Source organism: Mustela erminea, chromosome X, assembly GCF_009829155.1.
Source record: "Mustela erminea isolate mMusErm1 chromosome X, mMusErm1.Pri, whole genome shotgun sequence".
Lineage (NCBI taxonomy): Eukaryota > Metazoa > Chordata > Mammalia > Carnivora > Mustelidae > Mustela > Mustela erminea.
In genome coordinates, this window is record NC_045635.1 from 94,033,545 (window position 1) to 94,321,902 (window position 288,358).

General features: G+C 37.6%; 2 pseudogenes; one reads left to right on the plus strand and one right to left on the minus strand.

Annotated features, from left to right (window-relative positions):
• The first annotated feature begins 236 nt into the window (after positions 1-236).
• Positions 237-121,131, plus strand: LOC116582328 (annotated as a pseudogene).
• A 49,220-nt stretch (positions 121,132-170,351) lies between these two features.
• On the minus strand, positions 170,352-171,544 carry LOC116582329 (annotated as a pseudogene).
• Positions 171,545-288,358: the final 116,814 nt, after the last annotated feature.

Below are 288,358 nucleotides of genomic sequence, written 5' to 3' on the forward strand. Positions count from 1 at the left end.
GCCAGTCATTTCCCACCTTGATGTTTTCTCGCTAAGAACACAGGCAGTTGTGTAAACATGAGCATTGCATTTGGAATCTTGAGAGATTTGAGCGTGGCGCTATTGCTTGAAGCTGTGCGAAATTGGACAGGGAGCTCAACTCTTCTGAGCCTCTGTTTCATTACCTTGTAAAACTTGGGAAAATAATCTCTGTCCCATTTTAGGATCACACTGGCCTGTGAGCTTCAGATCAAACAATGGTTGTGAAAACACCTTGGAAACTGAAATACACGGTTATTTTTAGGACACCTGTGGTAAGTACTGTTCCCACCCACACTAACCCTTCCTCCTCCCAATTAGGCACTGAGCATTTATTCAGTCTGGAACACTCTAGCCCGGGGCAATAGTTGGGTGGGGGAAAGCATTGTTCTTCCTATCTTCCTGACAAGTTGATCTCAGCTTAAGACTTGTTGCCCTCAGGTCTTTTCAGTCAGCATTTGGTGGGGGGGGGGGGGCTCCCTTGGTTTCTCAAAAGCATATTTGTCAGGTGTGCTTTAGATACTCTGAAGTTTCTACCTTCTGGCCTGCTTTGTGCTCCCTAGTGGAAAGTGGTTCCTGTGGGGGATGGGGAAAGGGAACATTTCTAACCTCTTCCTCTCTTGCACCAGAACTCCCAGTGTCCCCAGACTCCAATTTTTCAGGCATAATTTCTTTATATCCATCAGGGTGTACCCCGTAAGGTATTTTAGACTGATCCCAGGCAGGTAAGTTACATTTTGCAGAAATTTCACTTATTCCCAAAGTGCAATCTCAGCTGCTTGGTAATTAACAAAGCCCAGGACTTCCCCCTGCCTTTGTGGTCAAAAAACAGCCTCAGCATTTGCCTCTCCTTGACCCCAGCTTCCAGACTGCCTTTGGGTCTGTTCTGAAAGCTCCTGGGGGAGTTCCCCAGCTTTAATTTGGCCAGATGCTCAGTGTCCTGCTCAAATCACACTCACCAGTTTTTTTTTTTCCATTTTGAATAGCTTTTGCACAGACCCTTAGATTCACCCAAACCTGCTCCCCTCCTCCAGCTAGCACTCCGTGCGCAGAGTACTTGCTCTATTTGCTGGCAAAGGATCCCTGATTAGAGTGTCTTGGTTTTAGTCTGTCCCTCATTCAAAAATCCTCTTCACATTTACCGGAGAGGGTTTCCATGGCCGATATTTCCACTGCTGATTCTGCAGTTAATCTTACCATAAGAAAATAATTTTCCGAGTTGAAAGCTAATTGAAATTTACACGTATGCCATCTTTTAGAGCAAAGGTGCACAAGCTGCTGCTACAATTTTTTAAAAAACATACTTAAAGGGTCGTTAAAAGAAACTAAGGAGAATGTACCACCGAGGCTCTGGGATTGCAGCTTGTAAAGCCTAAAACATTTACAATCAGGCCCTTTATAGAAAACGTTTGCTGACTCCCAGAGTTTCTCTTGATATCCAAAAACAATGCCGAGGAGTTTGACCCTATCACCTTCTCTCCCAAGGTTACAGGAAATTTCTGACTTATTTATTGCCACATTTTATCATTTCATCTATCTCTTCCATTCAATTTCTAGTCTTGCCATGAAGAGTTTAAAGGGTTTCTGTTCTACCTTCTGAACTCACATTTCTTTTCTTTCCCAAGGAATGAACTAACTTCCTTCGGTGAGATTGGCTTCTTGCTTGCCCCTCCTGCCTCTCCTTAATCTTCCTTCGGCTTTGGTGGACACTTTGCAAAGTGAGAGCTTCTTGCTCATTTTCACAGTCTTAAGAAAAATGCTGAGGTAATTTGAAGACGGAGCAGATGTTAAATATGCGGACATTTTTCTGGAGGCCTAAAACCATGGAGACACTTAAAATCCCCCTGCAAATGAAGACTAACTCTGTTTCACCCACAAGGTGATTTATTTCCGTAGCTCTTTGGAAGAAGGCAGGATCAGTTTACTAGGGCTCAGCTTACTCAGCAGAAGGGCTAATCTCCTCTGTTAAAATGTATTTTCTGCTGAATTTAATCTACAGTCATTGGTTTTCCTTGTGAACTACCTTCATAGTTAAGAGGGTGGGCCACACCTAAAGAATGTTGCCAAACTCAAACAAAGAACATCAGCAGCTAGTCCTAACACAAATACTTACTGAAAAACTATTACATACCTACCATGTGACTGGTGCCATGTGGGGTACAAAGAAGTCTAAAGTTGGTATTCAGCCTCCAAAACCTCCAGTGTAGCCGGAGAGACAAAATCCTAAAATAAGAATGTGAGGGGTTCTCTGACATGATTCAGAGGAGTGAATAGCCTCAATCTTAAATGGCCTCTCCTTAATTGTCCCAGACCACACATGTATTTGCCAAATTGTCATTTGATTCTGAATATAGGGTTGCTGTGACCATGCTCATTATAATAGAGATGAGAGAGAGGAGAGCAGAATGAACTTTGATTGGCAAAGTAGGTGCACAGTTATGTGTTAAATGAAGAGTCAGTGTAGGTAGAGAAGTTAGTGGACGGTATTCCGAGTCAGGGAATAATAGCATTAGCAAGGGTTTACAGTCTGAAAATCTCTGGTTTTGTTTTCAGTACAAGCGAGTAAACAGTCTGTGTAGAGGCTAGGAAAGATTTAGTTCAGCTATGTGCAGTAGGACCAGAGTTTTGAGGAACTTGAATGCGAACTAGAACAATTGGAAATTGTTCTTTGGGAGGTTTGGGGGACTGATAAAAGTGGTGTTTTATGAACAGTAATCTTGTGGTGTACAGAATGGTTTGGAGGGTGTACCAGCTGGAGGCCAGGAAGACTTTACAAAGCATTAAGAACAAAGAAAGCCAGGAATGTACAACCTCATATTTATTCTCTCCAGTTCTCCTTGATGCATAAATGCTATGTAGTGAGGGAAACAAGACTGACAGGCCCCACATTGGACTTTCTAGGGTCTCTTATCACTCTCCAAAGAATACCTTAACCGCTGCATATGTCACACTTCACAACCAAAGTCCACACACCTATCCTAGGTCAAGAGCAGATAGATAGTTGGGAGAGCTAAGGCCAGCTTGTGGTCAAGACCGTGAAAGCATTTCAAGGATACCTGGAAGTTTCTACCCCTTTAAAAATGTCGCACGCACCTGCTGTTGAAGATTCAGAAACCAAAGACTTGGTTATAACCTCACAGAACAATGAGGAAACATGTTGACTGATATCTTCAAAATCAGTACCATCTGCCACATCTCTTATACGATCAATGTATCAAACTGCCTCCTGAAATCCCCTGAATGCTACATAGGCATCTTAAAATGAACATGAAAAAATGAACATGAAACCAAACATATCTTCTGCCTCCATCTCTACCCATCATTTTTATCTGTCTCTTCCTATATCCCTCATCATACCACTATCTACCTCATTGCCTAGTTATCCAGGCCAGAATCACAGGAGATGTACAAAATTCAAAAAAAAAAAAATGAAAGGGTACAGGACTCCTGTCCCAAAGGATTGATCCACTGCATACCAGTCATCACTAGAGCTATATTTCTTTTGGTTTTGAGAGCTTTTCGATCTGTAAGGTAGGCCCCTTTAAGAATAATACACTTCTGTGAGGGGTCACACCTCAAGCTGACCCCTTGCTAACAGTTATTACCTTGGTAGGCAAAATTACCACAGCGAAAGCAAGAAGGTGGCAAGGACACAAGTCAGGGCACCTTACTGGGAGTAGGCAGGGGGGAGAAGCTGGAACATTACGGCAAATGGGGTCTCTATGCATGAATAACAGAGTAAAATAAAGACAAATACTGTCTACTTCATCAAATTGCCAAGGGCTTACCATGGGGGCACCAGGGTTCAAGAGGCAAGGCCTGGACTCTGTTACTGAGGTTGACATTTAATTGGCCTTAGATATGCACTCTCCCCTCCCCACAACATAAACTCTGAGGTGAAGTCCTCATATTGTCACATAAAATGAACTGTGTATTTTATTAAATTTTAGGAATGAAACAGTGCCACATTGTGGTCCCTGCATAGTGTTTCTTAAAATGTGTGAAGAGCTCCTCATTTTAGAGCATGAGAAATGTCATTGGGAAGATGGATACAGCAGGAAAGATATAGGCGGGAAACAAAAGGAAAGGTGTCCTAGAACGTTCCCTACTCTTCTCTCATGGCCACCCCAAGGAGAGGGAGTTGTGTGAGTAACTGTGTCCCTTGATAAATGGAATACTCTGAAATGAGAGAAACCCGGTCTTTAGAGTACATAAGTACTCCACATACATGAGCAAATAAAACAAAAAACACATGTTTGCCAGGTTACAGGTTAGGGAAAGGCATCTTTGGGGCCCCGAAAATAGCCTAATCCATCACAGAAACCTGAAGTCTGCTTTTATTTATTTTCTTTAAGGTTTTTCATTTATTTATTTGACAGGCAGAGATCCCAAGTAGGCGGAGAGGCAGGCAGAGAGAGGGGGAGAAGCAGGCTCCCTGCTGAGCAGAGAGCCCGATGCGGGGCTCGATCCCAGGACCTGGGATCATGACCTGAGCCGAAGGCAGAGGCTTTAACCCACTGAGCCACCCAGGTGTCCCTGAAGTCTGCTTTCAAAGAAAGAGTAGAACCCGTCTTATTTTTGTATTTCCCTGGCGCCTAGCAGAGTGACTGGCACATGGTTCTTCTTCAGTAAATGTCTCATTGATGGCCAAATAACAATGTGTATTAATTTCCTAGGGTTGTCATAACAAAGTGCACAAACTGAATGGCTTAAAAGAACAGAAATTTATTCTTTCACAGTTCTGGGGGCCAGAAGTCCAAAATCAAGTTGTTGACAGGGCCCTGCTCCCTCTGAAGGTGTGAGGGGAACCCCAGTCGTCACTTGACTTCTGGCAACGTAATGACTCCAATCTCTGCCTCCGTCTTCTCATGACCATCTTTCTTTCATGTGTCTCTATATCTCCACACAGTGTTTTCCTCTCTATGTGTCTGTCCCTTTTCGTCCTATAAGAACACCATTCTGGGGCACCTGGATGGCTCAGTCAGTAAAGCATCCAACTCTTGATTTCAGGTGAGGTCATGATCTCGGGGTTGTGAGACGGAGCCCCATGTGGGGCTCTGAGCTCAGCGTGGAGTCTGCTTATCCCTCTCCTTCTACTCCTACCCCCACTGGCTCCTTCTCTCAAATAAATAAATAAAATAAAATCTTCAAGAACATAGGTCATATTGGATTAGGGTACACCCTAATAACCTTATCTTAACTTGATTACATCTGCAAAGACCCTATTTCTTTCTTTCTTCTTTTTCTTGTTTTGCTTTTAAAGATTTTTTAATTTATTTAAGTAATCTCTACACCCAATATGGAACTGGAACTCACAACCCCGAGATCAAGAATCATATATAAGCCAGCCAGGTATCCCTGCAAAGACCCTATTTCTGATGGTGACATTCACAAGTACTGTAGGCTGGGATTTCAACAGGTCTTTTTGGGGTCAGGGTTCAACTCACAACAGGGCCCAATGAGCTCAGGTTCCTAATAGCATTTCCTGGTTATTAAGTTTGAAGAACATAATCTTTCTCCAAATCTAGCTCTAGGTTTGATCTCCATCATGGTCAAGCTCTCACTCTCTCTCCCAAACATTCTTTTTCAGGGGGAAATATATGTATAATTTTTCTTGAATGGCCATGCTTTTAATATCTTAATTTACTTGGAGAAATGGTATGCCCATCCCCATGGTGTTAGGTTTGCTTACTTTCTTTTTTAAAGCGCTCTTTGTTCAAATTCTTTCAGTGTTACAATATGTTTATTTTCTTAGTTTGCAAACATTGGAGGTGGAGAAAGGAGGGTTTTTGAGGAAGCAGGAAGGACTGAGATACTAATGAGGCAAATGGAAAATGTTTCAGTCCTACCCTTAGCTGTAGAGGACTTCATTGGCCCAACTGAAAAAGCTTGGATAAAAAATATCACTGTTGCTGAATGGACTGAGGTATGTCAGACAATATCATTGTACCTGGGAAATGTACACCAAAGCATTAGGGGCAAAAGGTCATAATGATGCATGCAACTTACCTTCAAATGATTCAGGAATATAGTGTGGACAGATAGATAAAAGAATATAGGGTAAAAAACTAATAAATGTGAATCTGTGTAAATGGTATAGAGATGTTCTTTTATTCTTGCAACTTTTCTAAGTTAGAAAAAATTTTTAAAAGATTTTATTTATTTATTTGAGAGAGAGTATGTGTGAGAGCGAGAGCACAGGAGCAGGGGGGAGAGGCAAGGGGAGAGGGAGAAGCAGACTCCCTGCTGAGCAGGGAACCCAAAGTGGGAGGTGAGGCTTAATCCCAGCCAACATGCTACAACATGGTACAATCCCAGATACAACATGGTACATCCCAGTACCCCAGGATCATGACCTGAGCCAAAGGCAGGTGCTTTACTGACTGAGCCACCCGGGCACCCCGATTAGAAATTATTACCAAATAAAAAGCAATTCAAAAACATATGGAACATTAATTGGGGAACTGGATGTCTTCCCTTTGTTAATAAATTAGCATTTTATGCTAAATAAAGAAATAACATATTTTAGCATTATTATTCAAATATGCTAACATTTATTGAGTGCCTACTGTGTGCTAGGGATAGTTACCCATGTTTTCTTATTTCTTAATCCCCCCAAACACTTTGCTATTTATTACTAATCCTCTTTCATGGATGAAGAAGCCAAGGTCCACAGAGGCTCAGTGTTTAACTTAAAATCATGGGACAATTATGCAACAGAGCTAGGATATGAACTCAGCTCCTTTGGCCCCAGGTCTAGTGCTTTTTACACTACACCATAACTACCTCCAACTACAAATGGCCCATTTCAACTTTTCTGAACATAGAAATCTTTATTTTCAGCCTGACTTTCTATTCCAGTGGTCAGGAGGTCAGTTGGAGGGTTTTCTCCCTTCTCTGGCTCCATGGGGATTATAGCCTTGGACCCTGAGGAGCCAAAAAGGGAGGACCAGCCTAAAGAAACAATGTTTCTGTCCTTGTTTGATAAATGGAATTAGCATTCCCACACGAACAGGAAATGTTGAATTGTTAATAGCCTCCCTTGGGTTTATTATATACAGTATATCTACATGCCTTAGTTATACCCAAGAGGTATTCAAGATAAGCAGTCCCATCTGAAAGTGATGTTGTCCTGTTTTTTGTCAGTCTGTCTACTGACAAGAGTAGAGATTAAGCATACTCCTCAATTTTATAATATTACAACATGGCACAAACATATAAATTTAGTTACATGCTGATTGAAACATATTTTATGATAGATTGGACATAAACCATCCAGCTTATTTATTGCATGTTTATAATATACATAGCAGTGGGCTATGTACAGTGGGGGGGGGGGTGTAAGGTAGATGAAGATTATGTCCCAGGGTCCTAAAAACTAATTAGGAAAATGAGACATAAGAGCAGAGAATTTTAACCAATACAGGGAGATAAGGGCCAAACTTGGTAGAGGTGCCCAAGGGGTAGATAATCACTGTGGTCTGGGTGCCTTAGGGAATGTTCCTTCTTGGATGGACTGGACTTTGAAGGATGAGTGAGATTTGGATAGGCAGAGAAGAGGTGTTCAGCAGATGGTCACGGAGGTGGGAAGGCATAGGTTTCATGAGATTGAATTGAGTCAGATTATAAGGAGCCTTGATGTTGGTCAGTGGAGGCTGATTAAAGATTTTGAGCCAGTAAATTACATAATGAAAGCAGCGTTGGTAGAAGTCCTGGCCGTAGTGAATGGAATGGAATAAACATTGATTCATACACAACCTTGGACGCACATTAAAATCAACTGGAGGCGGGACGCCTGGGTGGCTCAGTTGGTTAAGTGGCTGCCTTCGGCTCAGGTCATGATCCCAGCGTCCTGGGATCGAGTCCCACATCGGGCTCCTTGCTTGGCAGGGAGCCTGCTTCTCCCTCTGCCTCTGCCTGCCACTCTGTCTGCCTGTGCTTGCTCTCGCTTCTCTCTCTATGACAAATAAATAAATAAAATCTTTACCAAAAAAAATCAACTGGAGGCTTTATAAAAATACTGATACCACGGCCCTAACCCAGAGATTCTGACTTAATGGTGTGAGATGCAGCCTGGGCCTCAGGATTTTAAAAAGATCCCCAAGTATTACTAATATGCAGAAAAGCTTGAGAACCTCTGTGATAGAGGAAGGAGAGGTGCTAGTATGAGATACCTAGCATGAGAGATACCTAGCATGCCAAGGAGGCAATTATAATGTGAGCTTTAAACCGTGAGTCCTGGGACTGCTGGAGTGGGTGGCAAAGGGAATAGAGAGGAAGGTTTGGGTATGGGTGACATGTCACAAGAACTGACTGAGCCTCCGGATAGGCTTAAGACAGGGAAAGAGAGGGAAGATTTATAGATGCCTGCATGATTTCAGGGTTCAATGTCTTATTCATGGTAGGCACCCAATTAATATTTGTTGAAATAAGCTGAATTTATTGAACTTATTGGAGGCTCATGCTCCATTAGCAGGAATCTGTATGTCAGGGAGGAAAAGTCAGTTTGCAAGGAAGAGGGGGATTCAGTTCTCAGGGCCAAGTTATGAGATGACAGCGAGTTATCCAGGTCATCAGTCTCTTTTGAGAGGTAGCATTGGAAATAGGAGGCAAAACCAGAGCTGGAGATCATCAGTAGAAATCATCTTCATGGCTGATAGTTGAAATCCTGAGACTGCGTGGTATCACCTAGGGAAAAGAATATAATAAGAAGAGAAGAAGATTGAAGAGAAGGCGGAACTTACTATGTTTGTTTTGTTTTGTTTTGTTTTTGTTTTTACCAATCAGGAAGTCCTGTGCATGTTGATTAGCAAAGAAGATCAAGGTAAAATATCTACCAGGAGGGGCGCCTGGGTGCCTCAGTCTGTTAAGCGTCTGCCTTGGGCTCAGGTCATGACCCTGGAGTCTTGGGATCCAGCCCACTTCTTCCTCCAACCCTCTTCCATCTCATGCTCCCTCTTTCTCTCTCAAGTAAATAAATAAAATCTTTAAAAAAAATATCCACCAGAAGCAGGAAGAGAAGAGATCCCCAGCATTGCATAGATAGCCTAAGAAGCAGAAGTCAAGGTCCCTCTCTTTCGATAGATTATAATCCAGTTATGTAGACAAGTTGTGGCGCTGGCTGTACTAGTCAGTAGAGCTGTCCACGCTAAAAGTGACACTCAGTACTCAAAGTGTTCATAGGAAAGTCAGGAAAGGTGAGTTTGGACAATGACTGGGCATAAGACTTCTGTTGAAGCTAGAGGGAAGGATGAGAAGATGAATTCAGTGATAGAGAAAAGCGGAGGTAGAGAGGGTAAGTTTACCCCTCTGAAAAAGCAGGGCCCAGACCCTTATCTTCTCTGTCACATTCCCTGAACCCTTCAGCCCAATGCCTACTCTTCTCCTCCATAGGACCCACCCTTAAGATAAGGCTTCTATTGAGCCCAGCCTTGCCCTAAGTCAGCAGACAAGCAGATCAGTACCCTTAATTTGCCTTAGCCTAAGATGTCCCTGGTGGAACATTTTTTTTTTTTCCTGGTGGAACGTTTTAAAAAATATTGCATGTCTGTGTAGATGGTTCCTTTAAGTGAGTATGAATCAGGTGGTTAAAACGGGACAAAATCAGGTGATTTTAATATATCTCAGAAAGATCTGAGAGTCTTTCCTCGGGGTTCATTCACTGAAGTGTTTAATGAATGAATGTGTTCTACATGTTCCGAACCATGTATCTAGATGAGATGTGGGAGGGTCACCCTTGACTGTGCCTCTTGGAAGAATTTCAAGTTGCCAACCTCTGGTATAGGCACAACCTGAGACACTCCACAGGTTACTGAATCAGCTCATTATTTGTTTAGTGCCCTACCATTTGTTTGACATTATGTAGACACAGGCTCTATTGAATGAGGAGAGTGTGTTCCCTGGTAGGGTCATAACTGGGCCTTGGGATTGCAATCCAAACAACCTGTCACACATTTCAGTCACACATCGCAGCAATATAATTCTGTTGCTTTGGAAATAGTTAAAAGCTAGTTTTACAATAAGAAGACAAGCTCTTGAAATCGGGAAGGGGTGGGGTTGGGGCGTGATTGACAGACTGTCATTAGTATTTGACAGATATCCATGATTGTTTTTTCTAACAGGAAAATGGTGATTCTTAAAAGCAGTTTTAGATCCCTGCTTCTATTTTTTTTTTAAGAAGAAAGCCTCTTTCTTCAACTTTTCTGTGTAGTGTCAGTAAATGAACTGTTTCCTCTCAAATCATGCATATTGCCTTGCAGCCTTCAACTGCATAGTAATATATCACAAACATTTGGATGTGGGAAGGAGAATGGCCAGAAATAACCATTTAGGTCATGTGGGCTTGCAAATGCATCTGTTTACGCACAGAGGGTCCCTACAGAAGACTGTTTTATTTCAGGGAATATTTTACCCTGATGACAAACTGTAAGTCAATGAGTCATTTTCATGGCCTGACATTTTGCTGTCAAAGTGCTTGAAAGAGAGTGCGTCACTTTTGCAGGCCGCTTGTGTCCTGAAGCAACATTGCAGTCATTTTGTATGATACTCATAGTGTCATACAAGATATATTGGATGGTAGACCTTTGTAAGATGGGCTTAAAATGGAAACTTGCATTTTTCGACTTTATTTCCATTACCTTGTTATGGAATATGATACTGGTTGCAATAATGTGTAATTCAAGAACTACAGAACAGAACTGGTATATAATCTAGTCATAATACCTGTAATGTGACCGTGAAATATAGCCATCATTGCTTTCTCCTAGTTAAAGCCCTCCATTTTCATGTATCTCTAGATTTCCACTGACACGCTCGTGGTACTTTCTAAAAGAATTCCGGAAGTCACCAAGTTAAGTTCCAAGGGTCTGTTTTTTTGAACTCAGAAACAATTTTCCCATATAAACAATGTTATAAATTATGGGCATACTCCCAAATGAGTTCACCCAAGGCTACTTAACCCATCATAAGCTTGAAGTAAAGTAGTGTGTACATCATATACCATAGCATTTCTCTGAAACACGGAGTTCAGCTCCAACGTGGAAAACCCAGAACAAATTTCCCTTTCCTTCAGGGAGTCCCCTCCAGTGCTGCTCCCTACCCCAACTCTGAATCCTTTATTAGACAGTGGTTCCGAGCCTGGTGTGGTATCTTTAGAGGCAGAAAAGAAGGAAGTCAGGAACTTTTAGGCATTTGAGGTTGGCGCTGCTCTTTCTTTTCCACCACCAGGTATCGGTCTACCTGCTGCCCTGATGACACAGAGTCTCTTTAAGTACTGTGTTTTGGGATTTTTATTGATGGTAGTGCTGGAAACCAGGATAGAAATGAGCAGATCTGTGCTGCCACTTCTATTTATTCACTCACTCAACAATGCATTAATCAATTCCTATGTAGCAAGCACTGAGCCCTAAACCCTGGGGATACAAACATGAATGAACCCTTGAGGTCCTCCCAATCTAGTGACACGCACAAATAAACAAACCATAGCAATGCAGCCTGCTACTGCAGTGACAGAGTGCCATATTAGGTAGAGTGCTGGCACAAAAGAGGTAGTGTTCTGCTTGCCCTGAGGGGGTGGAGGTGCCATGGAGCCCACACCAAACCTTGCCTTGAAGGGTGAGATGTTCGTCAGGCAAATAAGGGAGTCTGAAAACGCATTTTATTTTATTTTATTTTATTTTAAAGATTTTACTTATTTATTTGAGAGAGAGAGGGAGATAGTGAGAGACAGCATGAATGGGCGCCGAGGAGAGGGAGAAGCAGGCTCCCCACTGAGCAAGGAGCCTGAAGCAGGGCTCCATCCCAGGACCCTGGGATCAGGACCTGAGCCGAAGGCAAATACTCAACCGACTGAGCCACCCAGGCGCCCCTGAAAAGACATTTTAGGCAAAGACAAGAAGTCATGAAATACCACATGTGGAAAAATAAAAGCAGTTTGGTATGGTTTGACCAGAGATATGAAATAGGGCAGTGTTAGGAGATGAGGGCAGGTAGGGACTGTAGGCTAAGAGCTTTGCATGTCAGTCTGAAGTCTGCATTTTTTCTCATAGTGGTTAATAGGGAGGATTGTGGTTAGACTGACTGTTCTGGTGGCAGTATGGAAAACTGGTTGAAGGGGAGACTAAAGGGAGGCCGAGACCTTTTAAGAAAGAGGAGAAGGAGAGGGAGAAACATTTTTGTTTAGTTACATTTTTAATTTTAAATTAAATAATTAAATTGTGGTGAAATGCACCTAATACAAAATTTGCTATCTTAACCATTTTTAAAGTATACAGTGCAGTAACATTAAGTACACTTACATTGTTATACAACTGTCAACACCATCCATCTCCAGAAATTTTTCATCTGCCCAAACTGAAACTCACTACCATTAGTAACTTCCTATTCTCCCCTCCCCCACACACCCTAGCCACCATCATTCTACTTTCTTTCTCTATGAATCTGATTACTCTAGGTACCTCATATAAATGCAATCATACAGTACTTGCCTGTTGGTGACTAGCTTCTGTATTTATTTTATTTTTTAAAAGATTTTATTTATTTGTATGATAGCCAGAGAGAGATCACAAGTAGGCAGAGAGGCAGGCGGAGAGAGATGAAGAAGCAGGCTCCCTGCTGAGCAGAAAGCCCCATGCGGGGCTCCATCCCAGGACCCTGGGATCATGACCTGAGCAGAAGGCAGAGGCTTTAACCCACTGAGCCACCCAGGTATGTAGTTATTTTAATTTTTAAAATAAAAGTGACTCGTGTTTGTGCTTTAAAAAAATCCCAAATGATGGGGCACCTGGGTGGCTCAGTGGGTTAAAGCCTCTGCCTTCAGCTCAGGTCATGATCCCAGGGTCCTGGGATCGAGCCCTGCATCGGGCTCTCTGCTCGGCAGGGAGCCTGCTTCCCCCCTCTCTCTCTGCCTGACTCTCTGCCTACTTGTAATCTCTGTCTGTTAAATAAATAAATCTTTATTTTAAAAATTCCAAATGATATCAAAATGTGCACAAGTGAAAAAAAAAGCATTGAATGGAGGGTACAGATTTTGTTAAAGAGATTTTTTAAGGCCGATTTGGGAACTAACATTTGCTGAGTGAATGCCATATGACACTGTGTTGAGTGCTTTACATATGTAATTTACTTTAGCTCTTAAGACATATGTGATTTTATTTACTCATCGTAGTCAATTATTTAATCATCTGTAGTCGCCAGCGAGAAGGGTATGACAAGAACTAGGAATATAACAAGGTTAATGCCATGACTGAGATGTGGAAAAGAGCTTCCATGCCGGTAAGAAAACTGCAATATACTCCCGGAAGCAAGAAAGCCCAAACTTTTTTTTTTTTTTTTTAAAGATTTTATTTATTTGTTTGACGGAGAGAGATCACAAGTAGACAGAGAGGCAGGCAGAGAGAGAGAGGGAAGCAGGCTCCCTGCCGAGCAGAGAGTTTGATGCGGGACTCGATCCCAGGACCCTGAGATCATGACCTGAGCCGAAGGCAGCGGCTTAACCCACTGAGCCACCCAGGCACCCAAGAAAGCCCAACCTTCAACACTGAACAGAGCAGAGCAAGTCAAGGGGGAAGGTGTATAGCCCACGTGGGCCTGGAGCACATAGGACCCTCCTCAGACACATTGACTTGTGAGTATGAAAGATTTGTCAGACATACTGCGTGGTCGGGATGGCTTTCTTGTTGAGCTTTCTCTGGGTTGGCTTGAGAACTTTCAGATAGGCTGCCAGAAGCTTCTTCTTCTTTTTTTTTTTTAAGATTTTATTTATTTATTTGACAGAGATAACAAGTAGTTGGAGAGGCAGGCAGAGGAGAGAGGAAGGAAGCAGGCTCTCCGCTGAGCAGAGTGCCCGATGTAGGGCTCGATCCCAGGACCCTGGGGTCATGACCTGAGCCCAAGGCAGAGGCTTTAACTCACTGAGCCACATAGGGACCCCGGCCAGAAACTTCCGACACTGCCTTGATACTCTAGTGTAGATACAGTGGATATACGTCATACGTATTATCGCAACACTAGTCTAGACTAGTATTCCTTAAACTGTATTTCATGGAAACATACTAGTTTTCTATAAGATGGTAGTATGTAGTCCTCAAAAAGAAAGAAACAAGCAAAACCCTGGTCAAATACATTTGGAACACTGTTCATACTAGATACTTCTAAAGATTCATAGCGTGTATGAGCTTATTAAAGCCTCTAAGATGTCCCATAATGAACAATAAACCTGTTGAAAATTTAATCACTAGTTCCCATTTTGACTGCATACATTTATTTTATTTTATTTTAATTTTTTAAAAAGACTTTATTTATTTGATAGACAGAGATCACAAGTAGGCAGAGAGGCAGGCATGGTGGGGGGAGGCAGGCTTCCTGCTGAGCAGAAAGCCCAATGCAGGGCTCGATCCCAGGACTCTGGGATCATGACCTGAGCCGAAGGCAGAGGCTTTAACCCACTGAGCCACCCAGGCGCCCCTTATTTTTATTTTTATTTTTATTGTATCTTAATTTTTACTTTTCTCCCTAGAAACATCAATATATACGTGGTAGGACCCTAGTGTTCTATGGAGCCCAGAAGCACAGTGAGTAGGTAGCAACCATCCATGAATTGACAAAGGCGGCCCTGAGGAAGCATCCCAGATACGTAAGAATTAGAACTGGGCTTAGTAAGAAGACGCCAAGGCAGTATCTTTAACTTCAAGTGTGATTAGACTATCGCCAAAATGCCTGGGGTGATGATTTCTGCCAAGAGGTTTAAGTTATAAATCCATTAGCTCAAAGGTTTTTAAAACTGCTTACAAAGAGCAGGCCTAACCACATCCCATCCACCCCCTCCAGTTTTATAACTATTATTGAGGCTTCAGTGCCTTCACCGTCCAGGATTGAGGACTGAAACCTCTTATCCGTGACTTCTTAGGCTATATTTTCTTTTGCCGAGGTTTCTGGAAGACATACAAATCGATATGAATTTGGAAGGAAGAAGAAATCCATTTCCCAACTGAATATAGACAATGTGAATGCAAGATCGCTCTCCTCTAACAATCCTGAAGTCTCCCAGACACTTATGAATATGATATTTCATTATGCCCTTGAACAGCGTGGGCTTTCAGTCTGCTTTAGCAATAGTGCAATGTACAGCAGTAATATGATGTACTCTAATATCCTTGCTTGAGTGACTAGAACACCTCCTTCTGTAAGGATCTAGTAGCATCATTAATTCTATGAAAACCTGCAGAAACGTCAAGCCAACCTTCTAAACATCAGATTTCTCATCCTATAAGCGATGAAGATGCTAACTACCAACGTCTACACCGTGCTTTAAACATCAAAAATAGACCATAAATTGCCTGGTCACTCCAGATTTCATGGGATATCACCGGCATTCTGTGAAATGTAGCATAATGGTAAGAACACACACCTTGGAGTCAGATCTGCTAGCTTTAAATTCCAGCTCTGCAAATTTCTGTTATCTTTGCAAATTGTTTAAATTAGAGTAGCAATACCTATTAAATAGGGTTATCATCACATATTGTATATATTGTATAGTCATAATGCCATGCCTGTAGTAATAGTAATATAATAGAACCATGGACTGAATACCTGATATGTGCTCATTGTGCTAAATACTTTGTATGCGTTATATAATTTAGTATATCTAACACTATTTTGTGCATGGACCTTCTTAATTTGATCATGGGTGTGTCACAACTTTGGAGTTATGATGCCATCCATTGTTCTGAAACTGGATTCTCTCAAAAATATGTGCAAATACATGCATCTTTGGGCAAACATCCTGCTCCCTATTCTTTCTGTGACATTATATCTCCAATTATGGCCCAGATTCATCTCCTGATCTGTAGGGTTCATGTTTGACACCTTACTCATTACATTACACTTCTCTTCTTACATCATTTCCAGATTTGGGGGTAATGACTCCATTTTTATACCTATTAGAGCAAAATATGCAGGATGCCTTCCAGTCCTCACTGGACCTCTTATAAGACTACATATCTTACAGATTACGTATCTATTGAGAATCCTCCATTCTACACCAAATGTGGCTTCACCTTTGTATCTTTCAATTCCAGCCATGCCCACTGCTATCTTAATTAGACATGACTACCTGATAAAGATCCCAACAGCACAAATATTCTTCAGCTAGCAACATCCTAGAACAAATTTAGTTCCAATCTGTGTCAAACCCCTGGATAATATCTGAATAGAGGTCCAAGTCTGGACTTTTCTTGGAAAAATAGATTATAGGTTCTTGGACCCTATGCTGGTTATATCTTGGTTTTTCAGTCCGGCATCCCCACTTCCTTTGGGGAAATGCTCTGTCTGTCCAATCTGGTAAGGCAGCTGCTAATCCTAATGCCCTATCTCACTGGTCATAGGGATGGGTTTCTGAACCAGGCCTCTCCAAACATAAAACTTTATTCCTCTAGCCACACTGATTGTTCTGTGTTGAGCACGTAACCAAGCTTAGCCAATTTGAGTCATTTCTTGAAGTTTTCAGTTTTGAGCTAGAGAAGAAGTCATCATCTTTGCCCTAAGGAAAAACCCAACATATTATAAGAGAATAAGGCCAACAGACAAAGAAAAGCAAAGGCAAAAGATGGACAGAGATATTCCTCATGATACTTGAGTGTCTTGTCCAGATGTTTCAGATGTACCTTAGATGTCCCAGTTATAGGAGCCAATAATTTTCTTTTTTTTCTTTTCAAGTGACTTCAATTTGGGATTATGTCATTTGCAAATGTACTTTGCAATAACTGCTATTGTCTATCTGGTTGCCTGGCTCTCTCCGTATTTCAGATATATTCCATGTTCCAGAAACTCCTTCCCCTTTTGTGTAAAGAGGACCTCGCTCCATACCTGGCTCTTTGTGGCCCACTACCGAGCACAATGCAGCAGTATTGGAACTCTAACCTGTAATGGAGCTGACATTTTGGGAAGTAGCCATCCAGTCATGAAATTGCATCTTCAGCATCAGGGTAGTGTGAAGTAAGAGCAGATAGGGTTTACAATGAAACAGTGAAGCATCCTAATAGGGAACATACTACAATAAAGTGGGAATCCAGAGTTAGACATACTCAGAGCATGAAATAAGTTAAAGTTCAGAAGAATGTGATTTTTGGTTTTTGGTGTCCTCTAGTTATTCTAGTTCTGTCTAGTCAACTATTTACCTAGTTACTGCCAGCAATATCCGTTGTTACTCAAATAAGAAATGGGACATTAGTATTAAGTAGAATGTATGTTTCTGATTCTCTTGGCTTACTCCAGTTATTCTAGTTGTCTGTAGTATGTAGCTGTTAGTTATCTTGTTACTAGTTAACTAATTATACATTTTTTCTTTTTTCTCTAGTTTTCTGTAGTCCTATTTTACTGTTCTAACAAAAAATAAGAAGTTAGTTTTGGAAAGAATGAGTTTTTTAGCTTCTTGGTTTACTTTCACTTGAGTGGTTGTGTAGTCAGCACTAGTTAAATCAACTTATCAATAGTTATTCAAGCAAGAAATGAGAATTTAGAGTTGCAAGTATCATTCTAAGCCTCTTGGCTTACTCAAGTTATTCATTATCTAGTTCTGAGTTAGCTAGTTACTAGTTAACTTTCTCCACCATTTCCCCTTTTTTTATAGTTCAAAGAAATACAAGTTTAGATTTGAGAGGATTTTTTTTAAACTTTCTTGGCTTCCTCTAGTTGCCACTAGTTACATCTACTTATCAATAATTGTTTACCAAGCCTGTTTCCTTCTCTTAGGGACACAGCTGAACTGCCTTTCCCAGTTCTCCTTTGTCTAAGTGGAGCAATCTAGTTCTCTTCTCTTCTCTCTCTCAGAAGTGTTGTGTCTCTTCTGCACAGAGACAGGTAAGAGTGGATGTGTTTTCTCCTGCACTCTTTCTTTCCTCTCCATAACGATCTTGAAACCATGTGTTGAAGGTGGTGGTATAATTATAAGATTGAAGTCTAGGTCCCTAAATGACTGGCCAGCGTAGAGGCCCCTCCACCTCCTTCTGATCACATTGGACTTTGACTTGCATGAACAAAACAAAACAAAGCAAAACCAAAAAACCCACCAAAAAAACAAACAACAACAACAACAAAAACCTTTACAGAGTTAAACCACTGATATCTTGAGATTTGTTATAGCATGTAGCCTATCCTGACAGATATATCCCATCCTATCGTAGTAGTTATCATACTCTATTGTAAATTGCCTGTCTTATTTCTCCATCTCCTCCATTAGACTGTGAGTTCCTCAAGGGCAGGGCCAGTGTCTATTTATGCATCATTATATCCCTAGTAGTGCAGTGTTCAGCGCACAGTAAGTACAGTAATGGATATTATTGTTAAGAATAGAGTAAGCAAAACCGTGTATGCGCTGACAGGATTTCCCTTGTCTCATTGATAAGGACCACTCTTCATTAAAGAGGAGATGCTAATGCTTTACTAGTGGAGACTCAGTGCCTGTTCCTTACGTTTCCATTGAAGGTAGGTAATGAGTTTGATATAAGTGTTCAAAGGTTGAAAGATTAGTCAGTGGCTTACTCACAGTAGATTTAGAGATTCTTGGCTACACAATTGAGTTACATTTTAAGTTGCTCATAAGCAGCCAACAGAATTTTTCTAAAAGGCTGAATTTCTCTTATGGAGTCCATAGATGTCAGTATAACATAAAACAAATGTACTGAAAACTGGCTTCATGGAATAGACATAGCAAAGATATTTTGAAATTCATATATATGAGGGTCTATGAAATGGCAGTTTGGTTAGTCATTCTAGATAAAAATCCAACCAACCAACCAAACAAACACAATCAGCTAAACTAGTATTTGGCAATACACAATGAAAAAGAAATCTGGTTTTTTGAGTTTTTACTTTCCCAGGTTGAGCAATCATATATAGAAATGAGCCTAGTGTTTTTTAAGTGAGTGTTTATAATCATCAAGTAAATTTAACTAAAATCTCATCAATCTCTGGCACATGTTTTGAAATGCGACAGGAATTTTCTAAGCTGAGAGGAAAAAGAAACTTGCAGTGTTAGGGGGAAACATTTTTCGAGTCTTAGAAAAGGTCACTGAAAAGATTTCTGAGAAAATTGTAGAACAGTCAGGCCATGCTACTTCCTGAATCGGTTTGTCCAGTTGAAAAGGAAACTGAATCCAATTAAAAAAACAAACAAACAAACAAAAACAAAACAAAAAAACCCAAAACAACAACAATAAAAAAAAACCCAACCAACAAACCAAACAAACAAACAAATGAAATTGGGGGTTATTTCAAGGTCTACTTCATGCCAAATCACCATTTTGCTTTTATTTATCAACTCTCCTTTTGGCTTTGTTCGATGCAACCTGAGTATGTGCAGTATTCCGGAGGGCTACTGGGCACTCTGATATAATTCAATGCACTGGGTGTACTTGTTTTTACTATCTGCACATATCCTTAGAACAGATCCTCTAAGGAAGGTGCAGGGTGATGGGGAGCTATTGTGCTGCTACTAAAAGACAATGAAGAGAAGGTTGCAATTTTCCAAATGAAAGTTTTTAGTTATAATTGCATCCATGGCACATTTCTTAATCCACTTACACAGAAGACACTGCCAATTACTTCTGAGAGGCAAAAAGGGACAATTAAGTCCATATTCGTAAAGCATTGCATTATTTAAACCTGTTTTTCTTTTTCAACTATGAAAATGAGAATTGAGCAGTGGCAATGGAAACATATAAAAGCAGTAATTAGCTTCTTCAAAGTGCAGCTTTCCACATAAACACATTTCCGCCAGCAGCCTTAGTAGCTATTTTTCAACAATAAAATTCAGTGAATAAACTTCATTTTCTCCCAAGAAGTGGCCTTTAGAAGGCAGAATATTGAGTTACCTAAAAACATCTCTAAGGAAAAGAAAGTTTGCTACAAATGTTGCAAAGTTCCCATTTCTTATTTTTGAAAGCCTGCCTTCATAAAATATACTAGAACCTCCATTTATTTTTTTCCCCCTTTTGGAAAAAAAAAATCAGCATGGAGGGGAGCTGAAGGTTTTGTCATGTTCTCGTTAATTGGTATTTGTTGTTAAACTCCAGAGAGGTTGGGGAACACGGCTATTTTAGGTCTTGGAAATTAATCCCAATAGATCTCGTGGAATATCTGTCTTGAGATGTGTCTGTCACTGCAAACATTCAACAACAGGCTAATGTATGACATTTGTCAGGTGGGCTGGCTGATGGTTAGTAAAACTCAAGCCATAAGGAAATTAATCCCTTACTTCCTAGAACGGTAGATTTTCATTTACTAAGTTTATCAGGAATGTAGCATGAAATCCAAGCGAATCCACGCCTTCATCAGGGTGTTTTGTGGGGCTTAGGTTATAGTGCACATTGATTATTTGGCACATAATGTTGAGCATTTGCTCATTATTGAACATTAGCGATCACATTTGCATCATGTCAGTTTCACCGAGCAGCCTGCATGTCTGCTGCTCCTGCATGTTTAACACACTGAAAACACTAGTGGAAATAAAGATGAGCATGCCACACACTGCCGTGAAATTTTCCTCTGAATCAGGACTCCTAGGGACAGGATTGTGAGTTCTTCAGATACCTCCGTTCCTCTTTTATCTAGCACAAAAGGCAACTGATTCTTATGCATACCAACTCACAGGGCAACCTTGGGTAAGTCACTTAACCTTTTTGTGCCTGAATTTCTCATCTGTCAAGCGCCTGTCCTGCTGAGCACCTGTCCCACAGGGCTGGTGTTTCAGTATCAAAGGAGGTAATGGTTGTAAAAGGGCTTTGTAAATTCTGAAGTGCTGTCCAAGTGCAGTTTTTTAGTAATAATAATAATGATGATGATGATAATAATAATAATGATAGTAGTGTGGTAAGAAATGGCTTTGGTTTCTGCAGCTGCCTTTTTGCCTTAGAGAAGCTAGTCATTTATCCTCTTGCCCTTTAAAAAAAAATCAGAAATTCTGAATCAATCTATCTGTCTACTCTGTGTTTATGAGATTGTTCTAGGGCGAATTGCCGGTTAGCAAATTGTACAAGCTGCAACTCTGTTTTCAAACCAGAAATGAGCTGGAAGGTATGCTCTGCGGCATTTGAAGTCTGGTAAAAGTTATTTCTATACCGGACAGGATAAAATGATCAGAGCAGAACAACGCAAAGATGATCTTGTTGATAGTGCCTTAGAAGCAGGACAACCAAACAAAGAAACAATCACGTTTTGAACCTAATAAGTAGTGTGAGTGAATGAAAAAGGGTTATTTGCCATTTTTGCTTTTCCCCATGAAATAATCCTAGATCCTTATCAATTCCATAGTGAAATCCAGACTTTGAGTAGAAATTCTTTTAATCAATGGGAGAAAGAAAAATACATAATATGGCATATGAAAAGGCTTTGTAAGCCAGGAAATCTCAACGTTATTGTTAGGTCTGCCTGAAAATATTCCTTTGGAAAGCCCATCTCGCTGTTAATAAAAATGCTATGATTTCCCAGGTGCCAGGTGAGCCTGCTGCCTTCAGAAATGTGTCTGTCCACTAATTTTACTTCTCAGTGTATTGCAAGTGCTTGTGTATCCTTAGAAAACGGGATGTGTTGTTTACAATCGAAAGTCAAACAAAATTAGACAACCTCGTGACAGACGAAGAGAAGTAACCCTTTAGGTTAGTCTTCAGGGACAAAGAGAAGGGTTCTCAAATCCTTTTGTGAGAGCAGGGGTGGATCATGAAAAAGCATTCCAGAACAGAGAGCCTGAGGTTATTTGGAGCCTCCATGGAAGGGGGAAAAGTTGGAGGCTAAAGGGGCCTCACCTACTTCAGCATTTTTCCCTTGTAGACATAGTCGAAAGAGACATTTTATGACTGCAGTGACCTTGAAAAGAGAGGATTGCCCAATCTCACACACCTGTTACAGTGGCAATCTTTAGAAGTTGGCTTCTATCTGGCATCTGGACAGCTTAAAAAGAATTTTAATCAAGAAGAGGTTTATGAGGTAACATTGCTTGGTCTCACTCTTCTCTGAAGCCCTTTTGATACCAAGCTAAAGGTTGTTCAGTCAATCAGTTGCTTATCAGGCCTATCTTAATTATACCTTGGAAATCAGTATGCGAGTTAAATTGTCGTTAAGCTGTTACTCTACCGTCTTAGAAAATGTGCGCCCTGTCTGTTCATTTCTGAAAGGAGATTTTCTTCATCTTGAGAGTCACAGCTGGAGCATGACTAAAACCTAAAACCGGCCAGGAAACCTCCTGCTGTGTGCAGTTTCCCTAGCTTGCAGCATAATTATGCAAATCCATCTTTGACATTAGAGAAAGGCCAATGACAATGTCAGGCAAATGTTATCCAATTTTCACTTAGCCCCATTTTAGGTATTCATAGAGCTGATGCTCAAGTGCTAAAATATGAATATCCTCTAAATGTCTAAGTGGGTTGCAGTTTGGTTCCTGCTAGTGGAGTGGTTCAATTAAAGGAAGAAACTTTGGCCTCTCCCCTTCTGTCTTCTCTACCAGTGCTGGTGCTTTCGGTTCACTGGTGATTCTTCTAACACTGCTAGGTGATGGTGTCCAGGACACTGACCACTGTGAACTGTGCTACTCTGGAATTTGGTTATGTTTTTTTGTTCTTGTGTAGCCCCTCCCAGCACGGTCATGTGGTCTCAGAATCATAAACATAGGTCTTTCCAAACAGAATAAAATGGCACAGAAATCTCTCTTGTTGGTTATAGAGGCTACACAAATAGACCTGTGGACATCACAAGCTGGCGACAGAGTATGATTTAGGATGGTGTCGCCATTCTGCATGTGAGTTACCAGAAGCCCACCCCAAAGGACTTGTCCATAGTCTTGAAGTAAATCAGTGACATAGCAAGGAGGAAAACCCAGACTTTCTGATACCCAATCTAGCATTCATTCTACTGCGTTACATTGTTACCAGAGAGTGTTTGAGGATTAGAGTCCAGCCTTCCACTGAGGCAATATGGGCATCTTCTTAGGTCATGGAATTTGGGAAGTTTTCAAAACCTCTGGAGAGGACCAGAATCCAAAGCCTTACTTCTACCACATCAGGGAGTGTGGAAGTTTGCCCAGCAACGATGATGACCATGAAGTGCAAATGACCCAGAGGATGTTTTGAAGAAGACTGACTACTGAAGAACTTCCCACATTCCGGAAAAAATCAGTTGGCTGTGAGAGACTCTGAGGACTTCACTGAGGTAGGTTTCTTTGACTGGGCAAGCTGGATTCCATGTCAGCTATGTCAGCCTTGATATCCAAGAAGTCTGGAAAATATGCACAGTCCGTTAAGAAATGTGTGACGGGTTTTCAGTCTTTATCAAAGAGCGATTTGGGAGATTACCAGTGTAGATTACCAGAGTTTTAAAGGGTACAGGCAAAAGGATAAAAAAAGGTGAAATAAGAGGGTTGGAAGGGGAAAATAAGACCAAGATAGAAGAGAGGATAATTGAACAAAAAAGAGATGTAAAAGCAAGGATTCAAAGAAAGGAGATGGGGATCTTAGTATCTATCATGGGCTTAAAAACCAGTTGAGCTCTTACCATTAAAATAGAAATAGCAAAGCCAGATTGGCTTGGCAGATTCTGTGAATATTACAGATGGGATATAGGGTACCAAACACTGGCTATAGTCTACAAGTAGAGCTGCTGCTGAACCAAGCCCTGATACTTGAGTTTAGAAACTATATCTCTAAGTGTGAGTAAGAGCTAACAAAAACCAGAGTTGGAAGGGACAAATCTGGTATAAGAACCAATAAAGTGGAGCCAGGACACTTCTCTCTGGTGCAAAAAAATTACAGTGCATACTTTGACGTTTTGGGTGTCAATGTAAATATGAATTGTCATCATTGTGCACCTTAACTGAGTCAAGATATGTTTGTTTTCCTTGGTCTGTTTCTTTGGGGCCTTTGTGAGTACAGAATGGGCTTGGGATATACATAGATTGGATAAATATGTATTTCTCCTCCTCGCCATTTAAGAAGGACTAATGTGAAGACATTTCTTGTTAGGCTCATATATCACTACTTGTATTGACATTAAAAGGAAGTCTTTAATGCCCTTAAGATCAAAGGGTACAAGCAGAGTCACTGAGTTACCATGCCCAAGTGTTATTGGTCATGAAAATTCAGAAGCACCATGTTCCTAAGAGTCTTTCACCCCCTCAGTTGTTTGTTGTTCTGTGTTTTCATGACATATTGCAGATTGGCCTCAAATTCCAATTCAGTGTAGGCTCATAGGAGCTACTTAACAAACATATAGTAAACAAATGGATTAATCAGTGAACTCAGAGGCATTATTTATATTGTGCAGTAAGGGAGATATTCAAATGTCTCACTGGTACTCATTAAAAAAAAAGAAAATAGTATGGGAACCTTCTTTTCTCTAGTCAACTTATAACCTCAGCTTCTGGGTCATGATGTCCTTGACATTCAGAAAAATGGACTGTGTGAAAATGAATCATTACAGAGCATTAATTTAAAAAAATCCAGATTCCCACTGCTTGGATTTTTGCTTATGGGTCCTTAGTAGTTTAGTGTAATGTGTTTGGGGTTGAAGTTTGCCTTCCTCCCTTCCTTCTTCATTATTAATTTGGTCAAGTTATTTAATTTTTGGTGTCTCAGTTTCCTTTTCCATGAAATTGTGATAATGACAGTCTGTTCTGTAAGGTTATGATGAGGTTTGTGTGATACTAAATGTATGTCATTATATATACATAGAAAGTTCTCAGTAAGTGTTTTCTGTTATTATTTTTTCATTATACTTATTAAAAGTTTTTATTACCAGATAGTGAGTACAGAAAGAGAAAAGGACCTCTGGCTTGAACCTGGGAGCAAACCCACCAACTGGAGTTAGAGGAGCTAACAAAGCCAATAGAGGAGAGTTCAAGAAGTCGAACTAGAATATCTACATGTAACACAAGGGAGGAGAGATCTTTTACGAGGGATAGTCAACAGTTTCAAATACGTCTGCAGAGGAAACAAGGGAGATTAGATTGAGAAGTCTCTTCACTTTTGTTCGATTGCTTCTTGATGGTGATTGAGTTTTTTCAATATTTACATTCATTTTCCCAGCATGGTGCCTGGCTTATGGTAGATGGTCAATGTATATGTGTTAAATGAGTGGATGAAAAGGGCAAAGGGGGAACTTCCCTGGAGTTTTTTATTTTTTTTTAAGATCTTATTTATTTATTTGACAGACAGAGATCACAAGTAGGCAGAGAAGCAGGTAGAGAGAGAGAGAGAGAGAGGAGGAAGCAGGCTCCCTGCTGAGCAGAGAGCCCGATGTGGGGCTTGATCCCAGGACCCTGAGATCATAACCTGAGCCGAAGACAGAGGCTTAACCCACTGAGCCACCCAGGTGCCCCTTCCCTGGAGTTTCTGTGAGAGAAATCAGATTGCAAAAGGTAAAGAGTAATCGGATGATGAGAAGATGGGAGGTGCCAAGTTGAGGAAATGGTTATGTCACAGGTGGGAGAATTAGGATGGTAACTGAAAGAAGTCACAGGGTAAATAAAAGGCCTTTTTAAAAACAATGTGGAGGGGCTGGGGGACCTGGGTGTGTTTTTAATGTACAGAGAAGAGAGCAGTAGAGAGGAAGAGATTGAAGAGGCCCCAGAAGAAGGGGTGAATGATGGAATAAGAACTAGGCTGGGAGGAAGAGCGTACACGTGGAAGTCCTCATCCTCTGATTTAGGAAAGGAAGGTGTGACCAAGGTGAGGTTTGGGGCTAGAAGGGAGGGACCATGAGAGATCTTGTGTCAGGCGGGCTTGGGGTTAGAGAGGATAGGTGGGGCAAGGGATTTGAACCAGAAAGATTGCAAATACCTCTACAGGATGCTTTGTCTCTCATCTCTGGGGTGGAGGACTAGGCCCATGAGCATTAGCGTTTGACTAAGGGTTTCACGTATTCCTCGGATTCTGAAATTGTTTCCGAAGAATATTTTGTATATTTGTAGTTAATTTAAGTAATTAATACTAAAGCTGGGGGAAATACAGATAAATCTTTTAAGAACCAAGAAATGCTTTTATAAAATGGTGTAAAATCATGTAGGGGTGTAAGAATGTTCGTTATTATCAACAGTCACTTTGGCAGAGCATAATTAATTTTATTTCATTTATTCTCTCAACGCTAAGGCAGTAACATTTCTAAATCTAGGAGAAGAGATGCTTTAGTGTTTTCATGACATTAATTCACATGTATAAATTACTGGTTTATAGGCACACACCTTGAAAATGTCACTATCACATTTGTAGCCCTGTGGATTCCAGGGTTTGAATTTAATCCGCCTCTGTTCAACAGTTCTTTAGTAAGTTTTGTTTTCTTTTTTTTTTTTTTTAAGATTTTATTTATTTGACAGAGAGAGATCACAAGTAGGCAGACAGGCAGGCAGAGAGAGAGAGAGGAGGAAGCAGGCTCCCTGCTGAGCAGAGAGCCCGATGCGGGACTCTATCCCAGGACCCTGAGATCAGGACCTGAGCCGAAGGCAGCGGCATAACCCACTGAGCCACCCAGGCGCCCCAGTAAGTTTTGTTTTCTTTTTGTGCTTTAATTTTTTGGCCTCATCATTTTTTTTTTTCAGAAGAGAAGGATTCACTATATGTCTGCATGGGAGCAATTGGACTGAATCTGATCCACAAGTTTCAAGTTGATTTGGTCTATTTTCCTTAGGGTTTTGGGATTCTTGTAACAGGAAGAAGCTGAGCAGTAGAAATTGGCTACCACTAAAAACTGCACAACCACATAGTCCCCATCTCCCCTAGCATACAAATAAATGGCACTAGGCTTCTAAAATACACAACATTCACTCTGCCCCAGAAGCACCACTTTATAATAAGCAAGAGTGTGTGTGTGAGAGAGCGCGTCTCTCAGTATGGGGATATTTCTGTTACAAGAGGTTGCTTAGTATTTCTAGGTGTTTTTTTTACTTCCACAGCTAGATTTCATCCTCAAGATGAAATTTGCTTCAGTGAAGCAATTTTTGTGAGTTCTGTCATTTTAAATCTGGATCAAATTTAATACTTGGTGCTTCCTTCAATTCTGGGATAGCCTGTAGCTTTTATGTCGGCCAGTTTATAACAAAAGCTGATTTTTTTCCCCCTTGCAGTTCTTCATGATTTTTCCCTTTCAGTCTGCTCTTTGGCAGCAAAAGTACTCTCTAGAAACTTCACTGGGTGGTTTAAAATCTGAATTTTGGTTGTTCAGAGTTTCAAGTTTTTTCACTTTTTGTTTTTATAAAGCAAGATGTTTTGATTTTTGAGAACTTATTCAACAACTATTGGGCTTATTTTTCATGGATTTTAAATTTAGGGGCACCTGGGTGGCTCAGTTGGTTAAGCATCTGCCATTGGCTCAGGCCATGATCCCAGGGCCCAGGATGGAGCCCTGCAGGGCTCTCTGCTCAGCGGGGAGCCTGCTTCTCCTTTTCCCTTTGCCTGAAGCTCTGCCTGCTTGTGCGCTCACTCTCTCTCTCTCTGTCAAATAAATAAATAAATAAATAAATAATCTTAAAAAACAATTCATTGCCATTTACTATCTCTGTCCTTTGTGTTTAGTACATTTGGGATGGATACTATTATTATAACACTTTGGGTATGGGTTCCTGAGGTTCAGATGCTACCATAGTTTATTAAATTTAAAAAAAAATACAATTTTAACTTTCAAGCATATAGATGCAAAGGCTGCATTCAGAGAGCTATTTTTCTGCCCACAGTAAGTTTGAACACTGATCGAGTTTCCTTCTTCACTTGGGCCAATAGATAGCTTAAAACCAAATCTGAAGTCTACTTTCAGTTAACTTCATAGGCCCATACGTGTACATTTCTGGTGGCTGATTTCCCCCCAGTTTTCACTCTTTTCGGTTTGCCCTGTTTCTTTAAACTATTTGTGTTTGCTTCTTTTTATATATGCTTATGACTTCAAGTCCTTGGCAGAAGGAGGTGGGTGATAAGTAGATACATATAAATAGTGTCTGTAGCATGGGCTTCCAATAACCTCTCAGTTTTCTGGAAGACACTTTGGGAAATTTGTTATCACCTCCTAAACCAGCACTTCTAAGGATATAAATGTTTATCTGGTCACTTCCTAAGAGGTTCCTGTTCTATTCTCTTACCGTAACAAGTGCTAGCAAGTCTGTGGAGAAGCCAAATACACAAGCCACTACATGTATTTGGGGAAGCCTCCAGCTCCATCAATTGCTATTATTTTATTCCTAAAGGGTCAGTAACTGTGGAGAATTGGGCCTTTGGAACAGAGTTGTGGCAAGTGCCTTAACAAGTTACAGCCATGCCTTCTATGCTGCTATTCCATCTATGCCGCTGCTTAGTACTGCTGTAAAGTATTGTAATTTAAGAAATATCTTGCTGTCAACTCTGAATATGCTCCAACTTCTGTCTTTTGTTACCTTGAAGCATAAATGCTTACCTGAAGTAGGGTAATGTGAGATTATGTGATACTGCTAGGACATTTAAAAAATGGATTTTGAAAGGCAAAGTCCAAGAATGGCCCTTCCTTTTTGAGACTGCTTTCTATAAACTCAAGTCAGCAAGCACAATTTTAATTGAATCTTCCAGAGCCAGCACAGAGCTTGGTATATTTGAAATGACCTATAGATCTTGGGGCCAGGTGCTATCTGTGCTCTGTTGACTCAGTTGATCAGAACCCTGCATATTTTGAACAGGATTAATATTGGTAAACGCCCTTTTGATTTAGGAGACTTAGCATACTGTTTCACTATCTAAAAGCTTTTTCTGGGGGCACCTGGGTGGCTCAGTGGTTTGGGCTGCTGCCTTCGGCTTGGGTCATGATCTCGGGGTCCTGGGATCGAGCCCCGCATCGGGCTCTCTGCTCCGCAGGAAGCCTGCTTCCCTCTCTCTCTCTCTCTCTCTCTCTCTCTCTGCCTGCCTCTCTGCCTACTTGTGATCTCTGTCTGTCAAATAAATAAATAAAATCTTAAAAAAAAAAAAAGCTTTTTCTGGGCCATTAAAGTGTCAAATTGAATCCAGTCAAGAGTTACCATGTTCTCCATATACAAGGTGATTCTTCAGAATATTATTGAAGAACTCATCAAGCAATATTGAGTCTGATGGTGCTACTCAGGGTTGTAAGCACTGAGAGCTGTTCATGAGGATTTTGGTATTTACATTTCTGAACTAAGGGTGAAGTACTTTGACAATTTGATAAAGTAGGTTGATGTACGGTGAAGTTAGTAAGATGAGAAATATTAAAATGGCACATGTTTGTGACCTACAAATGGCCAAGAATACCCAATGAGCCTACCTAGCATTTAAAAAGTCTCTTTCAAGGTAAAATGGAATATCTTGGTACATTCTTCTTCACAACAATGATCTAGCACCAGGATACCATTCCTTTCCCATAACACACACACATTATACAAAAACATTGCCTTGCTTCCTAGAAGAGGAAAATTTAGTAGCTTCCGAAGGGAACAACCTGAGTTTCTATTTAGCTGGAAGTTGAGATTCGAGATGTTATTTAGGCCCAAGTCAGGGAGTAGGCTGATGGGGCAACAAGTGGGTAACCTGACCACAGCTGATAAAGAGTGGGTGCTGGGTGTTAACATAGCTCAACTTTCTGCTGGAGACAGGGTGAGACTCTTGTGATCCATCTTGTTTTTGCTTGTCCTTCTAAACTCCCTTGTCCTTTCTTAAAACTGAAGAAATTTGGCATATAACATTGTGTAAATTGAAGGTGTACAACCTGTTACTTTTTTTTTAATTATAAACATATAACGTATTATTTGCTATAGGGGTAGAAGTCTTTGAATCCTCAGGCTTACACATTTCACAGCATTCACCATAGCACATAACCTCCTTAATGTCCATAACCCAGCTACCCTGTCCCTACCCACCACCCCCCAGCAAACCTCAGTTTGTTTCGTGAGATTAAGAGTCTCTTATGGTTTGTCACCTTCCCTGGTCCCATCTTGTTTCATTTTTTCCCTCCCTTCCCCCCACAACCCCCTGCCCTGTCTCTTAAATTCCTCGTATCAGAGAGATCATATGATAGTTGTGATTCTCTGACTGACTTACTTTGCTTAGCATGATGTCCTCTAGTTCCATCCACGTCATTGCAAATGGCAAGATTTTGTGTTTTTTGATGACACTATAGTATTCCATATGTATAAATGTATATACATATATACATACATGTATATACGTATACATGTATATGTATACACACACCACATCTTCTTTGTCCATCCTTCTGTTGGACATCTGGGTTCTTTCCATAGTTTGGCTATTGTGGACATTGCTGCTATAAACATTCAGGTTCATGTGCCCCTTCAGATCACTACATTTGTATCTTTAAGGTAAATACTCGGTAGTGCGATTGCTGGGTCATAGGGTAACTCTATTGTCTATGTTTTGAGGAACCTCCATGCTGTTTTCCAGAATGGCTGCACTAGCTTGCATTCCCACCAACAGTGTAGGATGGTTCCCCTTTCTCTGCATCCTTGCCAACATCTGCCATTTCCTGACTTGTTAATTTAAGCCATTCTGACTGGTGTGAGGTGGTATCTCACTGTGGTTTTGATTTGTATTTCCCTGATCCAGAGTGATATTGAGCACTTTTCCATGTTTCTGTTGGCCATTTGGATGTCTTCTTTGCAGAAATTTCTGTTCATGTCCTCTGCCCATTTCTTGATTGGATTATTCTTTGGGTGTGAGTTTAATAAGTTCTTTATAGATTTTGGACACTAGCCCTTTATCTGATGTGTCATTTGCGAATGTCTTCTCCCATTCTGCCGGTTTTCTTTTGGTTTTGTTGACTGTTTCCTTTGCTGTGCAAGAGCTTTTGATGTTGATGAAGTCCCAATAGTTCATTTTTGCCCTTGCTTCCCTTGCCTTTGACAATGTTTCTAGGAAGAAGTTGCTGTGGCTGAGGTCGAAGAGGTTGCTGCCTGTGTTCTCCTCAAGGATTTTGATGGATTCCTGTATCACATTGAGGTCCTTCATCCATTTTGAGTCTATTTTCATGTGTTGTGTAAGGAAATGGTCCAATTTCATTTTTCTGCATTTGGCTGTCCAGTTTTCCCAACACCATTTGTTGAAGGCACTTTTTTCCATTGGACATTCTTTCCTGCTTTGTCAAAGATTAGTTGACCATAGAGTTGAGGGTCCATTTCTGGGCTCTCTGTTCTGTTGCATTGATCTATGTGTCTGTTTTTGTGCCAGTACCATACTCTCTTGATGATGACAGCTTTGTAATAGAGTTTGAAGTCTGGAATTGTGATGCCACCAACTTTGGTTTTCTTTTTCAACATTACTCTGGCTATTCGGGGTCTTTTCTGGTTCCATAATAATTTTAGGATTATTTGTTCCATTTCTTTGAAAAAATTGATGGTATTTTGATAGGGATTGTATTAAATGTGTAGAATGCTTTAGATAACATAGACATTTTCACAATATTTGTTCTTCCAATCCATGAGCATGGAGCATTTTTCCATTTCTTTGTGTCTTCCCAATTTCTTTCATGAGTACTTTACAGTTTTCTGAGTACAGATTCTTCGCCTCTTTGGTTAGGTTTATCTTATGGTTTGGGTGCAATTGTAAATGGGATCAACTTCTTAATTTATCTTTATTCTGTCTTGCTGTTGGTATGTAGAAATGCATATGATTTTATATCCTGACACTTTACTGAATTCCTGTATGAGTTCTGGCAGTTTTGGACTGGAGTTTTCCACGTAAAGTATCATATTATCTGCAAAGAATGAGAGTTTGACTTCTTCTTACTGATGTGGATGCCTTTTATTTCTTTTTGTTGTCTGATTGCTGAGGCTAGGACTTCTAGAACTATATCGAATAGCAGTGGTGATAGTGTACACCCCTGCAGTGTTCCTAACCTTAGGGAAAAAGCTCTCAGTTTCTGGGGTCTTTGTCCGGTTTGGGGATTAAGGTAATGCTGACCTCATAAAATGAGTTTGGAAGTTTCCCTTCCTTTTCTATTTTTTGGGACAGTTTCAGGAGAATAGTTATTTATTCTTCTTTAAATGTTTGGTAGAATTCCCCTGGGAAACCATCTGGCCCTGGGCTCTTGTTTGCTGGGAGATTTTTGATGATTACTTCAATCTCCTAACTGGTTATGGGTCTGTTTAGTTTTTCTGTTTTTTCCTGGTTGAATTTTGGTAGTTTATATGTCTCTATGAATGCATCCTCTTCTTCCAGATTGTCAAACTTGCAGGTGTATAGTATATAGTTATACCATATACTATACTATACTGCATATACTGTATATATATAGTATATAGTATATACTTTCTGCCCCTCTCTCTCTTTCTGCTTCTACTGAGATCCCAATTATTCCAATATTGTTTTGCCTTTAGTATCACTTGTGTCTTGAATTCTCCCCTCATGGTCCAGTAGTTGTTTGCCTCTCTTTTGCTCAGTTTCTTTATTCTCTATCATTTGGTCTTCTATATCACAAATTCTCTCCTCTGCCTCATTTATCCTAGCAGTAAGAGCCTCCATTTTTTATTGCACATCATTAATAGCTTTGTTTAATTTGAACTTGGTTAGATTTTAGTTTTTTATTGCTCCAGAAAGGGATTCTTTAATATCTTCCATGCTTTTTTTGAGCCCATCTAGCACCTTGATAATTGTCATTCTGAATTCTAGTTCTCACGTATTAGTAATGTCCATATTGATTAGGCCCCTAGCTGTTGGTCCTGCCTTTTGTTCTTTTTTTTTTTTTTTTTTTTGTGGTGAGCTTTCCTGCCTTGTCATTTTATCCAGATAAGAATAGATGAATGAGAGAACAAAATACTAAAAGGGTAGCAATGACCCTAGAAAAATATACACTAACCAAATCAGAAGAAACCTGAAACCGGGGAGAGAAGGAAGGGGAAAAAAGGGAAAAATATATATATATATGAATGACTAGTGAATAAAACAAAGCTACACACTTGATTTTGAGTGCATTTCAGTCTTTTAGAAGAAACTACCTCCAGAAATTTTAAAGAAAGAAAAACATATATATACAAAAATAAGGGTTAACACAATGAAGGGATGGAATATGACTGTAAAGATGAAAATTTTAAAAAGATTCTAAAAAAAGAATTGATAAGAGAAGAAATCATTTGGAAAAAGAAAAGAAAAAAACAAGAGGAAAGAATATGATCAGGCTGGAGACTAACAAAGCCATGAGCTAGATTTAGAGTATATTTTGATCTATTAGAAGAAATTGTATCCCAAAAGTTTGAAGAAAAAACAAACCATATGTATACAAAAAATGAGGTTAAATACAGTGAAGGGATAAAATAGGACTATAACCATGAAAATTAAAAAAGATTTTTAAAAAGGTATTGATAAGATAAAATAGTTTAAAAAAGTTAAAATTAAAAAGAGGAAAAACTAAAAAAATAGAATAAGAAAAAAAATAAAATTAAAAAAAATTTAACTTTGAAAGACTAAAGGATCATGGGAAAAAAGCCATGAATTCTATGTGTTGCTTTCCCCTAGCTCTGGAGTTCTGCAGTTCTCATTGATTGGTGAAGTTGGTCTTGCCTGGATGTTCTAGCTGATCTTCTGGGGGAGGGGCCTGTTGCAGTGATTCTGAAATGTCTTTGTTTGAGGCGGAATTGCACCACCTTTGCCAGGGGCCAGAGTATGTAATCTACTTGGTTTTGGTCTTGGGAGCTTTTGTTCCCTGAACACTTTCCGTAAGTTCTTTAGGATGGGAATGAAAATGGCAGCCTCCCAATCTCCGGCTGGCAGGAGCTGAGAGCTCAGAAGCCCCCTCCTCAGTGTGCCCTCAGAGAAAAGCAGTCAATCTCTCCCATCTCCGTGGTCTCTGGCTGCACTCTGTGCCTACCTGGCCTATTACTGAGTGTTTCTTTCTCTGGCATATGGCCCCGTTTGGAGTCTCCAAACCCAGTAGATTCCTGCAGTGCAGTGCTGTGCTGCTCCTCCTGGATGTGGAAGGTGAGTCTCCCTGGATCTGGTGCTTGTTGGGTCCCTGCCTGAAGAGCAGTGTGCCACAGAGCACAGTTTAAGATAATCCCGAGCTGAGCCAACTCCTCAGCTCCATCTCTGTAGCCGGTTTCCCCACTCTGATACCTGGCAGCTCTGCCACACTCAGACACCCTTGGTCTTTTTGTGACCCTGTGGGTCCCGAGACCATACTCTTCCTGTGAGGCCTCATCCCCCTCCCCCTGGAGTGACATGCGTCAGTGGAGCAGACTTCTAAGATTTCTGATTTTGTGCTCCGGTGCTCTGTCACTTGCCAGGAGCAAGCCCTTCCCCCCAGAGTTTATCTTCCTGAATGTCAGATTCACTTCTCCACATGTTCTATTTTCCAGAAAGTGGTCAATTTTCTATTCCTTGAATTGCTGCTCTTCTTGTCTTTGCTTTTGGGTTTGTAGTTGTTCAGAATGGTTTGATAACTATCTAGCTGAACTCCTGGGACCTGATATTTAGGTCTCCTACTCCTCTGCCATCTTGCTCCTCCCCCCACAACCTGTTACTTTGATAAATTTATATATCCTAATATGTTTCCATCATAGTGATATTTATCACATCACATAATTATAATGAAATTTTGTTGTCTATAACCATTACACTTTGCATTAGTGCTCTATGGTTTATTTAGGACTCATTGCTGGTTCATATCCTTAAACAGCATCAGTATTATCCCCCTGTGCTTCCTCTGCCCTGGCAACCACCATTTTACTCTGTTTTCTTTTTTTTTACAGGTTTGACTTTTTTTTTTTTTTAGATTTCACATGTAAGTGATATTATACAATACTTGTCTCTCTCTGTCTTACTTATATCACACAGAGTAACGTGACTAATGTCCGTCCATGTTGTGACAAATGGCACAGTATCCTCCTTTCTGATGGCTGAATAATATTCCATTATGTATATTACATCATTTTTCTGATATATCCATGAATGGGCATGCAACTATCTGATAAAAAATGGTCCAAAGTGCTAAAGAGACATTTTTCCAAAAGGGACATCAAATTGTCTAACAGATACATGAAAAGACGATCAAAATCGCTAATCATCATGGAAATACAAATCAAAATCTCAGTGAGATATCACCTCACACCTATTACAGTCATCAAGAAGACAAGAAACAACAGGTGCTGGAGAGGATGCGGTGAAAAGGAAACCTTTAGACACTGTTGTTAGTGGGAATGTAAATTGGCCAACCACTATGCAAAATAATATAATGATTCATCAAAAAATTTAAAATAGAAATGCTATACAATCCAGAAATTCCACTTCTGGATATATACCCAAAGGAAATGAAAACAGGATTTTGAAGAGATATCTGACCTCCTTTGCTCTTAACTTATAAATAGGAATCTAACTCTGATTTCCTGTGTCCCTGACACTGTCACCTCTGGAAAACCATAACTTGACATCCTAGTCTCCATGTTTAAAACCAGCCATGATACAATCTTTTCACCCCAACCCTAATGCCTGACCTGTTTCCTGATAGTTTCACTTCTCTTCTCGATCCTTGACCACTTCTAAACTCAGATAAGATTCAGAGGGAAGGGCCTGTGTCCTAAACACTTTATGAAAACATGTTTAAAGTAAAAAAAAAAGTCTGTCTATCTATCTATCTAGATTTTGTGCATGGCATGATGCTGCTAAGAGAGACACTAAAAATATTTAACAATAAGAACACAATGAATACCAACAGTGAAGGTGAGTCTGCAAGTCCTGAAAACTTTTTTTTTTAAAGATTTTTTAAAATTAATTAATTAATTATTTTTTAAAAAAGATTTTATTTATTTATTTGACAGAGAGATCACAAGGAGGCAGAGAGGCAGGCAGAGAGAGAGAGAGAGAGGGAAGCAGGCTCCCCGCTGAGCAGAGAGCCCAACATGGGACTCGATCTCAGGACCCTGAGATCATGACCTGAGCCGAAGGCAGCAGCTTAACCCACTGAGCCACCCAGGTGCCCCTGCAAGTCCTGAAAACTTTTAAGGCTGTAATTGTGCATATAAGTTGAATATCAGCATTGGCCATAACATTTCCACCAGATGAATACACATAAAGCCAGACTTTAATTAATTAACCATGCAATTAATTGTTTACTGTAAACCTACTATGTGCCACAACCTGTGTAGAATACTGATTGTAATAAGACCTAGGAGCTAAAGGAATTTTATAAGCTATTCCTATAATTATATGAGGGTTGGAAACTATGTTAAACTCCCTCTGAAATCTAGAAAATGAAGTACTCTGGGCTGATGGGAAACTCTGATCTTAATGACTTGGATTATCTAACAGTGATAAGCATTGGGTTTTCCTTTTTATAAGATCAGTAGGGGAAGGATTTATGATGTTTTTTTCTCCATTCTGGGACCCAAAAACCTGTACAGGAAGAGTTAACTAAACCCTTCTGAGTATTGCCTAGGAAGGAGAGAGAATATAATCTACATCACCACAAGGAAAAGAAACTTTCAGATCACTTCTGGATTTTCACGTTTTTCTTAAATTAATGGTAGTTTATTTCAAATAGCCTTATTTTTAATTTCTTCAGCTGTTTTGATAGCTGGTAAGCAGCTGAAACTACAAACTATAGACAAAACAGAAGGGAGGAAAGACATTCAAGGTGAGCACTGAGGAGAGTTTATATGCTTAATGATCAAGAATTATCCAGAAACCCTGTGTAGTGGGGGAGGGGGAATCTCCCACCAGGCTGGGGCCAATTATCCAGATGTTGTGGCTGGGCTGAATGATGTGGAAGGGTTTGCTCTGCAGGAAATGAGCTTGATGAATGTTCCTTTACTTCAACACGTGGCACACTGAGCCCATATATTCCTCTCAGGATTATATTTTTATAGCAAAGCCAAAAAGAGGTAGGAGTCTAATGTTTCTTTTTTTCAAATTAACATTTACTTCGGATGTCTTCTGAATAAGTGAAACAAGAGCTTAAATATCAGATATTAGGAAACTCCTGTGAAAGAAATACCTCTAAGAACTTTCTGGGTGCCATGAGTTTTGAATGTCTTAGAGAGCCTGAAGTTTTCTGGATGCTGATTTATCTTTAAACCATCTCAAAATCGAAGTTTAAAATGGCAAAGAAATAGTAAGATGCTCAATAAATGAAGCTGGCTGCATGAGTGGTTATGCAGATGGATCAAAAGGAATGCAGAAATACGTGGGAGTGGGTAGGGATGGTGCAATATTTTTTTCGCTTGAAGAATCGCTTTGCTTTGTCTTGCTTATTGTTTCTTGAGGAATGAAAAAATTTGAGAACTGCTCCTTTTAACAAAACTTTCTGGCATAGCCAACAACATCCCTGAAGGTTCCATACATTTTGTGAAAGGAATCATCAATTGTTGATTGAAGCAGAAGCAATTTCGATCCTTACTTTGTTTTCTCATAAAATTCTCTTCTCTCATGATTTCTCTTCCCCAGTGAAGAGGAAAAATAAATGAATTATTTTGTCTGATTTCCCTTCTGGGCAGGCACTGTATTTACTAAGAGTAACCCCTCTGAAGGCTTCATCAGAGCAGTGGAGAAGGTATTAAAAATTCTGCTGAATGTAAAAGGAAGATAATTTAGTAACTGTCAAAGCCTCTTTAGTTGCCTTGTTTATGCCTTCAAAAACTTATCCATGGAGGGAATTACACTTCTAGGAATAGCAGTGATTTTGGGAGTCATCTTCATAGTGTCCTTTATCATGAATAAAATGCCTCCTCAAAGGGGGACTTTTTAAAAAAGATTTTAATAATTTACTTGAGAGACAGAATGGGAAGGGGAGAGGGAGGTAGAGACAATCTCAAGCAGACTCTCTGCTGAGTGTGGAGCCCAGATTCAGATTTGAATTCAGATTCGGGCTCAGTTTCATGACCCTAAGACTATGACCTGAGCCAAGACCAATTGTTGGATGGAAACTTAACTGACTAAGCTACCCAGGTACCCCCAAAGAGGGAAAATTTTAAGTAAATATGGTAATCATGAATCTCTGTGCCGAGTGTGCCAATAAAAATATCCTTTCCGACATTTCGCCAAGAATAGTAAAATAAATTTAAACATATTTCATTTTTTTTTGCTGGTCCTTTTTAATATTGAAGTATAGTTAATATACAGTGTTCTATCAGTTTCAGGTATACCACATAAGAATTCCACAATTCTACACATTTCTCAGTGCTCATCAAATAAACATATTTCATTTTTAAATAAAAACACATTAATACATTTGTTGTACTTTATGAATGAAGCTACCTAGTTTACTTTAGTGATAGTACATCTAAATACCACATATTTGTTTAAAAAAAGGACTCTTCTGAAAAGAAATAAAAGTTATGACCCTTTGCTTCTTTCTAATTCAGATCATGTCTACATAATGTTAATCTTAATTAACAAATTACATGCTTTGGTCCTTGATAAAACTATCTGAGGAAACAGAGTATCCTCATTTACATACTCAAATTGTCATACTGCTGAGGAGTCACTGATTCCATCCAAATAGGTTGTAGCATTCATAAAGTTCTTTTTAAAATTTTTATATATATTTTTAAAGTTCTTTTTTAAAAAAGATTTTATTTATTTATTTGAGAGAGACAGAGAGAGCACAAACAGGGGGAGCAGCAGAGGGAAAGGGAGAAGCAGACTCCCTGCTGAGCAGGGAGCCTGATGTGGGACTGGATCCCAGGACCCTGGGATCATGACCTGAGCCAAAGGCAGTTGCTTAACCAGTTGAGCCACCCAGGCACCCTACATCCACAGAGTTCTTATAATGACTGTACCTTGAGAGAGAACCTAGCTGTTCTTTGTTGAACAAGTATATAGTTGTGAAGTATTTTGGGACTTGTTTTTCAAGCTTCGGAAATCAAAGTGGATAAACTTTCTTGATTGTGAATCTTCAGGGAAGGTGTTCAACTTAATTTAATCATTTTTAAAGCACTGACTAAATTTCCAGTATTCTGCCAGGTACTGCATCTGGAAAGGGAGATAAATGAAGTAGGATACTACCCTGTTTATTTAGAGCTGAGATATTTGGCACCTGCAAATGTCTAGAATATTTGCAAACTGAAGTAAATAAAGAAGCCTCCAAGCACAGCCATTCTTGTGCAACATAGCTGAGAAGACGCAATGTGTTTGGCTAATCTTCCAGGCAGTATAAAGGCCTGTTCTGTTTGACTAGTGATGACGTCTATAGAAGTCAAAACTTGATAGTGACAAAAGTATTCCAATTTTCATAAAATGGAAACAAAAAATGAAAATAAAGTTTATTCTTACCAAAATGTACCCAAGCTGGGGCAAAACTTGCAGTTCTCCACAATTTTGGGATCAAAATGCTTAAAAGGCTGAAATAGTCAAAGACTTTAATTTTCCCAGGACTTCTCTTAAACTTTTGATATTCAAACCATTTTCTTCAATGTGTTTTTCTTGGTATCATCCTTGTTAGTTTCCCTTTTTCATTCTTCTTTTATTAACTGAACTTACTGTACCAGATCTTCATTTGTCAATGGTGTTGCATATGATCAGAGTACTTCTTCAGCATCACTTTTATCAACTGCATGAAATCCTAAATATTTTAAAGGGTTTGCAATTTCACTTTGAAATTGATTTGCTTTGTATTGTCTGACAATTTTAGAAAATCTGCCAGACAATGATCAATATAGATTCATGTTAGGCGGGAAGAGATGCTTGAGTAGACTAATTTTATAGGTGGTCAGTTCATTCATAAATAATTTTTATTATGATGACTCTTGCTTCTCCTCATATCCTCTCTTTTTTAAAGATTTTATTTATTTACTAGAGAGAGAGAGAGTGCACAAGGGAGGGCACAAAGGGAGAGTGAGAGGGAAAGCAGGCTCAACGTTGAGCAGGGACTGAGCAGGGATGTGGGACTGGATCCCAGGACCCTGAGATCATAACCTGAGCTGAAGGCAGATGCCTAACCCACTGAGCCACCCAGGTGCCCCAAATTCAGAGCTTTTAAAGGAGATTATTTAATGCAAAACTTTTCTGTTCTATTTCATTATCAAAAAGAAAGTTCTTAGCTTTCAAACTGAAGCCTTGAGCATATACTTCTATTATACTAAATGTTAAACGTGAATGGCTTCTGTTTCCTATAAATGATTGTGAACTTCACAAGGGCAGGACATCTGGTAGCAAAACATAGAATATACCTAACATGATAGAAGAATACTCTTTGAGGTACACTCAGCCTAGAAGTTGCTCTTCTTCTTGTTAAAATCCAGGGTGCCTTATAATAGTGTCTCTCAAACTATGTCTTTTAGTATTCTTATTTTCTATGAGAAGTTAACAAAGCTTCCAAGAGAAAACATTTCCATGTTCAAAAGTAATTTGGGAAATGAATGTAAAAAGGTGTAGCTGCTATGGAAAATAGTATGAAGGTTCCTCAGAAAATTAAAAAATGCAACTACCATATGATCCATCCCCTATTGGATGTTTATCCAAAATCAGAATCTCAAAGAGGTACCTGCACTCCTTTGTTCATAGCAAGACTATTTCCAGTAGTCAAGACCCAGAAACTATCTAAATGTCCATCAGTGGACAAGTGGATAAAAATGTGGTATATACATAAAATAAAATATTACTCAGTCTTTTAAAAAAAAGGAAATCTTATAATATGCTACAACATGGATGAAACATGAGGGCATTCTGCTAAGTGAAATGAGCTAATCATGAAAAGACGAAGACTGCATGATTCTACTTACATGAGGTATCTAGTCAATTTCCTTTGTAAAAAAGATTTTATTTTAAGTAATATCTACACCCAGGATGAGGCTCAAACTTATAGCCCTGAGATCAAGAGCTGCGTGCTCTACTGACTGAACAAGACAGGAGCTCTAAAGTAGTCATTTTCTTACAAACAGAAAATAGAAGGGTAGTTGCCAGGGACTAAGGAGAAGAGGGGAAAGGAAATTGTAGCTCAGTGGGTGTAGAGTGTTAGTTTTGCAAGATGAAGAAGAGATCCATTGCACAATAATGTACATATAGTTAACACTACTGTGCTCTACACTTAAAAACAGTTAGATGGTAAATTTTATGATGTATTTTTTTCACAATAAAAAAATTAATGTAGGAAATATCAGACATTGAGTCTTCCTCTTGGTATTTGCCTTGAATATTAGTGTATTGTTAGTGTTGAGCATCACTCCCGTCGGGAAACTTGTTAGCCTTTCTTTCACCCACTATTTCCCAAGCTCATTTGATAACAGATCTTTCTTTCATTGGTAGTGAGGAATTCTTATTAACATTCTAGAGGATATTAGTAATGTGCAGACTAGCAGTTTGGAAAAAATGCTGCCCTACAGAGGTCCTACCCCACCACAGCATAAAGTGAAGAAAGTATTTCCAGGCAGCTATAACAGATTCAGTTTTGGAGATAAAAATGTTTAACAGAGCACATGCTGGAAAACCCTCACCACTTTTATTTCTTTGAACATTTATAAAAGTCATTGCAGTAGTAAATAAAAAGCAAGAGCTATAGAAATATATTTGAGGAAAACTGTACTTAGTTCAGTGATTCCTAAACCTGGCTGCATCTTCTAGGTCACTTTAAAAAACACAGTTTAGACTTCTCTACCCAGAAATTCTGATTTAATAGATTTGAAGATCAGCCACGTTTGGGAATCATGGCATTAGAAGTTTGAATTTTGAGTAATTGCATAAAGAGAGATTGAGAATCTTTTGAGATTTGCATATTTGCCCTGGTATAAGGAAATGAGGGCACAGATCACGGATGAAGAGAGGATAACAAAAGATAAAGATGACTTGGACTAGAACCAGAGCACACAGCCTTTTGGCTAAGGTTTTCGTGAATTCCTAAGAAAGGGCTGGAAGTAAGTCAACACCTAAATCCCTTTTAGTGATGCTTGAAATTATTTGTATATTGGTTTATACATATTCACGCTAAAGTTAACTGCTTAATAAATTACACACATAGTTTATTACATAGGGTAGGTTTATCAACCTGTAGCTCATGATTCAAGCATTTTTTCTGTTATTATTGGTGTATTAAAACTGATGTTCTCCTTTGATAACTGTAATGAGGATTTCCTGTCCACAGAGTGGGCAGACAAACTAAAAGTTCTTCTTGTCCACTTGCACTATACCAAGACCTATTTCTGTCTGGGTTATACTCTCTACCTGTTAAACAAATACTGGAAAAGAAAGTCAAGGAATCAAGTTGTTAGGAAAAAGAACTTTAAGAAGAATAGAAATAAACATGAAAATATGAGGATGTAGCATACAAATAACCTTAGGCTGGAAACTTGTTAAATCAGCATAGGCTCAAACCCTATCACCACATCAGCGGTTTGATAGGCTGTAGAAGAATATGGATCACAGCAACACAAATCAAATTAATAGAGTTGATTTCAGGAGCCACATAATCTTTTTTAAAAAATAACTCAAAACTCAAATGGTGGGGCACCTGGCTGGCTTGGTCAGTAGAGCGTGCGACTCTTAATCTCAAGGTCGTGAGTTCAAGCTTCACATTGGGTGTGGAACCTACTTAAACATTTTTTTAAAAGAATTTAAAACTGAAATGGTGGCCCCAATCTGGGGATTTTGCATACTCAACATGGACTGACAGGTGCTAGAGCACCAAACCAATGATACCTCCCCCATAGCCGAGGGACCTTAAAGTCCTAAGGGATTTTATTCCTCTATTCTAATGTTTTATGTCTGACCTTTAAAAAAAGTAAAATAAATGTGGGAACCGGGCAGCCAATAAGTGCACTATCTGGAATATCTGGGTTCAAATAAAAGCCCTGCCACGTACTGAATGACATCAAATAAATTGCCTCTCTCAGTCTCTCTCCTCAACTGTAAAATGTGGGATTATGATTACACCTATCTTGTAGGGTTGTGAGTTTAACTTTTTCAAGATTTATTTATTATTTTTACAGAGAAAGAGAGCAGTGGGGAGGGGCAGAAGGAGAGGAGAGAGAAACCTAAACAGATTCAGGGCTCAATGCAGGGCTTGAGCTCACAACCCTGACCTCAGGGCCTGAGCTCAAACCAGGAGTCCGACACTTAACCAACTGCACTACCCAGGCACCTCTAGGGTTGTGAGTTTTAAATGAGATAAAGCCCTCAGAATAGTACCTGGCCTGTGGAAAGCACTCAATAAATGGTAGCTGGGACAAGATGGCTGGGAAGTAGGAGGAGGTGCCTTTTCAACCTGTACCCTAAAGTGAGCTGATTACCTACCAAAGAACTCCAATCACCCATGAAATTAGCCTGAAATCAGAATTATACACGTCTGGATCTCTACAGTGGCAGAAGACGCCAGTGGGCAGGTAAAGCGGAGTGGGAATGTCGGACTGATATCGGAAGATAAACAAAAGGGGGAGGGATCCACCAGAGGCGACCGGTTGGAAAGTAATACCCCAATACAAGCGAGAGTGCCCTGCGTCTGGGGACCAGCATTAACTTGGAGACTGGTTGAAAGCACTCCAAAAGAGCAAAGGATCGCGGGTGGGAAATTGTGGGATTCAGGGCGGCTAGGGACAGGGGCTTAAGTCCCCGGTCCCAGGACAGCCTCCCGTGGCGCTGAGGCAGAGAGCGTGCGTTGGAGAAACCCGGTCTTGGTCCCTGAGCCGCCAGCGTGCCCGAGAATACGTGGGGTCTGGCTCCTGTGAGGGGCTGGGAGCCACGCCAGACAGCAGATCATGCGAGCCCTGCTACAGAGCCTGAGATGCGCACGATCCTCACCCTCCCCTGAGAGAGATGCGCAAAGGCCCACCCGGCGCTCTTAGACCCGCGCCATTGTTTCAGAGCCTAAGACACATGCCCCAAACTCTCCCCTGAGAAAGGTGCGCAAAGGCCCAGCCTGGTGCTCTTGGACCTGTGCCCCGCTCTCAGAGCCTGAGACGCACGCGCCCCGCAGCTTCCCCTGAGAGAGGTGCGCTCAAGCCCGGTGCTCTTAGACCCAGAAAGACCAGGCACTCCCAGCCCGGGCCAGCGGGAAAATCTCAGTGTGCGATCGCTGCTTGGAACCTCTCCGGCGGTCTGGAGCTGCCCAGACAGCCACCACTGCCATGGTTTTGGGTACAAGCAGGAGATCCTGCATCCCCAGGGACTGTGACTGGGAACCTGCTCTGCCAGCGACCAAGGGGGAATTTAGATGGGCTCTGCAACACCCACAGAAGAACAGACTGAGGCTTCTCTCTGAGAGGGAGGTCAGGGTGCAGTTTCCTTTCCTCTAAAACTGCAAAAACCATCAAAAGCGGTCAAGGTGAGAGGAAAAAAAAAAAGTGAACAAACATGAAAACCTCCAGAGAACAAAAGCCTGAAAAAACCGGTTTCCTCACAGCCCACCCCCTTGAGGGGGGCGGGGGGACTTAACTGAGAGAACATCATGGACTGAAAACCCACGTGGCAGGCCCCTCCCCCAGAAAAACAACCAGGAAAGGAAAAAAAAAAAAGATGACAAGAGAAAAACCAACACTACTTCATAGGGCAACTTTTATTTTTAATTTGTTTCCCTATTCTGACTCATTTTTTTATATAGATAATTTTTAAACCATTTACCATCACAGTGAGCTGTCCAGTACATCAAATTCCATAATAACCTTCTAACCTGAACTTTTTGATACATATACCTGTGTTTTTCTTTTACATTTCTATTTTTCAAATTTCTTTTTTTAAATTTTAGTTTAGTTTACTCTAGTTTATTCCTTTTTTATTTTTATTTTCTAATATTCATATAGAGTTAAACTTCAAAGTAATCCTCTTTCCCCAATCAATACTACCCCTATAAGTAAACCAATTTTTAATCCCCCTTTATCTTAGGAAATTTGAGTCCTTTAACAAAGATATCAAGATACATCCAGGAAGAATCAAAACAACCTTCCTCACCCACACTGAGAATTTATAACCACTCTCCCATCTTTTTCTTCCACCAGTGTTTCTGTGTTTTTGTGTTTGTCCTGATAGTATATAAATCTTACACTTGGGGTTCTTTTTGACGAGGTTCTTCCTTTATTTGCATATATATAATTTTTTTCTCTTCTCATATACTTTTATCAGTCTTTTTGTTTGTTTTTGTTTGTCTACTTCATAAATCTTACCTTGGGGCCCATTTGGGCTGAACCTTCTCTTTTATCTTCCCTTTCTTCCCTGTCTCTCTCTCTCTCTCTCTTTTTCTTTTTCTTTTCTTTTTTCTCTCATTTGGGTGGGGAACCCTGATTGCTCAGAAGCGTTCCAGGGTGCACCTTGACCTGCACCACAGTCGAAATATCCAGCTACATCCATTCAGCCATCTCTCACCAAAATGACTAGGAGGAGGAATGCCCAACAGAAGAAAAATACAGAGGATGGACCTTCTGCAACAGAGCTAATGGCTATCCACATAGACAATATATCAGAAAGAGAATTCAGGCTAACAGTTATCCAGGCAATGGCTAGGTTGGAGAAAGCCATGGATGACCAAAGAGAATTGATTAGGGCTGAACAAAAAGTGACCAGAGATGATGTTCACAATGTTAGGGCAGAGCTAAAAACTACCAGGGATGAGGTTCACAATGCTTTCAATGAGTTCCAATCTAATCTAAATTCTCTCAAAGTTCGGGTAACTGAGACAGAAGATAGAATTAGTGATCTGGGGGACAAACAGATAGAGAGAAAGGATCAGGAGGAAGCCTGGAACAAACAGCTTAGAAACCACAAGAATGGAATCAGGGAAATAAATGATGCCATGAAACGTTCCAATGTCAGAATTATTGGAATCCCTGAAGAGGAGGAGAAAGAAAGAAGTCTAGAAGATATAGTGGAACAAGTTCTTCATGAAAAATTTCCCAATCTTGCGAATGGAACCAGTGTTAATGTACTAGAGGCTGAACGTTCTCCACCCAAGATTATAGATTCCAGAAAACATCAATGCAACGGATAGTCAAATTGAGGAATCATAATTGTAGATATAATCTCTTGAAAGCCCCTAGGACAAAGAGCCTCCTTACTTACAGAGGAAAACCCATCAGAATAATGTCAGACCTGTCCACAGAGACCTGGCAAGCCAGAAAGGGCTGGCAAGATATATTCAGGGCACTAAATGAGAAGAACATGCAGCCAAGAATACTTTACACTGCAGGAAATATTAAGGGGGGTTCTATAAAAGAGGAAAAATCCTAAGAAAAGCATTGAACAGAATATAAAGAAAATCTACAGAAAGAAAAACTTCAAAGGTAACACGATGTCAATAAAAACATATCTATCAATAATCAGTCTCAATGTGAATGGCCTAAATGTGCCCATAAAATGGCACAGGGTTACAGATTGGATAAAACGACAGGACCCATCCATATGTTGTCTACAAGAGACCCATTTTGAACCTAAAGATACACCCAGACTGAAAGTGAAGGGATGGAGAAGCATCTTTCATGCCAATGGGCCTCAAAAGAAGGTCGGGGTAGCGATTCTCCTAGCAGATAAATTAGATTGTAAACTAAAGACTGTAGTCAGGGATACAGAAGGACACTACATCATTCTTTTTTTTTTAAGATTTTATTCATTTACTTGACATACAGAGATCACAAGCAGCCAGAGAGGCAGGCAGAGAGAGAGGAGGAAGCAGGGTCCCCGCTGAGCAGAGAACCCGATGTGGGGCTCGATCCCAGGACCCTGGGATCATGACCTGAGCTGAAAGCAGAGGCTTTAACCCACCGAGCCACCCAGGTGCCCCAGACACTACATCATTCTTAAAGGGACTATCCACCAAGATGATCTAACAATTGTAAATATATATGTGCCCAATATGGGAGCAGCCAATTACATAAGAAAACTGTTAATCAAGATAAAGAGTCATATTGATATGAATACATTAATAGTAGGAGATCTTAACACACCTCTCTCAGAAATAGATCACTGAAGCAGGAAATCAATAAAGAAACAAGAGCATTGAATGGCACATTGGACCAGATAGACCTCATAGATATATACAGAACATTCCACCCTAAAACAACAGAATACTCATTCTTCTCAAGTGCACATGGAACCTTCTCCAGAATAGACCACATACTGGGTCACAAATCAGGACTCAACCGATACCAAAAGACTGAGATTATTCCCTGCACATTCTCAGATCACAAGGCTTTGAAACTGGAGCTCAATCACAAGGAAAAGTCCAGAAGGAACTCAAACACCTGGAAGCTAAAGGCCACCTTGCTTAAGAATGCTTGGATCTACCAGGAGATCAAAGAAGAACTGAAACAATTCATGGAAACCAATGAGAATGGGGACACTTTGGTCCAAAACCTATGGGATACAGCAAAGGCAGTCCTAAGGGGGAAATTCATAGCCATCCAAGCCTCCCTCAAAAATATTGAAAAATCCAGAACACACCAGCTGTCTCTACACCTTAAAGAACTGGAGAATCAACAACAAATCAAACCAACTCCATAAGAAGGGAAATAATCAATATTAGAGCTGAGATCAATAAGGTAGAAACCAGAGATACAGTAGAACGTAACAATGAAACTAGAAGCTGGTTTTTTGAAAGAATCAATAAGATCGATAAACCATTGACCACACTAATCCAAAAGAAAAGAGAGAAAGCCCAAATTAATAAAATTATGAATGAAAAGGGAGAGATCACAACGAACACCAAGGAAGTAGAAACAATCATCAGAAGTTATTATCAACAGTTATATGCCAATTCCTGGGCTACAAGGATGGTTTAACATTCGCAAATCAATGTGATACAACACATTAATAAGAGAAGAGAGAAGAACCACATGGTCCTCTCAATCGATGCAGAAAAGGCATTTGACAAAATCCAGCATCCGTTCCTGATTAAAACGCTTCAAAGTATAGGAATAGAGGGAACATTCCTGAACTTCATAAAATCTATGAAAGACCCACAGCAAATATCATCCTCAATGGGAAAAAGCTTGCAGCCTTCCCGTTGAGATCAGGAACACGACAAGGATGCCCACTCTCACCACTCTTGTTCAATGTAGTATTAGAAGTCCTAGCAACAGCAATCAGACAACAAAGAGAAATAAAAGGTATCCAAATTGGCAATGAAGAAGTCAAACTCTCTCTCTTTGCAGATGACATGATTCCTTATATGGAAAACCCAAAAGCCTCCACCCTGAAACTACTAGAACTCATACAGAAATTCAGTAACGTGGCAGGATACAAAGTCAATGTACAGAAATCAGTGGCTTTCTTATACACTAACAATGAAAATACAGAAAGAGAAATTAGAGAATCCATTCCATTTATTATAGCACCAAGAACCATAAGATACCTGGGAATAAACCTAACCAAAGAGGTAAAGGATCTGTACTCGAGGAACTACAGAACACACATGAAAGAAACTGAAGAAGACACAGAAATATGGAAGACCATTCCATGCTCTTGGATCAGAAGAATAAACATTGTTAAAATGTCTATACTGCCTAGAGCAATCTATACTTTTAATGCCATTCCGATCAAAATTCCACCAGTATTTTTCAAAGAGCTGAAGCAAATAATCCAAAAATTTATATGGAATCAGAAGAGACCCCGAATTGCTAAGGAAATGTTGAAAAACAAAAAACTGGGGGCATCACATTACCTGATTTCAAGCTTTACTACAAAGCTGTGATCACCAAGACAGCATGGTACTGGCATAAAAACAGACACATAGACCAGTGGAACAGAGTAAAGAGCCCAGATATGGAGCCTCAACTTTATGGTCAAATAATCTTTGACAAAACAGGAAAAAACGTACAGTGGAAAAAAGACAGTCTCTTCAATAAATGGTGCTGGGAAAACTGGACAGCTATATGTAGAAGAATGAAACTTGACCATTTTCTTACACCATACACAAAGATAAACTCAAAATGGATAAAAGACCTTAACGTGAGACAGGAATCCATTAGAATCCTAGAGGAGAACATAGGCAGTAACCTCTTCGATATCAGCCACAGCAACTTCTTTCAAGTTATGTCTCCAAAGGCAAAGGATACAAAAGCGAAAATGAACTTTTGGGACTTCATCAAAATCAAAAGCTTCTGCACAGCAAAGGAAACAGTCAAGAAAACAAAGAGACAACCCACAGGATGGGAGAAGATATTTGCAAATGACAGTACAGACAAAAGGTTGATATCCAGGATCTATAAAGAACTCCTCAAACTCAACACACACAAAACAGATAATCATATCATAAAAAGGGCAGAAGATATGAACAGACACTTCTCCAATGAAGACATACAAATGGCTATCAGACACATGAAAAAATGTTCATCATCACTAGCCTCAGGGAGATTCAAATTAAAACCACATTGAGATACCACCTTACACCAGTTAGAATGGCCAAAATTAGCAAGACAGGAAAACAACATGTGTTGGAAAGGATGTGGAGAAAGGGGAACCCTCTTACACTGTTGGTGGGAATGCAAGTTGGTGCAGTCACCTCGAGAACAGTGTGGAGATTCCTCAAGAAATTAAAAATAGAACTTCCCTATGACCCTGCAATGGCACTACTGGGTATTGACCCCAAAGATACAGATGTAGTGAAAAGAAGGGCCATCTGTACCCCAATGTTTATAGCAGCAATGGCCATGGTCGCCAAACTGTGGAAAGAACCAAGATGCCCTTCAACAGACGAATGGATAAGGAATATGTGGTCCATATACACTATGGAGTATTATGCCTCCATCAGAAAGGGTGAATACCCAACTTTTGTAGCAACATGGATGGGACTGGAAGAGATTATGCTGAGTGAAATAAGTCAAGCAGAGAGAGTCAATTATCATATGTTTTCACTTATTTGTGGAGCATAACAAATAGCATGGAGGACAAGGGGAGATGGAGAGGAGAAGGGAGCTGAGGGAAATTGGAAGGGGAGGTGAACCATGAGAGACTATGGACTCTGAAAAACAACCTGAGGGTTTGAAGGGGCGGGGGGTGGGAGGTTGGGGGAACCAGGTGGTGGGTATTAGAGAGGACACAGATTGCAAGGAGCACTGTCTGTGGTGCAAAAATAATGAATACTATTATGCTGAAAAAAAAAATAAATGGTAGCTGTTTTCATTGTCAGTTGCCATCGTCAAGTTTCAAACTCTTTCCTGAACCAGGATTCTAGAAAGAGTAGGCTGTGCGGGATGGGGAGTGGAGTCAGAGGCTAGAAAATAATGAGGAACAAAATTTACTTGCTAGGGATTATATCTATCTCATGGCATTCCAATTCAATCTTTTCTCCCCCCAACAATTTGGATAAATCTCATTCCACATGATGTTTATTGTACTCCATCTATAAATCTTTTTATATGATAAAATTAGCTCTCTTGAATCCATTGGGGAAGAAAATATCCTTGATGTGCTAATTCTGATTTTTATGCCAGTTATGACCCCTGATAAATTATTTCATTTCTCAGACCAGAGCACTTAATATGGTAACTGCAAAAGAGTACTGTTAAGGGTGTCTGAGCTCATTTTCCAGGAAATTGCTATCAGAAGAGCAGCCATCTCTTAAGCTGAAAGAAAGCCTTTCTCTAGATTGGCATCATATTTCTTATCTCTAGGAAGAGTTGTGGAGGTGGGGTCTTGGGGCTTAATGCCTAGGCTGACAGGCAGAATTACATACTTCTTAGGTGCTGAACTCTTTATTTTATTGTCGTCTGTGAAATTTGGATTTCTCAGGCTACCCAGAAATGCTCCTGACCCATGACTTTTAATTTGTTTGTTTCGTCACTCAAATGTACACTTGATATACTATAGGTCACCAGGTCAAATCCCCTGTTAGATTTTGTTATGATTGTACAATTGGGGAGGTAAGGAATGGTCAAGGGAATAGACAAATCTTCCAAGACACAGCCTGAACTCTTCATCCTCTGCCTGCCACCTGCATTGGCTCCCACCACTCCCCATCCCATACATTCTTTTCCTTGTCCATTATCTGTCTAAAATTCTCCATGCTTTCTTGTCCCTGCTTCTGTTCTCATTTATTAACTCATTTCACAACCATGTATTGAGCACCTGCTATGTGTGATGTACTACGCTTGAAATTGGAGTTATGACAGTGAATAGAACAAATGTTGTCCTGGCTTGAAATACTTTTTGTTCTTCCTATCTTTATACCCACCATCCTTCAAGAACTGACTCCAAGTTGTCCTATTGTATGTACCTCTCTCTGATTAACTCAACCCTCAGGACCTCTTCTTGCTTTCAACTAGTTCTTAATTGGTATGCCATTCATCTGACTCTCATCATATACTATATTTTCTAGTAGTTGTTAAAAATACCTCTGGCCCCAGATGTGCCTGGGTGGCTCAGTCAGTTAAACATCCCACTCTTGATTTTGGCTCAGTTCATGATCTTTGTCAGGGGTATGAGATTGAGCCCCTTGTCAGTTCTGCACTCAGTGGGGACTCTGCTTGAGATTCTCTCTCCCTTTCCCTCTGTTCCTTCCCTCAATCCTATGTGCTTTCTCTCTCTCTCTCAAATAAATAAATAAATAAATCTCTTTTAAAAAATGCTTCTGGCTGCAAATAATAGAATGCCTAATTAATAGCAGCAGTTGATCCATAGGGCTCTCAAAAAGGAGGTGGCTTCAGAACTGATCTGGCACCTTAACAATGTCACTAAGGAGCCAAGATGCTTTGATCCTCCCACTGCCTTCCTCAGTGAGCCATTGAGGTCTTCCCTCATAGTTTGAAAAATGGCTGCTGAAGTTCCAAGTACTGCATCATTACATTACAGAGTCCAAAACAGGATACAACAGGGGCACCAGAAGAGCCTCCTTCTTCCATGACTTTTTCAGAAGCCCCAAACAATTTGCAGTCACTGGCAAAGTCAATGGCAGAGTTGCCATTCCTGGCTTAAATCCTTATGGTTCACCTCGTAGATCTGGACATATTGCTGCCAGAACAATATTAGGGATCCATTAGGAGAGAAAGAGTGAGAAATGACTGTTGGCTAGGAAACCAACCACATATGCCACTGTGTATGTGATTTTGATTTGTACATTTATTAGCTACGTTACCTTGGACAAATTAGCTACCCTTTCTAATTCTCAGTTAATACATCTACAAATTTAGGCATAATAGTATCTGTCTCACAGGGTGCTAAATGAAATAGTGCTTCTAAAAATGCCCCACAAATAGTAGGTCCTCAAATGTTTCCTATATACATAGATTAGGTATGGCTCTAGAATTAGCAGACCTCCAACCATGCTCCTAGATTCTCATCTGTAACCCATCTCAGTTTATACAGATAAGTATATGAAGCTTTGCAATGTTGATTCTGTGTATATGCAAAGTAAATGATTGTCTAAGATTGTAATACACAGAGTATTAAAAGAGACTCTCAAATGTAAAAATGCCTTCTTTGCGATAGCTGTGGCTCATGTCTCCTGTTATAATTTGATGATCTTTAGAAGGATAACACAGAGAAGTATTGATCAGGTAGTAGTGTGTTAGTGTGAATTTTGTGATCAGATCTTTTTCAGTGATAACTCAGAGTAAGTTGAAGGATGAGGGATAAGTTTAGGTACCACATACAGTATGATTAGCTCATTTTTCTTCATTCATGTTCCAGAGCTCAGGATATAATAAATAAGTTCATACTAAGGTATAATATCTAACTCCAGTCTAATGTGTTAAATATCTTAATCATTCATATCCTTTCACAACTAGTTCGGACTCTGGAATCATACAGAGCTGAGCTTGAATTCCATCTCTTACTCAGAGTGTGTTTGTGAACAGCTTATGTTCACATAAGCTGTGTGTGTTATCCACCTGTATGTTCACATAAGCTGAGCTGTGTTATCCACCTGTAAACTAATTGAAAATAGTAGCAATAACCTTATAGAGTTCAGAGCATTAAATAAGACTATATAAAAGGGATTAGTGCAAGTCTGGTACACATTTAAGTGTGCTCAAATGTTCACTAATAGTATTGTTATGTGTTAATATAAATCTTATCATCAGAATTATCTTATAGTTTAGAAATAGCAGGGAAGATGATTCTTACCTTGCCTTTGAAGAAATGGACACATAAATTTTAACTCATTTGCCTTACATCTCATAAGAAGGTAGTGATAGAGCTGGGACTAGAATCTAGGACTTTAGCACAGAGCCAGAGATCCTTCTGCCTGGATTAAAGAGTCTCTCAAAGCCCTCTGTGTTCTTCCTGAGCAAAACTGATTCCAAATGACATAGCTAATTTGTGACAGCTATTTTGATTAAAACATAGGTTATTTTTATTTGTTTTTTTTAAAGTTTTAAAAATTTATTTATTTATTTATTTATTTGAGAGAGAGAGAGAGAATGGGCCAGGTGAAGAGCAAAGGGAGAGGGACAAGAAGACTTATGCACTAAGTGTAGAGCCTGAAGCGTGGCTTGATCCCAGGATTTGGAGATCTTGACCTGAGTTGATATCCAGGTTCAGAGGCTTAACCAGCTAAGCATCCCAGATGCCCTGAATACTGTTTTTTTTTTCACTTAACTAATAAGCAATGTATGCTTCTTCTATCCACCACCTCATTCTTCTTCCCCAGTCTCAGGAGGTATCAATCTCACACATGGAGATTATGAGTCAGAAGTGTGGCAAGATGGTCCATGGCAGGACATAACCATGTTGGTCTTGTTCACTATTATAGGCCTAGCACTTAGCATAGAGCCTATCACATGGTAGGTGCTCAATATATACTTGCAAAATAAATGAGTTATTTGGAATTTAGAGCTGGAAGTATAATGGTCAGAGTTTTCTTTTTCCTTTTTTTTTCCAGTTTGTATAAAAATATCATGAACCTATATGATTTTTGCAGTTGGATCATTTAAACATGTGTCTTTCTAAAGACACTTAGAACATAAGAATGAACTAGCCATGCTGGGATTTTTAAAATTTTTCCAGATCTGGACTTTGGACAAGCTTTCATTTCATACAGAGTTTGACTTTAACTTTAACTTCTCTCAAACTGCTCATAATTCACTTTCTGCAGTGAAAAGGAGCAGCAAAGCTCAGTCCTTGGAGGCAAATTCAGCTAGGTCTTTCTAACTTTTTGAAAAATGAAATGTTTAGACAGTGGTTTAACTTTTTTTCTTAGTTCAGTCAGCACAGGTATGTGCCTTGAAAAGTAAATGGATGAAGTAACTCTGAATTAGGAAAAGATGACAGTCTCTTTAACAATGGGCATTCTCTAGTCAAGACTGTCATTATTCTCAGTGCTTCAGGGCGGCTTAGTTGGTTGAGCGTCCAGCTCTTGGTTTTGGCTCAGGTCATGATCTCGTGGGTTGTGAGATTGAGCCCCACATTGGGCTCCATGCTCAGGGGGAGTCCACTTGAGATTCTCTCCCTCTGCCTCTTCCCCCACTTGAGCTCCCTTTGTGAAATCAATCAATCAATAAAATCTTTTTGTTAAAGACTATTATTCTCTCCTGACACCTCTTTTGGGGTCTGATAGTGTTTCTGTTTTCTCCTCTAGCCTTCATCACAGAAAAAAGGCTTCTTCTCAGTCCTTTTAGACAGCACAGTAAATATAAGATTGCTCATTAATTAAGTCACTCCTCTGTCATTTTGTTCACTGAGTGTTTCCTTTTTGCCAGGCATTAGTAGAAATCCTCAGGAATCAGAAAGGAGTGAGGCATAGTCCGTGCCCTCAAGGAATTCACAACCTCATGGAGGTAGACAGACAAGCAAACAGATAAATTATAAAGCAACAGAGTTAAGTGCTATTACTGAGATATGAGCCAAATGCTGTAGAAACCCAAATGCTCTGTCTCCCGAGTATCTGATTTATCATCTTTATCTCTAACTCTGAAAGAGAATGCAAAGTCCTCATTAAATGACTTCAAGCCTCATAGAACAGGCTGGAGAGATATTTTTGGCACAGGGTACCTTCCTGTTGTCCCTGAAATAACATGAAGAGGCTGCCTACCCCATCTTGCTAATAATAGTATGTCTTCCAGCAAATTAATAACACAGCATCTGGCTCAAAAGGAAGTACTCCCATCAGTTAGCTGGAAGAAAGACATGTCTTCTGCAAAGCATCTGAAGCAATTCTGGGGAAGAAGGTAACATGACACAGAGGGCTACCCATTTTGGGGGACTGCCTGTAAAGCAGCTGTCACCTGGCATGGCAAGCTTAATGGAAACTAGGGTACTGAATGGCTAGAAAGTAAGAGTTTCTATGAGCACTCAGACATGAGAAGTCGTTGGGTCTTTTACCAGTCCAAACAGTCCCATTCAGATGTACTCTTTTCCCTTTTGCAAGGAGATCCTGCCACCCCATTCACTGCTCGACAATGGGAAAGGCCCCTGAGATCAGGTTCTGTGTGTCTGGGTCTGAGAAGTTTTACATATGACTTTCCTAACAGTGGAAAACTTTTAGCAATGTTGCTTATTAACAAAATAACAAACAAAAAACAGAACAGTAAACAAAAAGTATCTCTTAATGGTGTATCATTTTGTCTTTCCTTAATGCTAAAATTAATGATGATACCGTTTCCTTGTGGATGTTGATGTCAGGTGTGGACACAATCTTTGCCAAATCATTAATCTCTTAGTAATAGTGTGAGGAAACAGTAGCATGCTATCCAGATTGGAATATCATTTATTTTAAGGTATATTTACAAGTGTGATGAAAATTTCAGGACATCTGGTGCTGTAGACCGAATGTTTGTGTCTCCTTCAAATTCAGATGTTGAAACCAAATTCCCAATGCATTAAGAGGTGGGGACTTTGGGAGGTGATTAGGTCATGAGGGAAGAGCTCTCATGAATGGAGTTATTACTCTTATCAAAGGGACTCTAGAGAGCTCCCTTGCCCTTTCCACCATGTGGGCACACAGCAAAAGGATGGTCATCTATGAACCAGAAAGAAGGCTTTCATCAGACACAGAACCTGTAGACACCCTGATCTTGGATTTCCTAGACTCCAGAACTGTGAGAAGCACATGTTGTTTAAACCACTTGACCTATGGCATTTTTGCTATACCATCCCGAAAGGACTAAGACATGTGATTTCCAGTCCAGTGTTTAAGGAGCTTAGAAGTTGCCACTACATCTTAGCAAGTGAAATGTAGAATAAACTGAAAAATTATCAACTCTTCTTAGATCTGTCGGAGAAGTAGAGTTAAAAGGCAAACTGCTACCCCCAAAATTGGAGAGACAGACAGGTGGATACAAATAATCATATCTTACCTCAGAGCAGAAGCCTGTAAGCAGAAACCTCTGCAAGAACTAGTGATGGGGTAGGAAACCCTATATTATAATGGACTAATTTCAGGATTCTTAATGTAGACAAATCAGAGAGTTAAAAACTCCAGGAGGACCCAGTCATAGGGAGGGATCCTCGCTTTTGTAAATGTTTGACCTCGTTTTAATAGTAAATATCAGAGAAAAATTCCCTCATGCTTTTGCAGGGGGAGGAGAGAACTAACCATTTTGAAATAAGCCAGAACATTCTATTTTTCTTAATAAGGTCTTCCCTCAGGATAAATTATTTCACCAGAGCCTAAACTATTGTTTTTTTTTTTTTTCCCTGAGAATAATCGACCACGAGGAAGGAAAATAATGCAATTCCTCTCTGGTCTTCCACATGGTAAAAGGGAAGGACCTAATCCTAGCCCTCTGAATCCATCCTGTGCCACCAAAGGGGTAAAATAAATGGAGAAGCATTTGTGGAAGTTCACAGTCCAGACGTCTAGGCCCACTAAAAACCAGAAATCTAATCACAGGGCTATAGTACACTTGCACTCTCCCTCCCCAACAACTTACCACTACATTACTAAAGGCCTATTTAGAGTAGCATCTTTTACCCAGTACATCATGTCCATTTATGAAGGAAAATGTCAAGTTAGCATAACAGGATGCAGATATGGCAGGGACAATGGACATGTTGGACTGGGAATTTAAAACAACTATGATTAATATGCTAAATGCTCTAGTGGGTAAAGTAGACAGCCTGCAAGAACAGTAACAAAAATGAAGAATGCCATTGATAGGCACAGTAGTAGACGGGACATGGCTGAGGAATAAATCACTGAGCTTGAACATATCTTAATAGAAACCCCCAAAATGGAAAAGTAAAGAAAAAAATACTGGGGGAAAAAAAAAAAACCAGCGCAGGATATCCAAGAACCATGGAACAACTACAAAAGATGTGTGTATGTGTAAAGTGAATACGAGAAAGAGAAGAAAGAAAGGAACCAAACAAATATTTGAAGCAATAATGACTGAAAATTGCACCAGATTAACCACAGACACCAAACCACAGATCCAAGGAACTCAAAGAACATCAAACAAGATAAATAACAGTGAAAACAACCAAAAAACTACACCTAAGCATATTATATTTGAACTGCAGAAAATCAAAGATAAAGAAAAAATCTTGAAAAAAGCCAGAGGGGGAAAAGCACCGTATCTATAGAAGAACAAACATAAGAATTTACATCTGACTTCTCAGAAGCAATAGAAATAGAGAGTGGTGTTAAATATTTAAAGTATTGAGAGAAAAATAAAAACAACACCGGGTCCCCTAGGTGGCTCAGTTGGTTAAGCTTCTGACTCTTAATTTCAACTCAGGTCATGATCTCAGGGTCATGGGATTGAGCCCCACATCAGACTCCATGCTCAGTGGAGAGTCTGCTTGAGATTCTCTCTCTCCTCCCACCACCTGTCCTTCCCCCGACTCAAATGGGGGCATGCATGCACTCTCTCTCCCTAAAAAAATAAATAAATCTTTTAAAAAAAAACCAACCAACTTAGAATGATGTATCCTGCAAAATGATTCTTCAAAAGTGATGGAAGACTCAATATTGCCAAGATGTGAGTTTTTCCAAACTTCATCAATAGATTTAATGCTATCCTAATCAAAATCCCATTGAGTTATTTTATGGATATTTACAAACTGATTCTGACGTTTATAGAGAAACAGAAATTCCAAAATAGCCAACACAGTATTATAGTACAGAAACAAAGTTGGAAGACTGATACTATCTGATTTCAAGAGTTAATATAAAGTTACAGTAATCAAGAAAATGTGTTATTGGCAAAAGAATAAACAAAAACAGGAAAAGGGTAGAGAGCCCAGAAATAGATTCACATGTATATAATCAACTGATCTTTGACAAAGGAGCAAAGGAAATAAAATGCAGGAAAGATAGTCTTTTTAACAAATGGTGCTAGATCAACTGGACATTTACATGCAAAAATATGAATCTAAGCACAGACTTTATACTCATTACAAAAATTAACTCAAAATGGATCAGAGAGCTACATGCAAAATGCAAAACTATAAAACTCCCAAGACAATAACATAGGACAAAATCTAGATGACCTTGGGTTTAGTGATGGCTCGTTATATACAACTTCAAAGCAAATTGAATCCAACAATGAGAGTATTCAATTTGCCCAAAGGCACTAACTATGGGACTAAAGGTATGGTCCATGAGAGAAATAATTGGTAAGTTGGACTTCCTTAAAATTAAAAACTTATGCTGTGTCAAAGACACTATCATGGGAATGAAAAGATAAACCACAGACCAAGAGAAAATATTTGTAAAAAACACATTTATTAAAGGATAGTTATCCAAAAAATATATCCTAAAGTTCAACATTAAAGAAAAAAAAATCTGATTTAAAAATGGGCTAAAGCCCTTAACAGATACTTCACCAGAGAAGATGTACAGCTCGCAAAGAAGCATATGAAAAGATGCTTCATATCTCTCTCAAAATAAATAAATAAAATCTTTAAAATAAACTTTAAAGTTTTCTAAGTTTTAGATTTACAGAAAAATTGTGATGATAACAGAGAGTTCCCATATGCTCAACACTCAGTTTCCCCTATTATTACTGTCTTACAACAATATGGTACATTTGTCACAATTAATGAAACTATACTGATACATTATAATTAACTCAGTCCAGATTTTAGTCAGGTTACCTTAGTTTTTTTTTTAATTGAATGTTCTTTTTTAGTCCAGGATTTATGTAGGATACTAAATTATAATTAGTTGTCATATCTTATGCTCCTCTTGGCTGTGACATGTTCTTAGTCCTTTTGTTTTTGATGACTTTAAAAGTGTTAAAGAGTATTGGTTAGGCATTTTAGAGAATGCACCTCTATTCTGATTTGTCTGATGTTTTTCTCATGATTAGACTGAAGTTATGGGTTTTAGGGAAGAAAATCACAGAGGTAAAATGCCATTCTTGTCACGTTATCTCAGTAATATATAACATCAACATGATTTATCACTGTTGATGTTGACCTTGATTGCCTGGTTGAGGTAACTCAGGTTCTCCCTCCCCGGCCCCCCCCCCCCGTTTCCATACTGCAGATTTTGGAAGGAAGTCATTGTGCATAGCCCATACCACCCTTAAAAAATGGGTAGTGCTACTCCCTTTCCTTGAAAGTAGAATATTTACAGAAAGTATTTGGAATTTTTATGCATGTGAGATGTGTTTCCTCTCCCCCATTCATTTATATCCATATGGACTCATGAATTTTTATGTAATCTTTGGGTTACAATCCAACATAATGTTTTTATTCTGTTGCTCAAATTGTTCCAGCTTTGATCATTGGGAGCTCTTTCAGTAGTTTCCTATATCCCTTTGGCATTCCTGATCAGACTGTGTGTGGGGGTGTGTGTGTGTGTGTTTGTGTGTGTGTTAGTACTTACTTTCTTGCACCAAAAGATGCTTTAATCTCACTTCTATATTTTCTCCCCCAGGCCTAAAATTAGTCATTTCCTTAAAGAACACTAATTATGGTATTAGAACCCAAGATCTGAGCACTGGGTGTGTTCCCTGGTGTTATTTTATGACTCACTTTTCTCTTCTTACTTTTTAAAAAATGTTTTTTTAAATGTTTCTTTCTTTATTTGAGAGAGAGAGAGAGAGAGAGAGAAAGCAGGGGGGAGGGGAAGAAAGGGTGGGAGAGAGAGTCCTAAGAGGATTCCACGCTGAGCACAGAGCCTGACATGGGACTTGATCGCACGAGTTCGTGACCTGAGTTAAAATCAAGAGTCAGTTGCTTAACTGACTGAGCCACCCAGCATCCCCCCAAAAAGGTTTCTTAACCTTTGCGCTACTAACATTTTGAACCCCAAATCTTTTGTGTGTGTGTGTGTGTGTGTGTGTGTGTGTGTGTGTAGGATTTTCCAGTGCATTGTAGGGAATTTAACTGCATTCTTAGCCCCTACCCACTAGATGCCAGTAGCACTCGCTTAGTTGTGACAATCAAAAATGTCTCCAGACATTTCCAGATATCTCTGGGAGGCAAATAATCTCCATTTGAGAACCAATGCTCTACATGTACTTGTTTTTCAAGACCTCATATTCCTGGCTCTCTTCTTTTCTCTCTTCTTAGGAAAGAATATTCATTGCTATTCTTGCTATTCTTAAGAAAACTCAGCCATTCTCTTTCTTTTCATTGCCACCTATAAACTAAAATCTTTCAAATATACATCTCTATCTCTGATTTCTTTCCTAGGGGCAGGGATTTATCTCCATTTGGATATCTTATACTCTTATAGGCATGTCAACGAAACATGTTTAAAGTGTATCCTATTGTTAGGAAAGAATCTATCTCATAGAGAACACCAAGGTATAACAAAACTCCAAAAGAGATGACTGAGCAAGCAAACATACTGGCTTGCCGTAGTGCCGTATGTGTCAAAAGAAGACAACTTCAGGGGGCGCCTGGGTGGCTCAGTGGGTTAAGCCTCTGCCTTTGGCTCAGGTCATGATCTCAGGGTCCTGGGATCGAGCCCCGCGTCAGGCTCTCTGCTCAGTGGGGAGCCTGCTTCCTCCTCTCTCTTTGCCTGCCTCTCTGCCTACTTGTGATCTATCAAATATATAAATAAAATATTTTTTTTTTAAAAAAGGACAACTTCAGTTGGTTTTTCAGAGAAGAGTTTGGCAAACTATATCCCCTGGCAAAATCCAGCCTACCATCCGTTTTTATACATTAAAAATTATTTTTTACCCATATTTACATGGGTAAATGGTTAATGGTTAAAAACAAGTCCAAAGGATAAAATTTTATAAAACATGGAAATGATATGATAGGCAACTTTCGATGCCCATAATGAAGATTTTTTTGTAACACAACCATACTCCTTTGTTTCTATGTTGTTAATGGCTGCTTTCATAGAACAATGGTAGTATTGAGTAATTGCTATAGACGGCTTACAAAATTATAAATAAGCATTTATTATCTGGCCCTTTACAGGAAAAGTTTTCTGATATCTGGATCAGAGCAAGATAGTTGCAGCACAGCATGCAGAAGTTGCATCCCCATGGTAGTGCTTCTTGTCCTGCCCTAAGTCCCATGCGATGTCACACTGGGCCTACTTGGTGATTATGCATGCAGTGACTTGCACTGCAACCTGAGGAATAGGGGATGAAGGGCTCAGCACCTTTTGTAGCAAGCAGTAAACAAGCCAGACTCTCACTTCAGGGTGCAAGCAATTGTATGGTAGTGACATGGTTGTTAGACCTTGACCTACTTCATCATTTAAGTAACCAGCTACAGAGAAAGCTCAGGGACAGAGGATGGTTAGGACTTGCAGTTTGACATACCGAGCAATGATTTGCAGGAGCACTTGGGCCCATGGCAGACTGTCCTCTACTCCTGTCATTTTGCCTCCATTGCCACTAACCTTCGCTTCCTTCTCATTTTTGCTAATGGTATTACCATCCCCTTTATTGCCTGCTACTTTTGATTCTTCAATCTTCCTGATATCTAATCATTTCCCAAGTCTGTTATCTTTGAAGTCTTTGATATTAATCTCATTCGCCTCCATTGCCGTCAGTTAGTCCAAGGCACAGCATCTGTCTCCTTGATTACTGCAATAGAGTCTTAGCTAATTTCCCATGTTCATCTTTGTGTACCTATCATTCGTTCTCTATACGACAGTCACACGGATCATTCAATGAGCATATTTGACCATATAACACTCAAGCTAAAAGAATTATAAGGGCTCATTGTTGGTTGTGCTTGGATTGAAAGAAAGAGATATAACCAAGAACCCCATCCTCTATTCCAATTATTTACTCTAAGGTAGCAGTATCAGTAGTCACATCTCTTTATTGGAACATTTATTATGCACCAGGTACTATGCTAAGTAATTTACATGTATATTGCCTCACTGAATACTTACAACCTTTCAGGTAGGTGTTATTATTTTATCTGTGCTATAGATGAGGAAACTGAGGGTAGAGAGTTCTGATGACACAGGCCAGAGTACGAAGCTGAAACTGGAGCAGGACCCTCTCTCCCTTCATTACACTCCCTCTGAAGAATGTGGGACAATAGAGTAGAAGAGGAGCCTGGGTTAGCGTTGAGAATGAGAAAGGGCTTCTTTTGAAAAACTACATTTTTTACCAGGATCTTCCACTTAGTCTGAACAAAATATGCTATTAACCATTCAGTGCTTTCATTCTTTCTTCTAGGATTACAGTAGGTTTCAAAAAAGTGATGCCACTCAGGTGGCATATGTTCAGCCTTAATAGAGGAACCTACATAAGCTGGAGGTAAGAAGATCTGGGAAAACAGAGAGAGAGAGAGAGAGACAGAGAGACAGAGAGAGAAAGACACCTGTATTTTCAACCCAGCAATAAAAAGGAGAGCTTAAACAACTCTTAACTGCAGTTAGCTTTTAAGAGCTGGACAGTAAGGAGTACTTTATATGGAAATTCTCATTTGGGTCTACTTTTTTGACTTTTGGTGAATTCTGTTCTGTGAAATTTGTCTAAGTCAAGTACATTGGGAAATGGACATCCACTACATGGGCTGAGGTCCCCCCACCTCCCCTCAGTAGTTCTCAAAATGTGATCCTGGGACCAGGAGGAGCAACAGCATCTGGGAACTTCTTAGAAATGCAAATTCTTGGGCCCCAGCTTGAAAATCAGAAACTCTGGATGTGGAACCCAGCCGCCTGTGGTTTAAGAAGTCCTCTGGTGACTTTGGTGCACATTATAATTTGAGAACCACTGGTCTGAGCAATCTTTGGGGCAAGGTCCTATGTCTTCTCTCCCTGATGTGCTTATGAGGACAACTGTTTTGTATAAGTGAGTTGTTAATAGGTAATTTGTTGCATAATTCTGAGATACAGCAGTCCTCAGAAGGGAGTTTATTGTCTCAATTTCACAGCCCTGCTCTCAAGAAATTTGTAAATCATCCTCCTAGGACTGAGTAAGAAGACAATTAGATGGTACAACACTGATGCAGGTGAAAATTCAAGAATCACTACTTCAAGTCTGTAGCTAACAATTCCAGTAGCTGCCCCAAGTGGATGGTGTTAAATTAGCTTACAGGTCTGGTACAATAGTGAATCTACTCAGAAGAGGCCACCTTAAAACACACAAAAAGTAAGAATTTAGGTTCCTCTCCTTTTCTATAGAAATATGACTGGTTCTAAAATTACTGTGTAGGTATGGAAATAAATCATTTGCTTGGGGGGGGGAGCAAATTGCAGAAAATCTGTAGAGTATGTTCACATTAAAAAAAAACACAAAAAAACCTGTGTTTACATGTTTGCATATGCAAAGGAAGAGTCTTAGAGAATACACAACAGATACTTAACAGTGAGTACCTAGGAAGAGTGGGACAGAATGTGTCATCCAGTTTCAAATTTCATGTTACACACTTTACTATTTTTGAATTTGTCACAATGGAGATATATTATTAGCAAAATATTTTTAAATAGGGCAGTTTTTTAAATTGAAAAAGTAATACCCACATGATAATCCAAATAGTACGAAAGAGTAGGCAATGCTAATAAATGTACTTAAGCTTTCCAACTTAAATATTTAAAACATGCTTATTTCTTTTATAAGCAACAATAGTTCATATGGAGAGAGAATGCTTCTAAATACCAAATGCATTATGGAAATATATCTTAAGTTAGAATGAATAAAGATCTTGTACACAAGAGGAAATAAAGCAGGGTAAACATTGAGCACTCATTATATCAAACCTAGGTATAGAATATGTATGAAATAAAAAGAAATACTACCGCTACTTAGGCTGGCCTTTTTCTATGTTCAACTGTTATTAATCAGCGAAATAAAGCTTGGTGTTTCTTTCTGCGTTCAAGAAAACGTTTACCATTCTCAGCTACAATGCTTCCAAGCACTGAAAATGTCTGGCACTCTCTATTTTCACAGCATCCTGCCAAGGGCCGGCAGTTTTCTTAAGCTACTACTTTAACTAACAATCCTCAAGCTAACAATGGTCAAATACCCAAGCTCTGCCTCCCTCTCCTGCAGGTTTCAAAAGCTGTTAACTGTCGTTTCTATCCTTTCTGGAAACAACTTACTTAGTGCTGCTAATTAGATTTGGAGAGCAGTGGCAGTTCTTTGCCTTCTTTTCTTTAATATTCACAGCAAAGAAGGCTTTCTGGTTCTCTCTTCTTTGTGTTTATTTTCCTCCTAAATGCCAAGCCTCTAATCAGAGAAAAGCTCCAGTGGAAACCAAGTTACCAGCTCATTCAATTGACTTCCCCTTCTTTTTGGTGAATGGCTCATATCCATAGAAATAGGGTTCATTACCATAATGCTTCAGGTTTAATATTTTGCAATCTGCTACAGACCTTAACTAGCCCTACTTTTAATTTGGGTTGCTTTTAAAATATACTTTGACCTTTACCTTCAAAATGTTTAAAAAGACTTAAATACAGCAGGCCATTTTTATTTGAAGACGAACGCAGTCCTCTCTTCCACCGCACATGTGCTAAACTTGGAACAATGGGAGAAGAATGGACTTTGAGTTCACAAGAAATAGCACTTATTTTCCTTACAGGGATGGTAGATGTCCATCCTGAATTAACAGCTAACATCATATGCAGTGGCAAAATGCCCTCACGTATTCCTATTAAAATCAGAAACTAGAAGAATGGCTGTCACCATTATGATTTATTTATTTTCTAACCAGAGTAGTAAAGCAGGAAACAAGTAAGAGATAGCACTTCTGGAAATCAGGAGACACGATTAATACCAGCAAATGAGATGATTCCCTAACCCCAGAGAATCTAAATGAAGTGCATTTAGAATGAGCCTTTGAGTTTACCAGTTTCCCTAAAGATTTCAGGAACGAGATATAAAACACAGTGTGGAGTCCATTTCTCATAGCACGTAAGCAGAAAAGATCTAGGCATAATCTCAAACGGTAACTGTGCTGGACTTAATGGAGAAAAACACAAAACTTTACAAGAAACACTTGAAAATTGGGAAGTGTGGGTGGCTTAGTCAGTTAAGCAACTGCCTTCAGCTCAGGTCAGGATCCCAGGGTCCTGGGATTAAGTCCTGCATTGAGCAGGAGCCTGCTTCTCCCTCTCCCTCTGCCTGCTGCTCCCCCTGCTTGTGCTCTTTCTCTCTGAATAATAAATAAATAAAATCTTAAAAAAAAAACACTTGAAAATGGATGAGAATACAAAAATTTTGTACTTATAAAGTCCTCTCAAATTAATACATAGTTTTAATAAAATTTACAGTAAAGACACCAGAGATTATTTTTGTATCGGGATGAAGCTAACTCCATGCTAAAATATCTATAGCAGAGAATAACAAGTATATTCTGCAAATGAAAGCTAATGAGGTAGACTTACCCTAACAAATCATAGAAACTGGTTCAAAAACTACCATAACTAAAACAGCACGGTACTTGTACATGGAGTTTTAAAAAACAAGCAAAGAAATGTAGCAGACCGTAGAGCCCCCAGATCATAAAACAGAGCTTAGTATATTTCACCCCAAGTTCAGGTAGGTGCCATTTTGGACCTGTGTTAGTATAGTGATAAAAGAATTTTTGTTGTAGCAGCTGTTGCTTTCCTGCTGGGTTCCTGGATTATTCTGAAGGGAACACTGCCCGAATATCAGAGTCCTTGACAATATGTCAACTCCTAGGGAAAGCTAGTGGGCATAGTTTTTGTGGACAGTTTTCACTTCTCTTTAAGTGAATGTATATGCAACGAGGGTTGAAATGCTTATTTTGGCAGTTAGCCTTAAATATTTAGGAGGTTAGCGCTACCTCTGGATTTTCCTTTTGTAGGTCATTCTCCATTCCTACTCTCTGATCTATAGAATCTTTTAAAATGTAATTCAAGATTTTATTCCCTTGAAGTAGTTACCCACATTAGCACATCTGTTAATGCAACATCATAGTCATCTTTAAGAGCCAAGGAAACAAATAGTTCCTAACTGCAGATCCTTTGCTTTAATCTAACTACAATGTATATAGGACCAAATAAGTGCCTTAAAAATAATTTACAATATACACAATTATGTCTATATGGGAAAAAGCAGCTATTTTCAATCAATAAGCACTAAATAGAAGAGAAAGCACTTTTTAAATGATTTTATTTATTTATTTGACAGAGAGAGAGAGAGACGGTGAGAGAGGGAGCACAAGCAGGGGGAACAGGAGAGGGAGAAGCAGGCTGCCCGTGGAACAGGGAGCCCGATGTGGGGCTTGATTCCAGGACCCTGGGATCATGACCTGAGCCGAAGGCAAATGCTTAATCCACTGAGCCACCCAGGTGCAGCAAAGAAAGCATTCTTAAAAGCCTCACATTATATTTCTTTTACATTAATTATCAAGAAATAATTGATGTTAAAAAAAAGAAATACTTGATGCTATCTAAAATTTTATTTGCTTCTTTCTAAAACAGTCTATAGTTGCACTCAAGTTTATAATCATGGTTGAAATCAGGTCCTTATTTTATGCTGGTTAATTTAGTCTTATTTTCCATATATTAAAAAAACTATATATTTTTGCAACAAATTATCTGCTTATCATTTATTTAATGGAGAAATATTTATTGATTACCTACTAGCTGCCAGGTTCTGTATTAGATAATACATTGTTAGAGGCACCTGGCTGGCTTAGTCAGTAGAGCATGCAACTCTTGATCCAGGGTCCTGGGTTCAAGCCCCACGCTGTGGTAGAGATTACTTAAATAAATAAATAAAAACTTAAAAAGAGATAATATACTGTTACAATAAAATAGATACATTCTGTGCCTCATGAAACTTTCAGTCTGAGGGAGACAGACAACAGACATTTAAATGGCCAAATAGATATATAATTTTGCAAATACTGATAAATTCTATGAAAGAAACAGAGTACAAAAAGAGAGAAAATTGGGGGTGCCTGCCTTGGTGGCTCAGTCGTTGAGCATCTGCCTTTGGCTCAGGTCGTGATCCCAGGGTCCTGGGATGGAGCCCCTCATTGGGCTCCCTGCTCAGCGGGAAGCCTGCTTCTCCCTCTCCCACTCCCTCTGCTGTGTTCCTTCTCTCGCTGTGTCTCTCTCTGCGAAATACATAAATAAAATATTTAAAAGAGAGAGAGAGAGAAAATTGTTGGAGTTACATTCTTTAATTTGACTTTTAGCTTAAGTGTAAGGGCAGCCTTTCCTGTGAAGGCAATATTTAAGCTGAGATTTGAAGAATGGGGAACCAGCCCTGGAGATGGTGGGTAGACTAGTGTTCTGTGAGGAAGAAAAATCTCTATGAAGGTGTAAGGCATGCTGCGGTAATTGAAAATTTCAGTGTGGCCAGAGCTTAAAGTGATAGTTGGACAGTAGTACAAGATGACATGGGAATCGTAGGCAAGGACCACAATATGTAGGGCTCTTAAAATATTTCTAATTTATTTTTAAATGCAAAGGAAAACTATTATAGGGTCTTAACCAGAGGAGTCATATGATCAGATTTACATTTTTGAGAGAGAGAGTACATGCTTGCAAGCTGGTAGGGAGACAGAAGGAGAGGGAGAGAATCTTAAGCAGGCTCTGCCCGGAGGCGGCAGTCACTCTCACAACCTTGAGATCATGACCTGAGCCAAAATCGAGAGTCAGACACTTAACTGACTGAGCCACTCTGGTACCCTCAGATTTACATATTTTTAAATTAGCAATTTGACTTTAGTGTGGACAATGGATATAAGTGGAAAAGAATGGATATTGGGAAAAGTCAGCTAATAATTTCTGGCTGTTGAGAGGTATGCAAACATTACCAAATTATCCCTTGAAAAGCAAAACAATTTGATGTCAAACTACCATATTTTGCTGTACCCACACTGCACTCATCATGGTTCTCTTTAAGGAATTATGTTTATGTTTTGATAGGATTACACAAGCTAATAAACTGACAACATGCTTATTTATCTTTGCTTATTTATCTTTCCATATATTATATTAAAATATGTTAAACATACTACTCTACTGAAAGTTGCATTTCTTAAGTAGCTTCTGTTGTGAAAGCTAAGTTCACAAATTATTTATATTTAGGTTATGCATATTCATGAATAAGTAATGAGGGCTACCATTACTTTTTGACCAAACTACTCTGGATTGAGTTTTGTAGAGTGTATCCAAGGAAAGGATGAATCAAAGTGTTAAGAAGAAATTTCTGTGATACCCAACCACACTAACCAACTCTCTGGGTGGATTTTCTCCATAGGCCTCTTCTAGCAATCTAGCTATTTATGTGTTAACAAAACAGTCTGAATGAACAAATGCCTAGGTGACTTTTAAGTTCAGTAGAGTGACAAATGTGGTTATGAGTAAACATTAGTTTTATTAAGAATTATTATATTTAATGAGTATGTAGAGAGTTTTGGCTTCATAAAATTGTGATCATGGTTCTGGATGATTGCTCCCTGGGAACACAGAGAAACCCAGTAACCTGGAATGTCCTAACCATCCATCCGGACGAGGGTGTGCCAGTGAGCTCTACTCTGCCAATGAAGAGAGGTCAGATGGAACTTAGTGGGTATTTCCCACTAAGAGCACAGAGTTCTATCTAAAAGAAAGAGGTATATAGTCCCTGATAATTTGAAAGATCTACCGTGACTAAAAACATTAAGAGAGGAATTCAGTGGGTGATAAATCTGTTTTAAAAGAAGTGAGCAGGAATGAGAGAAATGAGTCAGAAAACTGTAGTCAGAGAGATCACCAAAGAGATCTGTGAAAGATCAACAATGGACAACCTGCAGCTTAACGAGAAATCTTTGAAACATAACATGAATTCCTGTTGCTTTGAAGAGCACCAAGAACTAGTATGGCCTTAGCGGGACAGGACTCAAGAGAGTTTGGGCATCTGCCAAGTGGAAGTCTAGGATAAGCAAAGGTCAGAGGGGATAAGATGGAGGACTACTGTCCAGAAAGGAATGTGAAAAAGTTCTAAAAGAAAGTAAGGATCCCACCGATTGGAAAATGGTGTCAACTCAAATCTACTCCAGATTAAAAGATAATAGGTTGTTCTAGCATATTCTTTTTTTTTTTCCTAGAAAGAGTAAGGCAAAGAAAATAAACATTTTGTTTTGTAACTGCACTAGCCAAACTGAGCTAAAGTGGACTTTCCCTTAGAATAAAACGCTTGCTCTGGGAGATTATTTCTTGCTGTATTTCTGTTTTTGCTTTATTTTCCTTTATAAATGTTCTGGTTACAATGAGTAACCTTATCTTAACTGAATCCAAAGTTAAAGGACTTTCCAGACAAAAAGCAGGACAGATGATTAGAGAACTAAGTAGGCATCCAGCATGGACAGTAGAAGTAGCAGAAACCATCCAGAATGGAGTAGTACACTGTCGGATAGATGGAGGTCCTAGAGCTAACAAAAATTCTCAGCTAACCGTGGATGTGAATGTCTACCCTCCTGGGTCATTTGGTCACCTCATTTCACAAATCAAACAGACCTAAAGCAGAAATTCAATGCTGCCTCAAAAAAGGAGAGGGAAAAAACAAACAAACAAACAAACAACCTGGCGCAGAAGAATCACAAACCTGTCTCAGGCTGCCTAGTATTAAATCCCAAACAAAGAAGTTCAGCTTCAAGTGAAAAGTCATTTTTGTGGCTGTGAAACTCCTGACCACAGGCCAACTGAGGGCCATTGAGAAGGAACACATGAGAGTAGAGGTGAAGGCAAAATCAGTCCGATTGATACTGTGTCTTAAGAGACCATGATTATAAGATCACGGCAAGGGGAAAAAAACCCCCAGCTTTGATCTATTGCTGCCTTTTTTGAACAGAGTCTGAAATGAAATGATGAGATTGTTTTGGTCATTGAGATGCCCTAAGGCAAACCTATTCAATTTTTTTTTCTCTTGGAAACAAAGGTACTTAAATGCAAGACTCTGGGGTTTGCTGTAAATAAAGGCTACAAACTTTACAGGGAGTCACATATTTTTACATAGTTCACAGCTTAGTGTGACCAAATACACAATAAATATTTTGGTAATATTTTTTCTACAAAGACAATTAAGTTCCTAAAAAAAACCTATGTCATATGTACCCAAAAAAGGCAATGTTTCAGTTGGCATATTATGGATCCTTTCTGAAAATGCCACGGAATGCCACAGAATGTTAATCAGAAAAAAAGCAAACACAATTTGTTTTATGAGTGGGCTTGCATTGTGCTAGGTAACTGATTTTGCCAGGATATAAAAACAAACTGTATTAAATGTCTTAAGACTGACCCTAGTTGGTTTCTAACATTGTGAACACGTCTCTGAAATAAACATCACTTACATTTATGTATAATCTATATTCCTAAATATTTCTTTACAATAAAGTTTTTCTGATTTGCTGAAGCTGCTCAGTGAATTAGAGATAGCAATGTCAAATGCTTATTTGAGGAAACCAAGGAGGGCCACAAGACATGAGGCAGGTGATGTAGTGATGCATATGCTTAGGAGAAAAATCTAGATTGACCACGGGAGACCTTGGGCTGGATAATATTCTGCTTGGGGATGTCATCATCCAAGGGTGTGGTCCAGAGTCCCGGAATTCCTTAAGAATGCCTTAGAGATGAATGTGGTGGTTATGGGTAATCAGAGGGGAGTTCTAGATAGCCCCCTTAATCAAAATGGGTTTCTCTGACTTCAAATACTGATCTTCTGCATAGGATTCAATTTGAAGCTAGGCCATGGGCAAAACAATAAAAAATAAAAAATAAAATATAAATCACGGGATGAAATGTCTCTCCCATCAAGATCCCTTCAGGATTTCCCATATTTTGACATACTGGATTTCAGGTCTTTCTTTTGGACTGCAATCATTTGAATATTGGGACTATTCATTTCCCCTGAGGCGAGTGGAACATTTCCCCCCTAGCCTTCTGAGTCAGGAATGTGTCAGCCATCGGGGTGACAAATGGGTAGTTCAGGTGCATCTTGCTTGTTCGCCATGTAGTGATTTAACTCCTGCCATCTTCTTTTCCACAGTCATCTTTCCCTCTCCTTTCCTGTCACTGTGAGTGACACGCCAGCTGACAGTGTTATGAATAGGAAGGTTTGGGCAGAGTGACTGTCAGAAATATTTTTACCGCGTGAAAGGACATTTGTGGAATGTTATGGCATCGTTGCCTCCTGCCCCTCCGAGAATGTGGCATTGGATATTGGGCTCTTGCCACTGTCCCCAGCATACCAAAGTGAGTTCCTGGCCTCACCGTACATTGCAAAGTATTTACATAATATCCTCACCTCATATATCCAAATGTATTGATTTTCATGTTCTCCCTTAATGCCCTTAGATTTTACACTTTGACTTAGATATGATTTAGCTGAAGTCCTCAGAACACTTCAGTAAATGTTATTACCAGAATTAGAACACGCCCCCTGAGTTGCAGTGAGATTTGTGCTAAAGTTCACAATGCGAATTTGATAGCTCTAAACATGAGATATGTACTTGCTGCGTTTACTGAAATCCCTCAGTCCCCTATCACTTTCCTTCGATTTCAAAGTTATGGAATTGTCCAGTATGTTTGCTCAGAATGACCTGATATGACTTAAGTGTTATTCTGGGCATGATTCTGTTGCCAATTATCTTGGTCTACATGTTTTAATGTGATTTCAGTACCACTATAAATGACTTGATTGCATTCAATTCCTTTGTATGTACTATTATAATAATATTATATTTCTTTTCAGACACTTCACTGTATCAGATTACAATATAACATCTTGATACAAGGCAGTTTTAAGTGGACTTGATCATCTCTCAGTGCTTTAATTCTAAACATACAAGATTTTAAATTTGGAGCATGTTTTAGTGGCACATTCATTAACCTCTAACATTTCTTGGATCGTGTTTATAATTATTTCAAGGCTTCCCTCACTCCAAGCCAGGACAACCACGTGATAATTTGAAAAACGTTTCTACTTTTTGGAGCTATTCATTATTTGGGGAGGGCGGTGATTTATGGCTCACCATGACTATGTGATTAACCAGATCTCAGAAAATATATTGTTTCAGACACAGATTTCCAGCTAGTTTTGTCCATCGGTGAATTAGGTGGCTGTGTCTATTGTGAGACTTGAGGATTCCTACTTTTAAAAAATATTTCTCGGGGCACCTGAGTGACTCAGTGGATTAAGCCTCTGCCTTTGGCTCAGGTCATGTTCTCAGGGTCCTGGGATCAAGTCCCACACTGGACTCTCTGCTCAGTGGGGAGCCTGCTTTCCCCCCCCTTCTCTGCCTGCCTCTCTGCCTACTTGTGATCTCTCTCTCTCTCCTTCTCTGTCAAATAAATAAATAAAATCTCTAAAAAACAATATTTCCTTCACTAGCTCATTTGAAATTAGAAGGTCTTTGGTCTCTATGAATGGTCCATTGAAATGAAAATAACTCTGGGTGGGTAGTATATGAATCTGTCATCTGTCATTAGCATGTTAGCACGGATTTATTTAGCAGACCTCTGATAATTAGCTGGAAGGGACTGCCAAGATCAAGATTGGATATTGGTTACGGTGGATGGCACATTTTCAGGATTTGATATTGGTTTAGGTTGGGGAGAAATCTGTTTACAGGAATAATTAAGTTTTGGATAGGCAAGGGAAGTATGATGGCATCAGGCGTCTGAGTGCAGGCAGAGAAAAGAGAAGTAGCACATTTCAGAAAACAAACTGAGAATTGCTGGAGGGGAGTGGGGTGGGAGGGATGGCGTGTCCGGGTGATGGACACTGGGGAGAGTGTGTACTATGGTGAGTACTGTGAATTGCACAAGACTGATGAATCACACACTGTACCCCCAAAACAAATAATATATTATATGTTAATTATTAAAAAATGAATTCTTACACCAGCTTTACCAGATTGCTCCATTTTCCCGAAAGTCAGCCTTTACCTGTTGATTTCTAGATAAGGTTAGACTGCCTGGTTGCCATTCTGCCATCCATCCACCAGAGTAACTTTCAAGACTGCCTTGGGTGGGATGATCTGTACACAAGTGGCATAAATATAATTCTGACATCTTGCTCGGTTCACAACTTTCTTGGGTGTCTTTTTGTCATTTTTGGAAAAGCTTTCCTTAAAAAACTCCTTGTTGCCTAGCATTCTTAGTGCTTTATCCTTTAATCAAGACAACCCTGTTCAACCTTTTTTCCTACCAAATGTTCTTTAAAGTAGTTTATATCTGGTTTAACCATGGGTGGGAGGGAGCTTTATGCAGGTTCCACAGCTTCTTAGGGAAAGCCCTGAAAACTTTTCTCGATACTATTTGCCACCCATTCTTCCTCTTTTGTGGTTTGCTCCTTTATTTTGATTGAACACACCTCCAAGAGCTTCCTGTGCAAGGCTATTTGAGAGAGAAAATATTCAGTGAGAACTTTTATGTCTGCAAATCTTTTTATTCTACCATCAAGTTTGGTGGGGTATAGAGTTCTAGTTTGCAAATAACTTTCCTTCAAACTTTTGAAAACATTGATTCATTGCTTTCTAGCTTCCGGTGTTGCTGTTGAGTCAACCCTGCCATTTTGATTACATGGTAGTCTAAAATTTCATTATGGTGTGTCCTTTGTGATCTATTTTTATTTATTATACTAGGTTCTAGGTAGTCAGGAAATTAATGTCCTTCAGTTTTAGGAAACTTTCTTGCATTATTTCTTGGATAATTTCCTTTTTCTCCATTTCTCTGTTCTTTCTATAAACATTATTATCCAGATGTCAGACATCCTAGATTGATCCCCAAATTGTCTTTTCTCCTTATTCTCTTTTTATTCTAGCTTTCAGGAGGATTCCTCCAATGTATATCCCAATACTTCTATATTTTATCATTTTTAATTTCCAAAATATTTTTCTTATCCTCTGAATGTTATTTTTTATACCCAATCATTAATGAATTCTGTTTATTCTTATCTTTCTGAAAAAGAAGTCTTTTAAAAATTTTCTTTTATTCCTTCATTTGTCTGTTTCCCACAAGCTCACTTATTCTGTTTTATTGTTTTTATGATCTTTTTTTGAAGATTTTTTTTTTAAGTAATCTCTACACCCAACATGGGCTTAAAGTCACAACCTCAAGAATGAGCCAGTCAGGCACCTCTGCTTTACTGATTTTATCTCTCTTGCTGGATGGCACATTTATATATAATAGTAAGAGACTAACGCTGATTAGAAGTTCTTTGTATATGAATAGGCACTGTGTTGTGTGGTACATTTCCCTTTAGGTTGAGAAGGCTGCAACTCAGCTTTTTCACTAGTCCAAAATGTCAGTATTTTTAGGTCTTTTCCGCCGGACAATTTAGTTTCCACAGAAAAGAATAGTCCAATTTCCTGTAAGGTGTTAATAAGCCTGGATGCAGGTGTTCTGGGATATAGGAAAGGAGTGGGGACAGATGGAAGATGATGCTATTTAACATGCAGATTTTTTATCTTCGCTTTCAGTGTGGCAACTCACCCCAGTTCTTAGGCATGTAAAGTTGTCCAGCAAGAAAAAATCCCCAGTCTTCTACATGAATTGTCAAAGAGAAATTACTCCATGGTGTGCATGACTGAACATAGGAGGGGCTGCATACTCCTCCTAGTAACTGTCCACCTTTCCATTTTCAGTCCTGCCCACACCCCTGCCTCTAGAGGTGCTTGGTGTTCCCAAATGCCATGTCTTTCTCTGGTTCTGCAGTATGGATTGCCTTGCTTTCTTTGTTGTTGTTGTTGGGTTCTCCCCAGTTTCAGGCTTAGGTTTCGGTATTATCTACTCTGCTAAATCAGTTACCACCTGTCCATCTGCTTTCCAGCTTCCAAAACTTGTGTTGACATTTCTCTTCTGGTGTCATCTCTTGTGTTCTCTTTGTCCTTTTGGGTTTTATGACTTTTAAAATTCTTTGCTGTCATTTTAGTGAGGTTTCAGGAATGAATGAAGATAAATGTCTTTGTTCAATCTGCCATGCTTACTTGGAGGTCCGTTTATTCATTTTCAATAGCTGTATGGTATTCTGTGGTATGTACGGACCAAGGAGTGATATCAAAAGTATTTAACATCTGATAGAACATGAGTTCTGACCAATCAGAATGGGCACCAGTCATAGTGGTAAACCATGGCCCCGAAGCCTCCTGCTATGCAAATGTTAAATTTGTTAAAAATGTTAAATTTAGTTGTTAGATTGTGTAGTGCTTCAAAGTGTCCTAGAGAAAGGGCTAAGATGGCCAGAGTGCTGGAGGGCTGTACTTGGTACGGGAGTCAAGGCAGAAATTATTAACAGGCTATTTAGGAATTATTTCAATATTTTACCAACCGGTTTATTTGCATTTGCTCATGCTGGCTAAATATCAACCAGGTATGGGCCATAAACTATTTAATCGATCCTTTACTGATGCACATTTAGATTATTTCTCATCTTTGTTGAAATTTACAATATCTGCATGACAACCTTGAACATACTTCTTTCTGTAGCTTTCGGAGTATTCCTGTAGCATTGTTTTTTGCAGTAGTAGATTTTTTTCATCAGTCACTTTGAATAAAACCAATACTGATTTTATTTTGAGATAACCTATAATTCAAGTTAATTCAACCTATTCATGTTTAAAAGTAAGTTTTGAGGCTTCTATTCCAGGGACAAGGATTAGACAGACTTCTCCCTGTTCCTTCTGCTAAGAACAACTAACAGCTCTGCAAATTATATATAAAAAAGATAAGCATTACATCATACTAAAAAGATCAATATGCCAGGGAGTTATAATGATCTTAAATGTGTACAAACCAAAAAACATAACTTCAAATTACATGACACAATAGCTGACAGAGCTGAGAAGACATAGATCCACAGTTGTAGTTCAGAAAATCAAAACCCAAGTCTCAGCAACTAATAGAACTACATTTAGTAGTTTTCTAAATTTAGCCGATTTTCTGTTTAAGAAAATCATCAAAGATATAGAAGATCTAAACAAAACAACCTCAGGTATCTAACTGACATATATAGAACACTTCACCCTAAAACAGCAGAGTGCACATTCTTTTCAAGCACTCATTGAATATTCACCATGATATGCAAAACCCTGGGTTATAAAACAAATCTCAAGAAATGTTAAAGAATTTCAATTATAGAGTATGTTCTCTGACCACCACAAATCTGAATAAGAAATAAATAACAGGAAGGCAAGGGAAGATCATTCAACACTTGGAAATTAAATAGCACAAATATAAATAATTCATTAATCATAGAGGAAGTCTCCAGTGGAATTTAAAACAGATATAGAGCTGAACAAAAAGAAGGAAAAATTTCAAATTAATAATGTAGGTCCCTACCTCAAGAATCTAGAAGAGTAAAATAAACCAAAAGCAAGAAGAAAAAAATAGTAAAGATAAGAGCAGAAATCAATGAAATTAAAAATCGAAAAACAATAGATAGAAATCAATGAAACTAAAAGATGGTTCTTTGAAAATAATCAAAACCATGGCTAAATCTCTAGCTAGGCTGACAAAAATAAAAAAGGACATATGCAAATCATCAATATCAGAAATGAGGTGAGGATATCAGTAAAGATCCTGTAGCCATTCAAAGGCCAATAAAAGACTAGGAACAACTTTGTGTTCATAGATTTGACAGAAAATACACCCATTTCTTGAAAACTCACTAGCTATAAAATCTCAACTAAAATAAAACAGATAATCTAAACTGTCCTGTAACTATTAAGTACATTAAATTCATGATTTTAAAAAAAGAACTCTTCAAAAGGAAAACTTCTGTTATGGTTTCACTGGAGAATTCTATTAAATATTTAAAGAATTCAGACTAATTTCACACTATCCTTACCAGAAAACAGGACAGAATGCTTCCCCATCTATGCTATCTATGATGCTAAAATTTGGCAAAGATATCATGAGAAAAGAAAAGGAGAATAATAGAATAAAGGACAAAAACACATCATCCCAATAGACATAGAAAAAGCTTTTGACAAAATTGAACACCTATTCACGATAAAAACTCTGAGAAAAATAGAATAGAGGGCAATTTCCTCAGCTTGATGAAGAACATCTGCAAAATACTATAGCAAACATTATACTTAATGATGAAAGACTGAATGTTGTTGCCCTAAGCAGAAGCAAAGCTAAGGTTTGTTTGGAACGATCTCATCATGCTTATTCAACATTGTTCTGGAAATTCTAGCCAGTGCAATAAGGCAAGGCAAGGAAATAAAAGTTATTCAGACCAGAAAGGAAGAAATATAACTTTCCTTAGTTGAAGATGACATATTTGTCTATGTTGAAAATCTCAGAGTGTCGACAAAAGAAATCCTACAACTGGTGAGTTCAGCAAAGTCTCAGGATATAAGATGATAAATGTACAAAAATTAATTTTATTCCTATATACTGGCAACAGACAAATGGAACCCAAAATTAAAAGTACAAAATTAAAATATTGAAATTAAAAGTTAAACTCACAATTGCTTAAAAAATGAAATACTTAGGGGAAAATCTTATAAAACATATACGGGACTTCTATGCTGAAAACTACAAGACATTGATGAAAGAAATCAGGTTCTAAATAAATAAAGACATTCTTTCTTCATGGATTGAAAGACTCAGTATACAAAGGTATCAATTCTTTCCAAATTAATATTCAACTTCAACTTAATCCTTTTCAAAATCCCTACAAAGTTTTTATAGATATAGACAAGATTATTCAAAACTTTACATGGCAGAGTGCCTGGGTGACTCAGTTGGTTAAGTGTTTGCCTTTGGTTCAGGTCATGATCTCGAAGCCCTGAAATCAAGCCCTGCATTATATTCCCTGCTCAGTGGGGAGTCTGCCTCTCCTCCTCCCCTCCCACTGCTTGTGCTCTCTCTTGCTATCTCTCAAATGAAGAAAGAAAATCTTTTAAAAAATTTGCATGGAGGGGTGTCTGGGTGGCTCAGTGGGTTAAGCCTCTGCCTTTGGCTCAGGTCATGATCTCAAGGTCCTGAGATCGAGCCCTGCATGGGGCTCTCTGCTCGGTGGGGAGCCTGCTTCCCCCTCTCTCTCTGCCTGCCTCTCTGACTACTTGTGATCTCTCTCTCTCTCTGTCAAATAAATAAAATCTTAAAAAAAAAAAGTGCATGGATAGTGATCTGAATGGGCATATATACCCCATTGTTTGTAGCTTCAATGTCCACAACAGCCAAAATATGAAAAGAGCCCAGATGTTCATCAACAAATGAATGGACTATTACTCAACCATCAAAAAGAATGAAATCTTACCATTTTGAACCATGTGGATGGAACTAGAGGACATTATGCTAAGTGATATAAGTCAGTCAGAAAAAGACAAATACCATATAATCTCACTCATTTGTGGAATTTAAGAAACAAAACAGAGTGACATGAGGAAGGGAAGGAAAAATAAAATAAGATGCAAATTGAGAGGGAGGCAAACCATAAGAGACTCTGAACTCTAGGAAACAAACTGAGAGTTACTGGAAGGAGGTGGGGGGATAGGGTAACTGGGTGATGGGCATGAAGGAGGGCTCTTGATGGAGTGAGAACTGGGTGTGATACACAACTGATGAATCACTAAACCCTACCCTACCCTTGAAGCTAATTAAAAAAATTACATGGAGAAGAACAGGATCTAGAATAACTTAATACATAAAAGAGAATAAAACAATCTTGGAAATAAAATAGAGAGGAATCAGTCTACCTAGTTTTGAGACTTAAATAATTGAGATGAAAGCTGTGTAGTATTAGTGGAGGCATAAACACATAGATCAGCAGACAGAATAGAGAACCCAGAAATAGATCCATATAAATGTTCTCACCTGATATTTGACAAAAATGCGAAAGCAATTAAACAGAGAAAAGGGAACCATTTAAACGTATGGTATTGGAGAAACTGGACACCCAGAGGTCAAAAAAAAAAATGAACCTTGATCTAAGTCTGACAACTTATTAAAAATTAACTCAAAATTGATTATGGACTTACAGGTAAATTGTAGACTTTAAAGCTTCTTTAAAAAGTAAAGGAGAAAAATATTTGACTTCTATGGGTAGACAGGGTTCTTAGATTTGTCACCAAATGCACAGTTCATAAAAGGGAATATTGATATTGATAAAGTGGACTTGATCAAAGTATAGAGCTTATCTTTTACCAATTATCCTGTTAAGAGTATGAAAACCAAAGCTGTATTCCGTGAAGAAATATTTGCAAACCATATAATTGCAAAGGACTAGTACCTACAATACATATAGTACCTACAACTCACAAAATTCAATAGTAAAAAAAGAAAACAACAACTAGGAAATGGGCAAAAAAACGCATGGAGACATTTTGTCAAAGAGGATATACAGATGGCAAATAAACACATGAAGAAAGTGTTCAACATCATTGGCCATTAGGGAAATGCAAGTAAAACCACAGTGAGCTATAATGACACACCTATCAGAATGTATTAAAACAAGTGACAACACCAAACGCTGGTAAGGGCATGGAGAAACTAGACCACACATACATTGATATCGGGAATGTAAAATGGTACAGATATTCTGGAAAATAGGTTAGCAGTTTAAAAACAAACAAACATGATTCAGCAGTTGCCCTTCTGGCACTTCTCCCAGAGAAATGAAAACTTACATTTATACAAAAACATGTATATGAATGTTGACAACAGCTTTATGTGTAATAGCCCCACTCTGGAAACAACAATCCTTTAATAGGCACAAGGTTGAACAAACTGTGGTACGTTCGTACCATGGATACTTCTCAGTGGTAAAACTGAGCTATTGATACACAGAGCAACCTGCATTAATCTTCAGAAGATTATGTTGAATGAAGAAGCCAGTTCTGAAAGGTTATATATACCATGTGATTCTGTTTACAAATTTTTGAAATGACAAAATTGTGGAAATGGAGAAGGGAGGAATGGTTGCCAGTATTTAAGGAGGGAACTGGAGGAGAAGGAAGTGGGTCTGGCTATTAAATGGCAACATGGAGGGACGCCTGGGTGGCTCAGTCTGTTAGGCATCTGCCTTTGGCTCAGGTCAGGATCCCTGGGTCCCCTGCTCACCAGAGAGCTTGCTTCTCCCTCTCCCTCAACCCCTTCCCCTTATTCATTCTCTCTCTCTCTCTCTCTCCTTCAAATAAATAAAATCTTTTTAAAAATAAAATGGCAATATGGAGAATCCTTGGGGTGATGGGACTATTCTGTATCTTGACTGTATCAACGGAATGGCAATATCCTTGTGATATCCTCGTGATAACTGTGGTTTTGCCAGATGCGACTCTCTGCACTGTTTCTTGCAACTGTTTGTGAATCTACAATTATCTCAAAATAGAAAGTTTAATTAAGAATTAAGAATTTGGGATAAAGTCCCCCAAAGTAGATTTTTGTCTGTAATAGTTAGGCAATCTAAACTAATGCATTTTTATTTACTCAACTTCAAAAGAACAGTAACATTGCTCTCTTTGATGAGATTCAACAGTACCAACTGCTCCAAGTGAAGTTTAGAGTACTATAATTTAAATAATTTAGAGTACCATAATTTAAGATATGAAACACTGGAACAAACCCCCTCCGAAAAGAAGGATTTTGTTAAATAAACTAGGGAACATTATTTGATGAATAATTTACAACCATAACAAATTGCATTTTCAAAAAATATTTTATGCAATATGGATATTGATAATGAATTTGTTAACAAAAATTAAGTAATAGTACTAAATAATAAAACATGCTCGCAACTTGTAAAACCAAAATGTGAATAAAATTACTTAGGCATGATTGAAAAATTAGTTTTAAAAGTGCTAAAATTAAAAAAAAAGTGCTAAAATTCTGTCTTTTCCAAATGTTATGCAATAATAACCTAATAACGTATGACTTCTATAAATGATTTTAAAAAACCTATTTAAAAATTTTTAAAAGATTTTATTCATTTATTTGGCAGACAGAGATCACAAGTAGGCAGAGAGGCAGGCAGAGAGAGAGGGAGAAGCAGGCTCCCTGCTGAGCAGAAAGCCGGATGCGGGGGCTCAGTTCCCAGGACTCTGGGATCACAACCTGAGCGGAAGGCAGAGGCTTTAACCCACTGAGCCATCCAGGCGCCCCCATTTAATTTTTTTTTAAAGATTTTATTTATTTACTTGACAGACAGAGATCACAAGTAGGCAGAGAGGCAGGCAGAGACAGAGGGGAAAGCAGGCTCCCTGCTGAGCAGAGAGCCCAATGTGGGGTTCGATCCCAGGACTTTGGGATCATGACCTGAGCTGAAGGCAGAGGCTTTAACCCACTGAGCCACCCAGGCGCCCCCCTATTTAAATTTTTTTAAATTTAATTTTATTTTTCCAGTGTTGCAAGTTTCCTTGTTTATGCACCACACCCAGACCTATTTAAATTAAAAAAACTGTTTTTTAAAAAGAGCACTTCCAATTTAGGTTAAAAGTGATGAAGCCTTCTATATACCCAAAGCCTCCAAGAAATCAGTTATGTAAAAAGTTATACTTTTCATGCTAACGGAATATAAACTGAATTCCTTGGCATTGTTGTTGAAATAAAAACAATGCAAAATTAAATTATAGCCACAGCCTGTTATGTCTTAGAATGAACAGAGTTCTAACAGTTATATATTTTAAATATATCAATTTCCGTGAAATACACACAGAAGTAAAATCAGGCTCACTTTTCTCAATTACATGGCAGCACATTCATTCTCAAAGGAGGCAGCAAAGAACAAGCATGGTCTTTGGAGCAAGAAGCCGTAGCTTCTAGTTTCTGGGCCACAACCTATTAGCCGTCTGACTCAGGTCAATTATTTTTTCCTACCTCTCATTTTCTCTTCTGTAAAATGGAGAAAATAAGAATTTCTCCTTTAAACTTCTCATGTGGATCAGATTAAATGATGCACAGGAAAGCACTATGCAAATTGTTAAAAGCTATCTACACTGTTCTCTATGATTCCTATTTCAAAGAAGACAAAGAGCACCTTTTGCATTGCTTAGTGAATTCCTGCATGCGTGTTACAAACTAGAAATCTGCAATCGGACAGTACTCAGCTTGCAGAATGTTTTTTATGCTTCAAATGTATAAATATTTTACAGTGGTCTCTCCTTTCTTCCCATTAAAAAAAAAAGTCCCTTTAAAATAATGCATCAGAGAGCTGCTTGTGTGATGACATTGGTTTATGCAGACACCACAACCCTCCCTCCTTTTTTATGAGGATCATTTCCAGTTTCACAGGCAGAATTGCATTTTTGAGAGTTTCCCAAGCTAGGTACGGTGTTCTTTTCACATCTGAGTTAATGCCCAACTTAGAACCTTGCTCAAATCTGATTGACGGCCTCTCCAGTGGCCTTTCAGTCTGAGGGAAGAAAGGAGTTAAAACAACCACTATTACGTTGTGTGTGTGTGTGTCTGTTTTACAGACCTATTGAATTGATTTGTGTTAAAATGCTCAGAAAGGACCTCAACTAGATCTAACCAAGGGTACAATTTTTGCAGATTTGGATAGGTAACTGTAAAACTCTTGCCAATATAAAAAATAGGAAGTAAAGGGTTTTGTAAAATTGTTCCAAAAAATCAGCCATTTCACGTAATAGCTTCTGGTGCCCAGCTTTCTTTGGCAATGCAGTACTTATGTTTTTTGTTTCATTTTCTGTTTGGGGCTAAAATGGCCTGGTCTTCACCTTGATATAATGACAAATAAGGCATTTTACTCTCCAAGCGCCCCAAAGCAAACTCTGCCTATGGGACATACTATGAAATGCAGAAAGAGAATGACTCTATAGCAAGCACCAAACAGTGAGTGGATTCGTTCTGTCGCTCTGAGATTCGTTTCCTCATAGCCATCTTGTCATCCTGTGTACCAGTGCCCTCTTGTGAAAGATACTGTTATGGGTGCACACTTCGAACTATTTTCCCTATTCTCAGAAAACAAAAGAAAATGTATATTAAGCAGTGATGGAAGCATCTTTGGTCCAGCCCTTTATTTTTCTTCCTATTCCTTTTTAAAAAATTTATTTAGCTATTTTTTTTTATTTGAGAGAGAGAGAGAGAATAGTCTTTTTGTTTTTATTTGGTTTTCCTTTCCATTTCTTCTCCTCTTCACATACTCTCTCCTCCTTTGTGTTATGAAATATAAAGGAGCATGGAGTTGGTTAGGGTTAGTCTTTCTTTCCCAGCTGCCACCAAGAATACAGAGATATTGGAAAATACAGAACCATTTGGGTCTTTAGACATTTCTCAAATTGTTCTCCATGGCATGAAGTTATCCAGAGCTGAGAAGAAGCATTATTATCTGGGGACTAAAATCAAGTTACTGTCTGTGCTTAGCTTCAAGGCTTATTAGAAGTTGCTGAGCCAGAAGTAAAGCCGTAAAGCTCTTTTCACAGCGTGATGTTTTTCTTTTTTTTTTTTTTTAAGATTTTATTTATTTATTTGACAGACAGATCACAAGTAGGCAGAGAGGCAGGCAGAGAGAGAGGAAGGGAAGCCGGCTCCCTGCTGAGCAGAGAGCCGGGGATGCGGGGCTCAATCCCAGGATCCTGAGATCATGACCTGAGCCAAAGGCAGAGGCTTTAACCCACTGAGCCACCAGGTGCCCATGTGATATTTTCCTTAACTGCATGAGCCTTAGTTTCCTTGTCTGTAGAATGGGGAGTGATCCTACTAATACCAAATGAGTATTAATTATAGGAGAGAGGTCACTGAAGAAGAGGCAGGATTTCATCCCAGACTGTGTGGTTCCAGAACCCTCATGCTTAAACACGGTGGTATACGGTCTTTAATGTGTCAGTCAGGAACTCTCTTAAGTGCCATCCATGTTCACCCATTAGCAAAGAATAGTTGACAGATTGGGGATTTTCTATGTAGAACAATTAGTCAGTTGTCTTACATGATCTGAGTATTAAGTGTCTTGGATTTGTGATTTTTTTTTTTCACAGAGAACTGAAGCTTTATCCCCCAAGCATTTTTTTTAAACAAGATTGTTTACAGTGGAAATCTCACTAAAATACACTGTAAACTTCACTGCATTTATAAAGAGATTTTTCAACTATGATTGACTCAGGGTTTTCATTACAATTCTTTTTTGTTTCTTTTTCAAGTTTTTATTTAAATTCCGGTTAGTTAACATGTAGTGTAGTACTAAGTTCAGGAGAAGAATTTAGTGATTCATCCCTTACATACAACATCCAGCGCTCCTCACAGTAAGAGCCTTCCTCATTTAACCCACCCCCCCGCCCACCTCCTCTCTTCTGAAAACTAGAGAATGCATAAAAAAGAAATGTCGACTCTTTTACTTTGGAAACGAAACCTTTGGAAACTATTAAGTTTTGGAATATGGTGTGAAGCCATAGTGAGTGACTATCTTCAGATTCATTGGCTCTTTCTTTCTTTCTCCCTCGTTCCTCCCTTTTCCCTCCCTCCCTCCCTGCCTTTATTCCTTCCTTCCTTTCTTCCTTCCTTCCTTCCTTTCTTTCTTTCTTTCCATTCCCCAGCTCGGTGATTTTTCTCAGCTTTAGTGAGTGCTTTTTTTCCCCTTTGGCTGGTAAGTCCCCGGACAACTAGGAGATGCTTCTTTTATCTTTGTGATCTGCTGCCTCTGATCACAGATGCCAGTGGATCTGCTGCTTGCTACCCTTTTTGGTTTTTGCAGCATACATCCTTTGTTCCCTCTGCTTTTATCTCTTTCCATTGTTTTTCTCCGATCTCTCTCTTTCCCTTCCTACCTTTCTCGGTTTTGCTGTAATGGAACTAGATATTGCCATGCAGGCTAATCCATCAGCCATTTCTTTTCCCTGGGCGAGGAGTGGGGTGTGAAATTGTGCTCCTTTTCTCAGGCCAGTGAAATAATCATTAACAACAACATCTATAAACTGCACTTTTGCTTCTTTATTATTTTCATGATTTCCTCATTTGGAGGATTCTTGTTTGCTTTTAAAAGCTAAGATTATGAGACATCTGAATCTGGAAAACCTCAGCTCTATTTTATTTCTAGGGTAGAACACTTAAATCATGCATTTAACTGAAAAATCTAAGTTGTATTACCTTTGAGTTAATTGTTTCAATAGAAGTATAATAGTGATGTGGCAGATGTATTTAAAGTATTTGTAAGTTGAATAGCCTAGTCCTTCAGCTATTTTCTGTTTTAAAATTATGTAAGTTCTGAAAAACTTATGTCCCCACAATAACCTGTGCATGGTTGTATATAGCAGCTTTATTCATAATGGCCAAAACTTAACAGCAGCCAAGATGTCTTTCAGTAGGGTGAATGGATAAACTGGTACCTCCAGACAATAGAATTTCATCCAGTGCCAGAAACAAATGAGCTATAAAGCTCTGAAAAGACAGGGAGAACTTTAAATGGATGTTGCTGAGGGAAAGTAGCCAATCAGAAAAGGCTACATCGTGTATGACTCCAACTATATAACATTCTGGAAAAGGCAAAACTATGGATACAGTTAAAAGATCACTGGTTCCCAGGGGTTGGGGATGAAGAGGAGGTATGAATAGGTAAAACACAGGGGATTTATAGGGCGATGAAAATATTCAGTATATCATTGTAATGGATACATATCATTTATACATTGTCCAAACCCACAGATTGTACAACACCAAGAGGGAACCCTAATGTAAAATACGAACTGTGAGTGATTATGATGTGTCAGTGTAGGTTCATCAATTGTAACAAATATATTGCTCTGGCTGGGGGAGGGTGTTGATATTCAAGGAAGGCTATGTATGTAAGGGGGCCGGGAGTATATGAGGAATTTTTGTATCTTCCCCTTAGTTTTGCTGTGAACCTAAAACTGCTTAAAACAATAAAGTCTGTTTATAAAATTGAGATATAATTGATATGTAACTGTGTAAATTTAGGGTACAAAATGGGTTGACTTGAGACATTTATATATTGTAATATGATTATCACCATAGTGTTAGCTAGTACTTCCATCATGTCACATAATTATTATTTCATTTTCTGGTGAGACTAAGATGTATTTTCTTAGCAACTTTGAAGTTTATAATACAGTTATTGCTGACTATAATTATAAGGTTGTACATTAGATCTCCAGAACTTATTCATCATCTAACTACAACTTTGTACCCTTTGGCCAACATCTCCCCAATTCCTTCACCCCCCCCCCCCAGTCCTTGGTAATTACCATTCTATGCTCTTTCTAGGAATTTGGATTTTTTAGATTCCACAAGGAAGTGAGATCATTTTTCTTTGTCTTTCTCTTTCTCACTTATCTCAGTCAGCAAAAAGCCCTCAGGGTCCATCCATATTGTCAAAATGGCAGGAATTCCTTCTTTCTCATGACTGAATAATATACCATTGTATAGTTATATCACATCTGTTCATCCATTCATATATTGATGGACACTTAGGTTGTTTGCATATCATGGCTATTGTGAATGAGGCTGCAATAAACATGAGAATGCAGATATCTTTTGGATTCCCTGTTTTCATTTCCTTTGGATATATACCGAGAAGTGGGATTGCTGGATCATGTGGTTGGTCTATTTTTAACTTTTTAAGGGGTGTTGATACTGTTTGCCAGAGTAGCTTCACCAATTCCCATTTACATCAACAGTGTACAAGGATTTCCTTTTCTCCACCTCCTTGCCAACACTTGTATTTTTTACATATTTTGGATATTAACCCTTTAGCAGATATATGGTTTGCAAATCTTTTCTCCTGTTCTATAAGTTATGTTTTCATTTTGTTGATTATTTCTTTTGCTCTGCAGAAACTTTTTAGTTTGATGTTGTACCACTTGCCTATTTTTGCTTTTGTTGCTTGTATGTTTAGTGTCATAGCCAAAAAACAGTTGCCAAGACGAATGTCAAGGAATTTTTTCCCTATTTTTTTTCTAGGATATTTATGGCTTCAGGTCATATGTTAGAATCTTTGATTGATACTGAGTTTTTATAAGTGGTGTATATATAGGTCCAACTTAATTTCCTACTTGTGATTATCTAGTTGTCCCAACACCATTATTGAAGAGATTACCCTTTCTGCATTGAGTAGTCTTAGCCCCCTTGTCCTATATTAGTTGACTGCATCTATAGATTCAATGTGGCTCCTATCAAAATTCCAATGGCATTTTCTTCACAAAAAGAAAAAAGAAAAAGCTAAAATGTGTACCGAACCACAAAAGACCCAGAATATCCAAAGCAGTCCCGAGAAAGAAGAACAAAGCTGGCATTTTCCCTTCCTGGTTTCAGACTGTATTACAAAGCTCCAGTAATCAAAACAGTATGGTACTGGCATAAAAATACACATCAACCAACAAAACAGCATAGAGAGCCCCCAAATAAACTCCTGCATAAAGTCTTAATAAAAAATTATGTAAATTCATAATTATCAGATGATATTTTTTAAATTGTTAGTTACTCTAGATACTTAAAAAGTGCAACTCAAAACTCTCAACAGTTCTAGTGTTGTTGAATGTGCTCCAGTTAATGCTCACTGTAGTTGTTTAGAAAATATTTGAATCATACTCAAGATCTGTAAGGACCATTAACTTTTGAAGAGAGTTCATTAGCACTCAGGATGTATTTGGGAAGTAGAGGGACTTCTTTTTAATAATAAAACAACAAAATGAAACAGTAACTCTAATTCTTTGAAAGAGGCTTCTTTTCCATAAAGTAAAACTGCTTATATTTATAGATGCAAATACTTCCTAATAAAATCATCTCCCTTTAAAACTGTTTTCCAAATACTAAAATTTACAATCTTTTTTCCTAGATTAAAAAGAAATACATATCTTTCTGAGGACCTCTCTACTTTTTGTTTAATTTCAAATTGATAAATGTTATCAAGGTTCATCTAAATTAAAGGTAGGAAAAACAGATGCTTCCTGTGCCTTAAACTTGTGTAGAAAACATTAGGCTGCCTTATCATTAATGGATTTTCTTCAGCACAGTCATGCAAAATGGCCTATCACTGCTCTACTTAACAAGTTGTTTTCATTTATTTGAGAATCTTCAAATGAGAAAGGGGGTATATTCCAGTCTGTTTACATGGCTTGTAAATCAGGCAAGGAGACTGGAAGCAAATATTCTCCAAAAGAAGAGTTTAACTTAATAGAAGGAACTCTTTTAAGTAAGGCGAACCTTCTGATTCATACATTCCATTGGAAAGGTGCCACTGCAACCAGCTTCTGGAACTCTTTTGCCTGAAGAATTACTAAGAAGGTAATAACTTTTCAAGAATGATTTCTTTAGGAAATTGGATCACTCTAGAAAAATGGAAAATGTTATGAATAGCATGTGGAATGTCCCTGCAGAATTAAAACCTAAGACTCTATCCATTGTGCCTGGGCCAGCAGGGCAGCGGTGCTGGCTGCGTGTTACGTTACATGAAGGTCAGCATTACAGGTCATGAGGGGTTAACCACAAAGTGCAAGGCAGAAGCATGGTTGGGTAGACATTGTCATTAACTGTGAATCTAGGTAGCCAGCTTACATGAGTCAGATGATTTTGTCTTTAATCCCAGCACCCCCCTGTACTCCCCCTGTAGCATCTGTGGCCTATACGGTGGCACTGGGGATTGAGGCTAAAAGGTCAACACAGAAAAAGTTCTCTGAGGCTTCATGGAGTCTGAGACTATAGTTTCTCTACCAATTGCAATACAGATGGAAAATATGCTTAAATTTCAGATGACAACATTGATGATTGGTTAATTATTAGTGAGCTTTCTGCTGAGAAGGATCCCCGGGCTCATCTGGAAGGAATGTTGAGATTAGATAGCAATGTGTACCATAAACCTGGAAGTGGGTGCAAATTTGCCAAGTGATTGCCATTCCTGGACTGGGAGTTGCTGCTATCTCTCAGACTCAGTTCCTATCAGCTTAGTCTGATCTTGCCTGGCCAACTCCTTATGGATGTTCTCCCAGGTTCTCTCACCTTTTAAGCTATGACCAGGGTAAATATTTCCTATCACTTTTAGGGTGCCTTGGAGGGGAATCTGGCCTTAGATACCAGTGTGCCTAATTTTCTACTTCCTGATGGGATCACCGCTTGAAAGTTAGATGGGAATGTGATCATATCGCACTTTTTCCCTGAGGGTCCCTGTATTGTGAGGCTGGTTTCTGACACCATGGTGCCACAGGTTACCATAAGCCAGGTGCATAGTCAGTCTCTACCTTTCTTTTATATTTAAAAGCAGGCTTCACACTCAGCGTGGAGCCCAACATGCGGCCTGAACCCACGAACCTGAGATCAAGACCTGTGCAGAGACCAAGAGTCTGATGCCCAGGGAGGAACCCTGTCAGACTCTACCTTTAACAGTTAGGTACTTTTAACTCCCCAGACTAGACAGATGTCTTCACTCATCTACTTGCCCGTGCATGCTCTGGAATGACTTTTTCCCTAGCAGCAGATATCTGCTTATAATACAATCAAGATTTCTTGGACTCTCAAGATTTCTTGGACTCTCAAGATTTCAAAAACTCTTACCTGTTCTGTCTGCCTTGTCCTATGCTATTGATTCTGCAGGATCTCTTAGGCCAGAACCATTGGCCCAGAGCTTTACCAGCGATTCTGTCAGTTGGAATTTGACCACATCAGGCTCTTTTCTATCTGCTCAAATTTTGACTTTTGATTTTCTTTCCTTAAGCATTGGTATATATGCTTTCAAGGTTTCTATTTCCAAGTCTACCTAGTTTCTGGCCCACTACTCTCTACTGATAACTATAAATCCTTCACTTATGACTCATTGCCTCCTGCAACCTTTGACCTATTAGTTTTTTTTAGACTGAATTTCACATCTTAGGCCAACCTTCAGTTCCAGTTTCCCACCCTCACTCCATAATGTAATTTCCCAATGTTGACAGAAAACCCAGTCAGGTGAGTTAGAAGGTGGGAATGGGGTCAGGTGGATGACGGATGTGGCCTGTCCCATAGGATCAACACAGTGGCATATTCACAGGAAATTACGGTCTTCAGAAGCTAGTCTGGGGCATTTAGAATGCAGTAGCAAGGCTGCAGTCTCTAGCAGACCGAAAGTATCATACTTGAATTTGGATCACATGTTTCAAACTTGCATCCAACCAGAAAAAAACAGATAAATGGAACAGTGAAAATAGGCTTATAGGTCTATACCTAGAGTGAATCAGTAATTCTTTAAAGTGTAGGGCTCTGTCCTGTGGTGAAACTATTTTGCATCCATGCTTATGTGTTCAAGACATAATTGAAGAGCAAAAAGGGACTTTAGGGATCATATAGCCCAATCTTCTAATTTTACAGATGAAGAAACCAAAGCCTAGAGAGGTTAAGTGGCTTATCCAAGGTCACATAGTTGGCTAGTGGTACAGCTACGACTAGAAAGAACCCAGGTCATCTTGCATGCATTCCTTTCCAGGCACTACTCTGTCTCTCTCTACAGTTGCATTGTTTTCAGATTATGAGTGACTCACCTCACTTCAAAGGGCAAAGAACTAATTTCCTTCTGATTGAAATGAGGCAGTCACAGCGTTTCACACAAGAAAATTGAAAAATGATATGTGTGGCTTATTTCTTTGCTCCTTTCTGTTTTTGTCTCTGGATCAAGAGGCAAGGGAATCTGGGGAGTAGTTGGAAGCAACACAAGACAATCCAAATGCTGCATGGAGCAGGGGGCACATACATTAGAGAAAACAAACATCTGCTCATTGGTGGAGTGTAAACAGGCGATTGGATCTGTCTCTTTTAGTAGAGATGGACTAGTCTAGCTTCAGGAACTCTGTTTCCAAATTGCTCTGGGTCTAGAAGATGTGGATGCTGACACTAAAGGGAGTAGACCACTCCTTATTGAGTACCCTAACTTCAGTACTAAAGGAGAAGGGTAATTTGGAAGTGATCCGAGTCCATTTGGAGGATATGGCTCTTCTTTAACAGAGAGAGAATGAAGACTCCTGGTTTAATGGAACATTCCCTGTTTTATTGTAAAATTGTGCATCTGAGTTGTTTTCCGCAGGCTCACATGCAATCTGTCTGCCTATTACTAAACTGGATCTGCCTGCCTCTTTTGTTCATTCTGTTGTTTTTGTTGCTATTTGTTTATCCATTCGTTCTTTGAGGATTTATAAGTGCTTACTAAATTCTAGGCACTATCTTGGATGTTAGAGATAGAATGTGAAGACAAGTCAAAATTCTTGCTTTGGGGAGGCTCTAGTTTAGAGTGGAGAGAGAGGGTGAGTAAAACAATACAGTCTGATAAAGGATGTGGTGTAAGGTATCCTCAAGGGACTGTGGAATAGCAGAGGCAAGGCTGCTATGGATCTGAGATAAACAAGAAAGACTTTCGGGAAAAGTCAGGCTTTGCTTGATCTTGAAGGAAAAGTAGGAAGTAAGCAAAGGAAGAAACCAGGGATAGCAGAAGGTATCAGGCTTCTCAGCCTCCTTGCCTTTGTCTGTCTGGCCTGTAATTTGGGGGGCAGGGTAATGGAAGAAGTATCCAGAGAAGTAAACAGGGGCGAGGGCCTGGTATGCTGGAGAAGCTTGAAAGTCAGTGAAGGATACTAGGTTTTATGCCCCTGAAATAGTCTTAACACTTTGTAGGGGGCAATGTGCTGTAGTGAAAAGATCATCATTTTAGAGTCAGACAGATCCACGTTCAGTCATTTCTTTATTGTGGACATGGGGCAAGTTCCTTAACCGCTTTAAGTATGCTACCTTACCATTAAGAGTGAGGATGATTATTTCTGCTTCCTGTTTGTGTGAACAAGTTAACGGTATACGTGAAGTTATCGAGCACAGAACTAATAAATAATCAGTGTATGTTCATCTTATACTCTTCCCCCATTTCTTTCTTCCTTCCTTCCATTTGTCTTCTGACTAATCTTTTCTTCCTTCTCTCCCTCTGGAGATTTGCTGGGTTTACAGAAATTATGGGTGTCTTATGTGGCTTGATGTCCTTGTTTATTTAGAGGCTGTCATTTAGAAAACATTTTGTGCAAGTTCTGTCCTCAAGGTAGTAAATGTACCAGAGCACAGCAATGTCCACAATTGATTGGATCTCCTAGTTGTTGCTGGGTGACATATTTAAATGACCCTGTCATAGATATGAAACATGAAACATTTTTGCAATTTGTAATCAGAACTTTACCTAACAAAATTGTTGCAGCTGTGGTAGGATTGAATTCACTCTTTCACTCCCCTTCTCCCCAAATCTATCAAACTGTCAGCAGCCTGCCTTTTGGAAAAACTAGACATTGTTTTGCTATATATATTTTTCCCAATGTGACCATAAGCAATCCTTCTGCTTGTGCTATGAAGATATCTGAACATTTTTTTGAGGTGTAATTGGCCTACAACATTATATTAGTTTTGTACGTACAATGTAACGGTTCAACATTTGTATACACTGTGAAATGACCACCACATTAAGTCTTGTCACCATCCATCACCATAAAAAGTTACGGAAAATTTTTTTTCTTGTGATGAGAACCTTCAAGATCCACTTTCCTAGCAATTGTTGCATATGCGCTACAATACCATTGTCTATAATCACCATACTGCATACCACAGTTCTAGGAGAACATTTTTCATATGTTTATAAGGAAAGGTCATTTCCATTATAATGTATTTGGGGAAAAAACTCGAGAAGTCAAGGAGCTTAATAGGCTTGAGGAGAGTGAGTTTCCATAATATTCTAAATTAGAGTGACTTTTGGATCCTCACTGCTCCTGAAGGGTTGGGTATGGAGTTCACATACATACATACCTCCTGTTTTATGCTTGAGTCCCCTGTCTAGCTCTGCTGTCAATTAACTATGGAGCCTCCACTTTAGCAGATGCAGTGATATGACAGGACAGTCTCTATCGCTTAAGGCAGAACATTCCATCTTTGAACTTTTGCTATTTAGAAGGTGCTTCCTGAATTAAACTAAAGCGTCTTTTTATAGTCTTTGGTCCTAGATTTATGATTTACAGCCAAAAGGAATAGGCTTAATCACTTTTTTCACCTTAAGACTTCTCAAATGTTTGGAACCAAACTCAAGCTTGACAGAGTCTCTCTTCCACTACTCTTTCCTCTCAGCATAATGTTTCCATTTCAGTCAGTGGTTCCTTATAAGAACTGATTTCATATTTCTCTACCATTCCTGTCAAGTGCATCTGAATGTATTTGTCTGTTTACTTCTTAAAGCGTACCACCCAGAATGCTGTGTGTACTCACAGTATGCTGCAGCCAATGCAGGACAGTTCTACTGTGCTTTTGGCGGCCATACCACAGTGTTCTTTCATATCAAACTTACTATTGACTAAAACTCTAAACTTTCTATTATATACGATCCATCACAATCAGTCCCTTCATGCTCTTAAAATTTTGGGTTATGCTTTTTATGTGTCTTCTGTCTTTTCCAGCTCTGCCATCTCCAACCATGGCAGATCAGCCTTTTGGTTCTTCATCTAAAAAATTGATAAAATTGTACAACATCAAAGCACCAGCTCCCCAGAAAGAACCAACCCTGCTGATATCATGATTTCTGACTTCTATCCTTCTAAATTATGAGGAAATAAATTTAAGCAAGGGAATAAATGTAAGGAAGGAAGAAAAGAAGGGAGAGAGAGAAAGAAGGAAGGAAGAGATGAACAAAGTAAGAAAAAAGAAAGAAGACAGAAAGAAAGAACAAATGAATGAATCAGGAAGTATTTTTATTGGAAATATGCTAGTATAGAAGTTCTTTATTTTCTTTATTTTATTTGAAGGGGGAGGGGCAGAGGGAGAGGGAGAGAATCTCAAGCAGACTCTGAACTCAGTGTGGAGACAGCACAAGGTTCTATCTTATGACCCTGAGAGAATGACCTGAACCAAAACCAAGTGTTGGATGCTCAATAAACTGAGCCACCGAGGTGCCCTTAGTAGTCCTGGGATTCATGAACCAATAGAAGTTTGATAAATTTTATGCAAATGTGTGCATATAGGTATTTTTGTCCAGAACAAAACTCCATAGCTTTTATCATATTCTTAAAGGTGCACATGGTCCAAAGAAATTAAGAAGTCATGTTCTAGAATGGCATAGAAATCAATACTCTGGCTGCACATTCATTCAATCAGTTAAAAAATCTATTTTAAAGGTTTCTAGCCAATGGTTCTCCATCTTGAACACATGAATGGCATGAAGGACCATGTTAAATGCTTTCAGGTATGTATACTTTGCATTTCATGTATCTCTGATTTTCAAGACTATTGGCCATGTCAGAGAATGAAATGAAGCTAATTTAAGCTAATCACTACTTATATTTTTAGTTGCTCATGAAAAATTCTTTTAATGGTTTATTTTAGAATTTTTCCCATGACTCAAGTAGTCTATCATTTATTCAACACATAGTTATTTAGTTTTGGCTCTGTGGTGGGAACTACTCTAAACACTAGGGCTAAAAGAGTGAGAAAGACAAGTCTTTGCTTATTTGGAGCTTATGTACTAGGGAGGGAGTCAGACAATAAACAAACACACAAGATAATTTGAGGTAGTGGTGAATGGTCTGAATAAAATAAAAAATAAAATAAGGACATTGGATAAAAAGTTCATGAAATGGGGTAAGGGCAGTAACTAGATGGATCAGGGAAGTCTTCTATTAGAGAATATTTTAGCTTAGATCTAGGTGACAAGGACTTAGTTCGTACATATATAGGGGAAGAATAGTACAGGCAAAGATAACAACAATGCAAAAGCCCTGGGGCAGGAAAGATCTTGGAGTGTTCAAGAAACAGAAAGATGATCAATTTGACTGAAACATAGTGAACAGTGGGGCAATAATAAGTGATGGAATTTAAAAGGGAGGCAACAAGTCATGGCCATGGTAAAAAGTGTAGACTTTGTTCTAACTTCAGTGAGGGTTGTTGGATGACAATGATAAAGAATGTATACTTTGTTCTAAGTACAGTGAAGGCTGTAGGAAGCCACAGGGTTTCGTGGTCTGATTTATGTTATTCAAAGAGTCTAACTGCTGTGTGTGGAGAATGAATTGTAAAGAAGCAAGAGTAGAATGGAGACAGTTTACCTGTATTTAATTGTGGAATCTGCCTTCTTTCTTACCATTTTTTTTGGGGGGGGGTAGTGGCAAAAGTAGAGGGAGGGAGAGAATCTTAAGCAGGCTCCATGCCCAGCATGGAGTGTGATGTGAAGCTCAATTTTACAACCCTGAGATCATGACCTGAGCCAAAATCAAGAGTCCAATGCTTAACTGACTGCCTTCTGTCGCATCTTAAAAAAGAGAGAGAAAAAAGAAAGGAGTGCCTCTTAAGCAGTCTTCCAGTCTTCCACAATTTCTTCTCTTCATGATTGCTCAAAGGTAATTAAGATAGGTTCACCAATTGTATACATTCATGGATTTAATTCATTAGCCACAGGAAATTGGGCATGGATTTATACACCTTAAACCATTTGTCCCATGTGAAGAGGCAAAAGGCAGTCATTGAGTAACCCATGAAGAGCCAGTAGATGATCTGCTGCACCAAATAGTAGAAGGGTTGCAAAATAGAAATGGAAGCTAGGTTGCTTACAGTTGGGCTCTCCTGAATTAGTTTCACAACCTGTCTTTCCACAGTAACAATGAGGAATTCCAACTGAAAGCAGACCCAGTGGTCACGAGTGTAAGGTATGCCAGGAAGCCAACAATAGCAATGAGAGTCCCTGGGATAGTTCCTTATCTCCAAGGAACTTGAGTCATTTGAAGAAGTAATGGGCCACCCAGACATTGGTATTATCATAGAAAGAAAGGAAGGAAGGAAGGAAGGAAGGAAGAAAGAAAGAAAGAAAGAAAGAAAGAAAGAAAGGGCAAGCCAGGAAGTTTTTTTATTGAAAATATTCCAAATATTGGAAATATCTTGAGCCTGCTATTCATATTGCCTTATGTCCACAAGCCATGGAGCAAAGGAAAGTGAAGTTAAAGAAAATGGAATACTCTGGGGTGCTTTGGTGGCTCAGTGAAGCATCAAACTCTTGATTTTGGCTGAGGTCATGATCTCCAGGTTGTGAGACAGAGCCTTGCACTGGACTCCATGCTCTGTGTGGAGGCTGCTTAAGATTCTCTCTCTACCTGTCCCTCTGCCCCACCTTCACCCCACGCATCCACATGCGCTCTCTGTCTCTCTCTCTCTCAGAAAGAAAGGAAGGAAGGAAGGAAGGTAGGAAGGAAGAAAGGTGGAAGAATCTATTTCCCCGGTGGCCTAGAGCAGGGTTGATGCAGAAACGTGTCTTTCCACAGCACTCCTTTGCCTCAGAGCACAGAGAACACAGAAGCTAGGGAGTGGGAAGACATGGTATTCTTAGCCTCTACTGCCGGCCACGTCTTCATCTGTGGCCAAAGGGGAAACTTTCATGGGAAGAGTAGAGGGCCCATGTTTCCCTTCTGGGATCCCCCATGCATGTTGCCTTATCCCTCTCCCTCTAGCCAGGAATCTGTTGTGTTTTTCTTCTGCCAATGTACTATGATTGTATATGTGCCTCTACCACGCCCCCCCATGGTGGGGAGTGGAGGGGTACAAGGCCCTCTCTGCTCTGCTTTTTCTACCTTGGAATTACGCCAGATAAAATAATTTCTCTTTGTTCAGTTTTTTTTTTTTTAAGAAATGCCTTTAAAACACCAGAATGCTAGGGTTTTGTGCACATGCACACATGTGTATGTGTGTGTGTGTGTGTGTGTGTGTGTGTGTGTGTGTCTTATAATCTTTTCAACCACCTCCAGCTTAAGTTTTTTCTCAGCAATGGTTGTTTTTTACACCTTTCAGCCTGAAAATAATTCTCTTTGACAGGGAAGACAGAAACGAAATAGGATTTAAAAGAGTCTACTTTCCTCATGTCATCCATCACCCTGGACAGCTCTCTGGTTTATTTAGGTATTCACTTCTATTTTTTTCTGCTATATCAGTATAATTTACAATGGTATCATTAGAATTGTCTTTTTGAGAGTTTCCTTGAAGCACATCTTGAATTCCAGTATCCCATTCTAGCTCTGCCATTTACTACCTCGGACAAAGTATTTAACCTTTCTGTGTCTGTTTATGCAACTGTATAAAGGAGACAATAGTATCTACGTCATAGAGTTGTTGTGAGGATTTAATGAATTAAACACGTAAAATGCGGGACACTTGGGTGGCTCAGTGGGTTGGACATCTGCCTTCAGCTTGGGTCATGATCCTGGGATCCTGGGATGAGCCCCACATCCAGCTTCTTGCTCAGCAGGGAGCCTGCTTTTTCTTCTGCCTGCTGCTCCCCCTGCTTGTGCACTCTCTCTCTTTCTCTCTCTGACAAGTGAATAAATAAAGTCTTTTAAAAAAACATGTAAAGTGCTTTTAACAATGCCTGGCACATGGAACATGCTCAATAAATGCTATTATTACTGCTGGTGTTACTATATCTGGGACATGAGCTTCAGGTACCATAACTTCTTCATATTACTTCAGGTTACCACCAGCCTTACAATGTCTGTTATTGGATTCAGTGTTAGACTCTCTTAGTTTCTCCTTCTTTTTTTTTTTTTTTAAAGATTTTATTTTTTTGAGAGAGAGCATGGAAGTGTGGGGAGGAACAGAGCCGGGAGGATGAAGGATAAGCAGACTCTGCTGAGCACAGAGCCTGACGTGGGTCTCAATTCCAAGACCCTGAAATCATGACCTGGGGCTGAAACCAAGAGTCTGATGCTTCACCGACTGAGCCACCCATGTGCCCCTCTTGACTCCTTTTTTTCCCCCCATGCACTTTTTCAGCATCGATTCCCGGAGCAACATTTGGAGGTAAGTTATATTGACTTGAGTTTGAGTTCTGGCTCTGACATTTGCCAGCTCTGTATCTTTGGAATAATAAGGATTTCTTTAGCTTCTTCTTTAGTACAACAGGAATAATATCATCTTCCCTTGTTGGTGGGGGGTTGCAATATATGTAAGGCTAGTAAAGAGTATAACATATGATAAAAGCTCAATAATTTCAAATATGCTTCACTTTTCAGTGTTTTTTTGCTGCCCCAAAGTTGTTGTACTATCTGTAGGGAAAAAGAGAACTCTTCTTGGAGTACGATGCTCAGAATGGGATCTCTTGTCCAGTCTGACCTTCTGGAAGTTTTCAACCTTGTACCCATTCCTTGCCAGTTCTTGGCCCTTTGCTGCCCTTGAATAGCCACTAGTTATGTTTAATTACTTGATACTTGGTGATTCCTCATGGTAGTGCCATCTTGAGCTGAATTCCATGTATAATTTATATCATAATCAATGTAGTTTTAAGGAAACAAATCCATATGGAATGCAAACTTTTCCAAATGATGTCATTCAGTAGTACTGAATCTAATACTGTCAGTCTGATCTAGTTCTTCCCCTTGTTTTAGTTGGTCCTACATTAGCTTCTGTTTCCTCCTTGGTAAAGTGAGGATGATTACTGTACTTAACTCACAGGGTATTGGTGAAATTATTAAGGTATTCTGTTACAGTGCTTCACACAGTGCCTGACTCACAGTAAGTACTCAATAAATGGTAGATACATAGACATAGGTACATGAGAATACATCATAACAGATGTCTGAATCACCAACATGGACCCGTGCTCAAGTCCCAATGTTGTTGCTGATACCAGGGATCCCCATTTCTCCTGATTTTCATGGAAAATCTATCGCTCTTATATTCTCTCCATTCAACGCCTTTCTTCCTAGTTACATAACTGTCTTCATAATGGCATGTACTGAAAGAGTTAGTTATATACCTCTGCTGTGGGGGTGGGGTAAGTCCCCTTAACTCTGCAAATAGGAAACTGTATTATCCCCTTTCTACAGATGAGAAAAATTAAAACTCAGGGAGGCACATCTGATGTCATTGGCATACCTGTTGAATTCCAATCTCTCCTGATCAGCAGAGCTCAGCTTCTGTTTCAAGGCACCCAACTCCTACAGTGCAGCATCCTGGCTCCACATCCAGGTTATATTATCACAAAGCTCTGATGCTCTGCCTGGCTGTGGTCAGTTCTTGCTAGTCTCTTCCCACAAAGTATCAAATCCTGTCCCTTAGGCCCACCATTTGCTGGTTCAAGAGGTCTGTTCAGAATGAATCACTAATGCTAGACTATGATGTTTCTACCTTCCTGGCTTCAAGTATCCCATGCTTGGAACTTCCTGTTGCTGCTATGCTCCGCAGGAGAAACTTGCTCTCCCCTGCCTAATAAGGATAGTTAGAACCAAGGATGAGGTACCACCCTGCCCTGGTGTTTGTTCCTCATACTCCCTTGGGCCCGTACTGTTATGATCCCATCAGGCTTTATGCTGGAAGCCATGGGGAATGAGAAAAGAATACTTTCAGTCTGTGTGGATGAATCTTCTTCAGATAAAGGCCTTCCTTGAGTCTTTTAAATTTCACTATCCATTTCTCCACTTAGTAAATCTGTTACGCACCCTGGAAAAGCATTATAGAACCTTCTTTAATTATTTGTCAATGTGGAGAAATAAATTTGCCCAAACTAATAATAATTGTGCATGGTGCTCTTACCTGCAAAATTTGTCAATAAATAAATCAATACGTTAAAACTAGAGTCATTTCCTTTTAGACTTGAACCCATCTGGCGTGGGGGTGGGGGCTTGAAAAAACAAATGTTATGGCCATTGTAATGATTAATCATATACCTTTTTATTTTTTTTAAAGGTCTTCTTATAGGAGCAAATGTTATTGTTCTGTCCTGTAGTTTTGGACTTGGTGGTGAAAATGAGCTTACCTAATGTGAAAGATACCATCAAATGCTGATGTGCCAGGAAGTCTCACTTTAGATATGAGCATTTAGAAATTGAAAAGAGTGCCAGTTTTGAGGGAGAAAAAACGAGACAGAAGATCAATAGTGAAGAAAGAGTGAAGCCATCTTTCTGTCTTAGAATGTGATGGAATTAAAGTAACTTCTAACTCTGAGGATTTCTGCGATGTCTCTTGCTATGGCAACTAACACCATAGAATTTATATAGGTGATGAAAGAAGAGAATAAACTTTTATGTTCTGATCTATTAAATTGATCTAGATTTTGTAGATATATATATCAAGGGATCAGGAGAGTGAGGTTCTCAGCTTCTTGATGGGCTTTATTTATGGTTTGAAGTTTATCTTGGTACTGAAGAGAGCTTAAATTCAAAGAATGTAATTTAAAAAAAAAAAATCTCTAAATCTTAATGGAGATAAATTGCCTTAGTTTTGTGAAACCCTACTCTCTGAGAGTCAGTAATTTATTGTGAAATGTTGGAACAAAGGTAATTAAAGGTATAAAAGTTAGTGATCAATCATTTAACAAGTGACCAAGTGCCTTTAATGTGCCCAGCAGGGTGCTTGCAATCGGGCTAAATACATTTTGCAGTTTGTTCAGGTGAAACAAAATTGAGGGAGATGTCCCTTTACATCTCCTGTTAAGTATTCTTGGATAGGTGTGTCTTCAAACTTTCTGCTCTAAGTTAGACCTAAAGCGAGTGAATCAAGTCAAGTCTGAAAGTGAGCTAGAAGTTTGCTTAATTAAAAACAACAACAACAACAACACAAAACATAAGGTTTGGTGTCATGACTTAAAAATTGTCAAGAAAGCCAGGGATAGGAAAAAATAAACAAGCCAGGGCTCAGATATCCTCCTAAGTCAGGAAAACCAAGTATCAAGTGATGCTAGAGAGAATGATGGGACTCAATACACTGACATGCCTTCCTTCCTTCCTAAGAAGCCTTCTCTTTCCTGATATCTGACAGCACCTCACACGTAAGGCTGCGCCTACTCCTGTTTCTCGAAACTGTTGGAGTGACCACCACTCAGTTTGAAACAGTTAACAGTCCTCAGCCACTGCTTTATTGCTTTGTTTCCCCCTGTGCTTTGCACATGGTAGACGATCAGATATTTTTTTGATGGATGGAAGAGCTCACGTAATGGTTGTTGAGAAAGAATCCAAGACTGGAGGTAAACTGCCCTGTTACATTTACTCCCCCCTAGAAAAAAAGAAAAAAACTCAATTGTATCTTTTGCGTTTCATGTTAGAAATTGTATGCAGTTCATTTTAAACCACCCAAAGAGCTCAGAAAATACAAAGAACAAAGTATAAATCACCTGAAGTCCAGATATTTATGAGGCCCGAGGTCTCTGCGTTTGTCAGATGGGAATAATAATAGTGCTCAAATCATGTGCTTGAGGCCGGGTTAAATAAGGCAGTGCTGGGTACAAATAAAGTGTTGGGTAAATGTTAGTTATAATCCTCATTAGTGTCATTGCCATCATCATCAGAATTAACAGTCAAAAGAGGATGGAAAGAACTAAAATTTAGTATTAGAGATGTTTCAGCAGTAGAAGAAAAGTGAAGTTGTGCCTGTCCCTTTGAGATTTATAGGAAGGGAGAAAAAAGAACTATAGAAATAAATATGATATGTGAAGAGTAGATCAGGGAGAACATTTTAGGGGGATTTCACTTTAAGAAAATAGATCATTTCCTGACAGCAAGAATGTAGGGAGTAGTAGGGGGAATTGGGGTTTGGATGAGAGGAGAAGGTCTAGTCCCCAAGGTACCATTCAGCAATAAATTGTATGAATCTGTGCCTTGTTGCTGTAGGGAACGAAACAAGAAAGTATAGTTTCCCTTTCCCCAGCTTTCTCAACTATCTAGAACACTGAAGATAAATTAAGAGAGCCTTGAGTGAAAATGTCAACTTCTAAAAGAAAGAAAATGGTGTGTGGGGCAAATAGTACAGATAAGCAAGTGGATGTCTGAACTATGGCTTAATTTAAAATTCTACCATAATGGCTTTTTACCGCAGCAATTAGAACAAAAATAAAGCTGGTAGTTTCAGATAAACAAAGCTGAGTGCTGATGGGGCTCCTAAAGAAACAGAAGCTACTGATAAAAATGGAAGTTCGGCAAGCACTCCAGGGATGAAAGGCAGGCAGGGTAGTCAAAGTGATAGGCTGTTACCAGGCCTCTCAGAAGAGCATATTGCCAGGCAGAAAGAATTGCATATGGGCACCGTTTCCAAGGATTAATGAGTGAGAGGAAGGATAAGTTATTTTTGATATTTTTGTTTACCTTGTTGAAGAAAGAAAAACTAGCGGCTGGCAAACACAAATCTTGAGAAGTTAATAAATTAGATTCTGAGTCTCGTGTTTGAAGATGAGGCTGGATAAACAGGGAGCTAGGAAAGAGCTTTTATTAATTCTAGCTTGGTGAGGGACAAATCAATATGTCTTCTGCGGGTATTTTACAGATACCTTCGGCTCGTACGTCAGTTGGCTGGCTTAGTGGGAGATCAGGGCATTTTGGTTAGCTGGACTTGTTATTGTTTTAAGTGCTATTAACTCATCTATGCAGCAAAGCTTCCTGACATGTGAACACCTCTACAAGCATAATACTTCTCCAGTTTTATTCATGTGTGTGCAATTGTATTAGTGCAAGTCGAGATTATGCACTGTTAAGAAATAGTAGCAACCAAATCTTATTTTTTAAATAGTGAATGATGGCACTCTCCTACACTATCAGAACTGGACCTGTTGGTCTCCTTTTAGTTCCTTGAATGTATCGTGATCTCTCATGCCTCTGAGCCTTCACATGAGCTAGTCCTTCTGCTGGGAGTGCTCTGCCTCCCTCCCTTTTCCTTGGCTTACCCGAGCTTCTATCTAACTTTTAGGTGTCAGTCAAATGGCACTCCCTCAGGAAGTCTTCCCTCATCTAGTTGGCCTTGTAGCATTCTGAACTTGTCTTTTATAGCACTAAATACGAGTGTAGTTCATCATTCTTTAGTTATGAGTTTGATTCCATCTTTCCTACTAGGCTGGCTTGTGGGGATAATCATCATTCACCCCCTATCCTCCTGGGTTCTAACCAGTTAAACCTGTACACAAAGAATGGAAAACAGTGGTCAATACCCCAGCGATACAGGGAAAATTGTTAGAGGGTACCGACTGGGCTTAAGGCTAAAATGGCCTTTCTCTTCTCCAGCCCCCTGGGTCCTGGAGCTTATATGACCCATCTACCCTTCCTGGTGAGCAGCAGGAAAGAGCAGAGTCTGTTGACACAGGCAAATCCAAAAGTCATGAGGGTGCTGCCTTTCTTACAGTTGAGGCTGCCTTTCTTACAGTTGCTTTTGGAGGCAAAGGGACCTCAGCCACTGGGATAACATGGCTCAGTGAGTGATTGAATCCAACCAATCAGATTAGTCATTCCTCCTCCTGTGGAAGAAGTGAATGTCTTAGTAAAGAGAGACGTTAGTAAAAATAAGAATTAGGGCTGGGGTAGGGGAAAGAAGAAATACATCTTTCGGCACTTCCATCAGACTGTAGGCAACGGAACTTGTCTGCTTTATTTACCCACTGTATCCACTGTGTGTTAAAGAGTAGTTGCAAAGTTTAAAAATAAAAATGAAAATATGTTCTTAGCATGGTATCTGGCACATTGTAAGCATTCAATATAGATTTGTTGAATCATGAATCAGCCTTTACTGGATTACTGACTCATGGCTAAATGGCCAACCAACCTTTGCAAAAGACATGGTTATTTAGTGGAAAATGTGAGACAGGAAATCTGGTTTGCTACTTGGTGTTTGACCTTGATTAAGACACTTAGGATCTCCCTTGAATCTCAATTTTTCTCATATGAAATATAAGGTGGTTGAACAAGCTTAATTGTAATTGGCCCTGTCTAGCTCTAGACTGTGATTCTAAAATGCAAAGTTCAAATGCCCTTTGCTTTAACTAAGCAGAAAAAACCTCAGGTCAAAAAGTAAATTCTTCTTCTTAAGAGTTATATAGCTGAAAAGTTTCTTTTTTTAAGATTTATTTATTTATTTGAGAGAGAGAGAGAAAGAGAGAAAGAGTCTAGGAGAGGAGTAGAGGGAAAGGAAGACAGAGAATCCCAAGCAAACCCCCCACTGAGCATGGAGCCCAACATGAGACTTGATCCCACAACTCTGAAATCATGACCTGAGCCCAAATCAAGAGCCAGTCGCTCAGGCAGCTAAGCCACCCAGGTGCCCCGTGACTGAAAAGTTTTCTAAAATCAATCAGAAATGGCAAGTTTTGGGGTGCCTGGGTGGCTCAGTGGGTTAAGCCGCTGCCTTCGGCTCAGGTCATGATCTCAGGGTCCTGGGATCGAGTCCCGCATCGGGTTCTCTGCTCTGCGGGGAGCCTGCTTCCTCCTCTCTCTCTCTTTGCCTGCCTCTCTGCCTACTTGTGATCTCTCTGTGTCAAATGAATAAGTAAAATCTTTAAAAAAAAAAAAGAAATGGCAAGTTTTGAAGAGTAAAATCTAATTAGAAATATAAGAAACTACGGGTGATTCTGAAAAGAACCTAAAACAAATGCAAAAACAATATATTTTTTTTTAAAGTAGGCTCTGAGCTCAGTGCAAAGTTCAACATGGGACCTGAACGCACAACCCTGAGATCAAGACCTGAGCTAAGATCAAGAGTTGGGTGCTTAACCAATTGAGCCACCCATGTACCTTGCAAAAACAGTTTCTTTAAAAAGGGCAATTAGAAAGTGTTATTAAATGTAATTAGCAAAATGATTTAATCTCGGGTTTTTGCCTTGTACAATTTAGTAACCAAGGATAAATCTCTGTCAATTATTTCCCCCCCTTCAGTTAAACCACCGAGGTTAAAAGCAGTAAGCTCTAGAGTTATTAAAGCGTTATAGGGAAAGCTTTTAGTTATGTGGCTTCTCTTTATTCAATCTGGAACCCAGGTTTACATTTAATATATGTGACTCATCAATTTCTGAATTAAGGTCCTTAATTAATATCTGGCATTTTTCCTTCTATCTGAAAGCTTTACACACAATTGCAGAGAGTGTGTATATTTAGAGTCTTTTCTTGACTTACCCTTAGTTACGAATAATGATTTTCCATTTTATAATTGTTGAGGCTTCTGTTAGCTGAGATGTTAGTAGTCAGGCAGGACTTTCCTGAAGTTCTGAATTTATGATTATTCACAGAAAAATATTTTGGTTTTTTTAAATTTTTTATTATTAAACATGTTCTTTTATAAGCCCAAATTAATGCTTTTAGCAAAATATTTTACAGATACTACTATATTTCAGGAATAATGATAGACATGGAAAATACAAAAATGATTAAATCCGTCTTTGGTTTTAAGGAGTTGACAATCTAATGGAGGATAAAGTCATGCAAAAACATAATCCCACTAGAAAGAAAAACATTAAGTTCTTGAAGTTGACACGTATACAAGGTGCTATGGGGGTATAGAGAAAGGATTGAATAATTATTTCCCAGGGAGTCATGGGGAAAATGCCATTTGAATGGGTATTAAATAATGCATAGGGAGTGAGTATATTCCTAACAGAGAGAACAGCACATACAGAGTAAAAGAGCTAGTAAAAGGAATTATTTGTTCAGGAAACGTGAGAAGAATAGTTTCTTTGGTATGGAAATATTTACAACAAAATGACAGAAGATTGACATCAGTCCTATATAAAGAGCTTTTATAATTCAGTGAGAAAAGATGAACACCTCATTAGAAAAATGGAGAAACATTAATATAAAATATTTCTTGGACACTTAGTATATTTACAAAATATTAACAATGATATACTCCCTGACATCTTGGAGCTTGCCATCTAGTGGGAGACACATGTAAGTAAATATAACAATTACAATTTAGTGTGTTGAGATTATAAACAGAACACAGAAGAGGCATCTAATTCATAGTTGGGGAGCCAGAAGAAGCTTCCTGAAGAAGTCAAACTTCTAAGTTTTAAAGGCAAAAATTGGGTAGTATATAGACAGACACAGAAGTGGGCTGGGGGTAAAGGGGGTGAAGGTGAAGTGTGGCTGCAGCAGAGTATGAAGAGAGAAGTCAGATAATGTAAGTTTTGAAAACTATGTGCATAAGTTTGGGTTTTCTTTTTTTCTTAAAGATTTATTTATTTATTTGAGAGAGAGAGTATGCGTGAGTGGGTGGAGAGGCAAAGGGAGAGAATCTCTAGCAGAAGCCACGTTGAGGGCAGAGCCGGACATGGGGCTTGATCTCACGGCCCAAGAGATCATGACCTGGATCAAAACCAAGTGTCTGACACACTCAGCCACCCAGGTGCCCCAGATGTTTGCATTTTCTTCCTTTTTTTCTTTAAAGATTTTAAAAATAATTTATTTGACACAGAGAGAGAGAGGGAGAAAGCACACAAGCAGGAGGAACGACAGGCAGAGAGAGAGGGAGAAGCGAGCTCCCTGATGAGCAGGGAGACACATGTGGGGCTCCATCCCTGGACCCTGGGATCACAACCCAAATCAAAGGCAGACACCTAACCGACTGAGCCCACCCAGGTGCCCCAATGTGTTTTCTTTCTTTCTTTTTTAAGATTTTGTTTATTTATTTGACAGACAGAGATCACAAGCAGGCAGAGATGCAGGCAGAGAGAGAGGAAGGGAAGCAGGCTCCCTGCTGAGCAGAGACCCCGATGTGGGACTCGATCCCAGGACCCTGGGGTCATGACCTGAGCCGAAAACAGAGGATTTAACCCACTGAGCCACTCAGGGTGCCCCAAGTTTGTGTTTTCTTAAGGAATCCATTGAAATGTTCTTAGTAGGAAGGCAATACTTTGATAGATTTGGGCTTTAGTCAATCTGACTGACTATAGTACGGAGAATGGATTGGAGTGGGCAACATGTCCATTTAAGAGGCTTTTTCTGTAACCTAGTAGAAAGATGATGGTGGAATGATAAGGAGGGCATCAGTGGTAATAGAGAAAAGTGGATGGATTTGAAATTTATTTAGAAGGTAGAACTGGTAGAATTTAGTGATTGATATGATGTATCAGGAGTGGTGATAAAAAGAAGTAAGAACAGCTTTGGAAATTAAGATGATGAATAATGTTCAGGACATGTTGATTTGTAGGTGTCTAAAGGAAATGGAAATTTCTGGAATTTACTTTTATGAGTCTGGAACTCAGGTGGGAGGACTTGTGGAGATAGAGGTATGGGAATCATCAGTCCTGAGTTCATCCGGAGACAGTTGAGTATTGTAAGAAGATAAGAGGGATAAGACAGAACCCTGGAATAGAACTCTGCCACATACAAAGGAAGAAAAATTCTCAACATGAAAAGGAATGGTTGAGAGGGTAAGTAAGAGGAAGGGCAAGGTATTGTTGCGTTATGGAAATAAAGGGTGAATAGCATTAAAAAAAAATGTAAATGGTTAACTCTATCAAATGTTGCTAAGAGGGATACCTGGGTAGCTCAGTCAGTTAAGCATCTGACTCTTGATTTCAGCTCAGGTCATGATCTGAGGGTCGTGAGATCGAGTTCTACATTGGGGCTCCATACTCTGCTTATCCTAATTCCTCCCCCTACTTGTTCTCTCTCTCTCTCTATTGTAAATAAATAAAATCTTTAAAAAATGTTGCTGAGAGGTTGTATAAGATAGTAGCACTGAAGCGAGTCCTTTAGGTTTAGTAACAAGGAGGTTGACTGTAGTCTTGTGGAGAACAGTTTCAGTGTAGTGTTGGGGGAGGCATTTTTTTTTTTTGAAAATTTGCTGTTCTTTATTTTTTTTTTTATTTCCAGCATAACAGTATTCATTATTTTTGCACCACACCCCGTGCTCCATGCAATCCGTGCCCTCTATAATACCCACCACCTGGTACCCCAACCTCCCACCCCCCGTCCCTTCAAAACCCTCAGATTGTTTTTCAGAGTCCATAGTCTCTCATGGTTCACCTCCCCTTCCAATTTCCCCCAACTCCCTTCATGGACATTGGGGGAGGCATTTAATGTGTCCGCCAGTGGGTGGGAAGTGAAATGATCACAGGAATCAGACAAAATAGCATTAACACATCATTCACATAACAAGAAATACAAAGGGTCAAGAAACATAAAGAAATTCTATCTCTTTAGTAAAAACAAAAATAAAAACAAAAACCCCCCCACACAAAATAAAATGAGACACTATTTTTGGCCAGTCAAGTTGGCAAAGATAGAAAATTAATATACTGTCATTCACCACTTGGTTGAAGTGTCACTTGATACAATTTTTGAAGGTCATTTGGCGACATCAGAAATTTTTAAAATGTGAATACCTTTTCAGGTCACAATTCTGTTTCCTTCTTGGCATAGAGAAGGATACATGATCCTCATCATGCCTTTTCGTTCTTGTGTTCTCTACTATCACCACATAATAGCTGTTTGGAGTTGAGAACGACAATAATTCCAAAGAGGGAAATTTTTCTTGTTCTGCATGTCTCCGGTTGTTACTGCTGGTGTTTTGTATGTTCATACTCGAGTGAATGGTTTATTTGGGGTGTGCTGGGATGCCAGGTGAGATTATTAGGAGTGTTATCTGCTGGAGGACATGCCACCTCAGGCTTTTTAAAATCCAGAGTTAAGAGGTGCGCCTGGCTGGCTCATTTGGTAGAACATGCGACTCTTGATCATGAGTTCAAACCCCACATTGGGCGTGGAGCCTACTTAATTAAAAAGTAAAATTAAGGGGCGCCTGGATGGTACAGTCTGTTAAGCATCCGACTCTTAGTTTAGGCCTCAGGTCGTGATCTGAGGGTCGTGAGGTCAAGTCCCAGATCAAGCTCCATATTCAGCATGGAGTCTGCTTAAGATTCTCTCTCTCTCCCTCTGCACCCCCTACCCCACACACTCTCTCTCTCAAATAAATAAATAAATAAATAAATCTTTTTAAAAAAGTAAAAATAATAAAGTACAGAGTAATAATAGAGAAAGAAGGATAAAAGTCATGCAGAGAGGCAGGCCACCCAAATAATTTTCTGCCACAATTTCTAAAGGACTCGGGATGTGTTTCCTGGCCGCAGGAGCAATAAAGGAGAAAGGAAAGCGAACAGTTCTTGAGGAATTTTTTTCTTCCAATTATCCAGATCTCACATAAGTAAAGAGGTAAACTAGTTAGCAAGAGGTGTTTGTTGAAGTTAGCCTCACAAAATCAAAATAAAGCCAATGATAAGCTCCATCAGGACAAGGATTTATGTCTGTTTCACGACTTCATTGTTACCACCTAAAGGAAAGCCTGGAAATAGTAGGTACCCAGTTTATAATGGTTGAAAGTAGAAAGAACACTGAATGGGAAATCTGATAAGCTACAAAACCAGAGGAGTGAAGTGTGGATTGTTGACAGTTTGTTGAAGTTTATCTTTTTCATCTTGCTCTTATTTAACAACAAACACAAAATCTCGAGGCATCTGACTGCGGTTGTTTTTTTGTTTTCTTCTTTCCTTCTTCCAGAATGAGAAAGCATTAACTAGAAATCAAAATGGCTTTGCAGATAGATGGTGATTTTAAACTAATTTTGTCATTTGCTGTGTGGAGAGAGGAGAAGGGAGAACATCATCCAGTCACGAAGCTTGTGTTAACATTAATTGGTGATTATTGCAATGTGCACTGCAGTTTTTACTTTTTCTAAAATGCAACCATCTGATTAGTTAGCTCCATTTGGAGGAGAGGCAGTCACAATTACAGAAATAGGAGAAATGAAAGTGTTTTCAACAAGTTGCGTAAGAATACAGTTTCTTAAGGGTTGTTTTTTGTTTAAAAAAATTTTTTTTTCATAGCAAAATTGGATATAGGAACCCTTCAAGTGTACATGGAGGAAATTACAGTACTTTTTGATTATCTCTTGGCTCTCACCTTTTTCTCCTATACCTCATAATTCTATTTAAATAATAATAGTTTCCATACGAAAACTTTCACTGTTGTAAAGCCAAGAAGACGAGGACTTGATGCAACGGTTAGCAATGCGGTTGTATGATTAACAGCAAAAAGAAAAAAGCTATGCTGACTTTTTGGACTCTGATTGCCAGCATTCTATAGTTCAAACTGCTGACTTCTTGAAATGATTGATGGTTTGAATTTTCTTGATGCTAGACTCTAGTGGTTTTCTGCCTACACCTTTGGCTTCTTTCCTTCTCTCTTGTGTGTAGATTCATCTTATGCTACTACCTAGCCAGTTTTAGAATCTCTTCTCTCACTCTGTGCTCTTTCTTTTGGAGATCTTATTTGAATTGCCACCTTACTCCGATGACCTAAATTTTATCTCTAACACAGGTTATTCTCTTCGAGCTACCTATATGATATATCTTCTTATTCTAAAGGCAGTCAAACTCACCATGTTCAAAAATAAGATTAAAATTTACCTCTCCAAATAATGGTCTCTACCAAACATGTCAAGCCAAAGTCATCTCTGATACCTGTCTCCTCTCCTTTCCTTGCCCCATCCAATCTGTCACTAACTCTCTCCATTTATTCTCTTACTATCTCTCAGCTCTGTTTCTCTTTGGCCCTACCACCAGTAGTCTAGTGCAGTTTACACTCACTCACCTTCAAAACCTTCTAAATTATCTTCCTGCATCCACCTTTGCCCCATTTCAATCCGTTTTCTGCAGTGCAGCCATTTCAAAATACAGAAATGAACATGTAATTCTCTGATCTTGAGAAAAGTTTAGAAGTTTTAACAAGACCTAGAAAGCTTTGAATGATCTGAACTGTTCTCACCCTCTTCAGTGTCCTCTCACCTTGCACTTGCTTTAGCTCTTTGTGCCCCAACTGCACTGGCCTTCCTTTAAGAGACCTGCCTGGTCTCTCTATGCTACATCCTGCCACAGGACCTTTGAACATGCTTTTGTCTTGGCTAGGAATGCACTTGCTTCATTTTGTCTGGTCAGCTCACACTTACCATTCACATCCAAACTTATTTTTCTTTAAGAAAGATATTTATGACTTCCTTGACCTGTCAGCTCTCTGTAGCTTACATTGTCCTATTCCACTGTGTGTCTCTTTATTATGCTTGTCACATGGGTGTGTGGCTGGGGAGGGTGGGAGCTCCCAGCTGGCCAGGACAGTGGCAGGGTAGAAGGTGCTGTCATCTGGATGGGGGTGCAAGCTTTTGCTTTTCCTTTGTGTCCTCACACGTTGTCTCTGGGAAGGAATTCCCTCAGCTTTAGGAAGCACCAGGCTGCTGCTTTTACTTATGATTCAACCCCATTTTGTACTTACTGTTCCTTGACTATGTTCTATACTTTTCCAACTTGATGCTCACTCTGCAGGGTAGAGCCACCTCTTCCTTTTCCGTCTGTAAAGATGCTACTTTCTCAATAATAATAATAATAATAATCAGAATGTTTTGCTACTCACTTACTTTGTGCAAGGCTACCTCTATTTTGCCACTCAATTCTCACAACAATCCTGTTTTGTACATGCTAGTATTAACTCCATTTTACAGATGAGGTAACTGAGGCTCCAAGAGGCTAAGCAACAGCATCCACCACAAAGTGTGGAACTGTAGGAGCTAGAGTTTGTGTGGAGACACCTGACAAAACTGGTTTCTCATGATATTTTCTACTTGGTGAAAAGACACCTCAGTCATAAAGGCTTTTTTGATGCACTCAACAAGATGTGATCTCTTTTTGCAACTTTCTCTGCCTTGTGTGTATACTTCTTTTATGGTGATTATCATATTCTGTGCTTTATTATGAATATGTATATTCCAATGAAGCAGATAATAAAGCCTTTGAGGACAAAGACTATATCTACTCACCATGCTCTACCCTTGAAAGACTTTAGGATAGAAAGTTAGTCAACCTCTATTATGTAAGAAGGTTGAACCAATCAGTAGTTGCAAATTTTTTAAATAAAGATTTTATTTATTTATTTGAGAGAGAGAGCATGAGCAGGGTAAGGGAGAGGGTGAGGGAAAAGGAGACTCCCCGCTGAACAGGGTGCCTGATGCAGGCTCCATCCCAGGAACCTGGAATCATGACCTGAGCTGAAGGCAGACACTTAACTGACTGAGCCATCCAGGTGGCCCAGTAGTTGCAAATTCAAATGAGTATAGGGTTAAGAATGTAACAAATGACTGAGATGGCCCATTTGGCTGTGATATGCTGAAGAACACAGCCCTATCTAGAGGGAATAGCAGCTTTTTGGTTCCTCTTGACTGTGATCACACTGAATTGTGTGTTGCCTTGTGTTGCCAGTTCTTTTGATTTTTCAAGAGAATTCAGAAATCTGGATTTTTCTTTTTTCTTTTTTAAAAGGTTTTATTTTTAAGTAATCTCCACACCCATCGTGGGGCTTGAACTCACAACCCCAAGATCAAGAGTCACATGTTTCACCAACTGAGCCAGCCAGGTGCCCTAGAAATCAGGATTTTTAGATAAATAAAGTGATATCTCCTGCTTTTTAAGTGTTGGGAAAATTAAAACATAGACTAGACGGATATAGGGTAGCTCAAGGCCAATGACTTGTAGATAATGTTTCTGCTCTTCCTTCGAGCTCTTTTTTTTTTTAAGATTTTATTTATTTATCTGACAGAGAAGGAGAGAGCACAAGCAGGGGGAGCACCAGACAGAGGAAGAGAGAGAAGCGGGCTCCCAGCTAAGCAAGGAGCCCAACACGGGACTTGATCCCAGGACCCTGGGATCATGACCCAAGCCAAAGGCAGCCGCCTAGCCAACTGAGATACCCAGGCGTCCCTCTCTTCAAGCTCTTATTGTATACAATAATGATTCTATGTAAATGAATATTCTAATACTATCAAATGTCTTCTAGAAATCACTGCTATTGTGAGAAGTATCTTCTACAATGTTTGAGAGTAGGAAGAAAGAGAGAGAAGAAATATTGAACCCCCAAGGTTTCACTAATGTTTTGGAAGAACATACATATATTTGAAAGAACAGTATCTGAGTGCCCGTTCTATAATTATCTGTGTGTGTATTTATAAGCATAGATGAGATGTAATTTGCATATGTATCATTGAATATGCATATATTTATTTTATATACAGAATCTACAGATTTACATTACATTTTACATTTATGCAAATTTACACTTAGATTTACCAAATATGTAGATTCATGTTAGAGATTTTTGAAAAATTAAAAAAGGCTCAGATTCAATTTTAGCTGAAAAGGGTTGAAAACTGGACAGTGATCTCATCGCTTTGATAATCCAATTCCCTAAACTAGCCAGACCTTGGAAAATGAGCAGCTTAACCATGCTTGTGCCTGTGCTAGAATTTGAAATGACTGTTTAAACTGTTTTGGTCCTAACTTGTATAGTAAGAATATTTTTGAGAAGCTACATGTTGATGGGAATGAAAATGAACTAGATCAGTCACCTTCAGTACATGCAAACTAGAAACTCTTTTCAAGTTAAGCTCTATTGCAAGAGTTGAGTTTCTCTGGTCACCAGAGTCTTATACTGAAAAACAGTCTAGATCAACATCTAAAAATAGGTGTAAAAAGCCTATTGTGGATGTGGTCCAGCATGAAATACTGTGGGAATATTGAAGAAAGGTAACATGTTCAAGGAGTCGAAGTTTGGTCAGTCTTGAGCAAGAATGTAAATATTTGGCACTATTTTGTTAGGTTTTAGTGATTTCCTTCCTGGATTGGTTTTAGAAATAGGCTAGACATTAATCAAGAAGATGCTCAGTTTCTTTCCAATTTGTTGATGCTTTATGTTACAATTTCTTTGGGGGCTAAGAGTATTGTCTTAAAAGCACATAACTTCAAACTTCCTTCTTTTAGAGTTTCTTCTAGGTTGCAGGTTGCATTTTTAGCACAAAAGTAAATAGAGTTGGTTATATATTAGCCGGAGGAATGACTACAGGAAAAGAACATAATATAATCCCCTTGACGTTCTGTAGATTAGAGAATGTTGGAGCTGGAAAGGACTTTAGCAGTTCCTTAGCAGTTGTCTTACCCTCTTGGGGAGTTAGATTAGATATCTCCAAGACCCTTCATAGCTCATTTGTCAAATGGGGCAGCGGAGGCCCAGGGTCAGAGTTTATATTTACTGTGGATCAATCTTTCAGGGGAAAGGGAGTTGACTCTTAAAATACCAAAATGAGTTCATCTGAACCCATGAAAAATTTGCAACAATTTATGTGGTATTCCAAATAAATGGGGCAGAATAGGTCTAGTATTTGAGATTCTAGAAATAAAAATTTTCTAGCACATCTCTTTCTTTAATCATAAATTCTAACATATCTTGTGCATCTCTGTAGAAAGAAGCAAACCAATTAAACAGAAGCGCCTAGCTCAGTGCTAAGTTCATTGCAGGCTTTCAACCCATATGTGTTCAGTGACCAGAGGCAGTGACGCTCACCATAGATTTCTATTTAGTTTTTCATGTTTCTAATCTAGATGTCTCACTACTAGCAGTGGAAGTAACTTTGTGATATTCAGAGTATATTTTCTTTGACCTAAGGCTATAACTCTTTTTTGAGGCACAAACTAATTGAACAATTCATTTTGGTATTTTTTTAAATCATGAAACTGCTGCAAAAGGAATATTTGACTGCTATATAATTTTGTCAGATATATGAAGAGAAAAAGCAATTATTTGCCTGGATTTTATGTCCTATTAAAATTAAATAAATGCATAAAATACATAAATAAAACCTCATTGAATGTTGGAATGTCAGGGAAGAGAATGAAATTTGTGTCTATTATTCTCATTTGTTCAGCACAGCTGAGAATAGGAAACTGGTGCTATTAAGTTTTAATCTTTCTCCTTTCACATCAGAATGCTCATATATATGATTTTTAAAAAATTCAGTGGGGAAACTGTATGTACTTTAATATTAATTGCTACTAAATTGATAGTATTTCATATGAGCCATTTAAAAATTATGAACTTTGCTTTTATGTTCATCTTTCCCATAACTGCCGGGATAATCTCTTACCAATAGTATTTTCATTATATTCGTCTCTTACTCAAAAACCTATAGAGAATGCCTATAGCTTTAGTGTTGTAAGTAGGAGTTGTGGAGACAGAAGTTCTGGGTCTGATTCTCCACTTTTTGCTGGCCGTGTGGCTTTGGGAATGCCATTTTTTCCCTCTGAGGCTCAGTTTTCTTATAAACAAAGTGGGGAAATATTTACAAACGATAATATTGTTGTGAAGGATACGTGAGAAAATGTTTGAAGCTCTTCGCAGAGCACCTAGGCTGAGGTAAGCCCTGGTGCATACTAGGTATTCAGTAACTATTGATTTAATTAGCTCATAGCTATCTAATGCTTAGAAGATAACCTGCAAATTTTTCACCCTACCCTGTAAGAACTGGCTCCCATATTTATCCCAGGCACCAACACTCTTAATTTGTTATGGCTTAGTTAGGATAGGTCCCTTTGTTTTGGCCAGACTGATTTCCTTTCTGACCTTATACACTACTCAGCTTCTCGGTCCCATGCTTGCACTGTTTTCATTACCCCACAGAAAGTGCCCTTCACTCTTCAATGCCACCGTATTTCAATTACTTTTGTAATCTTGCACGAAACTCACCTTTTCCAGGAAATTGCCTAATTAACCCCATTTGACTTAGGTCTCACCATTATTCTGGTTCATCTCAGCACTCACGTAATCAGTCTGTATAATCCTCTGCACCTGCAAGCATACAGTTTTGCCTTGTTCTTAATTCATTTTCTGTGTATTTTGCTCCTTCTCCAGCCAGTTTGAAAGCTCTTCAGTGGCAATAAGGAATGCATCTCCTATTTTGTTTGCAACAACACCCTTTCCCATATTACCCTTGGCCTCTAGTTTCAAGAAAGTTGCAAATTTTGCTGAATAAATGAATCAGTGGTATTTCATGAAATTGCATTTTGCAGCTATGGAAAGCCAAACATCAAGTGGATGCAATTTCATGCTTATGATCTAAAGCAGCCAACCGGGTGTTCTGACAATGAACAGATATTTGTGATTATTTTTATATTTTCTGCAATGAGGTAGAAAGAGCACACTTCATTATGTGACCGCAGGACAGTGGTTAGCCTAGCATATGATATCACAAAATGTTCTACTGGTACAGAATGAGTCTACAATTTAAAATAATGATATAGCTGTGTGACCTTGGGCGATTAACCTTTCAGGTGCTTTGTAAAAGCATCTGTAAAATAAATGAGGGGTTAGATTCTGTTATCTCTGTCTGCTCTCAGTTCTATCATTTTCAGGTTTTTAAATCATATACTATGGCCTCAGTTGGTAGTGTGGCAGTGTGTATATGATGTGAATGGTTACTAAGTGATATCTATCTCAGTGGTCATCGACTGGTGCCCTTTGAGGGTGCCCAAGTATATATTAAATATATATAGCTTTTGTCTTGGGCAGATGACATTTGTGATCTATTTCCTAAGAAACCACATGGTCCTAGGGCTAAGATAAACAAGATTCAGTATTTTCTAGCAGGCTATGGACTCTGAAAAACAATCTGAGGGGTTTGAAGTGGCGGGAGGGTGGGAGGTCGGGGTACCAGGTGGTGGGTATTATAGAGGGCACGGATTGCATGGAGCACTGGGTATGGTGCAAAAATAATGAATACTGTTTTTCTGAAAATAAATAAATTAATTTAATTAAAAAAGAAAAAGAAGAAAAAAAAAAAAAGAATGAAGAGGGAAAGAGAACCAGAAGAGGTTTTAATTCAAGAATAGATGGAGGCTTAGGGAAAACAGGGTCAGAATTTGCTTTACCAATAAGGAGAAGTTATCTTTCCCCATTCTCTTGCTCCCATTCACTCACTACACCCCAGAGAACCACCCTCCCCAAGGAAGAATTTACCATTCACTAGAATTCAAAATATCCTAAAAATTCCTATTTTTTATTTATTTTATTTATTTATTTATTTATTTATTTATTTGACAGAGAAAGATCACAAGTAGGCAGAGAGAGAGAGAGAGAGAGAGAGAGTGAGAGAGAGGAGGAAGCAGGCTCCCTGCTGAGCAGAGAACCCGATGTGGGTGGGGCTCAATCCCAGGACCCTGAGATCATGACCTGAGCCACCCAGGAGCCCCAAATTCCTATTTTTAAGCACATAATCTTTTTTTAAACATGTAAAGGGGTGTGGGTGGCTCAGTGAATTAAGTGTCTGCCTTTGGCTCATGTCATGATTCTGGAGTCCCAGGATTGAGTCCCATGTCTGGCTCCCTGCTCAGTGGGGAGCCTGCTTCTCCGTCTGTCCTTCCCCCTGCTCATGATCTCATTCTCTCTCTCTCTCTCTCTCTCATCTCTCTCAAATAAATAAATACAATCTTTTCTTAAAAAAGAGAAAGCATGTAAAAATTTTATTAACACAGGAAAGTACTGAAGGACATGTAAATTTATCCCAATGAATATAAATCCTTTGCAAAACTGCCAGTGCCCTAGGTTAAGGAGATTAAAGAACCAGAAGAGAATTGTGAGGAATTTATTCCCCAACACCAACCCAGAACTAAAAGATAGGTTATATTGACCAGCCTAGTTTCATTAAAACATTTGTTTCTAATGACTGAGTGAAAATTACTTATTTGAAAACATTGTCTTTCAAAGCATGCACTTTTAAAAAAAAAAACAAGAAGTCTATGTAATTACAAAATTATGTTTTTCCCGAAAATAGATATCATTTCAATGAGTAATGAGTAGACAGAGAATATATATTGGATAAGAGTAAACCTTCCATAATGAGAATCAGTTTTGGAGTTTTGTCATGTTATAATAACCTAACCTGGCTTCTCAGAGCTTGGCCGTTTATGCAGCACACCAAGCATCTAGTTCTTCAAGATATGATATGAATGATCTAAATGGATTATATTTATGTATCCCTCACACATTAAATAACCACAGAGACATGTTGTTGTACCCACATGACTTGACAAATGGGGCCCAAAGGAAACCGAGAAGCAACCTGAGAAATTTGTCCAAGGGTGTTTTACAGCATCAAAGGGGCTACATAAGCCTTCTACCAAGACTGGAAAAAAAAAAGAACAAATCACTGTGAGTTCAAGAGTATGTATAGTGAGAGGGAAGCTGGAAGGTAAAGGGTTGCTGGAAGCATAAGGGATAGAGGTCAGATAATAGGATATTGGAGTTAAGGATTTCTGATGCAGAGCAGTTCTGGTGATGGCAAGGTCTAGAGGGGCTTCCACGGCTGTGAGTGGGTAGAGAGAAGTGAAGGTCAATGTCACAGGTGTCGAGGTTAAGACTTATACATGTAGGGTGTTAGTGGACTGACTGTCCATAGGGATCGTTATTTAAGTATCTTTTATTAAGTATCTTTTCAGAAACAGAAGAGATACATTTAGGCAAGGGGGGGTTGGTTCTCTGGTAGCTAATGATAAGGGAATTATCTTTAGGAAGCCTTCCCTTCCTCATTTTTCTATCATTTTTTTGAGTAAGAAAAGGCTTCCAGTTATAGATGAAAATAAAATAGACTCAGAAATTCAATAATTTGTCTGCTGTCATAGAGCTAGTGAGTGGTAAATCTAGGATTCAAAACAAGCTCTGTCATAGTTGTAGTTCTGCTATGGCTGTGTAAGTTGACTATAGCCCATCCTTCTGGCTGATCGTGACAGAAAAATATGGAAAAATACAAAACCTGCTATTTGAGGACTCTAAAAAGTTAATAGAAGCCGTAAGGTTATGGAGTGGGGTCAAAACTTGGAGAAGTGACCTGCATGGGGGTGAGTTTCCATTTTTTCCCCTGGTGCTCCTTTGTGCCTAGAGTGGATCGCAGTAACGTAGTGGTGTTGGAAATAAAACTCTGATAGAGAGATCATGAACTTTCTGGCCAGAAGAACAAAGGATAGACGCACCACAAATCTGGATAGTGTGGGAGGAATCACAGTAGGAGAGAGCTGGAGAAGAGGCCTCTTAATTGTGTATAAGTCTCAGCCAGACTCCTGAGCATAGGATGGACCATAATTAGCCGAGCAAAGGCTTTGAGGATTGGAGTGAGATTACAATCATCCACACAAGTCTCACATCAACCCTGAACAATATACCTGCATAGCACAAATCCAAATAAGCAGAGCACCTTCTTAAAGAAAGAAAACAAGATTTAATTTTTGACAACTCTATTGAGGTATACTTTACATACGTACGATTTATCTGTTTTAAGTTTAAAATTCAGTGATTTTTTTTTTAAATTGAAATCAAGGACCATTTCCATCACCCCAGTAAGATCTCTTGTTTCTGTTTACTGTTAAACTCTGTTCTCAACTCCAGCCCCTGAAAACCACTAATCTATTTTTTTTTTTGTCTCTGTAGGTTTCCATTTTCTGGACATTTCATAGAAATGGAATCATACGTGGTCTTTTGCATCTGGCTATTTTCACTTAACATGTTTTTGATGTCCATCCATATTATAGCATGTATGCATATTTTGTTTCTTTTTTAAGGATGAAAAGTATTAATTGTATGGTTATTCCACATTCAAAACTAAGATTTGAGCTACCACCCATGTAAGGCAAGACAGAATATATGGTCTAAACCTAACAGGGTGATTACCCGAGAAAACAAAACAAAACAAAACAAAAGTTAACGTTCTCCAAAAAGCTTAGAAGTCTCAGGACCTTGAGTCTAAACAACTTAATAGTCAAAATATCTGAGTGACTATGTTTACTAGACGTATTAAGAGCCTGGAAAATATGACCAATCCTCAAAGGAAAAGACAATCAGCAAATGTGAACCTTGAGAAAACCCAGATGTTGGAATTATCAGACAAAGTATTTAAAACATCAGTTATACCTCGGCTCCATGAAGTTAAGGAAAAAACACTTGAATGGATAGATATTCTCAGCAGAGAAATAAAAAGTACATAAAAAATAACCATATGGAAAATTTAGAACTAAAAACTACAACATTTGAAATGAAAAAATTACCATCTGGACTCAATAGTAGACTAGAGATGACAGAGGATAGAACTAGTAACTAGAAAAATAGGTCAGTAAAAGAAATACTGTATGATTTCATTTATGGTTTTGTTTTTTTTTTTTAAGATTTTACTTATGCGGCCCCTGGGTGGCTCAGTCGGTTAAGTGCCTGCCTTCTGTGTAGGTCATGATCCTGGAGTCCCAGGATCCAGCATGCCGTTGGTGTCCCTGTTCAGCAGGGAGTCTGCTTCTCCCTCTGTCCCTCACCCCACTCGTGCTCTCTCTCGCTCTCTCTCTCTCAAAAAAATAAATAAATAATATCTTTTTAAAAAGTGGTAAAATACTAACATTGAACAGATTGCGAAAGTTTAGTGTATATATTGTAATTTCTACTGAAGTTATGAAAAATATAATTCAAGGGAAAACAGCAAACAAGCAAATATATTAATGGAAATAGAATAGTAAGAAAAATGTCCAGCCAATTTAAAAGAAAGCAGGAAAGGGGTTAGAGAAGGGTACAAACAGTGGGGACAAGCAGCAACAAATACTGTCATAGATCTAAGTCAAATCATGACAACAATTACATGGAGTGTTAAAACTCTAAACACAAATTAAAAGGCAGAAATTGAAATTAAATTATAAAAGACCCAATTACATGCTGTCTCTAAGAAATACACTTTAAATATAAAGGCATATATAGGCTAAAAGTAAAATGATGGAGCCATCTGACTGTGAGACAGCAGCAGCTGGAGCCACGTGATCCTGTGCTGGGGACCAGGCCGAGACCTGGCAATGGAGCCTTGCCCGGCCCTGTGCCCTTTGCCGCTGTGCTTCTCGCCCTGTGCTTTCAGTGGAGGTACTGTATTGGTAATTGCAGGAGGAGATTTTTCAGTTGTTGCTTCTGACACTTGATTGAGTGATGGGCTTTTAATTTGCACCTGGGATGGCCCCAGGTATTACAAATTAGCAGACAAAACAGTCCCTGGATGCAGTGGTTTTCATGGAGACTGTCTTACTTTGACCAAGATTATTGAAGAAAGACTAAAGACATGTAAGCATTCTAATAACAAAACCAGGACTACAGGGGCATTTGCTGCAATGCTGTCCACCACCCTCCATTCAAGACCATTCTTTCTATATTGTGTTTACAACATCATATGGGAACTGGATGAAGAAGGGAAAGGAGCTGTGTACGACTTTGACCTGGTCTGATTCTACCACTGAGACTCTTTCAAGGCTGGAGGCTCAGCAAATGCCATGCTACAGCCCCTGCTTGACCACCAGGTTGGTTTTAAGAGCAGGCAGAATATGGACCATGTCCCACTGTCCTTGGACAGAGTCACGCATCTTGTGAAAGATGTCTTCACTTCTGTGGTGGAGAGGGATGGTTTTACTGGGGATGCTCTCATATCTGCATCGTGACTAAGGAGGGCAGCAGGGAGGGGACTGTTCCCCTGCGGAAGGATTGAGCTGCGTGTTGTTATCATTAATCACTTTAAAACTGGTTAGTTTTGGGGCGCCTGGATGGCTCAGTGGGTTAAGCCTCTGCCTTCAGCTCAGGTCATGATCCCAGGGTCCTGGGACCAAGCCCTGCATCAGACTCTGCTCAGTGGAGAGCCTGCTTCCCCTCTCTCTCTGCCTGCCTCTCTGCCTACTTGTGATCTCTCTCTGTCAAATAAATAAATACAATCTTTTTAAAAAACTGGTTAATTTTGTATCTTGGAACTATCCAACTCATTTCTTTTATTAAAAAGTAAAGCCTGAAGTAATAAATAAAGTAAAATGATGAAAAAAAATATACAGTGCAAATAATAATTGAAAAACTGCCATGGTAGCTATGTTAATATCAGACAAAGGAAACTTCAGAGCAATACCTATTACCAGGAATGAAGAAGGAGCTAATTATGAAAGAATTAGTTCACCAAGACATAACAATCCTAAATTCATATGCAGCTTACAACAGATCTTCAAAAGACATCTGATAGAAAGTAATATAAATGAAAGAGGAAATAGACAAATACACAAATGTATATGGTGACTTCGATACAGGTATTTCAGTAATTGATAGAAGAATTAGAACGGAGATGAATATGAATATAGAAAGCCTAAAAGATACTGTCACCAGCTTGAATAAATTTTATCAAGTACCCATGGGACATATTCTGGGCTGTAAACAAACCTTAAAATCATTAATGGAAGTCGTACAAAGTACTTTTGCTGACCATAATGATATTAAACTAGATAGTAATAATAGAGACAAAGTAATATATCGAAAATCCTCTAATATTTGGAAAAAATTACTAAATAACCAGTGAATTATTAGTAAAGACCAAGGGAAATTAGAACATATTTTAACTGAAATTAAATGTAAATTGTAACATTTGTGAGACTCATCTAATGTAGTTGTTCAAGGGAAGTGTGTGGCACTAAATGCATGTTTTAGAATAGAAAAAGGTTTCAAAGTGGGGGTCTAAGCATTCACCTTAAGAAATTAGTAAAGCAAATTAAATTCAAAGAAAACAGAAGGAAGGAAATGGTAAAGATAAGAGCAGAAATTAATGAAATTGAAAACACAATTGAGAAAATCAATGAAACTAAAAGGCTTATCCTTGAAAATTTTCAGTAAAACTGATAAATCTGTAACAACACTAACAAAAAATTGAGTGAAGACTGATTTCCAAAATGAAGAACGAAAGAGAGAATATCACTACAGAACATACAGGCATAAAAGGATATGAAGGGAATACTAAAGACAATTATATGCATGTAAATCTGAAAACTTAAATTGAACCAATTATTTTTTTCTCTATCTATTGATTTATTTGTTCATTTATTTATTTTTAATTTAATTTTTTCATGTTCCAAGATTCATTGTTTATGCACCACACCCAGTGCTCCATGCAACATGGGTGTTCCTTAATATCCACCACCAGGCTCACCCGTCCCCCCACCATCCCCTCCAAAAACCTCGGTTTGTTTCTGAGTCCACAGTCTCTCATCATTCATCTCCCCTTTCTATTTTCCCCAATTCCCTTTCTGTTTCCTTCTCCTAATGTCCTTCATGCTATTCCTTATGCTCCACAAGTAAGTGAAACCATATGATAATTGACTTTCTCTGCTTGACTTATTTCACTCAGCATAATCTCCTCCAGTCCCATCCATGTTGATACAAAAGTTGGGTATTCATCCTTTCTGAATGTTGTGTAATATTCCATTGTATATATGGACCATATCTTTATTCATTTGTTTGTCAAAGGGCATCTTGGCTCTTTCCACAGTTTGGTACCAGATTGTGGACATTGCTGCTATGAACATTGGGGTACAGATGGCCCTTCTTTTCACTACATCTGTATCTTTGGAGTAAATACCCCATAGTGCAAAAATGTTCATCATTATTAGCCTTCAGGGAAATTGAAACAATTCTTAAAAGATACAAACTACTAAAGTACACTCAAGAGGAAATAAGAAATTAGATAGTCCTGTATCTATTAAAGAATTTGAATTCATAGTTAAAATAACTTCCAAAAAGAAGACTCTAGGTCCAGGTGGCTCCAATGGAGGACGCTGTCAATCATTTAAGGAAGGGCTGGTACTAAATCTATACCATCTCTTTCAATATCATCCTGATATCAAAATAAAAAAAAATCAAAGAAAATTAGAATCCTAGTGTCCATCATGAATATAGTTGTGAAACCCTAAACAAAATATTAACAAGTAAATATCAATAATATATGAAAATGATAATATATGAGAACCAAATGAAAATTATCTCTGGAATGTAAAGATGAGTTATTACTGAAATTTAATTCACCATAATAATAGATTAAAGAAGAAAAAATATGCAATCATATAAAAAAAGGCAGGAAGAAAACTTTGATAAAATTCAAAATTAGTTGGTGATTTTAAGAACTGTATATAAACAAGGAATCAGAGGGGACCTTATCCAACCTGATAAGGAGAATATGTTTTTAAAAAAGACACCTAAAAACAAAACAAGAAAAAATCCCTTAGGTGATAACATATTTAATGGTGAAGGACGATACTTTTTACTTAAGATAAGGAATCAGGGAATAATGTCCACTTATCTCTTATGTAACTTCATACTTGATGTCCTCTTGAGTGAAATGAGAAATAAAAAAGAATAAAAAAGAAATAAAATGTATACAAATTGGAAAAGAAGACAATCTGTCTTTATCCATAGATGTCATGATATTCTAAATAGAAAATACCAAGGAATCTACAAACAAGGTCCATATACAAAAATCATTTATTTTCCCAAATGCTGACAGTGAACAACTGGAGAGCAAAATTTTGAATTCCATGCCATTTATAATAGTACACACAGCATGAAACTCTTATGCATAAATTTAACAAAATACACATATCTGTTTGCTGAAAATTACTGAGCATGGATAAAAAGACACAATATTGTTACACTTCATTTCTCTCCAAACAAATCTATAGATTCAATTCAATCACAATAAAATCACAGCAGGATATTTGTAGATATAGAAAAGCTGGCTCAGAAATGTATGTAGAAATGCAAAGGAACTTAAATAGACTAAACAACTTGGAAAAAGAAGCGTAAGTTGGAAGACTCATACAATCTGATTTCAAGATTTACTATAAAGCTACAGTAATCAAGACATGATGGTATTGGTGAAAGGATAAACACACAGATTATTGGTACAGAATCTAAAGTACAGAAATAGAGCCACAAAGATATAGACAATTTTTTTGTTACATCTACTTGGTCTTGATTTCTTGTCGTTCCTGCATTTTTAAAAATTTATTTTTTTTTTCAGCATAACAGTATTAATTGTTTTTGCACCACACCCAGTGCTCCATGCAATCTGTGCCCTCTTTAATACCCACCACCTGGATCCCCCAACCTCCCACTCCCCGCCACTTCAAAACCCTCAGATTGTTTTTCAGAGTCCATAGTCTCTCATGGTTCACCTCCCCTTCCAATTTCCCTCAATTCCCTTCTCCTCTCCATCTCCCCTTGTCTTCCATGCTATTTGTTATGCTCCACAAATAAGTGAAACCATATGATAATTGACTCTCTCTGCTTGACTTATTTCACTCAGCATAATCTCTTACAGTCCCGTCCATGTTGCTACAAAAGTTGGGTATTCATCCTTTCTGATGGAGGCATAATACTCCATAGTGTATATGGACCACATCTTCCTTATCCATTCGTCTGTTGAAGGGCATCTTGGTTCTTTCCACAGTTTGGTGACCGTGGCCATTGCTGCTATAAATATCGGGGTACAGATGGCCCTTCTTTTCACTACATCTGTATCTTTGGGGTAAATACCCAGTAGTGCAATTGCAGGGTCATAGGGAAGCTCTATTTTTAATTTCTTGAGGAATCTCCACTTTGTTCTCTAAAATGGCTGCACCAACTTGCATTTCCACCAACAGTGTAAGAGGGTTCCCCTTTCTCCACATCCTTTCCAACACATGTTGTTTTCCTGTCTTGCTAATTTTGGCCATTCTAACTGGTGTAAGGTGATATCTCAATGTGGTTTTAATTTGAATCTCCCTGATGGCTAGTGATGATGAACATTTTTTCATGTCTGACAGCCGTTTGTATGTCTTCATTGGAGAAGTGTCTGTTCATATCTTCTGCCCATTTTTTAATATGATTGTCTGTTTTGTGTGTGTTGAGTTTGAGGAGTTCTTTATAGATCCTGGATATCAACCTTTTGTCTGTACTGTCATTTGCAAATATCTTCTCCAATTCCATGGGTTGCCTCTTTGTTTTCTTGAATGTTTCCTTTGCTGCGCAGAAGCTTTTGATCTTGATAAAGTCCCAAAAGATTATTTTGGCTTTTGTTTCCTTTGCCTTTGGAGACATATCTTGAAAGAAGTTGCTGTGGCTGATATCAAAGAGGGTACTGCCTATGTTCTCCTCTAGGGTTCTGATGGATTCCTGTCTCACGTTAAGGTATTTTATCCATTTTGAGTTTATCTTTGTGTACGGTGTAAGAGAATGGTCGAGTTTCATTCTTCTACATACAGCTGTCCAGTTTTCCCAGCACCATTTATTGAAGAGACTGTCTATTTTCCACTGTATATTTTTTCCTGTTTTGTCAAAGATTATTTGACCATAGAGTTGAGGGTCCATATCTGGGCTTTCTACTCTGTTCCACTGGTCTATGTGTCTGTTTTTATGCCAGTACCATGCTGTCTTGGTGATCAAAAAGCTTGAAATCAGGTAACGTGATGCCCCCCCACCTTTTATTTTTGTTTTTCAACATTTCCTTAGCGATTCAGGGTCTCTTCTGATTCCATACAAATTTTTGGATTATTTTCTCCAGCTCTTTTAAAAATACTGGTGGAATTTTGATTGGAATGGCATTAAAAGTATAGATTTTTCTAGGCAGTATAGACATTTTAACAATGCTTTTTCTTCCGATCCAAGAGCATGGAATGGTCTTCCATCTTTTTGTGTCTTCTTCAATTTCTTTCATGAGTGTTCTGTAGTTCCTCGAGTACAGCTCCTTTACCTCTTTGGTTAGGTTTATTCCCAGGTATCTTACGGTTTTCGGTGCTATAGTAAATGGAATCGATTCTCTAATTTCCCTTTCTGTATTTTCATTGTTAGTGTATAAGAAAGTCAATGATTTCTGTACGTTGACTTTGTATCCTGCCATGTTGCTGAATTGTATGGGTTCTAGTAGTTTTGGGGTGGACTTTTGGGTTTTCCATATAAAGAATCATGTCATCTGCAAAGAGAGAGAGTTTGACTTCTTCATTGCCAATTTGGATACCTTTTATTTCTCTTTGTAGTCTGATTGCTGTTACTAGGACTTCTAATACTATGTTGAACAAGAGTGGTGAAAGTGGGCATCCTTGTCGTGTTCCTGATCTCAACGGGAAGGCTGCAAGCTTTTTCCCATTGAGGATGATATTTGCTGTGGGTCTTTCATAGATAGATTTTATGAAGTTCAGGAATGTTCCCTCTATCCCTATACTTTGAAGCATTTTAATCAGGAAAGGATGCTGGATTTTGTCAAATGCCTTTTCTGCATCGATTGAGAGGACCATGTGGTTCTTCTCTCTTCTCTTATTAATTTGTTGTATCACATTGATTGATTTGCGAATGTTGAACCATCCTTGTAGCCCAGGAATGAATCCCACCTGGTCATGGTGGATAATCCTTTTAATGTGCTGTTGGATCCTGTTTGCTAGGATCTTGCTGAGAATCTTAGCATCCATATTCATCAGTGATATTGGTCTGAAATTCTCCTTTTTGTTAGGGTCTTTGCCTGGTTTGAGGATCAAGGTAATGCTGGCTTCATAGAAAGAGTCTGGAAATATTCCTTCTGCTTCAATTTTTTGAAACAGCTTCAGGAGAACAGGTGTTATTTCTTCTTTGAAAGTTTGGTAGAATTCCCCAGGGAATCCATCAGGTCCTGGGCTCTTTTTTTTTTTTTTTTTTTTTTTTTTTTGGAGGTTTTGATCACTGCTTCAATCTCGTTCCTAGATATTGGTCTATTCTGGTTGTCAATTTCTTCCTGGTTCAATTTTGAGAGTTTATAGTTTTCCAGGAATGCATCCATTTCATCTAGGTTGCTTAGCTTATTGGCCTATAACTGTTGATAATAACTTCTGATGATTGTTTCTACTTCCTTGGTGTTTGTTGTGATCTCTCCCTTTTCATTCATTATTTTATGAATTTGGGCTTTCTCTCTTTTCTTTTGGATTAGTGTGGTCAATGGTTTATCAATCTTATTGATTCTTTCAAAAAACCAGCTTCTAGTTTCATTGATACGTTCTACTATATCTCTGGTTTCTACCTCATTGATCTCAGCTCTAATCGTGATTATTTCCTTTCTTATGTGTGGAGTTGGTTTGATTTGTTGTTGATTCTCCAGTTCTTTAAGGTGTAGAGACAGCTGGTGTGTTCTGGATTTTTCAATTTTTTTGAGGGAGGCTTGGATGGCTATGTATTTCCCCTTTAGGACCGCCTTTGCTGTATCCCATAGGTTTTCGACCGAAGTGTCTTCATTCTCATTGATTTCCATGAATTGTTTCAGTTCTTCTTTGATCTCCTGGTTGATCCAAGCATTCTTAAGCAAGGTAGTCTTTCGCTTCCAGGTGTTTAAGTTCCTTCGGAACTTTTCCTTGTGATTGAGCTCCAGTTTCAAAGCCTTATGATCTGAGAATGTGCAGGGAATAATCTCAGTCTTTTGGCATTGGTTGAGTCCTGATTTGTGACCCAGTATGTGGTCTATTCTGGAGAAGGTTCCATGTGCACTTGAGAAGAATGAGTATTCTGTTGTTTTAGGGTGGAATGTTATATATCTATGAGGTCCATCTGGTCCAATGTGTCATTCAATGCTCTTCTTTCTGTATTGATTTTCTACTTCAATGATCTGTCTATTTCTGAGAGACACGTGTTAAGATCTCCTAGTATTAGTGTATTCATATCAATATGACTCTTTATCTTGATTAACAGTTTTCTTATGTAATTGGCTGCTCCCATATTGGGGACATAGATATTTACAATTGTTAGATCATCTTGGTGGATAGTCCACTTGATGTAGTGTCCTTCTGGATCTCTGACTACAGTCTTTAGTTTAAAATCTCATTTGTCTGATATGAGAATCGCTACCCCAGCCTTCTTTTGAGGCCCATTGGCATGAAAGATGCTTTTCCATCCCTTCACTTTCAGTCTGGGAGTATCTTTAGGTTCAAAATGGGTCTCTTGTAGACAACATATGGATGGGTCCTGTCGTTTTATCCAATCTGCAACCCTGTGCCATTTTATGGGCCATTTAGGCCATTAACATTGAGAGTGATTATTGATAGATACTTTTTATTGACATCGTGTTATCTTTGAAGTCTTTCTTTCTGTAGATTGTCTCTATATTTCTGTTCAATGCTATTCTTAGGATTTTTCCTCTTTTATAGAACCCCCTTAATATTTCCTGCAGTGTCGGTTTGGTGGTTGCATAGTCTTTTAAGCCTTGCCGGTCTTGGAAACTCTTTATCTCTCCATCCATTTTGAATGTCAGTCTTGCTGGATAAAATATTCCTGGCTGCATGTTCATCTCATTCAGTGCCCTGAATATATCTTGCCAGCCCTTTCTGGCTTGCCCGGTCTCTGTGGACAGGTCTGATGTTATTCTGATGGGCTTTCCTCTGTAAGTAAGGCGCCTCTTTGTCCTAGCGGCTTTCAAGAGATTATATCTACAATTATGATTCCTCATTTTTTCTATCAGGTCCCTTGATGTTTTTCTGGAATCTATAATCTTGGGTGGAGACCGTTCAGCCTTTAGTACATGAATGCTGGTTCCATTCGCGAGATTGGGAAGATTTTAATGAAGAACTTGTTCCACTATATCTTCTAGACTTCTTTCTTTCTCCTCCCCTTCAGGGATTCCAATAATTCTGACATTGGAACGTTTCATGGCATCATTTATTTCCCTGATTCTGTTTTCGTGGCTTCTAAGCTGTTTGTTCCAGGCTTCCTCCTGATCCTTTCTCTCTATCTGTTTGTCCTCCAGATCACTAATTCTATCTTCTGTCTCAGTTACCCTAGCTTTGAGAGAATTAGGTTAGATTGGAACTCATTGAGAGCATTGTGAAGCTCATTCCTGGTAGCTTTCAGCTCTTCCCTAACACTGAAAACATGATCTCTGGTCGCTTTCAGTTCGGCCCTAATCAATTCCATTTGGTCATCCATGGCTTTCTCCAACCTAGCTATTGCCTGGATAATTGTTAGCCTGAATTCTCTTTCTGACATATTGTCTATGTTGATAGCCGTTAGCTCTGTTGCAGAAGGCCCATCCTCTGTATTTTTCTTCTGTTGGGCATTCCTCCTCCTAGTCATTTTGGTGAGAGATGGCTGAATGGATGTAGCTGGATATTTCGACTGTGGTGCAGGTCAAGGTGCACCCTGGAACGCTTCTGAGCAATCAGGGTTCCCCACCCAAATGAGAGAAAAAAGAAAAGAAAAAGAAAAAGAGAGAGAGAGAGAGAGACAGGGAAGAAAGGGAAGATAAAAGAGAAGGTTCAGCCCAAATGGGCCCCAAGGTAAGATTTATGAAGTATACAAACAAAACCCGATAAACACAAAGACTGATAAAAGTATATGACAAGAGAAAAAAAAATATATATGCAAATAAAGGAAGAACCTCATCAAAAAGAACCGCAAGTGTAAGATTTATATACTATCAGGACAAACACAAAAACCCAGAAACACTGGTGGAAGAAAAAGATGGGAGAGTGGATATAAATTCTCAGTGTGGGTGAGGAAGGTTGTTTTGATTCTTCCTGGATGTATCTTGATATCTTTGTTAAAGGACTCAACTACCCTAAGATAAAGGGGGATTAAAAATTTGTTTACCGGGGCGCCTGAGTGGTTCAGTGGGTTAAAGCCTCTGCCTTCTGCTCAGGTCATGATCCCAGGGTCCTGGGATTGAGCCCCACGTCAGGCTCTCTGCTCATCAGGAAACCTGCTTCCTCCTCTTTCTCTGCCTGCCTCTCTGCCTACTTGTGATCTCTGTCAAATAAATAAATAAAATATTTTTTTAAAATTGGTTTACCTATAGGGATAGCATTGATTGGGGAAAGGGGATTACCTTAAAGTTTACTCTATATGAATATTAGAAAATAAAAATTAAAAAAAGGAATAAACTAAACTAAACTAAAATTTTAAAAAAAGAAATTTAAAAAATAGAAATGCAAAAGGAAATCACAGGTGTATGTATCAAAAAGTTTAGGTTAGAAGGTTATTATGGAATTTGATGTACTGGACATCTCACTGTGATGGTAAATAGGTTAAAAAATTATCTATATAAAAAAAATGAGCCAGAATAGTGGGAACGAATTAAAAATAAAAGTTGTCCTATGAAGTAGTAGTGGTTGTTTTCTTGTTGTCTTTTTATTTTTTATTTTTTTCCTTTCCTGGTTGGTTTCTGGGGGAGGGGCCTGCCACGTGGGTTTCAGTCAATGATGTTCTCTGAGTTAAGTCCTCCCGCCCCCCCTCAAGGGGGTGGGCTCTGAGGAAACTGTTTTTTTCAGGCTTTTGTTCTCTGGAGGTTTTTATGTTTGTTCACTTTTGTTTTCCTCTCTCACCTTGATCGCTTTTGATGGTTTTTGTCGGTTTAGAGGAAAGCAAACTGCACCCTGACCTCCCTCTCAGAGAGAGCCTCAGTCTGGCTGCAGAGCCCAAATAAACACCCCCTTGGCCACTGGCAGAGCAGGTTCCCAGTCGCGGTCCCTGGGGACACACGATTTTTTGCTTGTACCCAAAACCACGGCAGCAGTGGCTGTCTGGGCAGCTCCAGACTGCCCCAGAAGTTCCAAGCAGCGATTGCACACTGAGATTTTCCCGCTGGCCCTGGCTGGGGGCTGGGAGTGCCTGGTCTTTCTGGGTCGAGGGCACCGGGCTGGTGCCTGTGTGCACCTCTCTCAGGGGAGGGCGTGGTGTGCGACTTGGACTCTGATAGCAAGGCAGGGCACTCGCGTGGGAACTGCAAAAAGGTTGTGCTTCTGTTGGATGGCGACGCTCCCAGCCCCTCATGGGAGCCGGGCCCCACAAGCTTTCAGGTGCACTGGTGGCTCGGGGACCAAGACTTGGTTTCTCCGCTGCACTCTCTCTGGCTCTGCACCAGGGGTGGCTGTCCTGGGTCTGGGGACTTAAGCCCTGACCCTAACACCCCGATTCCCACAATTCCACCCCCCCACTGTGATCCTTTGCTCTTTTTGAGTGCTTTCTACCCCAGGTGCAGGGCACTCTCGTATTGGGGTATTACTCTTCAATGGGTCACCTCTGGTGCCTCCCTCCCCCTTTTGTTTATCTTCCGATATCAGTCCGATGTTCCCACTCCGCTTTACCTGCCCACTCGCGTCTTCTGCTCCAGTAGAGATCCAGACGTGTATAATTCTGATCTCAGGCTGATTTCGTGGGTGATCGGAGTAATTTGGAAGGTAATCAGCTCACTTTAGGGTACAGGTTGACAGGGCGCCTCCTCCTACTTCCCTGCCATCTTGTCTCCCCTGTTCCTGCTTTTTTAAAAAGAGATTTTACTTAATGACAAAGATCACAAGTAGGCAGAGAGGCAGGCAGAGAGAGAGGAAGGGAAGCAGACTCATGACCTGAGCCAAAGGCAGAGGCTTTAACCCACTGAACCACCCAGGTGCCCCTGTTGTTCCGACATTTTTAAAAAATATTTTTTGTAGTAAAAATGTATAACATAAAATTTACCATCTTATCCATGTCTAAGTGTATAGTTCAGTAGTGTTAGGTATATTCACATTGTTGTGAACTAATAATCTCCAGTACTTTTTCATCTTGCGAAACTGAAACTCTATACCCATTAAACAACTGCTGATTTTCTTCTCACTCCAGCCCCTGAAAACCACACTCCTACTTTCTGTTCCTATGAATCTGACTACTTTAGATACCTCATATAAGTGAAATCATACAGTATATGTCTTTTTGTGACTCCCTGATTTTAAGTTGCATAAGGTCCTCAAGATTCATCCATGTTGTTGCATGTATCAGGATTGCCTTTCTTTTGGCAAATTGAATTTTGACAAGGTTCCAAAGTCAGTTAAATGGAAAACAAATAGTCTTTTTGAAAATCATGGCTGAAAAAATAATATGCAAAAAAGAAAAAAACGAGTATATCCAGTGCCCACATCTTGGTTACTATCACTATTATTATATAATAGTTACTATTACTATTACTATTATCTTGGTTACTATTACCATTCTCCAATGAAAGGAACCCTGGACTCTTGGAACAATGGCTAACTATAGGGGCAGGGAAGAAATATACAATATGAGCCTGGAACATTTTGTATTGCTTCAAAGTAAGGAAGCAAGCAAGTAACATCAAGAAAAACCCCTTGATGATGGGGAAATTTCAGAGACACAGAATCTGACTGAGAGGTTCCAGTGGCCAAAGCTGGAATAATTTAAGCCAAAAATAAATGAAATAATGTCATATTATAACCCAAAGGTGGAATAAATACCCACGAGTCCACACTGTTATAAATGAACAATAAAGAGTAACAACCTTCTGCGTTTTGAAATTTTTGAGTACCGTTACTCAAAACATTGGTGGATTCAAAATAATTGTGACAAGTTAAATAAGCCAGACATCAAAGAGTATGTCCTTTATGATTCCATTTATATAAAATTCTAAAAAGGCAATCCAATCTATAGTGACAGAAAGTAGGTCAATAGTTGACTAGGAATGATGGTGGAAAGAAGGATGGAATGCTGCGTAAATATCCTTTTAGGGGGCTCTGGGTAGCTCAGTTGGTTAAGTGTCTGCTTTGGGATCAGGTCATGCTCCCAGGGTCCTGGGATTGAGCCCCATGTCAGGCTCCCTGCTTCGCAGGGGGTCAGCTTATCCCTCTCCTTCTGGCCCCTCCTGCTTCTGTACTCTCTCCCTCTCTCTCAAATCAATAAATACAATCTTTTAATAATTATCTCTTTTTTATGATGATTAAAATGTTTCTTATCTTAATTGTACTGTGTTTTCATAGCTGTACACATATGTCAAAACTAATCAAATTTTACACTTCAGCTATGTGCATTTTATTTTATTTCAGTTAGTTCTCAATAAAGTTTTAAAAATTGTGGGCTTGACCCGCAGTCTGGAGCTCTTTTTATTACAGCACAGTTGCATTTCTGGGTTGGCAATGGAACCTTTGAGCATGCTGGACAGAGAGAAAGAATCAGTATTTATCAAGTGATCTGTTACGAGTCTCCCAGGTCTTGAAACATAGTATTAGGTCAGACCTTAAATAATAGATTGGACTACATGAAATTGCTCTTTTTATAGGCTGAAAGTAGTTGACTGTCAGAATATCATATGGTTCAATCTATAATAATTTGTGTTTTTCCAGTGGGGGTGTGTGCATGGAAAGAGCATAATATATGCATTGCATGTAGATTTAAATGCAAATTCAAAGAGTGGTAAAATGTGACATCTGTGAGCTGATTCAGGGAAGGATATTGGCTTCTCACTTTCGGTGCAAGTCATGAAGGCTCAATAGAGCATGTGAATTTTTTTTCTCTTAAAATGGAAATAGCTTCAGAAAATTTAAAGAAGTAAAAATCACCCAAAGAAAATCACTGTTAATTTAGTGCATATTCCTCAGGATTTTTTCTATACACATGTAAACTCACATAGATTGTAGCTTATTTTTTAAAGTGATACCGTGCTATAGAACCGATTTGATATGAATTCAATAAATGTATTTTTATTTTTTTATTTTAGCCTTTTAAGGAAATATATGAAAGAATATTATTTTGCTTTTTAGCTTTCGCATTGTTTTGTCATCATGTGCAGGAATTCTAATTGTTTTTTAAATCCCGTGTTGTTATCATTTTGGCAGTTTACAGTTGCACTAGTCTACAGAAGAGTCTAATGAATATTCTTATAGCTACATCCTTGTACACACACATAAATATTTCTGCAGAATAAATTGCTAGGGGGTGGTCAATGGGTAAACATTATTGAGACTTTGGATATATAGCTGGCAGTTTGGTAAATCCTTCTTGCAACACTGTTTCTTGGGGATGCTATTAGTCTCTTGGTTTCCTTTTAACTCATTGGCTTTTCTTTTTAATCCACTTCCTTTTAATCTTTGGTTAATCCATTAACCATCCTGTCTCCTTTGCTGGATCCTCTTTCTCTTCATAGTATCCAAATGCTCAGTCCTTGGAGCTCTTCTTTATCTACAATGGCTTTCTACATGATTTCAACTGGTCTCATGACTTCCAAATTCTATCTCCAGCTCTGACCTTTCCCTGAATTCCAGGCTATCCACTTAGATAGCTAATACACATTTGAAACTTAAATACTGTCTCAAATCAATGTTTTTATTCCTATTCCACCTCTCAGTCTGCTCTTCATTTATTATCCTTCCCACCCTCAGTAGCTTAAGCCAAAATATGAGAAATATCCTTGATTCTTCTCTTTTTCTCTTCATCCAAGTGTAATCCATCAGAAAATTCATTCAAGTCTACCTTCAAAATATATCCCAAATCTGACAATCTCTCGCCATCTCTGCCTCAACCATCCTAGTCCAAGACATCATTATACGTCAGCTGAACTGGCTCCTAAGTACTGTCCCCTTTGCCCCTCTATGATCTACTGTATGTACCATAGAATGAGTAATCCTTTAAAAATGCAAACAAAACTATGCCAGGGACCTTTCAAAATCCTCCGATGGCTGCCCAGTACACTTATGAAATTCACGGTTTTCTGTTCCATACGCACTGGGCTCCTTGCCATCTCTTGAATGCCCCCTTTGCTCTTAAGGTCACTTTTTTTTTTTTTTACTTATTTCACTTTTTTTCCACTTAAGTGTTACCTATTGGGGAAGGACCTCCCTTTGACACCCAATCTAAGGTACCACCTCCTGCTATTCTTTTCCCCCTTATCCTGCTCAATCATTTTGTCATAATATTTCTCAGTAACTGACACAATATATATTCATTTGTTAATTAATTTATTTTGTCTCATAAGAATGTAAGCTCTACTAGGGGCATGGCCTTTTTAACTTTCTTGCTATATATAGCAGACATTCACTGAATACATGAATTAATGAGGCCATTTTTCAGTAAGCTTGTAATAATTTCCATTTCTACCAGCAGCATCTGAGAGAATCTGTTTTCCCATACCCTTGCCAACAATGGATATTATGGATATTTTTCAGCTTTGCTAATCTAGATTATACAATAATATATCATGTTGAGAAACTATGAAAAGATGGTCAGAATAGAGCTTTTTGTCTTTCCTAGGGGTATATAAAATAATGTGCATCTTATAGCTGATGACATCTGACTTGATGAAGCATGGCATTTGGACTGCCTGTCAATTTGCCTTGCATTGTACATACAGAATAATTAAAGAACATGGTTCCTGCCTTTGAAAATCTGAGAAACTAAGTGGTAAGTAAAATGTGCATTAATAATTTGAATAATGTAGGACTAAATCAGGTAGAGATCATTTTACAATCATTAGATTGATTAGTAGTTTTCTGGTTCTGTTTGGTGGGCCTGCCCCAAGGGTCTTCAGACAACGGGTAAGGAGTGGACAGCCCAGTGAGCTCATATTCTAGCTTAAATGGAGCAACTCTACTTTGGCCTGTGTTACATTTTGGATTTCCTTGGTCTTCCTCATTATTTCACTTGAAGAAAGATTGCCATTGATTAGAAATAAACACAGATATTTGAAAACTATTGTTTCCAATGTTTAGAGAAGGGCCCAAAGGGTATGTTCTAGAATTGTAGAAGACTTGAATTGAATAGACAGAGGGAAATTAAAGAATATTTCTTTATACTTTTATAGTACTTTATACTCTTCCAAATGCTTTTACAAGTATTATCTCATTTAGGTTTTATCATATCCCCATGAGTTCGGCAAGTCAGCTAGTACTATCCTCATTTTACAAGTGGAAAACAGGAGTCTGTGAGTTGTTCAATATTATATGGCAGTTAGTCTAATCTATGGAAGGGCCAGAATTCAAAAATCAGAAATCTTGGTATTCTGATTCTAATAGAACAGCATTAGGAAAACGTAGACTCTTTCATAAGTAAGAGAGCCCAGTTAATTTCTAGGACTTTGATTCTCTTACCACATTTTTATTTAACATTTTTCCTCTGAACCATATTTACCTAAAGTTCAAATCTAATCCTCATATTACATTTTTCTATGCATAGGATTTCTAGCTCAATTTTGTCCTAATGCTCTGAGAAAAGGGGAACGCAGTCCCATTGTAATATATGTGATTGGGTTGCTTTTTTTTTTTCCCCCAAAATATAGTCATTAGTAGAAGCTTCTAAGAGATTGCAAAAAAATGGCTTTTAATGTTCTTGTATTCCAGAATCATAGGGTCAATGATGAGGAGATTGGATATAGGTGACTGAATCTGGCAGCTTAACAATAATTGATGCGCCAGACATAATTACTCTGTGCCATACACATTACCCAAATAATTTCATTTGACTCCTCAAAACCTTATTTGATTGATAGGTCATTATCTGATTCCCCTCAGTACCACCATCCCCTTCTTCCCCAAAGACATTCCACATGAGTTCAAACTTGAAGAAAAATTTTGTTGTTCTTGTTGTTTTTGTAACTAGCATTCAGTTTTTTGGAGACATTTGTATTCTTTAATATTGCACTCTAGTTTTTGACTAATATTTAACCTTTAAAGCTAGACTTGAACAGCCAAGATTTAGAGATCCTTCATCCAACAAGTAAAATACTTCAAGAAATGATAAATTAACCTGTAGGGCACAGTTTTTGATGGAGTGAGATAAAAATTAATCTATTTCAAAAGCAAGTTCTTAAGGATGGAAAGAAGACATCAGACTTGTAGCTCAATCTTACTGGTGCAAGAGTGGACGCATTTAGAATAGGTGTGAAAAGTCTGAGACTTTTCAGGCTTCTCAGGAGGCTGCTTCTCTAGGACAACGTGGAGTTAGATTTCACACAGGATCTGTCCAGATTTCTTCCTCATTCACATATCCCCACAGCTGAGACTACTTTAACTTGCCTTGAATTCTGAGACCAGGGGCACCTGGCTCGTTCCATCCATAAAGCATGTGACTCTTGATCTCAGGGTTGTGAGTGCAAGCACCATACTGGGTGTGGAGCCTACTTAAAAAAACTTTTTTGAGGAGCACCTGAGTGGATCAATTGGTTGAATGCCCAACTCCCGATTTAGGCTCAAGTCGTGATCTTGGTGTCTTGGGATCTGGGCCACGTCAGGCTTCCCACTTAGCGGGGGAGTCTGCTTATCTCCCTTTCCCTCTGCCCCTCCCTCCTGCTCATGCTCTCTCTATGTCTCTCTCAAATAAATAAATCTTTAAAAAATCTTTAAAAAAGTTCTGAGCCCGATTTCACTTTTACACTAGAGAAATGGAAGGAAAGTAATGACATCTACTGGGCACTTCCTTTGGGCCAGGCGCATGATCTGAATCATTTTGTTCAATTCTTCACAATGACATCAGTTATTGCCAACTCATGGCAGCTAAGAAAATAAACTCAACGAATGCTTGTTGATTGAGCAAACAGGCAACATAGTTCTTTGTATTCCCATTTTATAATTGAAGAAATTGATACTCAGGTTAAATTTATAGCTCAAGCTTACACAGGTGGCAAATTTCTTGCCTTCCTCCTTCCCTTCCTCTTTTTCTTTTTTTAGTTTTAAAATGTTTTCAGAAGTTATACATGCTTGGCCGTAAAAACCCAAGCTTTATAAAAGTATACAGAGTTAAAGTCAAAGCCTCTTTCTCCACCTCTCCCTGCTTTACTCTCCAGAGATACTCCCCATAAGTAATTTGGTGTATCCATGTCCTTTCCATTGTATCAGGCAAATCTTAAATTGCTGCCCTGACTCTGGGTTGAACCTTATAATTCCTAGGTTCACATTACTGGGCTTTGTCATGATCTATGGCTGCAAGCTCTCATCTTGTACCCCTGATTCTGCAATTGGCTGTTTTTATTATTGTAACCTCATGCTTTTGTTTCTGCCATGGTCAGCAAGAGTATATTGGCATTGTTTACGTTGTTTATAATAAAGGTATATTACTTCAGCTGAGTTTACCAAAATTAAAGGTTTTCGATTTAACTTGCCAGTAGATGCTTGGGGGAATGTGACAGACAGTTAAAATGTACTCTACAGCAACTGTTTTATGACTGTGGTAGCAATTGAAAGAGTAAGCATGGCAGCAGTATGCGCTAAAACTGATAAATGGATTGTAAAGAAAAGCAGTGCACAAAGAACGGGTAAGTGCTTGTCCCTGCTCTCTGGTGATAGAACCTCAGTCTTTCTGGAGGTAATCTGTGCTGCTGCCGAAAAAGGTGAAACTATCTTAATAGATCTTTAGTTTATCATCACATTTCTTCTTTCATTGTGTCTTGCCGTCGTTTATCTTTAGTAAGGGATCTTTAGCAATTGCATTTCCAGCAAATTGTTCCCAAACTTGTTCTTTATTTAGCCCATCACTCTGCTTCTTCAGTAAGTCCATTCCGAGAATCAGCTATCATTAATTTCTGACCACAATATTTCCTTCCTTATCCTTACCCCTTTATAACTACTGACTTTTCTTCTTTTGCTCCCTCCCCACAAATAACCTCCAGTCTCTTTAGGTCTTCTAATGAATTTTTCATTCAGTGTTTTTTTTTTTTTTTAATTTCCTTGCCTACCCATTCTGGGACCCATGATCAGCTACTTTAACGTATCTCTTCATTAACTCAAATAATCCTTTATTTCTTTGATCTTTTGTTAAGACTACATAACCCAGTCTCAATCCAGGAGAGAAACTTCTTGTTACTCTGTTCCTCTCATTTTACTCCTAGACCATAATATCTGAGGGGAGTCACAAAATCATGATGACAAATTTCAAAATAAATCTGGGCTCCTGAACTTCAGTTGGATTTTGTAGTTTAGTTGCTAGCTCTTTTACTGCTGCTTGACATTTTCTGATCATTCCCTATGGTAGATGCCCAAATTTTAGACAGGCCCTAGTATCTCAGCTCTAAATATGGCTACTACTTAATTCCTTGGGTAAGATTGAGGTCATTTGATATGGCTCCTTGACCTTTCTTCACTTCCTTCAGAGTAAATTTCTATTGCCAAACCATCCTCTTCTAACCATCCAATATCTAATCATCTAACACCCTGTCTTTGTCCTATAAGAGACACTTCTTAAAAAAATTATTTATTTATTTGACAGACAGAGATTACAAGTAGGCAAAGAGGCAGGCAGAGAGAGGGGGGGAAGCAGGCTCCCCACTGAGCAGAGAGCCCGATGCAGGGCTCGATCCCAGGACTCCAGGATCATGACCTGAGTGGAGGGCAGAGGCTTTAACCCACTGAGCCACCCAGGCACCCCAAGAGACACTTTTTAAAAAGATTTGATTTACTTTAGAGACAGAGCATGCACAAGCAGGGAGAGAGAGAGAATCTCAAGCAGACTTCCAGCTGAGCACAAAGCCCAATGCAGGGCTTAGTCCCATGACCCCTAGATTGTGACTTGAGCCGAAACCAAGAATTGGATGCTTAACCGATTGCACTGCCCAGGCACTCCCAAGAGACTTTTTCAAGGCAGGTACCTTTTGTTCTCATCCTTTCCACACTCCTCTGGCATCTCATCCTCAACATACTCCTCTTGCTATATCACTAATCCCCACTGTACAATGGCAATCTCTCTTCTCTTCCCATGAATAAGATCAACTTCCCCCAGAATCCTCCACAGTCCTCCTTGAAATTGGGTATCTCCTAAAACTGCCATTTCATTTCCCTCCCACACCCTTTACTGCCAATACTTTTAAAAGAATAGGCTGTAGTTGCAGTTTTTCTTCCTTACTCCTTCTTTGTACTCCTTAAAATCTGGTTTCCATTCTCACAACTGTACAGAAATTCTTTCTCCAAAGTTCTGATGTTCCGATAATAGTTTCATATAATGACTTTCCCAATTGTCATCCTCTTAGCCTTACTCTAAGACATATGACATTCTAAGGCATATGTACTTAAGACGTAAGTACATATGTTGACTACCATATCCTTCTTAAAATTTGTTTTCCTTTATATGGAAGAACTTCTTTGTCATGGATTTTCTCCTACCTAGCTATAGGTGATCTCCACATTAACCTGTGTTATATATTATAAACATTTGCATGGAATATTGAAAGCATTTATCTATGCAAGACACAATGAAAATTGAAAGCCATTTATCTAAGTACAAAGACCTGTACTTAATTGCTTATGGGGATTTACTTAAAATTGTCAAAACCTAGATTCAACCCAATAGATGAATCGATAAATTGTGGTACATTCATAAAATGGAGAACTACTCAGGAATAAAAAGAAACAAACTACTGATACACATAGCTTGGGTAATTCTCTCCCTTTTTAAAAAGATTTTATTTATTGATTTGAAAGGGAGAGAGTCAGACATACTAAGGAAGAAAACAAGCAGGAAGGAGAGAGAGAGAAGCAGGCTCCCCGCTGAGCAGGGAGCCCATGTGGTGATCCATCCTAGGACCCTGGGATCATGACCTGAACCAAAGGCAGATACTTAAATGGCTGAGCCACCCCAGTGCTCCAACAAGGGTAATTCTCAAAAGTATTATGCTAAGGGAAAGAAGCCAGATACTAAAGACTGTATACTGTAAAGTTCAATTTATATGACACTCGAGAAAAGGCAAAACTACAGTGACAGAAAACAGATTAGTGGTTGCCAGCTTGGTCTGAGGTTAAGGGAGGATATTGAGTACCAAAGGCCAAAAGGGAACACTCTGGAATGATGGAAATGTATATAATGATTGTAGTGGTGTTGGTTATATAACTGGATACATTTATCATTGACATTTTAGAATTTTATTGTATATAAATTATACCTCAATATAAAGTTGACAAAAAGTTAAAATATAAAACTCTAGAACTAGTGCAGTGATTTTCATATCTTCATATATTCCCTTCAAAGATCAATTGTTCTTTTTTAATGATCATTTTCTTTTATAAAATATTTTATTATTTGGCTCAAAATATTACAAACTTATTTTTGGATCTACCACTGAATCCAATATTGTTAGCTACATAGAATGTACTCCAAGTACTTGATTTGTTGATGCAGTTATTTTGAGGAGAAATTCGCACTTGAGAAACAATGTAGTGTAATATTTAAAATATTTGTCATTAGAGAAACTTGAGTTCACATCATTGCTTTGCAACTTGGCTGTGTGGGTTTGGACTAATTTCTTCTACTTATGCTTCTCTTTTTTTCTTCTGTAAAAGAGGGAAAAGACTAGTAATTACTTCAAAAGTTTATTGTAAGAATTAAAAGTGACAAGGCTTGTAAATAATTGGCATAGAGAAAACAGCAAAGGCAAAAAGCACTGGACAGAATAAAATTTATTTTATCCTTTTAAAAGAGCTTATTCAGTGTCTAGTTTTTGCATGTATAGTGGATTTATTCCTCATTAAAACTATAATCACCATCCCCAAACAGTACTCCATAGTTATCTAGACAATCTTTGATGCTGGAAACAATTACCAATGTATTCTCTTTCTATCATATCTTACCATATTACCCATGTTTCTTTCTTATCTTTCTTCACTCCTTTGCCTTTATCCTCTGTGATGTTTATTATTACGTTTTAGATATGGGATTTTTCTTCCTCAAGAAGCCATTTATTTTATTTCTATTACTTCATTTGCAATTGAAGTGAATTGGTTGATGACTTGTTTAAGGGATAGGTCATTTTCCAGGTGATTATTCTTTAAAGATGATAAGATAACAGACTAAAATTTAAATAAATCACAGAATTTTCTTTTTTTAGATTTTATTTATTTATTTGTCAGAGAGAGAGAGATAGAGTAAGAGAACACAAGTTGGGGGAGCAGCAGGCAGAGGGAGAAGCAGAATCCCCACTGAGCAGAAAGCCTAATGCTAGATCTCAGGATCCTGGGGTCATGATCTGAGCCAAACACAGATGTTTAACCCACTGAGCCACCCAGGCATCCTGATAAATCACAGAACTTTCTAACTACAAGTCATGTAAGTAGTTATTCACTGCAAGTCCCTCATTACTTGTTGGGAAAGCAGAGACCAAAAGGGATGGAATGACTTGCCTAAGGACATGAAGCTAATTAGCGACAGAACTCCTAATTAAATCCATTCTTAATCCAGTGGCTTTCCATCAAAACCAGTTGGCATCTATATAAACATGATTACTTACTTTAGTAAACTTCATCGCTAGAAAGTTTTATTGAACATAGCTTTTATTTTGCCTCAGAATTAGTAGAAAACATTTATCAACTCACATTGAATCTCATAAAGAGTCAGATGTAATATAATTTCCCTAATAGTGCCATGATTCCTCTGCTCTCACCTTTCTCATTGATCAATATCAAAATATTCCTGCATCTTCTTATATCAGGCTGCCTTACTCTTCATCTCTCAAGAAAACTGAGAATGAGTTTGTATCTGACTGAAGACTAATTTCTGTCATTTGACCTATCTTGCAGCCTTCTACTGAAGCAATATTAAGAGCTCTCAGTTCCTCTGATTAGTTTGGTTCATGGGTAAGCAAACTATGGCCTATGGGCCAAATCTGGCTCACCACTTATTTTTGTAAATAGAGTCTCATTGGAACAAAGCCATGCCAATTTCTTTATGAATTGTTCATGGTTGTTTTCACATTACAATGGCAGAGTTGTATACTTGTGAAAGAGACCATAAGACCCACAAAACCTAAAACATTTACTCTTTGGCCCTTAAGAGAAAAAATCTATAGAGTTCCCTGGTCTAGATTATGATCAACTTTTGGAGATGATCATGAGCTTTGGAAAAGAATGTGTATTCTCTTTTTAGAATATTTTTATTAGATATATAACTAAAAATTTAAATGTATAAAATATATTTTAAAAATTTCTTCAGTATCATGTGTTTTTTCTGCTTTCCTCTACCAAAGATCAAGGGATATGATACATCAATCTCTCACTGCAATTATGTTTCTCAACTTCTCCTTGAATATAGAACAGATTGTGCTTATATGCATCTGTAGTGGCAGAGATACTATGCTATATTTTAATGGTTTGTTGGTGTTGCATCCTTTTCATAAGTTACACATTTTAATAAAAACAAATTATCTTCTGTGTCAGATAAGCTCCTTTTCTTTGAATTCTACTTTGGTATTAATTAGTAATAGTATTATGATTCTCCTGATTTATTCTGTTTTCATCGGCATAATTGTTCATTCTTTTACCTGATATTATTTTTAATTATTTATTTATTTATTATTTTTTTTAATATTTAAAAAAATTTTTATAAACATATAATGTATTATTAGCCCCAGCGGTTACCCGATGTTCTTACTGTCCTTGGGAAGGAGACATATGAGGGGTAATCCAGTACATCTAATATGTGTGATTCCCCTATATTTATCTTTTCCTCAACCAAAAGCGATGGCCTGGGTCTTGCAGTGTTGGACAAGACAGAGGAAGCCCCCTACAGCCAATTTTACCCATTAATGACAATTAAAAATTGTGGACAAGACACAAATGTGACTAATTGACATCTCTGAAAAGTAAAGAATAGTAGGTAGATTGGGGAAAGAAGTAAAAACTTGAAGAATGACCAGGAAAGCTTTGAGTTTACTATATTTTTGCTTTTTCTTTGTTTGCCTTTAACCCAAGGTTGGTGAATGTTTACCATAACTGTCCAGTGAGTGTGGACAGCAAAAATTGAGTAACCCCCTTAGGCAGAGGACTTTGAAAATGGTCTGGAGAATGTAAGGAAAATCCTTATCTTCTTTCTTTTTTTCTCTCCAGGCCTTGCCTTAGATTATTACTAGTCACAAAGTTGCAGTGCTATAATGATAATGGTACTCACTTGAAACCACAAGGCAAAAATAATCCCCATGTTTTTTTCTAGAGGAATCAAGTAAAGGGGCCTTGTGTGTGTTGGGAATCCTGATTATTTTTTTCTGTCTTTTTTTCTTATTTTACTCTAATTTTGCTCTTAGTTGCATGGAACTTCACAACAGGCCTAAAGCTGTAAGATGAACCCCTGTATTCTAGACAGAGAAACTGGGAAAACTGGTGTCTTGGAGTTGAGACTATGGGGAAGTCCCAGATAATAAGTGATGGAAGAAGGGGTTTCTCTAATTCTGGGTTTAAACTGACACAAGTTCTGGGCTTACATCCACAGTGTGCATGCAGGGCACAAACACAAAGAAGAACAGCAAAGGCTTTTTTTGAAAACTGAAATGCCATATAAACTATGGGCCACTTACTATGGGTAAGTTTTGAGTGGTGCATATGTGGGGTAGACCCACACAGCAGAGCAATGGTTTAGAAAACTGAACTAATATTAGAATTGTTGCTCACAGTAGGCAAGGAAGAACTTGCAATCTGAACCTAAATGAATTTATTGTCTGCTAACTAAACCAACCAACCAACCAACCAACCAGCCAACTAACCAACCAACCAACCAACCAACCAACAAACTAACCAAACAAACAAACTCATCATTCACCAGAGAACTTCAACAGGATCTGAAGTAAAAGTTATAGTTTTCAGAATGTTTAGAATAAGTTGCTAAGAGACAATAAACATGAGATGTTTATAAGATGTTAATAGATGCAGATATTGGAATTATCAAAAACTTTAAAACAGCTATTTTATCCATTCTTCATTTGGGAAGGTTGGATCCTCTTGAAATGGATGGAAAGATAGAAGATTTCAGCCAAGAAATACAAGCTATAAAAAAGAACTAACTTAAAATGTAGTACAGGAAAATACATCAATTAAAATAAAAAATTCCTTGATGAGGTTCAATAGCAAGAATACAGAGATGACAGAAAGAGGAAAAAGAGATTGGCTGAAATATTCCCAAATTTGGTGAAAGATATTAATTTATAGATTCAAAAGTTCAGCAAACTCCAAACAGAATGAACATAAATTATGGTCATATACATCATAATCAAAATACTTAAAACCAAGGAAAAGAAAAACTCTTAAAAATGAGAGAAAGAATGTATCACATCTTGGGAGAACAGTGATTTGAATGATTGTGTATTTGTCATCACAAATCATGGAAGACGGAAGATCTTAGAACGGTAAGTTTAATGTGCTGAAAGAAAATAAGTGTCAACTCAGAAAACTATGCTTTGTTGGGGTGATGAAATTATCGATAACTTTCTTGATTGTGGTGGTGGTTATACAACATCTGTGTTTGTTAGAACTTACATATATGGATATCAAAAAAGTGAATTTCATTATATCTAGATTACAAATAAATTTAAAAAGGAAATGACCTATAAATTCAAAATACATGTGATAAATTGTGAATACATGCAGAAAAGGGGGTATCTTTTCCTTCTCTGAAATAATAGATAATTCTAACCCTTCTCAGTCCTAGAATCAGGCCCTTTGAAATTAATACATGATCTTTCAATTTTAAACATAAATATACTCTTAGCTGCCATTTGCAAATTAAAATAAAATCACTTTGATATGCATAAATATGCTTTTAATAAATATCTTAATGTTAGAAAAATGGATTGCACTATAATATTATTCAAAAATTTTAGTCATAATTATGATTTTTTTCCATAATTGTGATTTTAAAAACAGAGATTAAAAGGAGGCATTTCCTACATACATCTGTTATTTGTGGGAACATAGAAAAATGTCTTCAAATGTATATACCAGTCTCTGAACTGTAGTTACCTACGAGGTTAAGATTTATATTGTTTGCATTGAGGGTGAAGAGAAGTTTCTCTATCCACTTTCCATAATTTTGGTAACTTTTTAAAACCTTATAATAGCTTTTTAAAAATAATTGTGTTGTCTTCTGTATTTTAAAATAAAAATTCTAAGTAAAATAAGTTAACTGGGAAAAGACAACTATATGGTGTCACTCATATGTGGAATATAAGAAACACACAGAAGACTCTAAGGGAAGGGAGGGAAAACTGAATAGGAAGAAAACAGAGAGGGAGACAAACCATGAGAGACTCTTGACTCCAGGAAACAAACTGAGGGTTGCTGAATGGGAGGTCGGTGGGGGGGATGGGATAACTGGGTGATGGACATTGATGAGGGCACGTGATGTGATGAACACTGAGTGTTGTATGCAACTGATGAGTTCTTGAACACTACATCTGAAACTGAAACTAATGATGTACTATGTGTTGGTTAATTGAATTTAAATTTAAAAAATAATAAAATAAAAATTCTACAATGTTTTTAAAGAGTGAAAATATAAAGAAAAACCTACATTTAATTTTTTTTAATTTTAATTTTTTAATTTTCTCTTCAGTTGTCCCTGTTGCCATGTATCAGGTATTTATCTGGCTGCTCATCCTCAGAGTGAAAACAGTTACTGAGTCATCGACTCAGTAGAGGACCCTGGTTCTGTCTGATAGCTTAAGAGTGCACATAGTAATGTTGTTTACACATACAGTTTTCATTTTTTGTGATTAGTTTTTTTGTTACTGTCAGTAACCCTAACCACTTTTTGACAGTGCTTTGGAATGCAGTGGTGTGGGAAAAGGCTTTGGATGCTTTGGATACAGCAGGAGAAAATTCACTTCTTGACCCTACTGGCTATAAATTTCTCTATGTAGTAAATGGTAAAAATAACAATACCTTGGGATGCCTCGGTGCCTCAGTTGGTTAAGGAGGCCAACTCTTGATTTCCACTCAGGTCATGATCTCAGGGTGGTGAGACTGAGCCCTGAGTTGGGCTCCATGCTCAGCACAGAGTCGGATCCTGCTTGAGATTCTCTCCTTCTCCTTCTGCCCCTACCCCTTCTTGTGTGCTCTCTCTCTCTAAAATAAATAAATAAATCTTTAAAAAAGATAACAGTACCTTCCTTACAAATAATCTCATGTATTACGTGAGATAATCTAGAGTTTGGACCCACGTATGCCTGTTTCCAGAGGTCAAACTCCCTATTACCACATTATGCTGCCTTTCGTGAACTGCCAAATGCATTTTCCAATGGGATCACTGTTGTAAAAAAATTTTAAATTCACTGATTAATCCACAAAGGTTATCTGATCTATTCCCTTCAGAACTCTAGCAAAGATAGTCATTGGCCAAAATTCCTGAAGGTCACAGACTGGGATGCTATACAATTATAAAAAATGTGATACATAATAAAGTACCATCTTAAAACAGCTTGCAGGCTTTTTTTGTTAATACCCAAAAGCTTTAATCCATATTGAAATCATATGCCACTCAGAGCCCATATTCACAGGACTGTCATCAAATACTCAAAACTAGAAGACTCCCTGGAAGCCCAAATTTCAGAATTGTATTATACGTTGTTATATTCATGGAAAGACTAGCTTTATAACTACCACAGATTGCTTTAGCTATTTTATTACTGAGCAATCCTAGATTATTTCACAAGTAGGCAGATAATATGAAGATTTTATGATTGACAAACTACAGTATGTGGAGGTGGAGAGTCATGACCCTTTTCTTCACAGCACTCTCTTTGAGATGATAGTGAGGCACAGGCTCCTACTGATTTAAAATGGTAATGGCCAGTTTTTTTTTCCTTTGGCAAATTTCTTGATATTCCTAATGCCCATTTTCACAAGCTGGGATCCTAATCTTTTACCGACTGATGTTTAATGGGTCGCCCATTAAAAAAAAGAAAAAGATTTCTGCAGTAAAATATGGTTAAGAAATATTGCATTAGATTATGTAAACATTTTAAAACAGATTGTTATAGGACATTTTAGAACATTTTGATATATGAGTAAATATTCATTTGAAACCTTGAAGCTGGTGATAGTCAGCAACACCTCCCAAACTTATTTGATTATGTTGCATGTTTTTAAGGTACACCTATTAACATCTCTCAGGACTACTAATCTGTAATACACTTTGGGAAATGTTATCCAAGCATTCAGAAGTCCATGAACGTAGTATATACATGATTTTCAAGCTTTGAATTGGAATGTGTACGGGTAGGGACCAGTACCAGGCTAGGAAATTTAATTGGGCAGATGGATTAATCATGTGTGTAAAAGCATAGAAACTTGGTATAAAGATCTGTACCCTGTCATCAGCAAAATATTTACAAATCCTCTCTTATTTCAAGTCAGTTGGACAATTTCCAAAGTTGGCAACCTTGTTCTGCTGTTTTTTTAATTGTAATCTAACTCCAGATGTTCTTTCTTAGCCCAGCTTCTCTGGTATCTGTGATCATATTCTTTCTGATTAATTTCTTTAGCAAGGTTTTATTTAATATCTATTGCATATATTTTGCTGAAATAGGTATTTAAAAGCCTGAAAAAATGTAATAAACATGTTTCCTCTTCTTTTTTTTTAATTTAAAAATTTTAAAAGATTTTTATTTATTTATTTGACAGAGATCACAAGTAGGCAGAGAGGCAGGCAGAGAGAGAGGAAGGGAAGCAGGCTCCCCGCTGAGCAGAGAGCCCGATGCAGGGCTTGATCCCAGGACTCTGGGATCATGACCTGAGCAGAAGGCAGAGGCCTCAACCCACTGAGCCACCCAGGCGCCCTTTTTAATTTAAATTTAATTAGCCAACATATAGCACATTATTAGTTTCAGATGTAGTGTTCAATAATTCATCAGTTGCATATAACACCCAGTGCTTGTCACATCATGTGCCCTCCTTACATGCATCACCCAGTTACCCCAGCCCCCTACCCACCTCCCCTTCTGCAGCCTTCAGTTTGTTTCCTATAATTAAGAGTCTCTCATGGTTTTTCTACTTCTCTAATGACTTTCCATTCAGTTTTCCCTCCCTTTCCCTATGATCCTCTGTGCCGTTTCTTATATTCCACATATGATAATTGTCTTCCTCTTATTGACTTATTTCACTCAGCATTATACCCTCCAGTTCTATCCATGTTGAAGTAAATGGTAGGTACTCATCCTTTCTGATGGCTGAGTAATATTCTACTGTATATGTGAACCACATCTTCTTTATCCATTCATCTGCTGATGGACATCTTGGCTCTTACCACAGTTTGGCTATGGTAGACATTGCTGCTAATTGTGGACATTCCTGAACAGTGGGTATCGGGTGCCCATTTGGATCAGTACCTTTATATCTTCAAGGTAAATACCTAGTAGTGCAATTGCTGGGTCGTAGGGTAGTTTTATTTTTAAAATTTTTTAAGTTTTTTAAATTTTCTTTTTTATTTTTAACTTCTTAAGGGAACTCCATACTGTTTTCTTGAATGGCTACACCAGCTTGCATTCCCAACAGTGTAAGAGTGTTCCCCTTTCTCTGCATCTTCACCAACATTTGTTGTTTCCTATCTTTTTTGTCTTTAATTTTAGCCATTCTGATTGGCGTGTGATGGTATTTCATTGTGGTTTTGATTTGTATTTCCCTGATACAAAGGGATGTGGAGCATTTTTTCATGAGTCTATTGGTCATTTGTACGGCATCTTTGGAGAAATATCTGTTCACATCTTCTGCCACTTCTTGACTGGATTATTTGTTTTTTGGGGTGTTGAGTTTGATAATTTCTTTATAAAGCATGGATACTAACCCTTTATCAGATTTGTCATTTGCAACTATCTTCTCCCATTTTGTAGGTTGCCTTTTAGTTTTGTTGAGTATTGTCCTTTGCATACAGAAGCTTTTTATCTTGATGAAGTCCTAATAGTTCATTTTTACTATTGTTTGGCCTTTGGAGATGTATCAAGCAAGAAGTTGCAGTGGGTAAGGTCGAAGAGGTTGCTCCCTGAGTTCTCCTCTAGCATTTTGATGGATTCCTGTCTCACATTTAGGTTTTTCATACATTTTGAGTTTATATTTGTGTTTAATGCAAGAAAATAGTCCAGTTTCATTCTTCTGCATGTGGCTGTCCAATTTTTCCAACACCATTTATTGAAGAGACTGTTCTTTTTCCATTAGGTATTCTTTCCTGCTTTGTCAAAGATTAGTTGACCATAGAGTTGGGGATCTATTTCTGGGCTCTGCATTCTGCTCTGTTGATCTATGTGTCTGTTCTTGTGCCTATACCATATTGTCCTGATGATTACAGCTTTGTAATATAGCTTAAGGTCTGGCATTATGATGCCACCAGCTTGGTTTTCTTGTTCAACATTCCTCTAGCTATTTGGGTCTTCCTTGGGCCATATAAAGTTTAAGAGTATTTGTTCCAGCTCCGTGAAAAATGTCAATGGTATTTTGGTAGGGATTACACTGACGTGTAGAATGCTCTGGGTAGCATAAGCATTTTAATATTTATTCTTCATGAGTATGAAATATTTTTCTATGTGTCTTCTTCAAAATTTTCAGAAGTGTTCTGTAGTTTTTAGAGTACAGATCCTTTACCTCTTTAGTTATGTTTATTTCTAGATATCTTACAGTTTTTGGTGCAGTTGTAAATGGGATTGATTCCTTAATTTCTCTTTTTTCTGTCTCAGTGTTGTTATCTAGAAATGCAACTGATTTCTGTGCATAGATTTTATATCTTGCCACACTTCTGAATTCTTGTATGAGTTCTAACAATTTTGGGGTGGAGTCCTTTGGGTTTTCCACAAAAAGTATCATGTCATCTGCGAAGAGTGAGATTTTGACTTCTTTGCCAATTTGAATGCCTTTTATTTATTTTTGTCTGGTTCTTGAGGCTAGGACTTCTAGTACCATGTTGAACAACAGTGGTGAGCATGGGCATCCCTGTCATGTATCCTTAGGTGATAAGAACTCAGCTTCCCCCTCATTGAGAATGACATTTGTTGCAGGCTTTTCATAGACGGTGATATTGAGGTATGTTCCCTCTATCCCTACGCTGTGGAGAGTTTTCATCAAGAAAGGATGCTGTATTTTGTTAAATGCTTTTTCCTCATTAATCAAGAAGATCATATGGTTCTTAGACTTTCTTTTATTAATGTGATGTATCACATTGGTTGATTTGTGAATGTTGAACCACCCTTGCAGCCCAGGAATAAACCCCACTTGGTCGTGGTGAATAATCCTTTTAATGTACTGTTGGATCCTATTGGCTAGTATCTTGGTGAGAATTTTGGCATCCATGTTCATCAGGGATATTTGTCTGTAATTCTCCTTTTAATAGGGGTCTTTGGTTTGGGGATCAAGGCAATGTTGGCCTCTTACAAGTTTGGAAGTTTTCCGTCCCTCTCTATTTTTTGAAACAGCTTCAGAAGAATAGGTATTCGTTCTTCTTTAAATGTTTGGTAGAATTCCCCTGGGAAGCTATCTGGCCCTGGACTCTTGTTTGTTGGGAGATTTTCAATTACTACTTCATCTGCGTTGGAGGTTATAGGTTTGTTCAGGTTTTCTATTTCTTCCTGTATCAGTTTTGGTAATTTATGTTTCTGGGAATGCATCCATTTCTTCCAGATTGCCTAATTTGTTGGCATATAGTTTCTCATAATATGTTCTTAAAACTGTATTTCCTTTGTGTTGGTTGTGATCTCTCCTCTTTCATTCATGATTTTATTAATTTGGGTCCTTTCTCTTTTCTTTTTGATTAGTCTGGCTAGAGGTTTATTGATCTTACTAATTCTTTCAAAGAACAATTTTCTAGTTTCATTGATCTGTTCTACTGTTCTTTTGGTTACTATTTTGTTGATTTCTGCTTTAATCTTAATCATTTCTCTTCTCCTGCTTGTTTAAGCTTTATTTGCTATCCTTTCTATAGCTCCTCTAAGTGTAAAGTTAGCTTGTGAATTTGAGACTTTCCTAATTTTTGAGAGAGACTTTTGCTATTGCTATGCACTTCCCTCTTAAGACCACCTTTGCTGTATCCCAAATGTTTTGAACAGTTGTATTTTCATTTTCATTAGTTTCCATGAATTTTTTAATTCTTCTCTAATTTCCTGGTTGTCCCATTTGTTCTTCAGTAGGATGCTTTTTAACATCCAAGTTTTAGAGTTCCCTCCAAATATCCTCTTGTGATTGAGTTCAAGTTTCAAAGCATTATTGTCTGAAAATATGCAGGGAATAATCCCGATTTTGGTATCAGTTCAGACCTGATTTGTGACCAGTATGTGATCTATTCTGGAGAATGTTCCATGCACACTCGAGAACGTATATTCTGTTGCTTTAAGATGGAATGTTCTGATTATATCTGTGAAGTCCATGTGGTCCAGTGTCCCATTCAAAGCCCTTAATTTCCTTATTTATCTTTTGCTTAAATGATCTGTCCATTGCTATGAGTGGGATGTTGAAGTCCCTAACTATTATTGTATTATTATCAATGGGTTTCTTTAATTTGGTTATTAATTAGTTTATATAATTGGCTGCTTCCAAATTAGGAGCATAAATATTTATAATTGTTAGATTTTCATGTTGGATAGACCCTTTAGGTATGAAATAGTGTCTCTCTTCATCCCTTACTACAGTCTTTGGCTTAAAATCTAATTTTCTGATGAAAATTGCTACCCCAGCTTTCTTTTGAGGTCAACTGGTGAGATAAATGGTTCTCTACCCCCTCACTTTCAACCTGGAGGTTTCTTTAGGTCTAAAATGAGTCTTTTGTAGACAATATGAATGGGTCTTGCTTTTTTATACAATCTGATACCCTGTGTCTTTTGATTGGAACATTTAGCTCATTTATATTCAGAGTAACTCTTGAATGGTAGGGATTTAATGCCATTGTATTTCCTGTAAAGTCCCTGTTTCTGTAGATTATCTCTCTTTCTGGTCTGTGTTACTTTTGGGATTTCTCTTCTCTTATAGGATCCCCTTTAATATTTCTTACAGGGCTGGTTTAGTGATCACAAATTCTTCTAGTTTCTGTTGTCCTGGAAGCTCTTTATTTCTCCTTACATTCTAATGACAGCTTCACTGGATAAAGTATTCTTGGCTGTGTGTTTTTCTCATTTAATACACTGAACATATCATGCCAGGTCTTTCTAGCCTGTCAGGTCTCTGTGGATCTGTCTGATACCAGTCCAATGTTTCTACCATTATAAGTTAAGGATCTCTTGCTTTGAACTTCTTTCAGGGTTTTTTCTTTATCTCTGAAATTTTCAAGCTTCACAATTATATGTTGGGGTGTTGATCTATTTTTATTGATTTTCGGGGGAATTCTCTCTGTCTCTTGGTCTTGAATGCCTGTTTCTTTCCCCAGATTAGGGAAATTCTCAGGTATGATTTGCTCCAATATACCTTCTGTCCCTCTCTTTCTTCTTCCTCTGGGACTCCAATAATTCTAATATTATTTCCCTTTATTGTATCATTGATTTCATGAAGCCTTACCTCATGGTCCATTAGCTGTTTTTCCTCTCTTTTTCTCAGCATTCTTCCTTTCAATCATCTTGTCTTCTATATCACTGACTCTCCCTTCTGCTTCACTTACCCTAACTGTTAGAGCACCCAATTTAGACTGCATTTCAGAACATTTTAAATTTCAACCTGATTAGATTTTATTTCTGAACTAAGAGATCCTCTAGTTTCTTTTATGCTTTTTGCAAGCCCAGTTAATAACTTTATAATTGTTATACTGAATTCCAGCACTGACATTTTACTTATATCTGTATGTCTGTATTGGTTAGATCTGTAGCAGAGAGTATTTCCTCTGGTTCTTTCTTTTGTTGTGAATTCTTCCTTCTAGTCTTTTTGCCCAGAGGAGAATAGATGAATGAGAGAACAAAATAAAAAAATATCAACCACAACCTAAGCAAGATATACACTAGACAAATCTGAAGAGGTCAGAAACCAAAAAAGAAAAGAAAGAGAAAAAAGGGAAAAAATGGAGACTATAATCTTGCAGGTGGACAAAACAAGGTGATCCACTTGGTCCTGGTGTATTTTGGTCTGTATGTTAGAATACACTAAAGTAGAAATTTGTAAAGAAAACAAAATTTATAACTATTCAAAAATAAAATTGAATACAATGAAAGGAAACCAAGAATGAAGAATATATCTATAAAATATAAATGTAAAAATGAAAGTTAAAAAAAAAGACTTAAAAACAAAGAGTTGATAGGGGTGCTTGGGTGGCTCAGTGGGTTAAAGCCTCTGCCTTTGGCTTGGGTCATGATCCCAGGGTCCTGGGACAGAGCCCTGTATCGGGTTCTCTGCTCAACAGGGAGCCTGCTTCCTTCTCTCTCTGTGCCTGCCTCTCTGCCTACTTGTGATCTCCATCTGTCAAATAAATAAGTAAAATCTTAAAAAAAACAAAAACAACAACAACAAAAACTCCAAAGAGTTGATAAAATAAGAAACTAGTTGAAAAGGAAGAAAAAAGAATAAAAAGAAAGGATAATGTAAAACTGAAAGATAAAAGAATCATGAGAAAAAAAATAACCCTTGGTTTCTAGGTTTCTATATACTATTTTCTTTTTTTTAAATGTAACATGGATGGAACTAGAGCGTATCATGCTTAGCGAAATAAGTCAAGCAGAGAAAGACAACTATCATATGATTTCCCTGATATGAGGAAGTGGTGATGCAACATGGGGGCTTAAGTGGGTAGGAGAAGACTCAATGAAACAAGATGGGATTGGGAGGGAGACAAACCATAAGTGACTCTTAATCTCACAAAACAAACTGAGGGTTGCTGGGGGGAGGGGGTTTGGGAGAAGGGGGTGGGATTATGGACATTGGGGAGGGTATGTGCTTTGGTGAGTGCTGTGAAGTGTGTAAACCTGGTGATTCACAGACCTGTACCCCTGGGGATAAAAAATATATGTTTATAAAAAATAAAAAATTAATTTAAAAAATGTTTATTTATTTATTTGACAGACAGAGATCACAAGGAGGCAGAGAGGCAGGCAGAGAGAGAGAGGAGGAAGCAGGCTTGCTGCCGAGAAGAGCGCCCAATGTGGGGCTTGATCCCAGGACCCTGGGATCATGACCTGAGCTGAAGGCAGAGGCTTTAACCCACTGAGCCACTCAGGTGCCCCTCTATATACTATTTTCCCCTAGAGCTGGAGTTTTGCATTTCTGTGTACCTGGTAAATTTGGTATTTCCCTTATGTTTCAACTGGCCATCTGAGGGAAGGGCCTGCTGTTGGGATTTTCAAGTGTCCTTGCCTGAATGGAGTTGCACCACCCTTCCAGGGGTCAGGCTCAGTGTAAGCTCTTCTGGGTTCTTCTATGTGGCTTCTGTTCCTTGAAGGCTTTCTGTGCCTCTTTAGAGGATGAAAATAAAAATGGCCATGTCCAGGTCCCCAGCCCTGGAGTTGAAACATTGTGGCCCCCTCTCTTCAGTAAACTCTCAGGGAAAAACAATCTTCACTTTTGTATCTGCCAAACTCTGCAGACTCCTGTAGTGCAGACCTGCACTCATCCTTCTGGGGGAAGGAGGAAGGTCACTGTGTCTCTGCCCTTTGCAGGGGTTCCGCGTGGAAAGCAGTTGCCTGGTTGTGTTGTGGTTCATGTTTTACAGCAAACTGATCCAAGAGCCCACTCCCAGGCTTGCTGAATATAGCCAGTTTCCCTGTTCCAGTGTTTGGGAACTCTGCCGGCACAGGCACTCCTGTACTTTAGCGACCCTGGGGATCGTGAAACATTACTGTCCCACCTAGGATTCTGTCCCACTTCACCACCTGAACACCTTTCAGGAAGGGATCTATCTCAATGGAACAGACTTCTAAAGGTTCCAGTTTGGGGCTCTGGTACTTTCCAACTTAAAGAGGCTCCCTCCCCCTGACCTTTATCTTCCCATAGATCATCTCAGATTCACTTCTCCGCAACTCCTACCTTGCAAAAAGTGGTCACTTTTGTATTTGCAAAGTTCCAGCAATTTTTTCCTTACATCTCAGTTTGAATTCATAGGTGTTCAGAATGATTTGATAGTTATCTAGCTAAATTCAAGGGACCAGATCTAATGAGGTCCCTTACTCTTTCACTGTCGGGCTTTTCTCCCACATGTTTCTTGCTCTTGAAGAGCAAATTATCCCATGTGTGAGACAAAACCTAATACTCTTGCAGCCTTCTAGCTCACTGCAGACAATATAACCATTAAAGCCATGTCAGGCTAATTGTTCTTCTCCTCCCCATTGGAATATGTACCATGTCAACTTTGTTCTCTGCCCTTTTGCTTGTGCTGTTCTCTTGCTCTGGAATGATCCCTTACTCCTCTTTCCCCATTAATAACTGGCCTTCTTCTAAGGCTCAGCTGATGTTCCCATCTTTGCTCTGCAGCCTTTCCTCTGCTCTCCTGTTATCCTTTCTTTCATACTGAGATTTATTGCTTATGGGTATTTATCTTGCCTTTTCAAATAGATTTTAAGTTCTTTAACTGGGAAATGTTTTATCTGTGTATTGTTCATGGTACCTAGCATGATCCTGGACCCAGACAGAGTAGGGTTGATGTACAAAACATGTTTCTGTATTTTCATAGTATCTTATAGATGGGGTTGGGGTATCAGCTGGGAGGAAAAGAAGAGTTTAAGCAGAACTATAGATGGTTAAAAACTTCTAAGTTATAGTGACATGACCTTAATATTTGAATGTTTTAATTTAGTGACTAATTATATTTCCAGACAAACTAATACACTTGAAATGGTATTTTGGCATAGTTCAAATGGCTACGGGTAAAACCTTAGAAAGGATGTATTTATCATTTTTGTCCACATTGAAAAATATTCCTAGGACATACCTTAAGCAATCAGCATATATCCTCAATCTGATGCCTGCCAAAATATTTTATGTGAGCACCAAGAACCACTTTTTCTCAGAACTATCACAGAAATTAAAACTAAACTTTTGGGCAAGATTAAAAAGACTACTTTGTCACCTTTTTTTCATTATGCTAGTTTTCCACTTGAAATCAGCTCACTTTGTGATATATAAAAGGACATACCAATATGAAATAAGTAAAATGAAAAATTAATGTACATGCAAAATAGAGTTCATGCAAGCCAATTTTAAACAATAAGTAAAATGAGCTGCATTGTCTACTTTGTAGAAGGATATAGGATACATTATTTTCATTACCAGCTGCTCTTGTAAACAACACAGTTTAGTTCAATTAGTGTGACTCATTCAAACAGGTCATTAAATCAATATTACAGGCAAACTGAACTGATTAATCAAAAAATTCTCTCATGCCTGAAAGTCACCACATTATGTAAATTCTGTTAGAGTAAAACCTTGATTGACCTGAATCTAACTAACCTGAACTTTCAATTAACAGGATTTTTTAAAACCTCCACTTGAATTTTAAAAGAACAAGATAAATGACAAGACAATTTCATATCAAGTATAGTGTCAGTATAGTTGATAATCATACGCTGTTCCAATGAGTAGGCCTATTCCTTGTGTTTTGAGGAACCCTGGGAAGAATTCTAGTTCCAGAAATAGCATCCTGTTAATAATGCCTGAACTTCTACCTTTGTTATTTATCATCGATGGAAAAAAATAGTGAAATACAACTGTACTTGATAAGAGAATTACATAATTTTATTACTGGGTTACACCTTTCAATAGGGTTTCTTAGATATTTCCCAGCAGGAAAGTTCACTGAGATGCCCGTAACAGGTAAGTTTAGTTGGGGTAAGGGGAGGTTGGAGACCAAGGACAGGATAGTGTCCAAGGAGGGCACACCTCGCATGGCTCCCACATGAGTGACCCTGGTTATCAGCAGGGAATATAGGAAGAAGTATCCTTGAAGATAGGCAGTTAAAGGAAGGCTGGAAGATACCAAATCAGAACTTAGAGTTTTTCTGAGGTCAGCCTGACATTCTCTCCCATCATTTCAAAATGGTCTCACTAGTGCTTTTTGTAATTTCTTTTAAGTTTTATTCTGCTAAATATAAATTGCTGCATTTCATTATATGAATCCATAGTGAAGGGCATCTGGGAAGTAAATTTTTTTTAAAGATTTTATTTATTTATTTGACAGAGAGAGATCAGAAGAAGGTAGAGAGGCAGGCAGAGAGAGGGGGGGAAGCAGGCTCCCCGCTGAGCAGAGATCCTGATGTGGGGCTTGATCCCAGGACTCTGGGATCATGACCTGAGCTGAAAGCAGAGGCTTTAACCCACTGAGCCACCCAGGTGCCCCTGGGAAGTAAATTTTTAAATTGACATTTTCTTTTCCTAGTGAGGTCTTGTGCACAATAACCATAAGGAAATTCTCCCAAGAGAAAACATGCACTCTTGGAGAGAACACAGCCATAGAGCCAAGCTGCATCTTAGTCATCAATTCTAAAGGTTTCTTTAGACAACAGCCTCCCTTTGAAGAGAATAAAATTCCAAATAACATCAGTCATAGTGAAGTCAGAGAGGCTATCCATTCCAGCCAGCTCCACTTAATTTAGAAACAATTTCTCCATCTATGAAACTCTTATATTGGCCTTTAAGTTTCATTACACCAATCTGAACTTTGACAGTACCATGTAGAGACTCCCTTGGGCATGGGGTGGGGCTTGTAACTAAGTAAAATTTTGTCAGGCTGGAGATGCTAACTCTGCTTTTCACATGCTAGTACCTTAGATTCAAGGTAATAGTTTTCATAGACTCCAAGTATTCTTTTTCTTTTTTTTTTTAATGAGGTATGAGTTCAAATGGGAAAAGTAAAAAGATACATTTATAGAATAAGCTGTAATTATAATCAGAAAAATATCCGGGGAAAGACGAGTTATACAGGTCCTGCTTTGAATAACCGTTAACTAATTAATAATCATATACTTACTGAACATCCATGATGTACCAACAACTATGCTAAACTGGTGATTTGTCTATGATCTTTTCGTGTACTTCTTTGTTAGATATTCCCAGAATAAAAGGCCTTAGTTTCTGAAGTATTTAAGGTTTATTCTGAAGGTAGTAGTTGGTTTTAGAATAGGAATGGCATCCTGAGATGCACGCATTAGAACAGATTTCTCTTACGCAGGATGATAAATATTTTCAGATGGTAGAAAGGATAACATGGGGGGACTGATTGGGTATGGAGGGAGGACAGCATGAAAGAGAGGGCAATTGGGGATGATGTCCAAGTATCTGGTTTGGTAAATGAGGTTCATGTTGATGATATTGGCCCTCTTGCTGCCCTTTCAAGTGTCCATTGTGTGCCAGGCACTGTGCTAGACACTGTTGTTGGTCTAGGGAGGATTCTGTGTTTCAGTGGAAAGCTAGGCCATGTTTGAAGCTGACCTTCAGGGTTATCTAATCCTGCGTGGATGGCAGTTATCTTGCAACCCTGTAGATCGGAGATAACTGATATTAATGCAAAATAATCATTGTTTACAGGCAATAATGCTTGTCTATAAACAAGCAAATCTGTTTCTCTCAGGACATCTCCTCCCCTGTGGAAAAAAGTTTTGCCTTCCATTTTTACGTTCTGAAATGTCAGCATTCTTGATCTATAAATGTGCCTTTCTTTGGATTCTGTTTTTAACTGGTTGTAACACTCTCCCAGTTTCTTCATTACTGAGTTAAATAAAATCTTTAACACATATTTATTTCTGTATTTGTGTGAATGTTGTGATTTTGCCCTTTTTCGGAGCATTTGAACGGTAGTGAATTTGACAGGCCTACCTTTGTCCTCATGGAACTTAAATCCTTGGGGGGGGGCAAACAGATAACAAACCCAATCAGTAAGTATATCTGTACAGTGAAGTAGGCATCAGTAGGTGCCGGGGAGGAAAATGGTATAAGGTGTGGGGGTGAGTGGGATGAGAAAGTCCAAGGACATATCCTTGACTTTGGACTATATCAGGGGTACACAAAATTATGTGCCTATATATACCACGATTATAATCCTGTAAGGTTTCCTCCTACGTGATACTGTCTCTTCAAGGAGGGAAGGAAGAGTTTATTGCCCCACCTGTCTTTTTGTTTACCTCTTCCCTTTTATCTTGCTGGGGGCGCTACTCCAATCTTATCTGCTCCTTGCTCATCAGTATCTTCTAATGGAAGCTGGTGGTTAACACTCAATGGACCTCTTTAGTAGGCAGGGCCCACTTCATAGACAGCTTTCTGAAATAGAGCTTAAAGTTAGGAAAATTGCAGTTTACACCAGAAATTTTTTCTGAAAAGGTTGGGATCTCTCCCAGAACAACCAACCAATGGGAAAATATTTGTTGAATTTCTTCTATGTGAACGACATTATACTTGGCACCATAAGGCCTACAAAAAGAGAAAAGTACTTTAGAAAAAAAAAATTTATCTCAATTTGACAGAAGTTCAAATAATTTGAAAACAGACCATTTGAATGATTTTACCGCCATTTCTATATTTAGAAGGATGTATGCAGCTGTTTCTTCCATGCCTGTATTTGGAGGGATAAAAAAAAGCATAATAGTTCTTTTTAAGCCTCCCTTTCCCCAATACCCTCCAATCCCTTTGGGCCGTGGTTGAGAACCACTCCTGGAAGTAGTGCTTTTAAATATCTTTTTTTTTTTTTTATGTGTGTGAAAATTCAGTTACTTAATCATGGTTTCAGAGCTTCGTGTAATTGCTAAACTTGCCATCTGGATATTAGAGACAGAATTAATTAAAAAGCCATCAATTCTATTTCCAATGTGTTCACAGGAAAATGATGGAAGGCAGTTTTCAGGAGGTATTTATCAAACAGTGATTCATCCATGTGTTCCCTCACCACTGGAATAATCCAGCACACACCGAGATGGATGGAAGTACATGCTGGGGTTATGGGCTTGTTTTCACAGTGTCCTTGTGACCCTGTCACTGCTTCATTTACCCTCCACCGTTTAGTTCCTGCGCCATATACTCTGAGGATACTGCTTCTGGGTCTTTCCCTGGGCCTTCCCACCTCCGCTAGATAGTGTCAGAACACTGGAGTCACCTGGTGTTTCAGATCATCTAATCAAGGAATGCCATCCTATTTGGTGAAGTTGTTTGACTTTTCTTAGGTGTTAACTTTGTCTCCCCAGCTACTTTCTAAGCTTCTGCAAGTTAGGAAGTAGTACCAGGCTAACAGGCATCTCTCCATTAATGTTTACAAACAGATGCCACATCTCTTATGGCCATTAGTCCTTTATCTTGTGGAGTCAAAATGTTCTCCCTGCTGTTGGAGAGGTTGTAAAAATACCATAGCAGAATTTATGGGCTCACAAGTAGACGAAGGGAAAGAAATAAATAGTTTAGGAGGAAAGGCAGGTCTAAGGTTTTGTAAAGCCCAATCACAATGCAAATGTGTGATCTGGTAGGGGTAATGCTTTACATCATTACTAGCGGTCAAGATCGTTGCTATATAAATTCAGCAAATGAGTTTAATTAGAGCTCTTAAATGAGAACAATCACAGGAAGGAGAGGTCGGGAGGATGCTATGGGACATAAAATATGTTAAGGGGGTAGCAGAGAGGAGAGAGACCCACTCTAGGAGGCTTGGACAAGCACTCAAAAAACATCATTAGCTCTGAGACTACGTAGGGTGGAGGAGTAGAATTAGGGGAGCAGAGGTGAGGGCAGAGGGAGAGAAAGAGAAAACAGAAAACCTCCTTCACAATTTTGTCAAAGGCTAGCCCTTTGGACATCCAAAGGTTATTTTTTTTTTCTGCAAACATCTTATCTCATCTTTACTAGTTTGTTTTAGGCTATACTGGAAATTCCCTTATCTGCTTGTTCCTTATCTGTTCTTGATTCCTTTGCTGGTTCTTTGACAGCAGGGCTGAGGGCTGCTTGTGAGATCCCCTGCTTCCTGGAAACAGAATTCTTTGCAGTTACAGAAGACATTTGCTTTACCCTGGATGCTTGGCTGGGCTCTGGGGATTTACATAAAGCAATATTTGAATTAAAAAACTGAGGCTCTCTCATGTTTTGGTGTCATGTACAGACTGAGTTGATGAGGGGGTTAACTTCTTTTCCTGCCAAGGTCATCAGGAAGAAAGCTGTCCCCTGAGACACTCTAACATTAACCTAAGAACTGAGGGACCTTTGAGCTATAAGGCTTTCACAGTCAAACTGCACTAAATCAGAAAAATTTAAAGAGCAAGGCCACTTGAAGGGAAAAGCTCAGATTCTACGTTCTTTCAGAAATTCAGCTTTGTTTCTTGAGGACTAGCACAAATCCTCATATACCTAGTCTGATTGTAAGCCAGTGTTTTGAAGGCTAGCACTGTCATGAGAAAGGCCACACACCAGGCTTTGGTGTGGAAAGACTTGTGATTGAAACCTAGTCGCAGGACTGAAGAGCTGTGTGGCCTTGATCAAAGACACATAGCTGCTATTGCCTCATTTTTGTAATCTTTAAAATAGAGATACCAATGTCTGTCTCCCAGGGTTTTAAAGAATTAGAAATAACAGAGGAAAAGTCCTAGTGCAGCGGTCTCATAAACTAGGTTCCCAGCCAGTGTGATGTGGAGGGAGAATCCAAGTTCTTTCGTCTGCCAGGGACATGGGCTAGTGCATTTAAGTACTCCTATTTATGGGAAATTCAACTTTGGGGGCAATCGGTCCTAATTAGTAACATTCATTTCTATGTAGACCATAAATATGCTCAAGAACTGTTAAGTTGTTATTCTCTTAAGTTGATTAATTCTGTCTCTTGTTTACATCTACTAGAGGAAATTGTTTGATAGCCACTTAAATGTCAACATTGGTCTAGTCTGGCTAGTTCTGATCTAATGGGTTTGTGATACAGCCAGGTAAAGTTCCGGTTGTTTTCCTTTATTTGAAATTTCCTTGGTGGCATATTGTCCTTAAAATTGAAATAATTTTTATTTAGGCTTTCACTATCAGCAAGTGGCCTATGGGCACATTTTTTTTTCTGCTACTCAGATACATTTTATTTAAAAAAATACACTGAGGAATAACTGACACATCCTTATGAAAACATATTCACATGTAACTTACAACAACACTAAACCATATTTGAAAGGTTTTTCAAAGTCAACTTTGGCATAAGCTAACTTTATACCATTTACTCAGGAGTTATTATAGTCTTTGATTAATGGGCATATGTTTGGTCTGTAATATAATTTTGTGACTGCTAAATCAAATTGTAACTTAATTAGGTTACTTTAGTGGTTTGGGAGAAACGTTTAAGTTATTTTTGGTTCCTTATTTGTTGCTAATTTTTTTCAAAACTTTAAGTGCAGTGTAGTTAACATACAGTGTTATGTTAGTTTCAGGTGTACATTATAATTATTCTATACATTACTCAGTGCTCATCACAATGTGGATTCAATCCCCATCACCTGTTTCCCCCGACCTCCTACCCACCTCCCCTCTGGTAACCATCAGTCTGTTCTCTATAGTTAAGAGTCTGTTTCTTGGTTTGTCTCTTTTTTTCTTTGTTCATTTGTTTCTTAAATTCCACATATGAGGGAAATCACATAGTATTTTTCATTCTCTGATTTCTTTCACTTAGCATTATACTCTCTAGCTCTCTCCATGTCATTGCAAATGGCAAGATTTCATTCTTTTTGATGGCTGAGTAATATTTGTGTGTGTGTGTGTGTGTGTGTGTGTGTGTAACACTTCTTCCTTATTTATCTGTCTGTTGATGGACACGGGCTGCATTCATAGTTTGGCTATTGTATATAATGCTACAACAGATGTAGGGGTTCATGTATCTGTTTGAATGAGTGTTTTTGTATTTTGGGGGGATGAATACCCAGTAGTGCAAACACTGGATCATAGAGTAGCTCTATTTTTCACTTTTTGAGGAACCTCCATACTCTCTTCCGCAGTGACTGTACCAGTTTGCATTCCCATCAACAGTGAGAGAGGATTCCTTTTTCTCCATACGTCCATATCTCCAAACCTTGTTGATTCTTGTGTTTTCAACATCAGTCATTCTGACGAAAGAGGTGGTATCTCATTGCATTTTGTTTGATTTGCATTTCCCTGCTGATGAGTGATGTTGAGCATCTTTTCATTCAGCTGTTGGCCATCTGGATGTCTGCTTTGGAAAAATGTCAGTCAGAACATGTATGTACAAATGTCTCTTTGAGTCTCTGCTTTCATTTTTCTTGGGTACTTGGAATGGAATTGCTGGATCATATGGTCATTCTGTGTTTAACTTTCTGAGGAACAACCAAACTACTTTCTGCAGTGATTGTATTGCTTTACATTCCCACCAATGATGCATGTGAGTTCCAGTTTCTCTACATCCTTGCCAAGGCTCATTTTCCACATATTTTTTATTAGAGCCATCCTAATGGATGTGAAGTGGTATCTCATTGTGGTTTTAATTTGCATTTCTCTAATGACTAATGGTGTTGAGCATCTTTTCATTTGATTATTGGGCATTTGTGTATTCTCTGTAGAGAAATATCTATTCAAGTCCTTTGCCTATATTTGAATTGGGTTGTTTGGGTACATTTTTAATTGCTATTTTTGCTAAGCTCCAGTCCGCTCCAGCGACGGAGCAGAGTAAATTCTTCTCATCAAGAAAAATAAAACTAATTTAGAAAATCAGGGACAAAATTGTGAAGAGGAACCTACCACTAACGGTGGAGGGTAAACCATGTTCCCTAAGTGAAGAGGAAGAGAGAGAAAGCAAATAGAACAAGAAAGCCGCAGGAAGATGGAGAGACCACAAGAAACACCGTTCCTTCAATTAGCTGGGATAGCTAGGCAGGGTGGCTCTATCATTCTTGACTAAGTCAACAAGATACTGAAGATAAAAAAAAAATCAGGAAAAGTAGTTAAGTGCAAGTGATAACGGATATGAAGATTAGCATTCTAATGAAATATTATTACACGGTTGGGGCTTGGGGTGCGGTAGGTTGTGTGATGACTTTTGAGAAGCAGTGAACAAAATTATATGCTGGAATTCAGTTGGTTGACATTTGCTCTAAAGAATTATTTTAGGATTAAGTTATTATTTAAATTTATATTATGCTTCCTTTTCTTTTTTTAAATTTAAGTTGAATTAGCCAACTCATAGTACCTCATTAGTTTCAGATGTAGTGTTCAATAATTTCTCAGTTGCATATAATTGGGTGATGGGCATTAAGGAAGGCACTGAGTGATAAGAAGTGGGTGTTATATGTAATATGCTTTTGATACGAACACTGTGCAAAGGGACATTTGTCTTTCACCTCAAACCATCTCAGTTTATACCTTACAGCTCAAACCTTGGGGGCTGTGGCATACAACTGCCATCTGGTGTTGGCATGTTCTCATAGCAGGGTTATGTATCTAGCACGTTAAAAAAAAAAAAAAAAACTTGGGGACAGATTATGCAAACCAATATTGATGAAGTGATAGTAAGTTCCCCAGCCATCTAAATTAATAAGGTGTTATTGTTTTCAAAAAAGAGGTTAGGAAACAACCTTTGAGAATACTTCCTTACGGAATTCAGAGTAATGCAGAAACTGTGCCTATTATTGGCAGAGGGGAATATTTTTTTACGTGGCTGTGGACAGTCTATGAATTGTGAATGAACTTATTGTTTCAGTGATCTGGTTTACACTTGAATATGCTGTAAAAATACACAGCTGAGAAAGTGATCAAATACAAAAGAAGTGCATTTGAGAGGAGATGTTTTGTAAGCTCTAAATTTCTCATTTTAAAGGTTACAGTCCCATCAAAAAAAAATCAAGCATTTTTTTTCTATTATTGTGTAATTCAGTCTTTTTCTGCATCCCATGATAGTGCTTAATGCTTCCAGAATTCATTTGACTCAAAGAAATCAGTTTGATTCATCAGGCCCCATGATGCTTGCAGAGTTAAAAGACCTTCCCTTGAAAGTAGGTATCCTGATAGTACAGATGTAAGGGATTTGCTCTAGTCACCTGTCGTCAAGAAGGTTGGCGGGGACAGAACTTCCAGTTCCCTGTTGTCTTCTCTTAGGAGTCTAGCTTCAGAAACCTTGTCATTTTTTTTTTTTTGAGCTGTCTTTCAATTAGCTGATCAGGAGAAACAGGGATGGAAGTAGCCCGAGGGAAACCTCTGAGCTACCCAGTTGAACATTACAAGACTGGCTCTATCATCGAAGAAGAGCTGGAGTATTGCTCAATTTTCAAGTGGAAAAATAACATTGGGGATCATTGGAGTTAGGAAGGAATGAGAATCTTAAATGCATTTCTTACTACTGTGGGCCTGGAGAAAGTTTGCTTAAGAAATTGTAACTTTATAGAGAATACCACTTCCTGGAGGAAAACAGTCTATTTTGTTGAGTAACAGTGAAAGTTGTAAATGACTTTTAGCTTTTTTCATAATTCCCTTTGTGAGCAATTAGCTGCCCACAGTGGGGAGTTACAGGCAAGGAAGCTGAGAGCGGCAGGAGAGCAATGTATCTGGTCATTCGCAGGAAACTGCATTGGGTATCTTCCCGATCCTTCTTCACCCCATCTCGAGCCATCAGGTCTTATTAAACCTCAGCTGCTACTTTACACATTTATCCTGATTCCGCATAAAGCCTCTGACATCTTTAGTGTTAGCGCTGAGTAATGTGAGTAAATACACAACAGTCTTTGAAACCCAAGACTAATGTCTCTTTTGTTCTCCACCTTTCTTTCCATCTCTTTTCTTCTGTGTTTCTACCTACCTGAGGTGAATAGTTTGAAGATGAGGCTCCCTGATAATTAGTAGTCAGGAGTCAAATGGACACCTTGCTGTTTCTAACGTTAGTGCCTCTTCACAGGAGTGTCTGGATGTCCTCTATTTTCTGTTTCTTATCTTTTTACGATTTATTTATTTATTTGAAGGGGTGCGGCCGAAAGAGGGAGAGAGAATTTCCAGCAGACTCCCTGCTGAGCACAGAGCCTGATGCGAGGCTCCACCCTAGGACCCCAAGATCATGACCTGAGTGGACACTTAACTGACAGAGCAACCCAGGCACCCATGTTTTCCATTTCTATAGCCACCACAGAAGTGTAGGTCTTCTTGCAAAAATTGCAACAACTATGTGGTTTTTCTACCTTCTATTTCTGTCCCATCAAAATCAATTCTCTCAAACATTATTTTCTCTCACTCAAGTGTTTCGAATGTTCAGAGTTCATGTAATAGAGCAAATCCAGATTCATTGGTATGATCTTCTAAGCTGTCACTAACAATTTCCATTGTGTACTCTCTTATTAGTTCCCGAGGTGGGCTCTGTGGCAAACAAGCAAAACACCTTACATTGGCTTATATTATTGAGTTTTCATAATGACTTTATAATACTTCCACTTCACAGATGACTTTCATAATGACTTTATAATACTTCTACTTCACAGATGAGGAGACTGAGTGTTATAAACATTGATTACTTCGTCCATGGGTAATGCAATTAGTGATGAACCAGGGATTACAATCAATGCTGATTCCAGAATCAGTGGTGAATACCCAATAGGCAGTCTTCAGTGCCTTCTGCCCATGTTTGAAGCAGGGACATATTTTTCTTTTTAATTTGGTTTGATATTAAGAGGGGGTCATTATGGAAAATAACTAGAACGTTCTTAATCTTTATTATATTACTCTGCTTTCACTTCCCTCCTCTGATGCTTTTGGGACTTAGTTGGTCTCTTAGAAAAACTTGGTGAGAAAAATGATACATTATATTTTTAAAACTTTGTGTTATGGAGAATTTAGAATGTATGCAAAGTAGATAGAATAATATAATGAGTCCCTATGTACCCAATACCCAGGCCCAATAATAATCAATCTTTCAGGGATGCTTGGGTGGCTTAGTCAGTTAAGTGTCTGCTTCAGCTCAGGTCATGATCTCGGGTCCTGGGATTGAGCCCAGCTTCAGGCTTCCTGCTCAGAGGAGAGTCTGCTTCTCCCTTTCCTTCTGCCCCCTCCTACTCACTTACTCTCTCTCTACCCCTCAAATGAGTAAAAATCTTTTTAAAAAAATCCCATCATGCTTCCTCCATACCTCCATTCACTATCCCTTCCCATAGTATATTTAAGCAAATCTCAGTCATCATATCATCTGTCATTATTTCAGTATGTATGTAAAAGAACAGGACTCTTTTTTAACATAATGACAATTATTTCATCTATAACAATAATAATTACCCCAATAATATCAACTAATCTGCTATTGTACAAATTTCCAATTGTCTCATCTTAAAATACTTTGCACACTATTAATGAATTAGGATCCAAAAAAGGTCTACATGTTGTGATTGATTGCTCTATATTTTAAGTTTCTTTTTAATCCATTAGTTACCCCTCCATCTCTCTCTCTTTGCAATGTGTTGAAGAAACCAGGTCAGAGGTGCCTGGGTAGCTCAGTCGGTTAAGCGTCTGCCTTCACTTCTTTCTCTCAAATAAATAAATCAAATCTTTTAAAAAAAAGTTTGTCTTGTAGAGTTTCCCAAGGTATGGCTTTTGCTGATTGCATTCCCATGGTGTAGTTTAACAAGTTCCTTTGTCCTCTGTATTTCCTATAAAATTGTAATTGTGGCTGGAGAATAGCCACAATTGGAGCTAGGGACTTGATTGGATGTAGAGGTTTGATTCTTTTTTTCAAGATTTAATATATGGTATTGTCATATCCCATAGGAAGCATACAATGTCTGATTATCTCCATAAATATATTTATATTAATTTAGAATATCATATGTGTTTATCCATCATTTGATATATAGTTCTATTTATTGGAGTTTAGCTTCATTTTTCTTTCATAAATTTCATCCATTATTGTGTAATACTTTTCAGTTTCAGGCTTTTTAAAGTGGAGTAAGTACTTAAGGACTCTCGAAGTTAGCTGAGCATAGATTTCTGGATGTTTTTCCTTCTAATATCTTATAATTTTCTATCCTATGATTCATTATGCAGCAAATAAATTTCAACTTGTCTTTATTGATTCTTAACAAGGCATTCAGCTTAATTTGCATAGAAGACTTTTCCCATCTGTATTTTATCTGTTGACAAATTAAACTAAGTTATGTAATTTCAATGTAAGTAAAAAGTAAACTGGAATACACAGGTTTGGATACAAACACAACTGAATGTTTTATAAGCAGATGAACTGGGAGGTGAAAAAATGTGTGGCTACCCATTCATTTCAGTATGTCTTGGCTATCAATTGATAAGTTTTGTAATGGGAATACAGAGTTAAAGAGGCAAGTTAGTTAAATGGAAGCCTATTAAAAAACCTTCAAGCACACTGCTGTCCAAGAGAACTTTCTGTGATGGGGATGTTTTACGTCTGAGTTGTCCAATATGGTATCCACTACCCACACGTAGCTCTTGAGCACTTGAAATGTGGCCACTGTGATTAAGGGGAAGCTAGAGAACTGAAATTTAATTTAACTAATTCAATTAATTAACTTAAATTTAATAACCTTGAACAATTTGGTTCTAGGACACAAAATTTGCACTGGAGAAAACTGGCTCCAAAGTCTAACTCTAGAGTCTGCACTCTTAACCATAACACCATAGTTTTGTGGCTTGGTGTTTCTCAGGACTTTTTTTTTCAAGGCACTAAATGCACATTCACATTTCTTTTATCTGTCTATCATCTATCTATCTATAGTGATTTTCACATTATATATATGTGTGTGTGTGTGTGTGTGTGTGTGTGTGCATGCGTGTGTGTGTGTGTATATATATATATAAAAGCAAATGACAAAGACCCAGTTTACCAGCCTAAGTTTAACACTATATATATATTTTTTAAAGATTTTATTTATTTATTTGACAGAGAGAGATCACAAGTAGGCAGAGAGGCAGGCAGAGAGAGAGAGAGGAGGAAGCAGGCTTCCTGCTGAGCAGAGAGCCCGATGCAGGACTCGATCCCAGGACCCTGAGATCATGACCTGAGCCGAAGGCAGCGGCCTAACCCACTGAGCCACCCAGGAGCCCCAACACTATATATTTAAACAGTTGTCAAAATTCACTAAGTTGGCAGCATTCATGCACAATTAGAAAGCATCTTCAATTTATATTAAATCAGAAATGTATTATCATTATGCATTAATATCTTGCACTACAAAATACTGGAAAAAATGAAATTATTGTTGTGGAAGATTCATCCAGGCAATATGAACTACACAGCAAGTTAACACGACTTGTCTCACACTCCAAACACACTGAGAAAAATAGATCCATGCTGGTATTAATGCATGAAAGAGCCATAGCCACCTTGGATTATATTTAATAATTTAAAAAAAGCAAGATGCACACAAAGATTTACAAGAATTTTAAAGACAAAATAAAATAGTCCTATGAGGCCCCAACAATAAGTCAAGAGTCTGACAAATAGAGGCTAACAAGAGTTGTGGTTATGAGTACTTAAGATTAGGTACAGTAACACTGAAAGTTAAGTTCATTTGAAATCTTCAAAAAAGAAGTTCCTGCTAATCCTCAAATGGTGCTTGTATAGTTAACTTCTGCACTAATTGGTTGCATTGAATTACTTGTTATCAAAGCATAGCAGCTGTCCCTTACCACTTACGGTTAAGGACTTTAACTGGCTGTCTTCAGCTTTGACTCTTTCTTGACCATTTTCAACATTATTCTCTCTCTCTTTTTTTTAAAAGATTTTATTTATTTATTTGACAGAGATCACAAGCAAGCAGAGAAGCAGGTAGAGAGAGAGAGAGAGAGAGAGAGAGAGAGAGAAGCAGGTTCTCCACTGAGCAAAGAGCCCGGTGCAGGGCTCGATCCCAGTACCCTGAGATCATGACCTGAGCTGAAGGCAGAGGCTTTAACCCACTGAGCCACCCAGGCATCCCTCAACATTATTCTCTTTGCAGTGAGTTTCCTGCCACTAACAATTTTAGTAAAAGTTGATATGGATTTGAAGCTGCCTGTCGAACTATCCTAAAAGGACATGGAAGAGAATGAAGTGAGGCTTCCATGACCCAGTGAACCTAAAGACATAAATCCTATATCGGAAAGAGCGAATTCCCTTCGAAATGTGGAAATCCACTGAAGACAGTGAAAAACAATACTCTGCCTCAGCTTCTTTGGGGCACCCCCTGTGAGTCCCCACAGAAGTCCACAAGTGGGTTTTCAAAGAAGTTCAATAAAAATCGGTCTCATCCACTCACTCACTCACTCAATCAATCTGTGGAGGCATCATCTGAGTTATGCAAGGTGAAGCCCAACTCAAACAGACTGTCAAAATGACTTCCACCTCCACCACCTAATCCTTCTTCACCATATTTGTCATAGGAGTCTCATTTATTAGCATCTGAATAATATGTCATATACCTCAGCTACTTGTTTGAATTCTATCTCTCCTGCTTGTTTATTCTCATGATTTTTTACCTGGATGCCACTTCAGTGCCAGTTTCTGATAATGGCTTTTTTAAAAGATTTATTCATTTATTTATTTGACAGAGAGAGAGAAAGAGACCACAAGTAGGCAGAGAGGCAGGCAGAGAGAGAGGGGGAAGCAGGCTTCCCGCTGAGCAGAGAGCCTGATTCGAGGCTCCATCCCAGGACCCTGAGATCATGACCTGAGCCGAAGGCAGAGGCTTAGCCCTCTGAGCCACCCAGACATCCCTCTGATAATGACTTGTTAATATTTTTGGCTAAGGCATGTCTGCGCATGCCCAGACCTTCCACATGTTTTAACAGGCTGTTAGAAGGAGTCCTCATTTCTGGTTTTAAGGTCATCTGTGTGGGGCCCAGGACTCGGGAGCCTGCTAAGTGCAGCCTAAGTCTCCCTTCGGTTGCCTTTTGCACATTGTGTGGGTTAACAGTGGCAGCCTGATGCTTCTCAGGATTTACTCTTACATGAGCTATTGCCTTTGTGCATAATATTCCTTCTAGCGGAAAATTGTACCCTTAGAATCTTCTTAGCCCGGCGTGGTATCCAGTCTCCATGATAGTTTCGAATAAACCATACCTCCCTGGTGTGGTTTATTAAGTATGGGAACACACTTATGTGTTCCCTCCCACACCAGCTCACGTTTAACCAATAAATTGTGTTGACTGTGATACTGCCTGACTTCTGAGGCTGTTATAAGAAGCCTTGGAGCCTCTGTCTTGATCTGTCGAGGCGAAGTTCTTGGTGCCCTGAGCCGCCTTGTAAGACTCTACCTACCCTGCCAGAGGGATCTTCTGGAGAAGCCCCGAGACTTCATGGAAGAAAGGAAGGTTCTAGCAGAGAGAGACTAGTCTTTAAAGCTGTCTCCTTCAAGGTGCCAGGCATGCGAGTGAAACCTCTTGCAGCCTACCAACCAGCCCAGCTGTTAAGTAAGTACCCAAATTCTGAGGTAGGATATTTGTTGGAATTTTAAAGATACTTTGTTACACAGCAATAGAGAGTTGGAACACCCGACTAGGTTCGTTTAGGCATCACCTCCAAGGAACGTCTGATTTGCACTTTTAACTTCCCTTTCCCTTTTGAGTTAGGTGTGATTCTTTTTGCCCCTGTGCCATATAACACTTCATTCTACATGTATGGTTTTATGCTATTTGTCCTCTAGACTGTGGTCTCTCTGAACTTATGAATTATTCTCCTTTATGAGAGGACCTTATCCCAATACTTGGTGCACTATGGCTATTCAAAATAAATGGACTAAATCACAGAATCTTAGGACTTGGGGAACTTTTGATGCCCTGGAAAACAACCCAGTTTGATCTACAAAGTGTTTGTCCATCCAGCCTCTGTGGGAAGCCCCTCACGTAATGATAACTTACTAATTCCTGAGGTAGCTTACCCCATCTTTAAGCAATTCACCCTGTTAGCACGTGCTTGTCAGCTTAACTTTTTTTTTTTTAAGATTTTATTTATTTATTTGACAGAGAGAGATCACAAGTAAGCAGAGAGGCAGGCGGGGTGGGGGGAGGGATGCAGGCTCCCTGCTGAACAGAGAACCCGATGCGAGACTCGATTCCAGGACCCTGAGATCATGACCTGAGCCGAAGGCAGAGGCTTAACCCACTGAACCACCCAGGTGCCTTCAGCTTAACTCTTGCTTGTGATCGTTTTTTCATTTCAGCTCCTCTCAGGAGTCTTGTGCTTGCTAATATGTTGATTTGTGCTCACCTCTGCGCTGTAAAATTTTTTTAAGCCTTTTTAATATTTGTGTTGTAGGTACCTAACTGTATTATAAGTTTAGAAATAAACCTGCTCTCTTAGATGTATTTTATTGTCCCTCACTGGATACATTGCCTTCAGAGGTAACTCAATTTATGCTCTTCACTGACAGACCAGTAGAATGTACCGGTTAAGAGTGTGGGTTCTGATGGCAGAAGTCTTGGATTCAAATCCTGACACTAGCACATATTAGTGATTATGTGAAATTAGACAAGTCACCTGATCTAAATAAGTTGTTCCTATCTGAAGAACAGTAACTTTCTCATACATTTGTTGTGAAAATTAAATGATATTGTGCACATAAGCAGTGCTTAACCACAACTTTACATATTAGATGCTTAGTAAGTAGTAGTGATACACAACTATTATGGCAACACAGTACCAGCTGACCGAATTAAGTATTCTTTCTCATATTGAGCATTAGATAACCACCTCATTTTATTTTGTCTTCCTGAACTGTTTGTCTCACTTTTGCCTGGCTGCTTTCTCTCTAAAAGTTTACAATAGCGGCATTCAATTTTTTAAGCCTTACCTGCTCTTTTTGGTAGAAGATTCAAATTAGTAAATAAACCATATCTATACACAAGATGATAGATGTTATTGTCAAAACCTTAGATAGTCACAAGACCATTTGGAATCAAGGCCTGTGTCTCACTTGCAAGAGCAAAAAATGTAGACAAGTCCATGATCTAATTGCATTGGTAACTATGTCCCTAAAGAATTGAGATGTTATTCTTTTGATTTCAACCTAGCTGTGTGCCTCTTGTAGAACTCAGCTGCCTCTTATATAAAACAGGCAAAACATTTCTGTTTACCTCTCAGGGTTTCTGTGAATATCAATGAGATGAGGTCCTTGAGGGCAGGTGTTGGGGAGGGGAATGCTTCCTCTCCACTCCTGATATTTCTTTCCAGATGGAAGGATATCCATTACTGTGACACACCTGGCCTCTATTCTCTACTCATTCTTTACTGAGGATGGGAGAGGAGTAAATTTTTTGGTGATTTTGGTTGCAGAAATTAAGTGTCCTTAGTGAAGCAGCTGCCTACAGGAAACATATAGAATGTCCTGTTCTCCAGGGACAGTTTTTCCAGGTCCTAACCTGCTAAATGGTTAAGCCTATAATTCTGGGATTCACATTATTAAATCTCCTTGGCTTTAGAAGCATCAGATTCTTGAATATCTGTTTTATGAGAAGTGAAGTTAATATTTTGGTATCTACCTAACTTACTACTTTGTCCTAAATAGGCCAATAGAGTTGGTTCAGAATTTAAGCAGGAAAGAGGTATTTTATTTATGGGGCTGCCTCAAAGACCCCCAAAAGCAAGGGGCTAGGGTTTAGTCCTTTTTTAGTCATTTTTATTGTTCTAGCACTTAGCACAGTGTCTGGCACATAGCAGGTACTAAATGCCTTAGGTCTGAACCTTTGGAATAATATAAAGTACTATGAAAATAAATGGTAATACTTATTATTCAGAAAAACCCACTGTGCTTCCAGATTTGTATATTTCAAATCCAGGAGAAGCTTTTACCATGACATAGTTAATTCTCCAAGAAATTTATGTAACAATTGTTTTAGCCATTTTAGTCTATTCTTTTTTTAAAAAAAAGATTTTATTTATTTATTTGTCAGAGAGAGAGAGCGGGAGAACACAAGCAGGCAGAGCCAGAGAGAGAAGCCGACTTCTGGCTGAGCAAGGAGCCCAATGGGGGACTAGATCCCAGGACCTTGGGATCATGACCTGAGCCGAAAGCAGCCTTAACCAATTGAGCCACCCAGGCATCCCCATTTTGGGCTATTCTAATAAAATATCACAGACCAGCTTTTTAGACAACATTTTTTTTTTCCTCTCACAATTCTGGAAGCTGAATTCTGAGATCAGAAGCCATCGTGGTTGGGTGAGGAACTTCTTCTGGGTTGCAGATTTCTTGTATCTTCACATGGTGGAAGCGGTGAGATAGCATTCTGGGGCCTCTTTTTAAAAAGATTTTATTTATTTATTTGAGAAAGTAAGAGCAAGAGCAAGCTGGGGACGGACAGAGGGAGAGGGAGAAGCAGGTGCCCTGCTAAGCAGGGAGCCTGATGCAGGGTTCAATCCAGGACCCTGAGAGCATGACCTGAGCTGAAGGCAGATGCTTAACACATTGAGCCACACAGGCACCCCTGGGGCTCTTTCATAGGGGAATTAACCCCCTTCATGGAGGCTTGGTCCTCATGATTTAACTACCTCCTAAAGATCTCTCATCCTAATATCCCCACCTTGGGCATTAAGTTAACAACATATGAATGTTTGGAATGAGAAGCACAAACATTCATACCACAGCAATCATGCATTATGCCCCCCCAAATTCTGTAACGTGGAATGAAGAGCTCAGTCTTCCTGCATATACTACAGATTAGAAAATTTAGGTACAAAGCAGTAGTACAATTTACTTATGCTCTCATAACAAGTTCATGGTTATGTTTTCAGTAGAATAACAGCTTCAGAACTTTATTAGCTAGTCTGGGTTCTTCTTTTGAAATTTTATAGAATACACTGAGACCATATCTGTAAGCTTCCAAATCATTAAATGTAGATGCCAGACTTTTTTACAAGTCCATTTGTGAGATCTGAAATAGTTGGATATGTTCTGGAATCTTTGGATCACAAAGCCATTAGGCAGTGTGGATGGAGGAAGTAAGAGACTATCACAATAAAAAAGAGGTGTGAAGTTTTTGATTATTATCGGAAGAGTAATTACCAGCAGATTGCCACATTTATAGAGCTAGCAACAGATATGTGACAGCTGGGTTAATTGAATGTCTGGTGGGCCTTTTTCTATATAAGATAATTCCATGTGCATATTATGGGAAAGAAAACAGGTGTGACCAGTCAACTGTCAAATGAGAATAAGTATCACCTGGAGAATGTACTGATCTACTAAACTTAATGTTTTATATTTCTTAGCTTACAAGATAATCTAGCAATCGAGTTTTTGAGAGTGTGGAGGTACATTTTACTCCCAGAAAGCACATATTAATATAAAAGTATATGGCAAAGAGTTTCCAATTTCTAGCCCTTATGTGAAAGCTTTGCAAAATGTACATTGAAGTGAAATTCTGAAGCTATACACCCGTCTCCACAGCACTATGTATATGGCCCTGAAGTCAGCAAGTTTGCTCCTTTTTCCACACATGTGAACTGCCAGAATATTCACTAATTCTTGACACATTTAATAAAGTACAGGACTGATGGGAGAGAAATCTGGTCACTGGCTATGTCACTCTAGGGACTTGGAACGTATTAGTCATTGATCTCTCTGAACTGCAGTCAATTCCATGTCTCCAGAATGAAATGATGGAATTCGATGATCTTTAAGAAAAAAAAAATGTAGTGTTTTAGCCATTTTTTTCTTTGTTTTAGCCATTTTTTTTCTTTGTCAGAGACTTAAGACAACAAATTATCAATTCTATTATCTTATTAATTCCATTAACAAATAGGTCAGAAACATTCAATATTTGTTGATGGGCTGAGTAACTTATGTAAACTGTTGAGGATGAAAAAATAGAAGAAAATGCCTAACTCCAGTCATGAGAGTCCTTTTTGTGATTTCCAAATATGTATCATCTGTTCCAATGTGGGACATTAGTTTGTGTAATTTCTACTAGCTGCTGAATGGAAGGCAGCTACAAGGATTTTTTCAAGTGTAGGTAGTCGCCACATACACATTTCCAGTAGAGTGGACCAGTAGTTCTTAAACTTCACCATAATCATCTAGAGAGTTCCCAGGAGTTGCAAATTCTTATTGGTAAGACAGGTACCACACTTAGAGGAAACGACCATAGATCTTGAAGTTCCTGAATCCAGACTTAAAACTCCGTCACTTATTAGCTCCACACTTAGCTCCCCAGCCCTCTCAGAGGTCCTATTAGACCTAACTTCTCTGTGTTCCTTGTCCCGCATTACAAGCTCCAGACCCACGAGCAAGGCGATTGTTTATTTTGTTCTCCTCTCAGGTAAAGAAAGGCCTCTAAGTCAATGTTAGCTGTCCAATTCACTTACTGCACACTTGAAGTTATCCATTATGTCTCCTTCTCTCCTCCTGTCCTCTTTCCTGTCCAGGCAGGTCCGTCATTGCCTCTGCCCCCAAATACAGTTACTTTGACCAAGAGATTCAGGGTTAAGTACTGTTTGAATTTACTTTCTTTACAACTCTTGTGGTTTCACATTCATGATAAAGAAGTCAGATGTATAACCTCCGTGTGCAAAATTCAGAGTCAATCCTATAATTCCCTTACAATTGTCCCAGTTGCCCCCATCCCAGAACACCCAGTATTTCTCTATTCCATCTATTGTGTGTGGTAGTCATGAAATCAAGGGGGAGTGCTTGGAGGAAGCTGTATTTGGCAGGATTTGAAGAAAGGGGCAGGATATTTGCAGAGATTTGGAGAAAGGGCATCTAGGAAAAAGCAATAGTGGGAGCAAATGCATAAGAGAGCAGAACATTGGTTCTCAAAGTTTAGTGTGGAAAAGAAGCACATGGGGAGTGAGGCCTGGGTGTCTCAGTCAGTTGAGCATCTGATTTTTGATTTTGGTTCAGGTCATGATATCAGGGTCATAAGATCAAGCCCCACATCAGGCTTGGCTCTCAGTGTGGTGTCTGCTTGTCCCACTCAATCTGCTCCTCACCCCACTTGTGTTCTCTCTATCTCTAAAATAAATAAGATCTTTTTAAAAAAAAAAAAAAACACATGGAGATTTTATTTATTTATTTATTTATTTATTTTTTTCTTGTTTTATTTTATTTTATTTTATTTTATTTTTATTTTTATTTTTTTTTTATTTCCAGCATAACAGTATTCATTATTTTTGCACCACACCCCGTGCTCCATGCAATCCGTGCCCTCTATAATACCCACCACCTGGTACCCCAACCTCCCACCCCCCGTCCCTTCAAAACCCTCAGATTGTTTTTCAGAGTCCATAGTCTCTCATGGTTCACCTCCCCTTCCAATTTCCCCCAACTCCCTTCTCCACTCTAAGTCCCCATGTCCTCCATGCTATTGGAGATTTTATTTAAAATGCAGATTCATGGGCCACACCAAAAGAGATCCTGATTAGATTGGCCTGGAATGGAACTCAGGAATCAGCATTTTAAACAAGCACTTCAGGTGATTTTTTTTAAATCTAGTGATCCATGAGCAAGACCTAGAAAAAATAATGAAAATATAGTCTACCTTTACACATATTGGGATGTATCATAGGTTCCTATACCCTAAAATGTACCATTTGATCAAGTTATCAAGCCTCTATTATAAGCTGTTACTCTATATAGAATAATTGTTCTTAAAGTTATCTCTATACCAGCAGCATCAACAGCATCTGAGAATCTGTCAGAAAGGAAAATTATGGGGCTCCGACTCAGACCTACTGAATCAGAAAGTCTGGACATGGGGCCCAGCGATCTGGGTTGGGGCAAGCTTTCCAGTTGATTGTGATGCCTGAGGAGTTTGAGAACCCCTGTTCTAGAATAGTATTGGCTTTGTGTAATGTAGTTGACCTTCACATTTGCTGTTAGATCCTGTGTTCAAACCAGTATTTTAAAAATGCATGAAAAGAGATTTAATTCATATTTTAGAAAAATAAAAATAAAAGAGCTGATATGTTAAAGAGCTGATTATTCCTTTATCCACACTGGTAAAAATAGTAAAGAATTTTGAAACTGTTTCCTTAGCAAATATTACCTAATTTAGTTATTTAAACCAATGGATATGATGGCATGATTTTATTTCCCTGTGAATATTTATATTACACGTTTGTTACTGTTCTCTCAACATAATTCTCATTAATCTGTGGAAATGCAGTTTTAGCCCAGAGCAGTGGTTTTCACCTTTTGCACATTGGAATCGCCTAGGAAGCTTTTAAAAAGTAGATGCCTAGATGAGCTCCCTCTCTCTATTCTGATTTAATTGGTCTCCATTAGGGCACAAGCATTGGATATCTTTTAAGAGCTCCTCAGAAGATTGTTATGTGCAGCCAATTGAGAACCACTGGCCCAGAGTTTTCTACATGATTCTTATTTGGCTTAAACTTCTAACCTCAGTTTAACAGCAGATGGTCCTTAAAAAATGTAACAATAAAAGAGTTCAGACAAAAAGAATTCTACAAAAGCAGCAATGATTATCAGGTTAAAAAAATATAATTCAGACCTCTTCCATTGGACAGTGAGTGGATTATTTAGTATCTTTGGTGGCAGAAATCTGGACGGTAAAGTCCTTGAAATCAGGGACTTTGTCTTGTCACTTTTATGTCCTCACTGCCAGGCACAGAGTAGAGACAAAAGTATTTGTTGAATAAATGGAAGGGAAGTAAGGGAAGAGTGAGCCAATCAACCAGCACATATCAGTGTTCTTGTCCACTGTTTTCAACTATTATTCTAGGATTGTGTTCTTATCTACTATTTTCACATACTGGTCTAAGATTGTGAGCAAAGAAGCAAAGAAAAGAACAAATATGGTTCCTATACTCTGACAATGTACAATTTTGAAATAAGATATGTATATATTAAAAATGCAAGGTAGGTTATACTTTGCATCAAAAATATAAAACTCGAGATTGGATTTTGTAAGAGGAAGAATTTACAACAAGTTGGAGTAATGAGGATGGACTTCATAGGGAAACTAGAACTTGAGCTGTTGGATGAAACAAGGAGAATAATCCAATAAGGAAGAACATTATAAGCAAAGATGCAGAAGAATTTTGGAAGCTAAGATTGAAAAGATAGGTTTAGACTAGATTTTGGAGAGTCTTAGATGCCAATTGAAGTGTTTGAATGTGGATTTTATCTTAGAGATGAAAGACAAGCATTGGTATGTTCTGTTGGTTTTTAACAGGAGAGAGAGAGAGACCTGACAAAAATAGCATTTTAGACCTATTATTCTAATGATAGGATAGCTATCAACAGGTAGAGTTTGGCATTGATGATGGCTAAGTATGAGGGTGTTCAAGATATGTCATTGAAAGTCATGCATGGAATTATGCCATGGTAGCAGGAACAGACAGGTAAGGACAGATGGAGAATTTTTGAGTAACTGCAATAGCGGGGCGCCTGAGTGGCTCAGTGGGTTAAAGCCTCTGCCTTCATCTCAGGTCATGATCCCAGGGTTCTGGGATCGAGCCCCACATTGGGCTCTCTGCTCAGCCAAGAGCCTGCTTCCCTTCCCCCCTCTCTCTGCCTGCCTCTCTGCCTACTTGTGATCTCTGTCTGTCAAATAAATAAATAAAATCTTAAAAAAAAAACTGCAATAGCAATAGCTATATAGCTATATATGTATATAGCTATATATATATTCATTTTGCATTAGCTGTATATATAGCTAATGCCTATCGCATTGCCTGGCACATATTAAGCATACATACCCAAACACACACTATATATATAGTATATATATACTATATATATAGTATATATACTATACATACATATATATGTGTGTGTGTATATATATATACATACATATATGTGTGTGTATATATATATATAGTGTGTGTGTGTATATATATGTGTGTGTGTGTGTGTGTGTTTTCCAACAGTCAATTGCAGTTGGACCACTTCTTGATTATATTGAGGTTTTTTTTTATCTTTTTCCTTTCATTTTGCATTAAACTACCACTTTGACACCTCCTCCATGGCTCCTGGGTTTTTTGTAAATCTTATTCTCTGCATAGACTGGACCTGTTTACTTCTTATTACTTTGTTATGAGCTTTTCACTCTCTAGTTGTAAACATTTCACAAATCTAAGTTGTGCCAAATGTGACAGATCCATCAAGGCTTAGACATTTTTGAGGCCATGTCATGACAATCATTATAGCAAGATTTTGAGCTTTAGAGAGAGAGAGAGAGAGAGATGGAAAAACACGCAAAGTTGGTCCAAGTTCACTTTTGCTAGAGAAAAGAGGTTTGTTTTTTTTTTTTTTAGGTCCAGTTGTTTTTTTCAGACCTCTTAATGATTGTACTTTTGCATAATCAATGGGATCACCTTTGCAGTAAATCCTTTCTGCTTGTTAAAATGTCTGAGAACACCAGACTGGCCATTTTCCAGACTGTTTCTTAATCACTTTTAATCAGGTATAATTTTTCAAATCATTCACTGAAAGTGTTATCTTTTTTACACAGGGTATTCTTAATCATTAAACACTGGCAAAATGAAGTGTGTTACTGAAACACTAGGGAAGGTCAATTTTTCAGAGTACCAACATTTTAGACCATTTTATTGTCTAAGACTTCTGTTTAAAAACAAAAATATTCTCCTTTTTATCTTTTAAATTAAGAGTTCATTGTAAAAAGTACTTTGAAGATACAGAAAATTCAAAATTAACTAAAAGTGCTCATATTTATACAAAAAAACACAACAAAATGTCAAGTAATTCATCTCAACACTTTTTTTCTAGCATAGAATGATGCTTTATCTATAATTTTGTATCCCACTATTTAATATTATACCTAAAGCTTTTTCATAGACCCCAAAATATTTTTCTAAAACACAGTTGTAATTGCTAGATAATGTTATAGCCTATGGATATACCTTTTTTTTTTTTTTTTACTATTTCTGTACTACAGGATATTTAGATTGCCTTTATACATGGCATATTGTAAACCATACAATACCCAAACCATACTGCCATAAACAAAACTTACTTTCCTGAATTTCTGATCCTTTCCATAGGTCATAAACCTATATTTGCAATTATTGTGACCAAATATGTAAATATTTATAAGGCTTCTTGCACATATTATCCAGGAAGATTATACCAAAATAATATAGGTATCTATTTCACCATATTCTTACCAGAATTATTACCACATGGAAAAAAATGGAAATCATTTTTGTTTCTTTAAACTAGCAGACTAGATGCCCAGACTAACTCTTTTAAATAAAACAAAAACACTTTATAAATCTTGAATACTTCTATAAGGTAGGTGGAAAGAAAATAAGTTATCATCTAGTGACGAAATGAAGGAAGAGATGTAAAAGAGTTAAGCAGCTCTCCAAAGCCAACTTTTACCTTAAGAGCATTTGCTGAACCTAATGAGGTAGTTTTTCACAGCCTTCTGGAGGTCAAGGAATAGGAGACAAAGCCCACCTAAGTTGGAGCATCTAACAGAAGGTCCTTCCACAGAGCTTTGGCCCCAAAGGGTCATACCCATAGTTGAAGGGTCGGTTAGAAATAAATCTGTTCCATACTATAATACCTGCTTTGAACATTGGTAAGAATGTGGGGCAATCCTCTCTTGAGATTTTATAACAGCACAGTAGCCCTCACATAGGTTTATAGCCCAAGTAGACAAAACATGGGTGGCCTGGAAAACCTAAAGCTGAGTATTTAAAGCCAGTCTAGACTGACTGTTCATCCAAAGGCCTGAAAGATCCCAAACTCAAATCCTTTCTTGAGGGAACTGACCTTTATCACGAGCCAAGGATGATTTCCACAGATAGAGGTTGAAGGAAAATAAAAGGGAAAGAAAATCATTGAATTCATGCAGAAAATGTCACCACGAGTGAGAGCCAGTAGAAACAAAAGACAACAGAATAAGATCCACAAAACTTCATTTGTATAACTATCAAACTCAGTAGAAAATAATTTTCTCTATTTCAATAAATTAAAGAGAATTTATAAATGTGAGTAAAGAGCAAGTGGATATAAAGATAAATCATACAGAACCCATAAAAATGGAATATATTGGGAACACCTGGGTGACTGAGTTGGTTGAGCATCCAGCTCTTGGTTTCAGCTCAGGTAATGATCTCAGGGTCATGAGACTGAGGCCCACCTTGTGCTCTGTGCTCAGGAGGGAGTCAGCTTGAGATTCTCTCTCTTCCTCTCCCTTTGCCCCTCTCTCCACTCTCCTGATCTCTGTCTCTAAAAATAATCTTTTAAAAAAAGAAATAGAATATATTATAATGAAAATTGAAAATGTAATGAATAGCTTTAACACTGGGTTACCCAAAACTAAATAAACATTTAGTGAACTATACTAAATAACTGAAGAAAACATAGAGCTCAAAGAGAAGAAGAGATGAGAAATGAGAGAGGGGTCAATATAGGATATTATAGGATATAATATTATATTTATATAATATTAATATTAACCTATTACAGGTTAATATAAGATACTATAGGATAGACTGAAAAGATCTAATATACATATAATCAGAGATCCAAAAAGAGAAGAAAAAGTAAAACAGAAGAATATTTGAAGATACAATGGTTGAACTTTTTGTAAAAATGTTAAAAGACATCAATACATAGATTCAAAAAGCTTAACTAATCCCAAGCAAGATTTTTTAAAAAGAACTCACCTAAAAAATTCACCTAGAAACATTATGTTGAACTCCTAGGATACTGAAGAAATTTGAAACAAACAAACAAACAAAAAAACCTGGGAAACTAGAACTCTCTACCCAACAAAAACATTTTCTCAGGCAGAACAAGTATAATCCAAGATAGAAGGTTTTAAAAGCAAGAAGGAATAATGAAGAAATAAAAAGTATTTAAGTAAACATAAACATACACAGAATATTTAAACAATAATGATGCCTTTGGAACAAGAAAAAACTGAATAGTAGATAATAATAGCATTTAAGTCAAGAGAAGGTTTGATCAAATTAGATCAGGCTTAGGGTATCATAAGGTTCTTATAGTATTCAGTGGGAGGGTAACTATACTCATTAATTTTAGGATTTCAAGTGATTGTTATTGTACAGACAACAGTCTGATCACAGTGGGATTATGTTAAAAGTCAATCGGTAACCAGGGTGCCTTGGTGGCTCAGTCAGTTAAAGAACTGACTCTTGGTTTCAGCTCAGGTCACGATCTCAGAGTCCTGCGACTGGGCCCTGAGCCGGGCTCCCCACTCTGTGAAAATTCTGCTTAAGATTCTCTCTTTCCCTCTGCCCCTTTCTCCAAACTCTCTCTCTCTCTTTCTTAAATAAATAAACTTAAAAAAAATGAATATGTAACCCTAAAGCCCCCATATGCTTGGAAAAGAAGATACACTTTTTTTTTTTTCTTTTTGGTAATCGCTATGCCCAACATGGGGCTTGAACTAATGACCAGGAGATGAAGAGTTGCATGTTCTACTGACCGAGCCAGCCAGGCACCCCAAAGATATACTTTTCTTCTCTTTTTTATTTTGTTTGTGTGTTTTTTGTGTGTGGTAAGAGCAAAGGAGAAGTAAACAAATTGAAATTCTGAAATACTTGGAAATTAAAAAATAATTCCAATATAAAAAAGAATTCCAATATAACAAAGCTTAGATCTAGTTAAGGTAATAATTAGAAGTTAAAATAATCCTAAGTGCTTATTTTAAAAGAAAGAAAGGCTGGAAGTTAATGACAATCATACATTTCAGGAGTTTAGAAAAAATAGAAAAAGAAATTCAAAGAAATAAGTAAAAGAACTAAAAGTAGAAATTAGTGAAATAAAAAAAAAGACCTACATATAATAGAAAGGACCAACACAGCCAAGAGTTAGTTATTTATGAAGAAAAATAAAGTTGATAAATCACTGGTAAATGTGAGAAAACAATAAAGTAAAATATATGGCACAGATGCACAAGATTAAGGATGCAAAAACATATAATAAAAGATGCTGCTGCTATTAAAAAGATAAGATATAATGAAAAATTTTATGGCAGTACATTGGATACCTTACATAGGAAATGATATAAGTTATTTCAAGAAGAAATATAAAATCTGAATAATACTATAATCACTAGGGATAGTAATTGATTTAAATCTGTCTACAAATAAAATTCTATGCCCATACAATTTTTAATAGTGAATTCTATCAAATATCTAAGGAATAAATTATTTTCATCTTCTACATACTATTCCAAAGTATATAAAAAGAAAGGATACTTCTTATTTCATTTTATGAGGCTGTCATAACTTTGATACCAAGTCCTGACAAAAATATCTGAGAGGAAAATTATAGAACAATATTACTCTGAATATAGATGAAATTCCCAAACAAAGTATTAATCAGCAGGATCCCACAATGGCTATAAAGGGTAATATAGAATCTGTATCACACTGAGTTTATTCCAAAAATTGCAGGGCGGATTAACAGCAGAAAAGGAATTAATATAATTCACAGAATTAATTTCAAGGCAAATCAATGTGAATAGAAAAAATGATAAAATTCTTTATCCATTTATGATAGACATTTTTAGTAAATTAAGAGTAGAAGGGAATTCCTCTACTAATGAATACCAAAATTGGAACTTATGGTATACTTTATTTGATTTTAAGATTGGGAATAAGAAAACCATTCTTACAATTACAGAGAATGGAATTCTTTTATAAACGTGATTGCCTCCATAGAAAATTCACATAGTTTAGATTGTTATATTATTAGGTTGTAAAGAGTGCAGTGTTTCTGAATTCAAAATAAGATACGAAAATACTTTTCTGTGCTCCACTGAAAACACAGAAAATGAAATAAAAAGGAAATATAGCTTTTGGTGCTATTTAAAAATATAGTGCCAAAGAACTGTTTTAACAAAATCATTTAAACTTTATAGAAAAAATATGTAAAAATGTATTCAATGTATTAGGACTTTAAATTATATCAAATGGTACCTTGAGTTCATATTAAGAAATTAAGAGAAACAGAAATGGACAATAAGATTAATATGACAAATTTTATAAATATATACTTTGTTTCCTTTCTTTTTTCAGATTTTTAAATGACCTATCTTATAAAAATGAACTTTTAAACTTGTTACATACATAGATGAAATATGTACAACAATAGCACAGAAAAGGAAATAAGAGGGAATAGGTATAATGTTTTTATAGCCCACAGAAAATAGGATACTATAAATATGAAATAGATTCTGATAAGCTATAATGTATATTTTAAGCAACAGAACAACCACTAAAAGAAAATAAAAGATGTTTACAAAATATTTGAGGGAATTAATATATAGTAGGAAATATTCAATGAAAAACAGAAAAAAAGCAGTAAAGGAGGACAGGAACAAAAAAGCCATGAGACCTATAGAAAACAAGGAAAATGGCAGATGTAAATTGAACATATCAATAATACCTTTAAATGTGAATAGATTAGACAATCCATCGACAGATGAATGGATAAAGAAGATATGGTACACACACACACACACACACACACACACACACACAGAGGAATATTACTCAACCATAAAAAAGAGTGAAACCTTGCCATTTGCAACAACATGGGTGGAACTAGAGAATATAATACTAAACAAAATTAGCCAGTCAGAACAAATACCATATGATTTCACTCATTATGTGGAAGTTTAGAAACAGAAGAAATGGAGAAAGGAAAAAAAAGACTGAAAAATAGTCTCTTTACTAGAGAACAAACAGATAGTTACCAGAGAGGAAGTAGTTGGGGGGAATGGGTGAAACAAATGAAGGAGATTAAGAGTACACTCATCTTGATGAGCACTGAGTAATATATGGAATTATTGAATCACTATATTGTACACCTGAAATCAATATAACACTGTTAACTACACTGGAATTAAAAAAAAAATCCCATCAAAAGGTAGGGATTACATTCTTATTTGTATGTCTGAAATGTTCTACTTTAACTCAAAGTAGATAGGAATTTGGGTTTTTTTTTTTTAAAGATTTTATTGTTTATTTGACAGAGAGAGAAATCACAAGCAGGCAGGGAGGCAGGCAGAGAGAGGAGGAAGCAGGCTCTCCACAGAGCAGAGAGCCCGATGCAGGGCTCGATCCCAGGACCCTGAGATCATGACCCAAGCCGAAGGCAGCGGCTTAACCCACTGAGCCACCCAGGCGCCCTGGAATTTGGGTTTTGTCACTATACTTTCTATTCCCCTTTGTGAGGAACATGTAACTATCTTTGTCTTAAATATGCATATTTACATTTATATTTAATTTTGTCTTAAATATTTTGCTTTGAATTTATAGTAAGACAAACATACTTGAGAATATGTATCAGAAAATGTATTTACTTCCTAAACTATATGAACTCCAAAGGGGAAAATATTTTCTTATTTCTCAGAACATAAACTAACAATAGAAAGTAAGGAAAGGAAGACATCTGTGTAATTAAATAACATGACAACAGACAACAAAACTTCATTGAAAAATTCTAAAATTCTCCTCTTTGAATGCACATCTCTTCCTTCTTCATCTCTATAAGAGTAATTATGAGAGAATATTTCACATATACCAAAATGCAGCCTAAATCTTAATTAAAAAAGCTTTTGTTTTTCTAGATCCTGTTTGTTTCATTTCTCTTATTTTTCTTCATTCCTTTCATCAATTTTCTTTAGCTTTCTGAGCCCTTGTTCAAATTGAGTTATTTTCAAAATGAGCTATAAATGAACTTCTATGTACTTTTCTTAGCAACTCTGATGAGTGGAACTTTCATTGCCATTCAATTCTAAATAGATTATAATTTTCATTCTGATTTCCCCTTTATCTCTTATGCAGTATTACTTTTTTAGTTTATAACTCTATGGAGTTTTTCTAAATAATTCTTTATTCTTGGCTTCTAATTTAATGTACTGTGTTCAGATGAACCGCTCCAGCTTCACTGGAACTTCTTTTGAGAACTAATACTTGGCCCATGTTTATTATTATTTCATCTATCCTTAAAAAGAATTTATATTTTCTACTTTGGGGTACAGATCAAGCTATCAGTTTTATTCAAAATCATTACTTTTTATCTACTTGATCTATCAATTCCTAAAAATGGTCTATTAAAAGTAAAAAAAAAAAAGTAAGGATTACTAGCCCAAATTAAAAAAAAAAAATCCAAACATATTCAGTTCACAGCAGGCATTCTTTAAAGTTACAAACATGTGAATAGCAAAACAATGAAAAAGATATCATGTGACCATAAGCAGTTGGAGAAATAAAACTGTTTTTGTTTGCAGATGAAATGATTGTGTATGTAGAATATCCCAAAGAGTTAACAAAACAGGAACTATAAACAGTTATAGCAAGATTGTAGTATAAAAGATTATTACACAATAAAAAATTGTTTTCCTATATTGCAGCAATGAAAATTAGAATTTGGAATTAAAAAAATACAATTTATGTATTGCCTAATTTACTTTGTTCATATTTTGTTGAGACTTTTGTGTCTATATTTATAAGAGATATTGGTCAGTTAATTTTCTTGGCATTATTTTGTCTAGTTTTGGTATCAGAGTCTTATAGAATGATGTGGGAAGTGTTCTAGTTTTGGAAAATCTTGAGGATTGGTATTAATTTTTAAAATATTTGGTAGATATCAGAGCAGTCATTGAATATGGACTTTTCTTTGTCTGAAGGTTTTTTAATAATTTCATGCCTTTATTATAGGTCTATTTAGATTGTCTATGTCTTACTGAGTCAGTTTTAGAAGTTTGTGGGATTTTTAAAATATTAATATCCTTTGTGTTTTAGAAAAAATTTAGGTTTACAGAAAAATTTCATAGTACAGTTTTTATAAAGAACCTCCTTCACAGTTTCTCTTATTATCAACATTTTGCATTATATTTGTTACAATGATGAGCCAATTGTGATAAATTATTATTAACTAAAAACCACAGTTTACATTAAGGTTCACTGTTGGTGTTGTGCATTCTATGAGTTTTGACAAATGTATAGTGACATGTATCTATGATTATAGTATCATTCAGAATATTTTTACAGCTCTAAAAATCCTTTTGACTCCACGTAGTCATCTCTCCCACCCTCCTATCCCTGGGAATACCACTGATCTTTTAATTATCTCTATAGATTTGCCTTTTTCAGAATGCCCGATTGGATTCTTTAACTGAGGAATATATATTTAAAATTCCTCCATGTCTTTTTTGTGGGTTGATGGCTAATTTCTTTTTATCATTGAATATTATCCCTTTGAATGGATGTATAAGAGGTTTTTTTTTTTTTTAAATCTATTTACCTATATGAAAGACATCTTGGTTGTCTCCAAGTTTTGGCAATTATGAATAAAATTGCTATCAACATTCATGTGCAAATTTTATATGGACATGTTTTCAAGTCATTTGAATAAATATCAAGGAACAGAGTTGCTGGATCATATAAGGCTATGTTTAGATTTGTAAGAAACTACCAACTGTCTTCCAAAGTGGCTATAAAATTTTTTCATTTCCAGCAATAATGAATGAGAGTCCCATACTCACCAGCATTTGGTGGTGTCATTTTTTTGGATCTTAGCCATTCTAATAGGTGTGTAGTAATGCTTAGCTTTTTAAATTTTGCATATCTTTGTTATTAATTTACTTTTTTTAAAAAAAGATCTTATTTATTTATTTGATGGACAGAGATCACAAGCAGAGAGAGAGGCAGGCAGAGAGAGAGTGGGGGGAAGCAGGCTCCCTGCTGAGCAGAGAGCCCGATGTGCGGCTGGATCCCAAGACCCTGGGACCATGACCTGAGCTGAAGGAAGAGTCTTTAACCCACTAAGACACCCAGGCACCCCTATTCATTTACATTTGTTGTTAGACAAATCATCTAGACAGAACCTAAGATTTCACAAGAGACACATATAAAATCTAGATGCTCTACATTAAGTAAAACTCCTTAAGGTTTCTTTTTCTTTTCTTTCTTTCTTTCTTTTTTTTTTTTTCTTACAAAACAGATAAATATGACAGTTTTTTTTTTTTCTGGACAGAATTCATGCTTGGGTGAAAAACGTGATCTGCACAGAATATTTGCTATTAAGGGAAACTCATTTTATCAGCAAAAGCACCAGTCAAATTTTCAGAAAATGATGGGCGTTTATTTAAACAAGTTTTATTTGAGTAATTCCTCTGGTATTTTTGTCTTTCAGCAAGAAGACATATAACTATAAACACATTCTATGACTTTAAGATCTCAAGTTTCTTTCATCCTTTGTGTATGAATACAGGAATGTGGTCTATGTCTAACCCTAACTGTGTTATTGTCTCCAAACAATAGATTTGACTAACATTTAGCCATGTATAAAGGAGATTTTTGGCTTTCATCACAAAATTTTAATAACTTTGTTATCATCCCTGGACCAAAAAAATTGCAGTGCATTTACTATGGGTAGGAATCAAAATAATCACTCCACACGTGACATCTTCTCATTATGAACAATTACCAGGAATATACTCCTCAGTATTTACATTAATTCTCTTCTTTCTCTGCACACCACTCTCCAATCTTTCATTTGCTTCTAGCACTGAACCTCCCCTTTTTTTGTTAAATGTGAGGTAAGTCTCATGAACATTTCCATGCACAAAGAGTTCTATAAAAGTGAACTACAGTCTTAATTAGCATCTCTGTAAAAAAACAACAACAACATTGGTTTGCATAAAAGATAGTAAAAGTTCCTGAAAGCTGAAAATGATCTGTAGACAACCTAGCCTACACCTCCCTGCAGGATTACCTTTGAATAATTCTCCCACCAGCAGCCCTAAATCATTATCTATCATGTTTTATAGATTTCTAGAGACGGCTTTTGAGACAACCTTGCAGTGTTAATGTTTAATGTTCCATAAACTATTGTCAGGATAAAAATCCTCTTTTCTAACCTGTGGTTTTATCTTATTTCCATTTAAATTCTCTCTGAAGGTGGCTATATTCATCAAGTTCATTTACATTCTGACAACTGTTATTAATAAACGGCATGAGGCTTATGTTTTAAACTCCAATGTCAATTTTCAGCTGTCATTTACCTGACCTCTCAGCAGAACTGGCACAGGTGATCACTCCTTCAAAGTTGATATTTCTTATTCACTTGGCTTCCAGTAAACTACGTTAGTCTGCTTTTTAAATTTTTCTGTTTCCTCACTAGCTGTTCTATCTGTCTTATTTTCTGGATTCTTCTCTACTCCACCTTTTAAAATGTTGGAGTGTCCCAGGACTCAATCCTTAGTTCTCTTTTCTTCTCTATCTACATTTGTTTCATCTGTGATGTCATTACTTGACCTTAAATACCATCTACACACTAAAGGCTCCCAAATTTATATCTTCATCACACCTTCACCATCCTTGGAGTCATCCTTATTTTCTCTCCATAACTCATGTACAGTTTATTATCAAGTCCTATAGGCTTTATCATAAGATATCTTCAGATGTGTCTAAAATGTCAACAGCTTTCACAACTAAACACTTCTGCCTATGTCAAAGCCACTATCCTCTCTCACTTACATTATTGCAATAGATTTCTGACTAGTTCTCTTGTTTCTACTTTTGTCCCCTGATAGTGTGTTTTCCATATAACATTCAAACTAAGCTTTCAGCTATTAACTGAATTGTGTCCCCCTAAAATTCATGTTGAAGTCCTAACCCCCCAATGTGATGATATTTGGAGATAAGAAATTTGGGATGTGATTAGGCTTAGAAGAAGTCATGAGGAAGGGGTCCCTATGATGGGGTTAGTGTCCTTATAGGAAGAGACACAAGAGAACTTGCTCCCTCCCACTGTTTCTGTATGTATGGAGGCAAGACCATGTGAAGACATACCAATAAGTTAGCTGTCTGAAATCTAAGGAGAGAGTTCTTACTAGACATCTATTCTGTGGGCACCTTGACCTTGGATTTTCAGTCTACAGAACTGTAAGGAATAAATTTGTATTGTTTAAGCCACCTAATCTTTGGTGATTTTTATGGCAGCCTGAGCTGACTAAGATCCTTCTAAAATATATATAAATTATATCATGTAATTTTCCTACTCAAAACTTTCAAATGACTTTCTATCAATTCTAGAACAAAGTCCAAACACCTTGCTATCACCTCTAAGATTGTCTATGATCTAGATTCCTGCTACTTCTCTAAACTCATCTCTTAAACAGGATACTCCTGGCTCATAGTATTTATGCTGCTCTGGCTTCTTTCCTGTTGCTAGGTTATTGAAAGGTTCTCCTCTGTCCTGGGATTTTGCATTTGTTGACCCAGCCCCTCCTTCTCCTGATGGTGGCATTATTCACTCTCTACCTTTAGATTTTTTTCAAATATCATCTCAAAAATGCCTATTTAAAATAGCCATGTCTTTATCCATTACTTTTTATCCTCTCATCCTGATGAATTTTCCTGTATAAACTTATCATTAGATGATATTATCTTTCTATATCTACTTTCTTTTCTCCCACTATATGCTAAGTTTCATGAAGGCAGGGAGAGGTTATGTCTGTTTTAATCACTGTTGTATATTTGTGTGTGGTATATATTTGATAAATATCTAATGAAAAAAAGTTTGAGTTCATTTTCATAATCACTACTCTCCATCTGACTCTTTTGTTTAACTCTGAAAGTTAAGGTAAGAAAAGGACAACCTGGAGGGACTTTAATGACCAAACATGAAAAATCTATTTAGGAACTCTTTTCAGTATAACAGAATACCAAATTTTTATTTTGATGTTTCCACACACAGCTAAATACTCTGTTCTTTTACCCTTATAAAATACATGTTTGTGGTTGGGTAGTCTTCATGGTTGAGGCTGAAGGAACCATCTGATACCTGTAGAAGTGAATTCAGATCCTGTTAAATTTTTTATTTAGTCTAATCCTGTGATTTATTAATTCATCAAATATTGAATATCTGGGGGAAAATAGGCTAGAAAATAAAGATGGATGAAGTCTAGTCCATGACATTGAAAAACTCAGTCTTATGGGAAGGAGAGGCATACAATAAAATAATTTCAATAATTAGATACTCGGGTAGGATTCAAGCTATAGTGTGGGAACCTAGGGGAAAAGAATACCAAAAGATGCCTGGAATAGAGGAGGTAACATTTTAACTGATAGATAAAAGATGAATGAGGCATGTTACCAGGTGACATATGAAGGGACTGTTTCTTGAAGGATGTGGTGCATGATCTGGGCCATGGCAAAAAGTTATGACCGTATAAAAGGGAATCAATGGAGGAGTAAATAAACAGCATGGACAAAGCCACAGAGTCACGTGAATTAAAAACAATTCATGGTTTGAATGATTGCAAATAGTGAGTGTATTGGGAGATATGGAATATAAGACTAATATAGTCAATCCAGACTTATTCTGAGATTTCCAGAATGGCTAATTAGCAGAACACACTATTGCAAATTCCATTCCCTCAATGCACACAGCTGGTTATCAGTTAAGAGGGAAATTTGATAAACTAGTCTAAACTATAGTATAATGACACATTTGCTAATGCTTTCAGGGACACTTAAATTTTATAGGAAGATGCCCAGAGAAGATACTGTGTTTTCTAGCAGAATTTTGGCATGGGCAAGTAGATCAGATTCAAACTAATAAATTTCCAGTAAGGATTCCTGCCCTTAAAAATCATACCATCATGATCTCTATCTGCCATGTCAACTCACTGCAGTAGCAGATTTTAAATTTTCCTTCAATACTCTGTCTATAAGGGACAAGAGAATGAATGAATTTAGTTATAAGAATGTCAATGAATTATTCCCCCTGATTGAAATTCAAAATACCCAGAAGAGATTAAAAGAAATAGTGTGACTTAGAAAATACTTGGTTAAAAAAAAAAGGAATGGAAGCAGCTGTGCTTTACCTAAGTAAAGACTAATACATAAAGGGAAAAAAAATCCATCTGTTTTGAGTCATGAAATCATCCTCTAGGCTCCAAGGAGAGCTTATATCCAAGTGGGAGAGAAAGTGATTCTCTCTGTGAAACTCAATTCTAAAGAACAGCATCTTTTCCTTGAGGCCTCCTGGTGGGATAGCTCTTCCTCTTTCATCAGTCTAGGTTACAGAACTGCAGATATATGTAAAGGTTAAATTACAGTACCTCAGCTGGAACATTTAAGACCTGATGGTTGTTCATACCCTCAGTGGTGCACTAAAAATCAGAGCTCTAAAAATAGAACATAAAGAACATGTTCTTTTAAAAAAGAAGGTAAAATGAAAATGAGTTCAGTTTAGAAAAATGAAGCAAGTAAAGGGATCTGGACATTTAAAAATGCCATATTACCATGTAGAGAAAAGAAAGTTCTAACAAGTATACCATTTCATGCCAAGTGAACCCTAAATTAACCTAAAAACAGGCTTCTATTTATTGATTATTAATATGAAGCTACATATGTATCTTGGGTACTGTGTTAAGTGATGTCGATGATGACAAAAAGACCCTTTGTCATTTGCCTAGAATCTAATTGTGGAAGCTAGTCATATATTGAGGACATTAAAGTCCATGGAAGTATTTGGTACCAACATACATCTTCATGTGGTGGGCATTTCAAGTAAGGAAATGGTCACTGAAGGATGGGGTTAAATAGGGCAGCTCCTATGGAAAAGATGAATCTTGAACTTAGCGCTTTGAAAGAAGGAAATTGGGGTTTTGAATGGTGAGAAGAAAGGAAAGAAAGCATTTCAGATATAAGGAAGTAGAACAAGTGAAGGTATAGAGGCAAGAATCTGGTAAGTGATTTTAAGGGGGCCAGTTTGACAGAACTGAGGCCAGCGATCATGTTGGGGATTAGTGTGGGGTTAGAATGAATAGATAGGGTGGAGTCAGTTGATGGAAGACTTGGAATGCCAGGTTGATTAGTTTTGGCTTTATCCTATGGGCAAATGGATGGCCTTGTAGAGGAATGACATGCTGAAAGCAGTGCCTTAAGATTAATCTAGCAGTGGATTTCAGAAGGATTTGCTTGTCTGTGTGTGGTAAATGATTGATAGGTGTGGGACCAGTGATAGAGTTAACTCTCAGTTATTGCATTAAGACTTATCAGAAGAATCTTTAAATTCTTCTCTAAGTGATTAGAATAGGGAACAAAGCCATGCTAGTTTTTTTCCCCTTCCAGTTCATTTGTTGACATTATTATATTTATTTTAGCTTTCTCTTTTTCTAATTTAGCATGCTGCTCGGAGGAGTTGGAAAGGAGGCAATGTTCAGGGTGTGTAAACCTCTCCCCCTATCTTCTTGCCCACCTCCCTCCTCCCCATCCTGATCTATATTCAGGGGTGTTATGATCCATTCTTCCATTCCCTGGGGAAGATGTGAGTCATTCAGCCTGTAATTGTCAAAAGCCCCCAAGGCTGGCCTTGGTGCCTTGCTTTAGTCCTCAGCATGAGTATAAACTGGATTACTTTCCATTTTCTTCAAAATCACCTCTTCCCAGTGTGACTTCATTATTTGAAATTATGCAAAGTCCTAATAACACAGACAGATCCCTATTGAAATGGAAATACAAACACCCATCAAAATGCCAGATAGGGATGAGCTGGAGATTATTGATGTTATTGCCCCCCCCAATTCAATTCAGGTCAGCCCAAGTATTATTTATTCAACATACACATCAGGGATTTATGGACTACATAAGGAAAAAAGCCTTATCCATATAACATAGACATATAAGCACAAAAACATGAAAAACCACATTGAACAGTTAAATAGCAACATGCAATTCTTATGATTAGTGCACAGACAACTGTATGAACTGACCACAATAATTACTTGACATTAAAAAGAAAACTCTAAGCCCTGCAGTAGTATGCATGTTATGGACATTAAATCAATTTTATGTATCTCATCTCTGAGTTTCTCCAATCTGGTATGGGCAGACATGAGAACTGACAGTTAATTGACTCCATATCAAAACATCATTTTCAAATAAGCTTTTTCTTTTTTGAGTTTTCAACATTCTTTCCAACTAGTTGAGTTATCCTATCATTGAGTACCATTTTCTCTCTTACAATTAAGGGGATTAGTTTCTCACTGAGAAATATTATCTGAGTATGTCTATGCAAAGATCTTACTTTGAAGAGTAGACTGTAGGGTTATGTAGGAAGTTAATATGTTCACTCTATCTGTAGATTGATGAGGCAGAATTGGAATCTCTCAGTGGTGCTGCAGTCATATTTGGAAATGAAGCTTGCTTTTTGTGCCAATAAATATGTGCCTCTGCTCGTAGAAATATTTTGAGGATGCTGAGTTTTTGTTGGCAGGTTTGAGAAGGGGTGGGATTAATTAGAGTAACTCTCTAAAGGAAAATTGTACTTTGGAATCATTCTAACAAGGAAGGGATGTGCTGTGATTCCAAGAGGAGCTGGTTCTTGAATAGCACTAAAATTCATTGGGTTGCCTGGCCTATCAATCCATAAGTACTCCTTAAGATCAGCTGTGTGTATTCTGTGTATGCTGCCTGATTGAGAGCAAGGGCCTGAAGGAAGATGATCTAGGGGATGATGGGATTTGTGAAGGGAAAGCAAAGAAGAGAAAAAGAGAGAGTAGGAGGGAGGGGGAGAGAGAGAGACAAAGGAGAGTGAGGGAGGGAGCAAGAGAGGGAAAGAGGGAAGGAGGGATGCAGAAGGCGAGAAAAGAGGAGAGAGGGACAATATTAATAAATGAGAAACAGAATGGGAGAGGGAGTTTCACATACTTGGGTTTGGACCATTGACAAGGCAATAGAGCAACATAATCCTGGTGTTTCAGGAGAATTATTGTTCAGAACATAGAGAGTATAAGAAGAAGACATGGATGACCAAAAAATGGCTTATTTGGACACCTAAAATATTGCTTGATTCTCCAAAGACCTTTACTTTTCTATGACTAGCATATATAGCACATTGAAATCACATGACGGGAGAATGTTCCAGGGCTAGTTTTACTCATGGTATTGCAAGTTTGAGGTATTTGGAGCTACTTAAGGTATCAAAACAATGTACTTCAAAACAATTGAGTATTTTTGAAAATTTATTGCTTAGTAACTTTTTGTATATGATGTAGGCAATCCCTATACTTTCTCTATAGCAAGATAATTTAAAGGTAATTAGGCAATTATACATAATGTGTACAAATACACATTTATACAGAACCTAGCTACTGAGTAATAATATTTTGAGAGTGTTCTATTTTTAAATAATCATGAATCCTCTTCCTCAAAACTCTCATTTTCTGCTATTTTAAAGCGATGCCCCTAATAAGCTCTTTTTCTACTTCTCCAACCAAGCTTTGTATACCAAGCAGACACAGGCAGGAGATGGAGGTGGAAGGAGTGGGGAAGATGGGGCAACAAACCCCACTATGATTTTTTGCAGCCTTGGCTCCTAGTAAGGATCTTACTGGAAAAATCCTGCTTACTGTGTATAGATTTCTAGAAACTCAACATAAGAGCCAAGATATAATATTATTTTCTTATTTGGTATAAACAACTAATTATTTTACGGTCACATTGCTCCAAACTAGTGCTAAGATATGGTTATGAGTCAACTTCAAAAAGCTAGCTCCATATCATTAGACTGACCATCTTGGCCCAACTGATAGCATTTCTGGCTGTGGCCATCATTCCAGAGTGGTTATTTGAAGTTCCCAAATAAAAAACCCTTTGACTCACATCAACAGAAATGAGGCCTAAAAGATTATGCAAGGCATTTGAAAAATATAAAAAAGTAGGCTATTAACATTAAAAGACTTTCACTTAGGGGTGTCTGGGTGGCTCAGGTGGATAAGGGTCCAATTCTTGATTTCGGCTCAAGTCTTGTCTTCAGGGTTTTAAGACCAAGCCCCTCACTGGGCTCCATGCTTAGTGGGGAATCTTCTCTCTTTTTCCCTTTCCCTCTGTCCTTCACAGTGCATTCTCTCTCTCTCAAAATAAATAAATGTTAAAGGCTCTAACTTGGAAGAATGTGGAAAATCGAGGTAATTTAAAAGTCAGCATTAAAAATGCTTATTTCTCAGTTTAAACGCCGAACAAGAGCTTTCTGCATCTTCTTGGGGTTTTTTCCTTAATTGTAGTAGGACTGGGGCACCTGGATGGTATGGCTGATTAAGTGCCCGACTCTTGGCTTCAGCTCAGGTGGTGATCTCAGGGTCTTAAGATTGAGCCTCACTTCATATTCCACAGTCAGCATGGAGTCTGCTTGAGTTTGTCTCTCCCTTCCCATCCATCCCTCCCCCACTGTGCTCACTAGATCTCTTTCAAATAAATAAATAAATCTTAAAAAAATAATTATAGTAGGATTACCAGGATTCACACAGAACTCTGGAGCCTACAGGAACTCTGGAGGCAACCTGGCTGTGTACTTCTCTGCTTTCATAAAAAATCTACACAGAGTTGAATGGAATGATTTCTATTACTTCCAAGATGATTTTTTTCCAAGGGTTTAATGACACATATGGGAGAAATAACTTTTTTTCAGAGTAGCTGAGGTAAGGGGATATTCCTATATAACTGTCTCAACAAGACTCAAAATGAAAGAAACGTTCTGATTTAACCTCAATAGGAGAAATAACTCTCACCTCTTGTTGATTAGATTTCATCAACTGTAATTTTACCTTCTTTACTTTTCACAGTCAAAGAAGTATTTGTTAAGGAAGTGTAATAGGTGTTTCTTTCATGGCCGTTGAGCAAATGTACTCTGTTATAAAGAGAGCTCCAGTGTTCCCAGAATTTCAAAGAAATAAGTTCATCTCAGCAGCTCCCGGAAGGGTTTCATTCATTTACCAAGGAAACTTTATAGTAAAGGTTATGAAAATGTATAAAAGTAGTATGTGTAACACACTACCTACCGTAGTGAATAATCTCTTAAAAATGCTCACTTTGTGGAATAATCTTGAACCAGATTTGCTATTAATGAGAATATTCTTTGAAGAATTAAAAAATCTAAAAGAGTATAAAAGCTCTTTGTAATTCACTGTCCATCCTAGAATCAAGTAGGAAACTGATTTAACTCCTTATTTTCAAGATAATAGGGTATGCTGGTATGATGTTCTCCTGAATAACAGCTCAGAGACCTGGAGGTGTCCATAGAGTTTAAAGTCAGTTCTCTTCACTCACACAGATGAGGCTTGCAAAGCTTATCTTTGGAGTTCCATTACATTCGCTTTCAGTGCTTTTGTCCCTATTGTGATACCTTTCTGTTTAAAGTGTGACTAATATGCATGCAATATTTTTACAATCAATTTTAAGTACACATTTTAATGAATTTTGGTAATTGCATGCAATTGTGTAAACACCACCACAATCAATATATAGAATGTTCCATCACCCTAAAAAGTTTCTTCATGTCCCATTAACTTCATTCCTTCTTATCCCTGACCCCAGGCAATCATTTATCTGCTTTATGTCACTATAGTTCTTTTCTTGAATTTCATATAAATGGAATCATACACAACATAATATTTTATATTTGATGTTTTTCGCTTAGTGCATGGTTTCTCAGCTTGACACTAATGGACATTTGGGCTATATTCTTTGTTATGGGGACCTGGCCTGTACTTTTTAGGATGTTGAGTAGCATTGCTGACCTTTACCTATGAGATGCCAGTCGCACTTCCCAGTTGTGATAATCAAAAATGCCTCTAGATATTGCCAGTTATCCCGGGGGTGGGGGCAAAATCATGCCTGGTCAAGAACTATAGATTGACCATAATGTTTTTGAGACATATCCATGCCATATGTGTGAAAAGTTCACTCTTTTATTGATGAATAGTATTCTGATTTATGAATATAACAGTTTATTTTTTTAGTTTTATGTGACTGGGCATTGGGTTATTTCCAGTTTGGGAATATTACAAATAAAGCTACTATGAACTTCCACATAGCTATTTTTGTGTGGATATATGTTTCCCTTTCTCTTGGTTAAATATTGATGAGAGGAATTGCTAGGTTATATGATAACTCTGCGCTTAGCCTTTTGAGGAAATGCCAGACTGTTTTCTTTTATTTTTTTTTAAGATTTTATTTATTTAATTGACACAGAGAGAGAGATAGATCACAAGTAGGCAGAGAGAAAGGGAGAAGCAGGCTCCCTGCTGAGCAGAGAGCCTGATGTGGGGCTAGATCCCAGGACCCTGAGATCATGACTTGAGCCGAAGGCAGAGTCTTAACCCACTGAGCCACCCAGGCACCCACCAGACTGTTTTCTAAAGTGGATGAACCATTTTATATTCCCACCTTGTTCCAAATCTTCAACAACCCTTGTTATCATTTATCACTCTGAGTATAGCCATACTCATGGGTGAGTAGTGGTTATCTCATTGCAGTTATGATTTGTATTTCCCTAATGACTACTAATGTTAAGCATTTTTCATGTACTTATGGGCCATATGTGTATCTTTGGAGAAATGTTTATTGAAATCCTTTGCTTATGTTTAAAGTGGGTTATGTCTTTGTGGTTGAGTTGCAAGAGATCTTTATATATTATTGATGCAAAAGCCCTTTGTCAGGTGGATGTTTTGTAAATACTCCCAGGCTGTAGGTAATTTTCTGTTCTTTTCTTAATTATGTTTTTTTCTTAATTAGTTTTTCAAACAGAAAATGTTCTTAGTATTCGTGGAGTCCATTTCATCAGGTTTTTTTTTCTATTTTGTGTTTTTACTGTCCTGTTTAAGAAATTTTACTTAACCTAATGTCACAAAAATTTTCATCTGTGTTTTCTTCTAGAAGTTTAACAATTTAACTCTTAACATTTAGATATATGGCCCATTTTGAGTTATCTTTGTGTTCGGTGTGCAATAAAAGTCAAGGTTCATTTTTTTTTCTATACAACTATGCAGTTCCAACATCATTTGTTGAAAAGATCATCTTTGCTTTATGCTATTAACTTGACACATTTGTCAAATATCAATTGACTGTATAAATACAGAACGGTACTATGTGCTTGGAAAAAAATGTGTATACTTCCATTTTTGTTTGTGTTCTATAAATATGAAGTAAATTGAAGTGACTGATAGTTTTGTTCAGATCTAAGTTTTTGCCGATTTGATTTTTGTCTGGTTGTTCTATCAATTTCTAAGAGAGGGCTGTTAATATACCCAGCATTATTGAGGAATTATCTGTTTTTCCCTTCAATTTTGTGATTTTTGCTTCATGTATTTTGAAGCTTTTCATTGGGTATATGCACTCATGATCATTCTGTCCTATTGAATTGACTTTTTTATTGTAATGGTAATAATATATAATCTCTGGTTATATATTTTGTTTAAAAATGTATTTGATTAGAAATTATTATAGGTACTCTAGGCATCTCATGCTCACTGTTTGCATGGATGTTACTTCTAAGTTTTAATCACAGGGCTGTTGGCTGAGGCTTTGGGTCCTCAACACATGGGCTTCTCTATAAGGCCATTTATGACATGCCAGCTAGCTTCCCCAACAGTGAGTGCTCCAGCGATGTATGAATGACCAAGATAGATTTTAAAACCTCAACTCAGAAGTGCCATAAGCTTCATTTCTGCTGTGTTGTTTTTTTTTAATTTTATTTTATTGTCAAAGTATAGTTGACATACAATGTCATATTTGTTTCAGGTGTATACCATAATAATTTGACAGTCTATACATTGTACTCAGTGCTCAGCATGATAAGTGTAGTCACCATCTGTCATCATATAACATGATAATACTATTGAGTATATTCCTTATGCTGCTTTTTTCATCACCATGATTTATTTATAACTGGAAATCCATACCTTTTAATCTTCATCTATTTAGTCCATCCCCCAACCCATCTCCCCTCCGTCAAGCACCAGTTTGTTCCCTATACTTAAGTCTGTTTCTAGTATATTATGTTGGTCATCCAGATGAACTTGGTATAATTTGAGACTATACAAGAGTATAAAATACTAGGAGGTGTGTGTCATTGGGGCTGGCTTGGAGACTGGATCCTACAATAGTTTTAGAAGAGCCATCTGAAAAAAATGAAGTTTCTATTTAGATGTCTTGAATTCTAGAATAATTTCTTTTCTGTGTTCCTCAGGAGCTCAGAGATGGCACATTCAGTTACCTCTTAGAAGATGTCTAATGAACTGCCTTTAAAACAATAGACACTTCTGACACTCTCAGCATTGTGCTTAGATCTTATGGTTAGAGGAGTAGAGTGTAAGAACTGTAACATTTAACATAGTGTTAACTTTCAAATAAGTCACCATTCACTTGAGACAATACCACCGTGTCTGTCCTTAGTGTTCATCTAGTGCAGGCCCTCATCTTATTTCCCATGGCAATGACATCTCAATTGATATCCTTGGTTCTAGTCCCTTGAATCCAATGTTTATTTTACTGCCTGGTGTATGCCTGGTGTATCTTTTTGTAGGTCTGATTATGCAACTCCCTTTTATAAAATTTTTAATGTTTCCTATTACCTATAGAAAAACAAATCTAATATATTTAGAGAATTATTTAAGGTACTTCAAAATTTGACTCCACCTCTGTATCTAGCTACATCATTCACCACCTATACTTCTTTCACAATGCAAATTATGTCATAGTCTAATTTTTTTTTCCAGAGAATTTTCTATAGAACCTTAACTCTATTAGCACTGGGAAAAAAGGTTTTGTGGTCATATAAGTTTGGGCAGTGCTGCATACTACATTCCCTACTTAGAATGCATGCAATATCATATATTAAAAACTCTGAAAAAAAATACTGTAATGAAGAGATTTAACAAGAATCAGTTATTTTCCAATTTATTTGATAATGGAACCAATTTTTGAAGACCAGCTCTTAACACCCTGCAAAGAGCTCTCTCATAGAACATGTTTTGGGAAATGCTGCTCTGTCACAGGACTATTTGCACTATTTGCAGTTTTCTAAATAACCATATATTTTTTTTTTTCCCACGGGGTGAGGAGGATACATCTGGTAGCTCATTACTGGAAGTAGAGGCCATACAATGTCTTTTTCCCCCTTGCCAACCCAGAAAACTTCCTTATCCTTTAAAGCCTGGCTCATGTTTAATCTCTTATAAAAACCTTTTTGTCACACCATACACTTTTTCCAAAGCAAATTTTATTGTCTATGTCATTACCAAGCTTTTCTTATAACTGTTTAATATTATGTCTCACATTTTGTGTATCTGCTTCCTTCCCTGGTAAGCTGTGAGCTAAGGGAAGGGACCGCATCTTATGCATTTTCCTATCTTGAGTGCCTAGCACAGTGCCAGGCATTTGAGAGGCACATTTCAGTTAATGTTCATTGCATGAATACACATGAAGACATTAGTACAATACAAGCTGACATATAACTAAAGACTGATTCCCAAAAACTTAACACTAGAGGTGAACCGTGCTCCTGGGTGTGAATCTAAATTCTAGAATTCTTACATTTTGAAATGTACAAGTAGTCCTTTGAATTCATTCAAGGGAAGGTATTCCTTAACAGAGAAGCAAAACTTAAATTGGTGTTCATCTATCTTTCTTCAGCTCTAACTCATTAAAATAATGTGAAATTAGTCGATAGACCATAATATTGAGTTATTAATATGCATATTGTTAAAAATGTTTTTTCTTTTAAAGAGATGGTTAGCTCCAGGAGAATATTTCAAATCTAATAATTGGATTTTGGATTGGCTTATTCCAGGAATATATTTCCTAAATTTTTCTGAATGCTGTTGAAGTTTCTTAATCTTTTTCAATCTAAGCTTCACTTTATTGGAATTGATTAATCTAAACCTGCTTATTTATTTCTAAATCAAACCTTTACTTTTGATATGATATCTTAAAGATTTTATTAGCGAGAGAGAGAGAGAGCATACATGCATGTGAGTGGGGGAAGGGGCAGAGGGAGAGTGAGAGAGAATCTCAAGCAGACTTCCCTGAGCACAGAGCCCCACATGCGGCTCGATCCCACCATTGTGAGATCATGACCTGAGCTAAAATCAAGAATTGGATGCTTAACCAACTGAACCACCCAGATGCCCCTTGATCTGATATCTTTAAGGAATGTTATTAAGAAATATATATTATTTTGTTTTATTTTTTATTGAGACATAATTGACATATAACAATATGTTAGTTTCAAGTGTACAACATAGTGTTTTGATATTGGTATAATTGTGAAATGATCACCATAATAAGTCTGGTTAACATGCATCACTACACACAGTTGTGATTTTTTTTTCTTGTGATAAGAACTTTTAAGATCTACTCTCTTATTAGTAACTTGCAAATATACAATACAGGATCACTTACTATCATCACCATGCTGTTCATTACTTAATCAACTTATTTTTAATGGTACCTTACTAATCTTCTTTCTTTCTTCCTTTACCATGGTTTATTTTTTTCCACATTATTATTATAACCTGGCATATTTTATATTTACCTGTTTATTTTATGTATCTATTCACTAAAATATAACATCTGTGACAGTAAGGACTTTGTTGTGCTTACTGCCACATTCAGCCTTCTTAAAACATTGTCCAGAACATAATAGGTACTTAATAAATGTTAGTTGAATGAATGAATGAATGAGTGAATGAATGAATGAAATAAAGAATACATTGTGTTTTTAAGCCTCAAATGAATTATTTAAAAGCAGATTTTTTTCTTTTAATGAACAAATAATAAGCTGTTTCTAAGAGAAAGAAATTGTATTAGGTACCTAAGGCATACAAAATAAATCCTATAGAGCCATGTCTGCTCTCAAGGAGCCTTTTAGTGGGGAAGATAATGTATGCATATAAATAACTTTAATACAAGGTAAAAATAAAACATTCAGGATGAAAGGGCACAAATGAATTTCTATGAAAGTTAAAAGAGGGAAAAAAACCCTATTTTTGGCTTATGCAATCAGGGTGAACATCATAGGCGCAAGAGAGCCTTTGACAGCTACATGGTGGGTAAACATTTGGACATGGTTTGGAAGTAAATATATTTCAGACAAAGGAAGAAGGATAAATAAAATGCAGGAGTATGAAATTATAGGAATTTGAAAGTACAGGAACTTGAAGGAAGAGTGGGATTCAATCTGCCAAAATGAGAGGGGGAATTTCATGGAGATGACACAAGAGCAAAGATATAGAGATGAGAAGGTGAGAAGCATTTTTTATTTTTCATCTTTTTTGAGCAAACTGTAATGGTATGTGGATCCAATAATTAGATGACAGATGAATATGGCCCATAGTATCTAAATATTAAATGAGATTATTTTTCTTTCACTAGAGGCCCAATGAAATCTTCTCTTATTTATTTAAAAACTATTTAGTACCCTAATAATGTATAATAGTGGAGCATTTTGTTGTAAATGAAAGCTGTGAATTGAGAAAAAATGAAATGGCTTATTTCAGAATGTGTCTGATAGTCTATATGATGAGAAATAACTGGCTTGACTGAATTTTTATTTTTCAGTTGATGGTTAGTATATGTATATGTGAGCAAAGAATAAATGTATGTTTGGAGTGCATCTTTTGGGCTTTTATACTGATTCCATGTTCTTGTTGTCATGGCTACCTACTTTAGGCATAAAATAGAGCAGATGTTCCTTTATATGAATACCTATATAAGCTCTCTACATATAGCCTGTACTATTCATTAAATCAAAGAAAGTAGTAGGAATAACTGAATTTGTATTTAAGTGAAATTCTGCACTGGTAGTAATGAGGGGTTTATTATAGTACTTAGAATGTAATGAGGGCAGGCAGTCCCTGTGTAGTGACTCAAAATGGTTATCAAAAAACAAGAGAAGGGCAAATGAAAGCAGATGGAAAGGGCTTAAAGACAAGATGGTTCTATTTAGCAGTCTGCCTCAAACCAGCATGGTCACCATAATAAAAATAACTTTAAAAATAAATAAAATTGGAGGTTGAGGAATAGTTAGCCTGATTCTTACTTTTTACTCAACTATCAGACAACAGATAGACATTTAATGGTCTATGGGGCCCTCTGCCTACAGTCCCAGGCTTCACCCTCCCTGCCCACTGGGTGTGGAGGGGGAGTTGGGGGGGCGGAGCACGGACACCCGGCCCACGTCACTCTCCCGCCCTTGGCTCACAGAGTCAGCTAGACCAGCATCCTCTGCTACAGTGGGCATTCTGCCTCACCTTTTGGTGTGTATCTTGGGCAGCCCTCCTGATGTAGACAAATACCAGGTGCGTAAGTGCCGCAGCAATGCCGCGGATGTTTCCAGCTACTTCGACCTGTGACCGTGTTGTTTTGGCCTTGCGGAGGCTGACAGAAGTCTGGTTTCCATTCCAGCAACCCCTTTCGGGTCACCGTGGTGACTAGAGTGTCCAAGGAGCGGGTTTAGTCTGTAAGGAGGTATGTCTGTCTGTCCCCTTCCCGGGGCGGATGCCTTTTTCTCCCACTGCGCATGCCTAGACCACAGATCCCTCGCGCAACCCCGCCTCTCTGAATGCCTTTGCTGGTCTTTGGCGGGACCTTGGTAGGGAAGACCCTCGGTTAGAAAATCTCCTTTAGCCATCAGAGAGGGTACCTTCCAGTACCAGACCCCTGCTCCCAGCCACTGCCCTTACTCTGCATTTAGTGGCCCTTTTAATGACAGTTATTTGTGAGCAGAGCTGCGCTCCTCCATGAGGGGTCTACCGCAAAATGCAGTGCTTTCCCTAAAACGCATAAACAAGCCAGTATTCTGATTAGTCTTTTTAAGAAAGTATCTCACCCATAAGAATTTAATACACTTGGTCTATATATAATATTAAAACTTTACATTACTAAACAATAATTACATTAGTTAGAAATTGAACTGGGGTGGGGGCTCCTGGGTGGCTCAGTGGGTTAAAGCCTCTGCCTTCGGCTCAGGTCAGGATCCCAGGGTCCTGGGATCAAGCCCCATGTCAGGCTCTCTGCTCCGCAGGTAGCCTGCTTCCTCCCCCCTCTCTCTCTGCCTGCATCTCTGCCTACTTGTGATTTCTCTCTCTGTGTCAAATAAATAAAATCTTAAAAAAAAAAAAGAAATTGAACTGGGGTAAAGAGACAGGCTGAATTAACCCTTTGTGGTAGCTGAGTACCAGAGTGCCAGGCCAGTTGGCAGAAATAATGGAAATTATGATCATGTGTCATGAGGTTGTTAGATTTGATGAGAAGGTATGTAAAACACTTTGCATGTTGTAAATGATTCAAGTTTATTGTTTTATATTGCTGTCTTTTAAAAAGTTCTTTCATATCTCATCATTATATGTATTCTCCTAGTACATTTGTATTTTAATTTTTTGTAAATTTTTATTTTTAATTCACTGATTCTCAAATCGTTTTTACCTCAGGATTTCTTTACCCTCTTAAAAATTATTGAGGAATTCCAAAAGCTTTTGTTCATATAGGTTATATATATCAGTGTTGGCACTGGAGATTAAAGCTAAAAAATTTAAACTATATTTACCTATTTAAAAAGAATATGAAATCTACTACATACTAATATACACCTGTTTAAATGAAAGTAACTGTATTTTTAATTTTTAATTTTTTTCTTTTATTTATTTATTTATTTATTTATTTTTTTATAAGCATATATTTTTATCCCCAGGGGTACATGTCTGTACCCCTGGATCACCTGAATCACCAGGTTTACACACTTCACAGCACTCACCCCAGCACATACCATCCCCAATGTCCATAACTCCACCCCTCTCTCCGAACTCCCCTCCCCCCAGCACCCTTCAGTTTGTTTTGTGAGATTACGAGTCACTTATGGTTTGTCTCCCTCCCAATCCCATTTTGTTTCATTTATTCTTCTCTTACCCTCTTAACCCCCCATGTTGCCTCTCCACTTCCTCATATCAGGGAGATCATATGATAGTTGTCTTTCTCTGATTGACTTACTTCGCTAAGCATGATACCCTCTAGTTCCATCCACGTCGTCACAAATGGCAAGATTTTATTTCTTTTGATGGCTGCATAGTATTCCATTGTGTGTATATATACCACATCTTCTTTATCCATTCATCTGTTGGTGGACATCTAGATTCTTTCTATAGTTTGGCTATTGTGGACATTGCTGCTATAAACATTCGGGTGCACGTGCCCCTTTGGATCACTACGTTTGTATCTTTAGGGTAAATACCCAGTAGTGCAATTGCTGGGTGATAGGGTAGATCTATTTTCAACATTGCACCCAAAACTATAAGATACCTAGGAATAAACCTAACCAAAGAGGCTAAGAATCTATACTCAGAAAACTATAAAGTACTCATGAAAGAAGTTGAGGAAGACCCAAAGTAACTGTATTTTTTAAAACAAAAATAAATTTAGTGAGAAGACTATTGTTATTTTTTACCTTTGCAAATCTTTACAATATCTGGCTTCATAAAAGACACATTAGGTAACCTCTGAAATACCCCCATAACATACACATAAGAGAATAAGAGTAAAAATGACAAAATATCTCTTGGTATTTTTATGAAAATTGTTTTTAAGCTTGTGGACTCTCTCCCAGGTTCTCAATAACCTCCAGTGGTCTTCAGGTCACACATTGAGAACTGCTGCTTTAATATAATGTAAGATATATTTTTTCTAAATAACCAAATCCACATACTAATATTCTTTTTTTCCCCACATGAGATTTGAAATGCTATCAGTATTTGCTAACTGGAAAACACACACACACACACACACACACACACACACACACACACACACACCCCTGGGTTTGTTCCTAAGCTTTCTGTACTTCTTCTTGTTCTGTTTTGGCACTAGCACCACTCTTTTAATTATTTAGGTTTATATTTTATTATTTTAATGTCAGCTATGTAAATTCTACTTCCCATTCTCATTTCACCTCATTTTAATAGGATTTTTATCTCCAGAACTCTACTGAAACAGCTTTTATTAAAGACCCCAAAGACCTACATATTGCCAAAGCCAACAGCCAGTTCTCTGTCCTTATTTTCATTTTTCAAATGTATTTGCCATGATTGGTCATTTCCTCCTTTTTGAAATATTTTCTTTTCTTGGCTTCCATAACACTACACTTACATGGTTTCTTCCTATTTCATTAACTACATATTCTAAACTTGATTACTCTCTCTTATATGAGGTTTTTTTTTAAGAGAGGGTTGGGAGGGACAGAAGGAGAGGGAGAGAGAGAATCTTAAGGAGGCTCGACACCAGTGCCAGCCCAATGCGGGGCTCAATCTCATAACCCTGAGATCATGACCTGAGTTAAAATCAGGAGTTGCATGCTTAACCCAGGTGCCCCTCTCTTACATGACTTGTAACTGTTAAAATGGTTAAGTTATATCCTGGGCCACTTTCTCTTCCCTATCTATACTCTCCTTAGGCATTGCAAGTAATCACAGAACTTAAAATACCACTTAAAAGCCAGTAACTCAAATTTACCTCTCAAAGGAATAGCCATGACAATCATAATTAAAAAAGAATAAAGCTGGAGAATTACACTACTGGGTATTGAGATCTATTATAAAACTGTAGTGATTAAAACAGATATAAAAATAAACAAACTTTTTAATGGAACAAAATGTAGTAAAAAGAAAAAACCCATATACCTACATATACACAGTGCCCTGTTTCATGACAAAATGACACCATAGTACATTAGGGAATGGATACTTTTTAAAATAGTACTGGCTCAATCAGATATCCAAGTGGGGAAAATTATATCTTATACAATTTTAGATGTATTATATATGAAAGGTAAATTGATAAAAGCTTTTAGAGGAAAACATGGAAAATATATTTATTATCTTGGAGAAGGCAAAGAGTTCTTATAAGAGTTAATCATAAAAGAAAAACATGACAGTTTATACTATATTGTGATTTAAAACTTATTTTTATCAAAGATTCCATTAAGAGAATTAAGAGGTAACTTATAAAATGGGACATGATATTTGTGAGACACATAAAACTAGCAAATGACTAGCATTGAGAATAAGGAACTCTTACAGATCAATAAATTGTTTCATAACAAAAAAGAAAGGGGCGCCTCTATGGCTCAGTTGGTTGAGTGTCTGCCTTCAGCTAGGGTCATGGTCCTGGGGTCCTGGGATCGAGTCCAGCATTGGGCTCCCTGCTCAGAAAGGGGTCTGCTTCTCCCTTTTCCTCTCTCCCTCCTCTCTCTCAGGTTCTGTCTCTCTCAAATAAATAAATAAAATCTTAAAAAAACAGAAGAAGAAGGAAAAACGGACAAATGATTTAAACAGACACTTCACAAAAGAGACTATCCAATGCCAAAAAAGGAAGAAGAGTTGCTCAATTTCATTAGGCATTGAGGAATGCAAATTGAAACCACAATAAAATACCACATACCAATCAGAATGTCTAAAACAAACAAAAAAGTAAGAAAAAAAGAGAATGGTTAGGATATAGACCGCTGCTATTTTCGAACTGTGCTAGCATGAGTGTTAATTGGTTGAAAAACTGATAGTATCTAATAAAACCATAAACTGATGCCCTATCACTCAGCAATTCCACTCCTAGGTAAATATCCAAAAGAAAGTCGTATATAAGTTAAAAAGGAAACATGTAATAAAATACTCATAGCAAACCAAAGTAGCAAAATTCACCAAGGTGATACTATACAGCAATAAAAAAAGGATTGACAATATTTATGGATCTCACAAACACATTGAGTAAAAGAAAAGACACAAGATAAATTCTCTATGATTTTATTAATATAAAAGTACAAAAACAGATATATGAACCAATATATGCTTTTTAGATATCAAGATACTGATTATCCCTTGGGAATGAGAAGACAGGGTGCGGGGTCACACAGGATACTTCTGAATGTTAGTTATGCCTATTTCTTGTTTTTAAAGGTTTTATTTGTTTGAGAGAGAGAGAGAGAGAGAGAGAGAGAGAACATGCACAAGCTGGAAGAGGGGCAGAGAGAGAGGGAGAAGCAGACTCCCCTTTCATCAGGGAGTCCCAAGCAGGGCTCCATTCCAGGACCCTGAGATCATGACCTAAGCCAAAGGCAGAGGCTTAACTGACTAAGCCACCCTGGTGTCCCGTGCTGTTTCTTGATCTTGGTGTTGTTATACAGGAATGCTTGAAAAAATGTTGAGAACTTTAATATGTATACTTTACTGGGTGTATATGATCCTGAATGTCTATGTTACTAAAATAAAAGATTTCATTTTTTAAAAGGTTTATTATTTGAGAGAGAGGGAGAGTACATGCAAATTGTGGGAGAGGTGGAGGGCAAGAATCTTCAAGAAACTCCTGCTGAATGCAAAGCCCGATATGGGGCTTGATCTCACCACCCATGAGATCATGACCTGAGACAAAATCTAGAGTCAGGGCACTTAACTGACTGAGCTATCCAGGTGCCCCTGACCTAAACTTTGGATATCATTGCTTACTCATGATCTAGGTATCTAATGAATATAACAGACTGGATATGATCAAACAGAACAGTTGAATTTTCTCCACCTTACACTCTTTGAAATCCATTCTCCTCAAACATTTCCCATTTTAGTAAATGACACCCTGTTTCTTAAGCTAAAAGCCTAGGAGATAGTCTTGATTTTTTTCTTTCCTTCATAGTGCACATCCAGTCCTTCAGTAAGTCCTCTTGGATTTATGTCCAAAATGTATCCTATTTATGACTACTTCTCATCATTTCCAATGTTAAAATATTACTTCAGGACACCTCTATCTCTTGAACCTTTCTCCAGCTCTCTAGATAGTTTTCCTCCTTTATACTTACCCTTCCCCAGCCCACAGTGCATCTTTCTAAAGAATAAATCATATCATATGACTGAAAACCTTCTACTGACTGTATTTTAGGATATTGAAATAGCTGTAGATGAGTGAGATTTTTCCTTTTCTAGTTAAGAATCCTACCTGATAAATGGAGAAACAATGAAGGATTAGAAAATCAATACTGTGTAGCACTTAATGAGAAAATTGATTTAGGCAATGATCTTTAAAGGATGAAAGCAGTGAGTGAAGGATTTATGGGGGACTTTACAATGAAGGGATCAGGCTACCATCACATGGATCTGATCAAGCACCAAAAATTACAACCAGAAATTGTCTTCTCAAGATGAAAAACATGGCACAGCCTTCATATATATATATGTATATATATATGTATATACATATATGTATATATATATTTAAATATATATCTATTAATATATATTTAAAAGTTATAGATATAACTTAAATATGTATCTATTTAGATAGATATATATTTAAAAGTTGAACTTGAATCTAATTAAGGACTAGCTTCCATTTAAAGAAATATGGGAACTAGATAAACAAGTTAAACAGCATCACAAGGAAGTGAATCCACTATATTGGGATATCCTCCAGTAAAATAGACTTATATTCTTTTACAACTCAATGACATGAAGAAAAAAAGGAGGGTTTTACTTTAGTGTGATAAAAGAATAACAACAAGCATCATGTGTAGAACTTGTGCAGATCCTGCTTTGAATAAACCAATGGTGAAAGATATCTGTGACATAACTGGATAAATTTTATTGCAGACTAGTTATTACATGACACCAAAGACTTAATTGTTACCAATGCTGGTGCGAGAATGGCATTGTAGCTATGTAAGAAAATATCTGTACTTTTCAGAGATGCATACTGAATAATGTATATAGAGGTGAAGTGACATGAAGTCTGGGAGATTTGCTTAAAATACATAAGCAAAGAAAAAAGCACAGATGAAGCAAATATAAAATATTGATAATTAATGAATTTGGGTGATAGATGTATGGGGTTTATTACACCATTCTCTTTAATATATTTTTAGGGTATTTTTTTTAATAAAAAGCAATCAAATCTCTGATGGCTACTCAAACCACTTATAATAAAAGCCAAACCACTTATAGAAATCTTAGAAGATTTACATAATTTGTTTACTTCTTTGACTCATCTCTCTCTACCCCCCTCATTCTGCTAATCTTGTTGGTGTTTTTTTTTTAATTTTTTTGAGATTTATTTTAGAGAGAGAGAGATGTTCTGCATGAGCAGGGGAAGGGACAGGAAAGGAAGAGAGAGAATCTCAAGCAGACTCCCTGCTGAGTTCAGAACCCTGTGTGGGCCCTGTCTTATGACCCTGAGATCATGACTTGAGCCATAATCAAGTGGGACCCTTAACTGACTGTGCCACCCATGCGCCCCTAACCTTTTTGTTTCTGAACACATGCATACAGCTCTTTTCTGTTTCAGAATACTTGAATTTGTTGGCTTTTTTTTTTCTGTTTGAAGTGCCCTTCCTCCAAAAATTCCATGGCTGTTACTCTTCTTAACACTGGGGATCCAACTCTAATATTACCTCCTAGGAGAGCTTGTCCTCAACAATCCTAGCTAAGAGAAGCCTCCATACTCATATTCTACTACAGTGTCCTATGTGGAAGATCATATGACTTTTCTGGAAATACTTACTACCTACTCCTCTTCTACTAGAGGAGTACATTTCCTTTCTCCAGTGTTGTTGTGGTTGGCCAGGTAAATTGTTAGAACCAATTTGGACAATTGGTTATGAATAGATATAAGCAAGCAGACTTGAAATGTTTTGCAATTAGGCACTCTTGCCCTTTTTGATAGAGCCATGGAAAGAGCTTTCTCAGGATAGCTGCTGCCCCTTCTTTATTGATCTTGTTACTAATAGCTCTAAAGTACTATACAGATATTTATTATAATTGTCAAAAGCTGTCATAGTGACTAGCAAATAATAGGTGTTTGGTAACATTTTATTGAGTAAATAAAGGAGAATCAGGCCATGAAGATATGGAAAGTGCTTGATTTAGGATCCTTTGGCAACCTCTTAGGGCCTCTAATTGTGGTACAGAATCCTATGTTTTGGGAGGCAGGATAAAAGAAACAACTATCAACCAAAGCGGTCAGATTTCATGGCTTATCATAGTATGCATTATGAACTTTATTTGCCCCCTACAGACTTTCCTGAAACCTTGTCTGGAGGCAATTTCTAAGGCAATTTCTGTCCCTGTTAGAAAATGTTTGGAAGAAAACTGATAATTTAGATATAATAAGGGTAGGTCTTCCAATGAGATAGTTCTCTTCTGATTTGTATTTTCTATCTTAATATAAAATTTTACAGCAGTCACAGAACAAATAGTACCGTGTCCCTTAATTCATAATTTGTGAAGTTTTCATATATTTTTGACCTAATTTTTTCCTCTGTGATATTGAGATATTATATTAAGAAGTCATATACCCCATGTATCCTGATGTCACTGTTACTTTTGACCTTTAGGAAAGTTGTATCCAGAAGTCAGAGCAGTTAGTCCTCCATATGAGTGAATGACAAGAAATTTCCTACACTTCCCATGAATCTCTGTTCACCCCAGAAAGATCCCTTAGGAGGAGAGGGGGTAGATAATTGAGGTTTTATTGCTCTAATTGAGCCGCTTATTAAACCTCACACATCATGGTTGAAAGTGAGGGGCAAACGAAGTTGACACCTTGTACATGCTAAAATCATAGCATGAGCTAATATACCATCCATTTACAGTTGTGATTATTTTTAAATATAATCCCTAGGGATCATGCTCTATTTGAGGTTCAGATTACCATATCTTATGATTGTGTACCATGGCCTATTTCAATCAATTACTAGTAATTGTTATGCCTTTCTAGCATTCTAAATCTAGTTTATTAGTTGATTCTAAATGCCACCCCAGAGAAATCCTCAATTCTCTTTATTTCATCTAATAACTGGTCTGTTTATCTCTGTTTATTACTTTACCTTCATTCCCCACTCCTTACAAATCCTTTCCCACTAGAGTTATTATAATTCTGAAATTTAGTACATATTCCAATACAACATCCCTTTATACATTGCTCATTAGAGTAAAATATTTATTGAGCACTTGTTACAGAGCACTGCTAGATACTGGATTTTGATAAAAAGAATGTTTTGGTCTTCCATTACTGTTTTTTTTTTTTTTTTCAGTATGGCTTTTTGATTAATACTTTGATGCTTTTCTGGGCCTATCACCTATGCTAATTTTCTTTCAGTTACTAAAAGTTCCTTGCTGGGATTTCTTCCTTAGTATTTATATGGTATATACCCCAAATTAATCAGTGATCATGTGGGTTGGGAACAGAGTTGTGGAGTGTAAGTGGGTGTGAATACAGGCCTGAATTGGGGGTTACGATGAGAAAGAATTACAGCATATTTTAGAACAACCTATAGCTGCTGGTGAATATGTAGTATTTCCTCTGGATCCTACTATAGGACTTGGCTTTGGACCTACCCCAAGAACTATTCCATGATATCACGGTACTGGTAGAAGATCAACCTTAAGTTGACATCAGGGTTTTTAGAGTTTTGAAAAGTGTACCTCCACTTATGATGCCTAGAACTATAGGCTGCCAACACTTTGACTCTTCTCAATTTAACCTTTTTGAAAACAAACTCTGGATTAACTCTTATCAGGAGATGTGAATTCCATTTCTGACTCTGTCAATAGCTAGTTCTTCCCTCTTTGGCTATTTCCTTTCTGTAAAATGAGGGACGATCTCCAATATGAATTCCAGTGATGATATTCCCTGAATCTATGACTATAAGATGAGCCCTGGAAAGAAGCTAGTTACTATATATATTTCCAATGGCATTTACAGTCGGAGCTAAGGAACACTGAATATGGAACCCCATGGCTGAATAAGTCGGACACCATAAGAATTCAGAAATTTATCATTGTTCTTTATAGTCATTTTAATAAATTATTTGTATCTTCAGCATGTGCATATCTCTTTAGTTATACAACTGCTCAGTAATCAAGCATAAATGCTATGTGGTAATTAGGAAACAACCTCCTACTGCAGAATGATAAAATATGAGAATTGGGATGGCTAATTACTGCTAAAGTAATCGAAGAATGAAGTACCCTGATCAGCTCTTGCAAACTGTGTCTTATTTTCCTCTTTAAAAAAACAATGAATAAGATCTTTTCACAGATAGAAGAGAATGCATATTGGATTTTCAAACCCTTCTAAAGGCTTTCATTAAAGGAAATATCTAACCTTAGAAATGACAGAAAAGACTTGGTCATAAGAAAATAGAGAATTCAAATACTCCAGTTACTTAAAATATCCAGCAGCAATGAAGCAGCACTGATCTAAAATCTGAATGACCAAGCAAAGTAGAAGCTAAGATTGTCTCCCTCAACAAAGCATAAACAGGCCTTCTATGCTGATAGCTGAGACCTTGCCCTCGCCTCCCCTTTCCCCAAAGAAGTGAGGGCTAAAAACACATTAGCGCTCTCTAGAAGTCCTGTTTGATGTTCAGTTTAAATGAGAAAAATAGACTTTTCTATGTAATTTTTGTGCTCTCAAAAAGGCTTATAGCACAGAAAAGCTTATCCAACCTATTCTTTAAGGCTTAGTTCAAGTCCCATCTATCCCCTCTGTTGTGAAACATTTTCTGATGAATTCTCCCTTCTTTACTCTTTGTTTTTTACATTTATTGTGTGTATCACACAAAAAGGATCTTATTGTTTACTTTTGATATCACGGACTTTAGCATTTTAGTATATACTTTCATTGTCTTGTGTGTCTTGCTTCTCAGTTAGTTTTCACTTGCCTTAATAATAGGATTTCCTTTCTCTACTGCCATGATTCCCCATTTCTAGCATGATTCTGGGCACATAGAAGGTACTTGATTAAATGATTGATTAATCAATGTGGTTTGATGAAAAATGATTTTAAGTGACATGAACTGTGTGTGAATTTGAGAAAACAAATGTGACACTTGCATGCCTTGAAGGATATGCCATTAAGGTGCCTGATTAATGGATAAACTTTATTTAATTCATCATATTCTCATCATTGACCAACAGACACATAACATCAACATTAGTGTAGTAGAAAATTTTATCTTAGGAACATAGCTGCATCACTAAAATAAATGTGATCAAACTTGGTCACACTGAATTTTTTTGCTTGCCAGGATATTAATGTTTATTTTTATAAAATCTTAAATATCTATATATACTTAGTTTCAATGTAAATTCATTTGGTCCACTTCAATAATCATTTCTCTAAACATATAACAGAACTATTACCTCATGGTTATTATCTGGATTTGTGATGGCTAATTTTTTGTGTCAGCCTGGACTTATAGAAGGTCTCCTATGTACTTGACCTTGAAAAGACCTACTCATGTCTGGCCCCCATCTTGTTTTAGTCTGGCTTGGCATTATGTCATATCAGAAGTAGGTAACCCAATTAGAGCCTAACTTGACCTAAATTTCACATACCAGCTCTCATATTCTAGCTCTTCCTTGATTTCCTGAAACTGGCTTTCTACTAATGCTGGGTTTTAAATTTGTTTTTTAATTTTTAAGTAATCCCTACACACAACATGGCGCTTGAACTCATAACCCTGAGATCAAGAGTCATGTGCTCTACAGAGTGAGCCAGTCAGGTGCCCGTACTAATGCTGTTTAGTTGTATAGGCATTCAAACAGCAGGATGAGGGGGAACATGGGGTCTGGCATGGGGCTCTATTGCCTGGAGGAAAGGAGCCTTTTAATAATTTGCACAAAGGTACTCTATGGGCCTGGCTTGACTATGGCTTAGTTATCACCTTTAGTTTAGTTTTAGCCTTGATCACTGTGTATAATGTAAAACTTCCTGTCCCCGTTCATACTGGCATCTCTGTACTGTCTGTACTTGATTCATTTACTGTGCCCATTTAGATAAATCACCTTTATTGAATTCAGCCCATGGTGTGCAATAAGAGCCCAGTCTTACTGCACAATATGGTGCCGGCGTAGCGTACTCTCCCTCCCGAGAATTATCCTGGTTGTTGGTCTCTTGTTTGTTACCATCATACTTCTTGGTGGAGGGTTTCAGATGTTTCTGCATATTAGAGGTCAAGCTCTCCAGTTTAAACTGTAAATAAATTTGTTCCACTCTTCAAAAACTGCCTTTGTGGTTTGGTTTGCTGCTACCAAATGATATTAGTGATATTAGTGTGTTACAGTTAGTGATTTCCTTAAAACTGAAAATAATGTTACTGAATTTGAGCATAGATTTTAAAGATTTTAAAGACTTAAGCATAGATTTTAAAGATTCATTATATATAAAAAGTATAAAAAGTCAAACTTTTTAACCAAAATCTTGAGTCTCTACAAACATTAAATGTTTGAAAATATAATATAGTGCGCTTTCCTTACAAAGTAATTAAACATCAAGATAAAGGAGTATTATTTGGATAAAGGGAAAATATAGCTTTTCCTATTACTATCACAAATTATTAGTTTTTATTAATTTTAACACAAAATACTCTATGTTCCCTGAGCCAAATTTCAAATAATACATAGAAACTAATGAATTAAAAGCCTTCTTATCTCATTGACCTAAGCAGTCCCACTTTCAAGGGGAAGGTTACTATAAAAAGATTGATATATGGGATACCTGGGTGGCTCAGTTGGTTAAGCAGCTGCCTTCGGCTCAGGTCATGATCCCAGTGTCCGGGGATTGAGTCCCACATCGGGCTCCTTGTTCGGCAGGGAACCTGTTTCTCCCTCTGCCTCTGCCTGCCCTTCTGTCTGCCTGTGCTCGCTCTCTCTGACAAATAAATAAATAAAATCTTTAAAAAAAAAAAAAAGCTAAATGGCATTCCATTGCATATATATGCCATATTTTCTTTATCTATCCATCTGCAAACAGATAGTTTGTTTCCATATCTTAGCTATTGTGAATAGCACTGTAATTAACGTGGAAGTACAGATATCTCTTCAAGACAGTGATTTTGTTTCCTTCAGATATATACCCACAAGTGGGAGTACTGGATGAGGTGAATTTTTAGTGGAAGTTAATTAGATTGGGGAACAGAGTGGGCAAGTAATGTTGCATTTGATAGAGGATGTTAGAATCCTTGATTAACAATTTGTGGTATTAAAATTTTATTTTAAATTGCAAAAGTAATACATTTTCATCATTGAAAAATCGAAAAATACAAATAAGCAAAAAAAGTTCAAGACAGACTACATGGAAAAAAACATTAATATCTTGATTTATTTTTTCCAGCCTTTTTGTTTATGTATCATACATTTACTTTATAATTTTATAAAAAAGGAATAATAGTAAAAATATTATTTGATGTTTTTCTTAAAATCTTAAAATATTGTGAATAACTTTTACTGTCTTTCAATACATACCTATGGTATAATTTTTCATGACTATATAATCTTAACGTCTAATAATGAAACTTGTTTTATACAACTGATTCCTTGTTCAACTAAATAACCATTTAATTGTTTTAAGATGTTTTTATTTTCAAAATTATTATGAAGAAAAATTGACTTTTTTCCCTTTGGATTTTAATAGATATATAGATTTATGCAACCACTGCCATAATCAGGATACAGAATCTCAAAAATCTCTTCTATAGTATATCTACATAGTTATTGTCAAGCCATCCATATCTCCTGGCAATCACTGATCTGTTTTCTGTCACTATAGTTTTTCCACCTATTTAAAAGTGCCTAATACATGGAATCATAAAGTATGTAACCTTTTGACACTGTTTAGTCTCACTCAGCATTGCCATTGAGATTCATCCAAGTTGCTGTTTATAACTTTTTTTTTTTACTCCTGAGTAATATTCCATAGTATGGATATGCCACACTGTGGCTAAGCATTCATTCATTAAAAGATATCTGATCCTGGGGCACCTGGGTGGCTCATTCAGTTAAGTGTCCACCTTTGGCTCAGATCATGATCTCAGAGTCCTGGGATTGAGCCCCAATTCAGGCTCCCTGCTCAGTGGGAGTGTGCTTCTCCCTCTGCCCCCAACTTGTGCTCTTTCTCTCTTTCAAAGAAATAGAATCTTAAAAAAAAAAAAAAAGACATCTGGCCCCATTCTGCCCCCATGCTCCTTCAATGTGACCCTGCTAAAGCCAAACAGTTGAATACTCCACCACCATGCTCTGCTCTATTTCTGTCTCATTCAAGCTGGCTAGGTTCAAGCTGGCCAGCACATGCTGTTCACACAGGAGATACCCTTTGAATGTCTGGCTCTGTTGATCAAGGGGGCTTGTGTTTCTGGGTTCTATGAGTCTGAGCCAATTGTATACACAGTTTATGGCAGGCTACCACCCCCAGGGCACTATACAGACAGCAGACTGAAACACACCCCCAGTCTTCCTGTGGAGGAGGAAAAAAACCCTATCTACTTGACCTGGAGCCTCAGCTTGAGGGTTAAGCCTTCAGGTTTACCACACATCTGGAAGTTATGGAAGTGTTCTCAGGGAATGTAGGCTAGGGGATACCACCTTTGAGTTTTCACTTAGCCTCCCTATAGCTCACTAATATTTATTGGAAGAAAACAAAAATACTAATTCAAAAACATATATATATATATCCTCATGTTCACTGCAGCATTATTTACAATAGCCAAGATATGGAAACAACCTAAATGCACATCAATGGATGAATGGATAAAGATGTGGTATTTATATATACAGTGGAATACTACTCAGGTATTAAAAAGAAAGAAATCTTGCCATTTGCAAACAACATGGATGGACCTAGAGGGTATTATACTAAGTGAAATAAGTCAGTTGGAGAAAAACAGATACCATTTAATTTTGTCTATCTGGAATCTAAAAACAAAACAAATGACCAAACAAAACAAAATAAAACTCCTAGATACAGAGAAAAGATTGGTGGCTCCCAGAGGGGATAGCAGTTGGGGAATAAACAAAATGGGTAAAGGAGATCAAGAGGTAAAAGCTTCTAGTTATAAATTCTAGTCATGAGGATATAATACATAACATTGGGACTATAGTCAATAGTACTGTATTGCAAATATGAAAGTTGCTGAGAAAGTAAATCTTAAAAGTTTTCATCACAAGAAAAAAATGTAAACTTGTGTGGTGACAGATGGTAAATAGACTTAACATGGTAATCATTTCTAATGTATACAAATGTTGAATTACTGTGTTTACACCTAAGACTAATATAATGTTTTGTCTCACTCATACTTCAATAAGAAAAGATATCTGAGATATTTCCAGTTTGGGGGCTGTTACAAATAATGCTGCTGTGAACATCCACGTACAAGTTTTCTGTGGATATGTTTTTGTTCTCTTGGATGTATACCTAAGGTATACAGCCAGAATTGCTGGCTCATATGCCAGCTATGGTTAACCTTTTAAGGAAATGCCAGACCAGGGCACCTGGGTGGCTCAGTTGGTTAAACAACTGCTTTCAGCTCAGGACATGATCCTGGAGTCCTGGGATTGAGCCCCACATTGGGCTCCTTGCTCAGCAGGGAGTCTGCTTCTCCTTCTCCCTCTACCTGCAATTCCACCTGCTTGTGCTCTCAGCCAAATAAATAAATTAAAGAAAAAAAATGATATGAGGAAGTGGTGATGCAACATGGGGACTTAAGTGGGTAGGAGAAGAATAAATGAAACAAGATGGGATTGGGAGGGAGACAAACCATAAGTGACTCTTAATCTCACAAAACAAACTGAGGGCTGCTGGGGGGAGGCGGTTTGGGAGAAGGGGGTGGGATTATGGACATTGGGGAGGGTATGTGCTTTGGTGAGTGCTGTGAAGTGTGTAAACCTGGTGATTCACAGACCTGTACCCCTGGGGATAAAAATATATGTTTATAAAAAATAAAAAATTAATTTAAAAAAAAAAGGAACTGCCAGACCATTTTCCACAGTAGCTACCTTATTTTTTTTGTCTTCCCCCCAGCAGTGTACGAGGGCTCTAATTTCTTCACATCCTTGCCAACGTTTATTATTGTTGTTTTTTACTATAGCCATCCTAGTAAGTGTGAAGTGGTATCTCATAATGGTCCTGATTTGCCTTTTTCTAGTGACTAATGATGGTGAGCATCTTTTAATGTACCTATTGGCCATTTGTGTGTCTTCTTTGGAGAAATGTCTTTTATTTCCTTTGTTCATTTTTAATTTGTGTTCTTTATTATTTTATCACTGAGTTGTAATGTTCTTTATATATTCTGGATAATAATCCTTATCAGATATATAATAAAATAAGTATTATCATTGTTACTAATGTCTGAAAGTATAAGCATTATACTTAGCATTGAGGATAAAGGGACAGAAGAACAATAATCCCTTCTTTCTAGGGTTTGAAAGTACCAGAAAAATAAAAGCTGAGGGCATCTTTTCTATGAAAAATGCAGGGGAGAGAGTTAACATTCATAAGTCTGAGGGAATGGGAAGCTAGTTGTTCATCTAACAATATGGGTAAATAGGAAAAAGAAGATTTAGGGAAGAAAAATTGTAAGCATTTTCCACTTTATTTGATTTAATAATTACATTCCAAGGCCATTTATTAATAGATTAATGTGTCTTTTTGGAAAGTTGTGACAAATATCCTATGCAATGATCAAGCTTGGGTCAAACTGTATAGTTCCTGTAATTTTTTACAACAACATTTCCCAAACTGAGTATATGGATAAGTGGCTCATTGGATACATTATGATCATCTGGTTCTTAAAAATATACTTTCAGGGTTCCATACTAGATTTGCTATACTAGACACTTTGGGAGTAATACCTGAGAATATGCATTTTAAATCTGCTCCCTCAGTAAGACAGAAGTATGGTTATATTTAGCAATGACTATGCATGATGAAAAATGCCATTAAGGTGGATTTGTTCTGCAAAGCAGCCTACTCAGTGAAGAGGAAAAGGCTGTTTCCTCATATATTTATCAGTTCTGACAAGGAATTCAAAGGTTATCTGGGAGTCTGTCAACTTACTTGTTGAATGAATAACAAACATGGTGGGGAAGGTATACTCATGGTATGTAGAATTGTGTTGGTGTGGCCTTTTAGCATACTTGCATTAATAAGGATAGCTACGTAGGGAGGCAAAGTAGGCCACTGCTTTTATCCTATGATCTACGTTTTGAGGGTGGGAGTCCTAGATTGTCTCCCCTAAACATTTCTCCTATCCTCCTACTATTTGCTAACTGAAATTCAGCAGTAGAGCTGAAAGTTTAGATTCCTTTAAAAAAATGTAAATAAAGGTGATCCCAAGTTTTCTGGTAATTCCGGTTTCTAGAAACTGGTAAAGCTGATCACATCCAGCAGCTGCTTTTCCCCTTTGGCATTTTTGGTTCCTGAACTTACAGCAATCAGTTTAGAAAGCAGTTGGGGGAAATTGGAAGGGGAGGTGAACCATGAGAGACTATGGACTCTGAAAAACAATCTGAGGGTTTTGAAGGGACGGGGGGTGGGAGGTTGGGGTACCAGGTGGTGGGTATTATAGAGGGCACGGATTGCATGGAGCACGGGGTGTGGTGCAAAAATAATGAATACTGTTATGCTGGAAATAAAAAAAAATTAAAAAAAATTGATTTTAATAAATGAAAGATTTACCTGGGTCAAAAAAAAAAAAAAAAAGAAAGTATGTGCCCAGTATTTTTTTGTTTATTTAACTATTAATAAAATGCTGACACACTGTATGATTTTACTTACACTTTTTTCTTCGCACATCCAAGCTTTATGTAATCAATCTCTATCACTCACTATATTAGTTAGGATAAAGTTAAAGATGCTGTAACAAAGGGACCCCCCCAGTTGAGTGACTTGCTGAAGAAAGAAATTTCTCATTTAACAAGGAATCCAGATACCAGTGGTCCAGACTGCCTGGTAGACATTCAGGGACTCTGAGGTCTCTTTTTTTTCTTCTTCTTGTTTTTCTACTACCCACCAGAACAAAGATTAGCAAATCATAGCTAGTAGGTCAAATCTGTGCCACTAACTATCTGTTTTTGGTAAATGGATTTTTATTGGAACACAGGTATGCTCATTTGTGTATGTATTGCCTATGACCGCTTTTGTACCACGATAGAATGGAGTAGATGCAACACAGATCCTGTCTGGCCAGCAAAACCTAAAATATTTATTGTTTGGTCCTTTATAGAAAAAGTTTGCCCATTGCTACCCTGAAGAAATGCCTTTGTCAGTATGGTCATAACTGAGTCTTGGACATTTCATGTTAGACTTCAGGGGTAAGCAAAGATTTAAGGTTGTTGTTGTCATTTAGCATATTAGAGATCATGTAGAAATTATACACATCATACTAATTCACATCCTGTTGACCAAAACTAGCCATATGGTCCACACTAACTGCAAGAAAGGTTTGGAAATATGATGTCTAGTTGTTCATTCCTATTCCTCTGGAGAAATAGGCTAACTGGTTTTGTTGGATGGTTAGCACACTCTGCCCTACTTGTATTTCTGCACTTTCGTAAGAAAGAGAGGGGTAAACTAAAAGATCCGGAATCACAATGTCAATGGGAGTGTGTGTCATTGTGAACTTGATCTATTGAGTTATTTTCAATGGAAAATAAAAGAGTTGAAGAAAAGTTTGTGTGCAGTATCCATTGCTTTGTTATTATTTGCAGTTACACTGGCTCGCGTGGGGTGTTGTTTTGAATTTGTACACTCGTAGGGGGTGGGCAGGGGATAAAAGCCAAAGAATAAGCAAAGCTCTCAAGAAGTATAGGGCAGATTTAATGTAAATATGAGGATAAAGAGTAGAGGATTAGAAAAAGATCCAGGAATCAAAAAAGACCTCAACTTGAATCTGGCGTTATCAGTGGCTAGCTGTGATGAGCTTTAAGTTTCAGTTTCTTCATCTGTAAAATGAGAATAATACCTAGTACCTAGTTGTTGTGATGATTCAATTAGATAATACATATGTAAATGTGTTAAGCAGGATGGCTGGCAAGAAGTTAGGATTTAAATGTGTGAGTGAATATTATTAGTCAGTGAAGTGCAAAGCTGCAAAAGAGGGGAAATTTACAATTAATTGTCTAAGCTGTATCAGGAGTTCTGATAGGCAGTTTACTTGTGTTATCTTCTTCTTTTTTTTTTTAAGTAGATGGAGAGGCAGGCAGAGAGAGAGAGAGGGAAGCAGGCTCCCTGCCAAGCAGAGAGCCCAATGCGGGACTCGATCCCAGGACCCCGAGATCATGACCTGAGCCGAAGGCAGCGGCTTAACCCACTGAGCCACCCAGGCACCCCTACTTGTGTTATCTTAATGACTACACTACCCCATGGGGATACATATGTGTTTAGTACTTTTAAAATTTTTTCAGTCATTTTTGCCTCAGTATGAGTGTCAGAAAACATTTTAATGGGCCAAGTGTGGAAACTAGAGGGCACGGGGTAAGAAAGCAAGCAAGAGTGAAGGGGAGGGATCAGATGGGGAGGGGAGAGTCAGTAACATTATTTTGCCAAAGGCCAGAGTGATCTACTACTTTAAAAATGTGAATGAGCTCAGAAACTAATTTGAAATATACAATGACCAATATTGAAGACAAAATAATCTTTATATTAAAAGTCAAACTTAAAAAGTAAGTACAAGCAGAGGGGCCTGAGTGGCCCAGTCTGTTGAGTGTCCTACTCTTGATTTCAGCTCAGGTCATGATCTCAGGGTCATGAGATCTAGCCCTGTGTCTGCTCTGCTTTCAGCAGGACCCTGCTTGGGACATTCTTTCCTTCTCCCTCTGCCCCTTTCCCCTTACCTCTCCCTGCATGCTTGCTGACTTTGGATATCGCTCTCTCTTCTTCTCTCTCTCTTTCTCAAAAAAAGAATTCTAATAAATAAATATTTAAAGTATTTAAAAAACATAACTACAAGCATTTTCATAAATACAAGCATTTTCATAAATTAGATGACTCCCTGGAAATTAATGTGGGTTTTTTTTGTTTGTTTTATAAGGGAGTATTAGTCTCCTAGCTTGATTTTGGTTATTTATTCTCATTAACATTACCTGGATAACATATCTACATTATGGTTAAAGTCATCTTTTGCAGTTACTCTCATGTATTATTGTAGTTTGTTAAATATTTGGCATTAAGAGTATTGACATTTCACATTCTACTTTCATCATCTCTGAAAAGGTTTATGGTAAAAAAAAAAATCCTCATTGATTTTTACTTTTGAAATCTTTACCCTATATTACTATCTGATTGCATGCCCAAAAAAGGAAGCCTGCCTTCAAACATTTATTTTTAGAATGTAATAAAGTGTAGCTAGAGGAAGTAATTTTTCTTAAGAAGGAACCAAATATTATGTGGTGGAAAACATAGAGGCATATTTAAAATACCTTTACTAAAGTTCAGTTTTTAAAAAGAAAGATAATGCTAAGATTATGCAAAATTTGCCTTATAGTTACATATGATTTATTAAGTAAGCTGGTGTTACACATCATTAACAAAATTGATGACTCCTCAAATTTATATTAATGCTAACTCAGGCAGTCAGCGATAATTACTTATGCTTGGAGAAATATCATATTTGCATGAAAAATTTACTTGAAGAGGATGGACTTTCAATAAATATTGTGATAGCCAGTCTCACAAATGGTTCCCAATGATGATTCCTGCTCCCTGGTATCCACACACTTGTGTAGCCTTCTCTCAAATTATACCAGGGTTAGACTTTGTGGCCAGTAGCGTATGGTGCAAGTGATGTTATGTCACTTCAGATATGAATCTATACAAGACTGTGGGGTCTATCTTTGGTGTTCTCTCTCTCGATCTCGGCTTACATACTTTGGAGAAAGCCAAGTCATGAGCAGGTCTATGGAGAAGCCCACCTGGCAAGGACCTGAGGCCTCCCTCCAATACTCCCCTAAGAGTTAATGCGAGTACTTTTGGGTCCCTTTGGTATGTGCATCCCTAGTCATGACTTGACTGCCACCTTATGGGAGACTCTGAGCCAGAACCACCCAGCTATGCTGATACCAGATTCCTGATTTTCCCAAACTGTGTAAGCTAATAAATGTTTTAAGCTGCTAAATTTCAGAGTAATTTATTACAGAGCAATAAATGATTAATATAAAGATTATGGCTTTAGATATTTCAAATAATATTTCTAGAAAAGGAAGAAAACATTTGGTGCATATTTAAACACCTAACATTTATATCTCATATTTTGCTGATCAACTGGGAAGCCTTATATGTTGGTTATTATTACTTACTGTCACTTATTGCTTACTGTGTGCCAAATGGTATACTAAGCATTAGACATGCATTATCTCATTTAATTACCACAAAAATCTTATAATACATTACTATCTCCAATTTATAGGTAAAGAGAGCTCCGAATCCTAACCACTAGACCACCAGGGAGCGTCGAATTTATAGATAAAAAAACCGAGGCAAAAAGAGTTGGAGTAACTTGCCTATAGTCATGAACTTGAGGGGTACAGCTAGAACTCAAACCCTATTCTCTTTTATTCCAAAGTCTGCTCCTAACAAATATGCAAAAGAAGATCACAATGTTAGGTGGGTACAGTGTGGTTGGGAAAGATCCTTCTGCACCCCCAATTATCACTTATCTACCCCCGTGTTTTCCAAAATTGTTTTTATTAAGACTCCCAGTAAAATATAGTCTGCATTGTGCCTGGTATGCGCTCGCTCTCGCTCTCTCTCTCTCTCTCTCTCTCTCACACACACACACACACACACACACCTGAAATACACTCTTGACAAAATAATACTTAGCCTGATGTGCTCTGATATTTTCTATTCTAGTCTATTTTAATCAGTTTGATTATGACATTGGTGGTCACAATTTGTTAAATATCAAAACTTCATTTTAAAAATTTTATTTCTGGCCGATGCTTGGACACTTTTCTTTAAGGATAAATTCTTATGTTTAAAGAATGCTTTTTGTTAAACTGTGGATATGACATAAGTGGATATGACATGTGGATATGACATACATGCTAGCCTTGCATTACAAGTTAAATTCATTCATTTGAAAAGTAAGTACATATGCTTGTATAATACTGAAAACTTTTTTGTTGTTGTTGTAAATGCCTTTAGGCGAGGCCTGTTTTCTCTAGTTTATCACGATCCCCACAGACCCTATTGCTTAATATCCATACATTTCCCTTATTTCTAGGATCTGTGAAATACCCAAAGGCACTTAATCTTGCAGCCTCTGTTATCTTCTTTTGGAGCAGTGGTTATCCAGATAGGCAGTCCCATTCCTGGGGATGTTTTAGAAATGGAAGGAATGGTATTTTCTTTTGGTTGTCACAGTGCTTGAGGATGGTGCAGGCATCTGATGGATGGGGACCAGGCATTCATGGTATTACCCTGCAGTACATGGGACAAGCCTACACAATGAAGATTCTCCCAGTATCTCATATGACTTTCAAATGGCCCTCAGATATTCATGTAGGGAAAACCCTAAAATTATGTCAGCCTAGAATATAACTCCAGTTTTTTATATGAATGCAGATGTGTTTTCTACAGTTTTAATATATGCTGACTTTTCCAGAAATGCAACTGCTGTATATAAGTCAAGGGGAGATACTACTTTGTTTTATTTAGAACTTCATCTAGGGCTGTTTATTTCAAAAAATTGTGTAATTAATCAATGTCAATGCCCACTGGTGGCATTTGAGTTGTCAGTACAATATCCCTATATTAGTCTGCATTTATAGTTAGCATATCCAAGGCAATTTTATCACACATATGGCAATTTTATAAATCTGTTTCTATAGCCCTTATTTTGAAATGTCAAATAGAAAGAAAAGGTAGTGAAAATACTCAATTCAATATTATCTTACTTACGTGAAAGCCAAACTTCTTCATTTTAAGTAGGTACAAATATGTAACTACTTCATTATGTCCTTAAGTATCTTCATGCCCAAACATTTACATAGTGAAGTATGTGATGTACAATCTTTACATAGTATCATATAATGAAGCCCTTTTCTGGTATTTCTCTTGTTATGTTTTGTTATGGTATTTTGAAATTTTGTGTGTACATGAGTTATATTATTTATGGTTTTCATGAAGAGGACATTACAAAGTATTTAATACAAGGAGGCCTTGGTCTGCTAGAGGTGAAAAACCTCTCATCTATACCTATGCAACAGTGTTAATATTTAAATGTACAGGTTTCTAGGCCACAACTAAGGCCTAGAGAATTAGAACCTGTGAGGGCTGAGCCCAGGAACTGATCTTTTTAATAAACTCCCAGGGTGATTCTGACACCATCTTTGTGAAATCAGTTTATGAACTGGCATTTGGAAAGCATTCATCTTGATGTCATCATCTTCTGCCTTTGTGTTGTTGGGATCTTAATCCTACCATCATCGCTTCTCAGGAAAGGAAATAAATTATTTGTTCTGACTTTTATTTTAAATATCTCTCTCCACTGGTTCCTTTATCTCTGTCTACATGTGTGCTTAAAGAGTCGGTGGCTTAAAGAAGTCCTTATTTGACCCCGTTTTCTTCCTAAAACTCTGCTTTATCATTCACATTCAAGTTCCAGAATGAATGTCATGAAAGAGTTGTGTATCATCTCTTATCTCCACTAATATTTCTCTGTTCTCAGTGACTCGTAATATGTCTTCCGCCCTCACCACTTTAGTGAAACTATCTTTCATGCCGTTCTGACAGTACAATTACATCTTCTCAGTCCTGATGCTGCTCAGTTTCTTTGCAACATTATACACTTTTGAAAACCTCCTCCTGCTGGAAAGTTTTCTTGGTTTCTGGAATTGGGCTTCCCTCATTCTCCTCTTACCTCTGGGAAACTGATCAAGTTTCCCTTTCTGACTCATCTTGTATACACTCATTATAGATTTTTCAAAGATTCAGTCCCCAGATCAGTTTTCTTTTCTTTTCTTTTTTTTTAAAGATTTTATTTATTTATCTGACAGACAGAGATCACAAGTAGGCAGAGAGGCAGGCAGAGAGAGAGAGAGAGGAGGAAGCAGGCTCCCCACTGAACAGAGAGCCCGATGCGGGACTCGATCCCAGGACCCTGAGATCATGACCCGAGCCGAAAGCAGAGGCTCAACCCACTGAGCCACCCAGGCGCCCCTCCAGGTCAGTTTTCTACACATGTATGTCCCCATTTGTTTCTAGGATCCAGGTTTATATGTTTACCTGCCTTCTGGGAACTTATTTATACACAGAATATCCTCTAGATATCTCAATTTTATGCATTTAAAATTGAACCCATTTTTCCTCATAAAGCAGCTATAGTTCTTTCTCTTCAGTTAGTTAACATTACCACCAAATTACTCAGACTTAAAACTTAGTCAACTTAAACAACTCTTTCTCATCCTTCATATATAACATGTTGAATTCTACTGATTCTACTTCTTCCTCTTCTATAAATCTTTTAAATTCCTACTACATCTATCATCATTTCAAGCATGTTACCCTTCCATGTTGACTCTGTTCTCCTAACTGGTCTCCCTTCTTCAATGCTTTTGTGTTCCCATCTACAGTTCAGCATTTAACTACTTGATCTCCAGAGCCAGACCGTAGGTGTTTGACTTCACCACTTACTGCATGACCTTGAACATGTTACTCAGTCTCTCCCTCTGCTTTAATTTCCTTTATCTATAAAATAAAGCCAACAAGAATATCTACCACATACACATACAATTCTTTTGATGATAAGAGATGTCATATATATATATGTATCTACATACATATAGATAGAACTGTATATATGTATATATGTATCCATATATGTGTGTATACATATGTATGTATGTATGTATGATGTATATATTGCTTCAAAAAGTCCCTGAAACAGGCCAAGCATTTAATAGCTGTTATCTGTTATTAACTCTTTGACCTACTAGTATTTTTACCCAGGTTTATACTTTCCATTCAAAAGTCCCTAGTGTCCTCTTAGAAATCTTTGCAATTTTAAGTAGCCTCAATTATTTAGGCTCATTTAATCTGATGTTTTGCATAAATTAAGCATGAGGAAATAGATTGTCTTTCACTTTCCTCCCTTCGGAGTATTTTGATAAACCATATCATAATGTAAATAGCTCTCTCTTCAGGTCAGAATATGTCAATTATTCCTATCTTCTAATATTTGCATTTATTGGATCACTTATAGTTCATCTGCAAAATCTGACTGATTGATGTGGCCTCACATTTCTGGGTGAGGAAGAGAATATTTCACAATGTCGATAACCATTTCCTTAATGTATACTCTCAGTTATGCCTTATATGCTACGCTTTTTGCTATCAGCTAATGAAGTTGCTTCTTGGGAGGCAAAGGAAAAAAAATCTAACTATAATCCAGAACTGTGGTGCTGGCTTTGAGAGTGATATTTGCTGAAATAGTCCTATATCCAGAAGACCAGAAGTCTTTTTTGTGGGGGAAGTAAATATTTACATAAGTTCTTGATAGCATGCTTCTCTTCTACATTTCTTTCTTTGATCATTTTATCTATATTTCATACAGTATGTGTTGAATTTTTCAGGATAACTCCATCTCTTTTCTCTGATTAGGTTTGATTTTTATATTCAAAGTGATGGATTCCTACTTCTACCCTCACCAACTTTGTCCTGGACAAACTGTGGGTTTTGAGTGGATGGAAGTTAGATGTAGTTCACAGAGCTTATGCCCAGTATAGCTGGCCTCATGATCCATTTAGTGTTCACACTTGGCTACAGGCAAGAGGCAAAATACAATTGTGTTTGCCTTGTTGCCTTTCACAGTGTTAAAAATAAGACAATAAGCCCCAAATGGAGTCACTTCTGCTACACTCCATGTCACCAAACCTACACTTGATTACAGTTTCGGCTTTTCCATAACTGGAATCTCAATCCAGTCAACCAGAATCTCCCAATCAGCACTAGTTTAGTAATCTGCTTGATAGGCCCCTGCTATCCCCTAAAAGAGAGTAATCTTGCAATAACCAGCCCAGTTTTTTGCCTAGTAGAATTTCCTTGTTCCTACTCCCTTCTGCTTATAAATGTCTTTCATTTTATACAGTTCCTCAGAACTTCTTTGTATCTGCTAGACTGGATGCTGCTTGATTCATGAATCACTGAATAAGTCTAATAAGATCTTTAAAATTTACTCAGTTGAATTTCATTAACAACAATCCTAATGGTATTTTCACAAACAGGCCAGCAGAATGATAGAAAAAAATGGAAAGTTGAGGAGAAGAATGAAAGGAAAATACTGGGGAGAGATCCACAGATGGAGAAGAGGGCAAGGGTGTGTTTCAGAAGAAACTTCTGAGCCTTCTCATCTGGCTCTTAGAACATCCATTGTTTTACCAGTATCCATAAAAGAGGATGTGGTCAAATCCTAGGTATAGGTCCCCTTCAACCACTGAGGGCAGCTATAAAAAACAACTTTAAAAAAAAATTTTAAAAAAAATTAATTTATTTATTTATTTTCAGAAACAGAGTATTCATTATTTTTTTACCACACCCAGTGCTCCATGCAATCTGTGCCCTCTATAAAAAACAACTTCTTAATGCAGTACAAGAGATCTTTAAAATCCCTATATCCTTGACTTTGCCTGGAATCTTTTTTTAAGGAATTTATTTATTTATTTGAGAGAGAGAGAGTGAGTGAGCATATGCATGAGTGGGAGAAGGGGCAGAAGGGGAGGGAGAGGGAGAGAGAGAGAGACTCTCAAGTAGACTCCACACTGAGCCTGGAGCCCCACCCAGGGTGGGATCTCATGACACTGAGATCATGCCCTGAGCCAAAACCAAGAGTCAGAGGCTTAACCAACTGAGCCACCCAGGAGCCACAACTTTACCTGGCATCTTCTTTTCCCCAGACTATATATCCCTTACACCTTACCTCAGTTCCTTCCTTTCTTTTTGTTACTCACTCCCCTGATCTGCTGCTGAAGTAACTGTGATCCCTGCTTATTAATAGCTGCTAAGGCAGCAGGCAGGGAAGCAGCAGAGTGAGGGCCTGCTTATATGGTGCATAGAGGTCAAAATACAAACTTCAAGGAGAAAAAGGATGATAGAGTAGTCAATGAACATGAGCTGTTATCCTTTATTTGTTAGAACTATAGTTTAAAATGACCTCTTTCAACTTCCCTACACATCACTTCCCCCCCCACAATTTGTTTGACTCCTTTCTCATTCGTTGCTTACCAGTTATACCTCGCTAAGCTGGCAGGCTGGCTGTCTCCTTTCTTGCCACTTTATAGTTTAGCTGGCCCTTCCTATGCATAGTCATAGCATGGAAAGTATACTTTCACATCATTGAAGCTGGTGAAAAAGCGGAATGGTTTTATAGTTTTTGATTGATGAGGCTGTCATATTAGTTAAATCAAATCTGTAAGTAGACAGAATGCTGAAACATTTATTTAAGAAGGGATATGTAAAACATTGTGTGTTATGGAGTGCCACATTCATTGTATTATGCTTCACAGCAACTCCTCCAAAAACTGAAGATGTGGCCTATGACTCCACAAGTGGATCATCTTAGTTGGTGCAATTAAACATAAACAGTGGGAAATATTTGAAAAACAAATTATAAAAAAAAAACCCAGCCAAAACAAAATATCAACAACTGTACATTGATTTTGTAATAAATCTCCTGCCTCATAAAGGTTGACCACACTTTTGGGGTCAATGAAGGAAGAGATTTGATGGGTGCCAGTTAGACTTTGAAGAGGTAGTACATGGAAGTGGAATTTAGAGGGAAACAACAAGAGAGCTTAGGACTGAACCATGATGAATTCCAAAAGTCAATGGGTAAATTTAGATTTGGATTCAATACCAGTTAGTGATTAGTCACTGTGTGCTAGGCTTGATATTTTTACATATGTGATCTCATGTAATTGTCATAACAGCTTTGTGATGATATGATGCTCAGAAGGATTGTATAACTGGACCAAGATTACACAGTTGGAAATTATTTTGGATTCTAATGCTTGATATTTCATTCTAAATCAAGTGATTTTTCCATTATACTCCATGAAAAAGAAAGGAAGCCTGGGGGGGGCGGAAACAGAGAAATAAAACCTTGAAAGGTAGACAAGACAATGAAGCTGAGAATTAAACAATCTGAGATGTGACTATTGAATTTAGCTAAGTCACATTTTTTTTAAGTGAAAAATCCACAGGGAAGGAAACCAACAGGTACTTGCTGACTCCCACAGGGAGAGCACTTTGTTGAGACTTCAGGAACATTTCTGCATTATTTTCATTAAGAAGGATTAAATGTGCGTGCTCTAGGCTACAGTGTTATCTTTGGTAGGTCATGATTAGTGTCTTTCTCCTATAAAGATGTGTGTAAATTGAATTCACAGTAATGTGATTTCTATTTGTAATGTACATTGCCATTGCATTCTGACAATTTGAGATCTGTCATGAAGAAAAAAAGAAAATAATTAGTGATCAGCAGTGGGAGTTTAATATTTTAATTCTCCAGCTGTTGTGCAAAATGTCTTTGTGCATGTAGATTCAATTAGTCATAAAGGAGGGATTCAGAATAATGGAGCCACATTATGTAGCTTTTGAACAAGCACTGTAGGTAGAAATTGGTAGGTTCCTTAATTTACTGCCACTATTTAGGGGGAACACAGACAGCAAAGACCTTTCAAACAAAGGATTCTTAATATTGTCAAGGGAACACTGAGAGAAACCTCATGGCCACAGTAGAGCTATAGAATATATTGATATTATAGGCTATAAATTGAGATAATAATTATAAAAAATGCTGTAATTTGACTATTTACAATTTAAAAATAAACATATACAAACTAAAACATTTGTCCATCTGAATGAATAAAAAATTTAATAGCAAATGGCAATCTGGGGTAAATTTTTTGCAAATATAGCAGATAAGGGGCCAATGCACTTAATATGTAAAGAAACTTTGCAGATAAGTGATAATTAAAAAAAATACACACATAATAACATCCTAATAAAAAAGGGCAAAATCTATGAGAGAAAATTTACAAAAGAAGAAACATGAATACAAATTATGTGTACCAAGATTTGTCTTTAGTAGTCAAAATGTAGAAAAAGATGTACAATGAGTTTATGCCTTAATCCTCCCTGTGCCCCACTTGAAACACCTAAAAATGATTATACAAAAATAACTTAAGACAAACACGGTTGTGACAAAAAAATAAAGTACTCTGTGGGCAGGAATAGAGACGAGACATACTTAGTGGTGAAAGCACAGGCATAACTGAGTTCTCGTTTCAGATAATTTGACTTATGTGGAATAAAGGAGCCAAATCATTGCATATGTGGAGGGGGAAAGCTAAATTCACAAGGGGAAATCAGCAGCTAGGGTGGAGCTCTCCTGATCTGGGAAAGAAGATGATAAGACCAAGGAAAATGATAAAACATAGAACCATGGCCTGCAGCCTTTTTAAAGCTGCGTGTCTATCAGGTCCTCCTTTCTCCCAACCTTGAAACCATCACAGGTATGAGGGAAGAGGCCGTTCTCGAGCTCTCTTTGCTCCTGGGAACTTTGATCCCTCTCTTACTTTTATCAAGAGCTAAAGAGGAAGACCCAATGCTAGGAGCTTTTGATAAGACGCCTACTTGATCCTTCCACACTCAGAATGAAAGCTATGCCTATCCCCCACATTTGCAGCTCCCAGAACAAGCATGCCAACAGAAGGAGGTGTACCATTTTTATACATATTGAAAAGTTGCATATAGATGTAACAAAAGGTTAAATAATACCCTCTGACAACTCTGCCTTCGCAATGGTAAGATCAAAACATACATGTGTAACAATTGTTTTCTATGAACTATTACTTTACATATCGTTTTGTTTACAGTCCGGTGGTGTTTGGGTGAGTAATAAATGCATACATACTTCATAAGCTAGTATATATTTGTTTTATTAACTCTATTTTTCTTGCTTTCGTTGCCAAAAGATCAACATCAGGATGTTATAATCAAGGTTTTCACACAATCTGTGTTCCCCTTGCAGTTCTGACTTGAAGGATTAAAATAAAAATGTATTCAAAATTTGTAAAATTTGAATTTTATGTATTTAAATAAATTAAAAATTAAATTATTTTTTATATTTTAAGTTACCTTTTATAAAACAAAATTGATAAAGTTAAAAAGCAAATTATCACACATTTAAGTCAAAATTACATGATTTGAATGTTTTGATTTTTCAAATATAAATAAACCTTATTAACTACATAAAGTGATATTAATCAAAAAATTATAGTTTGATATGCATTAATAACCAAAGAAAAGAATTGGTAACTAAATTTTACCCATGCCATGCCTAGACAGATGCATATACACCTTCAGGGATAAAATGAATTGTTTAGTAATGTGAAATATTCCTCAAACAACATGTATAATTGCTGAATTTATGAGTTTCTCAGGAACTATAAGTTGTATCAGGAAGAGAGGCAAGAAAATGGATGCTGGGCGCCAATCTGAAATGAAATGTTATTATGCAACCATCTGTTGCATTTATACCATGTAAGTGGAAGGATTTGATAAGTTAGTTATCACTACCAAGAAAATGTGCTGCTCAATTCCTTCCTGCACTGTAGAGCACTGTCAAAATCTAGCTAAGCAGTAGTGCAAACCAAAAAATCTTCTCCATAGGTGCTACTCTGGATTCTTCAGGAAGCAGATGTCAAGGCAGGATTAGACCTGTAAGAGACTTAGGTGAAATATCTATGAAAGACCAAGGGAAGGGCTCTGTAGACTGGGAGTGTATTCCTACAGTGGTGTAAGTCTGACCCCTGTAGGAGAGTGCAAAGAAAGGAAAGAAAGAGGGGTATGAGTAAGGAAGAGTCTCAGATTGCAGTGCTATTCTAAGAAAGTTTTGGCCAAGGTGGTGGATATTCCTGGACTAGGAATTCCTGCCAGTTCGAGAATACCCATGGTCTGCAGGAATAGGCCCGTGTGTGTTTCTCTACTGTGCTTGAATTTTGGCTAGGAGCAGCCTAGAGAGAGTGTGGCCTTTGCACAAATGTGGTGGTGGACCCTGAGGAGCTATAGCCGATGGTCAGCCAAGGTCCGTGATGCAAATTTAGGTAGCCATTTCTTGGTGGCCAGAGTGTATGGGTACGACTCAAAGTTGTTAACCTTATCAGCTCTCCAAAAATTGGTTTAATCAGCTCTATGCTTATTGGAATCCCACCAGGCTTTTTCTGTAGAAATTGACAAACTGATGCTAAAATTACCATGGCAATGTAAAGGACCTAGAGTAGCCAAAACAATAGGAAGAACAAAAATTAGAAGATGAACATTACCTGTTTTCAGTACTTATTATGAACCTGTATTAATCAAGGCAACGTAGCATTGGTGTGAAGATACGCAAATAGGTCAACAGAACAAAATGAAGAGTCCAGAAGTAGACACATACATATGTATGTAAGAGTGATTTTCGATTATGGTGCAATGAGATTTCAGTCAGTGGGAAAATAGAGTCTTTTGTTTTTTTACTTTTTAAAAGATTTTATTTGGGTGCCTGGGTGACTCAGATAATTAAGCATCTCCCTTCAACTCAGGTCATGATCCCAGGGTCCTGGAATCAAGCCTCATGCCGGACTCCCTGCTCAGTGGGAGCCTGCATCTCCCTCTCTCTCTCTGCCATTCCCTCCACTTATGTTCTCTATCTGTCAAATAAACAAATAAAATCTTTTTAAAAAATCTGAGCTCTTAAAAAATAATAATAAATTTTAAAAAAGATTTTATTATTTCAGAGAGACAGAGAAAGCAGGCATGAGCAGAGGGAAGAGGCAGAAGGAGAGGGAGAAGCAGACTCCCCGCTTAGCAAGGAACTTGATAATCCTAGGACCTAGGATCATGACCTAAGCCAAAGGCAGAGCTTAACCGACTGAGCTACCCAGACGCCCTGAGGAGAGACTTTTAAACAAATGGGGCTGGAATAATTGGATAGTCATATGTGAAAATAAACTTCAATCTATCCCTTGTAACACATTTACGAATTTACTGAAAATGTTTCATAGACCTAAATATAAAGCTTTCTTAAGTGGAGGACGGGCAAACAATAGTCTGCAGTCCACATCCAACCTACAATCTGTTTTTATAAATAAAAATTTATTGGAACATATCCTTGCTTATTCACTGCATATTATCTGTGGCTGCTCTTATGCCACAAAAGCAGAGTTGGACAGTTGTGACAGAGACCATATGGTCCAAAAAGCCTAAAATGTTTCCTATCTAGTTCTTTTTTTTAAAAAAGACTTTATTTATTTATTTGACAGAGAGAGATCACAAGTAGGCAGAGAGGCAGGCAGAGAGAGAGAGGAGGAAGCAGTCTCCCTGCTGAGCAGAGAGCCCGATGCGGGACTCGATCCCAGGACCTTGAGATCATGACCTGAGCCGAAGGCAGCAGCTTAACCCACTGAGCCACCCAGGCGCCCCTCCCATCTAGTTCTTTAGAGAGAAATTTACTATCCTTTATTAGATACAACAAATTCACAGTCCATAACAGAAAAAAAATAAGTTGCACTTATCAAAATTTGAAATTTGTCTATAAATCTTCATAAGACACTGTTAAGAGGATAAAATGATAAGCTGCAGACTTAGGATATGATATTTGCATATCATATATCTGATGAAGAACATTTATCCATGTAAAGAACTCAACAGTAGAAAGTACAAACAACCTAATAATAAAATGGGCAGAATGCTTGAACTAGTATATTTCACTGAAGATCTATGGATAGCAAATAAGCCACAAAAAAATACTCAACATCATCAGTCACTAAGGAAATGTATATTAAAACCACAATGAGATACCACTACATACTTGTCAGAATGGCTAAACTTTATTTTCTTTTTTAAGATTTTACTTATATGACAGGAGTAGAGTACAAGCAGGGGAAGCAACAGGCAGAGGGAGAGGGAGAAGCAGACTCCCTGCTGAGCAGGGAGCCCCATGTGGGACTCGATTACCAGGACCCTGGGATCGTGTCCTAAGCTGACGGCAGACGCTTAACCAAATGAGCCACCTAGGCGTCCCTAGCATGGCTAAATTTAAAGGACTCATGGCACCAAGTGTTGGCAAGGATGTGCAGGAACTGGATATATGCACACTGCTGAAGAGAATGTAAAATTGTACAGCCATTTGGAAAAACAGTTTGTCACTTCTCTTAAAAGTTAAGTGTCCACCTTTGCTCACAAGTATTTACACAAGAGAAATAAAACCATATCTCCTTATAATTACTTGTACATGAATATCCACAGCAGTTTTACATGTAATTATTAAACACTGGAAACAATTGAGATGTTCACCTACAGGTGAATGGATGAACAAACTGGTACATTCATTTTTGGTACATGCAATAACATGAATGAATCTCTATGCTGAATGAATAAAGTAAAAAAAAAAGAATTCATACGGTATGATTCCATTTATATAAAATTCAAGAAAATGACAACAAGTTCATAGTTACAAGCACAGATCGTTGGTAGTTCAGTGGGAAGTGTTAAGACGGGCGGAAGAGAGGGATTACAAAGAGTCATAAGGAAACACTTGAGGGAGGTAAATGCATTCATGGCTTGTTTGGAGTGATGGTTTCATGCTTGTGTAGATATGTCAAAATTTATTGACTTGTACACTTTAAAATGTGAAATTTATTGTATGCAAATTATAGTTCAATATAGCTATTTTTTTTCAAAGTGTAAAAAACGTGTTCCCTGACAAAAGTTCACCCCCCTCGAGGACCAGGACCTCCCACCATGTAGAACCTAGAAAAGTAAAGATGGAAAGCACAAAGTCCTCCTCATTGGAAGTGATTGTACCAGGACCACTCCTGCTTTGAACCCCTGTTTTCTGGACTCATTTAGCCTTCCTCCTGGGAACACAATACCATTTAGAGGTCTCTAATTTAATACATTTACCATGCCTTGGAAGATGGCATTCCTTTAGAGAACATTGCATCTGAGCTTTTGCTTTAGCTGTGCCCTTAGAAGACTATTCCAGGGCTCTGTAAAGCCAGTTCCCTCTGGGCAGTGCAGTATGCAATATTGACTGTGGATACCATGGTCATGGGGTCATTTTTGCACCTTCTTTGTTTGCATTGTTGTACACTGGTGATATGTTGGATACTAGGATACTATGTTGTGTAGGATTCTGTCCCCATGGATTGAGCCTTCTTTCAGCCTCTGGATGGCAGTGCTGGCTGAGGCTTTTCAGTCGGGAAAGGCAAGCCCATTCCTGGAAGATATATATATCCCCGTGAGAAGAAGCCACTGACCTTTCTCAAAATAATGGGTCTGATGTAGGGGACTTGCCGCTAAGTGGCTTGCTGGTCTCTGTGAGACACAGAGCTATAACAGGAGTTCAGCATTGGTGTGTGAAAGGATAGAGATTCAGAGGCATCACTAGCTGAACTAGCTTTAGAAAGTGGAAGTATATGCTAGAAGGCCTGAATATAACCTTCCCCTTTGCCGATCTGTTCATGGGTCCATTATGCCATTTCCAGGGTAGCTGATGACAACTGGTGGAGTTATTTTGTCCAGTTGTGTTTTTCAGTGTGTCTTTCATGGTGAATGCATTCTGCTGGGAATTAATCTGTAATACACAAAATATTTATATTTAGTACCCACTCCCATATGTTCATATGCCTCTATTCTAGACCTTTCTGTCTCTGATTTGCCAGTCCTTTTCTTTCCAGGCTTCTGACCAAATGGCCACATATTTATCATTTCCTTTATACATTTTTCTTGCTCCTTCTAATAATTTGGAAGTAAATACACTATTTCCATTCTTTTAGTGGATACTATTAAAAATTTAAGATGAATATTTAATGGCGTCTAAAGTTAGTCACCATTTTTAGGCTTCTCTTGAACAATCTAAGGATTTAGAATGCTTTGACTCTGACCACTTTACCTCCATCTTACATGTTACCAGTGTCCTGTATTTTAGTTTTGTATTATTTTTCTTTTTACTCCCTTAGTAAGATACTATTATTTTTTATTCAATTAACATTTGTTTATATTTATATAAAATATAAATTTTTCTTTGCTCATTCCTTTTTGGATCTTGAGCCTTCCTTCTGGAAGTCTTCCTTTTCTTTATTCCCAAAGTACATCCTTTAAAGTTCCCTTTTCATGGAGGTTCCTGGCTGCCTCATTTGGTGGAGCATGCAGCTCTTGATCTCGGGCTCATGAATTCACACCCCATGTTGGGCGTGGAGCCTACTTAAAAAGAATATATTTTTTTAATTCCTTTTTCATGGTCTGTTTTATGTAAATTTTCTCCATTTTTGTTTTTCAGAAAGGTGAATTTGAATGAGAGCTAATCTGAATGTCAGATTGTGAATTAAAAGCTCTATCCTGTCAGTATTTTGAAGTTACTGTTGCCCTGTCATGTTTTCTGTTACTGCTCTGGTGAAGTCTACTCTCAGTTTAATAGTCATTGATACAAAATATTTTGTCTTCACTCTCTGGCTGTTTATAACATCTTTTTGGTTGGGCGTTGTGCAGTTTCACTATGACATGTCCAATGCGGACTTCGAAAAATGTATCCTGCTTGTGATTCATTCTGTCTCCTAGACGCAAAGGCATCAGTCATGATTTTTTGACTGTTGTCTCTCCCCGATTCTCAGAATTCTCTTTTTCCAGGACTCCCATCATATAGCCATTGGACATTCTCATTCTATTTCCATGTTTCTAAACCTCTCTTTTAATATTTTCCATCTCTTTGTCTTTCTGAACTGCATTTTTGGGTAATATTTTTCAGATCTAATAGTTCCCAGATTTGCCCTTTATTATTGTCTATTCCTGTTGCTTAGGCCATTTATTGATACTTAGTATTTTAGTTCACTTTTTTTTACTTCTAGATGCTTTATTTGGTTTTGAAATATAGCTGGCCTTTAAAAATGATGTCATTTTCCTTGACTAAGTTTTCACTATTGTTATTTTTTAATTTCTCAATATGCATTTTCTGTATTTTCTATTCAGTATCCATTAATTTCAGTATTTCATATCCTTGTGGATCTAATTTTAAATTTTATTTTTTATCTGATAACTGTGGTGGCTAACTGGACTGACTGCCTTATAGTTTGAGGTTGTGTGGTCACATGCATGGGGCTTTATCTATAGAAATCCATTAGGTGCAGGTCCATGGTTTATTATTTTTTTTAAATTGTGTTATGTTAGTCACCATACAATACATCATTAGTTTTTGATGTAGTGTTCCATGATTCATTGTTTGCATAGAACACCCAGTGGTCCATGCAATATGTGCCTTCCTTAATACCCACCAGCAGACTCATTCTTTCACAGAAATTGGCATTTGCTTCTGCTAGCCACATCAGAGAGCTACTAATTTAGTGCCATGTTAAGTTACTTTTTTAGCTTTGGATTTTAAGGAACATGCAAAAAGTGTGTATTTAGACACAAACCTGTTATAGGCCTGTGTATTTGAATTCTCAGAGAAGATATTTTCTATCAAAGGCTAAGCTGGAACAGATAAGAGTTCTTCTTAGCTTTCTGTCTTTGCTAGTGGGTAGATTTTTTTTTTCCAGTCTGCCATTTCACTGAGGTGTGGAACTTTTAGATTCCTAGTTTTATGTGGTATCTCAATTCCCATTATCCACAGTATACAAAATTCTTTCTCTATTGGCTATTAAGCCAAATAGCTTGGATTGTTTAATACTAGTAAATCTCTTTTAAGCAGCTGCAATTTTATAATTGGCTTATCTCTCTGATTTCTATGTGTGTGTTTGTATGTGCATGTGTGTCTATCTCTCTTCTTCCCCCAATTCTTATTCCCTTTCCTCCTGGCTCTAAAATTTGCTCTTGTTCTTGGGCTCATATACATGAATATTTTTAACTTTATAGTTGGATCAACTGAATTTAATAGAATGCTTATTATAGTTTATCCAGGATTTCTTGGAGGTTTTAATGGATTTTTAAAGATGTCCAATCTGTTATATTTCTAGGAACAGAAGTTGATATGCATGACCTTTTAAAATAAAAAAGTAATAAAATCAATTAACAGCATATACACTAACTCAGTATTACGAGTTAAGCAAATTTTTCTTGACTTCAGTTTATATGGTAATAACACCAGGCAGCAGTAAAGGGCCTGAAACTTTTTCAAAGCATTTTTGTATTTTATCTAATTTGAGTTTCTCAAAACATTTATAAGGTTGAATATCTGTACCACAGAGGTGAAGTTTTTGCTAAGGACACATAGCAAGTTAGCAGCAACTCAGACCCTTAGACAGGAAGACCAACATAACTCTGCTATTAATTGTTCACAAAGTAAGATGTGTGTCTCTGCACTGAACACACCTCCTTTGATGTCAGAAATCCAAAGAGCTACAAATGTAAATCTTCCTATTGAAAGCATGTTTTGAACTCCAAAGTTTGTGTTTTAGGATTGGAATATAAAAAGTCTGCTAGAAGCCCTGGTTATAGTTCCTCTGGGTTATGAAGGCAGAGCAATTTGTCTATACTTCTCTTTTGGTATGCATCATGTCATATCCTATATTATCATTACTTATCTAAACAAACAAAACTTGGAAGTGTTCAGAAGCAACTATCCTTCTGTCCCTAAGACCTTTAATCAACAAAATCACCAGGGCTTAGCCTTGTGTCCCTTGCTTTTCAATATGTAAAGGTGTCTTAGGCCATCCTTTCAGACACAGTGGCATTCTGCAGGCCCTGACTTGCAGATGAGTATTTCTTTGAATATAATCTGGAAAGAGTGATGTTTCCTTTTTATCTGAAAATTTAACCTCCTTGGAAGTTAAGCTGATTTAAACACAGCTGGGTAAGACCAAAGATATTTTTTGTAGGTAAATAGCATGAGTTGGTTGCAAACTAAACAAATCTATGTGGGTGGCCCTTATAAGCTTATTTGCTTGAGACTTGTCAGCTTATCTTGTCAGTTCTTGCAGGAGACACAGAGGAACAGAATCCTCCCTTTAAAAATGGATGAAGTGATTGGAAGATATTCCTGAAGGTGAGTGGGAGGTGAAGGCCTGGGAGAGTTGTAGGGAAGGAGGGAACAAAGACTAACCTATGATGTTTTTATTTTCCTTTAGTTTACTGGAATGGGGATAGAGGAAAAAGTCTTGCAAAGTGAGTTTACATCCCTTTAATTGAAAAGCCACTGAATGGATAAAAGTGGCGAATGTGGACTGCATTACCCTATGGTTTAGACAGTATGTTCACTGGATCATAAATACCGAATTTTGGAACAAGGCTCGTGATATATATTGAGCAATAATAATAAAAAAACAACCAATATTTATTGAACACTTACTGTGTTACAGGCACTGTTCTACATCCTTTACATATGTTATCTAAGTTAATTTTCAGAATAACTATTAGTAGCTAATACTGTGTCCATATTAGTATCCATTTTTCAGAGATGAGGAAACTGCGTCTCTCAGGTTAAATAAGTTGTCAGGGTTACAAATATAGAAAATGAAGCTAGAATTTGAACTCAGACACTTGGTTTCTATGCTCTCTGTCATCTCTATGTCTTCAGAATTCTTATCTTCACCTTGGAAGATATTAGAGCACCTGGCTGGCTCAGTCAGTAGGGCATGTGACTCTTAATCTCAGAATTGTGAGTTCAAGCCCCATATGGGGTGTGGAGCCTACTTTAAAAAAATAAGATGACCTAACTTTCTCCTTACTTTTACATGAAACTTCTGCTACTATTATGGGTAGTGATGCTATGGTACCCATTTAAAGGGATGAATATTAAAACTTTATTTAGAAAGCTATTGGGAAATGCTATTAAGCAAAAAGGAATTCCCACATTCTAGATGAGTCTCACCTGTTCATCAAGAATTACAGATGGCACTTGGACAGGAAAAGTCTGATTGAAGTTATCTCGGTTTGATTGCACTTTATCTGCATTTGCCTTAAAGAGGAAGACACAGAAAGCATGGGCACTTATCCAGTGCAAGGCTCTGAGTTTAAGAAGTTCTTTCATCATTTAGAGGCTTTCTTTTGGTCCTTTATTCAGCATGTATTTGTTGAGTACATGCTGTTTTCCAGGCACTGTGCTAGGCACCAAGGGCATTTTGATGAGCACAGACAGATCTGTCACATCATCTCATAGAATTTGTAGTTAAACAGAGGAGGCAGATAAGCTAATAATCCCACAAACAAATAAATGTGTAATTACAAACTGAGACATGAATCATGAAGGAAAGGCATTTGGCACTAGAGCGGAGATACTATCATGGAGAGACTATGGCCTCCTCTGGGAGATTAGAAGATACTTCTCTAAGGAAATGACATTCCAGTGGGAGGAAGCAGCATGCAAAGGCCCTGCGCCCCTTGTTCTTAAGAGCCTAGAATGAGAAATAGATTAATGATTTATTCATAGAACAAGAACTCTGCTTCTAAATGTATACCTGTTTATAATTTTCAATGACTTAGGCATGCTCTTTTAGCTTCTTGTTGGCTAAACAAAGAACTTGCTTTGGGTAATTGGTAAAATCACTTTTTTTTAAAGATTATTTATTTATTTATTTATTTGACAGATAGAGATCACAAGTAGGCTGAGAGGCAGGCAGAGAGAGAGAGAGGAGGAAGCAGGCTCCCAGCTGAACAGAGAGCCCGATGCGGGGCTCAATTCCAGGACCCTGGGACCATGACCGGGGCCGAAGGCAGAGGCTTTAACCCACTGAGCCACCCAGGCGCCCCCACTTTTTGGTTTTAGTAAGATCCTCAGACGGAGGAAACTTTCTCGTTTATCCATCAGATTATCTATCATCTATCTATCTATTTTTATTTTTATTTTTTTAAAGATTTTATTTATTTATTTGATAGACAAAGATCACAAGCAGGCAGAGAGAGGAGGAAGCAGATTCTATGCTGAACAGAGAACCCAATGCGGGTCTTGATCCCAGGACTCTGGGATCGTGGCCTGAGCTGAAGGCAGAGGCTTTAACCCACTGAGCTACCCAGGCTCCCCTCTGTTTATTTTTAATTATGTTAGTCACCATATAGAATGTCATTAGTTTTTGATGTAGTGTTCCAAGATTCATTGTTTCCATATAACACCCAGTGCTCCATGTAATACATGCTTTCCTTGATACCCATCACTGGGCTAACCCATTCCCCCTACCCCCTCCCTTTAAAACCCTCAATTTGCTTCTGAGAGTCTGTGGTCTCTCATGGTTCTCTCTCCCCTTCTGATTGCTCACCTTCGTTCTTCCCTTCCTTCTCCTAATGTCCTCCATGCTATTCCTTATGTTCCACAAATAAGTGAAACAATATAATAATTGGCTTTCTCTCCTTGACTTATTTCTCTTAGCATAATCTGCTCCAGTCCCATCCATGTTGATGCAAAAGTTGGGTGTTCACCCTTTCCGATGGCTGAGTAATACTCCATTGCATATATGGACCACATCTTCTTTATCCATCCATCTGTTGAAGGGCATCTCTTCTCTTTCCATATCTCTGCTCTTTGTGGCCATTGCTGCTATGAACATTGGGGTGCATATGGCCTTTCTTTTCACTACATCTCTATCTTTCGGGTAAATACCCAGTAGTACAATTGCTGGGTCATAGGGTAGCTCTATTTTTAATTTTTTGAGGAACATCAGGTTATCTTCTTAAGTACCCTCTTTGCTCCCTCCCTCCCTTTCATCCTTGCACAAAGATTTATTGGATGTCTGTAATATACTAGTACTAGTATTCTTCTCTTCACTACCAAACTTCTTAGAGTAGTCTACATTTGCTGCCTCCATTTTCTTGCATTCTTAACCAGTTACTGTCTGTTTTCTCTCCTCATCAATGTCCCTGACACTGCCAAATCCAGAATTTGGTTTCTTAAATCCTCATTGTACCTGGTTTCTCTGAAGCCTTGTAACCGTCATGTTCAATCACAGAACCTCTTCCCTTTGGCCTTCTGTGACATAGTTCACTCTTTCTTCTTCTACCTCTCAGTACTTATTTTTCATTTTTGCTGATTCCACTTTCTCTACCCAACACTTTAATGTTGCTTTCCAGCTCATCATCTTCATGATTTATTTTTTAAAATTATTTATTTGAGAGAGAGAGGGAAAGGGGGGGGAGGGAGGGGATGAAGGAGGGAAACTTCCAAGCAGACTCCTGAATGAGTGTGGAGCCTGATGCAGGGCTCCATTTCATGACCCTGAGATCATGACCTGAACTGAAACCAAGAGTCAGTCACTTAACCACATGAGCCACCCAGGCGAACCCCCCCTTAATTCTTTTTCTGCTTAAATTTCATCTTTTTTTTTAAGATTTTATTTATTTATTTGACATACAGAGACCACAAGTAGGCAGAGAGGCAGGCAGAGAGAGAGGAGGAAGCAGGCTCCCTGCTGAGCAGAGAGCCCGATGCTGGGCTTCATCCCAGGACCCTGAGATCATGACCTGAGCCGAAGGCAGAGGCTTAACCCACTGAGCCACCCAGGCACCCTCTAAATTTCATCTTTTTAATCAACTTCTAGAGGGAAATAGTTGGATTATTCCTCATATGTTTGTGCTTTCATGGCATGTGGTGCATATATGTGTTGTGGCACTTTGACATAAATATATCATGTAAATCCGATATGAGATCTCTTTCAGTTGACTATGTGCTCAAATTTAGGAATTGAATCTTATAGGTGATGTACAAAATAAAAAGTATTTAATTAATATTTGATGTACAAATAAGTTTGGGGACTCCAGGAAAGGCCAAATATAAAGTATTAGTTAATTGTCACAGGCTGAAAATTGAGAATTTTGCTTTAGTATGTTACTTAATTAGACATTTAACTCATCTTGATGATGAGCAAGAGTGAAACATAATTACATGAAGTATGTTTCCATCTTCAAGTCATGGATTATCCATTTTCCCTGATTAATGACTCTTACTATCTGTAATTAATAAAAATTGCCCATCATTCACAGTGATTTCTTGAGTCACTTTTTTTTCTTTTGTCTAAAGTCTAATGAGGTGTAATCTGCAATAGAGTATAGTGGTCTTGATTTTCTCAGATAGACCTTGTCAGTTTATTAGGGAGTTAAAAGCCTATAAGGTATGTAAGTTCTTTGGGGCTCCATAGTAAAGAAAGTTTCCCCCCCCAGGAAATGAAAACATACACATATTATTTTGAATGTAATTATTAATTGACATGTAATTATTAATTGACATGTTTTCTGTAAAAAGGAATGAATTGCCACATATTTTGAATAAAATAAATTTATTTTAAAACACACTTAGGTGTATATTATAAAGTGATCAGACACAGAAAATATAGGAACATAAATCTACATTTGTATTAAATTTAACTAAGTGGAATATATTTGAAAATTGCATTCAAAAGGCTCAAACTCTATAGTAAAAATAAAAATTAATGTTATATATATTAAAATTAGGCTGTTGTATAAAATAGGCATTGAAGAACACAACCAACATATTTTAAGGTTATCTTTGTTTGAAAGGACTTTTTTTTTCCTATTTTGAATGTGGTGCTATACTCTTCAATATAGCTTAAACTACATTTGGTAAAAACTATGCTTTCTAACAATAACTTAAAAATCTTTGGCCAGCATGCTGATAGTGCTTAATCTACATATAAATTAGAAAGTTTTCTGCCAAAATACTAACCAGACTACATATGGATTGGTGTAGTGTTTCCATTTTTTCCTCTTTGTTAGTTTGGGAGGGATTAAAGGCAGTTTTTGTCTAATATGGCTTTTATAAACACTGGTGATTTTGGCATGTTTAAATAACTGCCTTGTATTCATTCATTATAAATGGCAAGATCAATGGAAAAGTAAAGGCAACACAACCTTATCAATGGTTCTTAAATATTGGTGCATGTTAGAAGCACCAAGAGAACTTGCTGACAATGGGAATCTGAAGTTATCCCCAAGATTGTGCTTCTGTGGTTCTGGAATAGAGCACAGGAATAAGAATTTTTAACAGGCCCTCAGGAGATTCACATGCTCTGATTTCAAAAACATTGGCCTATTACCTGTTCCTTCAAATTTCTCCTCGTTTTTTTCAAATGATCTCACCTTTTGCAGTGCCATTGCTTTGTAAATTTATTCATTCATTAGACCCCCAATGCCTTCCAACTCATGTTACTACCTGGTAGAATAAAATTCCTATTTATCTCTCAAGACCCCATTTATATGTGACTCTCTCTTCAGAGTCTTTACTCAGTACTTTGTACATATTTCTGCTTTTATATTTATACAGTGTATTACATGATACCTTTATATGTACAAATAATACATACATAAATATATTAATATTACATTGAATTTATTTTAAAGAGGAAGGTTATGTCTTTTTATGCATCAAATATGAGAGCTAGGGACAGAGCCTAGTACAAAATGGGTGGTACTCAGACATTAGCATGCAAAAGAATTATCTGGGGAATTTGGTTAAAATGGAGATACCTAGCATGCTCACCACCCCCCCCATGCCCAATTCCCAGATTCTCATTTAATAGATCTGAAGATGGTCCTAGGAATTCACATCTTTATAAACTCTCCAAAGAATTCATATCTTGATAAATTCTGAATACCAAGGGGACATCAACTAACCTTTAGTTAACCAAATACATGACAAAGGGTTACTTATATTTATCCCAATTACTCTCTAATATGATAAAATTTTCTCATGCATTATCTGACAATATTCAGGTCCATGTGAATAGTGGTCAGAAACAATGTAGACAACTTTATACGGGGTCTTACACATGGGTACAACAGGGGTTTAGAGTGGGGTTTACAAGTGACAGGGCTCATGAGACAAATTGAAAGAATTTTAATGAGGACTTTCTCTATGGAGAATGCATATCAAGAGTAAAAGTCAGTGTACATGAAAAAATGTTCAGCATCATTCTTCATCAGGGAAATGCAAATCAAAACCAAGTGAGATATCACCTCACACTTGTCAGAATGGCTAAAATTAAAAAGAAAAAACTCAAAAAACAACAAGTGTTGGTGAGGATGTGGAGAAAGAGGAAGGTTCTTGCACTCTTGGTGGAATGCAAACTGCTGCAGCCACTCGGAAAACAGTAGAGGTTCCCCCCAAAAATTAAAGATAGAATTATCCTATGATCTAGTAATTCTACTACTGCGTATTTACTCAAAGAATACAAAAACACCTATTCAAAGGGATATATGCACCCCTATGTTTATTGCATCATTATTTACAATAGCCAAATTATGGAAGCAGCCCAAGTGATAGATGAATAAATAAAGAAGAGGTTGTATATATGTGCAATGGAATATTATTCTGCCACAAAAAAATGAAATCTTGTCATTTGCTATAGCATAGATGGATCTAGAGAGTATAATGCTGAGTGAAATATGTCAGAGAAAGATAAATACTATATGATTTCACTCATGTGGAATTTAAGAAACAAAACAAATGAACAAAGCTAAAAGAGAGAGAGAGAGAGAGAGAAGAAAGGACAAACCAAAAACCAGACTCTTAACTATAGAGAAAAGCAGATGGTTGCCAGAGGGAAGGTGGGTGGGGGGATGGGTGAAATAGGTGAAGGGGATTAAGAGTACACTTATCGTGATAAGCAGTGAGAAATACATAGAGTAAGTGAATCACTGCATTGTGCACCTGAAATGAATATAACAATGTCTGCTAACTACATTGGAATTAAAAATTTAAAAAGTAAAAATAAATAAAAAATTAAAAATAAATTAAAAAATAAAAAATTTACTCTTCTAAAAAAGAGTATAAGTCAATAATCAGTTTTTGAAAATGAAAACAATTCTCATGGGACACCTGAGTGGCTCAGTTAAGTGTTTGCCTTTGGGTCCTGGGATCAAGCCCTGCTGAGCAGAGAGCCTGCTTCTCCCTCTCCCTCTGCCCCTCCCCCCCGCCCTCACTTGTGTGCTCTCCTTCTCACTCTCAAATATATAAAATATTAAAAAAATCTCTAGAAGAAAACATAGGGAAAATAATTCCTGGGTTAGGCAAAGACTTTTTAGTTATGACACCAAGAGCATTATCAGCACAAAAAAAATTAATAAAATATACTTCATCAAAATGTAATATTTTCAACAAAAACTGTTGAGAGATGAAAAAGAGAGCCACAAACGGGAGAAAATCTTTGCCCAGAGTACATTTGATAAAGAACTTTCCTTCATGGTTTATAAACAACTCAGAGATCTTAATAAGAAAATAAACAACCCAATAAAAAGTGGCCAAAATACTTGAACGGATACTTTACTAAGGAATATACATAGTAGGCTAATAAACACATAAAACTATACTTAACATCATCAGTCAAAATCACAGTGTGATACAATTACACATTTATTTTAATGGCTAAAATTAAAAAGCGCAACAGTATCAAATATTGGTGAAGTTGTAAATCACCTGGGACTTTCGCATCTTATTGGTGGAAATGTAAAATGGCACAACCACTTTGGAAAACAATTTGGCAGTTTCTTAAAAAGTTAAGCATACATCTATCATGATTGAGCTATTCCACTCCTAAGCATTTACCCAAGAGGAAAGAAAGAATATGTCTACATATAGAATTGCACACAAATGTTCATTGAAGTTTTATTTACAATAGCTTCACATTGAAAACAACAAATGTTCCTCAAAAGGTGAATGGATAAACAACTTATCGTATAATCTTAAAATAAAATACTTCTCATTAATAAAATGAACTTCTACTACACACACACACACACACGTGTATATACTACACACACATATGCATATCCATACCATAATATTAATCTCAAAATAATTTTGAGACATGCTAGAAGCCAGAAAACTAAAAGTACATGGCTTATGATTCCATTAATAAAAATTTTTAAAGAATGCAAACTAATCAATAGTGACAGAATAAAAGTCAGTGCTTGCTTGAGGGGGATGGGGAAGAGGGCTAGTAACTACAATACATAGATTGTTAGGAGTGGTAGATATGCTCATTATTTTGCATCTTGTCATTTATACCTCACTAAACCTTTAAAAATACATTAGACCTTTTTTTCTTTAAATAAACTCTTACTTGGAAGCCCAATAATTAAAACAGAAAATAGGGAAAAGGTCTTTTACCATCTTATTTCTGAAAAGATCCATAGAACTCTAATTTTCATACCTCTGATATACAACATCTGACTTCCAGAAATATATTTAGATGTATAAATAGATATGGCAATTTACTTTAATTCAAAGCCTCTTGTCCAGAAGTCTGGGGTTGCCAATAGTCTTAGACATCATTGCAATAAAATCTGAAGCATTTAGAAATTCTCTGAAAATTAACTATTTGGATACCTGAATTTACCTTGTATGTTGGCTGCATTCCTTTATAAATTATTTTTTAATACTTAAAAAAATGTTATAATAATACATGACGCAATTTTCCATCACCTTAAATTAGAGTAAACATACTCTTCTTTTTAGTCTGCCTTTTACTAATGATTCAGGACCATCATTATTAGCATCAAGCTTATGCTATGCTAGAAGGTACTGATACCCTCTGGGCTTCATTAAATGTGCAGATGCTCATTAATATTTTCTCCAGTAATAAGTGGCTTAAGACAAGAGCATTTTTTTTTCTTTTTATGGAGAAAAACGATGGTTACATCTGCCACTTCTATATTCTATCTGTTCCTGTGCTATCATCTGTTACTTCTTGCAGAGTGTGACTTCCTGGATCAACATGCCTTCCTTCATAATATATAGACTTAAATTGGTAAAGCGCACACTGAGGTTGTTAGCACTGTATAGACATGGGCTGTTAATAGAAGACTGGAGAGTGTCCCTTTGAGTAAAATACATGATTTTTAGTGCATGGACTATTTTCACTGAGTGAAGCAATTCATTTTTTATCCTCTGGTTCTCAGCTCTGAAATGGATAATTTGGTTTGTTGCTGAACTCCATTCCAAACAGGTGAGATAGTATTGTATTACATTTTCAAAGACCTGCAATATAAAGGCCATAAAATAGCACTTCTACCACCAGAGTCCTCACTGAAAATATTTATTACTTCAACTGTCAGTAAAAGTCAGGACCTTTTGGGGGGATCTGACAATTTGAAAGTACGGCTCTGAGAAAATATGTCTGATGATTTTCTTGTTCTTGTGAGTTGTCAAGCTAGCAGGTGGTGGTGTTAGTTGCTCTCTTGGTCAGTAATTTTTTTTCTATCTCTCCTCTAATATTAAGTATCAGCTGTTAGAAAAAAGAGATGAACAAAATATGGAGGATTCCTAAGGTTTTGGAATAGATTAATTTCCTCTTCTCAATTTTCCATTTTCAAAATAAATCTGACCTTGTTTTTTATTTTTATTTTTATTTTTTTAAAGATTTTATTTATTTATTTGACAGACAGAGATCCCAAGTAGGCAGAGAGGCAGGCAGAGAGAAAAGGGGAAGCAGGCTCCTTGCAGAGCAGAGTGCCCGATGCGGGGCTTGATGCGGGGCTCGATCCCAGGACCCTGAGATCACGACACGAGCTGAAGGCAGAGGCTTAACCCACTGAGTCACTCAAGCACCCCTGTTTTTTTTTTTTTAAAGTCATCCTTTCTTTTCCTCAGTTCTAAAGGGAGCTTCAGAAAACACAGATAATAGAATCAGTAGCTGAATTCAGTAATTCATTTGGTGCAGTGCCATTTTTTTTTTATATTGAGGAATCAGGCTTATTTTTGAGAATAATTAATTGGAAAGTATTCTAGGCCAGTAAGAAGATTATAAATAAGGACTATACTGATCAATTTAAATGTTCTAACTTCCTTCCACAGTATACTAACTGAAGTCTTGTTGAGTGCTGAAAAGCCTCACAACTGTTGGCCCTGATAAATTCGCTGTGGTCCAGAGGTTGGCCATCAGAAATTTGATTATCTTAGCACACCAAGAATAGTTGTTTCCTTTTTGAGGCAGTAGAAGGAAGGTGGGGAGAAAGCTAAGTTAATTAAAGAAAGATTAGTTAAAGAAAGTTTAGTTAAAGAAAGATTAGTTAATCAAGTTAGCAAAATGGATTTATAAAACAGAGTCTATTTATTCTGAGAAATAAAACCATCAAAAAGACTGGATTGCTTATTTCCCCAGATCTAGGTGGTCTCTCCCTGTAGTATAAGAGAAATTCTCAGACTGAATTTTTTGCTGAATGAGTATGGAATCAGAGCAAGAGGAGTGTCACAGAAAACTTTCTTTCCTGGATAATATTTGGGTAGGCACTATCATATCCAGCTCTCTGGGCTTTACCAGTTCTGTAGTTTCAGCTAATTCTTCTGTTCACCTAGTCTCTTTAGAGTACCAAACAGTCCATTAAGTTTCCAAACAAGAGAAAATTCAGTTAATTATGTTTCCATTTAAGTTAATTAAAACCGCATTCCTGCCTTGCCTCTTTGGGTCATCTTGATTGGAGTCTTTGGTATCTCCAAACTTTTCTGAATTGCCCATTTATACATAATCCCTTATTTATTTTCCAAGATGGTTATTTACATATTAGTGGATTTTACTGAATTGTGTTTCAAAGGACTATCTTGTTTTCTTATTTTCCATTTTTTCTAGTGCTTGTGGATCACCTCATAGTCACCACTAATAGTAAAAATGAAAAGTATATGGTATTTCCCCAAATCTATAATATTTGTTCATTTTATCTGTCAAATTTTAAGAGTTTGGCTTATTTTTAGGAACAGGATGATACCTTCAACATTGCTTCTTATTGAAAACCTACCTGAATATATTATTAGTTGGTCATCACAAATTGGCAACACACTGTAGACAATGCATGCTATTAACTTTTGAAAGCTACAATGTAACTTTCATATAATATGATATGAGGAAATCTTAAAATATTATTATTTGTCAAGAAAAATATTTTTGTGTAGGACATATCTCTCTTTGACTCTGTTTCATAAAATATAGTTATTTAAATATCCAAGAAATTTACATCCAAGTGATTCATTCTATGGAAATCTTCCTTATATGAATAATTTCCAGCATGTACTCTGAAGACAGGATACCAAGGTACCTCAGTGTATTATCATAATGATAATTTTATGATTATTAACTATCCATAATCAACATCCATGGTCAATTTTTATGTACATTAAATTTCTTTCAATTAAGCCTAGTATGCCACTGGAAAGCCTCTCTTCATTAGTTGGTGTGTATTTCAGGAAAGGTAAGTAAGTTTTGGAATTACCCTAAGTAATTAGATTCTCAGTCTGTCCATTTGAAGAGAACTTAAAGTACTTCAGTCCTTGATTATTACTCTGTACAGTATGAATGAATCATCTTTACTTCATCTATTCTGTAGTCACTCAGTCTTTGCCTAAACATATTCAGTGATGAGAAACTCACTCCCTCATAAAGTTACCCATTTTACATATTTGTCAAAAGTTTACTTTTATTTGGCTAAAAATATATTGCTTTTAAATTTCATCTGTTGGTTCTAATTCTGTAGTCTAGAGCAATATAAAAATAAAATCCAAAGAAGTGTTTCCATCCTAGAAATTAAGAATGCAAAATTTTAAGAAAATGAATATTTAATTTCAAAACCCAACATTTTCAATTTTGTTTTTTGATTAATTGAAACCACTAATGTCTTCAAAACACTAAAGCATGTAGATATATTTTAAAAAACAGTAACAGAAATATATGGGATAGCAAACATATGGAAAATATGCATACATGGTAAATGATCTACATAAGAAGAAGGATGAACATGGGGCTCCATCAGGGTAGTTGGAGAGACTGAAACCAGGTAAGACTATCATGTAATATTCTACAGTAATTAGAAGTATTATATATCACTGATATCTAATTAATTTATTTTATGGGTTCATCCATAAAATTTATTCTGTTCTGGAACAAAGAAAGTTACATATCCAGTGAGTCTCAACATGTGACAGAATTTGAACTACAATCCAGGATTGAAAAACTTCATATAAAAGGGAACTTAGGTAAAAGGGACATGCTTTATCAAAGAGATTATGCAAGTTATTTTAAAAAGTGCAGACAACATGGGCTCCTGGGTGGCTCAATGGGTTAAGCCTCTGCCTTCAGCTCAGGTCATGATCCCAGAGTCCTGGGATCCAGCCCCGCATCAGCTCTCTACTCAGCAGGGAGCCTGCTTCCTCCTCCTCTCTCTCTCTGCCTGCCTCTCTGCCTACTTGTGATCGCTCTTTGCCAAATAAATAAATAAGTTCTTTTGAAAAAGTGCAGAGAACAATAATTTATCCAACTCAGTGAGAGAGCATAATGTAGGTTGTAGCAGCAAGTGAGAGTGTTAGGTAAAGAGTGTTGGGGTCAATGTCATTAATGCCCCCAAATAAAATTTCATATTTTTTGTTCAAGGTTATTGAGAACTTTGTATGCAAGAGAAGTTAACAGCTTAAAACATGTTACTATAAGATATTTTATTAAGCCTCTTGATAGCCTCAAAGAAAACACTTACAGAAACAACACAAAAGAAAAAGAGAAAGAAATCAAAATATATCATTTAAAAACAAACACAAAGGAAGAGAGCAAGGATGAAAAAGAGGAACAAAGAATTACAGAGCAAACAGGAAACAGCGAAAAATAGGTGGTAATAGTAAGTTCTTCCCTATTAATAAGTTAAATGTAGATAGAATGAACTCCCCAGTAAAAAGATAGAGTAGCTGAATGAATAAACAACAAGATCCAACTGTACAAGAAACTTGTCATAGTTTCTACTATAGTGTCTACAAGAAACTTGTCATAGTTTCAAGGATACACATAAGATGAAAGTAAGGGAATGGAATAAGATAGTCCATGCAAATTGTAACCATATAAAAACAGGAGTTGTTATATTTATATGAGACTAGACTTTAAGTCAAAACCTTTCTCTAGAAGGGTGCCTAGTGGCTCAGTCATTAAGCCCCTGCCTTTCGCTCAGGTCATGATCCTGGGGTCCTGGGATTGAGCCCTGCCCTGCTCTGTGGGGAGCATGCTTCTCCCTCTCCCATTCCCCCTGCTTGTGTTCCCTCTCTTGCTGTCCCTCTCTCTGTCAAATAAATAAATAAAATCTTCAAATTTTTTCCAGAGATAAGGAAAGTCATTACATAATAATGAAAGGCTCAATTCAACAAAAGATACAACAACTCCAAATATACATGCACCCAACATTACTGTACATAAATATACAAAGCAAATATTGGCAGATCTGAAAGGAGAACTTGACAGCAATACAATAATAGTAGGAGATTCCAGTACCTCACTTTCAATAATAGATAGTACATTCAGACAAAAAAATCAAGAAACAGTAGACGTCAACAACACTATGGACTATATGAATCTAATAGTCATATGCAGAATGTTCTACCAAACACCAAAAGAAAACACATTCTTTTCAATTGCACACAGAGCATTCTCTGGGACAGATTACATGTTAGGTAGCAAAACAAGTCTTAACACATTTAAGGAAATCAAAATCATAACTTTTCCATCCACAATGGAATGAAACTAGAAATCAATAACAGCAGGAAAAGGGGGGCCTGGGTGGCTCAGTGGGTTAAGCCGCTGCCTTCGGCTCAGGTCATGATCTCAGGGTCCTGGGATTGAGTCCCACATCAGGCTCTCTGCTCAGCGAGGAGCCTGCTTCCCCCTCTCTCTCTCTCTGCCTGCCTCTCGGCCTACTTGTGATTTCTCTCTCTGTGTCAAATAAATAAATAAAATCTTAAAAAAATAACTGCAGGAAAATAGGAATATTCACACAGAGGTAGGAACTAAGGAACACACTATTGAACAGCTAGCTGTCAGGTTAAGAAGAAAATCAAAAGATAATTTAAAAAATGTCTTAAGACAAAGGAAAATGAAAACACAGCTTACCAAAACTTTCGGAATGCAGCAAAAGCAGTATTAAGAGAGTATTTTATTTTATTTTATTTTGTATTTTTGGGGCATAAGACAGTATTTTAGAGTGATAAATGCCTATATTAAAAAGAGACAAAAAATCTCAATTTAACTTTCTACTTAAGGAATTACAGGAAGAAGAACAAACTAAAATTAACAGAAGAAAGGGAGCAATAAAGATCAGAAGAGAAATGAAATAAAGAACAGAAAAACAATAGAAAAAAGTCAACAAAACTGAGAGTTGTTTTTTTTAAGATTTTATTTTATTTATTTGAGAGAGAGAGTGAGAGAATGAAAGGAGAGAGGTCAGCGGGAGAAGCAGACTCCCTGCTGAGCAGGGAGCCCAATGTGCGACTCGATCTTGGAACTCCAGGATCATGACCTGAGCTGAAGGCAGTTGTCCAACCAACTGAGCCACCCAGGTGCCCCGAGAGTTGTTTTTTTTAAAAGATAAAATTAACAAACTCCTAGCTAGGTAGGAAAAAAAGAGAAGACTCAAATAATGAAAGGGAATACATTACAAAGGTTGCCACCAAAATAAAAAGGATTACAAGAGGCCATTATGAACAATTGTGTGCCAACAAATTGGATATTCTAAAAGAAATAGAGTAGTAGGCATTTGTCTCCTAGAAATATACAACCTACGAAGACTAGATTAAGAAAAAATAGGAAGCCTGTGCAGACCTCTAACAAATAAGGAGATTGAAGAAGTAATCAAAAACCTCTCAAACAAGAGAAGGTCTGGGACCAGATGTCTTCATGGCTAACTTCTGCCTAAAGAATTAATAACAAAGAGAAATTAATAATAATACTTCTTAAACTTGTCCAAAAATAGAACTAGAGGGAATACTTTCAAACTCACTTGATAGGGACTGGCATAACCCTAATATCAAAGCCAGGCAAACCCACCACAAGATGACTATAGATCAATATCCAATGAACATCAATGCAAAAGTCTTCAATAAAATATTAGCAAACCAAATGCGAGAGCACATGAAAAATATTATACGCTATGACCAAGTAGGATTTATCTCTGGGATGCAAATATGGCTTAATATATGCAAATCAATCAATGTGATACACAATATTAACAAAGTAAAATATTAAAATCATATGATCATCTCAATAGATGCATAAAATATTTAACCAAATTCAACATACATTCATGATAAAAATGCTCATCAAAATAGGTAAAGAATGAGGTTAACCTCAACACAACAAATACCATTTATTCAAAGTCTGCAGGTAACATAATAATCAATGGGGAAAACCTGAAATCTTCTCCTCTAATTATACCAACTCTTGCCACTTATTCAACAAAATACTGGAAGTACTAACAATAGCCACAAGGAAAAAAAAATAAGAGGAGGAAGGAGAAGGAGAAGAAAGAGAAGGAGGTAGAGAAAGAGGAAGAAGGAGAAGGAGGAGAAGGAGAAAAGAGAAGGAAAAGAAAAAAAAAGAAAAAGAAAGAAGAGGCATCCAAATCAGAAAGGAAGCAGTAAGATTAGCTCTTTGCAGATAACATGATTCTGTGTGTAGAAAACCCTAAAGACCACACAAATACACACACACACACACACACACACACACACACACACCCCTTAGAATAAATAAATGAATTCAGTGAAGTTGCAGGATACAAAAGCAACATACAAAAAATCAGTTATATTTTTTTACATCAATAATGATCTAGTGAAAAGGAAATTGATAAAACAATCTCATTTATGGCAGTAATCAAAAAGAATAAAATACTTGGGAATAAATTTAACCAAGGAGGTAAAAAAATCTGTCCACTTAAAATAGAAGACATTGACAAAAACCTTGAAGAACACACAAATAAGTGGGAAGATATCCTGTGTTCATGGATCGAAAGAATTAATATTGTTAAAATGTGCACATAACCCAAGCTATATACAGATTCAGCAAAATCTCTATCAAAATTCCAATAAAACTTTTTCACAGAAATAGAAAAATCAATTATAAAATTCCTATGGAATTATAAGACCCTGTGAATAGTCAAAGAAATCTTAGGAAAGAAAAACAAAGTTGTAGGCATTACATTTCTTGATTTGAAAATGTTGTACAAAACTATAGTAATGAGAATAATTGTACTGGCATAAAAACTGATTTACAGACTAATGTCAACAAAATAGCCCAGAAATAAACCCAAGTATATACAGTCAACTAATTTTTGGGCAAAGACATCAAAAATACAAAATGAGGGAAGGATAGTCTTTTTAATAAATGGTGCTGGGAAAACTGGATATCCACATGCAAAAGAATAAAATCAGGCCCTTACACTATATACAAAAATCAACTCAAAATGGATTAAAGACTTACACATAAAAACCTGAAACTGTAAAACTCCTAGAGGAAAACATAGAGACAGATATCCTTGACATTGGTTTTGTCAATAATTCTTTAGATATGACCCCAAAAGCTATGGCAACAAAACAAAAATAAACAAGTGCGACTACATAAAATTTAAAAGCTTTTGCACAACAAAGGAAACTGAAAAAGCAACCTATGGATGGGAGAAAATGTTTGCAAGTTTTATATTTAATAATGGGTTAATATCCAAAATATATGAATAATTCATACAATTCAATAGCAAAACAAAATAACCTGATTAAAAATTTGGCAATGAGCCTGAAAAACATTTTTCCAAAGAAAACACACAAATGGCAAACCAATATATGCAAATGTGTTGAACATCACAAATCAGCATGGAAATGCAAATCAAAATAACAGTGGTGCTGGCCAGGTTATGGAAATTGAAACCTTTGTGTATTGTTGGTGAGTATGTAAATTGGTATAGGTATTATGAAAAAAACTATGGAGGTTCCTCGAAAAATTCAAAATACAACTATCATGTGATCCAGCCACATATTTTGGGGTATATATTGAAAGAATATGAAATCATTGGTTTGAGATATCTGCACTTCCATGTTCATTGCAGCATTATTCACAATAACAAGAAATAGAAACAGCCTAAGTGTTTGTTAGCAGATGAGTGGACAAACAAAATGTAATACATGCATACAATGATACATTATTTAGTCAAAAAAAGGAGAAACTGGAGAGCAGTATGCAACATGAAATAAGCCAAATACAGAAAGAAAAATACTATATGGTTTAACTTATATGTGGAATCTGAAAAAAAATCAAATTTATAGAGGCAGAGAACAGAATGTTGGTTACCAGGTGTGGGGAGGTGGGGAAAGACGTAGATATTGTTCAAAGAGATCAAAGTTGCAGTTACATAGGATGAATACATTCTAAAGACCTAATGTATGGTATTAAGACTACAGATTTTTAGAGATTTATTTATTTTAGAGAAAGGGAGAGAGTGAGTAGTGGGAGGAGCAGAGGGTGAGGGAGAGAATCTCAAGCAGATTCCCTGCTGAGATTGGAGCCCAATGTGGGTCTCCATCTCATGACCCTGAGACCATGATCTAAGCCAAAATCAAGAACTGGACACTTACTGACAGAGCCACCCAGGTGCCCAATGACTTTAGTTAATAATAATGTAGTGTATAGTGAAAATTTGCTAAGAGAGTAGATTATAGGTGTGCACATCACACAAACAAAAAAAATGGTAACTTTGTGAGGAGATGGGTATGCTAATTAGCTTGATTATGGTTATCATGTCCCTATATATGTGTATATCAAGTAATCATGTTGTGTATCTTAAATATAAGATACAATCTTTATTTAAAAAAAAGGATTAGTTGAATTCTCCAGAGTCTCTACTCCTCTGTTTGGGCTATAATCCCTATTATTAGCAGAGCCTTGCCCTCTACTCTTCCTATGAACATTTAATTACTCACCCCAGAAGGGCTGCTTAGAGCTGGAGCAAAGGACAGATACCCAATTCTATTCAAAGGAAGAGATATCCTCTATTTTAAAATTAAAAAAAAAATTCAAGTTCAAATTAACATATATTATTAGTTTCAGAGTTAGAGGTCAGTGATTTGTCAGTCTTATATGCTCTCCAATACTCATTGCATCATGTGTCCTCCTGAATGTCTATCACCCAATTAGCCTATCCCCCCAACCATTTCCCCTCCAAGCAACCCTCAGATTGTTTCCTATGATTAAGAGTCTCTTACGGTTTGTCTCCCTCTCTGATTTCATCATGTTTTTTTCCTCTCTTTCCCATGATACTCTTTTTTGTTTCTTAAATTCCACATATCAGTGAGATCATATGATAATTGTGTTTCTCAGATTGACTTATTTTGCTTAGCATAATACCCTCTAGTTCCATTCGTACAATTGCAAATGGCAAGGTTTCATTCTTTTTTGATGGTTGAGTAGTATTCCATGGTGTGTGCATGTGTGTGTGTGTGTGTGTGTGTTTACCACATCTTCTTTATCTATCCATCTGTTTTGGGACATCTGGGCTCTTACCTCAGTTTGGCTGTTTTGGACATTGCTGCTATAAACGTTGGGGTTTAGGTGCCTTTTCTGACCACTACATTTGTATCTTTGTGGTAGATACCTAGTAGTACAATTGGTGTGTTGTAAGGTAGCTCTATTTTCAACTTTTTGAGGAACCTCCATACTTTTTTTCCAGAGTGGCTGCACCAGCTTGCATCCCAAAAATGTAAGAGGGTTCCCCTTTCTCCACATCCTTGACAACATCTGTCCTTTCCTGACTTGTTAATTTAGCCATTCTGACTGGTGTGTGGTGGTATCTCATTGGGGTTTTGATTTGAGTTTTCCTGACGCTGAGAGATGTTGAGTATTTTCCCATGTGTCTGTTGGCCATTTGTATGTCTTCTTTGGAGAAGTGTCTGTTTATGTCTTCTGGCCTTTTCTTGATTGGATTATTTGTTCTTCGGGTGTTGAGCTTGGTAAGTTCTTTATAGAGTTTGGATGCTAGCCCTTCATCTGGTAAGTCATTTGTTAAAATCTTCTCCCATTCCATAGGTTGCCTTTTAGTTTTGTTGATTGTTCCTTTTGCTGTGCAAAAGCCTTTTATCTCAATGAAGGCAAATAATTCATTTTTTGCCTTTGTCGTCTTTGCCTTTGGAGACATGTCTAGCAAGGAGTTGTTACAGCCGAGGTCACAGAGGTTGCTGCCTATGTTCTCCTCAAGGATTTTGATAGATTCCTGTCTCACATTTAGTTCTTTCATCTGTTTTGAGTCTATTTTGTGTGTGGTATAAGGAAGTGGTCCAGTTTCATTCTTCTGCATGTGGCTGTCCAATTTTCCCAACACCATTTGTTGAAGAGAGTGTCTTCTTTCCTTTTTCTTTTTTTAAAAAAAAAAGATATCATTTGCTTATTTGACATAGATAGAGAGAGAGAGAGAGAGTACACAAGCAGGGGGAGCAGCAGACCAAGGAAGAGGGAGAAGCAGACTTCATGCCGAGCAGAGAGCCCGATGTGGGGCTTGATCCCAGGACCCTGGGTTCATGACCTGAGCAGAAGGCAGACACATAACCTACTGAGCCATCCAGGTGCCCGCAAACTGTCATTTCTTTCAACGGATATTCTTTACTGCTTTGTCAAAGATTAGTTGACCATAGAGCTGAAGGTCCATTTCTGAGTTCTCTATTCTGTTCCATTGATCTATGTGTCTGTTTTTTTGCCAGTACCATACTATCTTGATGATTACAGCTTTCTAATAGAGCTTGAAGTCCTGCATTACGATGCCACCAGTTTTGGTTTTCTTTTTCAATATTCCTTTGGCTATTTGGGATTTTTTTTTTTTATGGTTCTATACAAATTTTAGTATTATTTGTTCCAGTTCTGTTAAAAAAAGTTGATGGTATTTTGATAGGGAGTGACTTGAATGTATAGATTGCTCTAGGTAGCATGACATTTTCACAATATTTGTTCTTCTAATCCATGATCATGGAATATTTTTCCATTTCTTTGTGTCTTCCTCAATTTCTTTCATGAGTGTTATATAGTTTTCTAAATTCAGATCTCTTGCCTCTTTGGGTAGGTTTGTTCCCAGGTGTCTTATGATTTTTGGTGCAATTGCAAATGGGATTGACTCCTAATTTCTGTTTCTTCTGTCTCATTGTTAGTGTATAGAAATAAAACTGATTTCTGAAAAAGAAATCTTCTTAACCCCTTTAATGTTAACAGTGGTGCTGCAAGTATAGATGACCTACAAAGGCCAGATAGAAAAAATAAAGCTGGCTTCTGCATTGCACCGGAAAGTGGCAGTACTCACTCTAGTCAGGCTTGCTTTGCCATGTGTGAATGTATATTCAGTGTTGCCAGATATTCCAGCTTTTCAGGAAAGATCTTGATTTTAGTATGACTTGTCCAGATGACTCAAAGTTGACAACTTGTTTTGAAAACAAAACCAAAAAAACCAAACACTGTGGAAAGCCAAACAAAATTTGTCTGTGGCCTGGATTTAGCATGTGGGTAGCAAGTTTGTGACCCATGATATAAGGACACAAGGAAGCAATTTTCTAGATACACAAGAACAGGAAACCAAAGTTTGTAACTGGAAAGTTATAAATTAGGGATACTCTTTCTGTCTTTTATAGAATCAAATGATCTATTATCCACATATCATCTCTGTTCCTCAGTGTTGCATTGCAAACTTGATATTTTTCTCTTTACTAATAACTTATTTGATCTCATGTGACTTTGCTTTGTCATTATGTGTATTTTGGCCTTAAGTAGGCCATTCATGAACATGAGATGTGTTTCCATTTATCTAAGTCTTCTTTAATTTATTTCAGCAATGTTTTATAGTTTTCAGTTTGTAAGTCTTGCACCTCCTTGTTTGAATTTATTTCTAAGTATTTTATACTTTCTTCATGCTATTTAGATGGAATTGTTTTCTTAATTCCCATTTTGGATTTTTCATTGCTACTATATAAAGATATGGCTGATTTTTGTGCATTGATCTTGTGTACTGCAACTTTGCTGAATTTATTTATTAGATCTAATAGGTTTTTGGTGGACTCTTAAGAATTTTCTATATATAAGATCATGTCATCTGTGAATAAAGATGATTTAACTTCTTCCTTTCCAATTTGGATGCCTTCTATTTCTTTTTCATGCCTAACTGCTCTGGCTAGAACTTCCAGTACCATGTTGAATAGATGTAATGAAAATGGGCATCCTTGTCTTATTCCTGATCTTGGGGCAGAAAGCTTTCAGTCTTTCACTATTGAGTGTGGTGCTATATGTGGAGTTTTCATGTCAGGTTGAGGAAGTTCTCTTCTATTCCTAGTTTGTTGAGTGTTTTGTAATGAAAGTATGTTGTATTGCTCAAAGGGGTGATTAATGTTGCAAGAGAAGGGCTTGTCTTATAGGTGTTTTGTTCTGACACTCAATGATGGGGGTGTCACTTTTCACTTTCCTCCAATTTTTTTTAAATTCACAGGACCTGAAGTAACAGCACCTCCCCCTGCCCCAGTTCTGCCAAGGGACAAACAAGATGAACCATAGGGGGAAGTATGGAGAAATAATGAAATCAGTGAATTATAGGGGAGGAGGAGAGAAAGGAGAAAAGGAGGGAGAACAAATAGGAGGTCTCCCTTCCCTGATGACTTTCAGAGTGGAATGGATTTAGCATGATAGACAACTGTACTAGAAATATAAGTAGTATTTTACACCATCATCTGGACTTTATATTTAAGCTTAATCATCTAAAAAAGCAAGGTTTTCTATGTGGTAATAGACTGTATTTTGACAGCCCTTCCATGAATTAGTTACATAACTCAGAGTTTATAATTGATTCTGGAGAAGTGAGAAAAAATTGATAGTCACATGGTACATTGTGCTACCATTTGCCCTCCTACCTGATTTATTGATGACTTAGTCAGCCTTCCCATGAGAAGTTGCAGCAGCCTACTGGAAATCCAAATATAGGACACTGACATTCATAAAAGATATCAAAAGTGAGAATATAAAATTGAGATTCATCAGTATATGGATAGCTGTTCTGCAAACTCAGTAACTTTGCAATCTCAGTAACTTACTGTGTACAATCTGACACTGGTCTCTGTACATGGGAGGCAGAGAAAAATCAAAGAAAGAGGCAGATTGGTAGGTGTCAGGTTTAATAAGCAAGGAAACTTGCATATGACACTTGTTTTAGGCAGCTGCAAGATGAGTAGTTTTCTGCACCTGCCTGCCAGAATATTAAAGTTCATGTAGAAGTCTTAACTGGGTTTAGTCATGTATACCATCCAGATGGTCTCAAAATCACATTACTGTCTCAAGGGTATGTCCTTGGGCAGCTTCTAACATGGGAAAGGCAAACAGAGAGCACATTCCAACGACAGGGAAGAAGATGAGGACCCTCTGATTTCCTGGGACTGGCTTATATGTAAACCAGCAGTCATGTCCTCTCAATGACCTCCTATGACAATAACATAAATTCATAAGACTGGATGATATCCCCACGGAGGCTAGTGAAAGAGAAAAAAGAAATCTAAGGATTAAATCCTGGGGCACTCCAATATTAAGGAGAAACCAGCAAAAACAAAACAAAACAGAAAAGGTGTGACTAGTGAGTTGGGATAAAAACCAAGAGTGTGGTATTTTGGAAACCAAAGGAAGAAACATAAAGAGTGAGTGATTAAATTTCTCATATGCTGGTGATAGTTTAAGGTGACAAGTAAGAGTTGATTTTAGGATTTGGCAACATAGAGTCATTGATAACTTTGACAAGAATAGTTTCACTGATAAGGGTATGAGTGAAAATCCAGTCTGAATGGACTTTAATTTCCTGAAATCCTAAGGATGTCATAACAAACTGTATGCCTTCAAACAATAAAAATTTATCCTCTTACAGTTATGGAAGCTAGAAGTTTGAAATCCAAGTATTGGCCAACCTTAATCCTTCTGGAAGTTCTGAGGGCTAATGTTCCCTTCATTTCTCCCAGCTGTCAGTGATTACTGGCTGTGCTTGGTGTTCCTTGGCTTATAGGCACACCACTCCAATCTCTGTCTCTGTCTTCAAATGGTGTTGTCCTCTGTCTTCTGTCCTCTTACCATTGTTTATCTGCCTCTGTGTTTTTCTTTCACTCATCTAAGAATATAAGTCATGTTTTATTAGGGCCCACCCTAATCACCTCATCTAAACTTTATTACATCTATAAATATCCTATTTCCAAGTAGGGTCACTATCACAGGTACCAAGGTCAGAACTTCAGTGTATCTTTTGTGGGGGGATAGAATTGAACTCATAACAAATTAATTCAAGAAAATATAGGAAGATTGGAATCTGAAACACTAATTAGCCAATATTTTTCAAAAGTAGGAATAGAGGGGCGCCTGGGTGGCTCAGTGGGTTAAGCCGCTGCCTTCGGCTCGGGTCGTGATCTCAGGGTCCTGGGATCGAGTCCCGCATCGGGTTCTCTGCTCAGCAGGGAGCCTGCTTCCCTCTCTCTCTCTCTCTGCCTGCCTCTCCGTCTACTTGTGATTTCTCTCTGTCAAATAAATAAATAAATAAATAAAATCTTAAAAAAAAAAAAAGTAGGAATAGAGAAGCAAATGGGACCAGGAGAGTCTTTGTTGTTGTTATTCACTTGTTTTTTTATTTTTGTTTTTAGGATGCTAAAACCATATTTAAAGTTGATGGAAAAGATCTGGTAAAGTGAAAAACCAGTGATACAGAAAAGAGAGGGAGAAGGAATGGGAGAGGGAAAGAATGAGGGAGAAAGAGAGGGTGAGAATTGCTAGATCAATATCTTTGAGTAAGTGAGAGAGAATGGGGTCCAGCGAATAAGTAGAGACGTTAATTTTAGCTAGGCACGTGAATAATTCATCTATAGTAATAGGATGGAAGCTGAGTATAATAACATTATTGCTGATATGTGGGTACATTTGGTATTAGAAACTTGTGAAAGGTCTCTCTTCTCATTTCCCAGTGATATTCTCTGAGGTATGACATTGTGAATTTACTAACAGTTTTTAGTGTTTCCCTAGAATTAGATTTTGTTTTATATTAGTTATCTATTGCTATATAACATTTTTTCCCACAATTTCTGTGGGTTAGGGTTCTCACAAGCCTTCATTCAAGATGTTGGGCCAGGCTTGCCTAGGAAAATGTGTACTTTGTAATATTTGGCAGGATTCCATCTTCGGTAGGTTATTGGACTGAGAGTCTCAGTTTCTCACAGGCTGTCAGCTGGGGCCTGCCTTCTGTTCCTTGCCATTTGCTGCATCAAAACCTATAAACCAAGGAAACAATAGTGAGTCTGCTGGCAAGACAAAAGTCATGGTCTTTTTTAACTTACTCATGGAAATGACATCCCATTATCTTTGCTCTATTCTATTGGTTGGAAGCACCCACAAGGGCACACATACCTGGGGGCCATCCTAAATGTCTACATACCATGGTTGCTTTTCTTTCTTAATCCTCCCCCTCATGTTTGTCCTCCCTTTATGCCTGGTTTCTGGGCAATGGCCCAGTTTGTTACAAGCTCTAAGTTGTGTTGACTATCATATAGAGTAGTAATGGTATTTCTTTATTCAGTTGGTGGGCAGATAGGGCAAGGTGAAAAATGTTCTCAGAAACAACCTGATCAACCTAGCAATGTACTATTTAGATTTGCTAAAGTGCTACCAAAGTCTTCAATTGACCAAATGGGGCAATTTCCTTATGTGGTCTCTTCTACATTTTGTTTTTTTCTCAAATCCTATCAATTCTATAGAATTTCTACACAAAAGTGAAGAAACTTGTTTTAAAAATGGGATTTTTTTCCACAGGCTGACCTTGTGCCTTTTCACAAACTAAGTTAAATAGATAAGAAGGTTAATTTTCCTTTTGCAGATAAGGAGTTTGTCACAGCAGTTGCCAGGAGAAATAATGTGATTTGACTATAGAAAAACTCATTCTAATCAGTCAAACATTATCTTTGAACACATCAGGGCTGAGCCTCAATGAGTTTTTAAGAATTCTGTTTCCTGCAACTACTTTTTGTCCTCCAGAGAAAAGAGTTTGCTTATCATTCATTTTCATTTTACATTATCTAAACATTAATGGTCTGTTTTTGCTTTCTTATCCTCATGCTGATAAGTAATTCAAATAGGAAGTTATTTATTGCATGGTGGAGAAAAATATGAGAAAATGTCAGGAATCTTGTATCTTTTACGGATACTACCCCATGAGGGAAATCTTGTCCTTAAACCTTAATGGTTCATTGATTATAAAAGTATTCTCTGGTTTCCTTCAGGTTAAGCATACCGAAAATGATCTATTTTTTACTTGAATGTTCTTGATGGAATTCATATTTAATCTCATCTCTTTAAACATAAAAGATTTTATTTATTTATATGAGAGAGAGCGAGAGAGAAAGAGAGCACAAGTGGAGGAGCGGGCAAAGGAAGAGGGAGAAGCAGACTCCCTGCTCAGCAGGGAGCCGGATGCAGGGCTTGATCTTAGGACCCCAAAATCATGACCTGAGGTGAAGGCAGATGCTTAGTCAACTGAACCACTCAGGTGCCTCCCCACCTCAATCTCCTTTTAAATAGGGTCTTCACAGTAGACACTTTCACAGAAATGTGAAATGTGCTTTTGCCACTCTCCCTTTTGCCTCTTCCTGCAGCCATCCAGTGAACACAAAGATGGAAGTCTGCATCCCTGATCATATTCTAAAGCTGTTACAATAGTTCTTGATAGGTACATCTAGAATTCTTGTTACATGAGAAAAAAAAACTTATGTATTTAAGCATGTTACTTGAATTTTCAGGTACATAAAACTTAGCACTATTGACTGATATACAAATCATTTCCTTTATGTGATTTACAAAGTGCTGGAAACTCCCTCAGTTGGAAACTACATGTATCTAAACTGATGGCCTAGCTTTGATTCTTACAGGAAAGATTTTGTAACGTGAACTATCTGTACAAAAACAAATCTATATGGCAAGACAGGAAGGAGCTGATAGAGAGATCTGTCACTTTGGGATCTATGTGAACTGATGGGAGAGTCTTGAAGTTGTATGGCCCTATTTCTGGTCATAGGAAAACCTATGGAAGAAAGGAAGGCTGCCTTTGATTGATGCCTCACTCATTCCACATCAGAGCTAGTTCTTAGGCTACATTACCAAGATAAAGAAATATGATAAATAAATTAATTGCAGAGTTCTACTGATGGCTAAGCTTTTCTTCCTCTTTCTGAGAAAGGATTTCTAGGATAGATGTGTCTTAATCTATTGATTAAGAATTTATCTTGGTAGGAGTGTAGGGGGTCTGTGTTGCCAGGTGGAGGGGTATTCTAGAACAGAGGGCCTTTCTGTACATTTCCACAGCAGTGGTGATGTCTTAATTTGCTTATACCTTGTACTGTCTTTAACAATGTGGGAGGAGAAAGGAGTTTTACTTCATTTCTTGTGGATCTGGAGGTCACTTTATGGATTTTTAAAGATGAAGACATTCTTGCTAACAAAAGTCTCCCTTTAACCTTCAGCCTCCTAGCCATTGCAGCCTACATTTTCAAAAAGAAGAATTTAAATTCTGCATATTGATGGCTTCTAACCTCTCTTCGACCCTCAGCATTGCTTGGTAATCATTGTACTCATCACTAATCAACTTAATGCTATCTTATGTGGCTATTCCAGACTTTAATGACTATCTTCCATGACCCTATATCATGTCTTCTTCCTTGTCTCATAATTCCCAATTTCAAAATGTATTATAAAGCTATAGTAATTAAAACAGTATGGTACTAATATAAAAACAGACATAAAACCCAATGGAATAGAGAGCCCAGAAATAAACCCACACATTTACAATCAACTCATTTTTGACAAGAGTGCCAAGAACACACAATGGGAATAGGATGTCAACAAATGATGTTGGGAAAACTGAATAACTGAATATCTGCATGCAGAAGAAAAAAATAGGACTCTTACCTCCTATTGTATACAAAAAAGTAAGTAAAATGAATTCAAGTTGAAAAAATAATACATGAGACTACAAAAATCACAGGCAAAAGGCTTCTTAATGCTAGTCTGGGTAGTTTTTTCTTTCTTTTTAATATGTGGCCCTAAAAGAACGTTTAGCAAAATAAAAACAAACAGGTAGGATTATAGCAAACTAAGAAGCTCTGTACAGCAAAAGAAATAATCAATAGAACGAAAAGACCAGCTACAGAATGGGAGAAAATATTTGCAATCCTAATGTCTGATGAGTGATTAATAATTAAAATTCATAAGGAACTCAACTCAATAGCAAAACAAAAAAACCAAAAAACCAAAAAGCGAAAAAAACAAAACAAAACAAAACAAAACAAGTAACTCTCTTAAAAAAGTTTAAAAGGCTTTAGCAGCAGAGTGACGTAGTCAGATTTATGTTTCATTTTATTTTTTTTAAGATTTTATTTATTTATTTGACAGAGATTGATCACAAATAGACAGAGAAGCAGTCAGTGAGAGAGAAAGGGAAGCAGGCTCCCCACTGAGCAGAGAACCCGATGCGGAACTCGATCCCAGGACCCTGAGATCATGACCTGAGCCGAAGGCAGCGGCTTAACCCACTGAAGCAACCAGGCGTCCCAGATTTATGTTTTAAATAGAACATGTGTGGATGGTGAAGAAACAAGCTCACGGAAAGGGGAAAACAGTAGAGAGGCTAGTGTTATAGTCCAGATTAGAAACAATGGTGACTTGAAATAGGGTAGAAGTATTGGGGTTGTTGAAAAGTGTTTGGATGCAGCATAGACTGCAGTGACAGACAATGGATCATATTTGCTGGTGATCTGTATATGATTTGTGAGAGAAAGAGATGAGTCAAGTATATATTTGAGATATTGATATATATATTCAAACATATATTTTATAAAGTTTGTATCATATTTATAAAAATATTCAAAATGTTTTTATCTTTCATAACTCATTAGGGTATTTTATTAGGAAATATTTCAAACCTTTGGACAAAGATATAGATTTACATATTCTTTTTTCTCCAGATTTATTGAAATATAATTAACATATTATGTAAGTTTAAGGTATACAATATTATGATTTGATACAAACATATAGTGAAATGTTTATAAAAAATTTTATAAAAAATGTTTACTTAACATATCCTTCACCTCAATAATTACCACTTTTATTGTTGTTCATATGGTAAGAACATTAAAATGTTACTCTCAGCAACTTTCAAATATATACTACAGTATTATTAACCTGTATAACTATATTAATAGAGTTGTCATGCTTTTCCTTAGATTCCCAGAACTTACTCATCATATAACTGAATGTTTGCACCATTTAACCAACCACTCCCCTAGGTCCCTAGGAACCACCATTCTATTGTCTGTTTGTATGAGTGTAATGTTTATAGATTCCACATGTGAGGTCAGATAGTATTTGTCTTTGTCTGACATATTTCACTCATTGTAATGCCATCATTGTCCATCCATATTGTTATGAATGGCAGGATTTCCTTCTTTTTATGGCTGAATAATACTTCTGTGTGTGTGTGTGTGTGTGTGTGTGTGTGTGTGTGTCTACACACCATATATTCTTGGTCCATTCATCCATCAGTGGACACTTAAGTTGTTCTCATGTCTTGGCTATTGTGAAAAATGCTACAATGACCATGAGAGTGCAGATATTTCTTTGAAATAGTGACTTCCTTTGGATGTATACCTAGAAGTGGGATTGGTGAATCATACGATAGTTTTATTTTTAATTTTTGAGGAATGTTCACACTGTTTTCCACAGTGACTGTACCAATTTACATTCCCACCAATGTATCATTTTCCTTTTTCCTCACATCCTGACCAACATTTGCTATCTTTTTTCTTTTTGATAATAACCATTGTAACAAGTGTGAGGAGATAGCTCATTCTGCTCTGATTTGTATTTCTCTAATATTAGTGATGTTGTGCACCATTTCATGTACTTGCTGGCCATGTGTGTATCTTCTTCAAAGAAATGTGTATTCAAGACCTCTGCCAACTTTTTAAATTATATTGGGCATTTTGTTTATTTATTTATTCACCTATCTATTTATTTACTGTTAAGTTGTAAGCGTTCCTTATATGTTTTGTATAGTAGCCCTTTGTTAGATATATGAATTGAAAATCTTTCTTTTCCTTTCTGTAGGCTCCCCTTTCATTTTGTTGATTATTTGTTTTGCTGTGCAGAAGGTTTTTAGTTTGGTGTAGTCCCACTTGTTGATTTTTGCTTTTAATTGTGCTTTCAGTATAATTGCCAAAAAACATTTCAAAGACTGATGTCAAAAAGATTTTCTTATTTTCTTCTAGGAACTTTATGGTTTCACATCTTCTGTTTAAGTTCTCAGTCCATTTATAATTCATTTTTGTGGGTGGTGTAAGATAGGGGTCCAATTTCTTTCTTTTCTATATAGATATCTAATTTTCTCAACATTTTTTATTGACAAGTTTATCTATTCTTTATTAATTACAATAAAGTAATCTTTATTGATTACTCTTGGCTCCCTTTTTAAATATTAGTTGACCATAAATACTTGGGCTTATTTCTGGGCTCTTGATTCTGTTCCTTTGGTTTATGTGACTGTTTTTATGCTAGTATTATACAATTTGGATTACTACAACTCTGTAATATAATTTGAAATCAAGAAATGTGATGCCTCCAGCTTTGTTCTTTCTCAAGATTTCTTCAAGGACTTTTGTACTTCCATATGAATTTTAGTATTTTTTTTCTGTTACTGTGAAAAATGCCATTGGAATTATTAGAGATACTGGAATCTATAGATTGCTTTGGGTAGTAGGGACATTTTAACAATATTAACTCTTCTCGTCTATGATTATGGAATATCTTTCAGTTTATTTGCATCTTCTTAATTTTCTTTCATCTGTGTCTTATAGTTTTTGGTGTATAGAACTTTCATTTCATTGGTAAATTTATTTCTAAGTATCTTACTATTTTGATGCTATTGTAAGTGGGATTATTTTATTTCATTTTCAGATAGTTGATTATTAGTATATAGAAAAACCACTGAATTTTGTATTTGTATTTGTCTTGATTTCATATCCTGATACTTTATTGAATTTAATTGTTAGATATAAAAGTTTTTGGTGGAGCCTAGGATTTTCTGTATACAAGATCATGACATCAGCCAACAAAGACAATTTTACTTCTTCCTTTCTGAATTGGAAGCCTTCTATTTCTTTATTCTTTCCTTTTCCTTCCTTCCTTTTTTCCTTCCCTTCTTCCTTCCTTTTTTTGCCTAATTTCTCTGGTGTGGACTTCTAGTACTATGCTGAATAAGACTGGTGAGAGTAGGCACCCCTGTCCTATTTCTGAAATTAGAGAGAAAGCTTTTAACCTTTCACCACTGAATGTATTAGATGCAGATTTGTCACATATGGCCTTTATTATATTGAGGTGTATTCCCTCTAAACTGAATTTCTTGAGAATTTTTATTATGACATTTTTATTACATTGATTTTTCTCAAATGAGTTTTCTACATATTAAGATGATCATGTGATTTTGTCTTTCATTCTATTAATGTGGCATATCACATTTATTGATTGGTGTGTACTGAACTGTCTTTGAATCCCAGGGAAAAATTCCAGTTGATCATGGACTATGATCCTTTCAAGTGCCATTGAATTCAGTTTGCTAGTACTTTGTTGAGGGCTTTTGCACTTATGATCACCAGAGACATTTACCTGCAGTCTTTTTTATAGTCTCATTATATGGCAATATTATGTGTTGCTGTGATATCTGTCTCCTTCTTTACTTATAATTTATAATTCTCTATTGGATTTTTTCAGTCATTGTATTCTTTGGCACCAAAATTTCCTTTTGGTGCTTTATCATGTTTTCTGTCTCTTTGTTGGACTTTTTATTTTGTTTTAATGTTGCAGTCCTGATTTTGTTAAATTGTTTATCTGTGTTCTCATAGATCTCTGAGGATAATTAGAATAATTATTTTGAGTTCTTTGGAAATTCATATATCGCCATTTTTGTGGTGTTAGTTACTGGAAGTTTATTATGTTCCTTTGGTAGCATCATGTTTTTCTGATTAGTTGTGATTTCTGTAGCCTTGCATAGGTATGCATTTGAAGGAGTGATTTCTTCAAGTCTTTATGGGCTGACTTCAGTAAGGAAAGACCTTCACTTGCTGGGGAGGACATGCTAGAGTGTGGTTTGACCCCAGGTCTACTAGTGCACAATGCCAAGATCAGGGGTATGTGATAGGAGGCTCTGGTTCCAGGGAGTGTAATGTTTCATTGACTGTGGCTGCTAAGGTCCATAGCATTGACTATTGCATGGTCCTTGGCAAGCACTGCAGGGATTCCACAATGGCTGCAATGCCTGTTGGGGTCCTCAGCAGTGCTTCCAGGTCTAGCAGCTAGGGATCAGGACAGTCATATGCACACACTTGGCTACAGGGTCAGCTGCAGATATCTGTGCAGTGGTATGAGCTGGTTGCAGACAGACAGACAGACAGACACACACACACACACACACACACACACACACACACACAGTGTAGCAAGGGCCAGGGCCAGCTTAGCTATACTGTTAGCTCTGGGGCCCTGGGTACTGGCATATGCACAGCAATGGAAGCTAGTGGTAGGAGTTGGGGTGGCATGGTTTATGTGCATGGTTAGAGGGGCTAATTGCCAGGAAGTCCAGCAGCACAGGCCAGTGACAGAACTCAGAGCCATTGCTAGGTCCACAAGCAGCTGCCAGACTCTAGCTGTCAGCATGCACTCCTGTGGCTGCAATCTGCAAACAGGCAGGCACACTGCTGTGGAGGCTGGTGAGGGAGGTCAGACTAGGGGTATCCAGCTGCAGAGCTGTGGGGTTAGCTGCAGGTGAGCCTATTTGTATAGACTAGGGACTGGAGATAGAGCTGAATCTGGTCCCATGACTAGCTGTGTGCAGGGGGCAAGGGGTTGGCTGTTAGCATGCACTTCTATAAGTGTAGGGTCTAGGCCAGTGGTGTGCAGGTACACGGCAGAAGGGATTAGCCCAAGCCCAAACATCATCATGGGAGTCAGTTGTGGGAGTCTACTGACATCTTGCACTCATGTAGCTGCAAAGGCCTTGGCTGGATTCTGGGCTCTGGAAGGAACAGGGCAGGAAGAAGCGGGGAGGGACTTAGGCAGCTGGTGTCTGGGAATTTGAATACTGTGGGGTGAAAAGTGGTGAAATTTGTAGGTGGTTCTTGACAACTGTGCTGGCCATTGGTTTCTTTCATGGAGAAAGTTACTTAGGCCTTCTGTTGAGCAGTTCACTGGGAACTTGCCCTTGCTCTTGCTGCCTATTGATATTGGTAGCCCCTTCTCATCTTCCTTGTTCCTAGCCATTTCTGTGTGTGTCAGCTTTGTAAGTCTCTGGGTGGGGTGAAACCAAAGCAGACCCTTTTTGTAGTGCCCCAAAAGATTGGGGAAGCTGGTCACTCACCCTGTTCTCCCTTTTTTGAGAAGGGAAACTCTTTCTACCCAGAGAGTTCCCTCTTAGTGGTGAGCACGGTTGGTCTAGAAGCTGGGGCAGCGATGCAGGCCAAATCACACTAGTCTTCATTCCCATTTTGTGTGATTGTGTTCAGGTTTTTTGTGCCACTGTTTTGTTGAACTGTACTCCTGAGTTTTCCTAGAGCTGTTCCTATCTGTGGATAGTTCTCTAATTGCTGATCTTTGTGGAGCAAGAGAGGCTGATGTCTGCTACTTCACTATCTTGGTGATGTTACTCCTTCTATCCTGTTTAAAATATACCCAAGTTTAATATGGGCATAGTGAAGCCAACAGACTAGGATATGATTCCTATTTAAAATGCAGTTTATTGGGGCACCTGAGTAGCTTAGTTGGTCAAGCATCTGCTTTTGCCTCAGGTCATGATCCCAGGGTCCTGTGATTAAGTCCCACATGGCTGTGTGTGTGGGGGGGGCTGCTCAGCAGGGAGTCTGTTTCTCCCTCTCCCTCTGCCTGCTACTCCCCCTGTTTGTGCTCTCTCTGTCAAATAAATAAAATAAAATAAAAATACAATTTATTCCTCACAGTTCCCAAGAGGGCAGTATGCCATGCTACACAGGGTCACAAGAGAGAACACTGGGATGGGTCATAGGCAGAGAGAGAGTGAGGAGAACTGTGGGAAAGACTTTATTATAGTTTTGGGAGGGGGGAGGAATGGGCAGAGCACTGTAAGTGGGCTGACCACATTTCAGATTGGATGATTGGGGTAATTTCAGTGTGCTCAAGGATGTAGGAGCTATTCCTAGTTGTCTTGTATCTGACCCAAGATTGATTAGGGAAGGAAGTTAGTGTCTCACAAGTGCTATTCCATGACAAAGCAGGCATTTGGTGGGGTCTGGGGTAGGGTATGGGACCTGGATTGGCTAGTTTGTTTATGAAAGCCATGCTTACTGGGTTGTTGTTATGTCTAGGAATCTGCTGACCCTGGGAAAGGTAGTTCCTCTCTAGTCAGCAATATGCTATGATGACAAAATATCAGATCCATAAACTAATAAACATGGTTAGTACACATACCTACCATATTCTAACTTTTGTTTTTATTATTACTTTATCTTTTATGCTATATACACTAAGATATGATTTAAATAAGAGTCAAAAAACTAATAAATAAAACTAATTTTATTAATAATATAACTAATAAATATAACTAATAATTGACAATTAACTAATAAATAATACTAATAAATGTATCATTTAGGTACATATACACATGTAACAAAATTTTTAAATCTCATTAAGTTTTTAAGCTTTTAAATTTTTTTCTGATATATATCATTAAAGATATGAATTTCATTCTAATTTTAGCCATAGAAGCACCTCCATATTTTTCCCATTTTGTTTTTAATGAAGTTCATATATGATGAATATTTTAAATATTTTTATAATTTCTACTTTGGCACATGAATTACTTAGAAATTTTCTTTGTTTTTATGAGAGTAATGGATTAATTTGATTATTTTTTGTTGTTTAATAATTTAAGGAAATTGGTCTTCATTCCATAGCTTTTTTGGTATTTATCAAGACATTTTATATATTTGTTCTATATCTCAAGCTCTTCTTGTAAGTTCTGTTTCCCTTTTTGCTAAAGTATATCTGTTACATCTCTTTCTGCAAGGATTTATGAAGTACTAAACTAAGTCTTTGTTTTAAAATGTCTGTTTCACTCCCACTTTTAGTTTAGCAGGTATAATTCCACTGTCTTCTGGCCTCTGTTGCTTCCCAAAAGTATGTTGTCATTTTAGGTGTCATTCCTTTCTAGGTAATCTGTTCTCCCTCCTTATTTATGGTTTGGCTTTTCTCTTTTGATTTATTTCACATAATAATAGTAGTTACTGTTGTTGTAATTATTATCATAATTGGAATAATGCTTGGTAGCTGGCACACTTCAATTTGAGGAATTGCATTTTTAAAAAATAAGTTTTGGAAATTTCCACTCATCGCCATCTTGGATATCATTTCTTTCCCATTTTTTTTTTCCTATCTTTTTTCCTTCTGGAACTCTTAAAAAAATATTATATGTTTTCATTTTATGTTCTATGTATTTTAAACTCTCTCAAATTTTTTATCTTTATACTTCTCAATGCTACATTTTGGTAGGCTGTTTTTCAAATGATTTTCCAGTTTTAAAATTTCTTTTATTATTATTATTATTATTATTATTATTATGTTCAGTTAGCCAACTTGTAGTACATCATTAGTCCTTGATGTAGTGTTCAGTGGTCCATTAGTTACATGTAAAACCCAGTGCTCATCACCACACATGCCCTTCTTAATACCCATCACCTGGTTACCCCATTCCCCCTACACCCCTCCCTCTGTAAGCCTCAGTTTGTTTCCTGGAGCCCAAAGTCTCTCATGGTTTATCTCCATCCTGATTTCTAAATTTCTCTTAGCTTTTTCTGATTTGTTACTTACCTGTCTTTTGGCTTTATTATTTTGATGACAATGTATTTTTTAAAGATTTGTTTATTTTAGAGATAGAGTGCAAGTTGGGGGTGGGAGAGTCAGGGAGAGAGAGAGAGAATCCCAAGTAGACTCTGTGCCTACCTCAGAGCTGAGTGTGGGCCTTGATCCCACAACCCTGACATAATGACCTGAGCTAAAACCAAGAGTCAATTGCACCACCCAGGTGCTTCCAATGACAATATTTTTTTAATTAACATGTAATGTATTGTTTGCTTCAGGGGTACAGGTCTATGAAACCTCAGTCTTACACAATTCACAGCACTCACCATAGCACATACAATCCCCAGTGTCCATAACCCAGGCACCCTATCCCTACCTCCCCACCCCCAGCAACCCTCAGTTTGTTTGTGAGATTAAGAGTCTTCTATGATTTGTCTCCCTCCCCATCCCATCTTGTTTCATTTGTTCCATCCTTTCTCCTCATAATCCCCGCCCTGCCTCTCAAATCCCTCGTATCAGAGAGATCATGATAATTGTCTTTCTCTGATTGATTTATTTCACTTAGCATGATACCCTCTAGTTCCATCCACCTCATCGCAAATGGCAAGATTTCATTTCTTTTGATGGCTGCATACTATTCCACTGTATATCTATATACCACTTATTTATCCATTAATCTGTTCATGGACATCTAGGTTCTTTCCATAGTTTGGCTATTATAGACATTCCTACTATAAACGTTCAGGTGCATGTGCCCCTTCAGATCATTACATTTGTATCTTTAGGGTAAAGAGTAGTGTGATTGCTGGGTTGTAGGGAAGCTCTATTTTCAACTTTTTGAGGAACCTCCATACTGTTTTCCAGAGTGGCTTCACCATCTTGCATTCCCACCAAAAGTGTAGGAGGGTTCCCCTCAAAGGTCACCTCTTAAGTGAAAGCTTCCCTCATCTTTCCAGTTGGAGAAAAATCATTCACTTTTTCATTGCCATTTTGTCCAGGGATAAATCCCGTTTGGTTGTAATGAATAATCCTTTTAATGTACTGTAGGATCCTATTGGCTATTATGTTGGTGAGAATTTTTGCATCCATGTTCACCGAGGATATTGGTCTGTAATTCTCCTTTTTGATGGGGTCTTTGTCTGGTTTGGGGGATCAAGGTAATGGGTTTGGAAGTTTCCTTCCATTTCTGTTTTTTGGAACAGTTTGAGAAGAATAGGTATTAATCCTTATTGAAATGTCTGATATAGGGGCACCTGGGTGGCTCAGTTGGTTGGACGACTGCCTTCGGCTCAGATCATGATCCTGGAGTCCCAGGATCGAGTCCCATATCAGGCTCCCAGCTCCATGGGGAGTCTGCTTCTCCCTCTGACTTTCTCCTCACTCATGTTCTCGCTCACTGTCTCTCTCTTAAATAAATAAATCTTTAAAAAAAAAAAAAGAAATGTCTGATATAATTCCCTTAGGAAGCCATCTGGCCCTGGAGCTTTGTTTGTTAGGAGATTTTAGTTTACTGATTCAGTTTCTTTACTGGTTATGGGTCTGCTCAGATTTTCTACTTCTTTCTGTTTCAGTCTTGGTCATTTGTATGTTTCTAGGAATTTATCCATTTCTTTCAGATTGCCCATTTTGTTGACATATAACTTTTCATAATATTCTCTTATTGTTTCTTTCTGTGGTGTTGGTTGTGATCTCTCCTCTTTCACTCATAATTTTATTAATTTGGGTCCTTACTCTTTTCTTTTTTTTTCCTTAAAGATTTTATTTATTCATTTGAGAGAGAGACAGAGCACAAGCAGGGAGACAGGCAGAGGGAGAGGGAGAAGCAGACTCCCCGCTGAGCAGAGAGCCTGATGTGGGGCTCAATCCCAGGACCTTGGGACCATGACCTGAGCCGAAGGCAGATGCTTAACCCACTGAGCCACCCAGGCACCCCTCTCTTTTCTTTTTGATAAGTCTGGCCAGGGGTTTATCAATCTTATTAATTCTTTCAAAGAACCAGCTCCTAGTTTTGTTGATTTATTGTTGTGGTTTTTTTTTTTTTTTTTTTTTTTTTTGGTTTCTAGTTCACTGATTTCTGCTGTGATCTTTATGATTTCTCTTCTGCTGGGTTTAGGCTTTCTTGGCTGTTCTTTCTCCAGCTTCTTTAGGTGTAGGGTTAGGTTGTGTATTTGAGACCTTTCTGTTTCTTGAGAAAGGCTTGTATCGCTATATATTTTCCTCTCAGGACTGCCTTTGCTGTGTCCCAAAGATATTGAACAGTTGTGTTTTCATTATCATTTGTTTCCATGAATTTCTTAAATTCTTCTTTAATTTCCTGGTTGACCCATTCATTCTTTAGTAGAATGCTCTTTAGCCTCCATGGATTTGAATTCTTTCCAACTTTCCTTTTGTGATTGGGTTGTAGGTTCAGAGCATTGTGGTCTGACAATATGCAGGGAATGATCCCAATCTTTTGGTACTGATTGAGACCTGATTTGTGACCCAGGATGTGATCTATTCTGGAGAATGTTCCATGTGCACTGGAGAAGAATGTGTGTTCTGTTGCTTTGGGATGGAATGTTCTGAATATATCTGTGATGTCCATCTGGTCCAGTGTGTCATTTAAAGCCTTTATTACCTTGTTGATCTTTTGCTTGGATGATCTGTCCATTTCAGTGTGGGGGTGTTAAAGTCCCCTATTATTATTGTATTATTGTCTATGTGTTCCTTTGATTTTGTTATTAATTGGTTTATTTAGTTGACTGCTCCCATGTTAGGTGGATAGATATTTAAAATTGTTAGATCTTCTTGTTGGACAGACTCTTTGAGTATGATATAGTGTCCTTCCTTTCTCTTATTATAGACTTTGGCTGAAAATCTAATTTATCTCATATAAGGATTGCCACCCCAGCTTTCTTTTGATGTACATTAACATGGTAAATTGTTTTCCACCCCTCACTTTATTTTATTATTTTTTAAAGATTTTATTTATTTATCAGAGAGAGAGAGAGGGAGAGCAAGCACAGGCAGACAGAATGGCAGGCAGAGGCAGGGGGAGAAGCAGGCTCCCTGCTGAGCAAAGAGCCCGATGTGGGACTCGATCCCAAGATGCTGGGATCATGACCTGAGCCGAAGGCACCTGCTTAACCAACTGAGCCACCCAGGCATCCCTCACCCCCTCACTTTAAATCTGGATACATCTTTGAGTCTACAATGAGTTCCTTGTAGACAGCATATTGACGGGTTTTGCTTTTTTATCCATTCTGATACCCTGTGTCTTTTGATTGGGGCATTTAGCCCATTTACATTCAGGGTAACTATTGAAAGATATGAATTTAGTGCCATTGTATTGCCTGTAAGGTGACTGTTACTGTATATTGTCTCTGTCCTTTCTGGTCTACTACTTTTAGGGTCTCTCTTTGCTTTAGAGGACCCCTTTCAATATTTCCTGTAGGGCCGGTTTGGTGTTTACAAATTCTTTTAATTTTTGTTTGTCCTGGAAGCTTTTTATCTCTCCTTCTATTTTCAATGGTAGCCTAGCTGGATATAGTATTCTTGGCTACATGTTTTTCTCATTTAGTGCTCTGAGTATATCATACCTGTTCTTTCTGGCCTGCCAGGTCTCTGTGGATAAGTCTGCTGCCAATCTAATATTTTTATTAGTGTAGATTACAGACCTCTTGTCCCACGCTGCTTTCAGGATGTTTTCTTTGTCACTAAGACTTGTCAGTTTTACTATTAGATGACAGGGTGTGGACCTATTTTTATTGATTTTGAGGGGGATTCTCTATGCCTTCTGGATTTTGATGCTTGTTCCCTTTGCCATATTAGGGAAATTCTCTACAATAATTTTCTCCAATATACCTTCTGTCCCCCTCTCTCTTTCTTTTTCTTCTTGGGTCCCAATTATTCTAATATTGTTTCGTCTTATGGTATCCTTTATCTCTTGAATTCTCCCCTCATGGCCCAGTTGTTTGTCTCTTTTTTGCTCAGCTTCTTTATTCTCCATCATTTGGTCTTTTATATCACTAATTCTCTTTTCTGCCTCATTTATCCTAGCAATAAGAGTCTCCATTTTTTATTGTACTTCATTAATAACTTTTTTGATTTCATCTTGGTTAGATTCTAGTTCCTTTATATCTCCAGAAAGGGCTTTTGTTTATCCAGATAGTGTTTCTCTAACACCTTCCATGCTTTTTTCAAGCCCATCTAGCACCTTGATAATCGTCATTCTGAACTCTAGATCTGACATATTACCAGTGTCTCTATTGATTAGATTCCTAGCCCTTGGTACTGCCTCTTGTTTTTGTTTTTTTGTTTGTTTGTTTTTGTTTTTGTTTTGTTTTTTTGCTGAGTTTTCCCACCTCGTAATTTTATCCAGATAAGAATATATGAACAAGAGAACAAACTGCTAAAAGAGTGGCAAAGACCCCCAGAAAAATGTATGCTAACCAAATCAGAAAAGACCCAAAATCAGGGAGAGATGTAAGGGAGTAAAAAGAAGTTTTAAAAAAAATTAAAAAATATATATATATATATTAGCCTGGTGAATAGAAGAGAGCCACCCACTTGATTTTGGTTGTATTTTGGTTTCTTAGAAGAAACTACTTCTCAAAATTTTAAAGAAAGAAAAACATATATATACAAAAATAAGGGTAAACATGATGAAGGGATGGAATACGACTGTAAAGATGAAAATTTTTTAAAAATTCTAAAAAAAGATATTGATAAGATAAGTTGGTTGGAAAAAGAAAGAAAAAGAAAGTGGAGAGAATTTGCTCAGGCTGAATACTGAAAAAAGCCCTGTGCTGGATTTAAGGTATATTTTGATCTATTACAAGAAATTGTATCCCAAAATTTTCTAGAAGAAAAAGCCCTATATGTGTACAAAAAATAAAGTTAGATACAATGAAGAATAAAATAGGACTATAATAATGAAGGTTTAAAAAGATTTTTTTAGAAATATAAACTAGTTAAAAAACATTAAAAGAGGAAAGAGGAAAAGTTAAAAATAGAATAAGAAAAAAATAAAATTTAAAAAAATTAACTTGCAAGACTAAAGAATCATGGGGACAAAGCCATGAATTCCATGCTTTGCTTTTCCCCTCCTCCGGAATTCCGCTGTTCTCCTTGATCAGTGATCTTGGTCTTGGCTAGATGTTCTTGCTGATCTTCTGTGGGAGGGGTCTGTTGCAGTGATTCTCAAATATCTTTGCCCAAGGTGGAATTGCACCACCCTTGCCAGGGGCTGGGCTAAGTAATCTGCTCGGGTTCACTCTCAGGAGTTTTTGTTCCCTGAACACTTTCCATAGAGCTCTGGAGGATGGGAATGAAAATGGTAGCCTCCCAATCTCCAGTCCAGAGGAGCTGAGAGCTCAGGGTTGCATTCCTCAGTGTGCCCTCAGAGTAAAGCGCTCAATCACTTCTGTCTCCCTGGTCTCCGACTGCTCTCCGAGCTCACCCAGCCTGTGACTGGGTGTTTCTGTCTCTGACACACAGCCCCATTTGTTGTTTCCAAACCCAGAAGATCTTGCTGCTCTGCTCTTTTGGTGGATGAAGATTGGTCTCCCCAGGTATGCCACTTGTTGGGGTCCCTGCTGAAAGACCAGTGGCCTGCCTGTGCTGCAGATCAGTTGAGGTGAGGTCTGGAGCCAACACCCAAGAAAGAATTCTTGAGATGTCTTTAGAGAAAAATGGTGGATTTATTGAAGCATGGGGACAGGACCCATGGGCAGAAAGAGCTGCTGCACTGGGGTTGTGAGGGGGTGGCTGATTATCTCACATATAAAACCTTACACTTATATTTTATTACATATATATGAATATATGAGTAATATATTGTACTTTTTGTTCTTTTAAGCTATACATAAATTATATGTACATATGCTACAAATTATTTTGCTTAATACTATATTTTTGAGTTTCATTTTTACTGACATTTGTAATTCTATTAATTTTCACTGCTATATAGTATTTTATGAACATCACAATTTATTTAGAATTGACCACAATGCCCTTAGTCCCTTGTTGCTTTTGACATATCATGGTATGTTACTGTTTGCATGTGTCTAGTTAACTGGATTTACAGATAATATAATTTAGCTTTAAATGAATTCAGCTTTACAAAATGGAAAAGCATCTTAACATTCTTAGAAAAAATTATTGGATTTAAGACAATGCTAATGTAAATTTAAATGAACAAGCAAAACATGGCAGAGTTTACAATTCTACTCATGGTACAAGATATTTGTCCATCATACAAAGTAATAATAATATGTAATAATATATATAAACACTATTAAGCATATAAAAACAATGACAATGTAATCAAATGTGAAAAGAAGTCAGCTAAAAATGTTCCATATTTTCAAGAGGAACATTTCAAATATGACTTACATCTGCTGTTATAAACAATGAACTTGGGTTAGGTGCTTGTTTCACCTTGAGATAGTAATATAATAATATAAAGTCATAATGATTACCAAGCCATTTAAAAGCTAAATATGGAGAACATGAAAAATGGTAATAATAATTGTGTCAATTATCAAAATAATTTGTATTATTAAGTTATTTCACTTTTAAAAATTTCTATTCTTATCAAAATTTTTTGGCTAACTGAGAGCCTATTATTATCAAATTTTAATATACATAATGTTTAGTAGAATAGAACAGCAATAATATTTTGAAATAAATATGCATGTTTATGGAAGACACATGCTTATATTTTTCTGGTAAGAGCAGTAATAAAAATTATGGAGATTCTTGTTCTAAAGGACAAGATTTTTTTTTTAATTTTTTAAAAAATTATTTATTTATTTATTTTTAATAAACATATAACATATTTTTATCCCCAGGGGTACAGGTCTGTGAATTGCCAGGTTTACACATTTCATAGCTCTCATCATAGTACATAACCCTCCCCAGTGTCCATATCCCCACCACCCTCTCCTGTCCCCCCTCCCCCAGCAACCCTCAGTCACTTTTTGAGATTGAGTCTTTTATGGTTTGTCTCCCTCCCAATCCCATTTTCTTTCATTTTTTTTCCTACCCCCCAACCTCCCCACATTGCATTTCCACTTCCTCATATCAGGGAGATCCTATGATAGTTGTTTTTCTCCAACTGTCTTATTTCTCTAAGCATAATACCCTCTAGTTCCATCCATGTCATTGCAAATGGCATGATTTCATTTCTTTTGATGGTTGCATAGTATTCCATTGTGTGTATATATAACACATCTTCTTTATCCATTCATCTGTTGTTGGACATCTAGGTTCTTTCCATAGTTTGGCTATTGTGGACATTGCTGCTATAAACATTCAGGTGCACATGCCCTTTTGGAACACCACGTTTGTATCTTAGGATACAAATATGACTTGTTAATATTAACAAAGTGTTTTAATTTTTAATCCCTGACCTTATATCTTTATCTAGAATAACTCCCTAACTCCTGCTCTCTTCCCTCCACCCTAGTCCCTGAATGTTTTAGATTGATCTTAATAATAGCTGTTCTCTAAATATACTCTGATATGATTTTAGAATATTGGTGGGGTTTGGTGAGGTGAGATCTGGAGCCAACACCCAAGAAAGAATTCTTGAGATGTCTTTAGAGAAAAATGGTGGATTTATTGAAGCATGGGGACAGGACCCATGGGCAGAAAGAGCTGCTGCGCTGGGGTTGTGAGGGGGTGGCTGATTATATACTTGGGAGTTGTGGGGGTAAAGATAAAGGAGGTTTCAAAAGGATTTTCATATGTTAAAGAAGACTCACTAGATACTGGAGGCCTTGCTATTGTCAAGTTAAGGTTGCTTTTTCCCTCCTCCAAGGCATTAACTTTAAGATAGCTAGAAGTTTCCTGAAGTAAGGTCAAGCATATTCTACTGGGAGTGTGTGTGTGTGTGTGTGTGTGTCTGGGGAGGTTGCAGGGTGTCACCTTGTGCTTTGTCCTTAGCTGACTTATGCTCCCTTATCATACTTTATTCCTTTATGGATTTCTTTTTAATCTAACTTTTCATGTTCTGCCATGTAAGTACTTATTTCTTTCAAGAATCCAATCAAATTCTACTTTTTTTTAAGGCTTTGACTTACTTAGAGTTAAGTGCTATATTAGTTAATATTAGTGTTTTCACATTGCAAGCACTTAATGAAGGGCATATAATATCTTTGTTCCCTTTTTGCTCCTACTACTCATTTGGAATTTATATATTTGTATTTTATTTCTTTTTACTCATTACCATTAAACATTTTACATGCATACTTCAATTAACATGATGTAATATTAACCAGTACTTCTACTATTTTGAACAATACAAGATCCTTAGGCTGATTTAACTTAGACCACTTGTCTCATTTCTTTCATGTTACATCCAATATTTTAGTTCCACATTGTTTTTATATCCTCTCTAGTTTGTCATTATGATTTTTGCTGTTGTCTAAGCAAACATTATTTCTTCAGATTTATCTACATTTACTACTTTTTTTTTTACTCATTGTTCACTCTTTTTGTTGTTTGAATGCATCTTTTTTGCCCTAGTTTTTTGATATTGGATTATCTTTATATAAAATTACAGATTAGTATCTATTTTTGCTAACACATAAGGTTATTCCTTGTTTTCAGAAGTCTACTATCAGTCCAAGGAACAAAACTGAATATTAGTTGCTTTTAAGATCTTTGCCTTTGAGTTTCTTTAGCTTCACTATGATTCTTCCTGTTTTAGTTCTAAACTCTGATCAAAACTTCACATTTATCTTGAATCTAAAGATAAACTTCTTAGCAAATTCTGGAAAGTTCTACTTTATCCAACACTCCAGTTGTTTTGTAGAAAGAGAGATTTAAAGTTGTATAATCTACTTTATTACCAGAAACTGAACTGCTCCATATAACTTTCATAGCAAATTTTGTTTAAACATTTCTCTCTGCTAAACTGTGAGTTAAGTGGGGGAAGATGTTTATACCTTTTTGTATTCTTAGCATCTGTCATACTACTATGGGGATAGTAAGGTTCAATTATTGTTAATTTAAGTACCATTTATTGGGGAAATTTAAAGAAAAATAGTGCTTTTTCTGAATTATCTGAATGTTTATAACAAAGCAGGCTTTCTTTTGTTTTCTATTACATGGGCCATTTCACTAATCATACATTATATTTTGGCTATAAAGACTTTGATTGAATTCCTTTTCTCCCTTATTTTCATCCAAATATAACAAAGTTGTTACATGATATAACTAGAATTGATAGTTCCATCTCTACTTAATGACATATTTCAGCCTCATAGAGCAACTGAAACTTGTTATAAAACTTTATTGGCAAATAACATCTTCATTTATTTCTGGGAACAAAAAGAACACAAAATTTATCTTTAAAATAAACAAAAGAAGATAGATTTTAAAAGCATTTTCTCATACCATTTGAAAGTTATTATCATGCTCTAGCCTGTTTAAAGCTGTGGTGTTCTATGCATATACAGAGATATTTTTGACAACTAGAAAAAATTTACATTAGTATTTTTTTGAAATAATAGTTCTCCCTGCCAATGTGTTCAGAAGTCTATTACATCAAATGCCATTTGTTGAACTAATATCTAATGACCCCTCTTTATGATTCCATTAGTTACTACTCAATGGAAATTATTCATTGAAATGAAAATAAGGAAATAAAATTCATGCATGGCAGCTACTGATTCAGTACTGCATCAAAGCGTTAGCACATTTACAAAATCAATAAAGCTCTTCTAAATGGTTATATTTTCCAGAGCTCTAATAGCAAATTAAATGATACACATCACTCTTTCATCATGCCAGCTAAGGATACATTATTTTCCAGGTGCTTTTCTCTATTTCATCAAAATATGATATTCAATTTGAACTTCCATATGTATGAACAATTAAGAGCTTGACACTTGAGTAGGCCTAGTTTTTGTACCACAAGGTTTCTCAATTTTCTTTGGAGGAAGAGAAGAGAGTATGTGTGTGAGAACAAACTTAGTTTGTGAATTAACAATATGTAATTAGACGTCTACCCTTGGCAGCAGAGCCAATATACAATAGAGCTTGCAACTATAACTTTGGTCAAAATAAACACCTGCAATCTGATTATAGAAAGGCAAGAATGGCAGTGGCATAGCTGTAGAAAATTTATATAATGGCAATAAAATACTAGGTCATTCCACTGGGTGTTTACTAAGTTCTTTCTATATGTCCAACATATTGTTAGCAGCATGAGAGGACATGAAGTGTTTTTTTCCTCCAAAAAGATTAAAATATTATTCGAAGGAGAAAAAAATGTTAAAGCATGCCATATATGTATTAACAACATATATGTGTGGTATTACCCAGAAAGTTCAGTGGATGACAATATCAAGGTGAGATGTTGCAGTTGGGAAAGGCTTCTTAGAAGAAGTACTAATG